At 50.7% G+C, this 271625-nt stretch overlaps 4 protein-coding genes across 13 annotated transcripts in view; all 4 read left to right on the forward strand.

Annotated features, from left to right (window-relative positions):
• Nucleotides 1–33668: 33668 nt before the first annotated feature.
• ERGIC1 (endoplasmic reticulum-golgi intermediate compartment 1) lies at nt 33669–142867 on the forward strand. Of its 4 annotated transcripts, none has more exons than XM_051843619.2 (12): nt 33682–33800; nt 52329–52387; nt 55201–55352; nt 84544–84605; nt 92821–92893; nt 106580–106674; nt 109732–109856; nt 115271–115375; nt 119249–119309; nt 125053–125153; nt 127470–127592; nt 141025–142867. In XM_051843619.2, exons 2-12 carry the CDS (start codon nt 52343–52345, stop codon nt 141130–141132), a joined length of 1050 nt encoding a protein of 349 aa, XP_051699579.1. In that variant the 5' UTR covers nt 33682–33800; nt 52329–52342; the 3' UTR covers nt 141133–142867. The 4 variants fall into 4 exon arrangements, with proteins under 4 accessions (XP_051699581.1, XP_051699579.1, XP_008253615.2 ...); XM_008255393.4 differs by having other exon boundaries at nt 33685–33800; nt 52261–52387; XM_051843620.2 differs by lacking the exons at nt 33682–33800; nt 52329–52387 and adding an exon at nt 53871–53918.
• A 3302-nt stretch (nt 142868–146169) lies between these two features.
• On the forward strand, nt 146170–157364 carry RPL26L1 (ribosomal protein L26 like 1). Its single transcript, XM_002710380.5, has 4 exons — nt 146170–147481; nt 147796–147972; nt 156222–156362; nt 157045–157364. Exons 1-4 carry the CDS (start codon nt 147329–147331, stop codon nt 157171–157173), a joined length of 600 nt encoding a protein of 199 aa, XP_002710426.4. The 5' UTR covers nt 146170–147328; the 3' UTR covers nt 157174–157364.
• A 9017-nt stretch (nt 157365–166381) lies between these two features.
• Nucleotides 166382–206037, forward strand: ATP6V0E1 (ATPase H+ transporting V0 subunit e1). Of its 2 annotated transcripts, XM_002710381.5 has the most exons (4): nt 166382–166656; nt 175267–175314; nt 194926–195062; nt 205552–206037. In XM_002710381.5, exons 1-3 carry the CDS (start codon nt 166553–166555, stop codon nt 195017–195019), a joined length of 246 nt encoding a protein of 81 aa, XP_002710427.1. In that variant the 5' UTR covers nt 166382–166552; the 3' UTR covers nt 195020–195062; nt 205552–206037. The 2 variants fall into 2 exon arrangements, with proteins under 2 accessions (XP_002710427.1, XP_069932522.1); XM_070076421.1 differs by lacking the exon at nt 205552–206037 and having other exon boundaries at nt 166432–166656; nt 194926–195064.
• Nucleotides 206038–224202: 18165 nt separating this feature from the next.
• CREBRF (CREB3 regulatory factor) overlaps nt 224203–271625 on the forward strand; it is a 90218-nt gene continuing 42795 nt past the window's right edge. The window contains exons 1-5 of one of the 6 annotated variants that reach the window (XM_051843622.2): nt 224266–224404; nt 254153–254360; nt 255051–255205; nt 256284–256409; nt 259469–260555. In XM_051843622.2, coding sequence (XP_051699582.2) covers nt 255152–255205; nt 256284–256409; nt 259469–260555 — 1267 coding nt within the window. In that variant the 5' untranslated portion in view covers nt 224266–224404; nt 254153–254360; nt 255051–255151. Of the gene's footprint in view, nt 224405–239132; nt 239263–249122; nt 249304–254152; nt 254361–255050; nt 255206–256283; nt 256410–259468; nt 260556–271625 lie in introns of those variants that run through there. The other 5 variants (XM_070076423.1, XM_070076424.1, XM_008255394.4 and 2 more) reach the window with 5 other exon arrangements.

The following is a 271625-nucleotide window of genomic DNA, read 5'->3' on the forward strand; positions in this document are numbered from 1 at the left end:
CCTGAGCCCTCCGAGGGGAGCAGGTCCACTCTGAGCTCTAAGGATTAGCTGCGAGTGTTGTTGCTTCTACTATTACCATTTTGCATCATTGTGTCTGAGTCGGATTGCTACCCAAGAGAAGACGCAGGACGGGCCCCTGCCCTCGCAGACAAATCCCGTAGCCAAGCGGCTCTGAAGTTGAACAGGCTCAGCTGGTCCCTCCCCTGCCAGGACAATGCTCTTGTCATGCGTCCTTGACCAACTGACTCAACAACCTCTCATTTCCCCGTCTGCCGGGTGGGGATGCTCTTCCTGATCCTCGGGGTGGGAGTAGGAGAGGAAGGGCCAGGTTTGGATCGTGACTCTGGAAACACTAGCAGGTTGTCCGACAGCCAAGACAGAGTCCGGGTTTCACCACCAGGCTTTACTGGGTCCCTGAGACAACACTGTCATCCAAAGGTGAGGCTTGCAATTGAGACTCCAAGGCCCGGAAGCCCATGAGATGCTGGCAACAGAAGACGAAGAGTGGCCAGGAGAGCCCAGTGAAAGGCCGGGCATGGTATGAGCAGGGCAGGCCAGCGACAGGGCAGCAGGCCGAGCCACAGCGCACAGCAGCACAGGAGAGAAAACACACCGGGTCGATGAGGAGGGGACCTGAGCGCTCTCTGCTGCCAGGCACCACCGCCTCTGACTTCTACTTGCCAGACCTCTGCCGCCTCGCCTAGCTCCGCTGTCGCCTCGTTCATCCTCCTCACGGCCCTCGGAGAACAACCCGGCCTCCTCCTCTGCTCCCTGCCCACTGGCTGCCGAGACCTGACCTGCCCGGTCCTCTTCGGCCAGACAGGGCACTGCCCTTGCCCTTGCCCTGCTCTCGGGACACACGGGAGCTTGCGTCCTGGTAGGAACGAAAGGGAGGGTGGACCCAGCCATGTGCAGCCCTCGCCCCTGAGGGCAGGGCCTGGCCCACAGTGGGCACCCATTGATTGTGAGTTGAAGGAACTTAAACGAGTCCTTGGTCTGTGAGATTTTTGTCAGTTCGACCTGGAAAAAACAAAGTGACGAGGAGGTCTCGTCTGACCGCATTCACCCTGAGATCACTTTTGAAATTTTCATATCGAAGACTTCTCAGCTTGAACAGACGTCCACAAGCACACGCCTGTCGCCTGCTTCCTTCATCTGAGACAGCCACCGAGCACTTGATGTTGTAAGCGATGCAACATTGTGCAAAGCTTCCAGGGGCCCACGGTACAGAAGGAACAGAAAGTTCTCCAGCCATGGGTCAATATCAATGGCACAGCATGGTACGTATTTCCGGATAGCACTGCACACAGTGTGGCAGGGAACAAAACACATGGGGGCTGACGGTCTGTGAGTGACAGATATCAAAGCCATGGTCACAGCACGCGCAGAGGCGGCTGGCGCCTACCGGTAGCCTGGCTCCGGAGACAGCTCCATGACTCACATCGCGAGGCCGGGAGCGAGAGGCCTGAGCACCTGAGGCAGCTTCCGTGTCTGTAAAATGGGATTCACGATGACCCTCTTCCCAGTGTTCTCTTCTTATTAGCACGATGATGGTGACAATGACAATGTGACAAATGCCACACAAGCAGCCATGGAGAGGAGGGAGCGCGGCTTCCTGGGGAGCTGGAGGTGTAGACGGGGAAGGGGGTTGGGGACGCTTTCTGGAGAAGGTGGCTGTGGGGGCCGGGCCTCACGGGAGGCTTGGATTTCTATACAAGGAAGTGGCCCAGAGTGAATCAGTTCAAAAGTAGAAAAATGAATGATTCAGAAGGTCATTAAAATAAAGCAAATAAAGAATCTAAACCAAATGACTGGGTTCCTTAAAAATAGGACATTGCACTGCCAAGCTAAGGCAGCGTTAGTCAGGCCGAGGCGGTGGTTACTGGGAAACTTCCCCCGGCTCAGTGTAACTGAGAAGTTGTGGGTCCCTGGAGCCCTCCGTGGTGTTGCACAACCCCAAAGTGTTAAGGTGGCCCAAGCCTGGGGGCAGGGGTGTAAAAGGGAAGTATTTAGGACAGGGTCAGTGTTAGCGGGGGGGGGGGGGGGGGGGCGGGGGGGACCTCCTTGAAAAGCAGAGCTGTCTCAAGGGAAAGTGGTTACACGTGGTGGAGGTGCCGGGGCTGGATCCCCAGGTTGGCAGTATCTGTCCCTGGAGGCCCCGATGTGCGGGAGGCAGGCACAAGGCTCTCCCACTCCCCCAGGCACCTGCCTCTGTCCTCCTCACCCCACCCTCTCACCCTGCAGGCAGGCTCCACCGACTCTGCCTAGCTGGTGGCACTGGACAAATGAGGCTCTTACCCCAGCTCCAACATCTGCCGTGTGATTTGAGCGCGTCTCCTCAGCTCTCTGTGTCCTCATTTTTCACCTATAGAAAGGGGTTTTCAGGGGACGGGTGTTATAGCACAGTAGGTTAAACCGCCTCCTGCAATGCCGGTATCCCATATCAGAGTGCTAGTTCAAGTCGTGGCTGTTTGCTCTGCTTCCAATCCAGCTTCCTACTAATGTGTCTGGGACGGCGGCAGCAGGTAGCCCAAGTCCTTGGGCCTCTGCCTGTCACTCTTGTGAGAGACCCAGTTGGAGTTCCTGGCTCCTGGCTTAGCCTGGCTCAGACCTGGCTGTTGTGGCCATTTGGGGAATGAACCAATGGATGAACGATCTCTCTCGGTGTGTGTGTGTGTGTGTGTGTGTGTGTGTTGCCACATCTTTCAAATAAATAAAATTTTTTAAAAGGAGGAGGAGATCAGAGTACACTTCACAGGCCCATGAAGAAATGAAACATGCCTCACACCTATCACTGCTTGCAAAATGTTAGTTCCTCATCTCCTCCCACTCTCTGTTACTTGTGGTTGTAGCTTTTCCTTCCCTGTCTCCTCTGATGACTTCTTGCTGGGAGGACCATCGATTCTACCTGCAATTCATCGAACGTCTCCTGTCTGGTACCCGCCAGCGGTTTTTGGGTTGTTTGTGTCATTCCACCTACACTTCTAAATACCTAGCATGTGATGGGCAGGTTTGCAGAGCCCAACCCAAAAGAATATGATATCAAGACAAAGGAATGAGTGGCATAGAGAAGGCAGAGATGAAGTGCTGAGGAACCAAGACAAGAGGGGCCAACATGGTCTGTGCTCCTACTGGGTGCAGCCATGGAGCTGGACACCCAGGATAAGGAGGTGAACGAGGCACAGCTTTGGGCTGCTCAGGGTGGGACAGGCACACAGACCCGGACGCTCCCAGGGATGTGCTGCTGCGGCTCAGACAAGCAGAGCCGGCTTCTGAGAGAAGCTCACATGGCAGCTGGGTGTTGAAGCATGAGGATGTAGCAGAGGGCACTCTGAGCTGAGGGACAGCCCTGCAGAGGCCCAGCTGCCTACAGTGAATGAAATCCAAGCACGACATCAGGCACAGGACCAGGCACTGAGTGAGTGCTCATTAAAGTTGTTTTTTTCTTTAAAGATATTTATTTATTTGAAAGGCAGAGAGAGAGAGAGAGAGAGAGAGAGAGAAAGGTCTTCCATCCACTGGTTCACTCCCCAGATGGCCAGCAACAGCTGGAGCTGCACTGATCCAAAGCCAGGAGCCTGGAGCTTCTTCCAGGTCTCCCATACATGTGGAAGGGCCCAAGCACTTGGGCCATCTTCCACTGCTTTCTGGGGCCATAAAAAAGAGCTGGATTGGAAGTGGAGCAGCCTGGACTCGAACCGGCACCCAAAAGGGATGCTGCCACTGCAGGCGGCAGCTTTATCCACTATCCCACAGCCTGGCCCCATCACTGAAGTTTTTAGCACGTTATTAGTATTGCGTTGTCTGAGACCTGTCCCCCTGCTGTTGCTGCTGTTCCCGGGTCCCTGTAGACAGCCCCATGGAAGCCACGGCTGAGAAGAGGGGGAGAATCGAGCATCAGACACAGAGGCTGTAGTCTGGGCCGGCTCAGTTCCTGCTTCAGGGGCCCCTGCAGCGTCCTTCCTCTCGCGGGCAGCATCTTCTGTTCCCTTCCCTTCCCCAGACAGAACCACTGGCTCCCAGCAGCCTGCTGGCAGCGCTCAGCTAACGGGAACGAGAGCTGTCCTGGGCCCCAGGTCACCCGCTCAGCCTGACCAGCCAGGCCGGGGATTCCACCATCCTCGGGAGCATTTAGAGAAGTGGGGGCCGAGTCATCAGTCGTCAGCCGTGTGGGGTCACTGCCTGTCAGGCCTGCGCACGACAAGCGGGAAACAGGCGATTGCAGCAGCGGGCAGTGGGAACCAGGCGCTCGGGGCCTCGGGGCTGTTGTTCTGGGTCTGTTACCAGAAGATGGGTTACGTAATGGCTCGCTCACTAAGCTCTGAGGGTACAGTGAGGAACAGAGTTGCATCCTGGTGGATTGTCACACCCTCGCAGTGCGCTCCAGCATGAACTGAGTGCTTACTGTATACCCAGTCCCGTACTCTCTCAATCAAATCTCTCCACGGCTGTACGTGACGCACCCCGCTAGTCCGTCTTACAGAGCCACACCCTCCTATTTAAGAGGCCGCCGGCAGGAGCCCCCTCCCCGGCACCTTCCACGGGTCCTTGTCCTGAGATCATTGCCTCTCCAAGGTAGTGAGTCAAGGTCGTGTGGTGACACTCATCCCTGCTCAGAGCTTTCAGTGACCTCATGTGTCAAGAATGAGGGGCCTGGCACCGTCTGATAAGAGCCAGGCCCCGCCCACCACAGCTCTCTCCCAAGCCGACCGCTTTCACATGTTCTGGGGGCCGTAATGGTGAATGCCCTTTCTCAATCTTCCTTAATCATCATTACTCTGGACTCAGGCATTTAATTGCTCATCTGTTTCTCCATTCTTTCATAAATAGAGAATGTCTTTCATTCTTTCAAGGCAAGAGCATCCTGTGAACAAAATGTGCTCTAGGTGAGGCCTCCCTTTCTTCCAATACCCCTGCCCCCCCATCATAACTGGCATTCTGCTACCCGTTCACCTGCTCGTCATGGGAGTCCTGTCGGGTGCCGGCTGCTTGGTCAGGTGCTCCCGTGAAGCACTGGAGTCTGGGGAGCCTGGAGGTCCTGCCCCAACCACCAGAGAGGTGAGAAAGTTGTCGGTGGCAGGAGACAGCACTCATGGCTGCATCCAGGTGGCAGGCAGAAGTCATCAGTGTCCGGGTTGTCTGGACAGAGAGGCAGAAGACATGTGGCCCTTGGGGACCTGAATGTCACCTGGGTACACCATGTGTTATGGGGGACCAAGGGAACCCAGCAGCCAAAAGGCCAGTAAGCAACTGAGGCTGGTTGAAGGGGCCAACTCAGGAAAGGTCAACAGAGATAGATTAAAACTGAGGACACTTGCTGAGCCGTCCTTTCGTCCAGGACCTGTTCTAGATATTGGGGGTGTGGCTATGAAGAAGCAAGACCACTCCCCGGCCTTCAAGGGGGTCTATGTTCTGGAGGAGGGAGTCTACACTCTGGGAGGAGCTGGAGCCAGATTGAACCTGCTCACCAGAACAGGTTGATTTTCAGGGATTATAAGGGCTGTTTGACATCGTGTTGGCAGCCTGCAATTGGCCATGGTGGGCATATTTACACTACAGAAACTGGCAAACAGACCAAAAAAAGAAGAAAAAAAAAAGGAATTGGCAAACAAATACCAAAGAAGAGCCTCCACACCGATACCTCCTGCAGCCAACAGCTCTGTGCTGAATACTAGCCATCGTGCTGCAGGGACCAGACCATCCCTGAGTAGGCAGGGATGTAAACTTGGACCAGCAGGTTGTGTGCAAAATGAGCAAATCAGCAGGGTGTTGCTACCCTGGAAATGAATGGGTGAGGGAGAGTAGTCAGGGCAGGCTTTTTGGAAGTGAAGGCACCTGAGCGGTATCTGAGCAGGAGAAGGAACAAGGCCTTCGAAAAGCTGGGGCCGTGTTACCAACTGCCCTGTGTCCCGGATTCATGCTAACCCTAAACCCCCAGCATGGCAGCATGCGGCTGTACCTGAGAGAGGACCTTTAAGTGGAGGTAGGGTGGGTCCTAATTCCACCTGACTGGCACACTTTCAGGACGTGGATGTTAGGCCCACGAGGGACACCAGGGTGTACTGGCACAGAGGAACGACTGACCATCCACTAGCCAAGGACAACGGCCTCAGGAGAAACCAAAATGCCAGCATCTTGACTTGGACTCCAACCTCCACAACTGTGCGGCAGTGACTTCTGGGGTCCTGGGCACCCAGGCTGTGGTGTTTCAAGACTCAAAGCCCTGAGGACAGGAAGGAGGCCAGCGTGGCTGGAGCTGGGGGGAGGGCCCTACCCTAGAGGCAGACCGGGTGTGGGGGGGTCATCTGGGTGGGCCTGGCCCTGGGAGGGTCCCTGGCTTGTATTTTTTTTTAAGACTTTATTTATTTATTTGAGAAGAAATGCAAGAGCAGTGTGGGACGATGAATAGGAGAGACAAATTCAGCTCAGAACCAGAAAGGTCAAAGGCAGCAGGTTGAAAGATTGTAAGTGCATCTCCCTCTGTCACAGGCAGATGAAACCTAACCAAATAAATGAACTTTAAAAAATTTATTTATTTATTTACTTGAGAGGTAGAGTTACAGATAGTGAGAAGGAGAGACACAGAGAGAGAGAGAGAGGGCCGGCACCACGGCTCACTAGGCTAATCCTCCGCCTTGCGGCGCCGGCACACCGGGTTCTAGTCCCGGTTGGGGCGCCAGATTCTGTCCCGGTTGCCCCTCTTCCAGGCCAGCTCTCTCTCTGCTGTGGCCAGGGAGTGCAGTGGAGGATGGCCCAAGTGCTTGGGCCCTGCACCTCATGGGAAACCAGGATAAGTACCTGGCTCCTGCCATCAGATCAGCGCGGTGCGCTGGCCGCAGCGCGCCGGCCGCGGCGGCCATTGGAGGGTGAACCAACGGCAAAGGAAGACCTTTCTTCTCTCTCTCTCTCACTGTCCACTCTGCCTGTCAAAAAAAAAAAATTTAAAAAGAAGAGAGAGAGAGAGAGAGAGAGAAAACTCTGCCTGTCAAAAAAAAAAATTAAAAAAGAGAGAGAGAGAAAGAGAGAGAGAGAGAATCTTCCACCCGCTGGTTCACTCCCCAAATGGCCACAACTGCTGAAGCTGGCCAATCCAAAGCCAGGAGCCAGGAGCTTCTTCTGGGTCTCCCATGTGGGTGCAGGGGTCCAAGGACTTGAGCCATCTTCTACTGCTTCCCAGGCCATAGCAGAGAGCTGGATGGGAAGAGGAGCAGCTGGGACTTGAACTGCCACCCATTTGGGATGCCAGGGCCACAGGCAGAGGATTAACCTACTGCGCCACAGCACCGGCCCCCAGAAACAAACTTTTGTATTGCGTTCACTTCAAGCTGAGTTTTGTGAGCTGAGTCTCAGGTGCAGGCTTGGGTCTAGGTTCTGGAGATAGCAGAGTCTGAACAAGAGCAGACAAAAACCCCTGCCTTGGGGCCGGCACTGTGGCCTAGCGGGTAAAGCTGCCGCCTGTAGTGCCAGCATCCCATATGGGCACCAGTTCAAGTACCAGCTGCTCCTCTTCTGATCTAGCTCTCTGATAATGCACTGGGAAACCAGTAGAAGATGACCCAAGTCCTTGGGCACCTGCACCTGTGTGGGAGACCTGGAAGAAGCTCCTGGCTCCTGGCTTTGGATCAGCCCAGCTCCAGCCATTGTGGCCATGTGGGGAGTGAACCAGCGGGTGGAAAACCTCTCTCTTTCTCTCTCTGCCTCTGCCTTTCAAGTAAATAAATCTTTAAACAAACAAACAAACAAAAAACCACCCTGCTTCATGGAGCTGCCATTCTCGTGGTGGGTTTTTGTGGCAACAGATGAGTGAGGTGATGGTAAACAAATAAATGAGTTAAATACAGCCACACGTCGCTTAACCACCGGAGCACCTGCTTGGGAGCTGACTCTGTCACTGCATGCACATGACAGCGTGGACTCCCACACCCTATGTGGCATAGCCCACCACACACCTAAGCTATATGCTGCACACACTGATATGGTAGATGTGCAGGTGTGTGTGGCTCCCAGGGTCAGGAAGAACAAAACAACATGGCACTAATTCGAGCACAGCAGAAATGATGCAGTCAAGACCCAGGGACAGTTGAGGCTGTTGCCAGCAATCCCAGCATGCTGCTCTCCAGTGTACTGTGTTGTAATAAGTAGAGGAATACACTCTTAGAGTAGCAAATACATAAACAAGTAATAAAGCCATCTTGTCAAGTATTCCGTGCTGTGCAAAGTATGTGCTATTCCTTTATATGACTGGCAGTGCAGCCTTGGAGTTCACACCAGCATCAGCCCACACGTGAGGAAAGCGCTGCACTATGACCCCATGATGGCTAGGACATCACTGGGTGGGTCCACTCTCATGGTATGGGGTGCAGCCTAATGTACACGAGGTCTGGTGTGCACGAGGCAGGCTGGCAGCAGTCCCACACGTGTCATGTTTACAACTTTGGTGATCACATCAGGTGGTTTTTATTTAAAGATTGATAGATTTGAAAGGCAGCATGACAGAAATGGGGTGTGTGCTGGTTCACTCCCCAGATGGCCTACAACGGCCGGGACTGGGCTGATCCGAAGCCAGGAGCCAGGAGCTTCTTCCAGGTCTCCCACATGGGTGCAGGGGCCCAAGGACTTGGGCCATCTTCCACTGCTCTCCCAGGCCATAGCAGAGAGCTGGATCGGAAGTGGAGCAGCCGGGACTCGAACCAGCGCCCATATGAGATGCCAGCACTGCAGGAGGCAGCTTTACCTGCTATGCCACAGCGCTGGCCCCTCACTGTAATATTTTCTATCAAAGCAGGGCACTTATGATACCTGTGTGGCCCCCAAATTACTTGGTCCCATGTGGAGGAACAAAGATGACCCCAGAATGTCATCTGAGTGAGGGTGCAGTGGCAGGGGAGCCCGGGGCATCAGGCAGATGCTGACGAGTGTCTTGGATTTTTGTCGCTTCTAAGCTGGGAGCCCCTGAACGAGTACCCGCAGCTCTCTGAGCTTCAGTCTCCTCTGTAAAACAGAAACAAAAATAACCACTTCTCGGGGTTATTGGAAAGACTGAGCAGCCAGGCAAATAAGTGACACAAGGAATTGTAAAATGGGATTCTGACTATTTTTTAACTGTCCCTCGATGCCAGGAATATTCTGACAGGCCTGGGGGTGGTTTTAGCTCACTTATTTCCTGGTCATAATCACTTCCTCCATATCCAGCTATGTCATCCTCAAGCCTGACCTCACTGCTCCCCGCCCTGCCTCTCCCAAGAGCCACGTCACCAACCCACCCACCAGGGTAGCTCCACCCCCACCGCAGCTCAGCCAGAGGTGAAAAGAGCCAGCCAAGCACACTTTCTCTTTGACCTCAGCCTCTGGTTCTGACCTTTGCTCCCAGCCTGCTGGGTTCAGACCCTCTCACACAGATGGCTGGAAGCCCTGTGTCCGCATTCCTGCCGCCCTGTGCGTTAAACTCATCACACTGAGCCCTTCTCCCTCGGTGAGGGAGCCAAGGTAAAAGGGGAGAGAAAGCCAGCCTGGGAGCCAGAGAGCTGGGTTCAAATCCTGCTTCTGCACTTCCTGACTGTGGGGTCCCTGAGGAGTCATTTCACCTCTCTGTGCCTCAGGGTCCTCATCTACATAATGGAAGAATGCCTCCTACCCAGCAATTTTGTGTCAGAATTCACGAACCACGTGGGTAAGACACTGGGTAAGAGTTTGGTCCGTGGCAACAAGTTGGGGGAGGTCAGACCCTGCAGTGCCTGGAAAAGCAGACAATGAGCTTGCACTGGGGAGCTATGGAAGGCTCCAATCAAGGAGCCGCACCATCAGGTGGTGGAGTTGAAATGATGGAAGGTTTGCTCAAGCAGCAAGATGGAGAGAGGCAGGAGGCAGGGAACCGCGAGCAGCCCTGAGATCTGGCCTCAGGCAGTGGCTGGGAGGTGGGGGAGAGGGGGCTGATCCAAGAGCCAGGCTGCAGGTGGCATCCTCAAGGGAGAAGCTCTTATCCTCTCCCCAGCTGGCGACTGGAGGGCCTGGGAGCCTGGGGATTTAACCCTGGCAAACGGCAGGAGGGAGGGAGGGAGGACAGGAGAGGGAGAGAAAACAGAAGTCCTGATTTTTCCCTAGCAATTTTTCAAACTTAGATTTCAAATATAACAGTCAATACCTACCAAAGTAAAAGTAGAAGTTTTGTTGAGAAATCATCACATTGCATTCTTACCATGTGCCAGCCTCCCTGTTGGGCATTTTATTCTACTATCTCACTTGTTCATTTTTTAAAACTTATTTATTGGAAAGGAAGACTGGCAGGAGGGAGAGTGAGAGAGGTCTTTCATCCTCTGGTTCACCCCCCTGATAGCCTCAATGGCCAGGATTGATCCAGGCTGAACCCAGGAGATCAGAATTCCATTGGGGTCTCCCACATGGCTAGCAAGGCCCCATGCACTTGGGCCATCTTCCGCTGCTTTCCCAAGTGCATTAGCAGGGAGCTGGATCAGAAGCAGAGCAGTCAGAACTCAAACTGGCACTCCAATGCAAGATGATAGTGTTGCAAGAACCAACTTACTCCGCTGCACCATGACACCAGCCTCTACTATCTTATTTAATCATTACAGTTATCCCATTGTTAGGTAGGAAGTCAGTTATGAGCTTATGTGTGTGCGACATAAAGGCCTAAAGAAGAAGACATCTATGTCCAGCATATGCTGCATCTCAAGGTCATCCAGATGGTGTTTCAGGGGCAGCCCGGTATTCACATCCTGCCCTACCCTGCCCCTTTCCACCTGATAACCTGCCAGGTGGGGGTGGGGTGGGTCCCCACCCCTTCTGCTTGACAAATCTTCCACAATCTCCCAGGTGCAGCCCAGTATCTGTATCTCAAACACCCTGCTCCCTTCCTCCTGTCCCTGTCTGATAACATTTGCATCCATAAAGTCCTTTGTTTCAGACCTTCAAGAGAAAACTCAGGGAGAAGTTTCTTAACATTTGCATCCAAAAAGCCCTTTGTTCCAAGAGGAACAGGTGGGGAAGCAAGACCCATCTCCTTAACCACCCCCCCACCCCCACCCCACCCCCCCACCCCACCCCCGCCTCAACGGGACTACGGGACTACTCGCTCAGCCCTCAGCCTCTCTGCTGAGTCGCCCGCCTGGTCTGGTCAGGTGTAATCTCTCCATTCATCCATGTAACCTCGCTCCTCCCTCCCCCCCAAGTCCGAGCGACTGGGCACCCTCTCAGGCTCTGGAGAGGTGCCCATCCATCCTTAGGGATGTCCCTTCCCTAATAAACCTTGCTATTTTACCTCCCACTACTCTCTGTCTCACGCCTGAATTCTTTCTTGCGTGAAGACAAGAACCCTGCAATTTCTCCGGTGACACCATGAGAGACGTATCATCATCCCTTGCCTTTTAGAAGTGAGAAACTCAGCCAGCGCCACGGCTCACTAGGCTAATCCTCCACCTGTGGCACCGGCACCCCGGGTTCTAGTCCCGGTTGGGGTGCTGGATTCTGTCCTGGGTGCTTCTCTTCCAGTCCAGCTCTCTGCTGTGGCCCAGGAGTGCAGTGGAGGATGACCCATGTCCTTGGGCCCTGCACCCTCATGGGAGACCAGGAGGAAGCACCTGGCTCCTGGCTTCGGATCAGTACAGCGCGCCAGCTGCACCACACTGGCCATAGCGGCCACTTGGGGGGTGAACCAACGGAAAAAGGAAGACCTTTCTGTCTCTCTCTCTCTCACTGTCTAACTCGAAATGCAAAGTTCTTAAGGGAAAGTTAAACATCTAATAAGACTAGAGCAAAGTGGGAACCAGAAACCTGCAGTGGCCAATAATAGTGGAACAGTCATTTCTCCTTACAAATATTTAGCACCCCATGGAGGACGTTCCTGTGTCAAATAAAGCACGTGTGATACACTGTATGGTGACAAGTACATTTTTAGGAAACCTACTCATGTGTTCAGTATCATGGACACATGATACTGCTTACAAAAGCCACCACAAATATAAAGTACCCAAGGTAAGTTGTTAAGGCTTTTTAAAGAAAATCATAAAATTTCATTGTGACATTAAAGAAAAACCTGAATACATAGAGAAGTGTACCATGTTCATGGATACAAAGGCAATTCTCCTCACATTGTCAGAACACTATTCCAATCAAAGTCCTGATGCAGGTTTTCATATAACCTGACAAGCTCAATCTTCAATTTACATAGAAGAGCAATGGACCAAGAAAGCCTAAGACTCTCAAAGCAGAACTCTGGGCAGGGGACTGACCAAATATCAAGGTTCACTGTAAGCAACCACAGTCAAGACAATATGAAACTGATGCAAAGACCAAAAGAGATGGGTGGAACAGAATAAAGGCCCACAACATGGATCCGTAACACTGAGCCAATTGATTATCCAAGTGGAAAAGACAACAAAACAAAACAAAACACCCCAGTAGATCATGGCCTTAAATGTAAAAGAACAACCTAAGGTCTCAGAGGAAAATAAAGAATAAATAAAGACTATCACTATGACCTCATGGTAGACAAAGTGTTCTTAAACAAAATACAGAAAGTGCAACCACACTGAAAAATACTGAGAGATTTGACTAAGTTAAAATAACTTCTTTTTAAAAAAGATTTATGTGTGTATGTATTTCAAAGGCAGAATATCGGAGAAAGAGAGATCTTTCACCCCCAAAAGGCCACAACATTCAGGGCTGGGTCACATTAAAGACAGGAGCCGGGAACTCCAACTAGGTCTCCACAATGGCGGCAAGGGCCCAAGCATGTGGTGGGCCATGAGCCACTGCTTTCCCAGTTTCGTTAGCATGGAGCTGCATCAGAGACAGAGCAGCTGGGACTTGAGCCGGCGCCGCGGCTCACTAGGCTAATCCTCCGCCTTGCGGCGCCAACACACCTGGTTCTGGTCCTGGTCGGGCGCCGGATTCTGTCCCGGTTGCCCCTCTTCCAGGCCAGCTCTCTGCTGTGGCCAGGGAGTGCAGTGGAGGATGGCCCAGGTGCTTGGGCCCTGCACCCCATGGGAGACCAGGAGAAGCACCTGGCTCCTGCCATCAGATCAGCGTGGTGCCCCGGCCGCGGCGGCCATTGGAGGGTGAACCAACGGCAAAAGGAAGACCTTTCTCTCTGTCTCTCTCTCTCACTGTCCACTCTTCATGTCAAAAAAAAAAAAAAAAAAAAAAGAGAGAGAGAGAGAGAGAGAGACAGAGCATCTGGGACTTGAACAGGGTTCCCAGTATGGGATGCTAGAGTCACAAAAGGCAGCTTAACCACCACAATGCTGATTCCCTAAAATAATTTCTGTTCACCAAAGGATACCCTAAAAGATGAACTGAAAAGCTATAAATTTGGAGAAGATATCTATGACATATGGTCGATAAATATTAATATGTAGAATAGATGAGGTCCTACAAATCCATAAAGTTAAGACAAACAATCCAATAGAGAAGTGGGCAGAGATTTAAATAGATATTTTACTTAAAAGGAAACAAACATGACCAAGGAACATGTGACAAGATGCTCAATATTGTGATTGCTCATGGAAAGGGAAAATAAAACCACACTGGAATATCATTGCATTCCCAACAAGCTGAAAACTGAAAGCCTAACAATAGCAAGAGTTAGGGTGTGGGGCAGCTGGAATGAACCTCTGCTCTTGATGACAGTGTGTGTTTGTACTGACACCTAGGAAAATCACCTGACCCAGCAATTCCACTCCTGATGGTGTCACTAGAAAAACTATTGCACATGTGTGTCAGAGTCTATGACCATAGTTGTTGTGTTAACTAAAAATCCTAGAACCACCTCACACACATCAAGATGGCTGTTATAGTTTTAAAAATTTACTGGAGAATAATAAGCTTTGGTGAGCACATGGAGAAGAACTTGTACCCTTGTGCCCTGCTGATGAAAACACAAGATAGAACAGTTAATATAGAAACCAGTATGGTAGTTCTTCAAAAAAATGTAAAATGGAATTACTGTATTCCAGCACCTCTGTGCATATATCCAAAAGAATTGAAAGCAGGGACCCAAACACCCATGTCCATAGCAGCGTTATTCACAAGAACCAAGAAGTAAGAGAGCAGCTTGGGTGTCCACCACAGACAAACAGTGGATGAAACCAAATGTTGGGAACAGCATGATGGAATATGACTCAGCTGACCCATGCTGCATGGACGCACACTGAAGACATTGTGCTAAATAAACCAGTCATGGAAACACAGATGCCATAGGATTCCACTGTGTGAGGTCCTCAGAGCAGTCAAATTCATAGAGACAGAAAGCAGCACAGTGGTGGCCTGGGGTCAGGGGGAAGGGAAACGAGGAGTTACTGTCCAGTGGGTACAGAGTTCCAGCTGGGGAAGATGAAAACGGTCTGGGGGCGGACAGTGGTGATGGCTGCACCACGTGAATATACCTAATACCACAGAATGAGACACTTAAACATGGTTGAAATGGCACGCTGTACACATACATATTAACACCATAAAGTTATTAATCATTTAGCACAAGAAAATGTTTCAGAGATGACAGAAAAATCCCAGAAACCATCCACTCATTCATCAGCAGGAAAATGGATAAATTGGAGTGCAGGGTATCCATGCAACGTACTGCTACACAGCACTGAAAATTAATAGTCTGTATACCTACACACATCAACATGGGTGAATTTCACAGACAAATGAGAAGGGCAAAGTGCAAAATTCTATACTCCAGTGACATAAATGTCAAAAACACGACATCATTTTGGGACACAATGAAATCATCAAGAAAAGCAGAGGGATGGTTCATACAAAATTCAAGATGGCACCTACCTCTGGGTGGGTTGGGGAGAGGCATATGGTCAGGGAGGGTGCATGGGGGCTCCTAGGTGTTTGCTAAGATGGGCATGGTTATTCATTGTCCATTTCAACATTATCCATGTGTTATACACTTGTTGCCATAGGAATGATACTACAGAACTTTTTAAACCATACATATAGAAAAAAGACTGGAGGGCACCAGCACACCAGTACTGTGGCATTGGGTTAAGCCACCACCTGTGACCCCGACATCCCATATTGGAGCTCCAGTTCAAGTTGTGGCTGCTCTGCTTCTGATCCAGCTCCCTGCTATTTCACCTGGGAAGGCAGCAGAAGATGTTTCTAAGTACTTGGACCCCTGTCACCCACTTGGGGAGACCCATATGTAGTTCCAGGCTCCTGGCTTTGGCCTGGTTCAGCCCTGGCCATTGCAGCCATCTGGGGTGTGAGCCAGTAGATAGAAGATTTCTCCCTCCCCCCCCCTCCCTCCCACCCTCCCTCTCTCTCTCTCCCTCCCTCTCTCTCTCTCCCTCCCTCCTTCCCTCTCTCTCTCTCCCTCTCTTTCTCTCTCTCCCTCCCTCCTCTGTTTTTCAATTGAATAAATATAACATTAAAAAAAAAAAGACTGGAATGGGGCTGGTGCAGTGGCGTAGTGGGTTAAGTGGCCATCTGCATTACCCACATCCCATATCATTAACAGTTCAAGTCCTGGCTGCTCCACTGTTGATGCACCTAGGAAAGCAACAGAGGATGGCCCAAGTATTTGGGCCTCTAAACCTATGTAGGATACCTGGAAGAAGCTCCTAGCTCCTGACTTCAGTCTGGTCCAGCTGCTGCCGTTGTGGCCATCTGGGGAGTGAACCAGCGGATGAAAGATTCTCTCTTTCTGTGTCTTCTTCTCTGTGTGTAACTCTAACTTTCAAATAAATAAATCTAAAAGAGATGGAATAAAAAATACTACGATGGTGTGTAAGTGATGGGATTCTATTCTTTCCCAAGTTCTGTATCTTAAAAATATTCTTTGTGAAAGAAGTATTAAATTCTATAAGGAAAAAAATAAATGAAAAGAGATTTTCCCTCAAATTTGTTCGGAGAAAAGGGAAGTGAAAGGAAATGAATGAAAGCTCTGGGTTTCCCCAAATTTTACTCTAACAAAAGATGTCATTGGAATTTTGAGGCGAAATGCGAGTTGGAGATACTGATTGTTATCCACGATCTTAAGGAGGTGCGCGTTCCTCCAACAGGAGCAACCCCCAGTCCCTCTTCTCAGAATGCCCTCCCTGTTTCCAGAGTGGGCAGAGGCTGGATGCCCTTTTAGAAGGAGGGAATGAAACCAAAAGGATGAAGCCACAAGGCTCAGCCAGCCTTTGGTGGGACTGCTTTCAGACGAATGCCCTTTCCGCAGCCTTAAAGGCCAGAGGAGAGAGCTGAGAAGGGACCACAGTGGATCTGGGAGAAACCACTGAGTCCAGGAGGGCCTCACAAAGCAGGGCCCAACAGACATCACGCACCTGGACTGCGTGTCTGCCTTTTGGGAACATCCAATCCAACAATCTTCGCTTTGTCTTCCAGGACTGTCATCCTGTGCACCTATTCCCTGTTCATCATCCCAGAAACTCCTAACGCTCTCAACCATTCACTCCCTGTAGGGTTTTTTAAAAATACATGTTTATTTTTAAGATTTGTTTATTTATTTGAAAGGCAGAATATCAGAGAGAAAGAGAGAGATGGCAACAGGCGGGGGTGGGGGGGGGACTTTCCATCCGCTGGTTCATTCCCCCAAGTAGCCACAACAGCCAGGTCTAGGTCCAGTAGGAGCCAGGAGCTTCTTCCAAGTCTCCCACGAAGGTCCAGGGGCCCAAGGACTTGGGGCATCTTCTACTGCTTTCCCAGGCCCTTAGCAGGGAGCTGGATTGGAAGTGGAGCAGCCAAGACTTGAATCAGCGCTCCAATACGGGATTCTGGTGTCACAAGCAGTGGCTTAACCTACAGTGCCACAACTCTAGCCTCATGACTCTTTTTCTCTTTAAAAAAAAAATTAATTGATTGACTTGAGAGGTAGACAGACATACAGAGAGCCAATTCACAATCCAAATGACCAGTTTTTGCTGAGGCTGGATCAGGCTGAAGCAAGAAGACGAAACCCAATCCAGGTCTCCCTTGTGGGTGTCAGGGACCAAGCTACTTGAGGCATCACCTGCTCCCCCCACCCCCGGCTGCACATGAGCATGAAGCTGCAATCAGAAGTGAAGCTGGGACTTGAACCTGGGTAGTCCGATGTGGGACATGGGCATCCCACCTGGCATCTTCATCACCAGGCCAATGTGAGCCCCTCTGTAGGCCTGGAGACCCAGGTGAATGGTGTGGCAGCCTTCCCTGCAAGGAGCCCACCCTTGAGAGTGAAAGACAGACATAAATTGCACCTGGCATGGGAAGGGAACTCCCTGATCACAACACACACAAAGCCCTGTGGTGACACAGGGTGCAGCATATCTTGGAGGAAATCAGGGGAAGAGGGTTGGGTGGAGAAGTTCTTCCTAACAGAGAGGACAGCATGCAGAAGACGCTGAGTACAAACATGTGCGGCAGGAGCAGGCCCATCGGTCATTTGTTTTCTTCTGGAACGGTTGCCAGCGGGCAGAGCCTGGCCAGGGAAGCCTTAGGAAACTCTCAGGAACCATATCTGGAAGATCTTTTCTCACTGGGTAGGGAGATTTAGATGCTGCCCCGTGCTGTGGCATAGTGGGCTAAGCCTCCACCTGTGGTGTTGGCATCCCATATGGTCACTGGTTCAAGTCCCAGCTGTTCCTCTTTTTTTCTTTTTTTTTTTGACAGGCAGAGTGGACAGTGAGAGAGAGACAGAGAGAAAGGTCTTCCTTTGCCGTTGGTTCACCCTCCAATGGCCGCCGCAGCCAGCGCGCTGCAGCTAGCACACCGCACTGATCCGATGGCAGGAGCCAGGTACTTATCCTGGTCTCCCATGGGGTGCAGGGCCCAAGCACTTGGGCCATCCTCCACTGCACTCCCGGGCCACAGCAGAGAGAGAGCTGGCCTGGAAGAGGGGCAACCGGGACAGAATCCGGCGCCCCGACCGGGACTAGAACCAGGTGTGCCGGCGCCGCAAGGCGGAGGATTAGCCTAGTGAACCGCGGCGCCGGCCTCAGCTGTTCCTCTTGTAATCAGCTCTCTGCTGGGCTTGGGAAAGTGGTGTAAGATAGCCCAAGTGCTTGGGCCCCTCTCTGTCTGTAACTCTACCTCTCAAATAAATAAATAAAATCTTTAAAAAGAAAAATAGATGCTGTCCCTTGGTACTAGAGGACCATGGAAGGATTTTTTTTTAAAGATTTTATTTATTTGAGAGGTAGAATTATAGACAGTGAGAGGAAGAGAAAGAGAGAAAGGTCTTCCTTCCACTGGTTCACTCCCTAAATGGCGTCAACGGCTGAAGCTGTGGTGATCTAAAGCCAGGAGCCAGGAGCTTCTTCCAGGTCTCCCACGTGGGTGCAGGGGCCCAATGACATGGGTCATCTTCTACAGCTTTCCCAGGCCATAGCAGAGAGCTGGACTGGAAGTGGAGCAGCTGGGACTAGAACTGGCACCCATACGGGATGCTGGTGCTTCAGGCCAGGGCTTTAACCCGCTATGCCACAGCACCGGCCCCCATGGAAGAATTTTAAGAGAGAAGGGAGGTGACCAAAGAATCATTTGCCTCATGACCAATCTGCTGTTCAGCGTGTATTTTTGAAAAAGATTTATTTTATTTGAAAGGCAGAGATAGACACACACACACACACACACACACAGAGAGGGAGGGAGGGAGCGAGGGAGGGAGGGAGAAGGATGGCTGCAACATTCAGGGCTGGGCCATGACGCTGGCCCCTGGTCTGCTGTTTAAATGGCCCATTTGCTGACATCATAGGCCAAAGGGAACGTAGGGTACAAATCACAGGTGGACCAAGCAAAGGGAAGAAAGAACCTAAATTTACAGATACACAAATCCATGTCTGAATCCTCTTTCACTACTCCTTTTGTTCTCCAAGCTTCTGTTTGCTCCTCTGTAAAACAAAGCTTATGTGGGCATGCACTGTAAAATTGTACATAGAGGGCCAGCGCTGTGGCGTAGCAGGTAAAGCTGCCCCCTGCGGTGCTAGCATCCCACATGGGTGCTGGTTAGTGTCCTAGCTGCTCCACTTCCGATCCAGCTCTCTGCTATGGCCTGGGATAGCAGTGGAGGATGGCCCAAGTCCTTGGGCCCCTGAACCCACATGGGAGACAGGGAAGAGGCTCCTGGCTCCTGGCTTTGGATCAGCGCAGCTCTGGCCATTGTGGCCAATTGGAGAGTGAACCAGCGGATGGAGGACCTCTCTCTCTGCCTCTCCTTCCCTCTCTGTGTAACTCTTTCAAATAAATAAATAAATCTTAAAAAAAGAAGAAGATGATGATGACCCAAGTGCTTGGGCCCCTGCACCCACATGAGAGACCTGGAATAAGCTCCTGGTTCCTGGCTTCCCTCTGGCATAGTCCTGGTCATTGCAGCCATTTGGGGAGTGAACCAGCAGATTGAAGACCTCTCTCTCTCTCTCTCTCTCTCTCATTTCTCCCTCTCTCTGTATGTGTAATTCTGCCTTTCAAATAAATAAATAAATTTTAAAAATTACACATGTAAGCTGTCATTGAATCAGGGAGCAAATCTGTATTCACTTGAAAAAAACCTCACAGGCATGTTGCTAATCCAAAAAGTAAGTGACTAACTGGGTGATATTATGCATTTCAATAGAAAACAGGGCCTTATGGGCACCAGTTTGAGTCCTGGCTGCTTCACTTCCAATCCAGCTCTCTGCTATGGCTCAGGAAGGCAGTAAAGGATGGCCCAAGTGCTTGGGCCCCTGCACCCATGTAGGAGACCTGGAAGAAGCTCCTGGCTCCTCACTTCAGACTGGTACAGCTCTGGCCATTGCAGCTGTCTGAGGAGTGAACCAATGGATGGAAGACTTTCTTTCTTTCTCTCTCTCTCTCTCTGGTCTTCCCCTCATTCTCTCTCTCCCTCTGTCACTCTGCCTTTCAAATTGATACATAAATCTTTTTGAAAAAGGGCAAAAATACACATGTGTGTATGTAAAATGTAAAGCAAAAAGTTGAAGGGATTCACCCCACATTGAAAACAAGCGTTACTGGGGAGGGGGGAGAAAGTCAACATCGGGGCTGCAGGTGGAAGAGGTTTGGCCTCATCTGTGATGCTTGCGTTTGAACAAGGAAATGGTGCCGACATTACTCGTGTACTTAAACACTGATTTTTAAAACAGCCGAACAATAGCCCTTGGGAGAGAGCAGGTGCTGAGTCACCGCTACCTCCCTCACGCTCACTTACAGTAAGATCCAATGCCTTTCTGACTCTATTTCCTCATTCACCCAAATTCCAGCCCCAGCCCAGGGCTTGTCCTAGTCACCCAGCAAATAGCTGTGCAAGAGCTTCTCTGACAGGGTTGGGGGCTGAAGGTCTGGGCTGGTGGACCCCCGACCCCTGGCCTTGGAAGCCCAGGAGGCCAACAGAGGGGCCGAGCTCGGAGGCCCCCTAATCTTCTGGTAGACCCTCAGTTCCATGGCAAGCTCTCAGTCCCTTCTGGCTGCAGACCTCCTGGGGAGAAAGATGAGTAATGCCTGCTTCTCTTGCTTTCTGAAAACAATAATGTTTTTCAAAGGCCGAGGTCACTGCTGCACACCAAAACGCCCATCAGATGTAGATTGCTAGGGGAGGGGTTGCCGGGGGAATTTCACTTCCCATTGTGGACCCTTTATCCTGTTTGAATCATCTTTTTAAATATGTTTTTTATTTTTTAAAGATTGATTTTATTTATTTGAAAGGCTGAGTTATAGAAAGAGAGAGGGAGAGGGAAGAGGGAGGGGAGAGAGAGAGAGAGAGAGAGAGAGATCTTCCATCTGCTGGTTCACTCTCCAAATGGCTGCAACAGCTGGGGCTGGGCCAGGCTGAAGCCAGGAGCCTGGAGCCTCTTCCAGGTCTCCCATATGGGTGCAAGGGCTCAAGCACTTGGGCCATCTTCCACTGCTTTCCCAGGTGCATTACCAGGGAGCTAGATCGGAGGTAGAGCAGCTGGGATTTGAACAAGCACCCACGTGGGATGCCAGCATTGCAGGCAGCAGCTTTACCCAGTATACCACAACACCAATATGCTATTTTTAAAATGTATGTGAGGGGGCTGGCACTGCGGTGTAGTAGGTTGAGCCTCTGCCTGTGGCAATGGCATCCCATATGGGCCATTTGGGGAGTGAACCAGCAGATTGAAGACCTTTCTCTCTGCCTACCCCTCTCTCTGTAACTCTGCCTCTCAAATAAATAAATTTTTAAAAATGAAATAAAACAAAATGTATGTGAGAAGCAGAGAGACAAGGAAGGTAGATACAGAGAGATCCCCCACAGACTGTTTAACTCCCCAGATGCCTACAACAGCCAGAAGTGGGCTGAGCCAAAGCCAAACAGTGAACTCAATGATTTGAGCCATCACTGCTGCCTCCCAAGGTGTGCATTAGCAGGAAGCTGGAATTGGAAGCCAGAGCTGGGACTCGAACCCAGACACTCTGTCGTGCATTGTGAACATCTCAGCTGGAATCCTAACAGACCAAATGCCTGGACCAGAACCCCATGCAAGTGTGGGGAGGCTGATGCGTGACCTCAGAATCTACACGTGACCCCCTCCCAACCACCTCGTGACGTGGGCACTATCTCCATTTTGCAGAAGAAACTGAGGCTAGACTGGGGAATCTCACATCCCCAAGATGACCCAGCGAAGGACTGGCTGGAATGGGGCCAGGATCCTGAACTCTGACTCCAGAGCTTTCTCTCCCAGTGAGCAGCTTCTCCATTGGAGGCATCTTGGAAAACGGGGCTCTGGCTGGAGGCCCCTGGATCATACTAGCACTCGGCTTCTTTACCTGATCACTGCTTATGGCACGCTGAGCTTCTGTGGGGGTGGGGGAGGGACACTGCCTGTCCTGCTCACTGGCAAATCCGCAGCTTGCCAACGGCTGACGGATCTCTCAGCCTTCATATCCACAATCGACACCCAAAGAGGTGGTGGCCCAGGGAGGTGTGGTGACTCGCTTCGGTGACACGGGCATCACACCCAGCATCGACAATCTCCTGTGTTCTCCCAGAGAAGAAAGGCCCTTTCTGTTTCCTCCTGAGTCAAGCTCAGTTTGACACCCAGCCCGTCACCGACCCACCCCGAGGGCGCACATCACTGAGCCTGGTTGTCAGCACTGCCAGCACACAGTGACACCCACACGCTGTGACACATACACACTCGGGCCACACAAAGCCCAGACTCCCCAGGTCCAGCCAAGGAGTGGGAAGAGAGGGAGGAACCTGCCAGGCAGGCCCTGCCCAGCCCCAGGCAGGTGAGCTGCGGGTCAGGAAGAGGATGGGAGAGCAGGTGGCCTGAGCCGCCACGGCCTGCTGAGCTGACTGCTGGCGGCAAAAGCTAGCACTTTCCAGTAAACTTCACAGGTCCAAGTTCTATAGTCCTTGAAAAGTGTGGCTGGGGGTATGGGTTGAGAAACACCAGCATTCCGTGTGAGCACAGGTTTGAGTCCTGGCTGCTCCACTTCTGATACAGCTCCCTACTATGATACCTGGGTAAGCAGTGGAAGATGGTCCAGGTGCTTGGGCCCCTGCCACCCACATGGGAGACCCAGATGGAGTTCCTGGCTCCTTGCTTTGGCTTGAACCAGCCCCACCTCGTGTGGCTATTTGGGGTGAATCAGTGGATGGAAAATCTCTCTCTCTCTCTCTCTCCCTCCCTCTCTCTCTCTCTGTAACTCTGCCTTCCAAGTAAATAAATAACTCTTTAAAAACAAAATGTGAGGCCGGCGCCGCGGCTCACTAGGCTAATCCTCCGCCTTGCGGCTCCGGCACACCGGGTTCTAGTCCTGGTCGGGGCGCTGGATTCTGTCCCGGTTGCCCCTCTTCCAGGCCAGCTCTCTGCTGTGGCCAGGGAGTGCAGTGGAGGATGGCCCAAGTGCTTGGGCCTTGCACCCCATGGGAGACCAGGATAAGTACCTGGCTCCTGCCATTGGATCAGCGCGGTGTGCCAGCCGCAGCGCGCCAGCCGCGGCGGTCATTGGAGGGTGAACCAACGGCAAAGGAAGACCTTTCTCTCTGTCTCTCTCACTGTCCACTCTGCCTGTCAAAAAATTTAAAAAAATTAAAAAAAAATGTGGCTGAAACACACACCACACAAACGCCTTCTTCCTCAGTGGACCAAATGCTGCTACCTCTGCACACCCTGTCCCCAGGGTTCTCCCAGCAGGAGGGGGAAAGCAAAACCGACATCTTAACATTATGGTATGGCCTATTAACCGCGACTTTACAAAAACAAAATGAGGCACAGAGTGGTTCAGTAACTTGTCCAGGGTCACGTAGCTTCACGAATGGAGGAGCCAGAGTGGGATTGAAGCACAGAAACCGCACAACCCAAAGCACATTACACCATGAGGCTCACAGAGCAGGTGCCCAATGTGTGCCTTGTGCCTAACACGTCAAATGGAAAAGCGTCAGGCAGATTAGTCTCACCTAAGAGCCCAGACTGAGCTGCACCTTGCAAGAAAGTGGATTATCTGGACTCGGAGACGGAGTGAAGACCATGAAGAAGGCAGAAGACAGGACTCGGAAGAAGGGTCCAAAGAACAACTCAGAACTCCTCAAGGGCCTTGGAAATGATAGAAGTTGCCTTCTAGGAGTTCTTGGCAATAAGTTCTTGTGCACCTGTGCAAGTCTCTCTGATAAGTTCCTGCCCAGCTGTGGGGAACACAGGAGCCGTGAATTTCTAGGTTGGAAAAGCTGTGCACACACACTCAGACATCTGTGTCTGTGTGTGCTCCCACCCTATGCATCCTGTCGGGCACAGAGGTTGGTGTAGCAGTGGGAGGGCATGTATCTCCCCTCCATGGTCATGGTAACTTGATCAACTCGTATTCCTTAAGCACCTACTGTGTACCTGGCGCTTTGTACAGACACAGGTGGTACAAAGAGGAGTTACTGTGGCTCCAAGGTGGACGAAAGTTCTCCATTCGGCCTTTGAATCCCGCTTCCTTGGCCTTAGGTTGGTCACATGCTTAACTTCCGAAGCACTTCTACGTGTGTTTGCTCTTAGGAAGGGGAAGCGACCAGGGTGAGAGGAGACGTGAAGAGTGTGAGTCCTGAGTCCCGCCTGGACCCATGACCCAGAGGGGTGCCAAGTGGGGGTTTAGGATCCTGGCACTCCTGTGTTTGTAGGTTGGCATCCTACGGCAAGGAGGAGCTTTCCTTCTCCCCCGTATATGGATCTATATATTTTTATCAGTATACATTGTGTATACTGATACTTACTTTCTTCCATGGGTAACCATCCATTCTCGTCAGTGATCTTGTTGAAATGATCCAGAATTGGCCAGTGGGAGCTCCTGTGAGCTGGCTCTGTGTCCTTTGGACATGTCCCCTGCCATTCTTGGAGCATGTCCTCGCTTCTGACCCAAGAAGGTGCTCAGGACTGATCTGACACTTCCTCTGGACTAGCCTCGGGGTCAGCTACTCCTCCAAGGAGCCCTGTTTCCATTTAGGGGAGATCCGTACTAGGAGACCAAGATTGAGGCACCAAGTAGGTGACAGACACATGTATGTGCTCACTCTCTCTCTCTCTCTCACACACACACATCTATCCACCTATCCATCTATCTCCCTACTTACTCACTACCATCTACCATCTATATATCTGAATAGCAAAGTCCACAAGTTCAAACCAACACATCTCCTATGGTTTGGATGTGGTTCGTGCCCCAGGTTCACATGCTGGAATGCTGGTTCCCAGGGTGGCCGTGGTAAGGTGGTGGAACCTTGAACAGGTGGGACCTTGTGGATGGTAATTAGGTCACAGGGCCCCGCCCTCGTGAATGGACTAATGCTGTCTCGAGGAAGTGGGTCAGATCTTGCAGGACAGGATCAGTTCTCATAAGGACAGGTTGTTGTAACGTGTGCCCGGCCTCTTCTCTACGTGGTCAATTTCCTTTCTGCTTCTCTGTGCTGTGATGCAGCCGGGAAGCCTGCTCCAGGACACTGGAGCAGTGCTCTTTGGACTGTCCAGCCACCGAAAAGTATACAACCTTCAGCTCCGACTCCAAGCCATGTGGCCTCTTCTAGTCCTTGCTTGTGTCACAGCCCGCTGGTCCCTGAAACTCTTCTGAGTAGTGTGACAAGAGGTCACTTACTTGTCCCCTGCCCCTTCCTCCCACCCCCTCAGGCATGAGCACCTGCCCCTCCTGTCGCTTGCCCTCCCCTGGCCGTCCATTCTCCACAAGAGCCACTGGAGCCACGCCTCCAGAAAAATCGCAAATCGCAGGGATGTGCTTCTCTCTACTCCTCCACCCACTGCTTTCCCGCAAGGACAGCCCCTCTCTACTCTTGGGTTCCCCTCGCTCCAGGGCAGATGGCAGATTCTGACTGCTGGGTTAGGACCCAGCATCTTAGACCGTGCCACACAACTCTGCCTTGCTTCTTCCTTTCAGGAGGAAGCTGCCTGCTCTACCGCTGAAAGCCTGGGCTGCTTCTGCCCTTGCTGTGCCTGGGCTGGGGGCAGGGGTTGGGGGGTGCCTACCCAATTCTGGGGTTCACCATTAGGAAGATGGTCAAAGTCAGATTTGTTCAGAGCACAGGCAGAAAAGAACCTGCTATAGATTGGGGCATCTCCAATCCCCAAATCAAAAGACTACAACACCCTCCAACCGAAAATGCGCCGGGCCCCTGACTGCCTGGAGCAGAAAGTTCACATTTTCGGCAGAGTGCCCAAAGGCCTTCAGAACCCAGCTCCAGCCTGACGTCACCTCCGTGCCACCTGCCTCCCACCTCCTCCCTCGCGCCTGCCTGCTTTCCCGGTATGAAGCCAGCCCCTTGGAGATGAAGCTTCGGCACCACAGCTGGGACCCAGCCAGAGCCAGCTGGCTGAACTGTTCCTGGGTTCCTGACCCTTAAACACTGTGAGATGACAAGCGTAAGTTATTTCAAAATTTTATTTTGGAGGCTGGCAGTGTGGCACAGTGGGTTAAGCTGGTTCAAGTGCTGGCTGCTCTGTTTCTGATGCAGCTCCCTACTAATGTACCTGGGTGGGCAGCAGAAGACGGCCAAGTGCTCAGGCCCCTGCACCCACGTGGGAGACCCAATGGAGTCCCAGGCTCTTGGTTGCGGCCTGCCCCAGCCCTGGCTGTTGTAGCCATTTTGTGAGTGGATTAAAGATCCATCTTTCTATCTAACTCTGCCTTTTATATAAATAAATCTTTACCAAAAATGAAAATAAAATTTAATTTGGGGTAATTTGTTATACAGCAGTAGCTAGCTAATATACCCAGCTCACCTCTCTTCCCATGGCTAATTCCAGAGAGTTTTCCCAGTCTTGGCTCAGACTCTGCCTCCTCCAGGAACCCTTCCCTGACGCCTGGTCTAAGCCTCTCACTAGCCTCTCTGTCTTCTCTGGCAGCACTGCCGGGAGTGTTTGTTGTTTAGGAACTGAGTCTGTGTGTGTAGAGTGAGGCTGATGCCAGGGGCTGGCAGTAAGTCCAAGGCGAGGCAGAGTGCTCCAAGCCCAGGAATCACCATGTAGGGCTGTGACCGAAGCAGTCAGTGAGGGTCAGCCAGGGAGCCCTTGCAGGAGGTATCAGGACAGAGCTGATCTTTCTAGGCTGGGATGGCTGATTGGGAGGAGGTCAGCCCAGAGCTGCAGGCTCCCAGGGAAGCCAGAAGAGACCAGGGAGGGGAGAAACACATGCTGGATACAATTGCGGAGGCAGCTGGATTCAGCTGTGCCTGAAACCCAAACCTGAATCTGGCCCCTGGATTTTTCTTTCCTCTCTGTCTGCATGTGAGCTGATTTGAGCTGATTTCTCTCATCTTCAGCTGAAAGAATTCAAACCAATTCACCCCCATGAGTGGAATTTGGTCCCTCCCCCCATCAGCCAGAACCTTGGTGCTGCCCTGTACGCTTGCACATACCACACAAAACCACACCAGAAATTGGCACCTCTGTCCTTTGGCTGTGTGAAAGGCCACTACACTGTCACTTATGTCCCATCCTACGTCTCGTAGTCAGGGATAGGTTGCAGTCTTTTTTTTTTTTTTTTTTACCTTTCTGTTTTAAACGATTTATTTGAAAGACAGAGAGAGAGAGAGAGAGAGAGAGAGAGAGAGAGAATCTTCCATCCAGGTTTCCCACATGGGTAGCAGAGGCCCAAGCACTTGAACCATCTCTGTTGCTTTCCCAGGAGCATTAGCAGGGAGCTGGATCAGAAGTGGAGCAGCCAGGACTAGAACCGGTGTCCATTTCAGATGCCAGTGTTGTGGGCGGCGGCTTCACCTGCTGCACAGGACAGCCCTGGCAGTACTCATTTCTGTACCTGCCATAAAGGGAGGTCCAGGAAGAGCTGTGGAATGAGTGAGCGAGGGGCTGAACGAGGGAATGAGCGAGTGTCTTTTGTGGGTTGGGAGACAGAGGGAGAAAGAAGAGCTGTTTGAGAGACCTCAGCCCTCCCTGGGCCCTTGGTCAGCTGACAAAGGGTTACTATTTTTTCTTCTTTCTTTGTTCACACCTCGGCTGAACCAGCCACACCCATGGAATGCACACTAGTCTCCCTCTACGGCAAGACAAATCTGACCCAGCCATTCTCCGGCTTAAAACAACTTTCAGGGACGTTTTTGGCAAGAGCGAGTAGAGGGATGGAGCATGTGGATTTAGGGAACGCTACACCTTCCGTTTGTTTATTGATCGATTCAGTCAGCAAGCATTTAAATGGCACCTCGTATGCAGCAGATGTTATACCTCTCACTTTATAATGAGGGACAAGGGGTCTCCAAAAAGCTCATGGCAAGTTAGGCTGATTTTGGTGCAAAGGTTTCTTCATAACGTTTATGTCCATGAACTTTTTTTTTTTTTTTTGACAAGCAGAGTGGACAGTGTGAGAGAGAGACAGAGAGAAAGGTCTTCCTTTGCCGTTGGTTCAACCTCCAATGGCCGCCGCGGCTGGCACGCTGCAGCCGGCACACCACGCTGATCCGATGGCAGGAACCAGGTACTTATCCTGGTCTCCCATGGGGTGCAGGGCCCAAGCACTTGGGCCATCCTCCACTGCACTCCCTGGCCACAGCAGAGAGCTGGCCTGGAAGAGGGGCAACCAGGTATGTCCATGAACTTTTTGAATACCCCTTTTATTGGTTCTCTGTTGCTGAAAACACAGAATATTTGCTATCCTGTGGGGAGCCAGGGGTGGCTCAGCTGTGTGCCGCTGGCTCAGAGCCTCTCAGAAGGTCGCAGTCAAGCTGGTGGCCACGTTGTGGTCACCTCAAGCCTCAACTGCAGCTGAAGAACTGGCCCCCAAGTCATTCAGACAGAGGACTCAGCTGTGGCCTTCTGCACAGGGCTGCCTCCCAACACGGCAGTGGGTTTCTCCAGGGCGATCGGTCCAAGAGACAACGAGAGAGTGTCCAAGGTGGAAGTCACAATCTTCCTGCCACCTGATCTCCGGAGCCGCGTGCCCATCCCTTCTGCGTATCCTGTTGTTCTTTATAAACAAGGCAGCAAGTGTAGCCTACTTTGAAAGGCAGCACATTATGCAAGAGTACGAATACCAGGAGGTGGAGTAATCGGGACTGGTTAGCGACTACTGCCGCAGGTAAGCTATGATTAGCCTTCATGTCATACCAGACACCCAGCTAGCTAAGCAATGTGGCCAGGTCACTCAGCTAGAGAACTGTGCGACTCTGACGTGGTCTCTACTTCTCCAGGTAAGTTGGGGGTGAGGAAGAGGAAGGTGAAAAGAAGGTGCCGGTAGAAATAAAATGAAGAGGTGGGTGTTCGGACCAGAGGCAAAGATGCAGCAGGGATGCCCACATCCCAGATCGGAGGGCCTGGGTTCAAGTCCCAGCGCCATTCTCCATTCCAGCTTCCTGCTAATGCCCACTCTGGGAGGCAGCAGAAGATGGATCCAGGACTTGGGTTCCTGCCACCCATGTGAGAGACCTGGACTGATTTCTAGGCTCCTGGCTTCAGCTTGGCCCAGGTCTGGCTGTTGCAGGCATTTGGGGAGTAAACCGGTAGATGAGAGATACCTCTCTCCCGCTCAAGTAAATAAAAAATGTAAAATGAAAATAGAGTCGTGTTAGTTATGTACTGTTTTGTACCTGATAACCCACATCTTAAAGGCTTAAAATAGAGTTATTATCTCATGGTTTCTGTGGGTCAGAGACTTAGGAGCAGCTTAGCTGATTCTGGCTCAGGGTCTCCCACCAGGCTGCAGTTATACTATGAGCCAAGACTTCAGCTTTTTCATTTTTAAAATTTATTTTATTTATTTGGAGGACAGAGACTGACAGAGCACCATTTGCTGGTTCACTCCTCAAATGCTTGCAACAGCTGGGATTGGGCCAGGCCAAAGACAGGAGCTGGGAACTCTATCTAGGCCTCCCACGAGGGCAGCAGGGCCCCACCAATTTAAGCATTGCCACTGCCTTCCAGGGCACTCATCACTAGGAAGCTGGAGGCAGGAGCCGGTGCCAGGACTCAAATGGAATGCAGGCATATCAACTGTAATCACACTTGGGTATCTTTAGGATGTGGCAGCTGGCATCCCCCAGAATGGGGGCTTCGAGAGAGCCCAGGCAGAGGGCTTGGTGCCTTTGTGACCGCGCCTCAGGAGTCAGACACCGTCATCTGTGCAATGCCCAGTTACATAGGTCAGCCCTCTTCCCTGTGGGCGCCAATTACACAAGCACACGGGAGGACCACCCAAGGCTGGCTATCACAGGGTTCTCGAAGAGTAACTGCCCTAAATCTCAGCTGTCATCCAGTGACTCCCTTGTTCAAAGCAATCCCGAGCATTCTAGCATGCTGTAGCGCAGATCTCATTTCCTTAAGTCCACCTCGTACTGTCTCCTGGGCAGGGAGATGGCCCATCTGGGACCGACAGCCTGCTCTGCTTGGAAGACCTCAGTAGTCGTCTTGGCAGTGACCTTTAGTGATATGTCCACTCCTCCAGCCCCAGCCCAGGCTAGGAAGGCCTGCTGCCCTGGGAGGTTGCTATGCTGCCTGCCACACACAGCTCCTGTGCCCCTCCCACACGTAGGGTCCGGATGGACGCTGGGATACCTTGGTGAGTACAGACACCGTCATTCCCTCAGGGAGCTTCCAATCAAGACAGAGAAGTAGGTACAGGCCGGTGGCCAATCATGGGATCACAAAGTGTGCCAAGTGCTTCAGAGCAAAGCTACATGGTGCCATCGGCTCAAGTGACAGGGAACTGGCCTGTTCCATATATAGCATTTGAGGAGTCAAGTAGTTAATTTAAGTAGGCTGAGCAGATGCAAGTATGCCTAAAAACCCAGAACAACAGTAGCTTCAATAAGTTGGATGTTCATCTCTCTCTCACGTGGAAGTCTGCAGAGGTGTTTGTCTGAGGACAGAGGTGGTGAACTCAGTGACAGGGACCCAGGCTCCTTCTCTCTTGTTGCTCTGCATGGCCTCTATCTCGTGATCCAGGACTGTGGCATCTGCATGCAGGCAGCCAAATGGACAAAGGAACACAGAGGGCAAAGAGTGTACCAGCTGTTTCTGAGGCCTCTACTACGTCAATGGCCAGCACCTGTCACACAGCCACACTTCGCTGCAAAGGAAGCTGGGAGATGCAACTTTCATTCTGTGCACACACACTCAGCCAAAAATCAGGTGCTCCATCCCCATGCAAAAGTAGCAACAATGGGAGCTGGCGCTATGGTGTAGTAGGCTAAGCCCCTCTCTATGGCACCAGCAGCCCTTATGGGTGCCAGTTCAAGTCCCAGCTGCTCCACTTCTGGTCCAGCTCTCTGTTATGGCCTGGGAAAACAGTAGAAGATGGCCCAAGTTCTTGGGCTCCTGCACCCACATGGGAGACCTGAAGGACGCTCCTGACTCCTGGCTTTGGATCGGCGCAGCTCCAGCCATTGTGGCCCTCTGGGGAGTGAACCAGCGGATGGAAGACCTTTCTTCCTGTCTCTCGCTGTCTGTCTATAATTCTACCTCTCAAATAAAATCTTAAAATTACAGCAACGAGGTACATGTTTGGCACAGTGGGTAAGATACCAGTTGGGACACCGGTGACTGGATTCAAGTCCTGACTCAGCCCCCAACTTCCAGCTTCCTGCCTATGTACACTCTAGGATGTAGCAACAGAGGGCTCAAGTAGTTGGTTGAGGTTAATGCCACCCATGTGGGAGACCCAGATAAAGTTCCTGGCTTCTGGCTTCAGGATGGCCCAGGCCTAGCTGTTGTGGGCATCTGGTGAGCAACCAGTGAATGGCAGCTCTGTCTATTTCCTTCTCTGTCTCTCTCCTTCTCAAAACAAAACAAAACAAAAAAACAGAAAAAAAAAATGCAACGATAGTCAACTCTTCATGGCACTTACTCTGTGCCGGACACTCGTTGTCTTTGGAGATCATGCTAAGTGCTCAGTAGGTCTGGGCAGGGGGTGAGAACCTATGCTATGATGCCCAAGCAGCTCGTCTGTGCACCCTGGGTTGGGAGGGTGGAATAGGGTCAGAAGTCCACCACTGCAAGACTTCCTTCTCACACCCCGCCAACAAGCAGCCCTCTGGGCCAGTGGCTGCTCAAGGCCTCTACCCTCTTCCTGCTTACCTGCTGTCTGGATGCTGTGCACACACCATCTCATCCTGTAACGGTCCTCCTCTGGTGACTACGCTAACCATTTCCATTTCACAGACAGGTAAGCACACCAGCGCTACACAAGCTGTGCACGTTCCTACAGAAGTAGGAAAACAAGGCGTTATCATAGGAACGGGCAGAGAGGGCAGCTTGGCCCTGCCTGACCTTGTCTTAAGAGGAACAGCACAAGCAGGAGGCCTGCTTAGCTCCTTGGCCTGGACCTGGGGCAGGACCTCTCACCACAGCCTGCCCTACTGCACTCCCCAACCTTGTCCAAAGACCTGACCGACTCGGGGGACCTGCAAGCCCTCCCTTTACCCCACAGCTCTGAGTTCAAACCCCAGCTCATGCACTGCGTGGCCCAGGGCAAACAGGCTCTATTCAATGGAGTACCCCTGTCCTTTGATTCTATGTGAAGGTGAAGGCAATGTCGGCACGCCAGCCCCCACCACGCATGATCAGTGCTGGATGTGGCCTGCAAGTGGGCTCCCGCACACATCTTCTCTTGGGACTCCACTGGCTGCTCCTCCCACCTCCCCACACGGGGCAGGCATGTGGCTGAGGGTTGGGCATGGTGGGGGACACTACACCTACACTGAATGAATGAACACTGAAGAGGAGCAAGCAAGGTGCCTGGGGATGGTGGGATCCTCCAGTCCCAGAGTCTCATTCATGATTTCAACATTCGGGGCTAGGCTTTTTTTGTTTGTTTGGTTTTGGTTTTTTTGACAGGCAGAGTCAGAGAGAGAGAGGGCGAGAGAGATAGAAAGGTCTTCCTTCCGTTGGTTGGTTCACACCCCCTCCCCCCTCCCAAATTACTGCTACAGCTGGTGCTGGGCCGTTCCGAAGCCAGGAGCCAGGTGTTTCTCCTGGTCTCCCATGGGGTGCAGGGCCCAAGCACTTGGGCCATCCTCCACTGCCTTCCCGGGCCACAGCAGAGAGCTGGCCTGGAAGAGGGGCAACCGGGACAGAATCCGGCACCCTGACTGGGACTAGAACCCGGTGTGCCGGCGCCGCAGGTGGAGGATTAGCTTAGTGAGCCGCAGCGCTGGCTAGGCCTCTTTTGCAAGTGGGTCAGGCACTTGTTGAGTAAGTGAATGAATGGTGAGGGAATACAGGAGGCCAGAGGGAAGGGGAAGCATTTGACCAGGCCATGTGTGCGCTCCGTGGGAAGGGTTTGGGTCCATGACCACTCCACCCAGACCCCACCTCAGCAAGGCACCGGGCTCCCCTCTTTACGGAGGAGAAAACTGCGCCCCTTTGCCTTCCTCCTGGAGGTGGGGTTCAAACCCAGTGTTGTCACAACCGTGAACCTTGGGAGAGTTCAAGGCTACATGTCTTTTGTGCGTCTGAACTACATTCCCTAACCCAGCAGAAAGCGAGGAAGTAGCTTTCTATTTCTGCTTTTGAGGAATAAACCAAGGCTCGAAAGCTGGGGTGACTCGCACAGTCCACCTGGGACGAAGTCACTGTGCAGTCGCCTGTCTGCCTCCCAGACACCCGTGCACGAGCTGGATAGCGTGGGCTCGGAGCAGGTGCTCAGCGAATACCCGCCGCAGCGAACCCGGGTGGCAGCAGCTACCAAGCCAAACACAAGAGCCGGGGGTGGCGGCACCCTTAGCAGGCGTCAGGCACTGCGCCAAGCCCGTCTTCCAACTCCCCCTGTGGAGTCCCGGGGACCCCCTCCTCCCTCCAGGCGGTGTCCTCCTCTTCGTGCGGATGTGGGCAGGGGCGGGGGGCTCGGAGAAGCCCGTGGACTTTCCCAGAGAGGCACAGCAAGGGTGGGGCTGCCCGACCTCCCCCCCTTCCCCTAGCAGGAGCCGTGCGTGGCTCAAACCTGGATCATCCCCCGTAATGCTCTTAGCTCAGGGCAACCGCTTCGCCAAGGCATACCCCGGGGCCCTGAGAACCAGGGGCACGCGCCCGAGTCCACGCACAGAGAACGTGCAGGACAGCAAAGCTGCGGCTTAAAGGAACCTCCGCATGGCACCGGCGGGCACCGAGCCCCTCCGCTGGCCGGCCCGCGGGCCCTTTGACCACGCGGCGGAAGGGGCGGACGGGCGGTGCGGCGTCCAATAGGCTGCGCAGTCCAATAGGCTGCGCAGGCGTCACTTCCTGGAGAGGGCGGGGCGGGGCGGGGCGGCTCTCGCCGGCGGGCGGGCGGCCGGCGGGGGCGGGGCGGCGCGGAGGCGTCGGCGGCGGGCTGGGACCCACGCGGCGCCGCGGCCCGCCTGGCCTGCAGCGCTCCCGGCCCGGCGGCGGCGGCGGCACGATGCCCTTTGACTTCAGGAGGTGAGTGTGGCGTCTGCCCGCGCTCTGCACGCCGCTGACCCCTGAGCCCTGCACGCTGAAGTGGGCCCCCGCCCCATGCATGCCTCGAAGGCCCGCGGGGACCCCCCAGCGTGTCCCTGCTGCCCGCGGAGCCAGCCAGAGCCAGAGGGGCCCCCGCCTAGGCCTGCGTGTGGCGGGGGACAAACCCACCCCCTTTCTTCCGCCCAGCCCCCTCTCCAGTCTGCCCGGACACCTTGCATCCGCCTGGACCCCCGAACTGAGAAATAGGACGACTCCCTCCCCCAGCTGGGAGTAGCTCAGCATCTTTTCCTTCGTGTTGCTGAACCTCCTTTAGTGGACCCCAGCTGACAGGTGGGGCTGGGGCGCCTCCAGGGAGCCCCCAGGAATCCACAGGGGTCTGCAGTCCCTTCCGGCCTGGCAACAGCTGGAAGGTTTTAGGTTTCCACAGCCTGGGGCCCTTCCAGGCTGGGCAGATCGGAAGGCCTGTTCCCCTAGGCCTGCCTCTGTGCTCTAGGTGTGGGGGCACCACGGTAAGGGGAGGAGGCCCAGGAGCCTGAGGCCTGGAGCGGGTTTGGCCTTAGCTTTCTGCAGCCCCACAATGGGTCCTTTGTGGGGTCTGCCTGTGTGCTGGGCCTGACCTTGCTTTCTGGAAGTCTGCTCTGGGAGGGGTCTCCCCCAGGTGGTTACCTAGAGGTGTGAACCCCAGGGGATGCCCTGGCCTCACGCAGGCACACTGACAGTGTCTGGCTGGGAAAACGGCAGGGCTTTGGCCAGAGGAGGAGCTGGGTTAGAACCCTGGCCGAAGGTTCTACGAAGCAGCTAACTCTGGCTCTGCCGCCTCTATGGTCAGCTTGGTATATTCTAGAAGTTAGGTGCAAAGACGCTAGCTCCAGCCTCACTCATCTGCAAGTGTCTGAGCCATCTCCGTTTGACCACCTGCAAATTGGCGTGAAAATAAGGCCCCTGCCTGCAAGGACTGAGTGCATGAGACACCTTTAGCAGGGTTTGCATGGCTTAGAGCTCAGAGGTAGGGCAGTGGTGGATGGGGGCTTCTCTGGAGAGGTTTCTCTCTGTCCCTAAGACAGATCCCAATGCCTAAGCCGCCCTTGCCTCCTGCCTATGAGATGTAGATGAAGTCAGCATAAAGTGATAGAGTACCCAGAAGAGAAAGGTCACTGGCCTGCAGGGACCCCCATGGCATGAGAGCAAGTTGGGGTTCACGGCCTGGAGGGGACACGAGCCTTGGGTCTCTTGACTGGCTGACGTGGTTTTCCAACCTGTCCCGGGTACTGATAACATCTGGCAAATATTTGCCAACTTTCTGCACCTTCCAGGCAGCCGTGAGGCTGGCATCAGGGTCCCCGAGACAAATGTCTTCGGTTTCCACCAGGGAGAGCCCCTATGATGGAATCCAGGTGTAGTCTTAATCCCACCAGGTAACTTCTGGGCCGTGAGAGCTGGAATTGGCACGTTGACTCCAGGTTCCACAGAGCCTCTGCTTCATCTAGGCTGGCGATAAAGATTCCTGTCCCCTCCTCAGTCTGCATGCGATTCAGAAAGTGCTGGTGGTTTGGGGCTTGTATAAATCACTGCTTTTGGTCATTATCTCATTATCTATGCTTTTGGTTTGTATCTCACCCCATCTTTCAGGGATAAGTTGGGGCTTCAGGGCTGAGGGTCTTGCCCTAGACCTCATGGATACAAGATGGGAAGGGTAGGCCAGGGTCCCCGGTCAAGCATAGTCCCCTAGCCTTGTGCTGATAAGTTGAAGGTTTGGGGTACAGGTGAGCTGAAGCAAGGAAAACAGGTGGTGCCAACTGCAGCCTTTGGCCTTGGAGGGGCCTGGCTGTGGACAGCCCTGTAGAAGGCCTTGATGGAAGTGGGGAAAGGGGCCAGGCCTGAGCAGCTGGCTGCCCTGGGGGCCCCTGGCCCTGCTTCAGGTTCTGAGTGCCCAGATGCCATCAGGCCCCAGCTAGATGAGGTGTTTGAATAAATTCCTCAAGGGCGTGGACTCCTGGAAGAATGGAGAAAATGTATTCAGCATTCTGTGTTTGCACCTTGGAGGTTGTGCCATTAGTTCCTGAAAACCTGCAATCTGTTAATTACAAGGCTCCAGGGCTTGGTTCTAAGGCAGATCCCACCATCCCCAGGCGCCTCGCTCCTCTTCACTGTTCATTCATTCATTCATTCAGTGTGGGTGGAGTGTCCCCCACCATGCCCAACCCTCAGCCGCATGCCTGCCCCGTGTGGGGAGGCAGCCAGTGGGATCCCAGAGTCCACTTGCAGGCCACATCTAGTACTGGTCACACATGGTGGGGGCTGGCATTGCCAGCATTGCCTGGTCATCTGATGGAGGGAAGCTTCACCTTCACGTGGAATCAAAGGACAGGGGTACTCCATTGAATAGAGCCTGTTTGCCCTGGGCCACGCAGTGCATGAGCTGGGGTTTGAACTCAGAGCTGTGGGGTAAAGGGAGGGCTTGCAGGTCCCCCAAGTCGGTCAGGTCTTTGGGCAATGTTGGGGAGTGCAGTAGGGCAGGCTGTGGTGAGAGGTCCTGCCCCAGGTCCAGGCCAAGGAGCTAAGCAGGCCTCCTGCTTGTGCTGTTCCTCTTAAGACAAGGTCAGGCAGGGCCAAGCTGCCCTCTGCCCGTTCCTATGATAACGCCTTGTTTTCCTACTTCTGTAGGAACGTGCACAGCTTGTGTAGCGCTGGTGTGCTTACCTGTCTGTGAAATGGAAATGGTTATCGTAGTCACTGAAGCAGGATTGCTGCGGATGTGTGTGTACAGCGTTCAGACAGCAGGTGCCCATTTTGGCCACTGTGTTCATTATTTGTATCATTTCTCTTAAGCACAAGTAATCTAACACTCTGTATAATTCCCTTGCTTATTATGCTTGTTCTCTGTCTGCCTCCCATTAGTACCTGAGCTCCCGAGGGCAAGAATTTTTACCTGGTGAATTCCAGGTTATAGTGCTAGCACCGTGATGGGTGCTTGAGCCAGACTCATCCCTCAGAAATGCCTCTTGAGGTTTGTCCAGGGAAGCCGGAGGCATAGCAAATGGATACACCAGTTCTTCCTGTCCTGGGCAGGTTGTCAGCCCTGAGTTCTCCCTCCTCTGACCTTGGATTTACTTTTTCTAAGTTGTTTGGTAGCTAGGAGGAGGTGGCAGAATTCAGAGGAAGGATCCTGGCCTTAAATGATAAACCATGTTTGCATTGCTCCTGTTACATGGTTTTATTATTAGCTGGACCTGTGCACTTGTGCGACTGGCCTCATGACCTAGATCCGTGGGCGTTGTACCCAGTTCCGGCTGGCCTGGGGCCAAGAGCACCTGCCACGTGTGTTCTGGAGGCCAGCCTAGGAGGGGGAAGGGCATGGGTAACAGCACTGGGCAGTTCCTGCATCCCAAGCCCAGTGGAGCCTGAGCTCTTTTTGGCTCAAGTTGAAACCACAAGCCCAGGGCTGCCCCTGGCCTGCCGTTGTCCAGCTGTGCCCTGGGACAGTTGATTTCCCCTACCACAGCCTCAGTTTCTTCATGTGAAGCAAGGGATGGTAACCCTCAGTCTCTGACCTGGTAGGGCAGCTGGCGGGCAGGGGAGATGTCCTGGTGGTGGAGGACCAGATACATAACCTGCAGAGCTTACTGAAGAGCTGTTAGGAAAAAGCAGCAGCGGAGCATGAAGCCAAGGGTGAACTGTGCTGAGCAGGTGACCCTGTAGGACTGCAGGGGGTGTTTGGTCATGACCGTGGGCCTGCTGCAGTGCCTTTGGGACGGCCCCCATCACCCCTCACTCTGACCTTCCAGGTAGTCTCTCCCCCTCCAGGAGACCCCAGATCTCCTCAAGACCCCCCAGGCGAGCTTTCCAAAGCATATATGATTTTTCTCATCTCCTGGTTTCGGCCTCCCAGTGGGTGTCCTTGCTCTGGGCTTCCTAGTGCATGTGTCTTTGCCTGCTAGGGCCCCTGCAGAGCCCTGTCGCCCCTCAGTCCCTGCACCCTGCTAAGCCTCAGCCACTGTAGGGAGCTCCACACACACAGTGAGCCCTCAGCAGAGAGCAACCAACCTGAATGCCTGTGTTCCTACTCTGCCTCTCTGCAGAGAAATCCAGGAAGCCAGCAAGACCCACTGTGCAACACGGTTAAGAAAATATAAATAGACCTGACAGGGCAAAAAGGAAATACTAAATTAGGCCACAGAGAAAATTATGTGGAAAGAGCCAGTGTTTTATGTTTGTTGAGCATTTATTAGTACCAGGCGTGATTGTAAGAATCTTACGTGTATGAGTGTTCTTCAAAAAGTGTGGGAAAACGGGGCAGGTGTTGGACATAGCAGTCAAGACCCTGTGGGACCCCTGGGTTTGAGTACTGGCTCAGCTTCTGATTCCAGCCTCCTGCCAGTGTGCAGGTGAATACCTCAAATACTTGGGTCCCTGCCACTTGGAGACCTGGATTGAGTTCCTAGGTTTGGCCTGGACCAGCTTTGTCTATTGGCAAGCAGTTAGGGAGAGAACTGATAGATGGGAACTTTCTCTCTCTCTTTCTGTCTGCCTTTCCAAATAAATAAATTTGTATTTCAAAATTTTAGAAGCTTGTAGAAAGATGTAATTAAAAGATAAATTCATTCTGGTGCAAAGAAATTTGACATCCATGTGGCATATTTTCATGCTTTATATGTTCCATGAACTTCTTGAAGACCCCTGCACATGAACTTATTTGATCCCATCGACGGCCCTGCAAGGGAGGTGCTCTTGTCCCACTTTATGATGAGGCCATCGAGGTGCTGCAGAGCTGGGAAGCCAGGCTGTGAGCAGGACGAGGGGGCTGGAAGGCTGCCTCGTGGCTCCGAAGCTTCCCCGTGCCCTATGGGCTCGTCTCTGGAGCTTTCCCTTTTCCTATTCACTAAATAAAGCTCTTCTAATTGGATTCATTGGCTTTCTTTTTGCTAATCCTTCCCTCAGCAGCATTCATTAAAGAAGCTTGGAGCCATCAACAGTTTTTTTTTTTTTTTTTTTTTTTTTTTTCTCACTAGCCTCATGTCTTACTAGACTCCTGATTCTGGAATTTTCTTTCCCTGAATAGCCCCACACCGGCTTATAGCATCTTACGCTAGCAGGGGTGGGAGGCTTTTTCTGCTAAGGGCCGTTTGGATATTTATAACAGGCCATACAACACGATCAGCTTAAAACATTAGCCTGCTATAGATTCTTCGACTTTCATGTCCCTCCTGCGGTTGCCTTTGCAAGGCCAGATGGAGTGATTTCGTGGGCCTGACGTAGCCCAAGGGCCCACGTTCCCCACCGATGCTCTAGAGGGCCCAGCATCTCCACACTGGCTGCTGGGTGCTCCTAGGCTTCGAGCTTATGTGTGCTTCTTGGCTCAACATGGAACGCCGTGGAAAATCACTTCCTAGGGCGGCGTGGATCCCTGACTGAAATTGAAGCGGCTCTTGGATCGGGGCTTTTGCTGGCCACGGATGGTTCCGTTGCACCCCCTTCCCAGTGTGTAGATCCTTTCCTGTTTCATGTTGGCCTCACTGCGGGGCGTTTTCCATCAGATGAGAGAAGCAGGGGGTGAGGAAGGCATTTGCAGTGAGGCTCACCCTGACTGTACCTGGGGATCCCTGGAGGAGTTTTAAAATCCCCAGGCTGCACCCAGGCCCCAGTAGTCAGGATGGGAGGGTGGGGCCCAGGCATCCGTGTTTTTGAGAGCTTCTTCCACCCCCTCCCCCATGTGATTGCAGTGCATAAGCAGGACTGAGAAGGATCGAGAGGGCCTACCCAGGCCAAGCAGGGCTGGTCTCATCAGGGACACCTTGGAGGGAGAGGCTGGGGGTGGAGTTGTGGTCTCACCCATCCTTCCTGCCTGGCCTCCTGCAAGTCTGTTTCTCCACCAGGAAAGTGGCTGATAAGGACCTTCCTTACCGTTCTATTAAGTCTCCCTGATCTGCAAAGAGGGGTCTCCTCCGCTGGCATCTGAGCAGGACGCAGGAGCTTGTGGGAGATGCACTGGCCCACCCGGAGTCTGAATGTGTACGTGAACCCGAGCCCCAGCTGACTCACACCCGTCACACCCATGTGAAAATTTATGAAGCCCTGCTCTGTGTGACTGACCCACCTTGGCATCTCCCAGTCCGACACCAGCTGCCTTACCAAAGGCTCTGAGAAGTCCTGCAGAGAAGCAACCAGCGTCACTCGGCTCAGCTCAGTTTTTGCCAGATAGGTAGCTTAGGGTGCTGTTTTTAGAGTGCCTGCTACTATTCCTCAGGACACAGTCTGAGGGGAAAAAAAGCCCTAATTGATCCTTTAAGGAAGTGGCAATTAGCCTAATTGTCTGTTGTCAACTTTAACATTTAGGTCTATTAACCTAATTACGTTGCTTGTACCAGCGAGAAAAGTACAAGGCAGAAAAAACAAAACCAAACCAACCCAGCACTGCTGTGTATTTGTTTTAAAAACTCTTGACCCGTGGACAAGGCAGGAGGAACTTGGCAATTCCCCAAGCTCCCGAGAGCCAGGGGAGACGTAGGGTGCCTTAGAAGCATCTCGTCCTCTGAGTGAGCATTAGCATTCCTGGTTTACATCCAAGGAGGTGGCCCCTCAGAAGCGCTGGGCCCCATGGCTGGTGCGCAGAGACCCCTGGGAGCCCAGCGCGTCTAGCAGTAGAATCTCCCTGCCCTTGAACACCGGCCTGCCCCCAGCACCTGCTGGGCAGCTCCGCTGGCGGGAAGCAAAATCCGCTTGCAGTCAGCTAACTGTTCTGTGTATCCAGAATCCGGAAACCCTGTTGGGGAGGCAAGGCTTGGCTGTCATTAAACTCGGGTATCGTCGCTGGCCCTGTGTGTGCTGTGTAGGGGCTGGTGTTGCAGTGACCTCTCCACAGCGTTCATTTTTTTCTTCTTCCCTGTGAATCTCTATGGAGGAGTGGACATAATACTAATGTGCTGATCACCTTAGTCCTGCATACCTGTTCCTAAGCTTGTAGTGTGTTGGACACAGTACTAGGAACCTCACTGGACCTGCAGGATAGATATGATGATTAGTGCTAGATTTCTGTTATTTTTGTAAAATTGACATGTGTGTGTAGTGTATGAACTTGAAGTCAGGTTTATCATCTCATCACCACTGTAATACAGACTCAGAATAGGTTTCCTGAAAGCTCTCCTGTGGGGCCGGCGCCTGTGACGTAGCCAGTAAAGCTGCTACCTACAACGCTCGCATCCCATATGGTTGCTGGTTGGAGTCCCAGGTGCTCTACTTTTTTTTTTTTTTAAAGAGTTATTTATTTGAAAGAGTTACAGAGAGGCAGAGACAGAGAGAGAGGTCTTCCTTCCATCCTCTGGTTTACTCCCCAGATGACCACAAAAGTCAGAGCTGCGCCGATCTGCAGGCAGGAGCCAGAAGCTTCTTCTGGGTTTCCCAAATGGGTGCAGGGGCCCAAGGACTTGGACCATCTTCTGCTGCTTTCCCAGGCCATAGCAGAGAGTTGGATCAGAAGTGGAGCAGCCTGCACTCGAACTGGTGCCCATGTGGGATGCCGACACTGCAGGTGGTGGCTTTACCAGCCGTGCCACAGCACCAGCCCCCAGCTGCTCCACTTTCAATTCAGCTCCCTGCTGATGGCCTGGGAAAGCAGTGGCAGATGGCTCAAGTGCTTGGGCCCCTGCAACCCAAGTAGCAGACCTGGAGGAAGCCACTGGTATTGGCCGGACCCAGCCCTGGTGTTTGCAGCCATCTGGGGTGTGAACCAGCAGGTGGAGGACCTCTGTAATTCTTTCAAATAAATAAATGTTTAAAAAAAAAAAAACTCATAGTCACACAATTCCATTGTTTTTAATGTGGTGAGAACATTTCACGTGAGTTAGCAAACTTTAAAAAATACTTTCTTTTAAAGACTTATTTATGGAGCTGGCGCTGTGGCGTAGCAGGTAAAGCCTCCACCTGCAGTACCAGCATCCTATATGGGCACTGGTTCGAGTCTCGGCTGTTCCACTTTCAATCTAGCTCTCTGCTATTGCCTGGGAAAGCAGTAGAAGATGGCCCAAGTCCTTGGGTCCCTGCACCCACATGGGAAACCTGGAAGAAACTCCTGGCTCCTGACTTTCGATTGGCACAGCTCCAGCCATTGCAGCCCACTGGGGAGTGAACCAGCAGATGGAAGACCTCTCTCTCTCTCTGCCTCTCCTTCTCTCTGTGTGTAACTTTCAAGTAAATAAATAAATAAATCTTAAAAAAAAAGACATTAATTATTTGAAAGGCAGAGGACATACACAAAGAAAAGGAGGGAGAGAGAGATCTTCCATCTGCTTGTTCATTCCCCAAATGGCCAGAGCCCCATCCAGACCTCCCACAAGAGTGGCAGGGGCCAACCACCTGGGCCATCTTCCACCACCTTCCTAGGCATAATGGCAGGGAACTGGATCAGAAGCTGTGCAGCCAGGGCTTGGATACGGTTATGCTGGAGTCACAACCAACTCCTTAGAAACTTGAAGTGCACCTTGTACAGTGTTGTAGGCACCTGTTGTCCAGCAGGTGTCTGAGTGAATTCCTCTTGCATGATGAACCTAACACCATAGAGCAGGAGCTCTCCATCCCCTTTCCCCAGCCCTGGCAGCCAGCCTGTGCTCTCTGCTTCCATGAGCTCTATCGTGCCGTATTTGCCCTTCTGTGACAAATTTCACATAGCACGATGTGAACCTCCAGGTTCATCCAGTTGTCACCAACGAAGGTATTTTTTTTTTTTTAAGGCTGAATGATGCTCCCGTGTGTGTGTGTGTGTATCTCACAGTCTCTTTACTCAGGTTTTGATTGGCATTGAGGCTGTTTCCGTATCTTGGCTATTGTGAATAATGTTGCAGTAAACACGGGAGTGCAAGCATCTCTTTGACGTCCTGTTTTCATTTCCTTTGTGCAGATACTCAGAAATGGGACTACTGTGTCTTGTGGTGGTTTTGTTTGTAGGTTTTTGAGGAACTGCACACCATTTTCCATAGTGACCGAATCAACAGTGCATAGAGCTGCGTCTCCACTTCCTTGCCAATGTTTGTTGTCTTTTGATCATCTAACAACAGTCTTCTTACAGGTGTGGGGCAGTGGCTCACTGATTTTGATCTGTATTATCCTGATTGTTAGTGATGTTAAGGATCCTTGGCCATTTATATATCTTGAGAAATGCCTGTTCAGGTTCTTTGCACATTAAAGCAAGTGATTTATTTTTATTTTATTTGTAAGGCAGAAATGCAGATACAGAGATCTTCCATCTACTGGTTCACTCCCCAAATGCCTGCAACAACCAGGGCTGGGTCAGGCCAAAGCCAGGAGCCCAGAACTTCATCTGGATCTCCCACAGGGACCAAGCACTTGGGCCATCACTTGCTTCCATCCAGGGTGCACATTAGCAGGAAGCTGGAATCGGAACCACAGTAGCTGGAACTTAAACTGGCACTCCGCTATGGGGCATCACAAGTAGTGGCTTCACTGCTGTCAAACCCCTGTGCCTCCTCACTGTGCACACTTTACTTGAGTTATTTGGGTTTCTTTTCTTGCTATTGAGGGAGTTCCTTACATATTTTGGATGTTAACACCTGGTCAGATACATGGGCTGCACATTTTCTCTTCCATTCTATAGATTACCTTTTCACTCTGCTAATTGTTTGCTTCGTTAATTCAGTTTTAAATTTGGAAGCCCAGGCACGCAACCTGCTCATGGCACTGTCCTGCCTCCCTGACTGCTTGTCCTTGTCCATTTCATGATTCCGTGCTACATCTTCCTCCTGCATTCATGCCAGGAGCACCAATGTATAGCATTGAACCAGAATATTCTCTGAGAACTTTGGGCTCCCTGGTGTTACTGTTTTGGTGTTTTGCTGCGTCCGTTCCTGGTGTGCACACAGCGTCTTACAGTTTTCGGGGCAAAGTTCCGCATGGTAGTCTGACCTTGTCACTCTCGGAGTGTCCTTCTCCAGCACCATCTCTCCGAGGACTGGCTCTGAGCTCCCTGGGGGAGCACCATCAAGCATCCTTGGGGTGGACCTTCCTGTAAGGCTTACTGCACAGCCCTCTGGATTTGCACCCTGTCCTCACTGTTCACTAGCTGTGGGACCCTGGGCAAGACGCTTTACCGCTACCAGCTTCAGTTTTCCTCATCTGCAAGTGGGGGTGCTCACTCTCCCATATCAGGGTGCATTGAGCTCTTGTGGAGTAAAAGATGAGTGTGCCGGAAAATGGGAGCCTGTTTCCTTCCTCCTGGCCTTGCCCGGCAACACGGTCCTTGCATGCCTCGCTGGGCCCTGGTGGACCTCAGCAGGAGGCCGGTGGGTGTGGTAAAACCAGGAGCCCTTGGGTTTCAGGGCCAGAGAGGCACTCAGGTGAGCAGTTAGACCTGGAGTGTGGAGGTAGTCACCAGATACCAGTGCATTCATCTGTGGCGAGAGAGAATGCAGTCCAGTTGTCACACCCCCAGGTGCCCTGTGCTGGGGACCTCCGTGAGCAGTTTGGCCAGGTGCAGGCTGTAGCCAGCTGGAGAGTGATGCTTTATTGGGAAGTGCAACTTTGTCACTTGTTGCCCTGCAGGCACTCTCATTTTTTAAGAGGTGGTGAAAGCCTCCTAAATGGTATGGAAATGGCTGGCGGCTGACTCCAGTTTTATTTTGGTTACACATGGTGTTGAACCACACCCCCACTCTGAGGGCTGCTGGCGGCCTGTGGCTGGTGGTGTGCAGCCTCTGTGTCACCACTACCAGTGGGCCACAAACACTCACCAGGTGGACAGGACTCCAAGCAGAGGCCCTGGAGCCTTGGAAAGTGGCCCCTAGTGGGCATGGAGTTGGGGCTGGTGAGACCCAGAGGTTGACCAGTGCAGGCAGGAGCGGCCTCGGGCAGGGCCTTATCTCATGCTGGCTGGCTTGGCCCAAGGGGCCAGACTACTCAAGTGCCAGGCTCATGGCTTTTCTTGGATTTCCTCAGTTCATCATCAGGTAGGAGCCATTTAGTATTCCCCTTTGAAGAATGCTGGGGTGCATGGAGGGGACAGGGCTTGGCCCAAGTCCCACAGACAGCAGGTGACGAAGCTAAGACTTGAGTGCGTCTCTGTGGTGCCGGTGCTGGCTTTCTTAACCCACAGTTTCGTGCTGGGAGGGGAGTGTTATCACCTTACTTTTGTTGTGGCCACTCCGGGTTACCCCCAAAGTCAGCCGTCATCTGCTTAGCTGTGTTTATTGTTGGTTGCCATGGAAACCTTGGGCGGGCCTCTGGGTCCTGGAGAAGAGGCTGGGCCTGGTGACTGTTTCTTGTCACTGTGAGCATCTGTGGCAGGAAATGCTTAGCCGCTGCCGGGGTGATGTTGTGGGGCACCAGGGAGACGGGTGCAGCACTTCTGTAATGGGCAGGAGGGGTGGCCATACTGCCCGAGAGGGCTCTGGCCAGTCCCCTGGGCCCCTTCAGCAGGCCAGGAGCAGAGAGGTGGTGGAGTCTTTTGTTGGCTGAACAGGCCTGCGTGTACTGTTGTTCTAGAAGCCGGGGATACAGCCCTGAGCCAGGCAAGCCCTGCCCCCCCCCCCAACCTCTCAGGACTTAGACCTTGGTCCTGGTAGTTTGCTTCTTGGTTTTTAGAAAATAAGTGAACTTTGACTTTGAAGCAGCGTTGGCTTTATGGCGCAGTCAGAAAGGCAATCCTGAGAGTTCCTGTTTGCCGTCCTGAGGCCCTCATCTCCCTGGGGCCTTTGCTGCCCTTGGCGTGGGACTGCTGAGAAAACTCCATGCTTGCTTAGAATCACACTGCTTCTTACCGCTGGCCTCCACCCAGGAAGCCCCGTGCGCCCAGCGGTCACATCTCCCCAGTCCAGCTGTTGGAAACCATTCTCAGGCCTGCTTGTTTGGCATGGTCTCGGCCGTCCCTAGGAGGGCGTCCCCCAGTCTGGACCCCTCTGATGATTCCCCACGAGTGGCCTGGGCGGGGGGTTTGGGGAAGCGTGTGCTGCCAGGACGCCCTCGTGGACTCGCTGGTGATACTGATGTGGCGCACTTGGGTACGGCTGTGGACGGCGCCTCACTTGCACCTGCGGTCTTTGTCTCCCCTGCTCACGGTGAACTGGCCCCGCCAGAGGGAGGACCAGCACCGCAGCCCCTTGTGCATCCCCATGTGACCTAACAATGCCTCCTTCTACCCGCTTGGGCTGGACCCACGACAGTGGGCACCTGAGAATCCTTCAGAGCCTTTCAGTGGGTGGGAGAGGGAGCTCCTAAGGGGCTGGGCTGCTATTGTGTGGTTTATAGGAGGCCCTATCATGGCTCAGAGGGGAAGGAGGCAGAGCTGACCCACAGCCAATGCATCCCCTTACTCCAATGCAACCCCCCTACTCCACAGTCTTCCCTTTACGTCCTGTGCTCTTTGTGGACAACAGTACAGAGGGCTGTGGGAACCATGACATAAGAAAGACTGGGAAAGGGTGAGGGGTGTCTCTCCCGGTTTAAGAAGTGTTTGTAGGGGGAGGCTGATGATGGGACTTGTCCCAGAGATTTTTTTTTTTTTAAGATTTTATTTATTTATTTATTTGAAAAGCAGATTTGGAGAAAGAGAGAGGAGAGAGAGTTGCAGACAGATCTTCCAGCTTCTCATTCACTCCTCAAATGGCCGCAATGGCTGGAGCTGGGCCAATCTGAAACTAGGAGCCAGGGGCTTCTTCTGGGTCTCCCAGATGGGTGCAGGGGCCCAAGCACTTGGGCCGTCTTCTACTGCTTTCCCAGGTGCATTAACAAGAAGCTGAATTGGAAGTGGAGGAGCCAAGACTTGAACCAGTGTTCTTACAGGATGCTGCATCGTAAGCAGCAGCTTCAGCCGGTCCGCCGCAGGGTGGCCCCTCATCTGTTTTTTATGGTCTTCAGTGTCCAGGTCTTCCCCCTTCTTGCTTAAATGCACTCTTATTTATTTCCTTTGTTGATGCTATCATAAATAAGATCGCGTCCTTGGTTTCTTTTCCACCTCAGTCGTTACTTGTGTATAGCAATGCTGTAGATGTTGGCTGTTTTCTTTCCTACGACTGTACTGAATTCATTTATTAGCTCTCACAGGTTTTTGATGATGTTGTCATGAGAAGAGCAAGAACTTCACTTCTTCCCTTCTGATTTGGATGCCGTTTATTGCTTCTTGTCTCACTGCTCTTGGTCGTGCTTCCGGGACTATGTTGAGTGGAAGTGGGGAGAGTGGGCCTCCCCGCCCCTGGTGCTGGCTCCTGGTGGAGAAGCATTCGTTTTTCTGCAGTGGCTGTGCTGTTCACTGCGGGTTTTTCATAAATGACCGTCATAACCTTGGGGAGCCTCCCAACTGCACTGCTAAACCAGGAGGTTTTCATCAGAAAGGGTGTTGAGCTCTGGCTGATGCTTTTTCTGCGTCAACAGATAGGATCTTGTGGTTCCTGTCAGTCAGCCCGTTAGTGTGATTGCCACGTTGATTTGCCTACGCAAGACCAGCGTGCCAGCGACAGGTCTGCTTTGATCAGATGTGTAGGCCCTCGGTGCTTTGCTGAGATGCCCACCTGGTCTGTCAGGGGTACTGTCTTCAGGTTCTCTGCATTAAACTTCGGTAGCATGCTGGCTGCTAAAAGATGTGTCATCTTTTTGCAGTGTTGCTGATTTGCTGATAATTTTTGCTATGTTTCATGTAATTAAGGATTTTCCCATCAGATTCATCAGAAACATTGGCCTGCAGTTTTCTTTCGTGGCAGTGTCTTCGTCTGGCTTGAGCATCGAAGTGATGCTGGCCTTGTGAAGTGCGTTAGGAAGTGTTCCCTCCGACTCTGGTTTTGCAAGTTTCACAAGTATTGATGTTAATTCTGTTCTGAAAGTTGGTAGAGGGGCTGGCGCTGTGGCGCAGTGTGTTAAAGCCCCAGCCTGCAACACCGGCATCCCATATGGGCGCCAGTTCGAGTCTCAGCTGCCCTTCTTCTGATCCAGCTCTCTGCTGTGGCCTGGAAAAGCAGTAGAAGATGGCCCAAGTCCTTGGGCCCCTGCACCCTCATGGGAGACCTGAAAGAAGCTCCTGGCTCCTGGCTTCAGATTGGCTCAGCTCTGGCCGTTGCGGTCATTTGGGGAGTGAACCAGCGGATAAAAGACCTCTCTCTCTGACTCTGCCTCTCTCTGTAACTCTGTCTTTCAAATGAATAAAAAGTAATTAAAAAAAATAGTTGGTAGAATTCAACCATGAAGCCTTTTGGTTCTGGGCCTTTGTTTGTTGGGAAGTTTCTTGGTTGTTATTTTTGTTTTTTACTTTTTATTTATTTGAGAGTCAGAGAGATGGGGTGAGGGGTGGCGGGGAGAGAGAGAGAGCGAGAGCGCATGTGCTCCCATCTGCTGGTTCACTCCCCAGATGCCTGCAACAGCTAGGAGGCTGAAGCTGAGAGCTGGGAACTCAATCCAGATCTCCCACATGAATGGCAAAACCCTAACTACTTGAGCTCTCATTGCTGCCTCTCAGGATCCACATTAGCACTTGCGCTGTGTCCTGCAGGACCGAGCCCCCAGGATGGCAGTCCCTGGTGGGGGGATGCCCAGAAGAGGGTGCATGGCATTGTGGTGGAGCATGGGCTCTGTTCATCTGGTGGTGCTGGGTTCAAGTCTCAGCTGCACTGCTTCCTCCACGTGTGACCTTGGGTAGTGTGCTCCCTCGCCTCCTCCTGACCTCGGCTGCCCCACTGGAAGATAAGCCCATAATCGGTGATGCCCCGCTCTGGGGACTGTCGTGAAGATAAATGAGTTTGTCTCTGTAAGGCCCTTAGGACGGTGCCCGGCATCTCTGAGGTGCTCAGTCCCTGTTCATTTCAGAGACAGAGCCCAGGGTCTGGGCTGTCATTGCAGATCTGCACACGGGCAGGAAATGGGACCAGAGACGGGGCTGTGTACTCACCTTGCTTGGCCGATTCCTCTAAGCAGCCCGAGTGTCTCAGTGTTGCAGTGCAGCATGAGAGTCTTTGGTGCCCGCGTCAGTCCCAGCACAGAGTCGGATGCTATGCTCCAGCTGGGTGCACAGAGGCCCCAGGTGCTCTGGGCATAGCTCTGCCCTCTTCAGAGGTGGGGCATCCTCTCCATGGCCTGGCCGTGGGGGACGAGAGGAAGGGAGGACGTGGCAGGTCGGGAGGTGGTGCTATCATTTTGGGTGATAACATTTTCTTACTCAGAGCTCAGAGATGCGGCCACCCCCAGCTCCAGCAGAGGTCAGGACGTTCGGTGTAGCCTCTGTGCCCAAGAAGGGAGAATGGGCTTGGGGAGCCCTTAGTCGTCCCCGTCATGGGACCTGGAGTCAGGACTTTCTCACCTCCCACCATCCTCCTACCATCTTCAGAAGGTCTTGCATATTCCTAAACATGACTTAATTACTTGACACTTTTTCTTTTAACTTAGTGTTTAAACTGTAGCTCTAAGGTCTTTGGAAATGGGAAACTGTCACCTGCCATAAATGAGTACAAATGTTTGCAGTTTTTTTTTTTTTTTTTTTAAGATTTATTTATTTGAAAGGCAGAGTTATAGAGAGGCAGAGGCAGAGGCAGAGGCAGAGAGAGAGAGAGAGAGAGAAAGTCTTCCATCCACTCGTTCATTCCCCAAATAGACGCAGTGGCCAGAGCTGGGCTGATCAGAAGCCAAGAGCCACGAGCTTCTTCCCATGTCTCCCATGCTGCTGCTGGGACTCAAGGACTTAGGCCATCTTCTGCTTTCGCAGGCTATTGCAGAGAGCTGGATTGGAGGTAGAGCAGTCGGGACTTGAACCGGCGGCTTTATCCACTATGCCACAGCACTGGCCCCTTTAGTGTTGTTGAGTTCTCCAGTCTGTTAGGAGAGGTGGTAGTTCTGCCTGATCTGCCTTCTCCCCAGGGGGTGTGTGCCAAGACCCTCAGTGGATACCCAGGACTTCAGAGCAAAATCTTAAGTGTATGTTGTTCTTAGTATACATACATACCGGTGGTAAAGTGTGATTTATAAATTAGGCAGGGCAAGAGATGAACAATAATAAAAATAGGACAATGATAAGGACAGACTGTAATAACTGTGTTTTCAAATATAAGTGTGACTTGGACATGAGCCCTGTGCTACCTCAGCAGGTGATCAGCTCACCGAGACGGCTGCTAAGTGAGTAACGAGTGAGTAGCACATCCAGCGTGGGCACGCCGGGCCGAGGGGTGCTTCACGTCCCTGTGGGATGGAGCAGGGCGATACGAGATGTCATCCCGCTGTTCAGAAGGGCATGCTCTTTAAAACGTAGGCATTGTTTATTTCTGGAATTTTCTATGTACTATTCTCAGGCTATGGTTGGCCTTGGAGACAAACGGTGGAATACTAAACCGTGTGCAGGGGAGGACCACTGCTGAGCAGGTGCTTCATGGATGAGATGTGGAGGGCAGATTAGTACCACCCCGAGACATTCCCATTGCGTTTTCTCAGAATATTGCAGGGCAGGGAATAACCTTGCCATGAGCCCTCATCACGTGATCAGATGATTAAATGATAGTGATTACATGATTTATGAAACGATGAGTTATCATTTAGTCACCAGGCCCCTGTATGGCCTGAGACCATCCCCAGGTCTCACTGGAGGGGTAAGTGCCACACTTTGGGAAGTGCTGGTTTAGGGGACAGTGTACAGTCTGTGTACAAACCCAGGAAGAGGTGGGTGAAAGTCGCCCTTCCATTTGGGGGCTCTCATCAGTGTGCAGAGGACTTTGCAGATGTTAGAACCTTGATCTGTGGCCGGCGCTGGCACACCGGGTTCTAGTCCCAGTTGGGGTGCTGGATTCTGTCCCGGTTGCTCCTCTTCCTGTCCAGCTCTCTGCTGTGGCCCGGGAGTGCAGTGGAGGATGGCCCAAGTGCTTGGGCCCTGCACCCGCATGGGAGACCAGGAAAAGCACCTGGCTCCTGGCTTTGGATCAGCGCGGTGCGCCGGCCACACTGTGCTGGCCGCAGCAGCCATTGGGAGGTGAACCAATGGAAAAGGAAGACCTTTCTCTCTGTCTTTCTCTCTCTCTGTCCACTCTGCCTGTCAAAAAAAAATTAAAAAAATAAAGAACCTTGATCTGTGCCACCTTATCAATGGGGAAACTGCGGCCCAGAGTTGGGCCGCACGGCAAGTTTGAGTGCTCTGTCCTTTGTTCCCTGCTGCTGTCTTTGACTGGGGAAGGCTTCCTACCAGGCACCGGCAGAGGTCCTGTGAATGTGTGGTGTCCTTCTGAGTCTCTGTCCCTGCTGCCTGCCTCCTGCCTGTGGCTGTGTCTGCTCAGGGTTGCAGCTTCCCAGGCCTGCTCCGAGGGTTGGAGAAGTCAGGAGGGCTCTGGCATGCTGGGAGACTTGGCCCAGTGGATGACACGGATCTGTCCAGTGACCGAGTTGGTGGCTACGGTCCCCCTGGGGAGCTTCTCAGCTTGTGCAGGTGAAGGATTGGCTGCCCTGGATCTTGGCATGTCTTTCTTTTTAAAGATTTTATTTATTTATTTGAAAGTCAGAGTGACAGAGAGGCAGAGACACAGAGAAAGATCTTTCCTGCCCTGGTTCAATCCCCAAATGACTGCAACAGCTGGGGCTGGGCCAGGCTGAAGCCGGAAGCCAGCAACTCCATCCAGTCTGCCACATGGGTGTCAGGAGCCCAAACACTTGGGCCATCTGCTGCTGATTTCCGAGACGCATTAACATGGAGCTGGATTGGAAGTGGAGCAGCCGGGACTTGAACCCGACACTCTGATATGGGCTGTGACTTAATCCACAGCACCACAGCTCCAGCCCCTTGGCTTGTCTTTCTGACACTGTGTGGCCTTGACTGCTGTGAGATGAGCTCACTAGGTAGAGAAGTCTGGTCTCCTTCCCTGCTCATAATCCCCCTCCCCCAGTGCTCCACCTAGCACTACCAAGCCCATCTTATTGAAAACACTCAGGGCACACAGGATCTCCCAGCGATGGAGGAAGGGCGTTACTGTTCTCATCTTTGGGATGAATGAGCTTGAGGCCCAGGCAAGTGGAGTTCATTCCTTCCTTCCTTCGGTCAGTCACTGTAAGATCTGTTGGAGGGATTATAAGGAAAACAAGCCTGAAATTGCCACTGCCTTCGTGGTGTTTCCGTGCTGCTGGGGCACATGGGCGGATGTCACGGTTAGCTTCTCAACACCTAACCAACTGCCTGGACCAGGACCACTTTACAGACAGAAGTGGACCCATCTCCTGGGCTGGGTGGCGGGAAGTCCAGATGGCCCGGCAAAGGCTCTGCTGAGGGCCTGCTTCGGTTGTGTCACCCCGTGGCCAGCAGCAGTGGCGGGAGCAGGTGCAAGAAGCAGAGGTCACATCCCAAAGCTGGAAGCTAGAGAGCCGGTCTGGCCAGGACCAGGCTTTCCCAAGAAGCCTCTTGTGAGAGCTAATGAGGGTCCCCCAAGGAATACCTTAATCCCTTCACCGGGCATTGCTCCAGCTGACCACCAGGCCCCATTTCTTAAAGGTCCCACCTCCTCCAGTACTCCGCTCTGGGGAGCAGGCCTTTAATGCACACATCTCCCCTGGGGCCAGACCACCTCCCAGCCATGGCAGCAGTGCCGCTGTGTTCTATCGTGAGGAGCGCTGAAAAGGTAAGGTGAATGGGGTGACGGCGAGCGCACACAGGCAAGGAGCTAACGGCATTAGCTTGGCTGACTGCTAACTCGCCTCAGAGAAGATCTCCCCAGGCTGCTTGTCAGTCTCCTTGGGGCCACCATCCACCCCTTCGCTGGCTGCACCTTCTTGCCACACCTGCTCGGGTCCCTCGGATCGCTGGGCACATTCCCAGGTGGCGCCGCAGGGGTTGGTTTGTGCGGTTTGTCGGTCCACATCTGTTTCCTGGTCTCAGCGTGCTGGCTCCTGTTTGCTGCTCGTTGCGTCCTGGTGCTGAGAGCAGGGTCTGCACACAGCGCTGAGTGACAGAGCGGGAGAGGGGCTGGCTGCGCCAGAGCCCAGGTCTGTGGTTGTGGGGCCTGTGTCACCTGCATGCAACAGCTCTGACCCCAGCTGAGACCGCTTGGTCTCATGGGACTGGGTGCCTTGTTGCCATCTCGCTTTGTTTGGAGAACATTTCTGGTTTTCTCCCGAGGGTGTAAGTGCATCTGTGAACGGAGCAACTGGGGAGTCCAACCTCATTATTAGACTCTCTCCAAGGGTGGGGGGAGATGCCTGTCACCAGCTCCCCACTCCCTGCTTAGAATGGCACGCAAGCCCCAGAATCTGAGTGAGGGACGTGAGGAGGGAGAGGACATTCCACCCTTATCCCATCCTGGGCATGCGCTTCATTCCCTCTGGGGGAAGCAGAGACCCAGAGATGTTGAGGGGTGGGCCAGGGTCACACAGCTAATGAAATGACAGCCAAGCCCCTAGTGCAAGCCCCTCCGACCCTCACAGGGCACTGCTGTCCGGTCATCTGAGTGCCTGTGCTCCCTCAGGGAAACCGGCAGGTTCCCTGATCATCTGGGCTCCTGAGTTACCCCCAGGAAGTCTGCGCCCACTGGCCTGGGACTCTGCATTTCCACATGTGCCCTCAGCAATGCTTCAGAACAGGCAAGCTGGGGAAACTGAGCCAGGGCTCCCTGCTAGGATTCGACTGGGTACCACAGATCTTAGTTGGCTGAAGCATGGTCCTCACCAAGCAGCCAGTGGGACTGAAGAGTCCAGACAGCCCTCCAGAGAACGTGTGACCTGGGGATGGTGGTTTTTCTCTGCAGATGGGGACCCTGAGGCTGGGGGATTGAGTGACGGGGGAGGGGCGGCTGGAGCACAGCCCCCAGCTCAGCCCCATACTTTTCCTAGTCTCCTGCTGGAGTACTTTGCATCTGGGTGACAGGCAGCTCTCAGGCCCCTCCCAGGACACAGCTGTGGGTGTGGACCCCTCCCCACCCCTGGGGTACTCTGTGCTCCCGTGTTTCTGGAAGAACAGGGAGAGAGGTGGCAGGTGCCACATAGTTGGGGGTGGCAGTAATAGTAGAAGTAAAAGCAGTTACGGAGGATCCCCTGGGGATCAGGAGCCCATTCCCCTCCCACAGCAAACCTGCACCATTTCACAGGTGAGAAAACCGAGGTGGAGTGAGTCCTCTACTGTGGATGTGCTTACAGGAGCTGGGCCAGTTAGAATCGGTAAATACAGAAGCTGGAGGGGCCCGAGATGGGGTGTCCCCTCCTTTTGGAGTTGGGGGAGCCAGGGTTCAGGAAGCAGAGACCCAAACTCACCCAGCTAGCCAGGTGGCAGGAAGAGTTCCGGCTTTTGGGCCTTCCTTTCCCTGGCTCAGCTTCCGCCGCAAAACTAGGTCACCCACGAAGCCAGGTGGTTTGTCAGAGCTGAGTTAACCCTGAGTCAAAGGAGGGCCTGAGAAGGTTTGCCCGGCCCCGCCCCAGCTCAGGAGCTCACAGTGGGGCCACACAGGCACGTCTCCCCTTGGACTTCAGCCTGCCTGCACTCACCCGAACTTGACTCGTCAACGCCCAGGACTCAGCTTGCCCCTCGGGCCTGGGGCAGCAGGGCAGGAGGTCTGGGGGAGAGGTGGGGGTGGGGCACCCTGGAGCTTGGAGAGAGCCTACAGCCTGCAGGTCGCTCCCCTCTCGGGTACACTGCATGCGTGGGGTTGCCTGGCCCCACAGGGTTGCCGTATGGAGTTAGTGAGAGGGCCTGCACAGCCCTGGGGCGCCCCAGTGTGGGGTTCAGGCCCATGCTGCCTTGAGGCTTAGCCAGCTGGCCGTGTGCTGGGGGTGCCTGGGAAGGCACCTGTGCAGAGGACACAGTGTGTAGACTGAGCAGCTCCTGGTCTGATGTTGGCCTCAGGTGGCTGCTAGCACCAAGCGCTCTGGAGGTGGAGGTGGAGGTGGAGGTGGAGGTGGAGGAGGAGGAGGAGGAGCTTGCCTGTACAAACCTGCTCAGCTGGGCCTTCAGTCCAGATACACACCCACCATGTTCCTCATTTGATCTCCCACAATGGCCCTTTGGAGAAGGAGTGGCCCATTTTACAGATGGGAGCATTGAGACCCTGGGGAAGTAGGCTGGGGCAATTTGCTGGTTAAATACAGAACCTGGAGATTGCGGTGTGGGGACTCAGGGCCTGGTCCTCTGTATTTTAAGCAACCTCTCTTGGGACTCGTATTGATCAGGAGAGAGGGGAACATGGCAGGGACTCTGGGTCTCGCAGACTCCAGACTCTGGCCCTGCTGTTTGTCCCACCACGCGTAAGCTGGTGGCCTCTCTGGGCTTCCTTTGGTTTCCTCCTCAGTGAGAAGGTGAGAGTATGTAGTGGTCTGGGACCCTCCCAGGATCGAGGGTCATCGTGAAAACCCCAGGAGCCATTTGTGGGATGCCCTTGGGGCCACTGGTGCCTGGCCGGCTGCGAGAGTCGAGCGAGCACTGCTTCTGCACTCTCACTCCACACAGTATTTGCTCCAAGAGCAGTTCCAGAAGCGGGCAGTAGTGAAGACCTCTTGGGATGCCTGCGCCCCGTATCGGAGTCTCTGCTCCCAATCCCAGCTCCTTGCGAAGGCACCCCCGGGAGGAAGCCGTGACGGCTCCCGAGCTGCCAGCCACAGGTCAGTCCTGGATTCAGTTCTGGGCTCTGGGCCATTTAGAGAGTGAAACAGTGGATGGGAGGCTTGCTCACTCTCTCTCTCTCTCTCTCTCTCCCCCGCTCCCCCTCTCCCCTCTTCCCCCCTTCCCCCTTCCCCCCACCCCAAATACGTTTCTTTTAAAAATAGAAACAACCGAAAAAGGCAGCAGTGCGTGAGAGAGGGAGTGCAGAAAAAGGCAGCAGCGTGTGACGGGAGGCAGCGGGAGTTTCTGGGTGCTGACGTCCGGGTTGCTCTGCCCCTGTTTCAGACCTAAAACGACAGAGGGGGCCAACGGGCCATTGCAGCTCACTTGGCACTCAGCCACCTCCAGAACCCGACCCCCTGGAGAGTCCCTCCCACCCACAGCACTGCTGCAGGGTTGGTCCCAGTGCCGGTCAACCGATTGGGGAGCCGTGAACCTGAAGAGCACCTGCTGTTTGCCACACATGGGGCTGGGGTGGTGCCACCCACTGGCATGGCAGAGGGCACTCACATTCCAAAGGGGAGATGCGTGCTGGATGGTTTTCTGAGCAAGAGGGTCCAGGGAGCGCTGAGGGTATCAGATTGAACTTCGTGCCTGATTCGAGGAACTACCCTCGCTACTGCCACAATGCTTACCCCAGGACCTTAGTTCTGAGCAAAGCTTCTTCAGTGCTCGGGGGAGGGGTCCAGGCCTGACCAGAGGCAGGGGCAGGGATGAAGAGTGGGCACAGCGTAGGAAGTGCCGCCGTGGGGGAGAAACTTCTGTGCGCAGTGAGGATGTGCCCTCTGGTCCCCAGCATGGCGAGGACGGACATGGTGCAGGCAAGCAGGGGTCCACGGGCGGTGCAGGTGGCCTCCGAGGCTCGGGAGACCCGGCTGGTGCAGCCTGCCGGGGAGGGCGGCCGGGCCAGCAGCTCCTGCCTGTTGCCGCCTCCAGTGTTTTTGCCAGGAGGCCGCTTTGATTCACATTTTCCACATTAACTTAATGGTTCGAAAACCCTGACCTTCGATTCATCCGATGTCCCTTATTAAATTCTAAGTCACATCCCATGCAATCAAATGAAGACAATGGGCGGGTGACTCAGTTTGGCAGGAAGGAGCCTGAAGCCCTGGAGGCCAAGACCAGAGCCTTATCAGTGAGATCCTGTGTGGTGTCCTGCACTGGGGAGGGTGGGGTGGGGGTGTAGGGAGCCTGGAGGCCCGGGACACGGCCACAGCGCCAGGCGTGGGCAGAGGGACTTGAGCAGCTCATGAGAAGCAGAGAGCCCTGTTGGAAAGATGGGGCTCCATCGCTCGGGCCAGAGAGCAGTCAAGGCCGTGTATGCCACAGTGCTTAGCTGGGAAGGAAGCCGGTGGCAGGGTGTGCAGAGGCAGGGAGGGAGTCGGGGGCTTCCCCGGGCAGGGATGCTTGAACGTGAGTTGGGGTAGAATTGAGAGAGGGGCGGGGGTGACGTCTAGCCGAGCATCTGTGGAGGCATCACTGTGGGAAAGAGTGAGGGCTATGATGGACAGTGAGGTGCGTTTGCCTGTGCTGCATCAGGCAGTGGGGAGCCATGGCAGGTTCTTGAGCAGGGGATGGCTTAGGGAAGAATAAGTGGATCAAGTGGCTAGAGGAAGGCATGAAGGAAAGGGATGTGGGAGCCCATTAACCTGGCTCAGTGCCGGTGATGGTGAGGACAGTGCTGTCCATCAGGAGGACTGCTCCTTATTCTTGGCACTGGGTGTTCCCAAGACAGAACACACAGTGCCAAGGCTGGCCTGAGACTGACCTGTAGCTTGCCTCCCTGGCCCCACACTTCAGTGTCCCTGTCTATAAGGTGAGGGACCCAGTAATCCAGGCCTGGGTTGTGTGAAGCAAGGTTGTACATATAAAAATCCTAAAGCCAGTGGCAGGTAGGCAGGCAGCTGGCGTTAGGGATGGCTATAGGGGAACGGAAAGGTATTCTGGAGAAAGTGTTGGGGCCCCAAGGCCACTAGTGGGCCTTACGGATAAATGTGTCGGCGTGAGCTGAAGTTCAGGAAAATAATACAGGAAAGCAGTTAGCCACAGTGGTTTACATGTTCTTAAATGAGGCATAAAGGGAATGTCCTTGAGCCTCAGTGTGCCCATCTGTAAAATGGGGCGAATGGTGGTGCCTGCTCTGGGAGGGTTAAATGTGCTGACGCAGGTGAACACTTGGCCTTGGCATTGGACTTGGCCGGGCATAGGTTCTTGATCCTTGAAGAGTCCAGCTCATTGTCAGGTGGTCACGCGCCGTCCTTCCTCTCTGGAGGTGAGAGCAATTCTGTGCTAGTGGTTGCAGAGATGCTTAGGAATTGGCTCCATTTCCTTGCCCGGATGCCTGGAGTAGGCAACTTCTCTCCTTGAGGCTGGAGCTCACTGCCCTGCGTACGGCTGTGGGCAGCCCAGCCCCAGCCACTGCAGCTCCCGGAGTAGGAGTAGTGGGAGTGGTAACACCCGCGCCTCCCCTGCTGCTCTCACCCCGGCCCCTGTTCACTTGTCATCTCCCCAGGCTGCCCAGTCACTCAGTCTTCTGTGCATTCCCTCACCCACGAAATGTTCCTGCTGGTCACGGCACTAGGCCTTGAAGTCCAGGAGGGAATGATGGGGATAGAGCCCCCGCCCGCGTGGAGTTTTGGGTTTCAGTGATTAAACGAAATCAGACATCCAGGTGGAGTTCTGCTCATCCATGGATGTGCTGTGCTGTCACACAGAGGCTCGGACACCTGGGTCTTGCATGGGGTCAGAGAAATCTCACAGCAGTGATACCTGAGTGGCTCCCTAGGTGCCTGCCGTTCACTGGTCATTGAGAGGGCGGGAACAGCATGCACAAAGGCTCTGGGGTAGGCAGATCACCTTCAGCAGGTGGCAGTGGCTGCAGGACAGAGAGCCAGGACTGGCTGGGCCTGGAGGCAGCAGCTGGGACAGGCTGTGAGGGTCAGGCAAATAGGGCATGGTGAGGAGTCATTCCTTGATCGTCTTCTGCCCTTGCTGTATTCTACAAAGAGTCTCACAGGAAGCCCGCTCTGGCTGAAAGGGGAGATGGACCAGTTAAGAGTCTCCTGCAGGGGCTAAGCGGGAAATGGTCTGCACCCCTATGCCCCCATACTCCCATGCCCTTCTTGGGTCATGCACCAGATCAGTGGTACAGGACTGCACTCTTGAGGCCAGCATGCTGGTGAGGATACTCAAAGAGGTCCCAGGCCCTGGGATTGTGTGTCCCAGAGGCAGAGCCAAGAAGATTCTGGCCCAGGCCTTCCTGGGGAGGCAGGGAAGAGGCCCTGCTGTGTGCCAGGCATGTCCAAGTTCAACCTTCCAAGCACCCTATGGGTGTGCGGGGGAGTCCCCCAGGGCTCAAAGAAGGGACACAGATGTGGGAGCTTGGGGAGGGCCTTGCCAGGGTCCTGCCCACAGGGCCTGTGGCTGGGGAGCCACTTGCTAAAGGTCCCCTGGCCTTCTTTGCCTCGGGCCCCCTCTGTGCAGCCTCACTGTGTGGCTTCCTGGGGCCCCGTGGGCTGGCTGGGCAGCTGGCCCCCTCCCCCAGGACGGCTGTGCACCGAGCGCCCACTCTGTGCTTCTCACCCGCCTCCCTTCCTCCCGATCCAGCGGCCACGCTAGGGCCGGTCCCTGTAAATACCAGTCCCCTTACATGCACATTCCTGCCCCGTGCGTTTTCCTGTTTTGATGAGACACTGCACTGGGCTGTGCAAGTTCCCAGGAGGGGACCGGGCCCCGGCCCCGGCCTGCCGGTCATTCAGGAGCCTTGCTCCCGGCCGCGGCCCCACGCCCAGCGCGCTCCACAGCCGCAGGAACCTCAGCTGTGTGAGTGGTGCCGGCCTTGCCTTGCCCCGGTGCCCAAGGTTCCCGTGGCTGCCACCTTATCGCCTTCCCAGCCGACGGAGAGAGGCCGCATTCCAGCCTGGATGACCCTGGCCCCCTCTCTGTTTCCTGGCAGACTGAGGCTGTGAGAGTTCATTGGAGTTCACATCCAGGCGCGCCGGAGCCCTCTGCGTGGACTCACAGGCTGCCTGGAGGACAGGGCGAGGCCTGTCGGGTGCATTAGCTCACTTGTTCATTCGTTCGTTCATTCATTTCTTCTCATGTTCGTTCATCCGAGGAATGCACTGAGCACCTACTATGCGCCAGGCGCAGATCTAGGCCCTGGACCTAGAAAGAGTGGAAGTTAAAAGCATCATGGTAGCAACAGTGCCATCTCCCTGCTCTGTGAAATGTGGCTGTACTCATCAGCCCCACCTCGCAGGCTCAGCTACCACTCCTGGTTGGGGGGGAGGGGTGTCATCGCTTTAAAAAAGCCCCTCTCCTTTCAGGCCCTGGAGCTCTCTGGCTCCCTCACAACCTCCTGGAGTTGGGTGTGGGTTAGATTTCAGCCCTTGCTCTTGGCCTTGCTCAGGTGCCCTTGGGCAGGGGACAGCCTGCCCAGCTGGATACAGTGGCCTTGCCAAGATGACAGCGTGGCCAGTAGGTAGTGGCTTCAGGATTTGGAAAGCAGGTTTCTCCAACTACAGACTCCAAGGTCATTGCTTTGGGGCTTTGGGGTCATAAGTCGGCTGTGCGATCTCATGTTCGTCCCGGGCTTCTGGCCTTGGAGCTGTGCTGTGTCAGCAGGCCTTTTCCTGAGCACGCGGCTCTGCCACAGGCGTCTTTGCTGCAGATATTTGTCCTGAGTTACTATACGCTTTCCATCTTACCTTTGACTCACACTTTACTGTCCCTTGCTCCTGCGTGTTTGTTCGTTACTTGTTCATGCTTTCAACGAGCAGCACTTACTCAGCGCCATGCTCCATGCCAGGGAAAGAGGCGACCAGGCCATGTCCCCAGCCTCAGGTAGCTCAGGTGTGTAGGCAGTGAGCTTAGTTCTCTGATGGGGCAGCAGCAGAGGGCGGGGCGAGGCGTGGAGGGCCTTGTAAGGAAGGGAGCCCACACTGGAGTAGCAATCTTAAGAGTCTGAGCATGGTTCTGCCTCTCACATCCGGCACTCAATCCTCACAACTTGTGAGGAAACTGAGGCTCAGAGCAGTTAACTGACGCGCCCGGGGTGACCCTGGGCTAGGGGTAGAGCTGGGATTTGAGCCCAGGCACGCTGCTCTGAGCCTGTGGCTTCAGCCCTTGCGCCGTGTGCTTGAACGTGAGCTTGCTGGAGAGAGGAGCTGTAACGCAGAGGGAGCCTGGGCTCAGGGCACGGAGTTGGAGTGCTGCTCAGGCCCTTCCAGAACTGGGGACCTCGGTGGGGCTTCTGGGTGAGCTTGTGTGAGGAGGAAGCCCAGGGTGTCAGCCGCGTCAAAAACATACTCCACAGCCAGGCCCTGAGCTCCAAGGTGTTTGGAGCTGTGCCTGAGAGTCTGGGCCGGTGCTGTGTGCAGGAGAAAGGACCCAGCTGCGCTGGTGTCAGCCGGGCCAGCCTCGGTGGGCATCTGGCTCTGTCGCTGAGCGCCAGGGTTACTCTGGGTTAAACCCATCGCCCTCCTGTGCCCTCAGCGCTTTAAGTCCACCGTGGAGAAGGTGCCAGAGTCCTTGCCTGACCTCTGGGGCCGCCTTACTGACCTCGTCTTGTACCATCTGCTTCTCCTAGCCGCAGCCTCCAGGGCTGCCCCTCACGCAGGGGAGCCTCGCACTCAGAGCCTCCACCAGGCACCGGCCGTCCCCTCTGCTGGGAGCGCCTGGCTCCTTGCCTGCCTTCAGGTTTCTGTTGGGAGGCATCTGCCTGAACTCACCCAGCCCGAGGGCTGCCCCATCGCCCCCTGTTCCTCTGCAGAGCCCTGCCCACGCTCAGAGCAGCCACATCTCCTTTCTGCTGCTTTGATGTCTGACCCCACCAGGAGTCAGGCATGGGCCACACCTGCTCTCGTCCCTACTCTTGCCCCCAAGCCACCCACCCATGGGCCCAGTCGTCGTGGACCCCGTTGGTTGGGTAAATGAAGGCCCAGCACCATGCGCATCCGCTGCAGTGGGTGCTGTGGTGTGGCTGGGGCTCATCCCCACCGAAACCCATGCTGAGGCTCCATTCCCTGATGCAGCAGTCCTGGGGGGTGGGCCTGAGGTGGGAGAGGTGTAGGGGCGGAGCTCTCATCAACAAATGAATGCCTTTCTCCAGGGACTTCACTGGCCACCTTGAGTGTAGTCCTCACAGGATGTGACCACCCCACCTTGGGCATGCAGCCAAAATGCATCTGTTTCCTTTTCAGATTACTCAGCCTCAGGTTCTGTTACAGCAGCAGAACATGGGCTGAGACACTTGGGGTGATGATGGAAGGGGTGGGGTGGGGGTGGGCGTAGCAGTGCAGCACGTTAAGATGCCACGTGGGTCATCTGCGTCCCATATCAGAGTGCCTGGGATCAAATCCCACCTCTGCTTCCAATCCAGCTTCCCGCTAACGCATACCCTAGGAGGCAGCAGATATGGCTTAAGTGCTTGGGTTCCTGCCACCCACAGGGGAGACCCAGATGGAGTTCTTGGCTGTTGTGGGCATTTGGGGAATGAACCAGCAAAAGGAGGTTGCTCTCTCCCTCTCCCTCTCCCTCTCCCTCTCCCTCTCCCTCTCCCTCTCCCTCTCCCTCTCCCTCTCTCTCCCTCTCTCTCCCTCTCTCTCCCTCTCTCTCCCTCTCTCTCCCTCTCTCTCCCTCTCTCTCCCTCTCTCTCCCTCTCTCTCCCTCTGTGTGTGTGTGTGTGTGTGTGTGTTTCAAATGGTCAAGGACACAGTCAGTACTTGGAACTTGTTAAACATTGTGGGTGCTGAGCCCCGGGTGTGAATTACTGGTGTAGTTCAGCCTCAGGGAATACAGTGTAGACGTGTTTTTTAGCACTGCAAGGCCAGCCTAGTGCTCAGCAGCTCCAAAACTCGGTGTTATTTGGGGGAGGGGGGAGGCAGAGGAAAGGGAGAGAAAAAAAGAAGAAGAGAAGGAAAAGTCCAGGCATGCAGGGGACCATGTTTCAGTGGAAAGATGTGGCTTCTGGAAGGCCCAGGGGAAAGTTTGTAAATTCCTTCCAGTGATTTTTGGTTTTATGACTAAAATAATAATAATAATAATAATAGGTATTCAATGAATAAATGCAGGAAGAATAACAGAATTTGAAAATCATTGCAAGGACAACCACAGTAGTGATTGCTTCAGTTAAAATCCACTGATGGGTGCTGCAGTTAGCACATAGAAGTTCAAACAGACCATGAGAGTACTTCCAGAAGTTCATAAAAATTGGAATTAGAAGATAAGCTAAGGGGACTGGCGCTGTGGCACCCCATTTGGATACTGTTGTGAGTCTCGGCTGCTGCACTTCGGATCCAGCTCCCTGCTAATGCACCTGGGAAAGCAGCAAAAAATGACCCAAGTGCTTGGGCCCCTGTATCTGTGTGGGAGACCTGGAAGAAGCTCCTGGCTCCTGGCTTCAGTCTGGCCCAGCCCCAGCCATTGTGACCATTTGGGGAGTGAACCAGCAGATAGAAGAGCGCTCTCTCTCTCTCTCTCTCTCTCTCTCTCTCTCTCTCTCTCTCTTCCTCTCTCTCTTTCTCTCTCTAGCTGTGCCTTTCAAATAAATAAATCTTAAACTTATTTTGTTGCAAAAAAAATTGAAGTTCACACACATATAAGAGGTCTTTAATATGTTCATGGAAACATGCATATTATGAGAAAACTATGGATTTCAGACCTTTTTTGCATCAAAATAAACTCAGGTCTTAATTACGTAGTTTGACAGTGACCAGTGTCGGGTCCCCAGTGGGGTGCGCTGAGAAGAGCACGTAACTGTGGGACACCTCCCAGTAACACCCAGCCTGAGACATCAGGCAAGCCGGGTTTGAGGAGCGTTCTGGAACACAGCTGACAAGTGCTCTTCTAATATCCAGGGCCACAGTCTGGAGGAGCTGTCCCAGCGGGGAGGAGACGCAACAACTAAACGCAGTGTGGGAGCAAGTAAAGGAGCAGGCAAAGGCGGCAGCACAGGCACTGGCGAAATCCTAGCAGAGGTTGTGGTTTGCTTGCACACTCGTGCCAAGCTTTATTTCCTGGTTCTGAGAATTCTTCTGTGGTTATGTAAGAGGTTAACGTGAGAGGCGGCTGGGCCAAGGGGGTGTGGGAACTTTCTGTACTATTCGGGCTGCTCTTCTGGGTGACTCAGGTGATCTCAAAACAAAGTGTCCTAGGACGTACAAGGGGCAGGGGAAGACAGAAGACGTGCTGTAGAGGGGTGGGCGTTCGCCCTGCAGGAACCCTTGTCCCGCACCCCAGGGCCTCCATCCTGCGGGCAGTGCAGACCCTGGGAGGCGGCAGCGATGGCTCAAGGACTGAGGTTCCTGCCGCCCACGTGGGAGATCTGGACTGAGTTCCCAGCTTCTCCCCCTGGGGCCCAGCCCTAGCCCCAGCCACTGCAGGCATTTGGGGAGTGAGCTAGTGGGTGGGAGCTCTTTTTCTACAAAATAAATAAGTAAATAAATAATAAACAAAATACCAGGGCCAGCGTTGTGATGCAGTGGGTTAAGCCACCACCTACTGGCATCCCATATCAGAGCACAGATTTGAGTCTCAGCTGTTCTGCTTCCCATCCAGCTCCCTGCTGACGCACCTGGGAAAGTAGCAAAGAGTGGCACTCCCCTGTCAGCTAAGTGGGACACCCAGATGGAGCTCCTGGCTTCTGTGTGGCCCAGCCGCAGCTGTTGTAGACATTTGGGGTGTGAACCAGTGGATGGGAGATCTCCGTCTCTCTCTCTCTCTCTACTTTTTAAATAAAAATAAAATCTTGCAAAAAGTACTGTAGAGAAAAATGGTTGAGATTTCGTTGTGGTCTTTAGATCACACACAGAGTCTGTGTGCATGGAAGGGCCCAGGGAGGGGATGGTGGCAGTGATGGGATGGTGACAGTGACAGTGACAGTGATGGGATGGTGACAGTTATGGGATGGTGACAGTGACAGTGACAGTGATGGGATGGTGACAGTGATGGGATGGTGACAGTGACAGTGACAGTGATGGGAGAGGTAAAGCCTGAGCTGTCCAGCCCCGTTCCCAGAGTTCTGTGCCGCAGTCGCCTGCCTGGCCTCGACGTTTCCTTACAGGGATCTGCGGCTCCCCGCTGAGCACTGTCTCCCTGTACTCAGCAGGGAGGTGCCCTTTAGCTGCACTCAGGGACACCAGGCGAGGACAAACCAAGGTCAGATTCCCCAGCCTCAGATGCAGAAAGTCCCAGCCAGTGTTTCCCAGATTCCTGGCTCTTGGGGGCCATGATCACAGTTTCTGCTGTGTCTGCAACCACCTACGCTAGGATGCACTTTATATTTTATAACATTTATTTCTAATTATGTATTTGAGAAGTAGAGAGAGTATTCCCGTCCACTGGTTTACTACCCCAGTCCTGTACTGGCAGGCAGTGGGGCTGGGCTGAAGCCAGGAGCTTGGAACTCAATGCAGGTTCTCCATGTGGATGGCAGGTACCCTTGAGCCATCACCTGTGGCCTTCCAGGATGTGCCCTAGCCAGAATCAGGAGCTCAGCCAGAACTTGAACCCAGGCACTACACTATGTTATATGAGTGTCCTAATTGGCATCTTAACTGCTAGGCCAACATTCATCCGTAGATTTTGTTTAAATAGACTCATTTTCTAAAGCTTAAACATAGGAGATTTAAAAGGCAGACTTTTCCCAACTGGCCTTGTGGCACAGTGGATTAAGCCAACAGCCTGACACCGGCATCCCATATGGGCACTGATTCGAGTCCCGGCTGCTCCTCTTCCGATCCAGCCCCCTGCTAATGCACATGAGAAAGCAGCAGAAGATGGCCCAGGTGCTTGGGCCCCTGCACACACATGGGAGACCTGGATGAAGCTCCTGGCTCCTGGCTTCCACCTGGCCCAGCCCTGGCCTTTGCGGCCATTTGTGGGGTGAACCAGTGAATGGGAGAGCTTTCTCTCATCTCTCTGTAACTCTTTCCAATAAAATAAATAATTTTTTTTAAAAAAGACATGTTATCCCTAGAAATGGAAAACCAGCATCACACCCTGAATCCAGGGTGTCTGTGACAGTGAAAGCAGAGAGGAGAAAGTTCTAGCCAGGGCTGTCACTGGTAGGTGGCTCTGCGCCTAAAGCCTGCTCTTCGTTTTGTCAAAAAGTGAGATGGTTCGGTGTTCGAATAACTCACTAGCCCTGAATGAAGTTTTCTTCTAGACTTGCTCAAGAGACTTGAAGCAGAAGTAGAAAGGGAAGAATTTCCTTGGCAGCCGATTGGTGTGGGTTCCACAAAAACCACCGGAGGCACCAGTACTGCGCAGCCTCCCCGCAGTCGCCTGCCTGCTTCCGGAGCAGCCCCTCGAGCACGGCCGGCCCTGCTGGCAGGCTGGGAGGCCACGTGTCCTCCCGCGGCCTGGTGTGTGTGTAGCAGGAACTCAGATCTGTGGCCAGGCCCTCCAGGCACCTGTGCCCAATCCTCCCTCAACCTCTCAGCATTTTGACCTTTAAAAAAAAAGCACGGCAGCATGTGACTGTCCTGGAGGTATTGGGATTATTCCCATAATGTGTTATTGTTCCTCCTTAATTCTGAGAACCGGCGTTTACTGTGTAGAGCTGGTACCACAGCATTGTGTGGTGCTCAGCGGAGTGAGCTTCTGCATTGCTTTATTATTTTTTTTTAAATATTTGAAAGGCAGAATTACAGAGAAACAGAGGCAGAGAGAGGTCTTCCATCCGCTGGTTCACTCCCCAAATGGCCGCAACAGCCGGAGCTGTGTTGATCCGGAGCCAGGAGCCAGGAGCTTCTTCTGGGTCTCCCACGCGGGTGCAAGGGTTCAAACACTTGGTCCATTTTCTGCTGCTTTCCCAGGCCATAGCAGAGAGCTGGGTCGCAAGTGGAGCAGCCAGGACTCTAACCAGTGCCCATATGGAATGCCAGTGCTGCATACTGGGGTCAGTGCTGCCACAGCGCAGGCCCCTCTGTATTGCTTTTGACATCTGCCCACTATGAGAAATTATTTCCAACCCCAGCCCGGTGGCCAGTTGTACGAGAGCTCAAGACAACGATGCTTCCATTATTGCACGCAATGCAGACCACTATTTCCTATGCCGATGCCATGTTTTTAATGATAGCTGTGACCCATGAAACTGATTTCTTAGCCCACTAATCGTCATCGCCTGCAACTGATAAAACATTGCTCTAGGGTCAGAGCATGAGCCATGTTAACGGGAAGTGGCTGCTGAGTCTCAGAGCATGGTGTCACAGCCCAGCTCACTCAGCGGGAAGGGCAGGACCCGACCCGGTTGCTCACCTGGGCCAGCCTGACCTATGTCTCCATGTCCTAGGGGCCTTGGCACACTTCTCCCTCTGTTTCTGCCACCGTGCCTTGCTCCAGGCTGTCCCCAGAGGAGGTGATCAACCCAGACATCAAGCTGGAATACAAAGAAATGCTAAAACAGGGCTGGCATTGTGGCACAGCAGGTTAGGTCCCTGCTTGCGACACTGGCATCCTGCATTGGGGTTCTAGCTTCTGATACAGCTCTTTGCTGATGTGTTTGGAGAGGCAGCAGAAGATGGCCCACATGCTTGGGCCCCCGCCTCCCACGTGGGAGACCTGGATGCAGTCCTCAGGGAACCGAGTCCAGGGCTTTGTGGCCTAGCTCCAGTGTCTCCTGGCAGTGCCCCCTGGGGCAGCTGTTGTCTTCCTCATCCGGAGGAAGGTGCAATCCTGGCACCTTTTCCTGCCCAGGGCCACTGGCACCGTGTGGCCAGGGAAGGGCAGATCACTCAGCACCCTGGGTCAGGCGAGGGTGACGGGCCTCCCGGGTGGGTGGGTCTGATTTGGAGAGAATTCCAGAGGACCTTGTTTGGGCCCAGCAACTCCGTGGGCCTTGCTGCTGGGCACACGTGAGCTGCCTGCTGCTGCCCTGTCCATGTCCTCTGTGTGCCCAGTTCTGCCCCCTGAAAGCCGCGAGAGCAACCGCTGGCTGGGTTGGCTGCTGCTGTCACTTGACACCAAGAAGAGAGCCGGGCAGGCCTTGGCGGGCTGCAGGAGCAGGACTGCTGTGTTCCTGGATGCACTCGCCTCTCTCCCCGCACTGCCCACCGGCCAGCAGAGGGACTCCTCAGACCTGGCTGTGGGCAGCAGGGCTCGACTTTGACCCCTGTTTCCCTCCCCTGCGTCCTGCTTGCAGCAGGGCCTTTGGTGGGAGGTAGCAAGGTCCTGAGCATAAGTGGGGAGCTAGCCTGTTGTGCAGGCCTGCTGGGTGCCCAAGCTCTTTCTGCATTCCGGTTACAGTGATCTCCTCTGTTTCTCAAAGTCTCCCTGGCAGGCAGATGGAACCCCCACCCCCATTTTACAGATGAGTCCGTTGGGGGCAGAGTCAGGATTTAAACCCAAAGTTTTGGTCGTCTGCGCTTCTGCGCCGTAATGCTCTCTGCAGAGAGCAAAGGTTTAAGTTGCCCCACAAGGGTCAATGATGGTGATAACCTTGACTGCCATCGGCCGCAGACTTGCTTCAAGCTGTGGACAGTGGTCAGGGCTGCATTTTTATCCTTGCTGAAAAGCCTTGGAGGTTCAGAGAGAAGTCTGTCCAAGGGCATGCGGGAGGCACTGGAGCCCTTGACTCTGAAAACCCACAGGGATTCAAAGGCCAAGTGTGATGGTCGTGCTAAGAAGTGAGCCAGCAAGGCGTGAGTGGCCACAGGGGACCCTCAGCACTTGTCACTTAGCAGAGGAAGCCAGTCCGAAAAGGCCGCACGCTGTGGGGTTCCAGCTCCATGATGACACTGTAAAAAGCTAAAGTCTGGGGACAGCCTGCAGGTCTGGGGACTGGGGGGAGAGAGGGTGAACAGGTGGACACAGAGGACTACTTAGGGAAATTGTTCTGGGGATGCTCCGCTGTTGCAGACATCCAGCATTCGTCCTGACCTGTGGAACGTACAACCCCAAGAGGGGCCTATGGGAACTGTGGGCTTGGGGTGATGTTCCATACCTGTGCTGATTCATCCATCATAACTAGCAGGGATGCTGGGAATGGAGAGGCTGTGCACGTGGGGGCTGGGTCCCATGGGAAATCTCTGTTGGGGACTGCAAACTACTATAAAAAGTAATCTGTCTTTTAAAAGAAAGCTAGATCCTTGATCCACTTCTTGGTACCTGAGCCTGTGCACCACCCACGCCCCCGGGCAGGGTGGAGGAGGCCATGGGTCTGCAGAGTGTGGGACCCACCCTTGCCAGTTGTTCTTCCAGGCCTGCCGTCAGGTGTGGTCTGGAGTCCACCCAAGACGGTGCGCTGCGGTGCGCTGCATGGGGCGGGGGACGGCAGGCCTGGGGGAGGTGGGAGGAGAAGGCGAGGGAAGTGAGAACTGCATTCTTTGGTCCCTGCTCCCCAGGACAGCGTGTGCTCACGGAGGCTGGCCTCCCCACTGCCAGAGCGTTGCAAAATTGAGGCTCAGTTCAATCCATGTCCGTTGGAAAAGTACATTTTGCTCAAGAGCCAAGTAAAACTGAAGACTCTGCAGCCAGCACACTGGAGTGGCCAGGTCTGACTCACAGCAAGTGGGAGGGGCTGGCCTTGGTGGGTCTGGGCTGCCTCTGATGCCAGGCCCCTGGGCCAGCTCAAGGCCTACAATCAGGACTGTGTGTGTGTGTCTGTGTGGGTGTGCCGGCACGTGTGCGTGCACGCGCCTGCCACACTGGGCGGCATCCTCGGTTGCCTTCCTCAGGGCTGTGATGCCCCTTGCTGTTTAGAAAAGGTGTTGTCTCTGAGAAGTCATGAGTAAAAATGGATTGCTGTAGAGATCCAGTTTTCTGATTGACTTGCAGTGTTGTTTTGGAGATGGCTCCTCTCTAAGATGACTCTTTGATAGATGACAACTCTGAAAGCCCGAAGACACAGGAGCATTTGGGTGTCACAAGAAGGGCTCCAGAAAAGATTCTGGTTCTTGGTTGTGCTGTTAGGCAACTTGGTGCAGCTTTCTGGACGTCAGGCTTTTGTGTCTTTAAAATGGGACTGGATTGGGGCTGGCGCTATGGTGTAGTGGGCTAAGCCTCTGCCTGTGGCACCAGCATCCCATATGGGTGCCGGTTCTAGTCCCAGCTGCTCCTGTTCCGATCCAGCTCCCTGCTATAGCCTGGGAAGGCAGTAGAAGATGGCCTAAGTGCTTGGACCCCTGCACCCACGTGGGAGACTCAGAAGAAGCTCCTGGCTCCTGGCTTCAGATCAGCCCAACTCCAGCCATTGTAGCCATTTGGAGAGTGAACCAGAGGATGAAAGACCTTTCTCTCTGTCTCTCCCTCTCTCTGTGACTCTACCTTTCAAATAAATAAAATGGGTCTCAATGGATTCCCAGAATGTGTGTATTGAATGTTCCCATTCCTGTGTCCTTGTCCTGTGTCCTTGGCAGACATTGCTAATCCATCTCAGCACTCGCACACTGAGTCAGTCTCAGCCTTTGCCGCTCTGGGCAGCCAGCAGACTTAATCATAGATGAACCCCCCTGGCCACACGAGAACTCTATGATCTCAGAGTTCCTTTCCAGCTCCACAACTCGCAGGCCTCTGCCCTCTCACTGTCTTTTCGGTTCTGCTGTCTATTCACTGTAAAAATATGTCATGTGTGAGGTTTAAGGCCAAGTTCACAGACTGATGGTTGCAGGCCAAATCAGACGCACAGAAGTGTGTGTTTGTTTTTAATTTACTTTTTTGGATAGCTGTCATTTTTAAATTGATCTCTTGTTTTCCCTGCCGTAGCCACCCTGGGGCTGGCACTGTCCCTGCCACAGGCCACACCAAGAGGGTCCCTGTGGACTCTCAGGGTTTCCACAGGCCCCGCCCAGCACCCCTCTCTCATTTCCGGTGTGGGTCTGCCCTGAGGAGGCATCTTTCCACTGCAGAAAAGTGTGCACCCTTCTGTTGGATGCATCGTGTCTGCTCGTCTCCTCTGCAGGGAGCAGTCAGTCGGCCAACGACGTTCATTTGTTTGGGGACCTTGACATTTCCTGGGATCTCTTGTAGAGGGAAAGGTATTTCTGTGTATCAATAATAACCCTCTTGTTTATTGGTTGTATTTCCCCGTGTAGGCTTTCCTTAAAGCAGAAGCTCAGGTATGTCACAAGCTATGAAGAAAGGGCAGAGTGAGGCAGTGGTGAGCAGAATGGTGGGCGGGGGCTACTTCCCTGTCCTCTCCCCAGCCCTCACGTCTGTGTTCCAGGAAGTCACCTGGCTCCCTGGGGACCTCACACACCTCAGGTGAGCTCTTGCCTCTGTGATGGACCCGGTCTCCTGTGGCTCAGTGGCTTCTGGCTGCTTAAAGGCAGTGGGACCCCAAGGTGTGTAAGGCAGTTTCCTGCCCTGGAGGAATTCACAGCTTTTTTGAGGGAAACACCACTAGTATTAATGGGACAGGGTGGGCTGCGTGTTCATGCATGAATATGGCGCACACAAGTTTAATCACAGAGCGAGCCGCTCAGGGGCTGCAGAAGCACCCAGGGGGCACCTGAGCCGGCTAAGGCCGATTAGAGATGACTTCCCAGAGAAAGGGAAGCATTACCTGGGCCTCTGGCCTCGCTGCGGCCGCCTCAGCCCCCTTGATGTTCTAGGACTTGGCAGAAACGTGTCCTGCCTCCAGGTCTTCGCACATGCTGCCCCCTTTGGCCTGGAGCGCTGTTCCCTGGATATCCCTGCGGCTGCTGCCCCACTTAATTCAGGTCTCCCTTTGCGTGTCTCCTTGTCAGGTGAGCCTTCCCTGCCACCTCCACCTGTCATTTGTAACCTCACTGTAGAGAAACTGACAAGCCGAGACGTCCCCAAATGAAAATGATCACCAAATGATGACCTCCCAGCTGGGCCCGCAAGGAGAACATTCGATCCTTTCCTGGAACTTGGGAGCCTGACCTTGCTTTCTAAAAGGACACAGCTGTCCCTTCAGGCCCCTTCACTGTGCTTGGCGTTCCGATGGGTGAGGGCACAGACCCGAGCTTGACCCTCGGGCTGGTGCCGTGACGTTGCCTCCAGGGACCTTTGGCGGAGCTGTCCTGCAGCCTGGGCACCGCCAGGCCTTTCGTCTCCGGTCTCCTGACTCAGGGTCGCAGTCTGCGTCACCGCCTCTGCGTAGTCGTCTCTGAACCTCAGTTTCCTTTTCTGTAGCCGTGGGAGCCAACCTGGTTTTTGTACCTTGGATGGTTTTGGGAGCAGATGAGACAGCCTGAGCTACAGCGTGGGCTTGCTGGTGCTCCATCGGCGTCATCTCCCCTCCCCCATTAACATCTTCATCCTCGCCTTTTACCCCAGCCCTGGGCAGTTTTCAGGCTGGACTCATGTCTCCAAGTGGCTGAGCATGAGGTCAGAGTGTGGGCCCAGCCCGGAGCAGAGCTGAGTCAAAGGGGCAGGTGAGAGGGGAGGTCAGGGGACGTGTGCCCCACCCCCACCCCCAGCAGCGGCACCTTCCCCAGGTACGCTGGCACAGCTGTCTTTCCTCCTGGGCCTGGCCCCAGCAGTTTATTTCCTTTATGTCTCTCTGAAGGGCTGCACCTGGCGGGGAGACCTGGGCTGGAGAACGCAGGCCCCCAAATAGCTGGGGGCTCTCTGTGTCCTGGAGCCACTGTGTTTTTGCCCGACATGATGGGTCACTTTCAGAAAGCCCAGGCATACGTTTCCGTTTAAAGCAGCTGCGCCTGGGCTGCCATCGTGTCCTGGTGTGGGGCTGGTGGCAGAAGTACCTTGCGGGGGCGGGGGGGGGGGTGTCCCTGCTCACCCGCAGTGTCCAGCCTGCAGCCTTGGGAGGCGGAAGCCGCCTCACAGCCAGGCCCCAGCTGCCTTTCCTCTCTGGCGCAAGCATGAGCTCATCTTGCCCTGGCAGGGCTGGGGAGTGAGTGAGGGGAAAGGGCCCCTCTGCAGCCACGCTCTCCTGTAGCCCCCAGCACAGCTCTGCAGCTCCACGGGTCCCTTCCTCTACTTTGGCAATGGGCCCTGCACTGGCACGGGAGGACAGTCCTGAGCGCAGCCAGCCACGGCCCGCATCAGCTTGCGTGGAGCTTCAGGGAAGCCAAGGACAACAGTGCGCAACCTCCAGGGTGAGGCCGACCCGACACCCAGTCCTGCCCCCGCCTCCTGCCAGCATGCGAGCTCAGGCCAGCGGCTTGGTCTCTCAGAGTCTTGGTGGAGGCATTTGTGGAAGGTACTTTGCGGACAGTGGGGAGGAATCTGGCTTGGGAGAGGTCAGGTGTCTACACAGTGCTGGTCTCCTCCCCGCCCCCTTGTTGTCTGTGACCCAGGTGGGTACCGGCTGAAAGTTGCAGGGAGTACATTTGGAGTTAGCAGTGACCTGTGCACCTCAGGAGTTCTCTCTGGCACACACCGGCCTCTCCTGAGCTCTGCTTCTCCGCAGCAGAGAGGCCGCCCTGCCTTCCCTCACCCTCACTCAGTTCATCCTGCAGTCAGGCCCTGGCACCCGCCAGGTGACCCAGCTTTCCAGCAGACTCTGAGGCAGTGGCCCGGGGACCACACGTTGAGAAACACTGCATCCATCATCTGTCCCACGAGAGTTTCTTGGGGAGCTGCTGTGTGTGTGCTGAGCACTTTGCCAGCCCCAGGGTTATAGACAGGAGGTTCTGTCTCTCTCTCCTGACTCCAGTGGGGGAGTCGGGCAGTGAACAGGCACCTGCTACGGCATGCGGCTGAGCGATCTTAAGTGCGCTGCAGAGAAAGAGAGCAGAGCAGGATGTCGGGAGGGACGGATGGCGGTGGGCGGCCAGGACAGGTGTCTCAGAGGAGGTGACATTTGAACAGACTTGAATGAAGCAAAGGAACAAGCCATGCAGATACATGAGGGAGGAACGTTCCGGATCCCGTACCTTCTCACCCCATTACCCATGGTCAACCATGGTCTGAAAATATTAAATGGAAAATTCTAGAAATAAACCAGTCGCATGGTTTGCAGTGCACCTGCTCTGGCCTGCCCTTGTCCAGCCTGTCCGGGTGGTGCACACCGCCGGCCTGCCGGTCACTTTAGTAATTGGCTGGGTCCTTGGCCGCTCACAGTGCTTGTGTTCCAAGCAACTCTTGTCCCTGCTGTGGCCTCGGGGTACAACTTTTCATTCCAGCGTGCCGTTGTGATGGTTTTGTTTTATGTCGGCTTTAACTTCCCTGAGCAGCGTTCCACTTTACAGTATGTGGAGCTGGCACTTCGTTCGTATTTAGCTTTTATGCATCTCCTAAGAATAACAGGAGGAGCCAGTGTGTCTGCTTTTGGCCTCCCCTTCTGTTGTTTTCTTTTTGAAGGATAAAAGCCATGCTGTAAATTCATTTTTATCACTCTCCCTGCCCACACAGAACCTCCCAGGCCCAAGCTATCTGCCCTGAGCTTTGGTGCTTTGCTGTATCCTGGGGACCTGGCACGTCCCCCACGCTCCCTGGGTGATGTGAGGTGTGTGCCGGCTCTGGCTGGCCACAGATGCTCTCCAGCCATCTCGTGCTATGGTGAATGGCCTTGTGCAGATGTCATTTCTCTATTTTCACCCTAAATGGACTGAGTGCCATCAACAGGCCAGGCCGTGCATGACCCACAGGAGATTCAGGGACAAATCTGACCCTTCCTGGCCCAGCAGGAGTGGGAGATGCTGCAGCCACCTCGGGGCTAGGCCAGGAGTCTACCCACAGAGCCCAGGAGATGGAAGAGGCTGCCTGGGGCCAGAGAGCGTGGTGTGCCAGGCCTTCTGGGAGTGGAACTGTCAGATGACTCCTCTTTGTCTCTGGCCAGACCTGGTCTTTGTGGGAAGGAGGGGGAGGGGAAAGGCCAGGACTCTGTGGTCCGAGGTGGTTTCTGGGCTGGGACAGGTCTCAGTGGAAGTGATAGAGCTGGGAGGCCACGCTGTGGATAGAGGGCTGGATACGGGCGCTGGGGTGGGGAAGGAGCTGGAGGGAGAATGTGGTGCCCACGCTAGTGCCATCAGCATTCCATGGCCAGGTATGTGCAGGATCACCACCCAGGTCCCCCTGTGGCTCCAGGCCTTTATTTCTCTGCCTGTCCCAGGCTGTGTCCATCCTAGAAGCAGATGTGGGGATCGATGGTCAGAAGGAAATATCCTGTAGCTGGTCTTTATAAGTTCAAGTCCTGGCCAGCAAACTGGGGATGATGATGTGATCAGCCACACTGGGTTAAAAAGGTGACGGGAGAGAATGACACAAGGTCAGGCCTGTGGCCCTGTGCACAGTGAGCAGCCTTAGCTGTGATTACTATCCTTGTCAGCACTATTATTTTTACCATCACTCCTCCCTTAAATCCCCTCCATCAGGGCTGGGGACAGCATCACACTCTTCTCCTTTTAGCAGAGGGCAGGGTGCCCTGAGTTCATATTAGCAGTTTGAATGTCAAGGTCAGGATTGCAGAGGAAGTGGAGAGAATGATTCTAGGGCTCGTGCTTGGCCTTTCCGCCTCCCCTCCCAGCTCTGATGTGTTCATTCACCTCTGTGTCCCCACACTCACATGCACACACACACACACACACACACACGCTGGCACAGCCCCTGTGTTAGTGGACTCAGTAACATAGAGGGAATGAGTAAGTGAACAAACAAATGAGGATTTTACCTAAGTCCCTGGCCCTTGGCACTCGGGGTTTTGCCAAGCTGGTGGTCACGGTTGACCAGGCCAGAGCTACAACTAAAAACCTTGGTGGCTATTTTTGGGATGAGTGACCCACCACTTCCAATGACTTGCTCCTACATGGCGTCTAATTTCATTAAGCCTCGGAAACAGTGACATCAGAAGCGCCCGCCCGCTAGCCGCCCACGATGGGTGAACCACACAGTGATCCGAGATCCATCGGTGAGAGCCGGGGAGAAGTGAGGCCCCCGGCAGCAAAAGTTAAAATAGCAAAGCTGAGGCGTTCTGCTATGAAAAGAAGTGACAGTTGAAACCCGTTAGTCAGCTGTTTCCAGGGGCGGTTGCCTTGCTCAGGGACACAGGAAGTCACACGTGTTTATTTGCGCTTCGGTTCTGCAGCCATCCCTGCACGGGAGGTCCAATGTGAGCTGCCCAGCGCAGTGCTGTTGAGGAGGTCTTGTGTCCTCATTCTCATTGGCTGCAGGGCCCACAGAAGCCTGGCAGGTGTTCTCAGGGAGGCTGCTCTGTGCCGGGGTGTGATGGAGCTGGAGCCATGCATTTGGCAAGGTTTTGATTACAGTAGCGACATCCATATCTGGGTCGCACCACTAGAGTAGAAGTCACAGAGGAAAGCCAGGTGGATTTGCCCTTTTCCCTGTGGGTTCCCTGGCCGGGTTTTTTATTTATTTTGTTTGTTTGTTTTTTCTCATGTGAGCTCTGCCTTCTCAAGCACAAATCAAAATGGGGGAGGAAAAGATGGTTTAACTCAGGTTCCTGGGGGCCCTCAAGGCTGTGGCTCTGACCCAGCAGGAGCAGAAGTAACCCCTAGTAATAGGATCAGCGGGAACCTGAGCTCCTACATGGGAAGTTTATTCTGCTGTCAGTGTGGCTTCTCAGTGCAGCACTATTGGGACTGGGGTAGTGGGGGCATACGGTGCACTGGAGGGTGTTCAGCAGCAGCCCTGGCCTGTACCCACCAGGTGCCATGGCCTCCTATACCCCCAGCTTTGAGGGCCAGGATGTGGCCAGATGTTGGCACGTGTCCCCTGGGACGCACAGACATCACTCCTGGTTGAGAGCCCCTGGCACACAGCTCTTCAAGGCACGAGAAACGCAAGGACTCACGAGCTCACGAGGCTTTATTGTCGGGGTTCCTTTCTGTTTCAAGTACTCTTGAGTTTAATGCGCCCGTGGGCTGGGAGAGGCACTCCTCCTGAGGCTTCTGCTTTCTGTGCCATGGGTGGGTGGCACGCCGTGATCTCTGCAGGGCTGACAGCGTGGTCTTGGGATGCTGTCCCAGCAGGGGTAAAGCTCGGAACCGCCCTGCTCCAGCTACTGCTCCCTCGCCCTCCACTCTTCGCCATCCAGTAGTTCTGAAATCCAGGTGACTGTTCTCTTGCTTTAAGGCAAGCCCCTGTTGCCCTTTTATTCTAAGGGAAAATGTCTGGGTACCATGGAAGTAGAACAGTCCTGTAATAGAACCCCTGCGTCCCCAGCACCCGGCTTCTCCACCATCCGTTTCCTTCTTCCATTTTGAAGGCCAGCTACTGGATCTTGTCCCTGTGCAGATCCATTCATAACTCAGTTCCCCAATGTCCAGGGCTGGGCAGGACTGGGAGGGCAGGAGCCTGGGACCTGCCCCTGAGAAACCCACAGGCTAGTGGGCGGGCCAAGAGAGAGCATTTTTTATTTGACGACCATAAAAGACTCCATCCTTGAGCTTTCTCTGTTGAAGATTCAGCAATTCCAGTTCTTTGACTCCTCTTCCTAAGAAGTATTGTCCACCCAAATGGGCCTGGTTTATCCCCACACTATTGGGAAGAGGAGCAAGAACACATTTGGGCCTGGATTCAGACCCCCGGTGTGGCTCGTCATAGGTGTGTGAATTTAGGCCAAGCCACCAGCCTCTCTCAGCCTCATTTGTGAAATGAGACGGCAGTTCCCAGCTCACAAATCGGTCAAGGGGATTGGATGAGAACCTGCTAGTCAAGGGCCTGCAGTGGCCCCACATGTAGCAGGGCTGACACTGAGCATCCCTTTCCCCTCCCCTGTTCTCTTTACCCTTTCCTCCACATTCTCTTCTCCACGAAGCGGCCCCGCACTGACTGTGAGCCGGAGGACAGGCCACTCACTTCCTGGTCATCTGTCACATGTCTTGGTTCTCACCAGCCGCCTGGCAGACTGTCTTCTCAGAGACATTCAAGGCTGACTCACTGGGCTTGTGGTCAGCTCTGCAACCAGGGTCTTTTTCAAGTCCCTCTCTCCTTCCACCACTCCGCTGCTTGGGTCTGGCATGGGAACAGCGACATTATTAGGGCATATTGTGATCACATGACTTCCCAAGGTGCCAGAAGCTTTGCTAGACAGGCAGCTTTGTAAGGGCAGGGACCATGTCTGCCTTCATCAGCTCCATTTCCCCACCATCCAGTACCGTGCCTTGGACCCATTTGTCGCATGAACTAGTGAATTTTGAGCAGGTCTCTATCTTCCAGGATATTCCTGTCTGCTCTGGTTGGGGCAGCATCCTGGGAAAAGCAGATAAGCAACATCTTGAGACCTTAATCCAGTTTACAAATAAGGGAGCTTCAAACTGGCCCCCACAAATACAGGGCTGCAGAAGGACCTTGGCCTGGGCACTCAGACCCTAGTTTGAATTCCAGCTCCGCTGCTCACCGGCTTGGTGACTGGGAGCAAGTGGCCCCCACCTGAGCCTCAGCTCTCTTCCCTGGGAAAATGGGGATCAGGGTGTACCAGGGTTATGGTGAGGAATGAATGCAAATGGTGTTGGATTGGCTGGCCTCGGGTGGAAGTGATCATGGTTCAGCATGGGCCACGGCTTGAACATAGCTTGGGAGTCCTCCAAGGCTTCTTGAGTTGAGAATTAATCCCATTAATACCATTGTGAGGTATCAAGAGGGTGGAAACTTGACCCAGCTGTGGTGTTCAGAGGAGGAGCTGTTGGGAGGTGATCCAGACTGGGAAATGTCAGGTGGAGCCTGTGGCTGAAACGCAGTGACTCCCTAACCAGAGAGAGAGGTACGTCCTCCTTCTCGCCGCGTGGTGCCCTGCACGGCCCCCTGACTTTTCCAGCAAGAACAGGAGCATCAGGTGCAGGGCCTTGACCTTGCACTTGCGGAGGCGTGAGCCAAAATACACCTCCTTTCTTGCTAAAGTTGGCCTGCCTGGGGTGTTTCATTATGGTAGCTGACTACCGCAGCCTTTGTGTTTGGTCCAAGCCTTTCCTCTGGGTGCTTTGTTCACCTGGCTTCCTTCCCTGTTTCCTGCCTCCCAGGCAGATGTGCTCTGCCTGTCACCCATGGGCTCAGCAAACATTTTTTTTTTTTTTTTTTTTTGACAGGCAGAGTGGACAGTGAGAGAGAGAGACAGAGAGAAAGGTCTTCCTTTGCCGTTGGTTCACCCTCCAATGGCCGCCGCGGCCGGCGCGCTGCGGCCGGCGCACCGCGCTGATCCGATGGCAGGAGCCAGGAGCCAGGTGCTTTTCCTGGTCTCCCATGGGGTGCAGGGCCCAAGCACCTGGGCCATCCTCCACTGCACTCCCGGGCCACAGCAGAGGGCTGGCCTGGAAGAGGGGCAACCGGGACAGAATCCGGCGCCCCGACCGGGACTAGAACCCGGTGTGCCGGCGCCGCTAGGCGGAGGATTAGCCTAGTGAGCCGCGGCGCCGGCCTCAGCAAACATTTTTTTAAACAAGCACCTCCAATCCAGATGCCTCAAGAGACCAGGCCTGTGTAAAGAAAGCAGGTTATGTGGACTTCTTTAGTAGCATCTGCCCCATTTTTGAAAATTCCCATGAAATATTTTTAAATGCTTTACTTTTTCATTTTTAAGTGTTTTCAGATTTAAAGAAAAAAAAAAAACCACTGGTAAAAGAGCACAGAGTTCCCATGTGCCCGTAATTTGCCCACATTTCCCCAAAAATTAGACACCTTTCACAATCATGATACTGTTCTTGAATCCAGGACCACAGCTTCCTGCAGTCCTGCTGGGCCACCTGCAGATGTGACTCAGACGTTGTCAGGGTCAGGATCTCCTCCAGGCCCTGGCCGTGCTGCAGCCCTTGTCTGTCCATTCTGACGTTGACACTTCTGACGATTGCCAGCTGGTTGTTTTGCAGCTCCTCAGCTTGGAGTTGCTGTTTTCTCACTATCAGGTTGAAGCTGTGCATTTTCAGCACCCCAGCAGAGCTGCTGTGTCCTTGGTGCAGCACATCGGGGCCGCAGCAGCTGCCCCGCCCCTTCCTGGTCACGGTCACTCTCCTCACCTGGTGAAGGTAGTCTCTGCAAGGTTTCTCCGCTGAGACCTCCTGTCCCCTCTGTGATTAACCAGTGCATCAAGGGAGGGGGCTTGAAGGCAGGTCAGTGTCCTGTTTCTCATCCAACCTTAAGTTTACCCATTTCTTTATTAATCTGTATAGATTACTGGCTTCTTGTTTTATACAATGAGTTATAACCCACGATTCTCTTTAACATTTTTTAGGTTTTTGTATGTTATATCTGTGCTTGCCTAATGTATTAGAAATTGAAACTGGGAAATTAAAAACAAGATTTTGTTTTGTTTTAATTTGAAAAGCAGAGAGAGATTGAAAGAGAGACATAGACACCAGAGAGCTCCCATCTGGCCAGTTCACTCCCCAAATTCCCCTAACAGCTAGAGCTGGGCCAGGACTGAAGCCAGGAACTCAGTCCAGGTTTCCCATGTGGATGGCACCAGCCATCACTGCTGCTTCCCAAGGTCTACATTAGCAGGAAGCTGGAGTCAGGAGCTGGAGCCAGAAATCAAGCCCAGATACTCCAGTATAGGATGTAGGTGTCAACCTGTATCTTAATACCAGGCTAAACGCCCACCGTCAGCACTGACTTGGATGCTCTGTCATCTGTCTTCAGCCAGTGGGAGCCCCCTGGAGCTGGCTTCTTTCCCCTTCATTCTTTGAACACTTTCTTGCTTTCTGACATAAGATGTTCCAAGCTCATCTTGTATTTTATTTTCCCTGCCCAGTACTGGAAACTGCCAGTTCTCCAAAGAGCTCTGAGTCTTTTGAGGAGAGAATAATAATTTAGAAGCCAAGATGTGAGTGCTGGTTGCCCTGATTGCTACCAGGCTGTTGCTGTTCTGAGCCCTGTATCTGCAAAGAGCTAGGAAGTGTGTGTCCAACATGTGTGACCAGGGAACACACACCAGTCTAGTTTTGTGTTTTTGTGTATTTGAAATCACAAATTCAAATCACTGTCCCTTTTTAAAAAAAATTTTTAAAGGTTTACCTCATTTGTTTGATAGAGTAACAGGGAGAGGGAGAGAAAGAGAGACAGGAAGAGATGCCTTCCATCTGCTCATTCACTCCCCAGATGGTTGCAGTGGCCCCAGTTCTGGGCCAGGCCAGAGCCAGGAGCCCAGAATTCCATCAGGATCTCTCACGTGGGTGACAGGAACCTGAGTGCTTGGACTGCTTTTCTCTGCCTTCCCAGGTGCATTAGCAGGAAGCAGGGTCAGAAGCAGAGCAGGACTTGAACTGGCCCTCCAATATGGGGTGCCAGTGTCTCAGGCCGCAGTTTACCTCACTGCGTCACAGTGCCCATCCCCATTTCCACTCTTTAACACGGCGTGTTTGCACCTCCCTTCCCCAACAGTGGCACCCAGCCCCCACATCCTCTGTGTATGTACCTATCTGATCAGCCCCCTGTATATGACAATCTCCCATCTCCCCCAGTCTTCAAGCTGGCTGCACTCTGACACTGCCTCAGCCCCCCCCCATCTCACCCTGACTTCCCACCAGACCCCCAGTTGGTTTTTTTTTAAAGATTTATTATTTATTAATTTAAAAGGCAGAGTTACAGAGAGAGATAGAGACACAGAGGGGAGAGATCTCCCATCCACTGGTTCACTCCCAAAATTGCTGAGCTGAGCCGATCTGAAGCCAGGAGCCAGGAGCTTCTTCTGGGTCTCCCACATGGGTGCTAAGGCCCAAGGACTTGGGCCATCTTCTGCTGCTTTCCCAGGCGCATTAGCAAGGAGCTAGATTGGAAGTGGAGCAGCTGGGGTTCGAACTGGCACCCATCTGGAATGCCGACACTGCAGGCCAGGACTTTAACATGCTGCACCCACAGCACCAGCCCCAGACCCCCAGTTTTAAAGCAATAGTTTGTAAATGGTGAGGCCCAGTTTCTACCTGAGGGTCCCTGACAGTGACCTGGACTGGAAGCTGCATTGTCGGTTACCTGGAGCATCTTTGATCTCAAGACCTGGCTACCAGTTCTGTCCTTGGCTGGAGGAGTCCTTTGAGATCCTGCATGCTCCCCCTTATTTTATAGGCAGGCAAGGGAGGCCCAGCAAGGGGTAGTGATTTTTTTTTTGTAGGTTGGGGCAGAATGAGGATGAGACCCCTCCCTCTGCTGTCCCCCACTGATCCCACCACCTCTGGAGGAGCCCATGCACCCTCCACTGTGGCGTGGGCCATTCTAAGACGCAAAGCTGACCATGCCCTTCTCCCAGGCTGTAGGGCCTCTTAGCTTAGATGGCCCCAGAGCAGGCTCCTGGGCCTCATTCCACCAGCAGATTCATCTCATTTGTCCTGCAGAGTTGGCCCAACACTGGAGAACAGGGGACCTGAGTATAAAATCCCAAGTTGTCTTCTGAAAACTTAGAAGAATTCACTTCACCTGAGCCACCCTGAGTCCACACTTCTGTCTGGCAGTGTAGACGCCCCTGGACTTACAGTGCGGTCAAGTCCCAATGAGCCCATTGGAAGTTGGAAATATTTTAAGTCAAAAACTCATTTACTACACCTGCTTTGCCTAGCCTGCCTTAGGCAGGCTCAGGATGCCGGCCTCGGCCTACGGCCCGGCAGTCATCTAACTCAAAACCTGTTTAATAATCAGGTGTTGAATAGCTCATGTCACTGGTTGAATGGAAGATATCAGTACTGCAGGACTGACCGGAAGTTGTGGTTGCTGCTGCGGCAGCTCCCTGGTGTCACCTAAGATGATGGGGTCTCATGTCGTGGGCTCCGGGAGAAGATCCAAACTCAGGATTTGAAGCTCAGTTGCTACTGAGTGCTGATGGCTTTCACACTGTTGGAAAATCACAAGCTCCCAAGTCGAGCCATTGTAAGCAGGGGACTGCTGCCCCTGAGGTTGCCTGCCTGGGCCCAGGTGGCACTTGCAGCCCCTCCCAGCTCCCCAGTCCCTCTTCCTCCCTCCTGTTACCACTTGGAAGTCTGGAAGTCGCTGCTCCGCATCACACCCCCGCTTCCGTCCTGCGCTTGCTTGATCTTGGCTCGCTCCCTCCACCCACCTGCCTCTCCTCCTACAGCTGTGTTCAGATTCCACCTCCTGCAGGAAGCTTCACACAGGGGCCCCTCCTGGGTTCCCCCAGCACCTCCAGCTGACCCAGCCTGGAGCTGCACTCCACTGACTGTGCTGCTAAACTGTAGGCTCCCTCAGTAAAGGCCCGAATCTTAGCTCCATGTCCCTAGTGCCTATAAGGAGGGCTCAGCACATAGTAGGAGCCTCCTGAATGGCAGTCAAATGAGCATTACTTACAGTAATGCAGGGGCAGGTGTTTGGCCCAGCACTTAAGACACCAGTATAGGTGCATCCCATATCACATCCCATTCCAGAGTACCTGTGTTCAACTCCTGACTCTGGCTCCTGACTCCAGTTTCCTGGTGGTACAATCCCTGGGGCCAACAGGTGATGGCCAAGGACTTGTAGGAGACCTGGGTTGGGTTCCTTACTCCCATACTTGGCCTGATCCAGCTCCAGGTATTGTGGGCATTTGGGGAGTGAATTAGCAGATTAAATCTGTGTCTTTCGATATATACATATGTGTGTGTGTGTATATATATATATATATATTCTCAAATTTAAATAATGGTAACAGCAAGTACTCACATAGCACTTCCTGGGTGCCAGACACAGTTCTAAGTACTTTACGAGTGCTCAGTCACTTGAGCCTCATCATTGTGCCAGGAGGTGGTTCCTGTCTCTGTCCCCATTTTACAGACAGAGGAACTGAGGCACAGAGAGCTTAAGTGACATGTCCAAGGTCACACAGTGGTGGAGTCACGGTTGAACCCAGGCACTCGGACCCCACAGCAGTTGCTCTTACGTCTAAGATGCCTCTCGAGGTTGAAAGGTTGTGGGTTTTCAGAGTGCGGGAGCTGAGTAGGCAGGCAGGCGGCAGAGAAAGTCGTACCTTTCACCTTGGCAGCGCACAGGGATTTTTCCTCCCCTGAGGTCCTAGGAAACAGCGCTTGTCGTATGTAATTACGGTGAGCACAAGCAGTCGAGCGTCGGCACTTACGCAAGAGGCCCAGGCTGTTGCGCTGGGCTGAGCAGGCGCACAGAGGAAGCACTTGCCAGCCTGTGCTCCGTGGCTGGAGCGACTGACCCCCACCCCTCAACCTTGGGCGGCTTGTCTGGCTTGTTTCGGGAGCCTGGCAGCATCTTGCGGTCAGAGGGCTCTGGTAGCACTTGCTGGGTGGGAGCCATCCTGCCGTGCAGGGTTGGTTCGAGTGGAGGGGAGGGGGCCGGGGCAAGGGGCTCCCTCACCACCTTTCTATCTCAGATCCCTCATGCACCCATGCTTCCTTGCCGCCTCTCCACAGCCTTGTAGGGGGTCTCCTTGTGCCCTACTTTTACAGATGAGGAGAGGTCATTTGCCTAAGGACACAGAACTGTGAGGCAGAGGGCCAGCCAAGATTTGATCAGGGCAGCCTGATTCCAGGACCTTAACTCTTCAGTAGCCGGTGGTAATGCGGGGCCAGAGTTAAACCCGCGTCTGCCTGACTGGGAAACCCTTACTTCTGCTCCCCCTCCCCGAGCCCCGCAGCTTCCCTGTGCTCAGGCGGCATCCACAGGAAAGGAAGGCATCTGTGTGCCTCTGGGGAGGAAGGAGGGGGTCCCACAGGAGACAGGAGCCAGGGTGGACACCAAGGCTGCGGGCTCCGGGTTGAGTTTTACGTTAACCTCATGCCTTAGAGTCGTGAAGAAGCTCCAAGAAGCAGGTGGCAGGAGCTGGTGGGGGAGGGTGGGGGGAGTGGAGCCAGGAGGAGGCGGTGGAGGCAGGAAAGGGAAGAGGGGGTGGAGAGGTGACGCAAAGCGAGAATCAGCGCCATCACGCAACTCCGGCGGCGACTGTGTGTTACCCTGTTTCCTGTAGCGTCAGAGCCACCGAGACTCAGGTGTTGGGGTCATTCCACAGTAGTATGTCGAGTGCCTGCTAAGCACCAGGCCTCTGCTATAGGGTCTGGGGACATGGCTGGGGTGAAACCTACTGAGGTCCCTGTCCTCATGGAGGTTACAGTTTAATGGGAGAAGATCCCCAGAAAAGTACAAACCAATACAGAGGGGTAGGCAAGGTCGTTCGTAACAACCATGGGTAAGCAAAGAAGATACAGGGGATGCCACCGACAGATGGGGGTGTGTGAGGGGGGCTCTAGCAGAGGGGGCTCCTGCGAGGCCTTTTGGAACAGGGGATCTGAAAGGGGTGGAAGGTGCTGGTTTCGGGGAGAGCAGTGGCTCGCTGACCCTCGCCCCCTGGCAGCTGATGCTGCTTCTGCTGCCTGAGCCCTGTCCTCTGTGCCCACCTCACTCCTCTCCATTTCTTCTCTGCAGGTTTGACATCTACAGGAAGGTGCCCAAAGACCTCACGCAGCCAACGTACACCGGGGCCATCAGTGAGTAGTCGCCCTTCTGAGGGCTCCCCACACCTGCCTCGTACACCCCTGGCACCTGCACCTGCTTTCTCTGTGCAAAGCTTTTAAGATTTATTCATTTATTTATTTGAGAGAGAGGGAGGGAGAGCTTCTGTTTGCTGGTACATTTCCCCTACATGGATGCAGTAGCCCAGGCTGGGCCAGGCTGAAGCCAAGAACCAGGAACTCCATCCAGATCTCCCACATGAATAGCAGGGGCTCAAGCACTTGAGCCATCTTCCACTGCCTTCCCAGGTGCATCAGCAGGAAGCTGGATTGGAAGCAGAGCAACCGAGACTCCAGTTGGCACTGTGTTATGGATGCCAGCGACACAATGCCAGCGACACGTGCAGAACTTCTGACCCAGGGAGGAAAGAAGTAAGGTGGCAGGGAAGAAATGAGGTGCATCTTGCCAGGCCCTTCACGTATTTCTGTGTTAAATCTTTCTCCTTGCCATAACCCTACAAGGCATGGACATTGGCTGCTTCTAGGAGGATACCTGCAAAATGATCGACGTAGATCAAGCATCCCTTATTCAGAAATCTGAAATCAAATGCTCCAAATCCAAAATGTTCTAACCACTGCATGCCGTAAGTGGAAAATTCTACACCTGAACCTCACATAATAGGATCATATTCAAAACACAGGCGCACTGGAAATAATGTATAATATCACCTTCGAGCTATGTGCGTAAGGGGTCCTTGTCTCGTTATGTATCTGCACCTATTCCAGAATCCCCAGAAGAGCTGTCATCTGAAGCACTTCCGGCCCCACGCACTTGCAGTAAGAGATGCTCAACAGACAGGGCTGCCCCGGGAGAGGAAAGTGGGGCTCCAGGCTGGCAGAAACAATTTGAGCTTTGGACCTAAGCACACTTTTACCCAATGCTTGTTCTAAAAATCACAAACCCATCCAGATTTGTGTTTCTAAAGACCATTCTTCAAGTAAAGGAATGACGGCTCCTTGGAGGAACAAGAGATGTGGGGACTGGGCAGAGAAAGTGCAAAGTGAGCCTGGGGCACCTTCTATCAGCAGGAGCCAAGAGCCAGTCTGAAGGAGGACCCAAAGTAATATATAATGACACTGTTGCTTTAGAACCCAAAGAATTAGAGAAAGGTCTGTGAGTGCATGCTGACATAAATCAACAGCAGCAACAATTCCAGACGATAAATCCAGGAGGGAGCTTAGCTCTCCTGTCTTGAGACACTTCTGAAGAATAGAGAAAAGAAAGCACACATAGTACCTTGACTGTAGGGAGGCCTGGAGACATGGCCTTACCCAGGCGTCCCCAGCAGTCACATGGGTGTCACGTGTGTACCTCTGGTGTGACGTGCGCGGCGCCTCGCCTCTGTGGGATCTGCCCGGCACACCACAAGCCAGGCTGATGATGAGAAAACATCACAGTCCTAGACACGGGGACCAGTCAGGTGCTGTTTAAAAGTGGCCAGGCCTTGAAAAGCGGAGGAAAGACAGAGGAACTGATAGAGATGAGATGCTGACGACCTGGGAGGACTAAGTGCAAGCCGGATCCTGGATCCGTTTCCTGGAACAGAAGCAAGGCGTTTGTGAGAGACGGTGAAACTCGAATGAAGTGTGCCATGTAGTTACTCGTACTGTGCCCATGTGGGTTTCTGCGCTGTGATGAGGGGACGCTGGGGGAAGCTTGTGTGCAAGGGAGCTCTGTGCTGTTTCTGCATGTGTTACTACTCCACAGTTAAAGGTTTATTCACCTTTTTGGAGGAGAAAAATGAGCTCAGAGAGTGTCCCATCCAAAGTTTCACAGGTCACTGAAGGTGGAGCCAGAGCCAGGATTCAGGTGGGCGAGGGACCCTCCCCACTGGGTCTCCTAACCCTGCTTCCTGAGCAGGGTCCCTGGGGCCAGCTGGGGAGGGTGACCTCAGTGATCTCCGCCCCCTCTCTCGCCCTCGTGCCAGGCTTTGGGAACAGCACAGCTGAGTGGCAGGTGCCCCTCCCTGGCCCTCCCATCAGGCAGAGCTGGATTCTTTACCGCCCTTGCTGTGACCTTGGGCGGATCCCACTTCACATATCTGCAGCTTAGTTTCCCGATCAGAGGATTGCGTGTGTCTGTCTCCGGGCACCTGCCAGGCCCTGAGCATACAGACAACTTTCCTAGCACCATCTTGGAGCTCACAACCAACCTACAATGGTCTACAACTCTGGAAAGTGCAGCATCGCCCCTTGCCCCCAGGGGCAGGGGTGTGAAGGGCACATGAGGAGAAAGGGGTTTGTGCGACAAACCTGCTCTACACAGCTCCTGTGAGGCTGCCTGCTAGGTGCTAGGCTCTGAGGTCAGTAGGGTGGTATTGAGACCACATCTCTGTCCCTGCAGGTTGAGCAGGGGGACAAGGGGAGCAGACACTGCAGAGCAGGTGTCACCGAGACCTTTGAGTGTCAGCTCGGCAGACATGGCGCTTGTCCTGTCTGCCTCGTCAGCCTTAACAAAGCACCCAGGTTCCAGAAAGCAGCCTTCCGCCCCCCTCCTCCCCAGGCACCCCGTCTCCAGTCTGGAAAGAACTCTGGGGCTCACTGGCAGGGAGGCTGCTGGTTCCAAGTCTAGGTGGGTCCGCTCCGGCCTCCAGACACACTCCCTACGTTGTACCTATTCATCCTTGCAGCACCCACTGGCTTGCTGAGGGTCTGGAGGGGTTGGGAGCAATTCTGAAACGTGGCTCCTATGTGATCTTGGGCAGAACAGGTGCAAGCTTGCAGCCCTGCATGGTCGGGTTTTCTCCCGGCAGGTATCCTAGCTGCAGCTGGCAGGGACAAGCAAAAGAACAGGATGCAGGAAGTTTGGAGGCACAGTGGGTCTCCCCCAGTGATTTTCTCAGCAGCCAGTGGATAAATTTGAAATTAGCTTCTATGGCTTTAAATAAAAAACAAGCTAACCACGGCCACTCTGGATAAACCGGTGGGAACCTCTTGGGACATCTGCTGCTGAGTGAGCAGGGCATGGTTGGAAGAGTGTCCAGTGACACTGCTGCTCATTTAGAGAGAAAAGGGACTTGCATACAAGGGGACTTGAGAAAGTTCATGGACAAACCAGATTAAAAACATGAGTTCGTTTGAGTGCAAAGCATTTTGGAATCTATGCATTTGGGGGACTCCTCAAAAAGTTCACAGTAAACATATTATGAAGAAACTATAAATGAACTTCAAAACTGTTTTGGACCTGGGGTCAGTGTGGTGCTGCAGGTGTTGCCTGTGACTCCCACATCCCATATCGAGTGTCAGTTTGAGTCCCAGCTGCCCCACTTCCAGCTCATCTCCCTGCTACCATACATGGGAAAGCAGAGGAACGTGGCCTGAGTGCTTGGAACCCCACTATGTGCGTGGGAGACCAAGATGGAGTTCCTGGCTCCTGGCTTCTGCCTGGCACACCCCCAGCTGTTGAGGCTATTTGAGGAGGAAAACAGCAGATCTGTCTCCAACTCTCCCTCTCTCTAACTCTACCTTTCAAATAAATAAATATTTTTAAAGTGTTTTGCGTGCAGATAAACATCATTTACTTTCATTTCCGTGAACTTTTCAAAGTCCCTTATACAGCAAGGGTGGGGAACATCCAGCTCCCTTCCCCCACCCCCCCAGATCATATATGGGCCACAAAATCACGTGGTCTGGCTCTGCTAGGGCAGCTGCAGGTGGAACTCAAAGTGCAAAAAAATCTCTAGCAGACCAAATTTTTTTAAAGATTTATTTATTTATTTGAAAGTCAGAGCTATGCAGAGAGGAGAGAGAGAGAGAGAGAGAGAGAGGTCTCCCATCCGTTGGTTCACTCCCCAGTTGGCTGCAATGGCCAGAGCTGCGCCAATCCGAAGCCAGGAGCCAGGAGCTTCCTCCGGGTCTCCCACATGAGTGCAGGGGCCCAAGGACTTAGGCCATCTTCTACTGCTATCCCAGGCCATAGCAGAGAGCTGGATCGGAAGTGGAGCAGCTGGGTCTCGAATCAGCGCCCATATGGGATGCCGGCGCTTCAGGCCAGGGTGTTAACCCGCTGAGCCACAGTGCTGGCCCCAGCAGACCAATTTTTTGAGAAGATTTATTTATTTACATGAGAGATAGAGTTACAGAGGGAGAGACCAAGGGAGAAGTCTTCCATCTGTTGGTTCACTGTGCAAATGACTGCAACTGCCAGAGCTGAGCCCATCCGAATCCAGGAGCCAGGAGCTTCTTCTGAATCTCCCTCATGGGTGCAGGGGCCCAAGCACTTGGGCCATCTTCTGTTGCTTTCCCAGGCCATCAATAGGAGCTGGATTGGAAATGGAGCACCCATATGTGATGCTGGTACCTCAGGCAGATGCTTAACCTGTTAACGCCACAGCAGGCAAATTTTTAAGTTGATAATCTTGTATGGCCCACGAATGATGTTATAAGTACCCACATGGCTGTTGGCATAATAAAGGTTCCCCACCCTGTTCTGCAGGCTTAGATGCCCAAGGAAGGACATATGGTGCTGTGACAGGGATGGGAGAGCCGTGGACACTCACAGTATAGCTCGTTGTGTGGCTGAATTCTTTTTCCATACCATGTGTGTGTCTGACCTATGCTTTCCAAAAGCCGAAGTCATAAACACTGCCCTTGTCCAGCTCTTCCAAAGGCTGGGAGACACTAAGAGCTATTTCCAGCGTCCCCTCTAGCTCAGCGTGGCCACAGAGACTCGGCAGGCAGTCAGAGGTGTCTGCTGCTCACTGGGAGCCCAAGTTCTTGGGGGTCTTTTTCTCGAGACACTGGCTCTAGAACGCAGGAGTCCTGGGTATGCCTCCTGCCCCCATACAGGGCAGCCCTATGTCCAGTCTCTTCCTCTCTCTCAGCCACCTTCTACACCCATAGCATAGGCACAAGCCCCATCAGGGCTGGTGGGGGTGCAACAAGACGAGATGTCTGTTAATACACCTACAACAGGGCCCATCGAAGGTGCCCAACAAATGCCCCTTCTCATTTTTGGCTGTTTGGTGGATGGATAACAGACAGACAGACATAAATGCAGATGCTCCTCCCCCCTTGATGGGGTTATGTCCCAAAAAACTCATCACAAGTTGAAAATCGATGTCAAAAATGCCATGGCCTCCTGCACAGCGCAGCTTGGTAGCGTGGCACACTGTAGGGCATCCGGGGAGGGCCACACCACACAGTGCTAGCCCAGGAAGAGACCAGAATTGAAAAATTGGAAGTTAGGTTTCTATTGAACATGTATCACTTTCACACCATTGTAAAAACTCCAAAAAAATTGTTAAGTCAAATCATAAGTGGGGGGCCATCCGTACATAGTTGGACTAATAAAGAGAATTTAAAAACTGGCTTTTTAGCATCCACGATCATGGTTCTGATAGTCTAGGCACAGGCTGTTGGGAATGCAACAGAATCAGCAAGTAGGACGAACTGCAATCTCCTTCCTTGGCAGTAAGCTAAGGGTCATTTAAGTCAACTTTCCCGAGTCACCAAACCCTTTAGTATCCCCTGATGACCTATATGCTAAAGCAGTGACTACCTGCAAGGACTGTTTCAATCCCAGTCTCCGTTCTATTCCAATCTTCAGAGGAGCGGCAGGCATTTGGCCTTGTGGTGAAGGCACCTGCATCCAAGATCAAAGGCTGCAGGTTCTATATCCAGCTCTGGCTGGCTCTTGACCCCAGCTTCCCACCAGGGCAGACCCTGGGAGGCAGTGCTGGTGGTTGAAGTGGTTGGTTCCCTGCTGCCACAGGGAGACCTAGATTGAGCTCCTGGCTCCAACCCAGCCCAGCCGTGGCCATTGCAGGCATTTGGGGAGTGAACCAGTGTATAGGTGCTGTCTCTTGTCTCAGTCTCTCAAACTAAGAAAAAAATTTTATAACAATAATCCTATGGCAGTCCCATAAGGCAGATAGTATGATTGCTGGCATTTTCCAAATGAATACAACAGTGAGGTTAAGGAATTCTGGGACACACAGGCACTGAGGAGGAAGGTAGAGCATGACCCTGGCATGCCAGCCTGTGTGTTCAGCCCTTGTTCTGTACCCTGGGTGTTGACTCCCACCTTCTGCGGTACCTGTGAGTGCCCCCTGCAGCCCCAGGCCAGGCCTTGGAGCTGTGGAGTTCTTCCCAGGACATCAGTCTATTGGGAGAAACAGCCACAGACAGCCCCTAGAATGTGGGAGGGGATGCAGAGTAAAGATTGAACAGCAGCTGGGACTGGCACTGTGGCACAGCAGGTTAGAGCCCTGGCCTGAAGGCCCAGCATCCCATATGGGTGCTGGTTCTAGTCCCGGCTGTTCCACTTCCCATCCCGCTCTCAGCTATGGCCTGGGAAAGCAATATAGGATGGCCCAGGTCCTTGGGCCCCTGCACCCACATGGGAGACTCTGAAGAAGCTCGTGGCTCCTGGCCTCAGATCGGCGCAGCTCTGGCCATTGCGGCCATCTGGGGAGTGAACCAGCAGGTGGAAGACCTCTCTCTCTCTCTCTCTACCTCTCTTTGTAACTCTGTCTTTCAAATAAATAAAATAAACTTTAAAAAAAAAAAAAAAAGATTGACCAGCAGCACTTGGGGTGGGGGAGTCTACCCATCCAGGGGGCATTTGAGTTGAACCTGGGCTTGGGAGCATGAGTTGGAGTTCACCCAGCAGTGAGGATGACCATGGAGGAGGAAGGAAGGTGGGGAAGTTGATGCCAGGCAAAGGAGCAAATGCAATGTGTTTCTAGGGAGCAGCAGTTGGCTCCACGTGACTGGGGGACGGATGTTGGGAGGATGTGTCCAGAGATGGGCCTGGTCACTGAGTCGAGAGCCAGACCCTGAGGCCTGGGGCCAAGACAGACTCCCTTGCTCTGTCCTGCACTGAGCGTTTCAAGCTTTCCAGCTTATTAAGAATTGTCTCGTAAGGTCAGTACTGTGGCACTGTGGGCCAAGCTGCTGCCTGTGATGCTGGCATCCCATAAAGGTGCCAGTTTGAGTCCCAACTGCTCCACTTCTGATCCAGCTCCCTGCCTGGACAGGGAGCAGAAGATGGCCCAAATCTCTGGACCCTGACACCCGTGGGAGAGTCCAGATGAAGTTATAGGCTTATGGCTTCATCCTAGACCAGTCCTGGCTTTTGCAGCCATTAGCGGAATGAACCAGCAGATGAAGATCCTTAGATCTGTGTGTGTGTGTGTGTCTGTCTGTCTGTCTGTTTGTCCGTCTGTCTGTCTGTTTGTCCGTCTGTCTGTCTGTTTGTCCTTATTTCTGTCACTCTGTCTCTCAAATTAATTTTAAAACAATAGTAGGGGATGGTATTGTGGCGTGACAGGTTAAGCCACCACCTGCAATGCTGGTATCCCATATGGGTGCTGGTTCGAGTTCCAGCTTCTCCATCTCCAATCCATCTCCCTGCTGATGCACCTGGGAAGGCAATGGAAGATGGCCCAAGTGCTTAGGCCACTGCACCCATGTGGGAGACCAGGATGAAGCTCCTGGCTCCTGGCTTCAGCCTGGCCTAGCCCTGGTCATTGTGGCCATTTGAGGAGTGAACCAGCGGATGGAAGATCTCTTCCCCCCTGCCCTCATAACTCTGCCTTTCAAATAAAATAATAGTAGTAGTACTTAAAAAAGAATTGTCCCCTCTGAAGCACAGTTCTTAGTGTCTCACTGTCCTGCCCCTGAGAGCGGCGTGGGCACCGCAGCTGACACTCTGCCCCATCCTCATAACTGGGGCTGCAGGAGGGAGAGGTGGGGCCTGGGACAAACTGGTGGCCTCAGACCTCCTGTGGGAACCAGGGCTGGGGGTTCTGGAGAAGCCGACCACATGGACTTTGCTTGAACTCCCCTGGTCGCCCTGTGTGGGTTCCAGCTTGTAAAATAGGTTCTGGCGAGGCACGCAGAACACGCCCATGGGCCCCAGTTTGCGGCTTCTGTCTGGTGGATGTCTGCGCTCAAGAGCACTTGTTGGAGGAGGCAGGGCTACACCCTGGGAGGGCTTCTGGGGGCAGGAGGGCTCCCTACCCCCACCCCACTGACCCCACGACCAGGTCCATGTCTGTGCCTGTCTGGGCGGGGGCTGCTTCATAGGGAGGTCATGAGCAAGAAGGGGCTTCAGAGGGTCCAGAGGATCCCCAGCCTGTACCTGTGTCCTGGGGCCGCTTCCCTCTCTGCAGCAGGGGTGTGGGGGGCCTCCTGTGCGTGGTGCCCACCGCCCTTAATCCTACGTGTGTCCTGTTGTTTCTTCCAGTCTCCATCTGCTGCTGCCTCTTCATCCTCTTCCTCTTCCTCTCGGAGCTCACCGGCTTCATCACGACAGAAGTGTGAGTCACGCTTCCCTGACGGCGCACCCCCACCCCCGGGGGTTTGAGGGACCCGGGGCACCTGGAGCGGGAGGGGTTTGAAAAGGCGAGAAACCTCCGAACTTTGCTGCAGCCCTTTGCAAGCCTGTAGCTGCGGCCGTACTATCTTTTAAAGGGGTCCTAAGATGACCCTTAGGAGACCCTGAGAACGTTTTGGGGGCTCTCCTCTGTCTGCCAATGAACAAGACCATTTTCCCATCTTCACCAGCTCTCTGGCCAGTGGGCTCTTCTCCCTTTGGATCACGTCGGGGCCATTTGATGCTGCAGCTGTAGGAGTTCAGAGAAATGGGTGCAGCTTGCTCGTGGAGGGGGCGAGGTGGTGGCTGATGGTGGAGCCCACTCCCCTGCACTGAGAGCCACCCTCACTTCTCAGGCCCACATTCGGGGCGGGAGACTCAGCGTGGGCTTCCTGGCGGCCCTTGATGCAGAGTTAATCCCACCCCAATTCCTAGAATCATCCGTCAGGATAGCCGAGTCAGTGCCCCTGCGGGTGTGTGACACAGATGCCGTGGGAATTATTCGGTCATGACCTCATCCGACACCCCTCAGAGATGGAATTACACCCAGGAGCTTCCTGCCCTTGGCGCTGGCCGAGGGCTACCAAGCCTCCCCATGGCTGTGTTTATAACCCACGAAGTCATCACAGAGCTGGGCCCTGGCTGCCTGTTGCCATGCTGCCTGCTGGAAGTTTCTTTCTCTGCTCATGGAAGGCTGCCTCCCACTCAGCCAGAAGACAGCGGGGACGAGACACAGGGCTGCTTGTCCCTGGAGGGCTCTGGCTGGGCGTGATAGCAGCATTGTGCTCTCTTCACAGAAGAGGGAACCAAGGGCTTGACCATGGTCACACAGCTAGGAAGTAGCTCTGGGGTCTGCCTGTTTCCTGAGACTCCGGTTACCGCCTCTTCCTGCCTCGCTTCTGGGTATAGCTTCCTAAACCTTCCACTGGTCTGGGGGACATGACCTTTCCTGTCACCCTACCCTATTCTGAACCCTCCTGGCACCCCAGCCCAGGGGGGCTGACAGAGTAGTGGGAAGAGCATCTGATGGCCCAGGTATCTGGAGACCCAGGGTAAGGCCTCTACTCAGTGACTGCTCTGCTGTGTGACCCTGGACTTGCCCACAACCTCTCTGGCTGTATGTTGCTGGCCAAACAAGGGGCGGGAGACCAGGGTCACAGCTCCCTGCAGCTCTGGAAGAGGATCTGTCTGTTTCCCAAGACCCCTCGGCCATGTAGGGGCCCACTGGGGGGCTGGCCTTGTCTGAATCCAGCATCTTTCCCTCTGGACACGTTAGGGCCACCAGCATCTTAGGGATGACCTCTGGCGAATCAGAGGTGGAAGCAGGGAAAGCAGCGAGATGGAGACTTGGTGGCATTAGGAAGTACTTGTTGCACCTGCTGGCCTCTAGGAGAAGGGGCTGCTTTGCACAGCTGTCCTGTTCTGAGCCAGGTGACTGGAGGACACGTGTGGCAGCAGCAAGGCCCAAGCACCTGGCATATGGCTTTGCATGTAGCAGGCAGGAGCGTGAGCATGAGCAAAGGCGCCGAGGCAGGACTGAGCTGCGAGGCAGGAGGCTGGCATGGCCGAGCACAGTGAAAAACCGGGAAGGGTAGGAGATACAGTAGTGAGAACACAGATGGGCCAGGCCCTGCCCGCTGCTGACCATTACAGGGCCTCGCTCCGGGAACCAGGGCCAGGTCTGCGTATTCCCTGTGTAGTTCTACATGTAGAGGGGCAGGAGAGCTGAAGCTCTGGTGGTAGACATGGACGAAGCTACACTGCAATGCTACCATCCTTGGTGTCCAGGGAGGATCGGCTGTAGTGTTCTGTGTGTTCCAGTTATTATGTTCCAAGTCCTTGCCCCAACAAAGATTCCAAAGCAGAGTTGGAAGTGAGTTGCACAGGTGAGAGCAGGTTTATTTAAGGTGAAGAATGCAAACAGCCCCACATGGAGAGATGCCCATCTTGAGTTGGCCAGAGAGAGCCTTGGAGGAGGCCAGAGACTAGGATCAACAAGGGTCAGAAGCCAGAAGGCAAATAGGACCACTCTTGCACGTCACAGTCCCTTTTATGGGGATTGAGGGGGTACCCTAATTGAATATGCAGGGAGGGTGGAGTTTGGGTGGGGGATGGTTAGTGTGCATGAGGCTTTCCGGGAATTGCGCCTCCACTGAGAGCTTAACTTCCACGTGGCCATGATGGTGTCGTCTTCCTGGTGTAGGAGAAGCAGGTGCGTCATGGGAAAGTGGCCACACTGGATTGACAGGGAAGGGGGTGGAGTTACAATGCAGGGCTAGAGGCAGAAATTGAGAAAATCTCCCAGCTCAGTTATTCCTACCTAATCTTACGGTCTATTTCCCCCGTATCACCAGGACTCCCCCTACTCCCCACAGATACCAGAATCCAAGGATACTCAAGACCTTTCTATGAAATGGCATATTCTTTACATGGAGCCCGTGTCCATCCTCCTGCAGATCACCCCCAGACAGCTTACAACACCTGATACCATACAGAAATAGTTGTCACGCTGTATTGCTTAGGGACTAACGATGAGGAAAAAACTCTGAACGCATTCAGCACGGGTGCATTTTTTCCTTCTCCTGAACATTTTCTCCGGAAGGTTGATTGAGTCCATGAATGTGGAGCCCACAGGTTCAGAGGACCAGCTGTGTAGCAGTTGGTGAGGAGCCCTTGAAGAAAGAAGCCAGGCAGGGAGGAGACAGAGGGAGCAGGTGCAGGTGTGTGATGTTAGACAGGTGCACTCAGCGGAAGGGTATTTAATGTGGCGTGGGACATGCTTGAGTATTGATAGGTCCATGTCTCTACAGGCATTTATTCGTGTCCTGTGCATTCCCCACTTTAACTAAAACGGTGTAGAGGCTGCCCTCCCCCTGGTTTCTGAGGGTGCTTTGAAATGTTCGCTAAGAATGCCTACTTTGTAAAAACATGATGGATTTCAACATTTTCTACACTATGATAAACATATCCCCTTGTTCTGTTTTACATGAACATTTTGAAGTCCCTATGTGTAGTAAGTGCTCAGTGAGCATTCATTTCCTTGTCTCTGTCCACCTGCCTTTGAGTTCAGAGTGGCCTGTGTCGCCTCCTGCCAGTAGTGTGAGCAGTGGCATTAGCCCAGCCCATGGGGAGCCAGGGCCCTGAGGCAGTGGGCTACATATACATGTGTTGGATTTTTAAGAATATTTATTTACTTTTTATTTATTTGAAAGGCAGAGAGACAGAGACACACAACAGAGAGATTTTCTACCTGCTGGTCTACCCCCTAAATGCCCACAACAGCCAGGCTTGGGCCAGGCCAGAGTCAGGAGCCAGAACTCATTCTGGGTCTCCCACGTGGGTAGCAAGGGCCCAAGCGTTTGAGCCATCATCTGCTGCCTCCCAGGGTGCACATTAGCAGGGAGCTGGATTGGAAGCGAGAAGCTAGGGCTCAGGCCAGGCACCCTGATTGGAATGCTGGGGCACAGGCTTCCCAAGCAGCACCCTGATCACTGTGGCAAATGCCCACCCCGACATGCAAGTTTGATGTTAGAACTTGCAGCTTGAGCAGGCACGCTCCCCACAGGAGCCCAGCCACGACGAGCGGCTCTTCAAGCCCTGTCAGCTCTGAATTTGCCAAGGGCAGACCTCTCCCTTCCGGAGAGCTCAGTGTGCTCCCTGCCGCAGCCCTAGGCACTCCCCGGGCATCGGGATCCCACCAAGTCCCTGGAGAGGAGGAAAGATGAGGAGTCATGGGAGGAATAAAAATGCTGGGGGCCCCTTCCTGTGTTTGCCTGGTGTCTGGCCCTGGGCTGAGCACTTCCCATTCTCACTGCTGCTGGAGAGAGGGAGGGAGGAGGGATGGGAGCAGGGGCCAGAGGCCCATCCACAAGGATGCTACAATCCCAGCTCTCTCCTTAACAGTGCAGGAGTAACCCAAAGGGAGCCAGCAGAGGAGAGCCCAGGATTTAACAAAGCATCGGAGGGAAAGGATCACCCCCTTGGGGGGGCTTCGTTTGCTCAGGCTCCCTCACCTTGGGAAGGACGAAGGAAGGTCACAGTTTTGCTCTTTTTCTCCCGTCACCCCCACTGGTGGTTTTGTGACCACAGTGGGTCAGCGCCCTGCCCCCCACCGTGAGATTGTAACCCAAGGAAATGAGGTCACCGCTAGTTGGATCAACATTGCTCCAGCTCCAGCCTGTGGTTATCAGTGACATAAGAGGCTTGTTCTGGCCTGGGCCCTTGGGAGGAAGGCGTGGTTGGGTGGTTGGGCTCCTATCTGGGTTCTACCAGGCTGGAAATGATCCTTGGAATATGAGATGTGCTGTCTCCGGGGGAGCAGCCCCCTCCTTGGAGAAGGTGGCCACAGGACATTCCAGCCTTGGCCTGCCCGGCCTCTGACGGCTGTTAATAATTATTAACCCAGTGAGGCTTCAGAATCATAAAATGTGATGACCGCAGCCCTGCACCAGTCACTTATGGCCTATTATCACTTCGAGTACTTCCCCCCCCCCCCCAAGTGGTGCATGGACCACACGCCAGGTGCACCTGCTCCGGTTAGGGTTAATGCCTTCATCTCCTCGCATGCTCACATGCGCCCCTGAGGTTGCTGCAGCTGGGCAGACTGAGGCACCAGGAGGCTGAAACCTATGTGAGGGTGGTTTGCGGTGGAGCTCGGGTCAAACCCAAGTCCGTCACTTACCAAAGCCAGACCAGGCAGCCCTGCCTACCCGGTATGTCGTAACTCCCGTCTCCACCTAGAAAATTCCGGAGCCCCTGGGTATGGGGTGGGGTTGGGGGACTTAGAGGACTTAGATATGCCCTTCTGGGGTGAAGTGGTCAAGCAGCTGGCACCCCGGGAAGTGGCAGCTTGGAGTTACCCAGAATTGGGTCCTCAAGCTCCCCCTTGCAGACCCAGGAGTTGCGAGCCAGCAGCTGGAAGTCTACCTCTGCACCAGGGTTATCTGTCCTGGGCCTGGCTCGTGGCTGGGGCCGGGTAGAGCCACGATGCCACACTAGGGAGCATGGGGGACCTGGCTGGTAGCAGCGGGAGGCCCGAAGGCCTCTGAGCCAGCAGGGGCAGGTGTATGCCTCAAAGATCCCCTCTGTGAGGATGGGTTTGGGGAAGGGCTGCCCGGATGCCTGGGCCCTGGTGAGGCCCAGGTGACGACCAAGGGGGAGGAGGAGGAGGAGGGGTTGGGGCAGGACGTGGCAGCTGGCAGTCCAGGGGCGCTCACTGCACATTCAGCTGGAAGATGATGGGCGTGCTTTCTTTTATCTGGCAGAGCTGAGGCCCCAGTGTGCTTGCTGGGTGCCCTGCGATGCTTCTCCCCCAACCCCGCTCCCACTCAGGCTCACGACTGCTGCTGTGTAAATTTCCACTCGATCAAATCACTAAGCGTGGAGGTCAGTGACTTTGGGCAGGAATCTGAACTATTCAAGTGCGCCTCTAAAAGTAAATAAAATTGTTCTCCGTAGATGTCATCGGCCTCGCGCCTCAGCCTAAAATTTCAAGGCCCTCGGCCACATTCCACCTACGCTCCCCCAACCCATACCTCCCAGTCCCTGTCTTCCCGTCCCTATAAGGCCACTGCTTACCGCCTGCCGCCACCACCACCACCACCCCGCCTAGACTGTGTCCCCCACTCCTCCCCACCCTGCTTCCTGGGAGTGCTGACTGACAGTGCCCTCCTCCAATCACGTTCCGGAGCCCTCATCCTGGTGGGCTGTCAGTCGCTGCTGCCCTCTGGGTGTGGCCAGTGGAGGTGACAGAGGCAGACTTGTGGGACACAAAGGGAATGGACCCTGACCACTCCGTGTCCTGCAGCTTCTTGGCTGTGGCTGGGGTAGGACACACCCATAGATGATCTGAAAGGACAGTGACACCACTGTCATGGGTCTACCAAGGGGCCACATGGCTCTTGGCACATCACCGATGCCTCCCCCACCCAGGGAGCATAATGCAGTAAAAAGAGCCTGGATCTGGGTGTGTGTCTCCGGGCTCAGATCCTGCCTCTGCCTCTCCCTGGCCATGGGATCCTGACTAGTCGTTCGTCCTCCTCTGAGCCATGTCATCAGTGTGAAAAGGAAACGGTCCCCCGGTGCACACCGCCTTGCTGTGAGCCTCAGCACCGTCCCTGGTGCTGGCTGGGTGCACAGTCTGGGGCATCTGCTGTTGTGGGGCCCTTGGCAGCTGCCAGCTGGGGGTGGCGCTTAGGCACCTGACACCCACTGACACAGTGACTCCTCGCAGGGCTCTGAGGCGAGACCATTGGTACTCCTGCTCTCGTCAGCTCAGTATGTGTCAGTGCCAGTAATGACAATCGGCATGGACAGTGATTGAGCACGTACTGTTTACTGCGACTCTGCTCAGCACCTTTGTTCTCTGTAATCTGGTCACAACCACCCGACTTCTCCCCGTTTTACATCAGCCATCGGGGGTGGGGGGCTGAGGCCAGTGAAAGTGAAGCCCTGTGCCAGACGCTGTCGACCAGGAGGTGACAAGACTGGGGTGGACCTGGGACCCTCCCTTTCAGCCCGCACACCCCCCATTGTGCTGTACTTTCTTTACTGAGAATGGCCATGGGAGGCCCTTGAGAGAAATGAATAGCACGCACTCACACATGGATTCTCACACATACACATGTGCACTCACACATGCACACTCACATGTGCACTCAAACCACACTATATACACTCAGACACTCATATCCCACTCATACACACATTCATACTCGTATATACATGCTCTCAAACCACACTCATACATTTGTAGTCATGCACTCACACATACACGTGCACTCACACTCATGTACACTCACAAATCACACTCATACACACATAAGCACTCACATTCATTCATACGTGCACTCATACACATACATTTGTAGTCATGCACTTACACACATGTGCACTCACACTCACGTACACACAAGTCACACTCAAACACACATAAGCAGTCACACATACATACGTGCACTCACACATACACGTGCACCCACACTCATGTGTACTCCCACATCATACTCATACACATAGGCACTCACATACATGTGTGCACTGACCACACATATTATACACACACTCAGGCACACACTCATACACACATAGGCACTCACATACGTGCACTCACACATTCACACACTCATTCACACATACACATGTACACTTATTATACACACACATAGGCACTCACACTCATACATACGTGCACTCAAACCACATTCATATACATTTCTAGTCATATACTCACACATGCACATATGCACTCTTGTACACTTACACATGTAGGCACTCACGCTCATACATACATGCACTCATTCACTCACACGTACACAAGTGCACTCATACTCATTTACATACACATCAGCACTCACATACATACATGTACTCATAGCACACTTACATATACTCATACACTCACACATGCACCCACACTCATGTACACTGACATACCACACTCATATACACACATACACGTAAGCACTCACACCACACTCATATACATTCATATTTGTACACTCTCACACTCATACTCACACATATTCACTCACATGCACTCTCACACTCACACTCGCACTTGCACTTGCACTCCTGCCTTGGGCAGCACATGGCTTCCCCGCCCATCCTGCAGTGGCCCCTGTGAGGTGACCAGAGCCCTCACGCTGTTGCCCTCCCCCTTTAGTGGGACGTCCTCACTTAGCTACACAGGAAAAGCACACAGGCCCAGTGAGTGTGCACCTGAGTAACCGGCACCGCAGTGGAGGCCAGCAGGCTCACACCTCCCAGCCGTGCCCCTGGGGCCCCTCCTTGTGCTCCCGCAGACTGGTTCTGCCACTCCGGTTTACAGATGAGGAAGTGGAGGCTCAGAGAGGTGAGGCCACCTGCCCCCGGCGCCTCAGCTTCTAAGTGGCAGGGCCAGGAGGTGAGCCCATATCGGTGTGCCACTGCCCTTATGGCCCTGTCCACGGCCCCAGCCACTTAGAGGAGGAATGGGGTGCCCGAGAGTCACCACCTGCAGCAAATCCACAAGAAGCATTCATTTTTCTCCTGGTGAGCTGACTTCTGGTGGCCTGGTGGCCTCAGAAAGCCAGTGCAGCCCCAAACAATGAAGCCACTCAGCCGTCGTGGCCCTCCGAGGGGTGGCAGTGGGCAGGCGCCATGCTGACCTCATCAGCAGCTGCCCAGGTGATTCAGCCATGTCCATGTCAGCTGATCCAATGGTCCTGCAACTGGCCCTGGCCTTAGGTAATCAGCCTGGCCCGAAGCCCTGTGGCCCCTTTGTTCTCGGGGCGCTCCTGCCCCAGGGGCCCGGCCTCTTGGTTATTCACATCTTAAGACATTCAGAAGACAGGGCACATGCCTGGGAGGGGCCCCTGGGGCCTAGCGGGTGAGCTCACCTTGGTGTCACACCTGGGATTCACCTCACTCTTGGCTGAGGCCACTTCCCCAGAATTGCTAGGGGTGACATCATCACACAGTCGCCCAGCCTCACCGGAGTGGGGAGGTGAGCAGCTTTAGGAAGAGGCTCTCCCATGGGGCTCTCCCTCTGCTCCAAGACCTTTGTGTTAATCACCCAGCGGGTCCATGATTGGGCAGCCCTTGGAGCTGAGCGTTAAGGCTGAGGCCAAAGGGGCAATTCCCTGGAGTGCAGAGAGAGTCAGCTCCCCAGGACACAGCTCACCCCCTCCCACTGCCTCGTCTGCTGTTCACGTTCCCTCTCTCCTCTCTCCCCTCCCTGCACCCTTGGCCTTCTCCCTTCACCCTGGCAGGGAGGAGAGGGGATGTTTTATGAGCTGTGGGAACCTGGGGCTCAGGTATAAGACAGGCCTGGTTGAGATTCTGGCTTGGACGTTTCCTGCTGTGTGACCTCGCAGGCTCTCTGAGCCTCAGTGTCCTGAATTTAGAGTAAGGATCAGGGAGCTGGTGTTTGGCACAGCAGTTAAGACACTTGCCTGGGACACCCACATCCTGAATCAGAGTGCCTGGGTTTGAGTCCTGGCTCTGCTCCTATCCCAGCTTCCTGCCAGTGCACATCCGGAAGGTGGCAGGTGATGGTGCAAGTAGTCGAGTTTCTGCCCCTCATTTGGGAGACTGGAATTCAGTTCCCAGCTCCCGGCTTTGTCCCCAGCTCAGTGAGCTGGGGAGTGAACCAGCGGATGGGAGCCCGGTCATTCTCTGTCTTCCCCCTCTGTGTCTCTCAAACAAATGAATAAAAATTGAAGCATAAAGTAAGGATCAGAATGTTCCACAGGCGCAGGTGGTACACATGAATGCGCACAGTAGGTCTCCTCGGATAGCACCCCCCACCCTGCCCACACCTTAAGGGACTTCAGTCATCTGAAGGCTAAGCCACACCTGGAGCTCTCGTGTTTCTGGGAAACCCATAGGGAGCCCCATGAGGAGGCAGCCCTGGCTGTCTCTTGAACCCTCCATTCCTGGCTAACTGGGCACCAGCTCTGTTACCCTGGGTGCCAGGACACAAAGATGAAGAGCAGAGCTCCCTTGATTGTTCTTTCCCAAGGATGTGGCCATTCACAAGGTTCTCTAGAATATAGTTGTTCAGAGTAGGCAGTGCTCTGTTACTGATGGTTTGGTGGAGTTAATTGTTTGAAAGAAAGAGGCAGAGGGGCCAGCGCTGTGGTACAGCAGGTTAAAGCCCTGGCCTGAAGCACCGGCATCCCATATGGGCACTGGTTCTAGTCCCAGCTGCTCCACTTCCGATCCAGCTCTCTTCTATGGCCTGGGAAAGCAGTGGAAGATGGTCTACGTTCTTGGGCCCCTGCACCTGTGTGGGAGACCCGGAGGAAGCTCCTGGCTCCTGGCTTCAGATCAGCGCAGCTCTGGCCATTGCAGCCATCTGGGGAGTGGACCAGCGGATGGAAGACCTCTCTCTCTGTCTCTGCCTCTCTCTGTAACTCTGTTTTTCAAATAAATAAAATACATCTTTAAAAAGAGAGAGAGAGGCAGAGATTCCCCCATCTGCTGGTTCACTCCCCGACTACTGAGGCTGGACTGGGGTGCCAGGGACCCTAGTGCGTGAGCCATTGCTGCTGCCTCGCAGGGAGGCGTTAGCAGGAGCTGGGTGTGAAGCAGAGGTGCTGGGGCTCACGCCCAGACACTGCAGTAGGAGTGGGACGTGGGCGTCTGGTCCCCTGAGCCAAATGCCTGCCCCTCCTTTGTTTCACAGCTGTGCATGGGACCCAAGGTGCCTCAAGTTCTGTTTTACTTTTAATTGACAAATCATAATTGGGCACATTTAAGGGTACAGTGTGGTGCCTCAGGGCAGGCAGACATGGGGGAATGAGCAAATCAGGTGAACTTGCATATCCGTTGACTCAACTTTGTATCAGTTCCTTGTGGTGAAGAGGTTTAAAACCCTGCCTTTGTGCTTGCTGGGCAGATACCATGTGTGACTACCCGCTCTGCTCACCTGGCCTGGGCACAGCACCTGTCTAATGGTGACTTGTGCTTGTTGGCCAGTGCCCCGCCCCCACCCTGTGCCTGTTCCCCTGCGCTCCCCTCTCTGTGACACAGCTCTGCTGCCTCCAGCACCTGACCCTGCGGCCCCCCTCCCCGGGAGGAGTCAGGAGTGAGTTCTATGCTGCTGGCCCACATCCACTGGGCAGTTCAGGGCCCCTCGAGCTGACACGGCCCCTGGAACTGGGCACCACTCCCTCCTTACCAGTCCCACTCCCCTTGCAAGGCCTCCCAGCCCAACCACTGGGTCTGGGAAGAAACAGGGCCGTCCTGAGACCACCCATCGCCTGCTCTGTCAGCAAGTCTCGTCTCGCCAGTGCTGTATCTTGCAACCCAGCCTTCTCTCAATGCCCACTACACTGGGGCAGGCTGCCTTGCCACAGCGGGTAAAGCCTCCTCCCCGCCAGCTCCTCCAGGCGGTCCTTCTTGGGACAGTGGTGCTTCACTCAGCGTCAGCCCATTCTGACTGCCTCGCACACCACACTTCCCTTTGCTGTCGCAACCAGAGCGAGCTTCACTCAGTTCCCCAGATGAGTCACGCTCACCCCCGCGTCCAGACCTTTGCTATCAGGATACTCCCTCCCCTTTGCCGGGACAGCACCTGGGGCCTCTTGTGCCCCAGAGCGCAGTGCATGGCTCCGTGGAGCCCTCCCGGCCAGCTCTCCCCAGAGGTCTGTCCCCCTGAAGTCCTCCCATGACACCCCACAGCCATCATTTCCCGACAAAGCACTCGTCATCGTTGGTGGCAGCGTATTTACTTAGGAGGTGAGTGATGTCTGGTCCTCACGTCTGTACACTTGATGCAGGCAGAGACCACGTCTGTCTGGCTCCTCGACTTTTCCAGCACCTGACGGGTGGTGGGTGCCCAGGAAGTGTTTGTTGAGCAAACGTGTGTGGCGATCAGATCCCTACATGATGCTGCTGGCCCTGACAGCAAGGTGATGTGGCTGTCTATGGGGCCCCACTTCTGGCCATTTGGGTCAACAGAATAGTGACCTCCTGACCCCCCACGGTTTCTCCATCCCTGTCCCTGCAATTGTGACCTACAACTTTTTTTTAAAGATTTATTTATTTATCTATTTGAAAAAGTCACAGAGAGTGAGAGAGAGACACAGATAGGGAGAGATCTTCCATCCCACTGGTTTACTCCCCAGATGGCCTAACAGCTAGGGCTGGCCAAAACCAGGAACCTGGAGCTTCTTTCAGGTCTCCCATATGGGTGCAGGGGCCCAAGCACTTGGGCCATCTTCTGCTGTTTTCCCAGACCTTTAGCAGAGAGCTGGATTGGAAGTGGAGCAGCCAGCTCTTAAAACTGGCACCTATATGGGATGCCTGCCTTGCTATGCCGCAATGCCAACCCTGACTTTTTTTTTCTTTTTTTTAAAGATTTTTATGTATTTATTTGAAAAGTAGAGTTACAGACAGTGAGAGGGAGAGACAGAAAAGTCTTTCATCCGCTGGTCCACTCCTCAGGTGGCTGAAATGGCCAGAGCTGAGCTGATCCGAAGCCAGGAGCCAAGAACTTCTTCTGCTTTCCCAGGCCATAGCAGAGAGCTGGATTGGAAGTGGAGTAGCTGGGACTAGAACCGGTGCCCATATGGGTTACCAGCAGTCCAGGCAACAGCTTTACCTGCTACACCACAGCACTGGGCCAAGTGTATTTTTTTAATTAATTAATTGTTTATTTGGAAGTCAGATATATGTATGTGTGTGTCTTTGTGGAGGGAGGGAGGGAGGGAGGGAGGGAGAGAGAGAGAGAGAGACAGAGAGAGAGAGAGAGAGATATTTACTCCCCAAATGGCCACAATGGCCAGGGCTGGACCAGGCTGAAGCCAGGAGCTTCATCTGAGTCTTCCATGTGGGCGACAGGGGCCCAAACACTTGGACCATCTTCCACTGCTTTTTCCAGGCCATTGGCATATGAGATGTGGCATCACAGGTGGCGGCCCCAGACTGTGCAACTTTAGGTGCAAAAGAAACTCCGCAAACGTGACTACATTGGGAATGTCTAGAAGGAGAGGTGGTTGAGTAATCTAGTTGAGCCGAAGAGATCACAAAAGCTGGGGCCGGCGTTGTGGCACAGAGGGTTAAAGCTGCCACCTGTAGTGCCGGCATCCCATATGAGAGCCCGTTCCAGTCCCAGCTGCTCCACTTCTGACGCAGCTCCCTACTGCTGTGCCTGGGAAAGCAGTGGAGGATGGCCCAAGTGTGTGGGTTCCTGCCACTCATGTGTGAGACCTGGATGGAGTTTCAGGCTCCTGGCTTTGGTTTGGCTCAGCCCTGGCTGTTGTGGCTGTTTGGCAAGTGAACCAGCAGATGGAAGATCTCTCTCTCTCTCTGTCTGCCTCGCTTTCTCTCTATGTAACTCTGCCTTTCAAATAAATAAATAAAAGGAGGGAGGGAAGGAGGGAAGGAGTCACGTGTCCTCCTAAGAGGAAGGCAGGTCAGTGAGGAGAGAAGATACCTTGCTGTCGACTGACAGGTGGCGGAAGGGGCCCGAGCCTAGGTGAGGAAGCTGATTGTGCCAGGCACCTCCAGAAGGGACGCAGCCCTGCAGAGCCATTCCCGCTTCTGGCCTCCAAAACTCTAAGCTGGTAAACGTGTGCCGTTTGGTACTGCTGATGTGGTGCTTCGGTGCAGCAACCACAGGACGCCAGCACAGCAGTGTGGTCATGTCTCGCACTCGGGCCCAGCCCTGGGGCTTTGTGAGGATGAGTACCAGGGACTTCTTGACCTCCCAGTTGGCTGGGAGGAATCTCAAGACGGGGAGCAGTAGGTACTGTGTGCCCATGACCTCCGTTTCTGACTCTAGTTGTTCAAACCACCCCGTTAGTAGTGGTGATGTTGTTACCACTTGACAGAAGTCTCAGAGCTGACCGTAGGAGGTGCCAGAAGCCAGGGTTTGAATTTCAGTCTGCTCCAAACGATGTGCTTTTGCCACCATCCCACTGTCTGTGCCCTCCAAGCAGCTGCCCTGCCCAGAGAGCGTTTGGAGGGCCCCAGTGAGCTGGGGACCTTGCTCCCCGCTCCTGAGCCTGCACACGCTCTGCCTGGTCAGTAGACTGGGTTCCCGGAGCAGTGGCCACCAAGTGCAAGGGCCTCTGGCTGTGACCTGCATCTGGGATCGCCATCCCCGTGTTAAACAAGCCTTCTATACTTGTCTCTCCCTCAGTGTGAATGAGCTGTACGTCGATGACCCGGACAAGGACAGCGGGGGCAAGATTGATGTCAGTTTGAACCTCAGTTTACCCAATTTGCACTGTGAATGTGAGTATCCCCCCTCCAGATAGCTCCCTGCTTCAGCGAGATGGCTGCTTTGGGCAGGTCGGGGTGTGCACATGTGGTGGGGGCTCCAGGGCAGGCTGGGTGAGCAGGGCAGGCTGCAGGAATGGCTCAGGAAAGCCCCGAGTGTGATCCAGCGTGCAGGCCCCTGGAGGTTCTCTGGGGTCAGAGACACAGGAAACGAGCCCCGGGGCACCTCTGCAGAGCCGGAGGTAGGCATCTCCTGGCGTGTTTCTGAGAAGCAGACCCTGAGTTTGCTGTGCGAGTGATCTACTGTGAGGAGCAGGCTGTCAGGGAGTAAAGGGTGCGAGGCAGGGCAGGGCTGAGGGCGAGTGGACCTGTGTGTTCAGCTGATGTCCACTGTTGGCCGGATGGCACAGGGTGCTGTGGAGGGTGAGTGACACCATTGACACGGTCCCACCCAGCAGCAGTGAGGCCATGTCACTGGCTCACGGCCACAGGCGGGTGTCAGAGTCCCAAGCAGCTCAAGGCAAGGACACTTGTAGTTGGCCAAGAGCAGTCGTCCTGAGAGGGTGCAGCTCTGAGCGGCTAGCAGCTGGCTGGGTACACTGCCACCCTCAGGGTCGGGGCAGGCTCCAGCAGCTTCTGTGTTGCCGAGCAGAGTCAGGGAACTTGCTTTTTGCTTCACTCTTGTTGTTATTTTAGCCAAGAGAATGGCTTAATGAATTTATTTTTGCTTCCGTGAAACAAAACTGGTTGCAAGTGAGGTTTAGAGCCACGTCCCGGCTCCTTTGCTCACTAGAAGTGTGACCTGTGCTAAGGTGACCTCTCTGAGCCCGTCTTCTCCCCTGCAGAGTGCAAAGTGGACTTATCTTCTGCCGAAAGGTATCAGAGGAATCTGACAAGGTGGTCCCTGGACTTGTTTGTGAGTGGACCAGGATTCCGACTGTCCGTCCACCCAGAGGGTTGCGGCCCCTCTTCCCTCCCCACCCCTTAAAGGACACAGCTGAGGGCAGAACCCTGGGTGGCCTCCAGCCAGGGGTGGGGAGAGGGTCCGGCCTGGTGCCGCTTCTGGTGAGAATTACGTCACGGTTCTGAATCCACAGTGCACCCCAAGTCAGGGGACCTGTTGAAATAGGTCAGTTTTATTTGTTTTTCAAAATTTTTTCAAAAAATTTCTTCATGTTGACAGATTCCCATTTGTTTGATCATGTCTCTGGGGCAAGGAATTTCTTAGGCCAGGGGACTGGGACCAGCTTGGGAGGAGAGGGAAGGGATGTGGTTCCAGGCTCTGTCCCAGCTTGACAGCGGCCCAGGCCCTCTGCCCTGCTGCCCCCATGCCCAGCCCGCCCTGCAGGGTCACGGCCTGGACTCCGGCAGCTCCCACTGGAGCCCAGAACCCTGGCCTCTCTTTAAAAAAGAACTTCCCGTTTTTATTGTGGAACAAACTGCTTGGTCATCACTGGACCCCTGGAAAACTCAGAGCCGTGGAGAGAAGAACTCGCCCGCAGTCCCACCCCGGCGACGGTGTCTGTTGACATGGTGACATCATCCTGTCCAGTTGGGCCTGCCTTGCTGTGCCTGTCCAAACACGGCTGAGCGCCTGCTGCGTGGAGGGTCTCACCTCCTGCGTTTAAAAATAACCCTCTGTATTACACAACTGATACAGGAATATATTTTTATTTTTAAAAAATGACATGCCCTCAAAATACCAATCACCTAGAGAAAAAAGTTTTGAAGAAGTATAAGAGCCTCTTTCCAGTTCCCTCTGGTTGCTCTAGCACGCTGTCCCCCCGCCCACCTCCATGTGTGTCTGAATGCGTCAAACCCACACATTCAGCCAACTGCAGGAAAATGGGGGAAAAATGTGTGTCTCTACTGAGATTTGTCCTTGCCTTATTCCCTAAATCACACAGCAGAGCCACTCTTTATGTTGTATGAAGTGTTATGAGTTCTCTAGAGGATTTAAGGTACGTGGGAGGATGTGCAAAGGCCCTGTGGAAATCCAACACCATCTTTTAAAAAAAATTATTTATTTGAAAGCAGAGTTAGAGAGAGAGAGAGAGAGAGATGTGTCTTCCATCTATTGGTTCACACCCCAAATGACCACAACAGCTGGAGCTTAGGCAGACCAAAGCCAAGAGTCAGGAGCTTCTTCCGGGTCTCCCATGTGGGTGCAGGGGCCCAAGAACTTGGGCCGCCATCTACTGCTTTCCCAGGCCATAGCAGAGAGCTGGATCAGAAGAGGAGCAGCCAGGACTCAAACTGGCACCCACATGGGATGCCAACGCCTCAGGCGGAGGCTTAGCCCACTACGCCACAGCGCTGGCCCTTCGAAGCACTCTCTGTACCAGTTATCCTTTTGATCCTCATAATCTTTCAGGAAAGGTTCAGTAGTGATCATCCCGATTCTTTAGAAATGTATTTGAAAGGCAGAGTTACAGATGTGAGGTGGCGGGATCTTCCATCTCACATGGATGCAGGGCCCCAAGCACTCAGGCCACCTTCTCCTGCTTTCCCAGGTGCATTAGCAGGGAGCTGGATCAGAAGTGGAGCAGCTGGGTCTTGAGCTGGAGCTCATGGGATGCTGGAGTTGTGGATGATGGCTTAACCTGCTGTACCACAATGCCACCCTCTATTGTCCCCATTTTATAGAGAAAGTCTGAGGCATTGAGAGTTCTAAGTACCTGAGCCATGGTCACAAAGCTGGTAAAATACAGACTCAGGATTCAGACAACCATGGTCCCCCTCTTTAGCCCTCCCATCCACTGCCCCCTTTCAACCTCACATTCAGCACCCTGTGGTCCTCAATCCCTGGCCCCCTGACAGCCATGGGCCGTCCCCCTGCCCCCAGCTCTCTCCCCCTCTTCCTTGCCAGCTGCAGGCAGTGGCAGGAGCCTGATGGCCTTGCCATGGGCATGGGAATGTTTGGGGGGTGCTCCCTCTCATCTGAACCTCCTCCCCCCTGCTGGCTGACTTCCCTTGCAGTGGCTTTGGCCCCCAGGCCCTGGAGGGGACCAATGAAAGGGGCTCCCTGGCTCCCCTGCGTGCATGTGACTCTCCTCTCCGTGCCTCCCGTAGTGGTTGGGCTCGACATCCAGGATGAGATGGGCAGGCATGAGGTGGGCCACATCGACAACTCCATGAAGATCCCTCTGAACAACGGGGCAGGCTGCCGCTTTGAGGGCCAGTTCAGCATCAACAAGGTACGGAGACCCCGCTTTGGGCCCCTGTGTTTCCCATCTCCCTGTCCTGCCTCGTCCTGTGTACCCGCCAACCCACCCATGGGGTCACTGCAGCTGAGAACCTCAGGAGGAGCTCCAGCTCCTGGGTGCTGGAAGCTGCTGGGGGCTGGGCGATGAGAAGACTGATTTGCTGTCCTGAGCCCTGGGCTCAGTGGCCAGCTCCACCCGCTGCTTGGCCAGGCTTCACCCCTTTAGGATGAGGCTGGAATGAGAGTGGTATAACGATCCCCCATACTTCACAGAGGCATGTGTGCAAGGATGAAAGAGACCAGTGCACACTCATTCAGCAAACTGTCAGTGAGCGAGTTCCAGGCCGTGAGTCGGTGCCGTTAACAGTGGGCACCATTTCTGGGCCGGTGGAGCTTCCCGAGGGAGACAGACGGTCTGTACAGGAGCGTTTCAGGGGGTGCCACATGCTGTGTGAGGACCTGAGCGGAGGGTGGAGTGAGATGGGCCGGGTTTGGAAGTGCCGTGTCAGCTGCAGAGCGCCGTTCAGGAGCCGCTGTAGTTTTGTCTCTAAGCAAGGAGCTTCAGAGGCCAGCTGGCTGCAAGGGCAGGGCACTTGGAATGGCCCAGCCCCATGGTGGGAGCCGGTGGGGATTGTTCAGTGTGCGCTGGCCCTGCTGGGCTGCAGCCGTGGAGGAGTGTCATTTTCCCATTAAGCTGCCCAGACACACCATTCCTCTCAACAGGAGCTTGCACACTCACTTGCCCAGAGACAAGTTGGCGTTTGCCTGGCCACATTGAAACACATCAGAGCCAATATTAAGAGAGGAGAGTGGGAGTCCAGACTTCTGGCTCTTACACTCCCCGGTGACAGTGACCTGGTGCCAAGGAGCAGTGGCCTCTTTGGCCAGGGCACGCACCCTCCCTTGCACTTCTTACACAGTAGCCCAGGCTTCTGTGGTGCTACAGCACGGAGCGTGAGGCCCCTTGAAGGTTTGGCCGGAATAGGCGAACGCCACTTCCGCTGCATTTGGAGTGAGTCCCTAGCCAGCCTTGGTCGGGGTGGGATGGCCCCCTGCCCCACCCTGCAGGGCTGGGTGCCAGGAGATGTGGTTCCGGGGGCTCTCTGCAGATCAGCTGCTCACAGGGTCTCGGCCCTGCCCTGTTATTAGGACGTGGTGGTGGTGGTGATGAAGGGAGGCCCTCAGAGGGTTTTTTTTATTATTATTATTAAATTCTCTATTTGTAAGAATGACATGGAGAGAGGAGAGAAGGAGGTCTTCCTTCCGCTGGTTCATTCTCCAAATGGCCTAGATCTAGGGCAGGCCAAAGGCAGGAGGCAGGAAACCCATCCCGATCTCCCACGTGGCTGGCAGGGACCCAGGCACTTGGGCCATCTTCTGCTGCCTTTCCCAGGTGCATTAACAGGAAGCGGGATTGAAAGTGGTGCAGCTGGGACTTGAACCACGGCTCCGGTATGGGATCTGGTGTCACAGGCGGCGGTTTAACCTGCTGTGCCACAATGCCAGTCCCCTTCTCTGAGAGTTTTGAGCAGGAGAAGCAACGTAATGAGACTGATGCTTTAGAGCTGAAGTCTCCAGTACGGTAGCCATTGGTCACATCAGGCTATTTAGGTTAACATCAGGTAAAATTCAGTAAAATGTAAAACTCAGTCCCTCAGTAGCCACAAGGCCGGTGCTTAGTAGCCACCCATGGCTCACAGCCATCCTGGTCCCCGGCACAGAGCCAGAGCATTTCTGGCCCTGCAGGGTATTCTGCTGGGCAGCACAACCCTGGAGGGGTCACACTGGCTACTGTGTGTCAGGGGCTGGAGGGGCCAAAAGTGGAGGTCATGGCCATTGGTTGTAGCAGTGGAGCTGGGGAGGTGTGGTCAGATCAGGGCCATGGAATCAATGAGACTCAGCAATGTGTTAGATGTGGGGGTGACAGCGAGCCTAGAGTCCAATCGAGGCAGCCAGGTGGGCCCGAATCCTGGATGGGGAAGCTTGGGAAGGTTTGGATTGTGCAGGGGGAGGAGGTGGGGCCAGGACCCAATAGTTCAGCTCTGGCGTCATTTGGGATTCCCATGAGGTGTCTCCAGGGAGACGAGAAGGTGGACGTGGGAGGTGTCAGGAGCTCAGGAGAGTTCCGGACTGCACAGGGGAGTCTTCAGGATATAGATCCGGGCAGGTCGCTGCAAGTGGGGCTCCAGGACCCACAGCCTCAGCACCACCCAGGAGCTCTCTAGCAATGCCAATTCTCAGGCCCCATGCTGACCTGAAGCTGTATCATGGCAAGCCCCTCCCCCAGGTCTGATGCCTCCACAGTCTGAGGACTGTTGGCCTAAGCAGGTTACCTAGAGAGAGGGTGCACAGCCTCGTGCTAAAGCTGGGGCCCGCAGACACCCCCTAGGGAGTACAGATTGAACTCAACGGGTGCCTGAAGCTGGAGGGGGAAAAATACATCTTTATTTTTATGAAGCTCTAACTCGGATTCAGCGTCCTCTTCTGCAGTGAACGCAGGCAGGAAACCATAGTGGCCAAAGCAGTGCCTGCGCCTGTCACCAGTAGCAGGTGCTGGTGTTGCCGTCACATTACCATCGTCACAGGTGACTTACGGGAATCACGTGACCCTCACCCCCTGGGCCCTGTTATTTGAGGCATTATGGACAAAACGTGTTCAAGTGCTTTTTTTTTAATGTTTTAATTGTGGTTGAAGTACCATTTCTTTCGGCTGCAATCCTGTGCATTTTAGGCATTGAAAACATTTTAAGCAGTTACAACATAGATGTCAGCAGGCTGGCAGTCACCTGTGGCAGGGAAAACGTGGAGAAGATAAGGTCTTGAGAGAAGTACACTCAGAGGACTGATTGCTGGAGCATTTCGTCATTTATGAGCGGGGAAAGGGGGGCGGGGGGCTCATGCCGGCACAAGCAGAAGCTGTCAGGGTCATGGCAGGAAAAGGGCCGGGCAGCCCCTGGAATCTGGACGAGAACATGTCCCAGAGGAGGATGACACCGGATGGGCCTCTCAGCTCTGAGCTGCAGAGGAGGAGCTGGGGAGAGCTGGTCATGAAAGAGACTGAGGCTGCCGTGGGAGCCACGCCCTGGGGAAGCAAAGAGGGGGTACAATCCAGGCCACAGTTGCAGGGGTGGCCTCAGAGTGGAGGGCAGGCAGAGGCCTGGGCCCAGCACAGATGGGTGGGTGTGCTTGGTGGTGGGCCCAGGCTCTTGGCCCCATCTCCACACTCTGGTCTTCTTTGCACCCCATCCTCCTGAGCAGCTGCTGCTCACCCATGGATGGGAGCCTGCCAGTCCACCTACTCTCCCTCGTTAAGCATCCATTGCTTCAAGGAGCTGAGTAGCGAGGGGTGCTCAGGTAGGCAGCGTGTAATGCGCTGTGGCCAGCAGCTGCACGCCCCATCTGGCTTAGATCTGCCCGTGGCCACCTCGTCTGTCCCTCAGGAAGTCAGCCCGCAGCCAGGTGTCAGAGTTCCCACGTTTGCAGCTGCACCGGCAGCCCAGGCTGACACCCTGCAGTGACCTGGCAGGCTGGGGTGGGGGGCGTGGCACCCAGCTCCTGCTATGTATTTTTAAAATCGGGCAGAGCTGCTGACGTAGGTTCCTAAGTCACAGGCTCTCAAACTGTCGTCTTTTCTTTCTTCAGCCCGGCGGGTGCCGGTATGACTCAGCCACCTGTGATGGCTTTGGTGTGCAGCGGGTGTGGGTTACTGAGTCACCGTCTCGCGGGCCCCCGCCAGCAAGCAGATGCTCGGGCGCCAGGCTTCCATGCTCGCTGCACCGCGGGCTGAGAGGCCCGGGCCCCACACCCGGTGCTGAAGTCCGCCCGTGGCCCCGCACGCTCTGGCAGTTTGGGTGCTGGGCTTTCTTACTTCCAGGGTCAGTAGGCAACACAGGCGTGGGTTGCGGCTGCCTCGTGGGAATACATCCGGTGCCCTTTACGCCGGTGCCGATGAAGCCGAGTTTGTTTTCAGCACTGCAGGCCTCCTTCGTGCGGGACCCACGTCTGTGTCGTTCTTCTTCTCTTCTGCTGACAGCGTGCTCATCCTGCAAACCAGACCTCATACCAGCTGCCAGCTGACCACCTTGTCTGGTCCTCCTGGGGACCTTCTGATTACCATCCCCACGTTGCTGATGGGGAAACTGAGGCACAGCAATCTTGCCAAACGGTTGTTCTCCCCTGCCCCCTTCCCAGGACCCAGTGGGCTGTGCCTCTGCACCTGACTGCGAGCTGGCTGAGGCCGGAGCAGGGCCTGTCAGCTTCACACCTCCGTATCCGGAATTCCTCCGCTTTGTATCGGGAGCCTGCCTCTGTGCAGCTCACTCCACATTTGTTGAGCTGGAGTGAGACAAGCCCTGAGCTCATCGGGGTGGTGACTGTGGGGTCTTTGGCAGATGGCCCCACTTCCCTCTTGTGCTTCTATTTCCTGCTGCTCACCGCTCAGCGGTGCTAAGCTTTTTTCATCCCCCTGGACACACACATGCGTGCTGGGTGGCTTCTGATCTCCACCCTGGTTCCTGTTAAGCCTTCTGCCCAGATGCCTTGCCCTCTCTTCCTCAGTAATGCAGCCCTTAGTACAAGGACACTTTTCCCAGGAAGCCCTCCCTGAACACATCCCACACTCCCGGCCGTGCCAGGGGCCTTCCCTGTCTGTTCCTCTGCGGCACCGTCATCCTGCAGGGTCCTGTGCTCTGAGCGTGTATCACAGCAGGCCAGAGGCTCGGCCAGGGCAGGCTGCCGTCTGGGTCATCTCTCCAGACCCGGCACCTCCTCAAGGGCTGCCGAGCCAGGTGGTGTCCAGTGGGAAGGAGGGTGCTTCCAAAATGCCAGCAGCTCTCAACATGGGACCGTCCCGAGTTCCTGCATTGCTCTGACCCTCAGTGTCCTTCCCTGGAAAATAGGAACGTCAGGTGTCAAGGTGTCAATCATTCATCCAGTCTCCAGCACCCGCCCTTGGCCGGGATCTGGGAAGAAGGCACATTCCCTTCTCGTGTAGACAGACAAGACCAGAGTCCAGACAAGACAGCAGGGAGGGGTGCAGGGGAGCGGGGATCAGGTGCTCATGGGGCTCCCAGCCCAGAACCCACTGGGGCTGCTGGGGAGCAGCTGCCACTTCGAGGCCTAGCTTAGTGGCTGCCTGGTGGGCGCCTCTTGTGCACCCTCCCACCGGAGACACCCAGCAGCCACCTCGAGCGGCTACTGTGAGTGCCCCCATCCCATTCTACAGATGAGCACCCTGAGGCCGAGCAAGGGGATGTGACTTCTCAAAAGTCGCACTGTTAGAAGTGACCCCAGCAGGTTCCAGACCGAAGTGGGGCTGACTCCAGGGCCTGTCCCATGCCTGGCTCATACAGCGCCTGTGTTCTGGAACAGCCAACCAGACTCCTGATGCCTGCGTCCCCTCCCCAGGTCCCCGGCAACTTCCACGTGTCCACGCACAGTGCCACGGCCCAGCCACAGAATCCGGACATGACACATGTCATCCACAAGCTCTCCTTCGGGGACACGTTACAGGTGAGCAGGGGACACTTGCAGTGGTGTGGCCAGGGTGGGCGTGCCGGGGCTGTGTCACCAGTTACCCTTTGACCTCTCTGCACATGGAGCTGCCTCCCTCAGGGGCTGCCGCATGTTGAAGTTTGGCACGGGGCCTCTCCTCCTTGGCATTATATGTGAGTGTGGGTGACGTTTTCTTGGCCATGTGCCAGGCTCGCAGGCTTGGGCTGAGACCTGGGGCCCGGTGCTGGCAAAGGACTTGTCTTTAATGAGAAAGTAGCAAGTGCCCCTGCTTTTTCTGTGCAGGTACAGCCTCAAGAGGTGGGTGGGAGCACCCCGCTAGCATTTATCCAGTGGCCCCAGCAGGTGTGTCTGATTCCAGAGTCCAGCCTGCTCCCCATCTTAGTTTGCTTTCTGTTGCTGTGACAGTGCCACCGACTGCTAGCAATTGATCAAGAATAGAGTTGACAGGGCAGGCATTGAGCCTTGCACGCGAGGCACCAGTAGGACACCCGTGTCTCATGTCTGTCCAAGTGGCTGGGTTTGATACCTGGCTCTGGCTCCTGGTGCCAACTCCCTAGTAATGTAGACCCTGGGTGGCAGCAGGTGGTGATTCAAAGTGGTTTGAGTTCCTGCCACCCCATGCAAGAGACCTGGAATGAGTTCCTGGCTTCAGGCTTCAGCCCAGCCCAGTCCCAGCCACTGAGGGCATTTGGGGAGTAAGCCAACAGGTAGGAGCTCTTCCTGTCTGTCTGTCTCTCTCTCTCTGTGTTTCTCTTTCCTCTCAAATAAAGCACGGAGTTTACTTCACTCCAGGTTCTGCAGGCTGGGGAGCCCAGGAGCATGGCGTTGGTGAGGACCTCCTGCTGCCTCCTCACGTGGCAGAGGGCAGGGAGCGAGCCCGAGAGCCACTCCCGTGGCAGCTCCTTAACCCATGAGTCCATGGGTGGACTCACCAGGTTGTGCAGGTTGTGCAGGCAGAGCCCTCGTGGCCCCCAGTCACCTTCCCGAAATCCCACCTCTCCGATGCCGTTAACATAAGACTTTGGAGATTAAGCCCCCAACACTTGAAATTCGGGGGGCACCAGCAGCCCCTGGCTGCCTTGCAGCTCAGTGCTCACTGGTGCAGAAATTGGCTCTTGAGGGTCCTTGTGCCCAGGGTGGCCACCTGGCAGGTGTGGCCGAGAGTTTCCTGCCCATGTGACAGGTCTCTGGACCCATTGCTGTAATCACGCAGTAAAGGAACCAGACTCTCTTAATGATTGATTTATTGAAAGGTGGGTTCAGTGAGAGGGTGTGGAAAGATTTAGACCTTCCCTCTGCTGGTTCACTCCCCAGATGACTGCAACAGCCAGGTTTCTCAATTGAGGTGCAGGGGCCCAAGCCAAAGCCAGGAGCCAGGAGCCCCACCCAAGTGAGGTGCAGGGGCCCAAGCACCTAGGCCATCTTCCTCTGCCTTCTCAGGCACATTAACAAGAAGCCAGAGTGGAAGCAAAACAGCCCTCCAGAGTGGGATGCCAATGTCACAAGTGGCCACTTAACCCGCAGAGCCACAGTGCTGACTGCAAGGGACTAAACTTTTACTGTCTGTTTCCTGCTAGCTTTGGGCAGGGGGTTGGTTCTCTCACCTCTCCATCCCCCACAGCAGGTAAATTCTGAAGGTAAATTCCGTTACACCCTTTTTTAGCAAAAAATAAATGGAGGGTCAGAGGGGCCATAATAGCTCTGGGCCTTCTTGCTGGGATTGGAGCCCCTGGATCCTGACCCAAGCCTTGCTTTGTGAGCTTCTGGACTTCCTGGCCATACCCTCCAGTGTGCACATGGGGAAACCAAGGCTTAGAGTCACATGCCCGAGGGCACACAGCGCATGAGTGGCACCTCCAGAATCTGCCTTCCACACAGGAATCTTGGGACAGCTTCTGGCTGTGGGCCACTTTCTCACCTGGGAGCAGAGCTGTAGGTGATGCCTGCCCCTGGAGGATCTGAGAAGTTCTGGCATTCGTCCAGGGTCACCCAGGTTGTAAGAAGCTGTGTGTGCCTGGCCCTGGTCTTCCTGTATGGTTGTGTAGCCATCACCGCATCCAGGGTGCTGTGCCCCGGGCCAGGCCCTGGAGTCACGGTGCTGAATTAAGAAATAAGGGTCCCCCCTCCTGCCCCAGGGAAGAAGAGGCAGAATGGAAGCAGACACGATAGCATGGAGCACGGAGCACTCAGGATTCAGGTGATTTGGAGCAGGAGAGGCACAGGACTCTGCACGATGATTGGCAGGGGAGCACCCCTCAGCCCGGGAGATGGAGGGGGTCTCCCAGAGGAGGTGACAGCTCAGCCAGTCCATCAAGGACAGAGAGGATTTGGCCAGGCACAAGCCAGGGAAATGAGTCCCAGGCAGTGGGGGTCGCTAACAGCAGCCCCCTCCCCTCCTGTGCCACACCCAGCGATGCCTCTGGTTGCTTTCAGAAAGGCAGAGCAGCAGGTGTCTGTGAGTTCAGATGGTGTTCTGTGCATGAGATGGCAGAGGCCCGGTGGAGGAGGGCTCCTGGGAGCTGACTTAGGGCACAGAAGCACCTGCCAGAGGGGGCACGGGGAGCTGGGGGCAGGGGAAGGCAGCCACGGCCCCACGCTTTGTCGTTCCTCTAGAGGATGTCTGACTGTTTCTTTGAGGTACAGACCTTAGAGTGGAGCTCGTCCTTCCACCCATTGTCCCTCCGTCCCTTTGGTACATTTTGATGAGTACCTACTCTGTACTGGGCCTTGCACATACTGGTGAGGGCAAGTGAGGGCCCTGCCTGTGCAGTGCACCCAGTCCAGAGGGGAAGACTGGTGTAGCTCAGGTGATGGGATGAGTGAGTGTGAGATCAGGGGGACGGGAGGGAACGTTCTGGCACTCTGGTCTCTGTAGCCGTGGTGCTCCTGGGCTACACAGCAAGTCTTGAGGCTTTCAGTCCCAGGGCATTGAAAGGACAGAGGCTGTTTTCCTTGGGCTTGCTGGGAGAGTTCTCAGTACACATCACCCACCTGAGACCGGATGCCTGGTCAGGTCACCCCTGCAGTGTCCCTCTCAGCCAGAGCCTGTCCCCTCCTACCTCTCTGATCCCCCCTCTTTCCTCCCTGGGGTCTCCTGAGTCTCTGACTCAGAGCCTCTGGGCTCAGACCTTTGCCTGCGTGGCTTGTCTGATTAGCTTCCTGCTTTCCTCCAGATCTCAGCGTCACTTCCTGCAGGAAGTCTTCCAGGGTAGCTCATGTAATATTAACTGGGCCCATGGTACCACGCTCCATGTCCTCCAAAAAGAGAGGGGATGTGGCTTTCAACTCCCTGCCATGAGGGTTCTTCAAAAAGTTGGTGAAATGGAATTTAAAGTAAGTTTACTTTGGTGTAAAAATTGTGAAATCCACGCATAGGTTTTCAAAATGTGTATTTTCCATGAACTGGTTGAGGACACACACACCCCCCCCAGAGCAGCTCCCACCAGCTGCTGTGGGGGTGGTCTCTTGCCCACTACTGGTCTCCAGAGGAGCAACCTGGACCCATAGCTCCCCTTGCCTGGATTTCCCACAGGGCTCAGTGGAAAGAATTCAGACTTGGAGTCAGACCCAAGTGCCGAGTTTGTCTCAGCCACTTCCCAGCTGCTGAACTCCAGGCCTCTCCAAGCCTTGGTTTGCTCGTCTGTAAAATGGGCCCAATGTTCCATCAATAAGGGCATTAAATAAGACAACAGAAAGTAGTCAGGACGGGGCAATGCATGGCAGGTGCTCAGGATGGAAGCAAACTTTTGTCTGGTGGTGCTGTTTCTTGCGCCCTATAACTTCTCTATGAGACAGTCAGCCAGAGGTACCTGCCTAGTCCCCACGGCCAGGGCTGGGCCTGGAAGTGACCTCACCGTGTGTTCTCCACAGGTCCAGAATGTCCACGGAGCCTTCAACGCTCTTGGGGGAGCAGACAGGCTCACCTCCAACCGTAAGTGCCTCTGCCATGTGGCTCCCCAGGTGGCCCACAGTGGGTGGGTGGGTGGGAAGGGGCTGAGTCCTGCTCAGCAGGCGGTCAAGGTGAGCTGCCCATCCCACACCTGGCCTGTGAGGGAGGTGGGGGAAGGGAATGCCATCAGCTCATGGCAACCTAGGTGCGCCCCCGCACTGGACGACTATGAGCCACGGCCATTACTAGCCTCGGCCTTATTGCCACGGCACAGCTGAGCTGACATGATCACCTGTGACCCCACAGGGAGTGATGACGCAGCAGAGTCCGTGCTGGCTCCAAGTCACACGCACTCTGAGAACCAGGCTGCAGGTAGCCCAGGCAGGGGTGCCCACCCAGCCGCCTCCCCACCTGCCTCTCCTCCTGCCTGTGGACGTTCCCTCCCAGAGTCCTCTCCCTCCTTGGCTCTTGGCCCCTCAGCCCAGTTTAGAGACAAGGGCATGTCCCTGCAGAAGGATGTCTGTGCAGGTGTGCATGCTCACCTGCAGGTGCATGACAGATGCACACACACATGTGCGTGCACAGCCCGGGCCTGGGAGGCCTTCTGTGCTCAGGCATACCCGCCCTGGATGGGTCCTGCCGCCCAGCTTGTGTCTACTTTACCTGCTTCCTCACTCATGCTCACTTCCCCTCCTCAGAGCTCCTCTTGACAGTTTCCATGGTTAGGAATGCAGGCAGAACTCCCCTCTGTGACCTGCCCCCAGACACCTGATGGTGGTTCTCTGCAACCTTGTGCAACCCTTGTGCAGAGACATCTTCATTCTCCAAGGCCCAGAGAGCAGCTCCCCTTGGCCTTGTGTGGTTGGCATTCTTTTATTAAATACAGGGGCCAGCACTGTGGCCTAGCAGGTAAAGCCAGAGCCTGCAGCTCTAGCATCCCATATGGGTGCTGGTTTGAGTCCCAGTTGCTCTACTTCCCATCCAGCTCTCTGCTATGGCCTGCTGGAAAGCATCAGAAGATGGCCCAAGTCCTTGGGCACCTGCACCCCCATGGGAGACCCAGAAGAAGCTCCTGGCTCCTGGCTTCAGATCAGTTCAGCTCCAGCTGTAGGCGGCCGTTGGGGAGTGAACCAGCGGATAGAAGACTTTCTCTCTCTCTCTGCCTCTGCCTGCTGTAACTCTGCCTTTCAAATGAAATCTTTTTTTAAAAAAACTATTTATTTTATTTATTTGAACAGGAGAGTTAGAAACAGAGAAACCTTCCATTTGCTGGTTCACTTCCCAAATGGCTGCAACGGCTAGGGCTGGGCCAAGCCAAAGCCAGGAGCCAGGAGCTTCTTTCAGGTCTCTCACATGGGTGCAAGGTCCCAAGCACTTGGGCCATCGTCTGCTGCTTTCCCAGGTGCATTAGCAGGGAGCTGGATCGGAAGTGGAGTAGTCAGGACTTGAACCCATACCCATATGGGATGCTGGTGCTCAGGTGGCAGCTTAATCCCACTCACCCAGTGCTGGCCCCATGGTTTAGCACTCTTACATCACAGCAGGTTACTTTATTTTTCTTTATTTATTGTTATATTTTTGTTATTTATTTGTTTATAAATCAGAGAGAGATCAATCTTCCATGTGCTGGTTCACTCCCCAAATGGCTACAATGGCCAGGGCTAGGCCAGGTTGAAGCCAGGAGCCTAGAACTCTGTCCAGGTCTCCACGTCAGAGGCAGGGGTCTCAAGCACTAGGCCCATCTTCTGCTGCCTTCCCAGGTGCATTAGCAGGGAGCTGGATCAGAAGCAGAGCAGCCGAGACTCGAAGCAGCGCTCACATGGGATGCTGGCGTTGCAGGTGGCAGTGTAGGTCGCCGTGCCCATCACGGCACAATTTGTACTTGGCAGGTGTCAAGGCCACACAGTTGCCCACCTGGCAGCTCAGCGTGCTTTAGGCAGTCATTATCTTGCCCGTGAAACCATCCCGACTTCTCCCCGTGTAGTCGTTCATCGGACACACACGGTGTCTGCACTGCGCCATACCCAGTTCCTTTCCAGCTGGCTCCGTGCCCTTCCCTGCTGCCATCCCCGCAGTGAGGAGGGTGCCACAGTTTCTCCCCACTGACGAGCCATGCCCCCTTGTTTGAATGCGAATGTCTGGTAGTAAGCAAGAGTGACTGTCCCCGTGGTGGAGCTGTCCTTGTGGTTCCTGGAAGGGCAGTGAGCTGTCCCAGAGTATCCACATACACTCGCAGCCGGACACGCTGCTCAGTGCCTCCTGCTGGGCGAGCTTCGAGCTACAAAGGCCCGAGTGTGAGAGCAGATAAAGGGTGCGGACAGAGACCTCACCTGCCCTGGGGCTCGCCGTGAAAGCTATCTCAGGCTGGCTTACGTGGAAGGGAAAACACATGCAATCGGCCTCCGCCAGGCCTCCAGCCCCCAGTCTCCCTGTGGACACTGCTGCTTGTCATTCAGGTCTTAGCGCAAATGCCACCACCTCAGAGCAGCCCTCCTGCCCACCTTCCTGAGAACTCTGTCTCCTCCCTAGCTCTGTTGCTCTGAGCTGTCGCTCCAGCCAAGACATAAGCTCCATGAGCTCAGGTACGCTGCCTCGCCCTCAGCTCTGTCCCCGGACCAGCCCAGTGTCCCGTGTGTAGCAGGCGTAGGACCCCTGGGGAGAGAGGATCAGCCATCATGCGTTGGAGGCCGCTGCGCTGCCAGGTGGCAGCAGTGTGGCGATGAGGACCTTGAACTCCAGGACCCTGTTCCACAGTCTCAGCAGAGGCATTGCACTCCTCTAAGCCCCATTGATGTGGGCTGCTGGTTTACAGATGCAGAAGTGGTTGTCTGATGCAGCGGTTAGGTTGCCACTTGGGGGCGCTGGCATGCCCTCTGTGAGTCCTTGCTGTCTGGCTGCCTGCTGACCCTACCATGGGAGGCAGCAGATAATGGTCGCCACCGTGTGGGAGACAGCCTGAGTTCCAGGCTCCTGGCTATGGCCTGGCCCAGGCCTAGCTGTTGCAGATATTTGGGGAGTGAGTCAAAGGATGAAAGTTCTTTCTCTCTCCTCCCCCCTTTCTCTCTCTCCTGCCTTTCAAATAAAAATAATTTTTTTAAAGTTTACATCAATATAAATAAATAAATACAAAAGCAGATTGCAGCTGTGTGTTGATAACTGCTGAAGCCGGGAGCTCATGGTACGGCCCCTGTTTATGTTTGAGTTGTTGCTTAGTGAGATTTAGGAAGGGATGGAGGGAGCGGGAAGGGAATGTGGACCAGGTTGGACCAGCAGACTCTAGGAACGACAGCTCACCAGGGCTCCGCGAGGATGGGGTTTAGCGTGGTGTCTCCAGTGGGCACTTGACAGGTTGCATCAAAGGCCTCCAACATGGCCATGGCCCTTGAGCCGTCTGTTCTACTCCTAGGAGATCATCAAGGGAGGGCGTGAAGATCTACACAAGTTGTGTCCGTTGGGTCATTGTGAGTGAACAAGAGTGCAAGGAACCATGTTGTGGAGCCACTGTTGGGGTTGGTTGTGTGCATGGCCGCAGGCACCGACACCAGGGCTGCCAAATGTCCCATGCTGAGCCCTGGGACCGTCGGGCAGCAGGCGTGGACTGAGCCTGTAGGTCAGGCACCGTGCTAGATGCTGGGGATGTGGAGTTCAAGAAAATAGACTCTCTCCAGAGCTTGCAGCCCTTATCTAGGGTCTGAAAAGCAGCAGTTCTTGGAGAAGAGTGAAGTGAGATTCTGTTGGCTACACAAATGTGCATACCCGCCTTAGACGGGGCTTAGCAGGAGCCACAGCCGTCCCTGGATGACTTTCCTTTGTGATCACCTGCGTTTCATACAGATTCTAACGTACACACTCCAGGTGTGATTTGGGGAGGACATCCATTCCTCCTTTCCTCCGTGTCTGTCACCCAGAGCGACAGGCATTGGAGAGGGAGGTTTGCCGAGTCTGAGCCCTACCCTAGCCCCGTCCAGTGGGACTCCCCAGGGAGCGGGTGCAGGTGGTCTGAGCCCCGCTGAGAACCGTAGCAGGGTGCAGCAGAGAGGGGTCGGGGTCTTCATAGACTTAGCTCCTGGGCTGCAGAGCTTTTCCGGGTCTTCAGAGGAATCCACTCAAAACAGTTCAGGAAGCCCGGTCACCGCTTCCTGAGAGGCAGTGCTGGCAGGAAGAGGCAATGGGGGGGGGGGGGTGCCAGGGCCTGGAATGTTCCCTCCCTCCCACCCCTCTTACAGAAGGCACACGTGTGCGGGGACCCAGGACTGACTGGCCAGTGAGATCAGAACTGGAACCCGCAGGAGTGAATGCCCGTGTTTTACTTCTGTGCCTCCAGACTCGAGAGCCGAGAAGGGAAAAATAATAGATGGGCTTGAGGCTCTCTTAGCCCCCCAGGGGCCTGGCAGGAGTCATACCTTCCCGGGCAGCGCTTGACTGATTCCGCTTGCCTCATACTTATCAGCAGCTGATTCATCCATTCATGCCCCTGTTCATTCATCCAGGAAGCGCTTGCCACCGTCCACTCTGTACCAGGCCCTGCGCGGGGCTCTGGGGACAGGCGGATGAGTAAGGCTCGGCCCATGCCCTCATCACCCCCGTCCACTCAGGGGAGGAGCAGTGAGAGGGCTACCGTGGAATGTGGCAGAGCTGAGCCAGGGGGAGCGCTGACCTGCTACTGATAAGAAGTGGGGGAAGCCATCCATTCTTCATAGATGCAGTGCTGGTGGTGGGCTCTTCCTTTTCAAAACTCAAACCCGGGGGCAGGCATTGGGAGCAGGGGTTAAGACGCCGCTTGGGAGTCCCACACCTCATTTGGAGTGCCTGGGTCTGATTGCAGCATCCTGGGAATGTGCACCCTGGGAGACGGCAAGTGATGGCTCAAGGTCTCGGATCCCTGCCACCCACATGGCTTCAGCCTGGCCCAGCCCAGGTTCTTGCAGGCATTTGGAGAGGAAAGCAGAAGATGAATGATCTATATGTGTGTGTGTGTGTGTGTGTGCACGTGCGTGCCTTTCAAATACAAAAGGAAGTGCTGGTTCAAGTCCCAGCTGCTCCACTTCTGATCTAGCTCTCTGGGAAAGCAGTAAAAGATGGCCCAAGTCCTTGGACCCCTGCACCCATATGGGAGACCCAGAAGAAGCTCCTGGCTCCTGGCATCAGATAGGTGTAGCTCCGGCCTTTGAGGCCAATTGGGGAGTGAACCAATGGATGGAAGACCTCTCTCTCTGCCTCTCCTTCTCTCTCTCTGTAACTCTTTCAAATAAATTAATAAACCTTAAAAAATACAAAAGGAAAATAAATAATTTTTTAAAAGAAACAGCAATCCCAGTTTATTTCCAAAGCAAGAATCTGAACAATACCAGGAGGTGCACAATGAAGTGGAGCCTTTCTCAAACTCTGCCTCTTCCTCCCCAGGGATAGAGCTGCTCGCAGGGCCTCGGGGACAGGTCACTCTTACAGCTGCTCACGCCCGTCTGAAGAGTCTCTTCCCCATCACCAAAACCTGCCATGCCCCTGCTCCCTGGCTGGGCTCCTATCCTCTAACCACACCTCTCAGGGAGTCTCCTCTCCCAGTGGCCACTGTGCTGTTGGGCATTGGGCTGCTAACAGAATTTTGGTGTCGTAGGCAGCACAGGAGGAACGATCCTGGCAGACGGGGTTTCTCCTCTGAGTGGGGAAGGAATGGGGAATGAGCCCCCTGGCGATGCCAGCCAGATTTTAGAACTGAAATGACCTAGCAAGAGCTATAAGGCAGGCCATGGCCCTCCACCTTCACCTTGCTGCCTCCTTCCCACAGCCCTGGCCTCCCACGACTACATCCTGAAGATCGTGCCCACAGTTTACGAGGACAAGAGTGGCAAGCAGCGATACTCGTACCAGTACACAGTGGCCAACAAGGTATGCTGGTGGTGCTCTCGCCAAGCGGTGTGCAGCTGCGCCCTCTGCTGGCCCAGGGCGGAGGTGCCAGGTGGCTGTTCCTCAGCTGTTCCTTTTAGGAAGCTCCCTGGGGGACCCTGTCCTGCAGGGCTCTGTCTCCAAGCGAAGACGGGAGACCCAATCCCTGCCATCAGTCAAGGGGAGGCTTCTAACCACAGGCAGAATGGGATCTGTTTGAGAAGGAGCAGGCAGGGAGGCTTCCCCGCAGGTCCCATTGGTTGCAGACCTGCACACTCAGACCCCCAGCTGGTCAGCACACAACAGCACTCTCTAGGCAGAAGCACTCGGCCCAAGTCACAAGGCAGTGGATCCCACCAGGATGACTGTTGCTCTGTCGATTGGCAGAGAGGTCCCAACCCCGCCCCAGCACTCAGAGTCATGGAGAAGTGCCAGGCCTCAGTGAGCACCAGGGCCGGGCCAGGGCCGATGGAGTGAGGGGACCCAACCATCAGTGATTTGCAGCTGACAGCCACCAGGATGCTCCTTCTCCCTCTGTCCCACGGCTGCTAAACCCCCTGTGGGGGGCCCATTATTCAGGTCACAGTAACAGGAGGGGGAGGAGCTGCCCCTAATGGAGTCCACACCGTGGACCTGCTCAGCTCTCTGCCTCCATCAGCTTTCTCAACCACCATGTCAGAGCTGGCACCGGGACAGTGGCCGTCACCACTGGTACAGATTTGACCCCGGAGGCACAGATGGGGGTCGTGGAGGTATCAAGTCGCCAGGTGCAGATAAGCACAGGATCCGCCTCGGGCTCTTGGTCATATCACCCGCTCGCTCTGAACCAGGGGCTGTTGGGTCTGCCCACCCCGGGGTGACATGGGTGCCTCTGCTGTAACCCTCCCTGGACTGGTGTTCCGGTGTAGCCTTCCGAGGGGAGACCCGAGGGCATCTCGTGGTCACCTGCCAGCACTGACAGCCCAAGCCAAGAGGACACAGGGGCAGTGCAAGCAGAAAGAGCCGGGACTCCAAGCCACACTGCCAGCCCACAGTTCAGCTCTGTCCCTCGCTGACTGTGTGACCTGAGACGCATCACGTAACGCCGTGTGCCTCAGTTTACTGAGCCTGCTACCCACGGTATAAGGTGCCATCCACCGAGGCACTGTTTCAGAAACACCGGGCTCGCCAGGGTGGCTCTGGGTAAAGGATAACCTGCTGCTGCTCGTTCCCATGTTCCCACTCCTTGTCTGCATCCTGTGACTGTGGGGTGCGACCCAGGGAGTTGCTCTCCCCAGAGAGTGAGCTGCCTTCGCTCAAGGCTCCTTCCCCGTAGGCTCTGGCAGGGCCCCAGCCAGCAAAACCGCTTGTTCAGTGTTCTCCCAGGCCCCGGCCGCAGCGTGCCCTTGGGAGCAAGCAGCAGCCGCCCTCGGCGCCATCCACAGAAGCAGCCAGAACTGCCTGGGCTGGGGGGGGGGGGGGGGGGCTGGCGGTTCAATTGGCTCTCCTGTTGTTGTGGACAAGAGGGCACGGCCCAGAGGTTTCCAGCACTCTGAAATGGCCAAACAGGAGAGAGAGTCCACAGACGGTCCCTCCCAGGACCCAAGGGTTCAGATGGGGTGCCGTGGTCATGGCCCCGGATCAGCCTCCTGGTCCTTGCTGTGTGCTTTCTCCGGCACCTTGGCTTTGGCCTTGCACTCCTGACTGTTGTTCTTCCTCTGGAAGCTGGTGCACTCCCCCATGGGCTTCACCCTCACGCACGTGCACCCACGGAACTCCTGCTGGCCCGCTGTGTGCCTCGGGGCATCTTCCAACGGCCCTGGGGACACCTGGCCGCTCGTGCTCGTCCCTGCATGGCCCCCTGTCCCACACGGGTGTCTGCCTCCTGCTCTGAGCCTCTCACTCGGGGCCCCCAGCAGCCGGGACGGGACCAGCATGGCGGAGGTGCTCACCAGCTGTTGTCGAGTAGATGAATGGGTTTTGTGTGGCACAGGATGAAAGGGAGGGAACAGGCCTTAACTCAGGCTGAGCCGGAGACCACACATTGCCTCTTACATCCCTGTGTTCCAATTTCTCTTTTGATCTGGAGCCACTTACAGGTTGCAAGGCCAATTTCCAAATAACCGAAGGGGTCCAAAACACCCCCAGCAGTGTTGCCCACCTGAATGTGGATGGCAGGGTTAGGGCTGTGGGGTAGGGGTGTGAGAGGGGCCGGTGGAGTCTGCCTCTGTGGGGGAGGAGGGAGAACGGCCTTTCTCCAGAACGGTTTCCCGCTCCCAATCCCCAGGACTCATGGTTTGTGCCTCTGACGCTCAAATCCCCTGCCTGTCCCCACCCTAGGAGTACGTGGCCTACAGCCACACAGGGCGCATCATCCCTGCCATCTGGTTCCGCTACGACCTGAGCCCCATCACGGTCAAGTACACCGAGAGACGGCAGCCACTGTATAGGTTCATCACCACGGTGAGTGACCCGGGGCACCTGCTCTCCCTGAGACCGGGCAGGGCCTGCAGGGCGGGGGGGGGGGGGGGGGGGGTGGTGGTGGTGGCTCCAGCCCCGAGGAAGCTGAGCAGTGTAATCAGGAACACGCCTGTGTCAAGGTCGGTTCATCCAGAGACACCTTCCGGGGGAAATGGCACGAGAGCCATCCGGTCCTGCAGCAGGTCGTACAGCTCCTCTTCGTGATGTCCTCCCTCTCTTTATTTTTATGGGAATTATTCTTAGCCACCTTTATCCTGTTCTGTGGAAATTTCACAGTGAAGATGTAACTTTTTGTGTTTTTAACTGTGCCAGGTTTCCAGTTGTAGCTGCTTATGTGGTCAGGTTTTTTCTTTCTTTTTTGCCTGCTTTCTTTCTTTTCTTTATCTTTATCTGATCTTATTTTGGGGTGGTTTTTTCTTCTTCTTCTTTCTCATCCAGCTTTCTCTAGGGCAGCTTCAGGCTGATGTCACTTTTATGCAGATCAGCAGATCAGATTATTTCTGTCGCAGGTACTGTTTCCTGGTCTTGCATTCAGAACTCCCTAGGAGGTCACAGTGCATTGCTTCATACCCCAGACCCAGGGAACCCCGAGTAAGCCAGAGTCAGCTGCCATAGAATTCCCAGGCATCTCTGTCTTTGCCTGCTTTTAATAATGGCTCGTAATCAGTGCTCTTTCATTCCCTGCTGTACCTCGGTCTGTGCTAGTCAGGCCTCTGTCACAGAAGAGAAGGAACCATCCTTCGTGCTGGCGTTCTGGGTAAGGAAGTCTCAGGCACGGCTGCATCCAGCCACCAGCATCAGGAATGGGGCTCTCTGCGTTTCTTTTTCACCTGCTTTCCTCTGCCCTGGCTTCCTCCCCAAATAGAACTTATCAATACAAACTGCAGCTTTCTCAGGAATTCCACCCCACACCCCAGAAAGGACGGTGCTCTCACCGGCCCGTGCTTGTGGCTTGGGGACCTGGAGTGCTCTGCTTGGCCAGGCCTGGGTTTCACACCCCCTCTCGAGCCAGCCCCATCCAGCCCTCAGGGACAAAGACTGTGAGGGATGGGATCCTCAAGAGAAAACCAGGGGCCTGTTGGTAGAAGAGGCAGGAGGAGGTGCGAGGAGGCAAAGCAGTCGCTTGCTCAGGACCAGGCCTTCACCTTCTGATCTGCGACACAGGCGTGACCGGCCCTCCTTCTGCAGCCTCCCAGGCTTGGAGGCACCCAGTGACCAAGAAGGGAGGCGCTGTTCACACATATAAAGAGCCCGCTGGGTGCAGAGTACGCCCTAAGTGTGGGGCTTATCTGAGTCCTCCAGCAGCTTTCTGCTGTTCTCTTTGACTACATAGAAGTCGGAAACTTGCATTCAGCAGATGATGCCTGTCACATAAAGTGGAAATACCACACGCAGTTGGGCAATGACATTTGTCAATCAAACATATGTGAAAGGAGTAACGTTCAGAATTTACATGCGAAGGACCTCAGGGCCGGCATTTGGTGCAGTGGTTAAACCGCCACTTGGGATGCTGGCATCCCATGTGAGACCGCCGAAGTTCAAGTCCCAGCTTTGCTCCCAATTCCCACATGGGAGACCAGATTGAGTTCTAGGCTACCAGCCCCATCCTGGGCCAGCCCTGGCTGTAATAGGCATTTGGGGAGTGAATCAACAGATAAGAGATCTTTATCCATCTGTCCCTGTCTCTCTGCCTTAATAAATCTTTTTTTAAAAAACATTAAATAATGAGAGAACTTATATGAAACAAACAAGCAACTAAGCCATCAGAAAGAAAAATGGGCAGAGACTGAGGACTTGTCTGTCACAGAAGACACCATTAGCTATGACAGGGAACCCAAGTTCACGGGCAGTCAGAGGAGTGAACTGCAGCTCAGTCCCATCAAACTGACAGAAACCAAACCTGCCGCTGCAGAGACCAGGAAGATGTGAGGCTGGTGTGCAGGCACATTTGGTCTGGCCACTCTGGGGGGAGATGTGGAACCCCTTTGGCTCCCAAAGCCAGGGGATTTATGTTGTTCTCTGAGACCCCACAGGATGGTACACCCACAGGTGGGTTGATGCTGAATCTTTCTTTTAAGATTTATTTATTTATTTGTTTGAAAGAGTTACAGAGAGAGAGGGAAAGATGGAGAGATCTTGACACTCCCAAGTGGCCACAGTGGCCAGAGGTGAGCTTTAGCCAGGTCTCCCACATGGGTGGCAGGGACCCAAACACTTGGGCCATCTTCCACTGCTTTTCCTAGGCTCGTTAACAGGAAGTTGGATCTGAAGTGGAGCAGCCGGGACTCGAACCAGCACCCATGTGGGATGCCGGCGCTCCAGGAGACAGCTTTACCCGCTATGCCACAATACTGGTCCCTGGGTGCTGATTCTTACTTGGGTTTTCTGCTGCACACCCACAAGAAGCCACAAGTAGGCGCCCTGGTGCCTCCGTGCAGATGTAGCCTGCTCCACAGAGGCCCTGGGGTCTGTAGCACCAACAGCAGCGGAGAAAGCCCCTCTGCCACACTCACTGAAGGGTTGGAAGCCTCTTCTGTGTCCCCTTCCAGTTGGCTGGAATTCTCCATGTGCTAGGCCCAGTGCTGGGCATGGGGATCACTGCGTCGGCCACAAGCCCTGTCCTCTAGCAGCTCCAAGGTCCCCGGGGCAAATGGTTGAGCACGCAGAAAGCTGCAGTCCCATCCAGCATGAACCCACATGCTGGCGTGGACCTGGTGCAGCAGTGCAGAGAGGAGAGCACACCTGCTCTATCAGGAAAGCTCTAGAAGGGACCTGGGAGATGGGCCTTGCAGAGTGAGGAGAGCGTGTGCACAGAGAGGCCCCACAGATCGAGGCTTGTGAAAGCCCCAGGGCCTCCTTCAACAGTTCAGGGACCCCCACTGACTACTGAGAGCTGGAGGTCCCAGGAAGCCAGTTGGGCAGACCCTTTTTTTGTCACCCATGCCCCATTGAGGCCTTTTCCTTCTCCTCCCCTTGGCCACTGGCCTGTCCCCCGTCTCTGCCTTTGAGTGAGGGCCAATGACACCAGGCTGCTGCAGGCAGCAGTGTCTCAGTGCCTCCATCTTGGTGGCCACAGCAACAGCGGAGTCAGCCCTGAGTGAGGCAGCTGGCTGTCCCTGGCAGATGGCGTCACCATAGGGTTTTCAAAGGCCCTGCCTTGTCCCGAGGCTGCAGATGTGGGGATGACGCTCACGCTCAGACACAGTCATCCACACGCAGCATGGACGGAGAGCCTTGGTGGCTGGGGTGGGGCTGGGGTGGGAGCGCGGGCACCTGCTGTGGCTTCTGTTTCCCTCACACACTTGTGTGCAAAGCCCTCAGGCCCCAAACAAGGGCCTCTGCAAATAGCCCCTGAGAGAGGCTGCTCCTGAAGAGGGGGCTTAGGCCAGCAAGTGGGTGTGTGGGAGGCAGCTGCGGGTGGGCAGGAATGAGGGGGAGGTGGGGCGAGGCGTTCCCGGGATGAAGCCCCCACTTGCTGGGGGTTGGCCCTCCAGGGTGTCAGTGTCTGGGATGGCCTTGATTGTCCCCTGCCTGAGCAGGTTCTCCTCCTGGAAGTCAGGCTGCCCCGAGCTCTTCTCTCTGGGTTGCAGGGCACCTGGCTCACCCACGCTTCGTGCTCTCCCAGCAAATTCCCTCCCCACCCCCCAAAGGGGCCAAGCAAACTGTTGGCCAGTGTGCAAGTGACTGCCTTCTGCATCCCGCCTTCCCGCCCTCCCACGCACGCACATCTGTCCCCTGCCGCTTGCTGAGGCTCCCTGTTGGAGATAAGTGGGCTGTGCTGACAGATGGGCCGGCTTCCCAGGTGTCAGATCTCTTGCCTTGTGTGTTGTGTGGTCTGTTTTATTTGTGGGGGAGGGGGTAGGTGGAAAGAGCCAGAAGACCCAGAGTCCCAAATTGAGGGCGGAACGACAGGTTTTTATTTTTATTTTATTTTATTTTATTTTGCCCACCAAAAAGTACTGGGTGGCAAGGACATGTCCCTGCTAAGTGCCACTCAGAACCATGCCTGGAGCATCGTGCAGCTCATTGAGCTCAAGTGGTGCCCTGGACCCTTGGCTGAGGCTCAGCCTGGGTTGCTGCTGTAAGCCCCGCCCACCAGCCTCCCCCTCCCGAAGCTTTCCTGGTGGGTGAAGTCATCCCCAAGCCTAATGATGGCACATCACTGCAGTTCCCCAGGCCGATTAGACTTCTGTGTCCCCAACAGCCATACAGGGCCTGACCTGGATGGAGGCACTCAGCTGTACCCATGGCAGCTGCTTTAAGATGTGTTGATAGGGCTTTCCTTCCTAAGCACCTCTCTGTGCCAGGTCGTCTTAACACGGGCCCTCCGTGAGCCTCCCCGAGGCCCTGCAAGCTAGGAGAGCTTGTGCCTGTTTTGTCTATGAGTTTAACTGAGGCTTAGCGACTGGAGAAAATGATCCAACAACACACAGAAGTAAGTGGCAGGCCGGGGCTTGGACGCCAGTGCCTGTCTCTGCAACATCGCCAGCCCCTCACCCTGGCTTGGGAGCCCCTGGCTTCTCCATGCACCCCAGAAAAAGGCAGTAGTAGCAGAGCCCCTTGAGGTCACAGAGCCCCTGGCAGGACCCCAGGGGTCATTTGGTCCAGTGACTTCCTCCCTGGGAATCAGGAAGAGATTCTCTAGCAGGCACAAAGTGATGCTGGGAGCAGCCGTGTGAAATCGTGGCTGCTGGCTGCAAACTGAAAAGAAGCGAGCCGTGCGTCAGGCTGCCTGGCGGATGTTTGCCGGTTTCCTGCCCAGATCGCAGCACCGAGTGTTCATCTCTTTGGCCTTCCACAAGCGTTTTGCCAGAAACAAAAAGCAGCAGGTGCCCACAGGTGGGGGAGCCTGGGGTATCTAGAAGGATGGACAGGAGACAAATTCGACTGAGGTTTTACCCACGACTGTGGAGCGAGTTGGGAACTGCGCCTTGCACAGCGCACTGTAGGCAGCCTGGACTCTCTCCTCTGCCCCCACCTACCCTACCCAGGCCTTCCTCGGTGGGCCTCTCCTGTCTGGACTGGGAGAGTGGGCCTTAGCCATCCCTGCTGCAGTGCTGGTGGATGATAAGTAGAGGCTAAGCGGTGAGCATCCAGAGGGGGAGGGGGACACCTTGGTCCCCAAGACACTGTCCATCCTCCAAGGACGGGAACAGAGCCCAGGTCAGGAGCTCCACGATTCAGGTGTGGAAATGCCTGAAAAACTCCTGTTCTGATCCTTGTGGGGCGTAGGAGCTAAAATAGATCTTCCAAAGGTTGTGTACCAGAGGCAAGTGGATCCAGCTGGGTCTGCACCCGGAGCTCACGCCCCTGCTGCTTGCCTTTCTTTTTCTATTTGAAAGGCAGAGTTAGAGAGAGAGGGGAGGAGACAGAGAAATCTTCCATTTGCAAGGGCTGGGGCTTGGCCAGGCCAAAGCCAGGAGCTCCATCCAGATCTCCCACGTGGGTGGCAGGATCCAAACACTTGGGCCATCCTCCACGGCTTTCCCAGGCGCATTAGCAAGGAGCTGGATTGGAAATGGAGCAGCCGGGACAGGAACCAGTGCCTATATGGGGATGCCAGCATCGTAGGCGGTGGCTTAACCCACTGCGCCACAACCTGCTTCTCCAAGGCAGGTTCTAGGGTGTACAAGGAACGTCAGACAGAGCTGGCTTTTTTTTATTGGCCACACAGCTTCTTACTTCATAAACTCTATGGGTGGGGTGGGGGGTCCCTAATTTCAGGATATCTGATATTTTAAAATTAAAATGGTTTTAATTTTTATTTTATTTATGTGAAAAGTAGAGAGACAGAGCTTTCCCATCTGCTGGTTTGCTTCCCAAATGCCCCCAACAGCTGGGGCCGTTCTGGTCCAAACTCAGGAGCCCAGAACTCAATCCAGGTCTCCTACACGGGTGAAGACTATCACCTCCTGCCTCCCTAGGTGCACATTAGCAGGAAGCTGGACTAGAAAGAGGAGCCAGGACTTGAACCCAGGGACCCTGGTGTGGGATGCGAGCACTTCAGGCAGTATGGTAACTGCCGCGCCAATGCCCACCCCAGCGTATTTGATTTTGGATGGAGAGAGCACGTAGATGCAGAAGTCCTCGGTACAGGGAGAGAGCCGGTGCGAGGGTCTTCAGGCCAGGAGGGAAGCAAGGTATCTAGCAGGGAAAGGCCTCTGGCAGACCCCCAGACCTGAATTCCAGCAGTCCTTGCTTGGGGCTGTGTGACCTTGGACCAGCCTCTCCCTCTCTGAGCTCTGTCCCATCATCTGAGCAATGGTGGTTAGCCAGCAAATGCAAGGATTGAATGAGAGGGCAGAAGTAAGAACTGAGGCAGGCCCGGCACATAGTAGGTACTCAACCAAAGGGGAGGGGGTTGGGGGGTATTTTGCAGCTCTGGGCATTATGTAAGTGGCGGGGAAGGGGGGCTCCACTCGCCCCAGGCCTGTGGGAGGAGGTGATGGTGAGAGCGCTGGGTGGAGATCACCACACCCTCCCCCTCCACTCCTCAGCCTCCCAGAGCCCAGTCATCAGCTCCCCTTCCGCAGCCGCCCCCGCCTCTGCCCGCACTGCGGGGCTGCTCTCATCCGCGGCTCCAGCCAGTCTGCCGCCCCTGCCATGTGATGGGCCTCCATTCATTATTTATTTCCTCAGACTGCGCCTTTTCCACCAGCTTTGAAAGCTGAGCTGAGTGGATCAGGAAAGTGAATGAGCAGTTCCCGGACACCCAGGGTCCCGCAGGCAGCTGGACAGCAGCCGTCTTGGGCCTCACAGCAGGCCCCATTTTCCAGATTGGAGAAACTGAGGCTCAGAGAGGTGACCCTGGCTTTCCCGGGCCCGGGTTGGGGAGCTGGGCTTCCACCCCAGGAGTGTTTACTCTGTGCTCCGGGCCCACAGGCAAGGAACCGGGTAGGCAGCCGTCCGTGCCCGTGGAAAAACAGGCGCTGGGTGCCCCGGCCGGTGTGGTCAGAACACATCCTTGCCGTATCACAAGGAGCCGAGAGCTGTAATTGAAATGTAAGGCACACCGCTTTTGCGTTAGGTAAACTGACTTGCTTGTCGTCACAGTGGACGGCTGGGAAGCAGCCAAGACCACAGGGAGGACAGCGCTGGCTGGGAGCAGAGGCGACAATGGTGACTTCTGCTGGGCGCCCATGGAGGTGCTGTACTCAGGCTCACTGTAGCCTGGAGGTCACGTTGTCCTTGCTGTCACTGAGCAGGGCAGGGCTGCTCGCACTGGCTGGGGTGGCCCTGCCTGGCTGAGCTTGTCCCCTGCCGTGGGGGCTGATGGGGAGATTGATGGGCAGCAGTGAGGGCCGGGGGTCAGGCCACGGGTGCTCTCACTCTGCGTCACAATAGTCCTGAGGGGCGAGGAGCAGTCTTGTTTTTAAAATGAAGGAACCCAAGGCACAGGAAGTGGGGGGCCACAAGGGCATGTGAGTGGGGTGAGTCCAAGCCAAGTTCTGCCACTCTCAAAGCCAAGCCCTCTCTGTGACAGCACAAGGCCCCCTGCACCCCTGGGCCTCCCGGCACTGCCTCCCCCAGCTCCTGGTCGACACCCCCGGGAGTGTGCGTCATTCACTCCCTGTCAGACCCACCCCCTCGTCTTCTGTCACTCACTCCCTGCCCCCTTCCCTTCGGCACTCAGGCACAGGGCACTGGGGAGACACGGTGCCTTCTACCCGCACCCCTGCCACCTGGGCAAAGACCCAGAGCCGCTCTGGCCTGAAGGGCTTTGCCCCAGCAGGATGCCCGTCATCACTGATGCTGCTCGGCACTGCCCCGAGGAAGCGCTCAGTCCGGGCCTCAGCTTCCCGGTCTGTGTTATGGGTTGCTGTAAGGGCTTCACAGGGCAGCTGCACAGAACCTACCTGCAGTGCCTGGGATGCCCTTGCTGTCCTGCTCATCTGTGAGTTGACTTGTCCCCTGCCTCGAGTGCCAGCCGGAGAGTGGAGGTACTCTCCCAGGGCCTGCCTGTCCTGGGAGAGTAAGTGGTGTTTTGCCCATTTTTCCAATCAAAGTGGTTCTCAGAGAGGTTTAGAAAATTCCAGATCTTAGGACCCAGCATTGTGGCACAGCAGGTAAAGCCACTGCCTGCAATGCTGGCATCCCATGTGGGCGCTGAGTTGAGACCCAGCTGCTCCGCTTCTGATCCAGCTCCCTGTTAATGGCCTGGGAAAAACCGTGAGAGATGGTGCAAGTATTTGGACCCCTGCCCCACACATGGGAAACCTAGAAGAAACTCCTGGCTTTGACCAACTGTGGAGTGAACCAGTGGATAGAAGATTCTCTCTCCTTCTCTCTCTCTCTCTCTCTCTCTCTCTCTCTCTCCCCCTCCCTTTTTCCCTCCCTCTCTCTTCCCCTCTTTCTCGAAGTGACTTTCAAAGAAATGAATCTTTAAAAAGGAAAAGAAAATTCCAGGCCTTAGCAACAAGGTCGCAGCCCTCTGGTCGACTGGAAGATGAGATTAGGTCATTTCCTGAGCACCTGCTAAGTGCTAGGCATCCCACAGGTGTTTTCTGCAGTATGGCAATCAGCAAGGTAGGGCTGGCTTTCCCACTGAGCTCCCCCACAGCTAGCGTGAGTGAGTGACAGGCCTCAGCCTGCCGCAGCAGCAAAACCCCTGAGGACTCCCCAGCTCTCACTGCACCCCCGCCCCACCACGTCCAAGAAGGTGTGCACCTCCCTGTCATGCCATTGGCACCCCCAAAGAAGCCTGGTTCTCCCCGCCTTCCTGCACGCAGAACAACATGTGGGAGTTCTTTGCTTTATCTCCCAGAGTGTTTTTGTTTTGTTTGAGAGAGACGGGGAGAGAATTCCCATCCACTAGTTCACCCAAATACCTATAGCAGCCATGGCTGAAGCCGGGAACTGGGACCTCAGTCCAGGTCTCCCACGAGGGTGGCAGGGACCCAATTATTTGAGCCATCGCCATTGTCCCCCATGGTCTGCATTAGCAGGAAGCTGGAGTCAGGAGCTGGAGCTAGGAGTCAAATGCAGGCACTCAATGTGGGGTGTGGGTATCTGAACAGCCAGGCTGAACACCTGCTCCCATCCTGCATCAAATAAGCTTTATCATAGGTATGTGTACATAGAAAAATACATAGCACGTATGGAGTTGGATACTATTCCCACTTTCTGGCGTCCACTGGCGGCCTTGGAATGTGTCCCCTGCAGCTGAGAAGGGACTGCCTATGGCAGCAGTGGGCAGGCCCCCGGAATCCCCTCAGCTTGGAGGGACCTCCATGGAACGTGCCAGGATTTCCTCCAACACACAGAGCCCCTCCATTGACCAGTGGCCAGCCTCTTCAACAGATACGGAATAATGGGGGCACACATTTTTGAATCAAGTTCAGTGGCATCAGTGCACACACATAGGAGCTCAGCTTGGGGCCGAGAGCCACTCGCTCTGTGACCAAGGCTGACTGCTGCCGGTGCCTCAGTCTCCCCATAAGCCGTGTGTTTTCTTGTGTACCCAACACATGTTTTGTCTCCCCCTGCTCGAGGCTTCAGTGAAAGAAGACTTCAGACCCGGTGCCAGGTGTCTGTGAGTCACAGAGAGTTGGGTTCCAAACTGTGTGTAGATGAATACAGATTGTGTGTGTGTGTGTGTGTGTGTGGTTATTTTTTATTTTTTGCTCCATTGCACTTAAGTCATATTTTCCTATCCTATGAGCCAAGCTCTAAAAGCATTTTGCGGTATAAAATCTCCCATCATCTGATCCACTCTACCGAAATAAACCGCTCCCCTGCCGTCATCGTCCCTGAAAAGTGCCACTGCGTCATGCGCTGAGGCTGGCGGGGGAGCCTCGCCCACTGCAAAACACTTCAGCATAATCCCCCCAGCGCCTGCTATCCGATGCACTCGCTGGGGGGCTGCTCCGGTTTCTTGGGCTGTTATTACTGGAATGCCAGCTGCTCCACTTAGAACTCGCCCGTACAGAGCCGCTCTGTCTGTCCTGGGCCGTGCAGGCCTCTGCTTAGCTCATCCCATGGAAATGCCATTTAAAAAATAAACACCAGGTCCATTCACCCATCCCTCTTGCCTTCGCTCTCCTGGCCTCCCACCACTTGGCACCCATTAAGGCACTGCCATCTCCCAGAGTCCTCCAGGGGTTGCACGTCACCGGCTGGCTCTCTTCCCACCGCTCCCCTGTGGCTCCTAGCAGTCTTGGAGGGCCTGTGGGGGCGGGGGCGGAGGCGAGGGAGCTTCCTGACTCCTGTGGACATTGAATTCATTCTTTGAAGTCCTGAGTAAGTAATCTATAGGCCATCAGATGTTGAGTTTGATAAGTCATCAGTGAAGTTTAAGTTTAGCAACTTCAATACAAAGTTGGTACAGGTGCTCCTCGACTTACGATGGGGCCACACCCAGATAAGTCCATTATGCTGAAAACATCCTAAGTCAAAAATGCATCGAGTCATCATGGCTTAGCCTAGCCCACCTTAAACAGAACACTTGCACATGACCCTGCACTTGGGCAAATACCACCTAACTCAAACTCTACTTAATAGTAAAGTGTTGGAGCCAGCACTGTGGTATAGCAGGTAAACCCGCTGCCTGCAGTGCTGGCATCCCATATGGGCGCCAGTTCAACGCCTGGCTGCTCCTCTTCTGATCCAGCTCTCTGCTGTGGCCTGGGAAAGCAGTGGAGGATGGCCCAAGTCCCTGGGTCCCTGCACCCACGTGGGAAGATCCGGAGGAAGCTCCTGGCTCCTGGCTTTGAATCAGTGCAGCTCCAGCCATTGTTGCCAATTGGGGAGTGAACCAGCAGATGGAAGATTCTCTCTCTCTCTCTCTCTCTCTCTCTCTCTCTCTCTCTCTCTGCCTCCCCTTCTTTCTCTGTGTAACTCTGACTTTCAAATAAATAAAAAGTTTTAAAAAAACAGTAAAGCGTTGAATATCTCACATGATTTGTTGATTATTGTGCTGGACATGAGACATGGGCACACTTCTACACCATTGCAAAGCAAAAAAATTGTGAGCCAAATCATTGGGGTTCTTTTTTAAAGATTTTATTTGTCTATTTGAGAGGCAGAGTTACCGACTAAGAGACAGAGAGAAAGGTCTTCCATCTGCTGGTTCATTCCCCCAAATAGCTGTAATGGCCAGAGGTGAGCCGATACGAAGCCGGGAGCCTGGAGCTTCCTCCAGGTCTCCCATGCGGGTGCCAGGCCACAAGCAGAGAGCTGGGTTGGAAGTGGAGCCACCAGGACATGAGGCCGGCACCCATATGGGATGCCAGCACCTCAGGTGAAGGCTTAGCTTACTACGCCACAGCACCGGGCCCTAAACTGAACTATTGTAACCCAGGAACAAAATGTAATTCAATTGGGTGGGCATTTTGTACCTGCAATGCCACAGAATGTCATGTTAAGACGACAGTCCCTGAAATTTTAAACCTCACTTTGGCCACTTGCTGTGGCACTGGACAAGTGTTTGAGGGTCTGTATGTCTCAGTTTTCTTTGCTGTGAGACAGTGGTGCCTATACTGGGGGTGTAGCTGGCCTGAAGCACTTGCGCCTGGCCCAGAGAAGGAGCCGTGTAAGTATTGTCTGTCATGTCGTGGTTAGTGTAGTGTGGTATGGTGCAAAGTTAGAAAGTACAGACATACTGCAGACATTATCAACCCCCCACCCCACCCCAGACTACAGTCATTCTCAGTGACTTTGACCCTCAGGGGACATTTGGCAGTGTTTGGAGACACTTTGTCTCTTGCAACAAGGGGGAGACGGTACCGCGGGTGTCTCATGGGTGGTGGCCAGGGATGCTACTAAATGCCCTTTCATGCCCAGGACAGCCCCCTGCAATGAAGAAGTGTGTTGGGGTGGGCGTGTGGCCCAGCAGTTGAGACATATCCAAGACTCCGTATCAGAGTGCCTAGGTTCGAGTCCTGGCTCTGCTCCCAATTCCAGCTTCCTGCTTATGTACAACCTACAAAGCAGCAGTATTGACTTAATGCCTGTGGGATTGGGTTCTGGCCTCCTGGCCTTGGCCTGGCTCATCCCAGCCTTTGCAGGCATTTGGGAAATAAGATGAGTGATCCTCTCTCTCTCTCTCTCTGCCTGTGTCTTGCTAATATTTTTAAATATGATTCAAATAGATAAAAATGGTAGTACCGGCCAGAGCCACGGCTCACTAGGCTAATCCTCCGCCTTGAGGCGCTGGCACATCGGGTTCTAGTCCTGGTCGGGGCTCCGGATTCTGTCCCGGTTGCCCCTCTTCCAGGCCAGCTCTCTGCTGTGGCCAGGGAGTGCAGTGGAGGATGGCCCAAGTACTTGGGCCCTGCACCCCATGGGAGACCAGGATAAGTACCTGGCTCCTGCCATCGGATCAGTGCAGTGTGCCAGCCGCAGCGCGCCAGCCGCGGCAGCCATTGGAGGGTGAACCAACGGCAAAAGGAAGACCTTTCTTCTCTCTCTCTCTCACTGTCCACTCTGCCTGTCAAAAAAAAAAAAAAGTACCATCAGGAAAGCTTTTTGGCGGCGGCAAGGCCTGCCTGCATGCGGCACGCACTTGGCTGTTGTTTTGCATTTAGTGGTGTGATGAGTTGCTTACCATCCATCTCGCCGATGGGCTAGGCTTCTGAGAATGGGAGATTGATTTCTAGCTCTTGTCCACCCAGGCCAGTGCTGCGCATTCAGCCCTTCCCCCATCTTGGTCCCAGGCAGCACTAGGCCTGGATCTGTCTGACCCAGGCTCAAGTCCCAGCACTGAATGGCCCTGGGCTGGTGGCACTGTCTTTCAGAAGCCCCTCTGAAATGGGATTGTAAATATTGTGAAAAAGAAAGAGAGTCCCCATCCACAGAGTCACTTTCCAAATACCCATGAGAGCCGGCACCAGGCCAAGCCAAAGCCAGGAGCTGGGAACCCAGTTCAGGTTTCCCCATGTGGGTGACAGGAACCGGACTGCTCGAGCCATCACCTGCTGCTTCCCAGGGTCTGCATTGGTGGGAAGCTGGAGTCGGGAGCCAGAGCCAAGAATTGAACCCAGATACTCCACCTGTGGGATGTGTGCATCTTACCTGGCAGGCTAGATGCCTGCCCCTGATACATTTAAGTACAGGATCCGGGGCCGATACATGCCTGAGCTCAGCTCGTCACTGTGCAGGTCACCTAAGCCCTGTTTTCCTCGCCTGTGAAATGGGTCAAGTCCCCTTCCTCATCCTGAGAGTTTATATGGAAATTAAAGGCCCTGGGGTTAGCGATAATTGCCTTTGTTATCACTGTCTCTGTTGTCGCAGGAGTGATTCCCTTGTGTGTCCCAGACCCTGCTGATGACCAGGTGGCAAGCATACTGGGCATAAAGGGACAGAGCGTCTGTGGGTGCAGACCCAACATCTGGTGGTCTGGGAGGGGTCTGGCCTGGCACTTCCTTCGCACTGATATCAGCCCTGGCCCCGGCCCCCTGCCCCTGCTGTCTTTCAGATCTGTGCCATCATTGGCGGGACCTTCACTGTGGCCGGCATCCTGGACTCCTGCATCTTCACAGCCTCGGAAGCCTGGAAAAAGATCCAGCTGGGCAAGATACACTGAGCCCCCTGCCGGCCGGCTGGGGACCCGGGGCCAGGGAGGCCGCCAGCTCCTCTTCCCCCACCCCAACCCTGTCTCCTCCTCCTGCCTCCTCTCTGGCCCAGGATCTGGCTGTGTCTCCAAGTCAGGGTGGGAGGCGGGGGAAGAGGTGGCTCAGAGTTTTGCAGCTACCTCTTTCCCTCCGGTTTAGTTTTAGACAAATGACACTGCCTGAAGTCGTTGCCCCTTTCCCCGGGGACCCCCGAGACCGGAGTCAGGCGCTGGAGGGAGAGGCCCCAGGAATGCTGGGAAGCCATCCTAGGACGCTGCAGTCCCTTCCCTCGGGGCGGACAGCCCAGAATCCCCGTCCCCCCACTGCCAGCCAGCCTTTGACAATCTTGCATCTGGACACACTCATCACTTGGCTTCTCCCTGGGCTCTCAGCTCCGGGAGCAGACCGCCCCGACGTACTCCCACTTGGCGCCTTCTTCGGAGGACGGTACTTCCCAGGCAAGCCCTTGAGGTTTGGCCCTGTCAATGGAACCCTCACTTTCCCCTTCCTGCCCAGGCCCAAGGCTCATCCCACCGCTGTGCTCTCCTGAAAGCAGGTGCAGCAATAGAGACACAGTCTGCTCACCAGTCATGAGGCAGGTCCCAGGCGGCCCTTCCTCTCCTCTTCCCCTCATCCCCCAACACCACCACCACTGTGCCTCTGTGGCCCCTGACCCGTGTGGCAACAGCAGCTCTTGGTGGAGGGGCTGGTTCCCACTGCCAGGTTCCCCCTGACAGCTCTGCTGGGATCTGCAGTGGCAGAGGACTAGATGGGACTAGAGAACCAGGTACTTGTCCAGACACAAAGCATCCATCTCGGCAACTCTGAAACAGCCACCCGTGGTCCCAGGCCCTTTCGTCAGGGAGCAAAGTGGACTAATCCTTCTCCCTCTGACCTCTGCCTTCCAGGCTGTGTGGGGTGCAGAGTGCGGGGTCCGCTCTGCAGCCCAGCTGAGGTTCACTTGACCTTGAGCTCCCCCACTGGCTGGCCCCACAGGGACCATGTTCCCAGCCCCTGGCGTGGCTCCAGTGTCTCCCCTCTGACTCCAGAGTTTGGCCCCTGCCCTGCTGCTCCCCCCACATCCTCAGCCTTTGTCCTCTGAGGGGGGCAGTGAGCCAGGCATGAATTCCATACAGGGAATGTTAGCCATGCTCACGCGTCCCAAGGAGAGAGCAGCCCACCTGTTTTCCATTTATATCAAGATGGTTTGCATACTTTTGTAATGAAGGGGCGTGTCCAGTGGAAGGATTTTTCAAATGATCTATAAGGATAGCTCAGGCCCCTGCCATTTGCAGTGTGGGGCCCTGAATTCCAAGTAGAGAAGCTTCCCCTTTGGATTGCCCTGTGTTGGGTGTTGTGTGTGTAAATGGCCTTGGGTTATTTCTGGTATCTCTGGCCACTTGAATGGGTTTTTGTTTCACATTCTGTTTCCCAGTTACAGAAAGGAGTCCCTCTGGGGGTGTGGGTTCACTGTAGAGGGTGGGGTGGGGCAGGAAATATGTGGCATGCATATGGGTTGAAATTCCACTTTTATGCATTTTTAAAAAAATAAAACCCTGAGGATATAAGGGATGTCAGTTTCCTATGGAAGAGGCACCTCTGACCTATTATTCTTGCAAACAAAATCTCAAGGGGGGGAAAATGTGTAGTGCTTCCCCCCCTTACTGGGTTCAGATATGAGATGATTAAAAAGTCTGATTTTCACAAGTGCTGCTGTGTGGCTGTTGCTGCCTTGTCTGGGGCTGGGGAGCCTGGGGCTGGAGTCAGTGGAAGGGATGATCCTCCAGAGGGGAGAAGTTGGAAAGGTCTGTGAGGATGGTCAGAAGCTCAAGACTCCGAGGATTCGGCCCTGTCCTCTAGAATATTCTACAGTATTCCTTGTAGTGCCACCTTCTGCCTGTGTAGCCTCAGCCTGCATCCTTAATCTCTCAGTGCCTCAGTTTCCTTGGATGTGAATGGGGAAAAGAATAAAACTACTTCAAAGTGCCATTGTGGAAATGGAATGGAAATATATATATGGATGACTGGGAAGGCCAGCACGGTGGCATACCGGGTAAAGCTCAGATGGGTGCCGGTTCCAGACCCAGCTTCTCCAGTTCTGATCCAGCTCTCTGCTGTGGCCTGAGAAAGCAGTAGAAGATGGCCCAAGTCCTTGGCCCCTGCACCCACGTGGGAGACCCAAAAGGAGCTCCTGGCCCCTGGCTTCAGCTTGGCCCAGCTCCAGCCATTGCAGCCACTTGGGGAGTGAACCAGCAAATGGAAGACACTCTCTCTCTCTCTCTCTCTCTCTCTCTCTCTGCCTTTGCCTCTGCCTTTCTGTAACTCCGCCCTTCAAATAGATAAATAAATTCCTTAAAAAAAAAAAAAAAATGACTGGGAGGGAATCAGCGAGGAATTCTTTACCAGCTGTCCCCATTCTCTTCTTCTTTTTTTTTTTTTTTTTTTTTTTTTTACCAGGCAGAGTGGACAGTGAGAGAGAGAGAGAGAGAAAGGTCTTCCTTTTGCCGTTGGTTCACCCTCCAATGGCCAGCCACAGCTGGCGCACTGTGGCCGGCGCACCGTGCTGATCCGAAGGCAGGAGCCAGGTGCTATCCTGGTCTCCCATGGGGTGCAGGGCCCAAGCACTTGGGCCATCCTCCACTGCACTCCCTGGCCACAGCAGAGAGCTGGCCTGGAAGAGGGGTAACCGGGACAGAATCCGACGCCCCGACCAGGACTAGAACCCGGTGTGCCGGCGCCGCTAGGCGGAGGATTAGCCTGTTGAGCCGCAGTGCCGGCCCCCATTCTCTTCTTTAAAAAGATTATTTATTTGAAAGGCAGGGAGAGAAAGCGCGCTTCTGTCTGCTGGTTCACTCCCCAAATGGCTGCAACAGCTGGTGCTGGGCCAGGCTGAAGTCAGGAGCCAGGAGCTTAATCTGGGTCTCCCATATGGGTGCAGGGCCCAAGCACTTGGGCTGTCTTCTGCTGCTTTCCCAGGTGAATTAGCAGGAAGCTGGATAGGAAGTGGAGCAGCAGAGACTTGAACCAGTGCCCATATGGGATGCCAGTCAAGGCGGCAGCTTCTACCTGCTACTCAACCCTGGCACTTTAAAAAAAATTATTTGAAGTCAGAGTTACAGAGAGAGAGAGAGAGAGACAGAGACAGGTCTTTGATCTGCTGGTTCACTCCCTCCAGGGCCGCAAAGGCCAGACTCAAGCTGTCTCTACATCCTGTCCCACACTTGAGTTTCTGCGACAGGAGAGCAGAATATGTGCCAGTCACTCATTGTTTTCCCAAACCGGTTTGTACGAGTTTTGCTTCTACCCGCATGGTGTGATCTAGTGAATTCTTAGTTCATGAACTAGGTTCATTAGCTCCAGGAGACAGACTCAGTAATCCAGGAACATGACGTCGGCATGGTTTAGCCCAGTGAGACATATTGAGAAACGAAGATAGATGCTTTGGAGAGACTTGAAAAAGGTGACGTCAGCTCCTCACACTGCCACAGAGTTAGATGTGAACAAGACTTCTAGGAAAGACTTGGGGCAGGGGGCTGGCACTGTGGCGTAGTAGTATAGGCTTCCCATATGGGCACCAGTTCAAGTCCCAGTGGCTCCACTTTTGATCCAGCTCCCCTGCTGATGGCCTGGGAAAGCAGCAGAAGATGGCCCAAGTGCTTAGGCCCCTGCTCCTGTGTGGGAGACCTGGAAGAAGCTCCTGGCTCCTGGCTTCACGTTGGCTCAGCATCAGCCATTGTGGCCATTTGGAAATCATAGGATGGAAGACTTCTCCCTTTGTCTCTCCCTCTCTGACTCTGCCTCTCAAATAAATAAATGATCTTAAAAACAAACAAACAAACAAACAAAAAAAAACAGGCAGACTTGGGGCAGAGGAGGGTCCTTAAGGATTCTGCAGACACATTATGGGGCGTGTGCTGTGGCGTAGTGCCTGTGGCACCAGCATCCCATATGGGCTCCCATCCTTGCCCCTGCTGCTCCACTTCCTGTCCCGCTCCCAGATAATGGCCTGGGAAAGCAACAGAAGATGGCCCAAGTCCTTGGGCCCCCGCATTCAACATGAGAGACCCGAAAGAAGCTCCTGGCTCCTGGCTTCAGCCTTGCCCAGCTTCGGCCACTGTGGCCATTTGAGGAGTGAACCATCAGATGGAAGACCTACCTCTCTCTATAACTCTTTCAAATGAATAAAAATAAATCTTAAAAAAAAAAAAAAAAAAAAAGCGTGTGCAAGTGAGTTAGTAAATGAATGCGGGAACAGAGAGGGAGCCAGTGAGAGGCGGCGCTTGCAGGGAGTGCACATGCTCTGTAAGAGCTGCCCTGGGGCGGACCTTGGTCCCCTTCTGTGTGCCCTTGGTCTTGCCCGCCTCTGCCCCTGCACTGTTAAAGGTTAAGTGACTTCTTCTTTCCTCATCACAGGCCCCCCCCCCCCCCCCCCCGCAGCCCCAGTAACCTCCCTACTCCTGGATCAGGGCACGCACACTGGGTGGCATTGGGGTTGCTGTTGCCTCAACTACTGTAAGGGCAGGCAAACAGCCCAGGAGTGGCCATCCTCCAGAGGTCTCCAAGGCTGGCTGCAGAGGATCTAGGGCAAAACCTGAAGTAGGATCCAGATGGTGCTGGGATCCACACTGATGCCTTGTGATCCTGCCTACCAGTACATACTGGCGTTTAACCATTTCACCACCAGTAATAAACTGAGAGTGTGGCTGAGGGATGTGGGGCAAGACATCACCCTCTCTGAATTCCAGGGTCTCCTTCCATCAACTCATGTGCAGCGTCTGGCACAAGGCAGTCGTCCAATAGATCCAGGACCAATGAATGAATGAATGGGAGGGTTAGCGGTAATGAGCGAATAAGACCTTGCACAGAATAAGCCTTTTGGAGGCCCAGAGCCCTTCCCTGTCTCCCGGCCTTTGCGGTGCCCAGGAAGGGGACCTCCCGTGTGGTGGTCCACGCGTGCAGGCTCGCCAGGGCCGCAGATGTCTCAGCCTGTCCAGCCGCCAGGTGGCGCCCGCACCTCCCGCAGAATGGGAGGTGCAGGCCGGGAGGTGGGCGGCAGGACGCGGAGACGCGCGCGGCTCGGTCGCAGCAGGTGCGGCCAGGCGGAGAGGGGCGGAGCGGCGGCAGCAAGTCCAGCGGAGCACTCCGAAGCGGAGCACCCGGCACCCGAGTTGGTCCTTTTGGTAGAAAAAGGCTGATTGGTTGATTGATTTGACACAGGGAGAGGGCGAGGCGTGGGGCAGAGAAGATCTTCCCTCCACTGGGTCACTCCCCAGATGGCCACAACAGCCAGGGCTGGGCCGGGCAGGGGCTCTGTGCGGGTCTCCCCCGTGGGCGCAGGGATCCGACGACTTGGGGCCGTCCTCCGCTGCCTTCCCAGGCCATCAGCAGGGAGCAAGCAGCACGGCGTCCTGGGGCGCGGGCTTCTGGCTCACCTGCTGCACCAGCACACCCGCCTCGGTGATCGTTCCCGCAGCTACTGTAGAGGTATCACGCGTGATCTCTAGCCGCGCGGCAGAGTGCACGTGTGGGTATCAGACACAGAGAACTAACAGGAATTGATGATAAAGGTAGCCCGAGGGTAGGCACCGTGGAAAGCGGGGGCCTCTGATGTTTGACTGGGGCTGAGCGCCGCGTGCCAGGCTCGGCTGTGCCCACGCGGCATGGATGAGCTCATGTAGTCCTCGTGGCACCCCTGCGCGGCGCCTCCTGGGCCCGCCGCCATTTACAGAGGAGAAAACGTGGAGGCGTTCTCCTGAGGTCGGCCTGGGTGGCCCCTGCCCTTCACAACAGGGAGAAACCAGCAAACACAAGGGAGTTTTTGCAAAGTCCAGTGTTTGGTGCACAGCGATCCTCGAATTCTAGTGCACCACAAAATCCTCCGTGGATGGAAGAGTGACCCAGACCCACCATTGTCTGGTTCTGCACGACTTGTGATGGGGCCCGAAAGTCTGCATTTTAAATATGTTGCCTAAGACGCCAGTCCGCAGGCTGCAGGGGCATAGGGAGAGTATGGGGCAGGTGACGAACTCCCGACGGTGTGCCTGTTAAAGGAACCCCCGTGAGCCCCCATCGCGGACCCTAGGAAAACAGGCGCTTGTCTCCAGAGGCGCCACCTCTTGGGATTCCCGGCTTGAGGCCGCGCCGGGCTCTCCCGCCCCGGGGAACGAGATGCTGCAATCCCACCCCGGGCCGCAGGGGGCGCCCGTCTGCTTGCTTCCAACGGGAAGGGTGCTTCTCGGTATCTTTCTGCGCTTGCGCGGCCAGGGAGCCCTACTTCCGGTACTGCGCGCGCAAGTCCTGAACGTGTTCGGTACCAAGGAGGTAAGTAGGAGTGTTTTGTGTGCAGCCCCTTCTCTCCGCGTGACCTTCAGCTAAGCATTCTCCCAGCCCAAGCGTCCCTCCCTCAGCCGCTCCCCGCGACCCCTTTGGTCAGGCATGCGCCCCCGACTCAAGTCTTCCTATGTATGGTCCAGACCACGCGCACACCCAACTCTGCGTCCTCCGTCCGCTTCCTCCGTGCCGGTGTCTGCCCCTAGAGCACTTGGGCGGGGACGAGGAGGGGCGTCTCGGATGGGGAAGAGGCCGCCGAAGCCCACCGCGCGCGCCCTCGCTCCCCTTGTCGCCGCCCTCCGCAGACCGTCACCATGAAGTTCAATCCCTTCGTGACCTCGGACCGCAGCAAGAACCGCAAACGCCACTTCAACGCGCCGTCGCACGTGCGCAGGAAGATCATGTCGTCCCCGCTGTCCAAGGAGCTGCGGCAGAAGTACAACGTCCGCTCCATGCCCATCCGCAAGGACGACGAGGTCCAGGTGCGTGTTCCCCGGCTGCGGGGCGCCTGGGCACGAGAGCGTGGTGCGTGCCCGCCGGGGGAGGGGGCTGCAGCCTGTCCCGCCCTGGGCGAGCTGTGTGACGCTGCAGGTGGCGCTAGGGCAAAGGCGGGGCCCACAGCCACCGGGCCGTGCCTGCCCCTCGATAATCAGAACAAGATGGGGTGCTGTCGGCCCTTTGATTGGGCCGCAGGGCTGCTGGTTTGCCAGGGGTGCTCAGGGTGGCTGGTCGAGCTAGGCTTTGCAGGCCCAAGTGCTGCTGTGAGTTCACCGGAAGTGATGGACAGGCATTTGGGGGGAGCGTCGGATGGTGCTGGATTTAGCAGGGGACACAGAGGAGCACGGCAGAGGTGCAAACATTTGGGAAGTTTGGGAAAGTAAAAGCCCTCTGTTGCCTGTGACTGGCACGGACCCTGAGTGGGAGCAGAAGTGACAGAGGAGAGTGAACTGGCCTCTACGGGCTATTTTTGCCTGCTGACCTGATGTTGTTCTGGAAGCTAGCGGTGAACAAGGTTGTCGAGGCTCGTGTTGTGGGATCGCGTTTTAGAGCAGGTGTCTTGACCTCAGCACGGTTGGCCTCTGGGCCCAGATCATTGGTGTGGGAGAGCTGCCCTGGGGAGCATCGCTGGCCAGTCCCCACTTGCAGTCCCCCTCTTCACAACTGTGACAAACTGTGACTCCAGATATTGTCAGACGTCCCCCGGGGGTACGGTGAACTCCCCCCTGAGGTTAGTGGGGCTTGGGGTATGTCAGGCAGTGGACTCTGAGGGCTGAGGGATGTGTTCGAGGAAGAGACTGGAGCACACTAGAATACGGCATGGAGGAAGGGAAAGCAGGGGTGGCTGGAGTATGAGCAGTAGTTGGTGCTCCTGTCTCTCCTTCCCAGCAGACACGTTCTAGAAGGGGGGACCTGCGGCTGACTGCTGGGGCTAGGCAGACAAGCTCAGTAAGGGAAGTGGGCCGCTGCTGAGAATGTGGGGAGTTCTTGCCTCACTTGCGGAGACAGGCTTGTGCCTCCAGCCCTCTGCCAGAGAGAAATCCGGGCTGTTGTCAGATTCTTTTGTTTTGCAAGGGCACAGGAAAAATGAGATTCTCTTCCCCGGCCCCACTTTGTGTTGCCCGTGAAGAGCCAGGGAAGAACTGTCTGTACTTCACCTCCTGCTCCTTTGGACACTCTCCTGGTTCGTGCACACGATGTGATAGAAATGGCTCTGGCTGAGATGGCCAGGGGCCACTCTGCCTGGCTCCGTGGGCAGTGTTTGGCATGGTTGGCACTCCCTTACTTGAAGTCATCTCTCTGTTTCTCTGACACTTGGGGCCTGCAGTTTGCCACCAGCTTTTGGCTGGCATTTCTCATCTCTGATCCCTGCATCCTGGAGTTGCTCCCAGCCTGGGCCTGGTCTAGCATCTCTTCTTACTCTGAATTTTCTGCCTATCTATAAACAGTGATATGTAGTATCTCTTCTCAAAATTTTTAGTGTCTGCTCTACACTAACAGCTCCCTGTTTTGGATCCCAGCCTGTCATGTCTGCACACAGATGCACAGATCTCCCTGCCTGCTGCTGTAGGTATCCCATAGACGTCTCAAGCTTGTCCTCCCGGAGTATTCCTGATCCCCACTGCTGCCGCCCCCAAAGTCTGCTGCTCCTCCCATCTTCCGCATCTCAGCAAGTGACATGTCTCCCCAAGTGTGAACACCACTCACCTTTAAGCTGTCCTCAACAATTTTCCTGAACCTGCTCTTGTAATCTGCCATCAAGTCTTGTGGATCCTACTTTCAACTAAGTCTTGAATCTGACATCTGTTTCCAGGACATTTCAAGGCACTGTAGCTGCCATTTTGCCCTAGCCCATTCTCACAAGTACTGTTATTTGCTGATCAGATCAATGGTATCTGATGAACTTACTATGAAACTTGGAATCACTGACCACGGGGCCTTGTGGGATCAGTCCTGGTCTCCAGCCACATCTCTGTGGGGAGCAGCCCAGACTGGACTGAGTTACTGGAATTAAGACTTATTCTATGCATCTGCTCTCCCACAATATGGCGCTGGGAGAGAAGTAAACAGCTTCCACACAGCTGCCTCCAGTTCAACCAATAAACTGTAGGACTTGCTACTGATTGGAGGAGAGCAGCGTACTCGGTGTGTGGGCAGCCGAGTTGGGATTGGCGGAGGAGGACTATAAAGGAGGAGAGAGACGGCATGCACCAGGAACATCTATGAGGAACATCTATGGGAACCCGTGCAGCCCCCGAGAAAGCCGGCCGGCGGTGTGCCGCTCCCCTGCGGAAGTGGGGAATGTGGCCAGGGGGAACTGCCCTTCCACGGAGGTGGAAGGGATAGTAGCCAACCCGGGAAGAACCAGCAGAAAACCCGGGGAGGGCCGAGCAGACGAAAGAACAGCGCAGGGTCCTGTGTCGTTCCTCTACGAAGAGGGGGAGCGACATAATGGTGCCGTGACTCGGATAGGAAACCTAACTCGGATATGAAGCCTAGGCAAGGTTTAGTGTCGTTCCTCCACGAAGACGGGGAGCGACATAATGGTGCCGTGACTCGGATAGGAAACCTAGGACAGATAGGAAACTTAGGAGGGAAGAAACGGGAAGAATTGGGAAAATATCGGAGAGAGAGACTAGCAAACAGCCTAGGGAAAATACCGGAGAGAGAGACTAGCAAACAGCCTAGGGAAAAGCCGGACGAAAAGGGTGCCGGAAGAAGCTATTGAAAGCCTAGGCATAGATTCAGATACGGACTACAGGGGGAAGCTGGGAGAAATCTCTAAGGTCTAAGGTCGAAAGTGAAAGCTAGAACAAACAGACTCGGACGCGGACTGTGGGGAGAGGCCAGGAGAAATGAGGGAGGAATATTGTTGGAAGAAAACTTAGGGAAACATACCGGGTAGAGAAAAGTGTTAGGGAAATTGAAGCCGCGGGGGGCAGGCCGAGGCGGACACGAAAGCCACTTTGGGATTCTCAAGTTAGCCCGGGAATAGGGGGCGAAAAGTTGAAACCAGAAGCTGAAACGTAAGCCAGATTGAGATCCGTCTGATTAGCCCGGGGAGCAAAGGACGGGAAGCCAAATCGTGGGGCGGAGACGTAAGCTGGGTTGAATTCGCCAGGCTAGCCCGGGGAACTTAGATTGAATGCTAGTGGCGGACACATAAGCTACGCTGTGACTCGCGGAGGCTGCCGTGCGCAGAGAGAGCGTGCGGGGCACAAGTAGATAGGGAACGGGGCTGGCGTAGGCCGTGGTGCAGACGCGAAGGGCGTGGAAAGCGGAGCCGCGCAGATGAGAGAGGCGCTGGCTGAAGCGGCGCAGAGCCGGGAAGCTGCAGGGATAAGAGAAATAGAAGTTTAGAAGCAAAGTGAGAGAAATAGGAATGCTGAAGATAGAAGTAAAATGGGAGAAATAGGAATGCCCGGAGATAGAGAAATAGAAAGGCCTCCCTACAACACTGCAATGTGAGAGCTTGGATTCGGTCTGCCTGATTAAGTGAGGCGATGAGCACGATGAGCACCTGCGGCAGCTAGCAGCTTATGCGCCGCAGGTCACCGAAGACAGGCACGAATTAACATCAGTAAGGCCTCCCCACAAAAAGGCAATGAGAAGGCTTGGATTCGGTTTGCCTGATAGGGCTTGTAAGCCCCTGCAGGCTCGACCAGAGCATGCGCTGCAGGGCACCGAACACAGGCACGCATCAGCGCCTAAAAACCTCCTCACAACAGGGCGAAGAGAGGACCCGGATTCGGTTTGCCTGATTGATAGGACTTGTAAAAACCTGTGGCAACTCTAGCAAGTAGAGCAGAGTGTGTGCCGCGGGACACCGAAGACAGGCGCGTATCAACGCCAAAAAATAAAAAGAAAGGGGGATCTGTGGGGAGCAGCCCGGACTGGACTGAGTTACTGGAATTAAGACTTATTCTATGCATCTGCTCTCCCACAATATGGCGCTGGGAGAGAAGTAAACAGCTTCCACACAGCTGCCTCCAGTTCAACCAATAAACTGTAGGACTTGCTACTGATTGGAGGAGAGCAGCGTACTCGGCGTGTGGGCAGCCGAGTTGGGATTGGCGGAGGAGGACTATAAAGGAGGAGAGAGACGGCATGCACCAGGAACATCTATGAGGAACATCTATGGGAACCCGTGCAGCCCCCGAGAAAGCCGGCCGGCGGTGTGCCGCTCCCCTGCGGAAGTGGGGAATGTGGCCAGGGGGAACTGCCCTTCCACGGAGGTGGAAGGGATAGTAGCCAACCCGGGAAGAACCAGCAGAAAACCCGGGGAGGGCCGAGCAGACGAAAGAACAGCGCAGGGTCCTGTGTCGTTCCTCTACGAAGAGGGGGAGCGACACATCTCCTCCTGACACTCCCCCACGTGCCCTGCACTCCAGCCACACCAGCCTCTTCAGGTCTTGAGGTTCGCCTGGATCTTTTCTCCTCCTGAGTCTCCCCCAGAAGGTTCCCCTCTGACTAGAGTGCTCTTCTCCCCTTAATCCCAGGCTAGCTCCTCATTTTTCAGGTCTTACCTTAAATGCTGGCTCCTCAGAGAAGCTGTTCCAAACTGTTTAATCCAAATTACAACATTGCATCTTGTAACCTTCACAGCAATGAATGCAAAATGCACTGGTCAGTTTGGGCAAGTGTTAACATCAGCTAGCTAGCTAGTGCCTAATTATGACAGAGACCATTTTATCATCCCAATAAGTTCCCAGTGTGTTGCAGTCGGTGACGACATCTTTGTAATTGACTTGTTTTTTTTTTTTTTAAATTTATTTGTTTATTTGAAAGTCAGAGTTACACAGAGAGAAGGAGAGGCAGAGAGAGGTCTTCCATCCATTACCTCACTCCCCAATTGGCCACGATGGCCAGAGCTGCGCCGATCCAAAGCCAAGAGATTCCTCCAGGTCTTCCAAGTGGGTGCAGGGGCCCAAGGACTTGGGACCATTTTCCACTGCTTTCCCAGGCCACAGCATAGAGCTGGATCGGAAGTGGAGCAGCTGGGACTCGAACTCAATTCACAGGCACTGCAGGCAGCGGCTTTACCCACTATCCCACACGCTGGCCCCGTAATTGACTTGTTAACTGCTTGCTGCCCATCAGACTAAGCTCCATGGGGCCCCAGAGCTTGTCATCTTTGTTCCTTGGTCTCAGTACAGAGCCCAGTACATAGTGGGCGCCCAGCTGATACTTGGTGAATAAATGGGACAGTCACTGGATGGAATGCCTGTGAGGTATGAATCGTGTGTCTTTTTTAGATAGGGAGACTGAAAGTCAAGTTACATAATACAGAAGATGGGCGACTCAGCCAGGATTCCGGGTCTCACCGACTCCAAAGGTCACACTTCTCCTCCAAGGATAGAAAGTAGCCCCCGCTGGGTTTGTGAAAGCGGCCTCTTTTCTCTCGGGGTCTTACCTCTTTCTCTGAGTGGCTGATGAGTCTGCTGTTTTACAGAGGAAGCAGAGGCTGCCAGCAGGAGCCTTCTGAACCGGCTCCACTTCCACCAGCTCACCTGCAGGGCCACTCCTCTGCTCTCTGGTCTCTGGTGTTACAGTGAAAGATAGCTCCATTTCTGTCTACAACCTGGCCCACACCTGCAGCTGTGTGCTGGGGCCCTCCAGGCTCTTCCTCCTGTCTGTTACCCCTTTCTCCACAGCTTGTTTTACCCTCTGCACTTAGACACAGTCATGTTTTCTCTTCTCTAAAAATAAAAAACCTCCCTGGAACTGTGTGTCCCCTCAGACGCGTCCTCGGAGCCACACTCCTTGGGGCTGGCTTCCTCATCTCCTCCTGGAAATGCCTGCCTCCCCACACTCCACTGAAAGCGCTCCCACCACGACCACCTTGCTGTCAGAGCTGTTAAGTGCTTCTGTCCCTGACGAGTCCCCAGCATCTGTTTTCTCTTGGCTACAGGAACACACCACACCGCATGGTTTCCTGTTCTGTTTGGTCGTGTCCGTGTCTCAGGCTCTTCCAAAAACGTTGGCTTTTCTCATAGTTGTACCTTCTGCCCTCTCCAAAAAAACTCCCAGCTCCCTGAGCAGAGAGGCTTCAACTTGCAGTTCTGTGGATACTCCCACATCTCTGTTGCTGGCTCAGTTTGCCTTCCAGCTGTGTGTGGAATTCATGAGAATGTTCCCTGATGCTTCAAATTCAGAATGTGCTGAACTACTTTCTCCTAAAATCTGTTTCTTCTACGTGGCATGCCTCTGGGAAAAGCGTTTTCACCCAGCCAGACTCAGAGGCAGTGTTACAGAGAGGCAGAGAAAGAGGTCATCCATCCTCCGGTTCACCCCCAAAATGGCCGCAACTCCCAGGGCTGGGACAGGCTGAAGCTGGAGCTTCATCTGGGCCTCTGACATGGGTGCAAGGGCCCAAGCACTTGGGCCATTCTCCACTGCTTCCCAGGCGCGTTAGCAGTGAGCTGAATTGGAAGTGGAGCTGCTGGGACTCAAACCAGCAGCCACATGCTGGCACTGCGGTCTTGATGGTAGCTAACTGGGGGTTTTCACTAGACGAATCTCCAGTGTGTCCTGAGAATCTCAGGTCATGGAGATGCTGGTGGATTTTCAGTGAGGCTGGCTGTGCTTTTTTCAAGAAAATCATCTTGGAAAGTAAGCTGAGCAATTTTGGTGCCATTACAGTCTCTAGGTCTTTGTATTTGATATTTCCCCTATGCTCACAAGTCAGTGTCATTTGGATTTTTAATTTTTTTCCTGACTCTGAAATATTTGTATTGTAGAAATCTTGACATGTGGAAGAATGTAAGTTCTAACAATAGTCATCTGTAATCCTTCCTGCCTAATGGTAGGCGTTATTACATCCTATTGTGTTTTATGCCATGCACACTTGGTTTCCACAGCTACAGATTCTGTGTGACAGATTTAATCAACCAGGGATCAGAAGCATTCAGTGGGGGATTGTGTCCATACTGAATATGTACAGGCTTTTTTTCTCCTTGTCATTGCTCCCTAAATAGTACAGTATAATGACTTTTTACATGGCGTTTATGATGGATAAGGAGTTTTAAGTCATCTAAGGATGGTTTAAAGTACAGGAGAAGGATAGGGTGTTTGGTGCAGCAGTGTGACACTGCGTGGGACACTCGCATCCCATATCCGAGTGCCTGGTTCATGTCCCAGCTCCTCTTTCAGCTTCAGCTTCCTGCTGATGTGTGCCCTGGGAGGCAGCAGATGGCCCAAGTACTTGGCTCCTGCTGGCCATGTGGGAGACCCGGATGGAGTTCCAGGCTCCTGACTTCTGCCTGTCCCAGGCCTGGCTGTTGCAAGCATTTGGGCATGGAAGATACCTATGCTTCTTTCTCTCTGCCTCATGAATAAAATGAAAAAGTAAATAAAAATTTATATGAATGAGGATGTGCATAGGTTATATGCAAATACTACACCATGTTATTTAAGAGACGTGTATTCCTGAATTTTGGTACCTGAGGGGATTCTGGGACCAGTCCCCTGCAGATATGAAGTAGCTCTGTGTATGGATCAAATGGGACATACACACATCAGAGTATTCTCTATAGCTCTGTCTTCTCTTTTTCTCTTAAGCTATGTCTTGGACATAGGTCATAAAATATTTTTTGAAAACGTGGTTGCATGACAATCTCAGTATAATTTTTTGGGCCAGTTTTCTCCATTCAGATCTTGAGAATAATTATATATAATTATTACTCTTGTAACTAGTTCTATGGTGACTGTCCTAGTAAAAGGAATTTTTTTTTAAGATTTAATTTATTTGAAGGGCAACAGAGGCAGAGGCGTCCATCTGTTGGTTCACTCCTCAAATGGCCACGATGGTTGGGGCTGAAGCCAGGAGCCAAGAACTACATCCAGGTCTCCCATGTGGGTGCAGAGGTCCAAGCACTTGGGCTGTCTTCTGCTGCTTTCCCAGGTGCATTAGCAGGGAGCTGGATCAGAAGTGGAACAGCCGGGACTCGAACTGGCCCTATCTTACGAGATTTGGTAGGAGGCAGCTTAACTCCCTGTGCTGCAACACAGACCTAAGAATTTTTTCTTCAAATAGAAGAAGAAAAAACACTCAGGTGAAGAATTTCCATCCAACCTACCATAATACAAAGCAGATTTATACCACAAAAAAAAGCTGCTTTTGACCAGGATTCATCTGTTTTATATTCTAGCCTGTGTGTTTATAATTAAGTTCCTCATTAAGAGGTTCATGCACTGGAAATGGGAGGTGAAACACTTTTGCACTTTGTCTTAGGTGGTCCGAGGACACTACAAAGGTCAGCAGATCGGCAAGGTAGTGCAGGTGTACAGAAAGAAATACGTCATCTACATCGAGCGGGTGCAGCGTGAGAAGGCGAACGGCACAACCGTCCACGTGGGCATTCACCCGAGCAAGGTACGGGCCCTGACCGAGTGTGGGAGCAGGCAGTGTAGTGTTGCTGCCAGTCGGTGATGTTGGTACCAGGCGGCCAAGGTAAGGACTTGACACGGAGACCAGGTGAGTGTGGTTGATTAAGTGGCTTAGAAATATCCATGATCCGGATTCTCTTGTCTATCTTGCTACTCATCCTCTGCCATGACTCCATCTTCAAGTTGGTGGAACAAGGGCTCCAGGCATTGAAAGCCTCACTTCCTAGTAGTTGATGTCCAGAGTGGGGAGGGAGAACATCGTTCCTGTGGCCCTCACAGCCCCCTCCCTGGTGGAATATGCTATTCTGCCTTTCCATTCCTATTTTATATTGTATGGTAGGGGCTTTCTTTCAGAGTTTCAAGTCCTTAATGCAGAATGATTGGTTTCTTACCTCCGTATTGCCTGGTAGCTATGGTAATGGGTATGTGCTTTTACACAATGCATCTTGCCAGCCAGGGGCTAATGAATGAATTTTCCCAACCTAAGTGACATTTCACATCACTGAGCATCTGAATGGTCTCCTGTGGTCCTCAGAATGAGGGGGTGGGAGGCTGGGGAGCAGAAGGACTTGAAACTGCTGTTGTCAGGGGGAGCGGTACTGCAGAGGTTGGTTGTGGTGCAGGGTCCTCTTCACTTTAAGAGCTGTTTGTGTCCTCGCTCCTAACAGGTGGTTATCACCAGGCTCAAACTGGACAAAGACCGGAAAAAAATTCTTGAACGCAAAGCCAAGTCTCGACAGGTTGGAAAAGAGAAAGGCAAATACAAGGAAGAACTCATTGAGAAAATGCAGGAGTGAACAAAACCTTTTGTACAGCTACAGCTGAACTGTAGATTTCTAGCCTGGTGTGTGTCTCTTTGGGACTTCAGATGTCTCTGGAATGTGGTGTTTCCCTGCCGTTTTGTTAATGATCTGGGACTTTGAATCTACTTTTTCAATTTTGGTTAATAATTTTGTGAATAAAATTGGAAATGTTTCTTAATTCCAAATGGTATTTGCATTGCTTGTAAAATCCATTTTATCAATTTCCCTGTTTTGCCCTATCACATGTTTAATCTATAGAGCATTAAAGTTTCTTTTAACTGGCAACATTTCAAATGTGGGAGATGCCACAGAGAATCACCTCTTTCTCTGGCTATACAGCATCAAGTGCATGGAGCGAGGGTTTTCTCCTGCCTTGCTTGTGGACTTCACTCGCCTGGCTCCTGTTGATGTCCTGAGTTTTCAACCTCAGGTTTAATTTCTACTCCTCAAGGTTTAGTCTCAGTCACATCCAAATCCTCCCTTGCCCCTGTGAAAAATGTATGAATTCAAATGTAACACAGAACCTTCTAGTGCACTGCAGTAACGGCTTCTCTGGTGTGTTATTTCCCATTTTGACTGATTAAGAAAATGCGGTGGTGAGTTTTCACAAAAGAAATCAGTGGAATCCGAAGACTCAAGAAGCATATTCTCTGTCTGGTTTTGAGTTAAGCGCATGCAGAATGATTGTGTTCTGGCCCTGGAGGCACAGATGTGTACTCAAATACTTGGGAGGTCTTTTTTTTTTTTTTTTTTTTTTTTAAGATTTATTTATTTATTTGAAAGAGTTACACAGAGAGAGGTCTTCCATCCACTGGTTCACTTGGGAGGTCATGTTTTTAAAAATTACCTGTTTATAAATTTTATTTGAAAGGCAGACAGAGATGTTTCTCACAAATACCCACCAGAGCTGCGGCTGAGCCCAGGTAAAGACAGGAGTCAGGAACTCAGCCTGGGGGCCAGTGCTGTGGCGAAGCAGGTTAACGCCCTGGCCTGAAGTGCTAGCATCTCATATGGGTGCTGGTTCGAGACCCGGCTGTTCCACTTCTGATCCAGCTCTCTGCTATGGCCTGGGAAAGCAGTAGAAGATGGCCCAAGTCCTTGGGCCCCTGCACCCGTGTGGGAGATCCAGAAGAAGCTCCTGGTTCCTGGCTTTGGATAGGTGCAGCTCTGACTGTTGCAGCCAACTGGGGAGTGAACCAGCAGATGGAAGACCTCTCTCTCCTCTCTCTGTGTAACTGACTTTCAAATACATAAATAAGTCTTAAAAAAAAAAAAAAAAGGAACTCAACCTGGGTCTCCCCTGTGGGTAGCAGAGACCCAATGACTTGAGCCGTTGTCTGCTGCCTTCCCAGGGTGCACATTACCAGGAAGCTGGGATCGGGAGCTGAGCCAGGACACAAACCCAGGCACTCCAGTATGAGATGCAGATATTCCAACTGCTATGCCAAACACCTGCCTTAGGAGGGCCTTTTTATGATCCTCTTCCCTATCTGTGAGAAACTAGACATGCTTGGCCTCACGAGTCCCTTGGTTGCCTGCTAATGTTAAGTCCCCAACTCTTGCCTAGAGCCTGTGATGCAGAGAGAGGTGGTGCCTGTGCATTCCCCATGTGGCCTTGTGTGATTCAAATGACCAAGTGAGTGTGGAACACTGGATTAGGATGTATGTAAAGCGTATGAAACAGAGTGGATGCCCGCCACACAGCAGCTATGAAGCTATTAGTATGCTGAGCTGGATGGACAGTCGGTTCTGTAGGTTGTAGTTTAATTTGACTTTAAAAATTTATATATTTGAAAGGATGAGTGACAAATGGATTTATATATATATATAGAGAGAGAGAGCTTGCATCCATTGGTTCACTCCCCAGGTGGCCACCACAGCCAGGGCTTTGCCAGGCCAAGCCAAGATCCTGGAAATCCCTGTGGGTCTCCCACGTGGATGGCAGGAGCCCAAGCTCAAGCTGCCCCACGGCTTTTCCATACACATGAGCAGGGAGCTGGAGCAGCCAGGACTTGAACTGGTGCTCATGTAAGATGCCGGCATTATATGGAGTGGCCTAATGTGCTGTGCCACAATGCCAGCCCCTCGAATTTGACTTTTGTCTGTTCTCAGCTGACATGGGTTTCAGGACTCCAAAAGTGGCATGAAAGTAAGATTTCACACTATCTTCCACTTAGAGCTCATACTGTATATTCCAATACTATCTAATCAGCCCCAGGCACCAGCCATTACACTCATTAGATATCATTGTGGAATCAAACATACTTGTTTTCAGCAACCTAGTTCCATACAAGTGACAGTAACATTTTACAAGCTGTAGTACCCCCCAACACAGGCATCCAAATCATATTTGATTGCCTATGCCGAGCCAAATGAATAATACATGTTAGCCGGCGCCATGGATCACTGCTAATCCTCTGCCTGCGGCACTGGCACCCCAGGTTCTAGTCCCGGTTGGGGCGCCAGATTCTGTCCCGGTTGCCCCTCTTCCAGTCCAGCTCTCTGCTGTGGCCCAGGAGTGCAGTGGAGGATGGCCCAGGTGCTTGGGCCCTGCACCCACATGGGAGACCAGGAGAAGCACCTGGCTCCTGGCTTTGGATCAGCACAGCGCACCAGCTATAGCAGCCACTTGGGGGGTGAACCAATGGAAAAAGGAAGACCTTTCTCTGTCTCTCACTGTCTAACTCTGCCAGTCCCCCCCCCCAAAAAAAAAAAAAAAACATATTAAGAGCAAGGAACTTGGCCTCAAATGGAGTTTGTTTTAGATTTATATAACTGAAAGGCAGAGTTACAGAGAGGCAGAGAGAGAGGTCTTCCATCTGCTGGTTCACTCCCCAGATGGCCATAACAGCCAGAGCTGTGCTGATCTGAAGCCAGGAGCCAGGAGCTTCTTCCGGGTCTCCCATGTGGGTGCAGAGGCCCAAGGACTTGGGCCATCTGCTGCTGCTTTCCCAGGCCAGAGCAGAGCTGGATCAGAAGTGGAGCATCCGGGGCTCCAACCGGCATTCATATGGGATGCCGGCACTGCAGGCGGCAGCTTTACCCTAGAGGGTGCCGGCCCCTCAAATGTAGTTCCATTCCCAGCTCTGTCATTTTTAGCTGTGTGACACTGGACAATTTGCTTCACCTCTCTGGGGAGATAAGACTAGTACCAGAGTTGTCAGACTTCTTATTTGAGATACTGTGCATAATAGTGCTCAGGACATTTTAGCTGTTTCTTTTAGAGGAGATTGGCAGTGAGTTCATTCAAGGGAGCTGTGGGCCAAGTTTTTCTCAAGAGTTCAGCAAATGTCTGAATGAGGGAAGGGCTGAAGGACAGCAGTGATGTGTTTCGGCTGCGGCAGGAAGAGGGGACCTCAGGGCGCTAGATAGGCGGGCTTGCCTGTCAGGGTTCAGGCTCGGGGCTCAGTGTGTTCCCTGGAGTGCCTGCATCTGGCAGTTGTCCACTGACCTCTTCATCACATCTGCAAACGGCCATTCCCTTGAGTGAGTCCTTTTGTGCTATTTTGGGAAGACTCCAAAATTTTAACTTCAGACAACTGCTTTTGAATGTCCACTTTCATATTCCACTCAGAAATGAGATATTCAGCCACAAGCTTTCCATGTGAGCTGGGGAGGGAACTCATTGAGTCTTGGTGGAACCAGACAGAACTCCACAAGGGTGGGCCCGCTGCCTGCAGTGCCGGCATCCCATGTGGGTGCCAGTTCAAGTCCCGGCTGCTCCACGTCCCATGCAGCTCTATGCTGTGGCTTGGGAGAGCAGTGTAGGATGGCCCGGGTCCTTGGGCCCCTGCGCCCACATGGGAGACTGGGAAGAGGCTCCTGGCTCCTGGCTTCGCGTCAGGGCAGCTCCTGCTGTTGCACCATTTGGGGAGTGAACCAGTGGATAGAAGACCTCTCTCTCTGCGGCTCTGCCTTTCAAATAAGTGAATAAATCTTTAAAAAAAAAAAAACAAACTACAAACCCAGTCCACCATCCTTTGCTGTTTGCTACACCTAGATTTGACGTGACTTAGACCTTTGTTCATTGTCCTTTTTACTTAGTTTTTTTTTTTTTTTTTTTTTTTTAGCAATACATGAGGGCTGGTGCTGTGGCACAGCAGGTTAATCCACCGGCTGCAGTGCCAGCATCCCATATGGGTGTGAGCTCAAGTCCTGGCTGCTCAGTCTCCATTCCAACTCCCTGCTAATGAGCCTTGGAAAGCAGTAGAGGACGGCCCAGGCACTTGGGCTGCTGCACCCACGTGGGAGACTTGGAGAAAGCTCCTGACTCCTGTTTTCGTCCTGTCCCAGTCCAGGCCTTTGCAGTGATTTGGGGAGTGAACCAGCACATGGAAGATCTCTCTCTCTCTCTTCTCGCTTTCTGTAATTCTGATTTGTAAATAAATAAAATAAATCTGACAAGTCATTCCTTGTCACCTTGACCCTTACTCAGTGCCCCTCAGAGCAGTCATTCTTCCTAGTTTCTTTCTTTTTTTTTTTTTTTTTACAGGCAGAGTTAGGCAGTGAGAGAGAGAGAGATAGAGAGAAAGGTCTTCCTTCCATTGGTTCACTCCCCTAATGGTCACCACGGCCAGCACTGCGATGATCCGAAGCCAGGAGCCAGGTGCTTCTTTCTGGTCTCCCATGCGGGTGCAGGGCCCAAGCACTTGGGCCATCCTCCACTGTCTTCCCGGGCCACAGCAGAGAGCTGGACTGGAAGAGGAGCAACCGGGACTAGAACCTGGGGTGCCTGCGCCGCAGGAGGAGGATAAGCCAAGTGAGCCATGGCACCGGCCCTCTTCCTAGTTTCTTGTATCATTCCAGAAATACTCTCTGCATATGCAATTGAGTGCTTATTGAAAGTCTGATCTGTGAAGAAGTCCTCATGAGAATGCAGGTAGTCCAAATTTAAACAGCTGTATGAGGTAGATTTATTGCTAGGACACTGTAATTACAATATAAATACGCACAAATGAAGTAAAATAGTCTATCAGAAATAACTAAACCAGAGACAGAGAGAGAGGCAGAGACAGAAAGAGGGTCTCCATCTACTGATTCACTCCTCACATAGCCTCAACAGCCAAGACTGACCCTGGCTAAATCCAGCAGCCTGGAACTGCACCCAGGTCTCCCACGTGGGTGAGGGGCCTAAGCACTGTGCCATCTTCTACTGCCTTCCCAGGCACATTAGCAGGGACTCTATCTGGGTCTCCCACGTGGATGGCTGGGGCTCAGCTGCTTTCCCAGATCATTAGCAGGGAATTGGATGGGAAGTGGAGCAGCTGGGACTTGAGCTGGTGCTCTGATATGGGATGCCTGGGTCATGGACCGTGGCTTATCCTGCTGCACAACACTGGCCCTCATCCTGATTTCCTGGCCATGCAGATAAACTGTTGAGTTTGGGCTTAGCAGCATACAATGTCAGTGTGACTCCATCTGATTTTTAGCATGGTCTGTGCTGGTGCTTAGTCCCAAACAAGGGCCTCTTGCAATTTCTATTAAACTACCTGGAATGGAGGGGCTCCCCAGACTTGCTGGGAGAGTCTCAGGGACTCCCCAGGTGCCTTTGGGTTACACTGGCCAGAGTGACTTATTTCTCAACAACTTTAAGCACCTTGAGGGCAGAGAACATTTTTACATGGGGTGGGCCCCATGGGTGGACCTCACCCATAGTTTTCCTTAGACACCTGTGATAAAATGTTTTTGGCCAATTGGCTGATAGAGGGAGCTGTTGGTCAATACTGGCCCACAAATATACCTCTCATTCCATGGAGGATGAAACAGACAGATTTAACAGAACCAGTGTCTGAAGAGCCAGGGACATCTGCTTCTTCAAGAGATTTCCTGGAAGGTGACGGAAAGGGTAGAGGCTACTCAAAAGGTTAACTTCAGAGAAAACATTTGCATTTATTTTAAAAATGGGAAAGAATTCAGGCTAGCCAAAAGGTGGGAGCCACCCAAATGTCCCTCAGTGAATGAATGGGTCAATCAACTGTGGTATATGCCATACATACAATATAACACTATTGTATGCATTTCTAGGGTTCAGCGTGATATTTCAATACATACACACTGTTCAAATCAGGGTAATAGGCATTTCTATTTCCTTGTCATTTCCTCCCTTCCAGGTTCTTCATAAAATGACTAACGGGTTATTGTGAACTAGAGTCGCCCACTGTGACTTAGTACCCCTGGCTAACTGTGTTTGGTACCCCTTATCCAACCTCCCACTATCTAGCGACCACTACCCTGCTCTCAGTCTGCTTTTGAAGTCTTCCACATACGCAGCAGGACGTGTACTATTTGTTTTTCAGTGTCCAGCTTATTTCACTTCATATGACATCCTCTGTTCCATCCATGTTGCTGCACATATCAGAACTTCATTGTTAATGGCTCAATAATATTCCATTGTGTATATATTATACAGCACATATTATTTATCCCTTCATCTGCATAGACATCTAGGTTACACCCATATTCTGAACATTGTGAACAGTGCTGCAATAAACAAGAGACTCCACGTATCTCCTTGACAGTCTGATTTCTTTTTTTTTTCCAGATTTTTATTTATTTATTTAAAAGAGTTACACACAGAGAGGAGAGGCAGAGAGAGAGGTCTTCCGCTGGTTGACTCTCCAATTGGCCACAACAGCTGGAGCTGCACTGATCCGAAGCCAGGAGCCAGGAGCCAGGAGCCAGGAGCCAGGAGCCAGGAGCTTCTTCCTGGTCTCCCACGCAGGTGCAGGGCCCAAGCACTTGGGCCATCCTCCACTGCCTTCCCAGGCCATAGCAGAGAGCTGGATCTTAAGTAGAGAGCCGGGACCTGAACTGGCGCCTACACAGGATGCTGGCACTGCAGGTGATGGCTTTACCCACTATACCACAGTGCCGACCCCTCATCCATTAGCTATTAATGTTAGGGGCTGGCACTGTGACATGGCAGATAAAGCAGTGACGGCATCCCATATGGGCACTGGTTCGAGTCCCGACTGCTCCACTTCCTATCCAGCTCTCTGCTATGGCCTGGGAAAGCTGTAGAAGATGGTCTAAGTCCTTGGGCCCCTGCACCCACGTGGGACACCTGTAAGAAGCTCCTGGCTCCTGGCTTCAGATTGGCCCAGTGAACCAGCAGATGGAAGACTCTCTTTCTCTCTCTCTCTCTGCCTCTCTGTAACTCTGCCTTTCAAATAAATAAATAAATCTTTTAAAAAAAACTATTAACATTAATCCATTAACTATTAACAGAAGATTTTGAGAACCAAGCTTTTAACATGAGGGCCTCTGAGGACAGCCAAACTACTATCCAATCCACATCGATCTTCTCTTCAGTACTCAGCCTGCTTCCTATTCCTCTTGCAAAGCCTGGCTGGGGATTGGCTGGTGTGCACACTGTGCAGGATCAGCCACCCTCCTTCACCCTACACTGAGAGGCCAGTTTGCACCTCCAGGATGTGAATTCCCTGAGGGCTAACAGACTTAGGAGGTTTGTTTTCGTGGTGTTTTTGTTTGTTTGTTTGTTTTGTTTTAAAGAAAGAAACAGAGAATGAGCTCCCATCACTGTTTCCAAATGCCTGCAACAGCTGGGGCTGGGACAGGGTGAAGTTAGGGACCTGGAACTCTGAGCCTCCCACGTGGGTGGCAGGGACTCAAACACTTTGAGCCCTCACTTGCTGCTTCCTGGGATGCACATTAGCAGGAAGCTGGAATCAGAAGCAGAGTGTGGACCTGAACCGAGTTTCTGATACGGGAAGCCCCTCACTGACTTCTATTGCCCCAGCAGCTGCCCAGTGCACACGATATAAAGTGCAGTGGTTAAGGGCTCTGGTCCTGAAAAACTGCAGCACTCGAGGTTGAATCCTGGCCCGGGACAGTTACTATGTGACTTTGGGCCAGATCCTTAATCTCCTCCCTGAGCCTCACCTTCTTCAACTTTATTTATTTATTTTATAAATTTATTTGAAAGGCAAAGTTACAGAGAGGCAGAGGCAGAGAGAGAGGTCTTCCATCCACTGGTTCACTCCCCAAATGGCCGCATCGGCCAGAGCTGGGCCGATCCGAAGCCAGGAGCCAGGAGCTTCTTCCAGGTCTCCCACGTGGGTGCAGGGGCCCAAGGACTTGGGCCATCTTCTACTCTTTCCCAGGCCATAGCAGAGAGCTGCATCAGAAGTGGAGCAGCAGGGACTTGAACCCAAGCTCATATGGGATGCCGGCACTGCAGGCAGCGGCTTTACTGCTATGCCATAGCACCAGCCTCATACTTTCTTCAACTTTAAACTGGAGATAATAATTAATACTACTCATAGGCTGTAGTGAGGAGTGCAACTTAAAGCTGATACCTCCACATCTGGCACATAGGAATTCATTGGAATCCTGACTTATTATTGTCAAGTTCTCTATATGCTGCATTAGAAGTAGTGAACAGGGACCGGCGCTGTGGCACAGCGGGTTAACACCCTGACCTGCAGTACTGGCATCCCATATGGGTGCCGGTTCTAGTCATGGCTGCTCCTCCTCCAATCCAGCTCTCTGCTATGGCTTGGGAAAGCAATAGAAGATGGCCCAAGTCCTTGGGCCCCTGCACCCGCGTGGGAGACCTAGAAGAAGCTCCTGGCTCCTGGCTTCGGATCAGCTCAGCTCCGGCTGATGCGGCCATTTGGAGAGTGAACCAGTGGATGGAAGACCTCTCTCTGTCTCTACCTCTCTCTGTAACTCTTTCAAATAAGTAAAATAAATCTTAAAAAAAAAAAAAAAAAAAAAAAAGTAGTGAACAGTGGTTAGGGCACCCATATCCCCTTTAGGAGTGCCTGGGTTCTACTCTTGGCTCCACTTCCGATTCTGACTTCCTGGTAATGTGCACCCTGGGAAATATCAGGTGATATTTCCAGTACCTGGGTCCCTGTCACCCACTTGGGCGATCCAAGACCCTGGCACCTGGCTCTGGCTTCAGCCTGGCCCAGACCCGACCCTTGTGGCCATCTGGGGAGTGAACCAGTGGATGGAAGCTCTCTCTCTCTCTGTCTCTTCCCCTCTCTGTCTCTCCCTGTTACTTTGCCTTTTAAATAAATACATCTTTTTAAAAAATGAAAATAAATTTTTTAAAAATTTAAGTAAATCAAGCTGTAAATAACTACACTCTTTTTCTAAAAGGGTTTACGTTCTTACCAGAAAACGTTGCGGCGCCTCCGGGAACTGCAACCTTGGCCGGGCCTTACCGCGAGCCAGAGAGGCCTGGGCGGTCTCTGACCCTGGAGGGGCGGAGTCCAGCGCGCGAGTCACGTGGGGTTGAGGAGGCGGGGCTTTGCGCGCGCTGGTCACGCGGTCCGGGGTTGACACTTCCGGGTGGGACCGAAGTGAGGCGGCGGGGCAGGGGTTGGCATCTCCGGCGGCGACCATGGCGTATCACGGGCTCACGGTGCCTCTCATCGTGATGAGCGTGTTTTGGGGTTTCGTCGGCTTCCTTGTTCCCTGGTTCATTCCCAAGGGTCCCAACCGGGGGTAAGTGCGCTAGGCCCAGCGTGGGGGGACGCGCGGCGAGCGGCGGGCGCGGGAGGGGGCGACCCCTGCGCCTGTCGGAGGACCTTGCGGGGATGCCCCTCGGTCCACAAGGCGGCTCCCGACCCCCGTGGGGTCCTCTCTCTTCGTAATCGCAGCAACTTCCGAATCCCCCGGCTCGAGCCTGAAGAGGTGACCTTCGGCAGGCTCTCCTTGGAAACGAGTTTGAGGGGAGTTTTTCCTCATCCTGCTCCTTGTGGGGAGGGTGCAGTCTAAACTGAGTTTATACCGACTCCGGGAGAAGTTGGGGTTCTCCCGGAATAGACTCTGGCCCCTGTAGCCCCGCCTGCCACCCACGTACAAGAGGCCTGGCTTGCCTCAACTTTATAAAGAAAAAAGATAAAATAAATAAATCTGGTCCCCGTGCCGTCGTAGTTGCGTTCAGAACAAGCTGGTCCAACGACACGGAGCCCAGGCCTAGCACCCAGCGGGCGCCCGGAGGTAGCTGGGGCCTGATCTAAGGCGAGGTTAATTACCCAGGAGCAGAAGGTATTGTTTAGAAACCCCTGCGTCATACCTTCGGGAGGGCGCTCCAGCTCCTGGGCACGAGTGTGCAGTGCTTAAGTATGATTGACTAAGGAAGGTGGGTATTTTTTTTTTTTTTTACGGATTTTTTTAGGGATTTCTTTGTTAGAGCTTTGTTTGGGAAGTAGAAAAAGAATTTTTTTTTATCATTTTATAAACTAGAACCTTGTTTGAGGAAACTTTGGAACGCTTTCCAGTTCCTTCTTTTGCTCAAGATCATGTGGGCTGGAACTTGGACTGAAGTCACAGTTTGTCAGAAACACTATCTCTGGAAACAAATTCCTAGTGCCTGCGTGCACAGTACTTTTGCCTGTGTGGGAACCACCAATGTCTGCTAAGTGGATAGTTCTATTGCCTTTATTAATGGAAAAGAAGTTTTATTACTTCCTTTATATTGTGTGACCTGAACTTCTTTTTCCTCTCTGAAATGTGCTTCCCTCATACCTGTTACTTCTTTTAGCCCCCAAATAAATGATGCATTTTTCAACAAGGAAAAATGGCCAAAAAATTTGTGTCATTTGTCAGCGCTAGGTCCCACCTCTGCCCCATAGCTGCAGTTAGGTGAGGTCACCTCTCCAGTCTATAGTAGTTGATGTAGGGAGTATCAGAATCCTGGGGTTATTAAAATTTAACAACTTTTGTATTAACCATATGTAATTAGACTTGTTTTTCCTTTTGGAGTTAGAGAACTTTGTTGAGTTTTTCATTACTTCACTGCCTGCCTGGCTGGCCTTCATACCCAGAAAAGCATTTATTAATATGCTTTCTTACAGACTGCTCCCTCCCCATCCAGGGGAGCGGATGCGCTGCTGTTTTCTGGGCAGTGAAACCCCCTGTGTCTGTACTCAGTTTCTAGCCGGCATGTAATGGTCGCAGTGTCTGACCTGCTAGTGATATGTTACCTGGGCCCGGTTCCCAGGCTCCGCAGCAATGCTCGGGTTTCCCACTCTTGGCAGGGTGGAGCAGACCTCGAAACTGTGCTCCCAGGAGTTGCTGGATTACACTTCAGGACACTGCTGCAGGGTAGATGATCCCTGTGACCTTGGACAGTTTACTTAACTTTTCCATGTCCCCATTTCCTGGTTGTAAAATGGAAATATTAGCACTGAATTAGGACTAATTCCCCTTTACCTCCTGAAAATAGAGCAGATTACGCTCTTGTGAAATACATGAAGGAGCGGAACCACTGCAAGGAGTGTGGAGAATTTTAAATGCAAGAGAACGTTTCTGGTTTGAGGAATTCACACACTGTTTTCTTTTCTTTTTTTTTTTAAGATTTATGTTTTGTTTGAAAAGCAGAAGTCTGCTTTTCACACACACACACACACACACACACACAGATCCTTCATCCACTGGTTCACTCCCAAATGGCTGCAGCTGGGCCAGACAGAAGCCAGGAGCCAGAAGTTTCCTCTGGGTCCCCCACATGGGTGCAGGGGCCCAAGCACTTAGGCCATCCTCCACTGCTTTCCCAGGCTATTAGCAAGGGCTCGAACAAGCACCCACAGAGGATGCTGGTGTCACAGAGGCCTAACCTACCACACCACAATGCTGGCCCCACACATCTTGAAGGAGATAAGTAAAGGAACTATGAGAAGAGGTATAGACAATACTGTTTTTAAGGTTTATTTATTTATTAGAAAGAGAGAGAGAGATCTTAGACATCTTCATCTGCTGGTTCATTCTCTAAGTGTCTGCAAGGCTGGGGCTGGTCCAGGCCAAAGCCAGGAGCCCAGAACTCCATCCAGGTCTCCTATGTGGGAAGCAGGGGCCCAAGTACTTGGGCTGTCTTCTGCTGCCTCCGCATGTGCAGCAGCAGGGAGCTGGATTGGAAGTGGAGCAGTTGGGACTCAAATCAGCACCCTGATAGGGGATGCCACTGTCACAAGCAGTGGCCTAACCCACTGAACCACGAGCTGGCCCCTAAAGAATGCTTTTTTAAAAATAGATTTATTTATTTGTTTATTTGAAAGGCAGAGTGATAGAGAGAGGAAGACACACACACAGAGCTTCCATCCGCTGGTTCACTCCCAGATAGCTATAATAGCCAGAGCTGTGCCAGGCCAAGCCAGGAGCAAGAGCTCCATCCAGGTCTTCGACTTGGATGGCAGGGACCCAAGGACTTGGGCCATCACCCCCTGCCTCCCGGGTGCATTATCAGGAAATTGGATCAGAAGTGGAGCAGCTGGGACTTGACCTGTACTCCAGTATGCTATGTGGGTGACCCGCGTGGCAGCCATATGAAGAATACTTTTATGTTATATCCTCGTCACTGAGAGACTGCACAGCAAAAAGCTGAAAACTGGGTGATTGGGAGGTTGTCAGGACCTAGTGAGGCAGGGAGAACAGGGCAAAAGGGTGAACTCTTCTGACTGCATGGATAGCCCAAAGCAAGCCCCTGGCTCTTCAGTCTGCCCTGCAACTGAAAGTGAGCAGCGTGAAGTCAAGAGTGTCCTGGAGTCAGCTTTCTTGACCATTCCTGTTTTTCTTGACTTACCTGTTTTTCTTTAGGATACCATAGATTTTTTTAAAGTATTTATTTATTTGAAACACAGAGTTACAGAGAGGCAGAGAGCGAGCGAGATCTTCCATCTGCTGGTTCACTCCCCAAATGGCCACAGTGGCCAGTAGCAGTGCTGATCTGAAACCAGGAGCCAGGAGCTTCTTCTGGTCTCACACATGGGTCCAGAGGTACAAGGATTAGGCCATCTTCTACTGCTTTCCCAGGCCATAGCAGAGAGCAGGATCAGAGGTGGGGCAGCCGGGACTCTAATGGGCGCCCTTTTGGGATGCCGGGACTGCAGGCGACAGCTTTACCCACTACACCATAGCTGGCTCCACCATAGATTCTTTGAAAGCTTCAAGTTTTTTCAACTTGGCTCCCTTACCAGTAGATGTGGAGGGTGGGGAAGAGGATAGTGTGCTGGGAACTGAGGTTTTTTTATCAACATTTTCAGATATACAGGAAAGTGGAAAGAGTTATCAAATGAGTGCCGTATACCATCACTTAGATTCAGTAACAGTTAACATATTCATGTCTCCTTTTTGAGTGTGTGTGTGTGTATGTATAGAATTTTGCTGAGGCATTGGAAAATAAATTGCAGTCATTGTGACACATTCCCTATAAATTCTTGGGCATGCACCTCCTAAGAAGACAGATGTTTGGAGCCGATTATTTTCCGAGGCAGCTTTCATATGAGCCAGGTAACACCAAGGTGCCTCGGCTGCTTCAGCTCTGTGAGCTGACCTCTTGGGGGAGAGAGAAGACCGTGGCAAGGGATGCTAGGTTGGTGCATGTAAAAGCGGAAGATGAGCAAAAAGCTTGGAATTGAGACTCACAAGGAAGCTGAGTTTTGGGGAACAGTGAGGGTGCCTGCCTTCAGGACTGAAGGGTTGATGGTGGGGGAGGTGAAGCGAGTTAGGGAGGGAATTCATAACGAGGGAGGAGCTGGCTTTGATTCTGGCAAACATTTTTATTATGCAACTGTCAATGTTTTTTTTTACCATAAACTTTCATACATATTTATTTATATAAGTATAATGTATACATTATGATTTTAAAGAATCTGCCTTCAAAATATATCTAAACTCTTACCCACCCTTACTCCCTTCACTGCTACCAACCTTCCCTTGTGGGTTATGCCAGTTCCTCCCTGAACTGATGTAACTGATTTTCCCCTTTGCTCTGCCAGTCTTTTCCAAGCTACCTGAGAGATCTTATTAGAATTTGAATCCATCTTGCCCCCTCCTTGAATCCATCCACATAATTCCCTTTCACATAGGGTAACAGCAGGTGTCCCACCGGACACCTTTTTCCTCCCCTCCTACTACTCAGCTGCCCTTGCTCGGCTTCAGCCACACTGACCTCTTTCCGTGAATGCTGGTGCCCTCTCATCTCAGGTCTCCGTGCTTCCTCCTCCACTGCCCGGGAAGCACCCTTGACCGCTTAGGGTCTGCACTGAATGCCACCTCCTCCGCAAGGCCTCATTAAGATTCTGCTGCACCCTCCAACCCCTGTGTACCTTATCTTCCTCTCCTGCTTTATTCTCCATCACCACTTACTGGCATATGGATGATAGACAGTTATTATTTGTTTATTGTTCATCTTGTTTGTTGTCTGTTTCCCCAAATAGTATGTAAACTTTGGTGGGATTTGATCCATTTTATTCCTGCTCTTGCCTTGGAGCTTGATACATACAGGATACTCAGTTGAATGAATATGCCAATATGTTAGCTATGGAAAACTTAAGCAACTTCTAAAGGGTGACCTATATAATGTGAGTTCCAATATTTGCTTTCCAAGTTCCAGAAGGTGGTCTTATTCACTCCCTGGGGCTTGGAGGCTCCTCTTTCCTGTGGGTAACAAGTTGCCTTTGTAAAGTCTGAAGTTGGGGGCCTGTGCTGTGGTGCAGCGGGTTAAAGCCTTGGCCTGCAGCGTTGGTATCCCATATGGGCACTGGTTCGAGTCCCGGCTACTCCACTTCCAACCCAGCTCCCTGATAATGCACCTGGGAAAGCAGTGGAAAATGGACCAAATTCTTGGGCCCCTGCACCCATGCAGGAGACCCAGAAGAAGCTCCTGGCTCCAGGCTTCCTCTTGGTCCATCTCCAGCTGTTGTGGCCATTTGGGGGAGTAAAGCAGCAGATGGAAGATCTCTCCCCCACCACACCCCCCACTCTCTCTCTGTCTCTACCTCTCTCTGTAAACTCTGCCTTTCAAATAAATAAAATAAATCTTTTAAAAAAATAGAAAAGTCTTACGTTGAAGAGTGATGTCATGAAAGGAATGCAGTGGAAAGGTTCATCTGAATAGTTTTGTGTAGAATGAAAGAGAAAGAAAAACGTTTTGAATCTGCCAGCAGTGGAAAGCAAAAAAAAAAAAAAAAACAAAAAAACCACCTTGTTGGGGGAAGATGCTTCAAAGGACAAATCTGCAGCATTTGGTGACTGTGAGGGTGCAGAGGAGGCAGGAGCAAAAGATGATAGATTTGAAGGTGGATTGGATGAGTAGAAATAGCGCTGCTGCTGGGGAGTAGGAGTTGCAGAAAGGGAGCTTTTGGAGAGATGGGAAGAGACTGCCGTGAATTCAGTTTTAGAAGTGGTGAAATCTAGCTTTTCAGAGATCCAGGGGGAACTCTTCCAGATGTGAGTGGAGATGGGCTAGAAAGTGATGTGTTTAGTAGAAGTGCGGTGTTACTCCCAAGAATACTACCAGATAGGGTAGTTACTCATTAGAGGGTGGATGTTTGCACAGTAGTTAGGGCACTGCTTGGGACATTCACATCCATATCAGAGTGCTTGGGTCCGAGTCCCAGCTAATGCCTGGGAAGGCAGCAAGTAATGGGGCTCAGGTCACTGTGTCCCTGCCGCCTACATGGGAGACCAGGATTGAGGTCCAAGCTCCTGACTTTGGCCTGGTGCATCCCCAGCTATTGTGGGCATTTGAGGTGTGAATCAGCAGCTTAAAGATCTCCCTCTCCCTCTCCCTATGCTCTGTGTCTGCCTCTCCCTCTGCCTCTCTCCCTCCCCTTCTCTCCCTCTCCTTCTCTCTCCCTCACTCTCCCTCTCCTTCCCTCTCCCTCCCTCTCCTTCCCCTTCCCCTTCCCTGTCTGTCTCTGTCACTTTGCCTTTCTTCTTTTTTTTTTCTTTTTCTATTTTCTTTCTTTTATTTATTTATTTTTTTTTGACAGGCAGAGTGGACAGTGAGAGAGAGAGACAGAGAAAAAGGTCTTCCTTTGCCGTTGGTTCACCCTCCAATGGCCGCCGCGGCCGGCGCGCAGCGGCCGGCGCACCGCGCTAATCCGATGGCAGGAGCCAAGTACTTATCCTGGTCTCCCATGGGGTGCAGGGCCCAAGCACTTGGGCCATCCTCCACTGCACTCCCTGGACACAGCAGAGAGCTGGCCTGGAAGAGGGGCAACCGGGACAGAATCCAGCGCCCCGACCGGGACTAGAACCCGGTGTGCCAGCGCTGCAAGGCGGAGGATTAGCCTAGTGAGCCACTGCGCCGGCCACTTTGCCTTTCAAATAAAACAAAAATAAATTTGAAAGAAAAGAAAAACCTAAAAATAAAACCCTCATTGTCATTGCAACCTTTTCTGTTCAGTTTCAGATGAGTTTGAGTTGGGCACTTAAGCTGTGTCATCAATTCATAGTCTTTTTTTTTTTTTTTAAGAATTTCTTTATTTTTGCTTTTTTAAAAGATTTTATTTATTTATTTGAGAGGTAGAGTTAGATAGTGAGAGAGAGAAACAGAGAGAAAGATGTTCCAGCTGCTGCTTTGCTCCCCAAATGGCCACAACAGCCAGAGCTGAACCGATCTGAAGCCAGAAGCCAGAAGCTTCTCCTGGGCCTCCCACTCAGGTGCAGGGACCCCAGCACTTGGGCCATCTTCTACTGCTTTCCCAGGCCATAGCAGAGAGCTGGATCAGAAGAGGAGCAGCTGATACTCAAACTGGTGCCCATATGGGATGCTGGCACTGCAGGTGAAGGATTAAGCTACTGTGCCACAGCACCAGTCTCTATTTTTAATTTTTTTAAAGATTTATTTATGGGGCTGGTTCTGTGGCATAGCAGGTAAAGCTGTCACCTGCACTGCTGACATCCCATATAGGCACCGGTTTGTGTCCCAGCTGTTCCTCTTCTGATCCAGCTCTCTGCTGTGGCCTGGGAAAGCAGTAGAAGTTGGCCCAAGTCCTTGGGCCCCTGTATTCATGGGGGAGACCTGGAAAAAGCTTCTGGCTCCTGGCTTTGGATCAGCCCAGCTCTGGCTGTTGTGGTCACTTAGGGAGTGAACCAGCGGATGGAAATCTTTTTTTTTTTTTTTTGACAGGCAGAGTGGACAGTGAGAGAGAGAGAGAGACAGAGAGAAAGGTCTTCCTTTGCCGTTGGTTCACCCTCCAATGGCCGCCGCGGCCGGCGCACCGCGCTGATCCGATGGCAGGAGCCAGGAGCCAGGTGCTTTTCCTTGTCTCCCATGGGGTGCAGGGCCCAAGCACCTGGGCCATCCTCCACTGCGCTCCCGGGCCACAGCAGAGAGCTGGCCTGGAAGAGGGGCAACCGGGACAGAATCCGGCGCCCCGACCGGGACTAGAACCCAGTGTGCCGGCGCCGCTAGGCGGAGGATTAGCCTAGTGAGCCGCGGCGCCGGCCGGAAATCTTTTTAAAAAATTTATTTATATATTGAAAGAGTTAAGGAGAAGTAGAGGCAGAGGTAGAGAGAGAGAGAGAGAGAGAGAGAGAAAGAAAGGTCTTCGATCCGCTGGTTCCGCTGCAGTGGTAAAGATTAGGCCAGGCACAAACCAAGAGCAGGCACTTCTTCCAGGTCTCCTACATGGGTTCAGGGGCCCAAGGATTTCAGCCATCTTCAGCTGCGAGCTGGATTGGAAGAGGAGCAGCCAGGACTCAAATCGGTGCCCATATGGGATGCCAGCACTGCAGGCAGCAGCTTTACCCACTATGCAATCCATGGTCTTTTTTTTTTTTTTTTTTTAAAGATTTGTTTATTTACTTGAAAGTCAGAGTTAACACAGAGAGAAGTCTTCCATCTGCTGGTTTACACCCCAGCTGGCCGCAACGGCTGGAGCTGCGCTGATCTGAAGCCAGGAGCCAGGAGCTTCTTCCAGGTCTCCCACGTGGGTGCAAGGGCCCAAGGACTTGGGTCATCCTCTACTGCTTTCCCAGGCCATAGCAGAGAATTGGATTGGAAATGGAGCAGCCAGGACTAGAACCAGTGCCCATATGGGATGCCGGCACTGCAGGCTGTGGCTTGACCTGCTACACCACAGCACTGGTTCCTGAAATCCATAGTCTTTTAAATAGAAATGTTTCATTGCATAGTTAGGTTTCTACCAAGTGTACCCTGAACACATGGCAGTTTACTGAATGTCTGAAAAAATTCAGAGTCACTTTCTTGGTGCACAGTCCATGCCAGTTTGATAACTCCAGAGGGGACTGAAACCATTCTACAGTGCCTGCATAGTGTGCTAGTTATCTGACATGTGTGTGGTTTGTTTTTTTCTTTTTTAGAGTTATCATCACCATGTTGGTGACCTGTTCTGTTTGCTGCTATCTCTTGTAAGTATATTGTCTCTTGTAAGTAGTTTTTTCCTAAAATATTAAATAATTATTCTTAGTATTTGTAATGGATGTGATTTATATGTTTGTTTCATTGGAACCTGTCCTAAATGTTATATCTGGAAATAGTGTCCTCAAATTGAAAATACCATGCTTTTCCAACGTTCTGCATATTTATGTAAGAACTGTATACAGATGCTATGTCTCAGGAATTCTGGTGTAATTCAGTTAGCACAGGATTGAAGCCTATAATTAACTGGAAGTTGCAATTGTACTGCTTTATATATTATTATTATTATATACTTAAGGCTTCATTTCACTGAACTGTCTCACTATGAAGCTAATAAAGCCATCTTTTTGTTGTTGTTGTTGTTTAATGAATAGATGTTAAGCTAGCATTATAATCAGGGAGAGAAAGGATCATTTATTAACAAATGTTTATAAACTGTGTCAAAGTATAATAATTTGTATCTATTTGAATAGATAATATAATTTGTATAAACTATTGAGTGAAAGCTCTTTTAGGATATGGTAATTTCATTTCCTCAATAAATATATTTGGAATACTGCTTTTTATCCTCATGAGTATCCAAAATGGCAAAACTGCAGTTGAGCTGTTTTAAATTTTTATTTATTTATTTTCTTTTTTTTTTAAACTTGTATTTAGTAAATATAATTTCCCATAGTACAGTTTATGGATTACAATGGCTTTTCCCCCCCATAACTTCCCTCCCATAACTTCCCTCCCACCCGCACCCCTCCCATCTCCCGCTCCCTCTCCCATTCCATTCACATCAAGATTCATTTTCAATTATCTTTATACACAGAAGATCAATTTAGTATATATTAAGTAAAGATTTCATCAGTTTGCACCCACACAGAACATAAAGTGTAAAATACTGTTTGAGTACTAGTTATAGCATTAATTCACATTAGACAACGCATTAAGGACAGAGATCCCACAGGAGGAGTAAGTACACAGTGACTCCTGTTGTTGACTTAACAATTTGACACTCTTATTTATGGTGTCAGAAATATCTCTAGGCTCTAGTCATGAGTTTCCAAGGCTATGGAAGCCTCTTGAGTTCGCTGACTTCCATCTTATTCAGACAGGGTCATAGTCAAAGTGGAAGTTCTCTCCTCCCTTCAGAGAAAGTTACCTCCTCCTTTGATGGCCCGTTCTTTTCTACTGGGATCTCACTTGCAGTATTTATTTATTTTCATTTCATTTGAAAGGCAGAGACAGACATACAGAAGAGAGAACTTCCATCCATTCCCTAATTGTCTGCAGTAGCTGGGGTTGTACCAGGCCAAAGCCAGGAGCCTGGAATTCCACCCAGGTCTCCCCTCTGGGTAAGAGGGACCCAAGTACTTGGGCCATCACCTGCTGCCTCCCACGGTGTGCATTAGCAGGAAGCTGGACTTCAGAGTGGAGCTAGGACTGGAACTTCACACTCTGATATGGGATATGAGCAACTTAAGCCACGTCTTAACCATTCAACCAAACACCCACTCCTTTCTTATTTTCATTTAAAATTTATTTATTTATCTTCATTTCATTTGACAGGCAGAAAGAGAAGAGAGATTGCAATTGAGCTCTTATAAAACTATCATGCCTATATTCTCCCCTTCCTTGAAGACTGGAATGAGAATGAGTCAAGTCATAGGGGGGAAACCACAAACCTTAATCAGTTCATGAAGAGTCATTGCTTCAGAGTCATGCTTTTAAGAGTTGCTTTTTAGTCTAGAAGCAGTGATTCTCTTTTCTTGAAGAGAGCTTTTTAGGGCCTGGAGTTGTGACGTAGCAGGTGAAACCGCCACCTGTGACACTGGCATCCCATATGGGCACCGATTAGAGTTTGATCCAGCTCCCTGCTAATAGTCTGGGAAAGCAGCGGAAGATGGCCCAAGTGCTTGAGCCCCTGTACCTACTTGGGAGACCTGGATGGAGTTCTAGGCTCCTGGCTTTAGCCTGGCTAAGCACTGGCCATGACAGCTATATGGAGAGTGACCAGTAGATGGAAGATATCTCCCTCCCTCTTTCTCTCTCTCTCTCTCTCTCTCTCTCTCTCTCTCTCTCTCTCTCTCTTTAACTCTGACTTGCAAATAACTAAAATCTTAAAAAAAATAAAAAGAGAGAGAGAGTGAGCGAGCTTTCTAGCCTTCCAAGGCTTCAGTGACATGGGAAGAGTTGGAGTTGGCCAAGGTTTCAGTTAGTGTGGCAGTTGTAGTGCATCCTGAGATGAAACACTGTGGCCCTCTCTGATCCTGAATCTGTGAATGTCCAGGATCCCAGGGTTCTGCAGTCGGCTTTTTTCCCCATAATTGAGATTTTATTGATGTTGAGAATCAGTACACAGACATTTCAGTTTGTGCACAATTCTTAATATGAGTACTGAAAATCTAAGAAGCCATGAATTGTCATTCTTTTATTTTTTTAAAAGTTATTCCAGTGACTTTCCAGCTTCAAATTTGGAGGCAGCTCTTCCTTAAGAGGCTATCAAGTACCAGTATCTTCAAAGGTTGCTGTTACGTAAATCCCACGCAGTCACAATTTAATATCACATACACAACATACCCAAATTTTCAGTCTTTCACAGTACATGAACAAAATCATTATGAAAACTGGACTCCCACAACCAAAGGTGTTACAGAGCACACATGGTTCCCACACAGCAACAAGGAGAGGTTTTCTGTAGGAAACAGTTCTACTAAACAACACAGGAGAAGTAACTGAAAACATTCAAGACAGATTAAATGCACAATTGAGACTCCAAATTGTCATTTGGTATGCGTTGTATTGTAGAATATAAAAACCACTAGCCCTTATGGGATGTTAGCGTTAACACCCAAGAGAGTCAAAGCCTCCCTCCCATAATTCAATATCCCACTATTTTCTGGTTGTGCCAAAAAATAAACCAGTAAATGATTTCACCTCTTTTTAAAAAAATCGTTTACACTTAAAAAATTGGGACGAGGTAGGCTTCCCTCCTTCTTAAAAGTGTTTTAGAGCTACTAAAAACTTGCATTTACGAAATAGCTGATAAAAATAGTCCTCTGGATTGTACAGGAAAGGAGACTTCTTTCTCCTGTGCTTCATCAGACTGGCCTCTCGTCATTTTGACTGTCTCTGTTTTCTGCAGGCTAATCTTTAGCTTCCTGGGGAGCCACCTTGGCCTATTTTCCCTTTGCTCCTCTCCTCCTGTTTGTTTGCATTTTTGTCTGATGACTTATCCTTCCCTGCGGCTTCCCCCGGGCAGCTTCCTCCTCCTGGGCTCCTCCTTTGCTGCCCCTTCGGCAGAGCTGATCCTCTCGGGCATCTTGGCAGCAGGGAGGGCACGTGCACCAGGAGCCTTCACAAAGCTGGGCTTCCTGGCTGGTGCCTGCACTGGAATTTTCAAAGAAATTTGTGGTACTAAGCCAAGCTCCAGTTCTCAAGATTAACCATGCCACAGTCATTACCGTGGCTTTTGGCTGTCTGACCACTCATTCAGTTGTGAGATGTAACTTCAGTATTGAAAGCTGAATCAGGTGTTTTCAAAGTGTTGCTAAATGATCATGATAATCTTTGCTTCAACACTGGGTTCAGAGGGTAGGACTTTGTAAAGTCTGCTTGTTTGTTCTTTGGTTTTCTGGTTAGGGAAGGAAGTAAAAGACTCTGAGGCTTAGTCTCCAGAGTGGAAGTCTGTCAAGCAGTGTTCTGCCCTGAGGGTAATTGAGAGTAAGCGTGGGCATCATCAAGAATTGCTGGCTTTAATCAGGGTGACGGAACACCCTCCATCCTACCGAATCTCCTGTGGCAAACCGAGCAGGGGAGCATGCAGGTACCAAGGCATGCTCCTCTGATGGGAGTGGCCTTTGTAGATATCACTTGACAATTTCTGTGATATGAGCCGTCTCCGTGCTGGTGGCGTCTAAAAAGAGAAAAATTATTACACAGAGCAATGACTTAAGATTAAACACGAATGTGACCAAGATGTGTGACTTTCTGGATCACCATAGTCTGAAACATGGGTATTTTCATGATACTCTCTTTATTTTTTTTTAATTTATTTTTTATTTTGACAGGTAGAGTTATAGACAGTGAGAGAGAGAGAAAGACAGAGAGAAAGGTCTTCCTTCTGTTGGTTCACTCCCCAAATGGCCGCCACGGCCGGCGCTGCGCTGGCCCGAAGGCAGGAGCCAGGTGCTTCCTCCTGGTCTTCCATGCGGGTGCAGGGCCCAAGGACCTGGGCCACCCTCCACTGCTTTCCCGGGCCACAGCAGAGAGCTGGACTGGAAGAGGAGCAACCGGGACAGAATCCAGCACCCCAACCGGAACTAGAACCTGGGGTGCCGGCACTACAAGGTGGAGGATTAGCCTAGTGAGCCATGGCGCAGGCCCCCATGATACTCTGTAAAACAAGCATGCCTTTCCAATCAGTCTCATGCCTCTTGATTTCATTTTCAGATGTAAAATGAATAATTGGGCTTGGTTGGGTGTTTCTTCACCCTGAGACCTAGTGGTTCAGCCAAGAGCCAGCCATGGGCCCTTGTCCCTTGCTGTCTAGACTTGCATCCATTTTTTTCATTGTCCCACGTGCTGGCAAATGCTGTGTTGAAGGTGGGTACTGTCAGTGGTGTATTACTATAGGTAGGCCGCAGTGTCATATTAAATGGTTCCAGAGCCAGTTTCTGGGGAAGTGGACTGGGAACCATTGACTCTATGAAGTCATTTTTTTCTTTTGTTTCTTTGAAACCTGATCATGTATCCTGTTTAGAAGGATATCTGAAAAATAGGCGTGGAATTCAAACCCCAAATGTTTTATATACCCTATTCCACAAAGGAGCAAGATTCTATAATAAGCTTGAAAATTTAAAAAAACTTAGATGTTTGGCACAATGTATTTTCTTATTTTTTTTCTTAAATATTTATTTATTTATTTGAAAGGCAGAGTTACAGAGAGTCAGAGGCAGAGAGAGAGAGAGAGAAGTCTTCCATCCACTGGTTCACTCCCCAGTTGGCTGCAACAGCTGGAACTGGGCTGATATGAAGCCAGGAGCCAGGAGTTTCTTCCGGGTCTCCCATGTGGGTGCAGGGGCCCAAGGACTTGAGCCGTCTTCAACTGTTTTCCCAGGTCATAGCAGAGAGTTGGATAGGAAGAGGAGCAGCTGAGACTCGAACCAGCGCCCATATAGGATGGCGGCACTGCAGGCTGCGGCTTTACCTCCTGTGCCACAGCGCCGGCCCCAGTGTATGTTCTTTTGAAGTAAGGCACACACAAAGAGACTTTGGCTCTCCTGAACAAAGTCTTGGTTTGAAATGCATTCAGGGACTTTTAAATTGTCTTCTGTTTGTGGCAGTTTCTTTCTCTTGCTAGTTTGTTCTAGCTTACAGTTTGAGTCTCCTAAGAAAACATAACTTGTTTGAGCTGTAAATAAATCAGATTTTCTGCCAGTAGAACCCTATTTCTTTTATAGTTTTGTAGAGGAACATCTGAATGTTCCATGTAGTTCCCTCTTTGAGACACAAAGTCACTTTTTCTTTTAAGCATACAGTCCTTGTTAGCCACTTGCTGTACTTTCTCCCAGTCTTTGGTTGACTTTTAATGATTATGTTGTGGGGTGCTGTGGGGAATTTTAAATAAAATACTGTGTGTGAAAATTTAAGAGAGCAAACAATATGAATGTAAAGAAATCTTACTGGTGATATTTTAAGTGTACAAATTATTTTAATGAAAACTGTGTGACTTGTAAGTGCAGTTTGCTTACGAGGCTGATACAGAGAGTATAGAGTGTGTTGTACTGGACCATACTAAAGGTATGAAGTCTGCATGCACCAGTCACTGGATCTCGGCACTGGAGATGTATGCAGCATTCTACAAAGTTCATGGAATATGCATATTATGAGAGAGCTATGGACTTTTTTTTTTTGCATAAAAAGAAACATCTTTTATTTCCATTTTTCCACAAATTTTTTGAATCCTGGTGTCGCAGTGAGTAAACAAAACAGCTAACTTCTCTGAGTTGTCTTTAGTGAGAGAAATAGTGAGCAAAAAGAGCCAGAAATAGGGGACAAAAAGAGCCAGTGACTCGCTTGAGGCCCCTGAATTCCTTTCCTGAACAGGTTCTCCCATCCACTCATTCCCACAGTGGCCTGTTTCTGAGCTGACACTGCAACAGTCAACACAGAAGGCTTCTGTACTTGTGTGACCTTGAAAGGCCTGGAGACTCTTCCCTACCAGGAAGTAAGCAAGCAATTCCGCAGTGGACACCTTTTTTTTTTTATGTATTTATTTTTAAATATTTATTTATTTATTTGAAATGGCATTGGTTCAAGTCCCAGTTGTTCCACTTTTTTTTTTTACTTTAATAATTTCCTTTAGTCTTTGATACATTTATAACAACAGTTTTTTTAAAAAAATATTTAGGGGCTGGCACTGTAGCATTGCAGGTAAAGCCACCACCTGCTGTACGGCATCCCACATGGGCACCAGTTCAAGTCTCAGCTGCTCTACTTCCGATCCAGCTCTTTGCTATGGTTTTGGAAGCAGTAGAAGATGGCCCAAGTCTTAGGGCCTCCGCGTCTGTGTGGGAGATCCGGAAGAATCTCCTGGTTCCTGGCTTTGGATTGGCCCGGCTCCAGCCGTTGCAACCATTTGGGGAGTGAACCAGTGGATGGAAGACCCCTCCCTCTCTCTCTCTCCATCTTTACCTTTGTGTAACTCTGCCTTTCAAATAAATAAATAAATTTTTAAAAAAGATTTATTTATTTGAAAGGCAGAGTTACACAGAGAGAAAGAGAGGCAGAGAGAGAGAGAGAGAGAGAGAGAGAGAGAGAGAGAAATCTTCTATCCACTGGTTCACTCCTCCAAATAGCCACAATGACCAGGCTGGGCCAGGCTGAAGCAGGAGCCAAGAGCTTCTTCTGGGTCTCCCACGTGCGTACTGGGGCCCAAGCACTTGGGCCATCCTCTGCTGTTTTCCCAGGCACGTTAGCAGAGAGCCGGATCAGAAGTGGACTCAAACCGGTGCCCATATGGGATGTCAATACCACAGGCAGTGGCTACCTGCTATGCCACAGCACCAGCTCCCTTTGTTTTCTTTTCAGATTTATTTACTTTTTTAAACAGTGACAGAGAGAAAAAAAGATCTTCCATCCTCCTCTTGTTCATTCCCTAAATGGCTGCAATAGCCAGGTCTCAGCCAGGCTGAAGTCAGGAACCAGGAACTCCATCCAAGTTTCCCATATGGGTGGCAGAGACATAAGCACTTAAGCTATCACCTGCTGCCTCCCAGGCAGATTATCAGGAAGCTGATTGGAAGTGGAGGTGAGACTTGATCCCTGGCATTCTAATATGAGATATGGACATACCAAGAAATGACTTGACCTACTGTGTTAAAACACCCATCCCCATTTTTGAACTTAAGATTTATTTATTTATTTGAGAGGCAGAGTTACAGAAGGGGCGGGGTAGAGAGAGAGAGAGAGAGAGAAAGAGAGATATCTTCCACCTGCTGGTTCACTCCCCAAGATGGCTGTCTCTAAAATGTAATCCATTTGCCGGCGCCGCAGCTCGATAGGCCAGTCTTCCACCTGCAGCACCAACACCCCGGGTTCTAGTCCCAGTCGGGGCGCCGGATTCTGTCCCGGTTGCCCCTCTTCCAGGCCAGCTCTCTGCTGTGGCCCAGGAGTGCAGTGGAGGAGGGCCCAAGTGCTTGGGCCCTGAACCCGCATGGGAGACCAGGATAAGCACCTGGCTCCTGCCTTCGGATCAGTGCAGTGCGCCGGCCGCAGCGCACCAGCTGCAGCGGCCATTGTGGGGTGAACCAACGGCAAAAGGAAGACCTTTCTCTCTGTCTCTCTCTCTCTCACTGTCCACTCTGCCTGTCAAAAATATATAAATATAATATAATCCATTCTATCTCAAGTATAGTCACATATCATTATTTTGCACACACGAAAAAGTTAAATCCAGGGGCCTGTATTGAGGTACAGCATGTTAAGCTGCTGCTTGAACGCTGACGTCGTATGTTGGAGTGCTGCTTCCATCCCAACTGCTGTGTTTCTGATCCAGCTTCCTACTAATGCGCCTGGGAAGACAGCAGAACATGGCCCAAGTACTTGGGCCCCTTCTATCCATGTGGGAGACCCAGATGGAGTTCCAGGATCCTGGTTTCAGCCTGGCTCAGCCTTGGCTGTTGGCGGCCATTTAAGGAGTAAACCAATGGATAGAAGATACATCTCGGCCTCTTTTCTTCACTGTCACTATGCCTTTCAAGCAAATCATTTTTCAAAAGCCAATTCCTTTATATTATTAAATATTCTATCATATTTAATTTTCACTGACTGTCCTAATTATTTTATACTTTGCTTGCTTCAGGATTCACACAAAGGAGGCATTGTTGTGGCACAGTAGGTTAAACTACTGCTTGAGACACCAACAACCCATATTGGAGCACTTGTTAGAGTCTTGGCTGCTCCTCTTCTGATCCAGCTCCCTGCTAATGCCCCTGGAAAAGCAGCAGAAGATCCCCCGAGTACCTGGGCCCCTGCCACCCTGTAGGAGACCCAGATGCTATTCCTGGCTTCAGCAAGACCCAGTCCTGGCTGTGGCCATTTGGAGAGTGAGTGAACCAGTGGATGGAAGATCTCTCTCTGTCACCATGCCTTTCAAATAAGTAAATAATTTTTCTTTTTAAACAATCCATATGAGGATCACACATTGCAGTAGGTAGATATCATCTCTTTTCAGTTTCTCTTTCTATTTTTAAGATTTATTTATTGGGGGCTAACACAGTGATGTAGCATGTAAAGCCACAGGCTACAGTGCCAACATCCCATATGGGCACCGGTTAGAGTCCTGGAGGCTCCACTTCCAATCCAGCTCTCTGCTGTGGCTTGGGAAAGTGGGAAAGCAGTAGAAGATGGCCCAAGTCCTTGGGCCCCTGCACCTGCGTGGGAGACCGGGAAGAAGCTCTAGCTCTTGGCCTCGGATCAGCCCAGCTCCAGCTGTTGCACCCATTTGAGGAGTGAACCAGTGAATGGAAGACCTCTCTCTCCCTCTGCTGAGAGAGAGCTCTTTCATCCATTGGGTCACTCCCCAAATGCCCACAACAGTCAGCCTGGGCCAGGCTGAAGCCAAGAGCCTGGAACTCCATCTAGGTCTCCTTTATAAGGTCCTAAGAACTTGGGCCTTCATCTGCTTTTCCAGGAGCATTAGCAGGTATCAGGGAGCTGGGACTCAAATAGGTATGGGATGCTGGCATGTCAGCAGCGGCTTAACCTGCTATGCCACAACACTGGTCCCAGTGTGTTGAGTACTTTCATCATCATAATGTCTGATTTTTCTGTGTATTATTGGCAGTCATTGGTTCTGTTTCTGTAGTTTCTTGTTTACTCATTAGCTAGAATATATCTATAAGTAGAGATTACTTCAACAACTATTTGGTTATCCCAATAACTGAAAAATAATTCATAAAGGAAAGATAGGATATATGTGTGGTTTTCCATTCACCTACTAGTTTAAAAATAAATAAATAAATTGGTTCCCTTACATCTTCTAACAGTGAACAATGACTGTTGCTTTGTGATACTGGATGATTGCAATCCTGTGTAATCAGTGTCCTTGTTGATGTTCCAAATTGTCCACTTGTTGGCCACTGGGAGCCTATTCTAGTTGGCTCCTGAGTCCCTTTGACACAATTGTAGCATATTTTTAATTGGCCTTTTATTGACTGGTTGTTAGTCTCTGTCCTTACCCCTAGCTTTGAAGTTCCTTCAGGACAAGAAATGTATTTTGTAGAGGTAGAATGTCTATGTTTCTGTATATAGGTAAGTTTTTTGTGTCTCCTATCTGATTGGTGGTGAATAGAAGGAAATATGGGTGCATGCCAATGACAAAGATACTTTCTGAGAATGTGCTGTTAGGTGATTTTGTCATCATGCAAGCATCAGAGAGTGCACTTACACAGACCTAGGTAGCTACAGTGTCAGTAGGCCATACAATCTTAAAGAACCATCACATAGGCAGTCCATCAGTGACCAAGATGTCATTAACCATAGTGTGACTACAGCGGCATCCATAATGGAAAAGAGTGGACAACTCAAATTACATTTGTTCCCCAAACGTTGAGCCCTTCCATTCTTTAGCTTAGAACTTTTCTATGGATAGCCCAAGGAAGCCCAAGTGTATGGTGTTAGCTAATTTGCTTGTGTCCATCATTGGTGTTTCTCAGTTTGTGTCTTATTTACAGCTAGTTGTTTTATAGTTTGTTACCTATCTTCACCTGGAATTCATCCAAGAAGCATTTTATTGAGTACCTACTGCATGTTGGTTCCTGGGTGCACAGTGGAGCCCAGAACTCTTCCTTGTTGGAGCTGACAGTTGAGAGAGGGCAGTCAAACCAGTAGGTTAAAACTCTTCTCAGTCTGCAATAGACAATTTGAGAAGGCGCTTAAAGGGGCCAAGCAGGGTTCTGTGTTAGAGAACAGTGAGGACAACGGGAGCGAGGAAGAGACTGATTCAGGGTGGCCACAGAGAGCCTGTCCTCCAGCCAGAGGAGCTGGCCATGTGGTGAACTGGAGGCAGGGCCTTCTGCAAATGCAAAGGCACCAAGGGGTAAAAAGCTTGGAATGTTCTACTACCATAGTGTCACTAGGTTTTAATAATGAGGTGGGGAGTGGCAGGCTCAGGATTTAGGTAAAAGGCAGTCCAGGTAGGATCTATGAACTAGGGCAAGAAGGTTAGGTTTTGTATTAGGTGACTAGGAAGTCTTCTAAGATGTTTAATGGAATGGTTTGGTGGGATGACCCTCTTGCTGCCCTGTGGAGAAGGGACTGAAGGGAAGAGTGGAAGCAGGGACACTTGCCAGGAGGTTATTGCAAGTGAGAGCTCATTGTGGTTTGAAAGCTAGTTTGAGGTGGACTGTATCGGTCCTGCCGATGGATCGGATATAGGAGGAATCACCAATGGCTCCCAGGTATCTGCGTTAGGGTTTACTAAAATGGTGAAGACTCAGGACAGGGTGATGTTTCAAGGCAAAAATTCAGTTGAGGCGCACTAAGATGAAATGCCTGTGAGGCTTCCGGGAGGGGCAGATGGGAAAGTGTACATGAGGAGAGACACTGGAAGCCTTGAGAACATCGGCAGTTACCTAAAGCCATGGTTCTGTACTGGGGATTCTACTAGCATCCAGCAGGTAGAGGCCGGGCTTGCTGCTGGACATCCTCTTCCGCACAGGAAAACCCCCTTCCCCCCAACGAGTAATGATGCAGCCCAAAGTGTCAGTAGTGACCTCAGAGAAGGGATGGAGATGGAAAAGACAGAACAGGAAGAAGGTAGGGCCACACCTGGGGAGTGCCAACATTGATGTGTCTCATAGATGAGGAGCTAGGAAAGGACAGGCTAGAGCTGCCAGTGTTGAATAAAGCAGCTTGACTGGGAGCGTATAAGGGAGGAGAGGGTGGTAAAATCAGGCATGCACCATGAAGGGGAAGTCACTTTCCACAAGGGTAGGTGGAGAATTGTCTGGAGGCAGCACTGGGAACTAAGACCTCTTGAGACCCAGTGCCAAAGTCTGACCTAACCTGTGAGTGATAATAAGGAGCCTTCTCCGGGGCCGGCGCCATGGCTCACTTGGCTAATCCTCCACCTGCAGTGCCAGCATCCCATATGGGCGCGGAGTTCTAGTCCTGTTTGCTCCTCTTCCAGTCCAGCTCTCTGCTGTGGCCCTGGAGGGCAGTGGAGGATGGCCCAAGAGCTTGGGTCCCTGCACCCACATGGGAGACCAGGAAGAAGCACCTGGCTCCTAGCTTCAGATAGGTGCAACGCCAGCCATGGCAGCCATTTGGGGAGTGAACCAACGGAAGGAAGACCTTTCTCTGTATCTCTCTCTCTCTCTCTCTCACTGTCTATAACTCTAGCTGTCAAATAAAAAAGAAAAAAAAAATAAGGAGCCTTCTCTGTGTGAGAGAACCTTTGGGAAGCCAGGTTTCACTTAAGCTGGAGGCCATAGAAAGAACTAGAAGAGAAGGAAGTTATGACTGAGTGGTAGATCATCAAGCAAGAGCTACAGAGAACACAGTGGAAGGATGAGAAGTTGCAACAACTACTGGGATGAGCAGAGCAGTGTAGGATGGGGCTTGAGTCATAATAGACCTGGGAGGTTTGGAATTCTGGCAAAACTGAAGTAAGTGAAGATAAGAGATTTGTTGGACCTAATTCATAGAGTCCCTGGTATTAGGGGATCAGAAAGATGTCCTCCCTCTTTATGCTCTAAGATTATTTTGCCCCACCCCTTTTCTTAAAAAAAAAAATTTAGTTATTTATTTTGAAAGAGTTACACAGAGGGAGATAGAGACAGAGAGAGATAAAGGGAGAGAGAGAGAGAGATCAATCTTCCACCCACTGGTTCATTCCCCCAGATAGCTGCAACAGCCAGTGCTGGGCCAGGCTGAAGCCAGGAGCCAAGAGCTTCTTCCAGGTCTCCTACATGGGTTGCAGAGGCCCAAACACTTGGATCATCAAGCTTTTCCAGGCCATTAGTAAGGAGCTGGATTGGAAGTGAAGCAGCCAGGACACAAACCAGCACCCATATGGGATGCTGTTGTTGCAGGTGAAGGCTTAACCTGCTATGCCACAATGCCAGCCCAAATTTTGGCTATTTCAAAATAACTAAATTTTGAAATCAATTTCTCAATGTCTATAAAAAAGGCCTGTTGGGATTCCTACTGGGAGTGTATTGATCAGTTTGGAGAGACCTGACATCTTAATGATGCAAAGATTTCTAATCCTAGCATGATGTCTCCATTTGTTTAGGGTTTTTTGTTTGTTTGTTTCAGCAATGTTTTGCGATTTTTGGTGTTGAGATCTATGTGTCTTTTGTTAATTATATTCCTAAGTATTTTACTATAATTTTTATGCTATTTTAATGAGATAGTCAAGTATTTATCAATTTTATTAATCTTTTCAAAGAACCAAATTTTTAGCTTTATTACTGTTTTTTGTTTTTTGTCCTTCTACTGCATTAACATCTGCCATCTGCCCTTCCTTATTTCCTTCCTCTCCTTACTTGGGGTTTACTTAGCTCTTTTTTTTTTTTTTTTAGAAAGATTTATTTTATTTATTTGAAAGGTAGAGTTATAGAGAGAGAGGGAGAAACAGAGAGAGTGAGAGGTCTTCTATCCACTGGTTCACTCCCCAAATGGCCGTAATGGCTAGGGCTGGGCCAGACTGAAGCCAGGAGCTTCATCTGAGTCTCCCACCTGGGTGAAGAGGCCCAAGAACTTGAGCCATCCTCTTCTGCTTTTCCCAGGTGCATTAGCCAGGAGCTGGTTCAAAAGTGATGGCACCGGGGCCAGTGCTGTGGCGAAGCAGGTAAAGCCACCGCCTGCATTGCCAGCATCCCATATGAGTGCCAGTTCAAGTCCCGGCTGCTCCACTTCTGATCCAGCTCTCTGCTATGCCCTGAGAAACCAGTGGAAGATGGCCCAAGTGCTTAGGCCCCTGCTCCCATGTAGGAGACTCAAAAGAAGCTCTAGGCTCCTGCTTTGTATCTACCCAGCTCTGGCCATTGCTGCGGCCATTTGGGGAGTGAACCAGGGATGGAAGACCTCTCTCTCTCTCTGACTCTGCCTTTCAAATAAATAAATACAACTTTAAAAAAAGTGATGGCAGCTGGCACCGCGGCTCACTAGGCTAATCCTCTGCCTAGTCCCGGTCGGGGCACCGGATTCTGTCCCGGTTGCCCCTCTTCCAGGCCAGCTCTCTGCTGTGGCCAGGGAGTGCAGTGGAGGATGGCCCAAGTGCTTGGGCCCTGCACCCGCATGGGAGACCAGGATAAGCACCTGGCTCCTGCCATCGGATCAGCGCGGTGCGCTGGCCACAGCGCACCGGCCGCGGTGGCCATTGGAGGGTGAAGCAACGGCAAAGGAAGACCTTTCTCTCTGTCTCTCTCTCTCACTGTCTACCCTGCCTGTCAAAAAAAAAAAAAAAAAAAAAAAAAAGTGATGGCACTAGGTCTTGAGCAGGTGCTCTGATATGAGATGCAGGTGTCCCAAGCGGCAGCTTAATCTGCTGGGCCCCAATATCCACCCAGAATGTAAATCTTGAAGTGTGAAGAACTGGCAGAACTAGGGCCTGTTCCTGTAATGGTGAAAGAACCCTAGTAGAGATTGGCATAAGGGTAATGGAGAATCATTTGTGCCTTCTTGTTTAGAGTTTGGAATCCTCTCCCAGACTATCATGATTGTGGCAGAATTCATTTCCTGTGGGACCATAGGTTCTTTCCTTGCTGGCTGAGTTGGGGCCACTTGTAGCTTCTAGAGGCTACACATATTCCTGGCCACATGGCCCCTCCCTCTTTAAAGCCAGCAACAGAGAATCTCTTTTGTATCAAATCCTTGTCACCCTGTAGCAGTCTGAGTACAATAAGGAAAAAGAAACCTCACAGTAGGTTAAATAGGTTTAACATAAAGAATTATTATTAACTTTGGGGAAAGGATAGCTGTAAGATACAAGGACTGAGTGAGAGCATCAAGGAAGAACCAACCTGGGAAGGATTCAGGCCTCTGCTGAAAGGGTGGTGCAGTCTGTCAGATGGTGGACAAGTTCATTGGTTTGGCCAGGCTGGAGCTGTGTGGTTGCTGAGCCAGCAGTGGGCACTCTCTGGAGTGCAGGCAAGAGAGCAGGTGATCAGTGACATCAGTGTGTTGTGGGAGCAGGTGGCCTTTAAAGCACATTTTAGGCCATGCAGGAGCTCTGGTTTCCATGTGGAGAAGGCTGCTTAAATGTTATTGCCAGGTCAAGGCCACCAGATCAAAGAAGGACCATGTTTTGGGCCAGAGCTTGGGTAGGCTTCAAAGAACATTCTCACACCCACTCCATGACCTCCCGCCCACCCCTGCCATGTCCTTGCAGCTCCCTCTGCGGAGAAAGCTTAACATCCTGCTCCCATGGCAGGAGAAGTGAGGGAAATCAGTTGTTTACCCCAGAGCACGCGCTAAAGGGTGCATTGGGAGCTGAGAAGCAGTGACTTCCTGACATCCCCGCACTCCCAGTGTCTTTGGGTAGGGAGCATCCTGCCTGTAGTAAGAGCTCACCTGATTAGGCTGCTTTCCCTCAGGAGAGTCTCCCTGTCTTCAAAGGGATGATTCAAACTAGCTGTTATGTTCGTTATGATCACATAACAGTCTCATCACAGGAGTGACTGCCCTGTCAAGTTCACAGTCCCCAAGGCTTCTGTGGAGTGTGTACACTAGGACAGGAATCTTGAGGGAGTCTCCCAGAAAGAAATGTCCCTGCCACACGGCACACGGGAGGTGGAGCTGGGGGCAACCAGACTGACTCAGAACACCCACCCCCCCCACCCCCACCCCCACCCCCCGTGCACAGTGAAGAGGGTGTGGCTCATCAGCGGCTGGGAACAGTTGTAGCTGTCTCACAGAGAAAGAGAAGGAAGAAGGAGTGTTTGCTGGCTGGCAGCACTGTGTGTGCATTAGCTCTTTAATTCTAATACCTTGAGGCGAGGAGTAGCATCTCCTTCTTACAGGAGAGGACTGGGGTCACGCCACTGGTACTTAAAGCCAGCATTAAAGCGCAGCCCTGTCTGAAACCCAGTCCCGGTGCATGTAATAAAGCTGCTGCCCTTGCAAGTGGGTTGGGCAAGGGGTCTGTGCGGTCATTGTGGTGGAGCCAGGGCAGGTTGCCCTCCTCCCTCTCTGCTGTCTCATGAAAGAAACACCACCACCCCCACCACCACCCCACCACCCCCCCCCACCCCCGCTATGGCCCTGGCCTGAGGGCTAGTGGATCAGAAGGAGGGTCCTGGCTGGACTTCCCCTGTCTAACAGGGAAGCCGACTGCTCCATCTGGGCCTCACCAGGAAGTAACCCATACCTTTGTTCCCTGTACTGCTATCTGAATGTGGAACAAAAGAACAAAGCAGTGTTTAAGCTGGGAAGAGCCTTTTCTGTGGGAGGGCATAGTTTATGCTCTGCTGCACTCCTGATGAGCAGCCAGAGAGTGCTGGTAGCGTGAGAGCACCCACGCCTGCCCTCCCAAAGCTCACTCGCCCTACCGCCGCCGTCTTTGGTTGACCTCTCCTGGCTCCTCAGTCCCCTGGAGTTGGGCCCTCAACTGGCTCCTCTATGCATCATCAAAGCCTGATGTAGAACACTGCGCTGGTAAATGATTGTGGAATGTGTGGGGAACCCCTAGGCTGCACCCCGTAGAAGCAGGCTGGTGTTGTGGGACTCAGGAGTCCTGGGATTCCCCCTCCAGCCCCATCACTGCTTCGCTGTGGAATATGAAGCTCACGGGGACCTAGTATCCTCTTCTTTATAACAAAGCACATGGACTTGACCTCAGGTCCATTCCAGCCCTGCAGTTCTCTTAAAGATGCCGCTGCCTTGCGGCTGCTGGCTGAATTGAGTGCTCTCACATGGTTGGTTCCCAGGCTGCCCCTCAGGCCGTGAAGACATGTGGAACCGTTTGGGCAAATCTGAAGGGTACACTTAGTTCCTCTTCTTGTACACATGAAGTCATAGATTCACTGCAATATGATCTCTTCCTCCACCCACTTCCATCAATTCAGACTGGATTTTTTTTTCTCCTTCCAATTCTCTGCATGTTTATCAGCGTTAAAGGGAAATTTTAAGTCAGGAGGTACTCAGAAGGGCAGGCACAGAGCTCAGCTGGTCAGAGGGGGAAAATTCCTCTGTGAAACTTCAGTGAGCCTGCCTGGACTGTGTCCCAGGTTATTTTCTTGAACTGTGGTTTGTTGGGATTTTTCTAAAGTGATTTTTTTTTGCACTTCATATGAAACATTAAAAATAGTGCGCAAAATGGAATTCAGAAAGTTTCTGAATGCTGCGCCGACAAGCAGAGCGGCCTTCATTTTTGCCTCTGGATTTTCTTCACTGCGGCTCCCAGGACTCGATATTCAGCAGATGGGTCCTCATTTCCTTCATCCCCAGGCTGTTTCAAGTTAACCAGATTAGTGCCTTCTGAAACGTTCTCAGCTGCACTATTTAAAAGGTCACTTTTTACAGGGGGAGCATTAAGCTGACCTGGTTTCTGCTATTACCTAATTAGTATTGTGACTATAGACAAATCACATGGCCCCTCCCTGCCTCAGTTTCCTTAACTGTTTGGCACAGGAGTTCATAGAGAGGTGTGTGTGCGAGGTGTAGCACGGGTGTTTTTCAGAAGCTCCTGGGTAATTGTGACGTGCGGCAGGGGCCGAGAACCACTCCTCCACAGCATCCTACAGAGTGAAATAAACATTTCATTCTTGGTGATGAAAGGAGACAGGGACTAGGTTAGGTTTTTAGTTCATATTTCTGAGCACTAGCCAGTCATCTCAGCCTACTACAAAAGTATGGGCATCTGTTTTTGCTGGCCGCCTGTGTTGCCCGCTGGGATTGGGGAAATCCTGGGTTTGTGTGGAATTTTCCAGGCCTCTCAGCCCTGCGCCGGGAGTGTTGACTGTGGTCACAGAGCTTCTCAGTGTGTCTGCCTGTGCTGTCCTCCTCTTTCTTTTCTGCTTATACCAGGTGGTTATTAAACTTCAACTCTAAGTGTTTGTTTCGTGTTTATGTTTAATACCCAGTTCTGAGGAGGTATCAGAGACTCATCTGAATTCACTGTTTGTTTATAAAGTCAGCCAGCTTGAGGTATCTGTGTTGGCCTGATTTCCTCAGGTGTCGTGTTTCCTGCCACAAAACCACCTTTTGTGGTGTGTGTGTGTGGGGGGGGGGGTCGGTGCATTCCTGTAGGCACAAACTTCTGATGTTGTGTTGGCTTACTCGCAAGCAGTCTCTTCACTGCTCTGATCACAGTGAAAGCCAGAGATAGACGGACAGACAGCGATCTCCCATCCACTTCAACAGCCTGGACTGGGCCAGGCTGAAGCCATAAGCACGGAGCTCCATCTGGGTCTCCCACATGGGTGACAGAGACTCAACCAGTTTGCTGCCGTCGACCCCTCGCCCCCCCCCCGCCCAGTGCACGTGGGCCTCCCAAGCTTCGTCCTAACTGCTACACCTAAAACCCATCCCCAGAGGCAGCCTTTTGAGCCTCTGATTGGAAGCATTCCCAACACGACAAATAGAAGGGAAGAGATCCGGTGAGATAAGGCCTGGTGGGGTTTGGCTGATTGCTCTGTGATGGGAGTGTGGGGGCCTGAAAGTTTGAGACTGCTAGTGAGGCATCTCTCTAGAATGCCCTTCCCTGGCCCCTGCAGAGGGGATGGCTGTGTCAGGCTTGTTCTCCCTGGGCAGATGGAGGATGGAGCTTGGCCTTGTTTGTTTACCATAGCCTTTCCCGCCACCCACACCACACACACCTCTGCCCCAGGAGAGACGTTCTAATCAAATCATGTATTTATTTCAAATAGGAGTGCTCTGCTGCATTCTGGTGTTCACTGAAGCGCTCCCCCTTCCCTGACCATCCTGTCCAAGTACTAATCCCTGACCAACCATTTTCTATTCCTTCTCTCTGCTTTATTTCCTTCCTAGCACCTATTTTCTGGCATTCTGTCCCGTAAGCCTTAAGAGGATAGTGACATTTCATCTTCTCCATTGTGTGCCTGGGGCTGGAACCTAGTAGGTGCGCCTTAAGTATTTGTTGGGTAAGTAAAACAGGGACTGGTTTGAATAGCCAGACATTGGCATCATGCCTTTTCTTTCCTTTTGTTCTTTGCTTTAGTCTTAACTCAGTCTCAAACTTCATTGGGCATATAAATGATTCCATCAGGTATAAAAATATGTATTCAGAATTCTGTAAGCAAAGTAATAAAATTTTAAAGGTGACTTTGTGCTGTTTTTCGCTTCTAACCCTGAGGTGAGCTGTGGCAGCTTTGTTATTAGTCTGTAATACAGAGGAACATCTTGTTATCCAGATTCCGAAGGAGGCAGGAACAGTGAAATGCCTGTGGGGTTCAGCTACAGTGGGGCCCACAGATGTTTGAGCGGTGATGGTGACTAGAGAAAGGGAGATTGTGTGACAGTCTGTCAGGGGTGGGGAACGTCCTGCAGAAAGAATCATTTGTTCTGGCCCTGCCAAGACAACCCCAGGTGAGACTTGAAATTCAGTAGATCTATAGCAGGCTGATTTTTAAGTTGATCATTTTCTATGGCCTGCGGATGACGTTATAAATATCCAACATGTCCCTTGGCAGGAAAAAAGGTCCCCCACCCCTGGTTTGCTTGGAAGATTAACTGAACTCAAACCTTGACCATGGTACTCCACGAGGGTATGTCATGTAGGTTGTGGAGAAAGTGTAAAAAAAGACCTGAGCCTGGAAAGTGAGCATCGGTAATACTTTGAGGTAAAGGTGCCATGCGTTCAGGAAACCTCAGACACTTGGAAAGGTCATCAGGTGATGAGAAAAAAGGCAGAGAGGTCCTGTGCAGAGGCCTCACTGCTCTGTGCCCGTCTCAGAGTGAAGGCAGGTCGTGTCTCCTGGGAGATGTCTGGTTATGAAACAGGCTCTCCTCAGCACAGTGTGCACTGAAAGTTTGGTCCAGATGGAGTAGAGTTAAGTTTTGCTAACATCCCTTTCTGCCCTACATGAGTATGGTCATGCTCCAGTGTGATTTCACCACTCCCCTCTCATTCATTCTTCCAGTTGGCTGATTGCAATTCTGGCCCAACTCAACCCTCTTTTTGGACCACAGTTGAAAAATGAAACCATCTGGTATCTGAAGTATCACTGGCCCTGAGAAGAAGACATGAAGACATGCTCCACAGTGCTCTGTCATGGAGGTGAGCACACTCCCCTGACCTTTCACACCATGGCTCTCCATCCGTCAGCTAGAGTTTCCCTTCCTTGACTTCTGCTACGAATTTTATGGCCAGTTTAACATATGGCAGGGCTGGCTGCAGAAAGCCAGTTCATCTGAAGAACAGAAATACATTTGGAATTTAGGCCACTCACCTTACCTAAATCTTAAGGATTTAAATTCTACCATGACCCAGCCTTTTTTTTTTTTTTTTGACAGGCAGAGTGAACAGTGAGAGAGAGAGACAGAGAGAAAGTTCTTCCTTTGCCGTTGGTTCACCCTCCAATGGCTGCCGCGGCCAGCGTGCTGCGGCCGGCGCAACGCACTGATCCGATGGCAGGAGCCAGGTGCTTCTCCTGGTCTCCCATGGGGTGCAGGGCCCAAGCACTTGGGCCATCCTCCACTGCCTTCCTGGGCCACAGCAGAGAGCTGGCCTGGAAGAGGGGCAACCGGGACAGAATCCGGCGCTCTGACCGGGACTAGAACCCGGTTGTGCGGATTAGCCTAGTGAGCCGCGGCGCCAGCCGTACCCAGCCTTTTCAAATAAATACAGTTACCAAATGAAGCTTACATGCAGCCTTTCAGGCACAGATCAAACAAGTGTATACTTGGAGTGCAAGACCCAGTGACCTTAAGAAGCAGCTGGCAGATTTAAAATAACGCTTCTGAATGCTTTGGATGGAAAGCCATGGGTGCCTTTGACAACTGGTGGTCTTAAGATTGTAGCTTTTATTTGGTTCTGAGATACGTGGTGGTACTGTGGAAAGATGTATTCATTGGCTGAAAATCTGGAAATCTGTCATTGAATTTGTTCCTCTATCTGCTATTTTGTTAAATGGAAGTTAGTTCTAAATGTTTGACGAGATTCAGGGCCAGCTTTGAGGGCCAGGGTGCTTCTCCGGTGACGCTGTGAGCTGCTTGATGCCTTGCCTCAGGAGACACACAATGCCTGACTTGCCTCTTTGTGCTGATACTGTGCTGGTCCCTGGGTGCAGGTGCCCACACCCCGGTCCCTCCAGTGGGAAAGTTCTCTTTCAGTCTCTTATCCATTGATGATCGTAACCTGAATCAGTTATTTCACTTGAAACAGCAGAATGATGATTTTCTAGTCCTGTCATTATGTCCACAGTTGATTAGCTGAAATAACTTCTGTAAAGATAAACTTTCCCGCACTTTTCATTTCCTTTTTATTCAGAGTAAGGTGTTGGTACCCAGTTACTTCTGAGATAGCCAATGAAATGTTCTTGTTAGTTTTCGTTAACTATGTTGTTTATCCCTTTCGTGTTGAGTTATTCTTCCCGTGGCCTTTGGACCTGTCTGGGCTGGCTTTTTATGTCCTTTGGTTTGTTTCTGAGGTCCTGTTCACTTTCTGGTGACCTCAGGATGCCTCAGACCCCTCTTCCATGAAGTACTTCAAATAGTTCATGGAAAGTCGATTTAAGGAATAAGTTTATTTTGGTGCCAATTTTTTTGAGATCCGTGCAGTTTTTCATAATATGAATTTCCAAGAACTTTTTGAAGTCACCTCATGTGTGTGTGGATTCCAAAATTTCTCACACCAAAATAACCTTTATCGTAAAAAGAGAGAGAGATTTATATATTCATTCAAAAGGCAGAATGACAGAAAGGGAGAGACGGTGTGAGAGATCTCTTCCATCACTGGTCCATTCTCCAGCTAGCTGCAACAACTGGGACTGGGCCAGACCAAGCCAGGAGCCCAGAACTCCCTCCAGCTCTCCCATGTGGGTGCTCCCCTGTGGGATCTAGGTACTCGGACCGTCATCGGCTGCCTCCCCGGATGCATTAGCAGGAAGCTGGGTCAGAAATGAAGTAGCTGGGATGCAAACCAGTCACTCCTCGTGGGATGAGGATGTCCCAAGCTGCGGCTTAACCCGTTGTTAGTTCACATTAAAGTTTCTTTGTCAAATTTAACATTACAGCATTTTTACTTCTTTGGTTTTATACTTGAAATCCATGCAGAGACGCTGAAAAATCTTGTTCTTGATAGCAGTAACTTAAATACCTTAATTATCCTACAATGTATAAAAATCTGAGGACTTTCAGAATGATAGCAGTATAACTAATAGCTGTAAGTTTTTCAAGTGCAGTTCTGTATTTCTTTGCTGCTTTTTTTTGTCCTTATAACACAATAAAGACCAAAATGCTATTTTCTGAGGCTATTTGAAGTAATTATTTCCCCTGATGCTTATGTCACCAATTTGATAATCAGTTAGATTAAGTTGTTTTACTCTGTGTTCAATTTATGGTAATTTTTTTTATTTGCTACTATTTTTTGAATACATAAAGTGTATTCCCAAGGTCAAAATTACAAACAGTATGTATTCAGAAAAGTCTGTCCTTAGTGTTTCACTGTGCAAACATTAAGCAAATACATATATTCGTTGGTGCACACACACACACACACGCTGCTGTTACAGAAAAGATTATATCATTTATACTATTCTGTGTTGTTAGGATTGCTGCATATTCAGATATTCCTCATCTCTTTTTGTTGCCATTGATAATTTTTGTTTTCCAACTTTTGCTATTATTGATAAACCCACCACCTGCAATGCCAGTGCCCCATAAATACAAATAAATCTTTTAAAGCAGTGGACCCCTCCCACCCATGTGGGAGACCCAGAAGAACCTCCTAGCTCCAGCCTGGCCCAGCCCTGGTTATTGCAGCCATTTAGAAAGTGAACCAGCAGGTGGTAGACTCTGTTTCTGTCTCTGTCTCTCTCTCTCTCTGTAACTGTACCTTTCAAATAAATAAAATAATTTTAAGACTTATTCACTTACTTGAAAGTTACAGAGAGATCTTCCATTTGCTGGTTTACTTCCCAAATGGCCACAATGGTTGGAGCTGGACCTATCCGAAGCCAGGAGCCAGGAACTTCTTTGGTCTCCCATATGGGTGCAGGGGCCCACACACTTGGGCCATCTTCTGTTGCTTTCTCGGGCTATTAGCAGGGAACTAGATCAGAAGTGGAGCAGCCAGAATTTGAACTGGCACCCATATCCCATATGGGCGCCACAAGTGGCAGATTTATCTGCTATACCACAGCACTGCCCCTAATAAAATAAATATTTTAAAAAGAGAGAGAGAGTGTGTGTTTGTTTCCCCATAGCCTGGATTTTGCCAGTCTGATAGGCAAATAGCCTTTTGTCCTCTTAGGCTTTTGTCTTTGTTCACGGAGGTTTTGATTTCTATTCTATATAACTTTTTATTTGATATTATTTTTAGTCACTTTTTTCATCAAGTTCTCCTGTTTTCTATACTTGCTTTCAACCATAGTTGATGTTAGGTAAGGCTGTTTTTTGGGGTTTAAAGCTGAGAACTTAGGGCCACTGTTGTACAGTGGGTTAAGCTGACACGCTGTACCAGAGTGCTGATTCAAGTCCCAGCTGTACTGCTTCTGATGCAGTTTCCTGCTTATGTGCCTAGGAAGACAGCAAAAGATAGCCTGAGTGCTTGGACCCCTGTCACCCAGGAGAGAGACTTCACCCTGGCCCAGACTCGGCTGTTTTGTGGTGATTTGGGGAGCAAACCAGTGAATAGAAGATTCTTTCTCCCTCTCTCTGTCATTCTGCCTTTCAAAAACAAACAGAACAAATCTTTTGTTGTTGTTGTTTTTAAAGAAAAGCTGAGAACTTCAGGTCTCCGCTGGGTGTAGTTCCAGCTTGCCTCTCACCTCTTGGAACTTCTTTTCCTTTCCTTATAGTAAGAGAGTCAGGTCCTTTGACAGTAACAGTGGGCGGGCGGATCTGAAGAGGCTTCATCTTGCCGACCTTTTCAGTCTAATGTCTCTGTTAACCTGATTGACAGATTCCTAACATTTACCGGCTGGTCTGCAGCACTACTTGCAGCCCTGCCACCCTCGCCCGCTTCCCTAAGATTCCTGCACATGACTTTAAGAAGTACACAGGGCTCTGACATCAAGGCCGCCCTTTGTGCATCGCGGGTGTTCATTTTCCTGCAGCCTTGGGGGGTCTGAGGCTAGTGTGGAATCTCAGGGGGTGGATGTGGCTGCAGATCCAGCATCCCAGAAGTCAGGTGGTTAACCACACAGTTGTTGTGTGGTAGATGAGCTTGTATGGTTGACCACAATCCTAAAGGGCAAAAATTCCATTTTATTATAAAGCATGGGACAGGACAGGAATGGAGAGTATCGGTAATGAGACCTCAGCCCTGTGGAGCTGTTTTTCTGTGCATTCCAAAAATATTTGTGGGCTCAAGAGAGGTGCACAGTACCAAGTAGGGGTTTCTGGGAACACTGTGAGCTCCACAGGGGGTTGTGACCTGCTGGGAGGCGGAACTTAAGCCAGATTTGGGGAACGTTTAATCAGTGCAATGTGTTTGGTAATGAAAGAGTGCATCTTTTCGAAACTCTGGCCTCCCTGGCTGGATGTGTTGCTGCCATTTTAGACTTCGCCACGTGTCTGCTTCAGTCCCCAGTCCGCTCATTTTCCTTGCTCCCTGGGATCAGAACCTCTCGCAGGCCGGCGCTGCGGCTCACTAGGCTAATCCTCCGCCTAGCGGCGCCGGCACACCGGGTTCTAGTCCCGGTTGGGGCACTGGATTCTGTCCCGGTTGCCCCTTTTCCAGGCCAGCCCTCTGCTGTGGCCAGGGAGTGCAGTGGAGGATGGCCCAGGTGCTTGGGCCCTGCACCCCATGGGAGACCAGGAGAAGCACCTGGCTCCTGGCTCCTGCCATCGGATCAGCGCGGTGCGCTGGCCGCAGTGCGCTGGCCGCGGCAGCCATTGGAGGGTGAACCAACGGCAAAGGAAGACCTTTCTCTCTGTCTCTCTCACTGTCCACTCTGCCTGTCAAAAAAAAAAAAAAAAAAAAAAGAAAGAAACTCTCGCAGAAGCTCTGTCCCCACTCCCTAAGATGCAGTCGTTGCTGTGACATCTCTCACGCCTGCCCCTGCTTGCCTAGTTTCTGACCCAGATCACAGCAGCTGTGACTGATGAGAGTGACTCCTCGCCTCATCGGGTGTCCTGCACCTGCAGAATGCCACATCTGTTTATCTTCCTGGTGTAGCGCTTCTGGAAACATCCCCTGCACCCCAGACACTCCAGTAGCTCCACATGGGCTACAGGAGGGGTCTTGCTTTGTATTATTTTTGTGTTCAACCCATGGTCCCTGATTTTAGTGGCTCCCTCTCCCTTGAAAGGCTGTGTAAAATGTAAGCACCCAGCTTTTGCCAGAGTCACCGAAGGTCCCAGGAGCCAAAAGGTGAGAACCACTCATCTAACGTGGCTGCCCACATGGTGCCCGCCCACAGCCTTTCTTCTCTCTGCTTGCCTCTGTGACCTAGTGCTTCCAGCCCCATTGTCTCGTGTTCTTGACCTAATTAGCTTTACTTAGCTTTTCCTGCCTCTCACACCCTACCACACTTGCCAATTTCAAAAGCAGATTAGTCAATACTGTCCTGTAATCATTCTTTTGCTTTCTTGCCTCAGCTCATCCATTCTCTCTTAATTTTCTTTCTTTTTTTTTTTTAAAGATTTATTTTATTCACTTGAAAGGCAGACTTGCAGACACAGAGGCAGAGAGAGATCTTCCAATTGCTGGTTCACTCCCTAAACAACCCCAGGAGCTAGGCCAGGCAAAAGCCAGGAGCCTGGAAAACTCTATCTGTGTTTCCCACGTGAGTACAGGGGCCCAAGCACTTGGGCCATCCTCCACTGCTCTTCCAGGCACATTAGCAGGAACTGGATTGGAAGTGGAGCAGCCCAGACTCGAACCCACGCCCATACAGCATGCCGGCTTTGCAGGCAGCAGCTTTACCCCCTATCCCGCAGCACCGGCCCCTTCTAACTCCTACATTGTCTCTCTCGATGCCCAGTGTATAAGCTGGCACTTCCTTCTTGACCACCTTGTTTCAGAGTGATTTCTTCCATCCCTAAATATAACCAAAGTCTTCAAAAAATTTGTAGAAATTACATTTTATGAAAACCGTGCATGGTTTTCAAAGTTTTTCACACAAAATAAACTTATCATTTAATTTGATTTTTCTATCAACTTTTTGAAGTACCTTTATGTGTGGGTCTTCAGTTTTTGCAGTTTATTTGGCATGTTACCCTGATATTTTATTTTAAATTCATGAGTTGAAATTTATTTATTTTTATTTTTGTTAAGATTTATTTATGGGGCAGGCGCTGTGGCACAACAGATAAAGCCACCGCCTCCAGTGCCAGCATACCACATGGGTGCTGGTTCGAATCCCAGCTGCTCCACTTTCAATCCAGCTCCCTGCTATGGCCTGGGAAAGCAGTAGAAGATGACCCAAGTCCTTGGGCCTCTGCACCCACATGGGAGACCCATGAAGAAGCTCCTGGCTCCTGGCTTCGGATCGGCACAGCTCCAGTCATTGCGGCCACCTGGGGAGTGAACCAGCGGATGGAAGACCTCTCTCTGTCTGTCTGTCTGCCTCTATCTCTCTCTCTGCTTCTCCTTCTTTCTGTGTAACTCTGCCTTTCAAATAAATAAATAAATCTTATTTGAAAGGCAGAGGTACAGAGAGGCAGAGGCAGAGGCAGAGGGCAGGGCTGGGTCTTCCATCCGCTGATTCACTCCCCAGATAGCTGCAGTGGCTAGAGCTGCACCAATCTGAAGTTTCTTCCGGGTCTCCCATGTGGGTGCAGGGCCCCAAGAACTTGGGCCGTCTTCTACTGCTTTCCCAGGCCATAGCAGAGAGCTGGATTGGAAGTGGAGCAGCCGGGTCTTGAATTGGCATCTATAAGGGATGGCAGCACTGCAGTTGGTGGCTTTACCCACTATGCCACAATGCCGGCCCTGCCCTGATCTTTTAAAGGTATAGATCTTTTAAATATATAGATCTTCAGCTGACTCACCTACTTCTGGAAGTTAATCTCTTACACTATCAATCTTTCATTGTGTAGTAAAGAAGGAACTTTTCGGCAAATATATCTGAAGTGAGAAAAACAAGGGTAAAATTAAACCACACATGCAGATCCTTTAAGAAATACATTTGCTTACCTTTCCCTGAGCAGGTTTTTCTACTATCTTCTACTATCTACTGTCTTTCTACTATCTTCATTCTCACTTTTATCTGATTGTATCTTAATGATTTCTTTATTTCACAAAGTGAGAACTCACCCTTTGATTGAGTTGCCCAGGCCCCCACTCCCAAACATGTAATTTCATATTAGAGAGATGATTACGGCCGGCGCTGCAGCTCACTAGGCTAATCCTCCACCTAGCGGCGCTGGCACACTGGGTTCTAGTCCGGGTCGGGGCGCTGGATTCTGTCCCGGTTGCCCCTCTTCCAGGCCAGCTCTCTGCTGTGGCCCGGGAGTGCAGTGGAGGATGGCCCAAGTCCTTGGGCCCTGCACCCCATGGGAGACCAGGAGAAGCACCTGGCTCCTGGCTTTGGATCAGCGTGATGCGTCAGCCGTGGCGGCCATTGGAGGGTGAACCAATGGCAAAGGAAGACCTTTCTCTCTCTCTCTCTCTCTGTCTCTCTCTCTCTCAGTGTCCACTCTGCCTGTCAAAAATAAATAAATAAATAAAAATTTTTTTAAATTAAAAAAAGTCTTAAAAATATCACCTGAGAATAACAGAAAAATCATAATTTAGAGGTGGAAGAAAGCTTCTTATTAAAAAAAAAGAGAGAGAGAGAGAGATGATTGCATGCTTCCTTAATGTAGTTTAAAATCAAGCCTTAAAGCAATGCTCTTGGCAGGTGCCGCGGCTCACTTGGCTAATCCTCTGCCTGTGGCACCGGCACCCTGGGTTCTAGTCCCGGTTGGGGTGCGGTTCTGTCTCGGTTGCTCCTCTTCCAGTCCAGCTCTCTGCTGTGGCCCGGGAAGGCAGTGGAGGATGGCCCAAGTGCTTGGGCCCTGCACCGCATGGGAGACCAAGAGGAAGCACCTGGCTCCTGGCTTTGGATCGGCGCAGCGCGCTGGCCGTAGCAGCCATTTGGGGTGTGAACCAATGGAAGGAAGACCTTTCTCTCTGTCTCTCTCTCTCACTAACTCTGCCTGTCAAAAAAAAAAGCAATGCCCTTTACCATAATATTCACTCTATTTTATTTTTTAAGTTTATTTATTTATTTGAAAGATAGAGCAGGCGAGAGAGAGAAATATCTTCCACTCTTCCTTCTACTGGTTCACTTCCTGAATGCCTGCAACAGCTGGAGCTGGGCTAGACCAAAGCCAGGACCTGGAATTCCAGCCAGCTTTCTTGCAACGATGGCAGGGACTCAAGTACTTCTAGGGTGCATGTTAGTAGGAACCTAGAATCAGGAGTGGAGGAGCCAGGACTGGAACCTAAGCACTCTGAGAAGGGGATTGTGAGTGTCCTAGCGGTTTAACCACCATACCTCAACACCCATGTTACTCCCATTTTTTTCCTGAGATTTATTTGTTTATTTGAAAGGCATAGTTACAGAGGTAGAAAGAGAAAGAAAACTCTTCCACCCACTGGTTCACTCACCAAATGGCCTCAATGGCTAGGACTCGGCCAGGTTGAGCCAGGAGCTTCACCCAGGTCTTCCACAGGGGCACAGAGGCCCAAGGACTTGGGCCATCTTCTGCTGCTTTCTCAGGCACATTAGCAGGGAGCTGAATAGGAAGTAGAGCAGCCGGGACTCAAACCAGCACCCATAGGAATGTTTGCCCTGCAAGTGATGTCTTTACCTGCTATGCCACAGCACCAGCCCCACTCCCGTTTATTGTAAACTGGTGTCATTGAACTTCAGTGAAAATTACCCTCTGGGTGTATGGCTTTTAAAGAACGAAGGCCTATTCCCCCCCCCCCTTTTTTTTTTTGTTGAAAAAACGAGGAAGAAGTCTAACCAGTATGCTGTTCATGGAAAATGAGCACACAGACGTCTGTGTTCACTGGTTTAGTATTCTCAGGCAACAAGTCCAAGGTGCTTGCACCCGAGGCTTACACAGAAGGGCTGTGCTGCTGGCCTGGGGAGGGAGACAGAAAATGGTGGTGGTAGACTGGAATAAGAGGCTTTCTTAGGCTTTTAGCTCATGAAAACAAGTGGCCCTGGTAATTGCCACATGTTGGTTTGATGTTATTTTCCTAGCACATTGTGAAAAACAGTCCTGACTCCTGAGTTGAGTGCCTTTTGTGGTGTCCTGCCACGGTGGGACCCCAGCAGCCCGGCGCTTTGTGCTCTGAGGGCACGTGGACTGCCCCGGCTCGCACCTGTACGACTAAGCAGCAGACTCTTGTGCATTTCTGGCTACTCTGAGACCGGGGGCCCGGGAAACCTGGTTTCTACCCGCTGATCTGTTGGTCATGCCTGTTGATTTGGAAAATTACATGGAGGTACGGCTATTTGACCTTCAATCAGAAAAACCCTGTCACACCTGAATTTTTAAAAATTAGTTAATTAACTAATTTATTGTTTTTGGAGATCTTCCATCCACTGGTTTACTCCCCCAAATGTGCAATAGCCAGGGCTGGGCCAGGCTGAAGCCAGGATTCAGGAACTCAGTTCAGGTCTCCCACTTGGTGGCAGCGCCAAGTACTTGAGCCATCCCTGCTTCTGCCCAGAATGCCCACTAGGGAAAGCTGGATCAGAAGAGGAGCTCTGATATCTGATGCAAGTGTCTCCCACGTGGGTGCATGGGCCTAAGCACTTGGGCCATCCTCTGCTGCTTTCCCAGGCCATCAGCAGGGAGCTGGATCAGAAGTGGAGCAGCCAGGACTTGAACCTGCACGCTTATGGGATGTTGGCATGGCAGGCAGCGGCTTAACCCCCTAAGCAGTATCTTAACTGCTGAGCCAAACACCTGTCCCTCGGCTTGATTTCTTATCAGCCAACTGAAGTCTTGTGTGGAAATTGCCTATGAAAGAAAATCTTTAACTTTTATTTCCTCACAATTCGGTTTCTAATTTCAAAAGTAGCATATGGCATGTATGGCTTTATTTAGGTGGATATTATACCATAAATTTTATATAAAGGAGGTTATGTGGTCCTGTTAGCAGCTTAATGTGTGAAGATACTGTTTTAAATGTTTGCTACCTTTGCAAGGGGGGTGCTGCAGCTTTAAACCGGAAATTGTCACTTGTCACCCGCACTTCGTGGTAGCAAGAACACGGGGCTAACTGGAGGGCAGCCTGAGGACAGACAGGAAGCCCGCTCTTCAGGAGCCAGCCCTCTCCCGTGCTGTGCAAGGGGGAAGGGAAAATTACTCCAGTACCATGAGTCTTAGCGCCATCTTTCCTGCTTTCCACTGGGTCTCAGTTCAGTCAAGTCCTTGTAAGTGAGCCTCCTGCCACAGCCCCGCGGGGGCCACCCGGACTTGCCTACTGATTGAGCCCGCTTTCCCATCCGGTGTTCGATGAGCACCTACCTCTGGTAAAGGATTGCTGTAACTGACATTCTGGATGTTACTCTGCGTCCCCCACCCCACCCCATCCCACCCCACCCCACGCACAGGCGTGCGGCCCAGTTACCAGACTGCTTTGGTTTTTGCAGGTCACACAGAGAACTTGCTGTAGATGCAGAATCACCTCTGGACCCAGACCGCCGCCTTACTCGCCTGTCCTGGGCGTCAGCCGCCTTAACATCCATATCACCTCCGAGTGTCTTCTTCTCTGACAGCGTTTTGTCCTCCACCTGCTTTCACACTTTGATGAATTATGTGCCTGCTCAGCCTAGACCGTGCCACCTCCACAAGAGGCTCCCCTCCTCCTCTGAGATGGGAGCTGCTGTTCTCCTGAGAAATCTGTTACTCTCGCCTTGGAATCCGCGGGTTTGAGGCTGGGCCTGCCAGCTCGCCGCCTGGAACCCGCCAAGTGCTTGACGCTACTGCAAGACAAACAGACTCAAGTGGGGCCGACAGGAGCAGAGCGAGCTCCGAGGGAAGACCGCCCCAGCGTTTTGACACCACACTGTGTTTTCAGGCTGAATTGGTTTCTGCCATCTTTTTGGAATAAATTATTTTTCTGCTTTCTATGGAAATCCGAGTTTGCTGTTTCTAAAGCTCATTTTTGTAAGCTTTGCTCTCCCTATTGAATGCCTTTTTAAAAATTGAGTTTGCAGTCTGAACCTAGGTGGGATTATAGAAACCCTGCCGTGTAGTTTGGAGATGTCTGAGGAGGCTGGTGAGGACTTTTCCTCACCATTCAGCAACCATCTCAGTGCCCTTGTAGCCAAGGCTCTGGAGGAGTCAGACTTTAAATTGGGTTCCTGGCAAGTTTGAGGGTGATATGCTGTTGGGAGGAGAGGTCAGTATAGACAGAGCTCAAAACGAGGCCTCATGTGACTTGTCATCCTTAACAGTGCTGATGGTGGTGAGCAGGTTCCAGGGGGCTTCCAGCCTCGTGCCCAGGGTGGAGCCATCGCGGCCTCAGAGGCAGAACTAGAGATCTTAGCGTTCAAGAAAACTCGGGGGTGGGGGACAGTGATTTTGAGTCTAATGAGTCTAAATAATTAGGCTTTGTTAGTTTTAAGAAACCCAAAATTGAGCAGGGCCTGACTTTTGAGCAGCTCGGGCATGTTGGCAGCCAGCCAAGAATGGATTTCCTGTTTTGCAGTGTGTACTCTTCTATTCCTCCCAAAGTGTCTGAACTCATTACTTTGCTATTCTGCTACCAAAGAAAGTTTTATTTTTTTAAAAAGATTTATTTATTTACTATTTGAAAGGCAGAGTTATGGAGAGGCAGAGGCAGAGAGAGAAAGGCCTTCCATCCACTGGTTCACCCAAAGAGAGTTTCTTTTCTTTCTTTTCATTCTTTCATTTTGAACCTGAAGTTGTTCTGAGAGTTCGGCAGCTCTGTAGTTTACGTTTCCAGCAGTAGGGCCCCTGAAGCTAATTTCATGGAGTCTAAAAAACACTGGAAGATGGGAAGTCGAGGGGGCCATGGTAGTACAGACTAACTGTCATTTTACAGATAAGGAATCAGCCCAGATGGAGGGAACAGCCCAGCAGAATCGACTGCTTCCTTTCATGCCGCTCGGCAGAGGTGGACAGAGAGCTGGACCCACCTTTCTGATTTCCACTGTGGAGCACTCTCCACGGGCCGCCCTGCCTCTCAGACATGGCACGGCCTGGAGCCAGCTCTGGAACTCTGGTGGGAGGGAAGAATTCTGCCATTGTAGACAACCAAGCTGGCTCCCTCTGCAACAGCTTCCATGACCATTCCTTGCCGTTTGCAAGGAGAGAGAGCCCAATGGAGGTGGTGACCGTGGGACATAACCCGACCATATGTGTATGGTAGAAGTGTAACTCTGATGCAGCTGTGTTCCTTGGTTCTCCAAGCCAGGCTCTTGCAACCCGTTGTCAGTAGGGTCAGCCGGAATCCTTCCCAACCTCCGCCCCCAACAGCAGACTGTGCTTTGTGGGGACCTCAGGGTAGTGGCACCTCCCTCCATAGGGTGTGGCTCTTGCCTGTGCTGAGGTCAGCACCCAGCATTTGCTGGCCGGGAGCCCACCTGGACTCAGCAAGCAGACCTGAGCTGAGGCAGCCTTGCAGCAGGAGCCGAGGGGCAGCGTGTGTTGGGGGAGGGAGGGCTCTTTCTTCCCCATGACCGCAGTTCGGCACATTTCCTATTTATTGGCGCAGTTGAAGGCACTGCTGGCTCATGACCCTGGCTGCTGCAAGTCCCTGGATTGTGCCTCCATCTTTCACTCAGCAATGATCTGTTTATATTTTTCTCGACTGCTCTAAGTGACTTAAATGAGACCTTAGGAAGCAAACTGGGCCTCAGTGCTTACTGGTTTGCTCTCCAGCTTCCTTGCCATGGTGGCGCTGCATCGCCGTAGATGGGAGTATGGAACCTGAGTGTGCCAACTGCACTTAACTCCTAGGAAACACAGAAGACGGGGCATGAGGCCCTGAGGCGGTGCCAGCCAGCTTTGGATCATCCCCAGAACGTTGTGCTCAGTCAGCCTTCTAGGAAAGCGAAGGCCCCGGCCAGGCAGTGGCTCCGTCCTGAGCTTAATGGCCTTCTCTCCAGACCCTGCTGTGGCTCCCTGAGGCCCCGGTGGCTTCAGCATAAAGCAGGAGGAAAGGAGGTCATTTTCCAGCCAAACTGGAGATCAGAGACCTCCTGCAAAGGCGGCAGCAGCTCCTGGAGGCCAGGCACCGGCTGCAGCACCACCTCGCCACCCGTTTCCCTGCGGCTGAAATGTGAGATCAGCTCAGATTCCATCTGGGGAAGCTTCCTGAGTTCCCTTTGCCCGGAAAAATCACTTTGCACCTGTGTCCCAGTTCCCTCGTTTATGAAATTCTTGAGATTAAGTGCCGTTCGTGTGAGAACCCAGCCATATGTTCTCACCTCACCCTTAATAATGGAAAAAAATATTTTAATGTAAACTTTTTTTTAAAAGATTTATTTATTTATTTGAAAGGCAGAGCTACACAGAGAGAGGGAGAGACAGAGAGAGGTTTTCCATCAGCTGGTTTACTCCCCAGACGGCTGCAACAGCTGGAGCTAAGCCAATCTGGAACCAGGAGCCAGGAGCTTCTTCCAGGTCTCCCTCATAGGTGGCAGAAGCCCACATACCTGGGCCATCTTCTGCTGCTTTTCCCAGGTCATTAGCAGAGAGCTGGATTGGATATGGAGCGGCAGCCAGGGCACAAACTTGCGCCCATATGGGATGCTAGCATCCCAGGAGACAACTTCACCTGCTAAGCCACAACCACACCAGCCCCGCAATTATTTTTTTTTAAAGATTTACTTATTTATTTGAAAGGCAGAGTTCATTGAGAGAAAGGGAGAGACAGAGAGAGATCTAGCCATCTGCTGGTTCACTCCCCAAGTGGCTGCCATAGCCAGGAGCCAGGAACTCCACGTTGATCTCCCATGTAGGTAGCAGGGGTCCAAGTACTTGAGCCTTCTTCCTGTGCCTTTCAGGCACATTAGCAGGGAGCTGGATCAGAAGTGGGGCAGCTAGGACTTGAACCAGGACTCATGGGATGCTGGCATCACAGGCAGCGGCTTAATCTGCAGCGCTACAACACTGGTCCCAAAAATGGAACCATTTTTCTACAGCCAGAGTTGGTGTCTGAGATACATGTTTGTGAATTCTGTTTCCTTGAACAGTTCCCTGGCTCTGTTATCTGCCAGAACCCAGACTAGAAGGAGCTCCACTCAGCCCTTTCAAAGGGTACTGAGAATGTCCCTCTCCGCCAAGGCCTTTACAAGGAGATACAGTGTGGCATGTGGACACTCCTTAACCTAGAAGTCTTAGGTTTGCAACCTTCTTTCTATGTGTTTGAAAGGCAGAGTTAGAGAGAGAGAGAGAGAGCGAGAGAGAGGTCTTCCATCCACTGGTTCACTCCCCAAATGGCTACAATGGCTGGAGCTGAGCAGATCTGAAGCCAGGAGCCAGGAGCTTTTTCTGGATCTCCCAAGTGGGTGCAGGGGCTCAAGCATTTGGGCCATCTTCTACTGCTTTCCCAGGCCATAGCAGAGAGCTGGACGGGAAAAGGAGTGACCAGGACTTGAACTGGTGCCCACAGGGGATGCTGATGCCACAGGCAGCAGCTTTACCTGCTATGCCACAGTGCCAGCCCCTGCAGTCTTCTTCCATGACTTGCTGTGTCACAATGAACAAGTCATTTTATTTCTTTTTAAAAAAATATTTATTAATTTTAAAGGCAGAGTTAGAGAGACAGAGACCATGAAATTTTCCATCTCTTGGTTCACTCCCCAAATGGCCACAGCACCCAGGGCTGGCACACCAGAGGCAAGAGCTTGAAACTCCATCCAGGTCTCCTACATGGGTGGCAGGGGCCCATGCACTGGGCTATCCCCAGTGCTTTCCCAGGTGCATTAGCAGGGAGCTGGATTAGAAGTGGAGTATCCAGGATTTGAACCAGCACCCATATAGGATGCAGGTGTCGCAAGCGGCTTAACCCACTTCACCACCATGCTGGGGCACTATACCTACTATTTCTACCACATGAAGTTGTTACCAAAATGAAATCTTGGTGGTGATGATGGCTTGTAAATTATAGGGTATTTTCCAAAGAAATGACCAAATCCCCAGGGCACACTGGTAATATTTTTCTGATAAGATAGTATGCAGAGAAACACCCAGCTGATTCACTCCCACCCCCTACCCTGCTACAAATGATTTTTTTTTATTAGTCACTTGTACTAGGAAGGTTACTGAAAAATTAAAGGCACCTGCACCAGGCACCCAGGCCTAAGCTTTGAGCAGGGCAGTAAGTCACAGTGCCTGTGGTAGGGCCACACCCTTCCTGCCCTTCCAGGTTCTACAGCTCTTTTTTTTTTTTCCTGGACAGGCAGAGTTAGCCAGTGAGAGAGACAGAGAGAAAGGTCTTCCTTCTGTTGGTTCACCCCCCAAGTGACCGCTACGGCTGGTGCGCTGCGCCGATCCGAAGCCAGAGGCCAGGTGCTTCCTCTTGGTCTCCCATGCGGGTGCAGGGCCCAAGCACTTGGGCCATCCTCCACTGCCTTCCTGGGCCACAGCAGAGAGCTGGACTGGAAGAGGAGCAACTGGGACAGAACCAGCACCCCAACCGGACTAGAACCCGGTGTGCTGGTGCCGCAGGCAGAGGATTAACCTAGTGAGCCGCGGTGCCAGCCAGATTCTACAGCTCTTAAACCAGAGTGGAAGTGCTTTTGAAGATGGAATCTGGGAATCGGTGGTCTCTTTTTAGCATTTTTTAAAAATATGTATTTATTTATTTATTTGAAAGAGTTACACAGAGAGAGAAGGAGAGGCAGAGGGAGAGAGGTCTTCCATCCACTGGTTCACTCCCCAGCTGGCCACAATGGCCAGAGCTGCGCCAATCCAAAGCCAGGAGCCAGGAGCTTCTTCTGGGTCTCCCACGCGGGTGCAGGGGCCCTTTGGACCATCTTGTACTGCTTTCCCAGGCCATAGCAGAGAACTGGATGGGAAGTGGAGCAGCCAGGACTCGAACCATCACCCATGTGGGCATATGGGATGCCGGCACTGTAGGCAGCAGCTTTACTCTCTATGCCACAATGCCAGCCCCTCTTTTTAGCATTTTGTGATGGTTTTCTTTAAATGCATCTTGATGTCTATACCCCGTCACTGACCTAACTTAGAATTTTACATCCTTTTTTTTTTTTTATGTTGCTTCACAAGCAGTACCCATTTGTTTGAAGGCATTTGGCCACGCTGAGGCAAATGTAATTATTTTGATTTTATTTATGTATGTGTGTGTGTGAGAGAGAGAGAGAGATCCCCCATCCACTGGTTCACTCCCAAAATGCCCACAATACCCTAGGCAGGGCCAGGCTGGAACCCAGAGCCTGGAACTCATTGCAGGTCTCTCACGTGGGTGGCAGGGACCCAAGTACCTGCTGCCTCTCAGTGTATGCCTTAGTGGAAGCTGAACTTGGGAGTGGACCCAGATCTCAAGCCTAGGCTTTTGGATACGGAATGCGGCTTAACCAAAAGTCAAACACCAGACCTTGAGGCAAATGTAGAATTGAGGAATTATTTTTTAAAAGATTTATTTATTTGAAAGTTACACACACAGAGATAAGGAGAGGCGGCGAGAGAGAGAGAGAGAAAGAGAAAGAGAGAGAGAGAGAGAGAGAGGTCTTCCATCCACTAATTCACTCCCCAATTGGCCACAATGGCCAGAGCTGCGCCGATCCGAAGCCAGGAGCCAGGAGCTTCTGGGTCTCTCACACGGGTGCAGGGGTCCAAGGACTTTTGCCATCTTCTACTGCTTTCCCAGGCCATAGCAGGGAGCTGGATCTGAAGTGGAACAGCTGAGACTGGAACCAGCACCCATATGGGATGCCGGCACTGCAGGCAGCAACTCTATCCACAATACCACAGTGCCGACTCTGAGGAATTATTTTAAATTGTGGCTCAGATTTGTAGAAAAATTGGCCCTGGATTTCATCTTCCAGAATTGTAAATAGTCAAGTGCTCCTTTATGTTATATTTTTAAGTAAAGATCTAGGCATTTCAGAATGCTTTCATCACCCCATCCTTCTATACAAAAGCTCTCTTCTGTTTGCAAGAACAAATGTATTTAAAATGGAGATAGAGACTTACGCAAAAGTTATTACTTTCCCCTGCCCCTTTATTTCGGGTTTCTTTCAGCAGTTCAGTGGATAAATTATAGACAACTGCTCGGAGCTGGTGTTGTGTAGAGGATAGAGCCACTGTCTGCAGCGCCGGCATCCCATATGGGCACAGGTTCGAGTCCCAGCTGCTCCATTCCCAATCCAGCTCTCTGCTGTGGCCCGGGAAAGCAGTAGAAGATGGCCCAATTCCTTGGGCCCTTGCACCAGCGTGGGAGACCTGGAAGAAGCACCTGGTTCCTGGCTTAGGATCTGCTCAGCTCCAACCATTGCGGCCATTTAGGGAGTTAGCCAGTAGATGGAAGATCTCTCTCTCTCTCTCTCTCTCTCTGCCTCTGCCTCTGCCTCTGCCTCTGCCTTTCTGTAACTCTGCCTTTCAAATAAATAAATCTTCTTTTAAAATAACAAAAGAGTAATAGAATGTTATGTTGGAAGAGAAAAAGCCAGGATTTTAAACTTCTGTACCTAGAAAAAAGCCTGTTAAGAAACAGAGCAAGATGTTTAAACTGTTTGTGTGTTATAATTTTGCATATTTTCTACGAAGACTATATATTAGTTTTTTTTTAAAGATTTATTTTTTTTTTATTTGAAAGTCAGAATTACACACAGAGAGAGGAGAGGCAGAGAGAGGTCTTCCATCTGATGGTTCACTCCCCAATTGGCCGCAACGGCTGGAGCTGCGCCGATCTGAAGCCAGGAGCCAAGAGCTTCTTCCAGATCTCCCACATGGGTGCAGGGGCCCAAGGACTTGGGCCATCTTCTACTGCTATCCCAGGCCACAGCAGAGAGCTGGATCGGAAGAGGAGCAGCCGGGACTAGAACCGGCGCCCATATGGGATGCCGGCGCTTCAGGCCAGGGCTTTAACCCGCTGTGCCACAGCACCGGCCCCTATATATTAGTTTTCTAATCAGAAAATAAAAAAGGGGGTGTGTTTTGGGGGACCGTTGTTACAGCAGTGCTGGAACTCCCTTCGGCTTTTGTCCACGGCACATTCCCTCCCCCGACCCCCAGTCCAGGTCGACAAGGTCTGGGGACCAGCCTCAGACTGACCGATGCTCTGAAGCTACTCTGAATCAATGCGTTCGCCCGGAGACGGTGGTGGGCTGTCTGAGCTGCCCACGACAGAGCGCAGGCCCCTCGGCTTATGAAGCCACAGCCTCCTTTTCTGGAGGTGCTCATGGCGGCGTGGGGGAAATGAAAAGGGAGAGGCGATTCTGCCCACACAGGCGAGTGGAAGCCGGGGGCGTTCACTTGTGGGATCCCTGTGGGTTAGTAAAAGCCCCGCTGTTCTTCCACTGCAGTGCCGGCAGCAGGTCTTAAATTCAGGCTGTGTCCCAGGAACTGTATTAGCCCTTTCTTCCCAACTCCCGCTTCCGCCCCACCCCCCAGGCCAGCTCCACAACGAGGATGCCCAAACCGCCACTGCCACCCACGCGAACCCAGGCGGGGCTCTGTTTAAACTGCTGTCAGGATTGATCCAGGGTTTCCATAGCTGCCTTACACGGACCCAAGCGCGGTGCGACTGTGGGTTGCCACCCCAGAGCGGGGCGAGCAGAGCGCATGCTTGGTGAAAATCGGCTCGTATCTGAGCAACATGACGGAGGCAGCTGAGTGTGACCGCTGTTTCTGAGCCGCAGGTGCTTCTCGGCACCCAGCGGTTCCTTGCAGCTCCCCGTCTTGGTCCAGATGTTAGCTGCCTGAAACAAGGGCAGGATCTGGCAGGAGAGACAGTGACGACGGAGAAGGCTTTATGCCATCCCAGAGCTTCTCGTGTCTGCGTGCAGATTCCCCCACGCCGAGACTGGGAGACAGGAGGCGCTGCTTGAATCAGGGTGGGGTAATGATTCTGCGTTTCTAGCAAGCTCCCAGCTGTGTTGCTTGCGCTCCTGGTGGTTGGAGCCACAGGAGCAAGGTGCTTTATCTTGGGGGAATTACAGGTTGCTAGGCGGGAGCACCGGAGTGGCTGGCCTCATGGTGCGAGGAAGGGTTGTTGAAGGAAATGACCTTTAGCCCAGACCAAAAGGAAGTGGAGGATGCTGGCACAGAGGAGCTGTGGAGACAGTTGCGGCACAGTTAGGTCCACAGAAAGGAAGTCAGAGAAGTAGTTACTTTGTAGGCATGGGTGTCAGCTCCCACAGCCAACCTTCAGTGAGTGAGCAGATGGGGTGGGGTATGAGGGACAGGGAGGAGTTCCTGGTTCGGTGGGAGGTGGACCCTGTCACTGAGGCAAAAGAACCTGGGGACACAAAGGTGGTTTCAGTCCTGGGCAGCTGGAGCCCCGCAGGGACCGGAGGTGTCGGTGTGGAAGCACCTGGTGGGCCTGGTTATACGGCTCTGGAGGCTGGAGCTGGGAGTGCAGGGCACCAACCCGGATACCGGAAGCTGTGTGTGTGTGTGTGTGTGTGCGCGCGTGGGGGTGATAGGGCCAGGACCAGTGTGTGTAGAGTGAGAAGAGCAACAGTCTAGACTGGCGACCTGAGAAACAGCCACTTTTATATATATATATATATATATATATATATATATGGATTTATTTATTTGTTTGAAAGAGTTACAGAGATGGAGAGAGAAAGAGAGAAAAAGAGAGAGAGGTCTTCCACTGGCTGGTTCACTCCCTAAATGGTCACAACAGCTGGAGCTGTGCCGATCTAAAGCCAGGAGCCAGGAGCTTCTTCCGGGTCTCCCACGTGGGTGCAGGGGCCCAAGGACTTGAGCCATCTTCTACTGCTTTCCCAGGCCATAGCAGAGAGCTGGATTGGAAATAGAGCAGCTGGGAGTTGGATTGGCGCCCATATGGGATGCCAGCTCTACAGGCAGCAGGTTCACCTACTACACCGCAGCGCCGGCCACAAGGAACACCTACTCTTCAGGGGAGAGCAGAGGAAGAGGATAGTAAGGGAGGACCAGCCACACAGCTAGGAGAGCTGTCACCACTCACCTTCCCTCCAGCTTGCTAAGTTTTTTTTTTCTTAATAAAAATTTATTTATTTATTTGAAAGAGCGAGAAGAGAGACAGAGAGAGGGTCTTACATCCAATGGTTCACTCTCCAAATGGCCACAATGGCCAGGGCAGGGCCAGGCGGAAGCCTGGAGCCAGGAGCTTCTTCCGGGTCTCCCACATGGGTGCAGGGGCCCAAAGACTTGGACCATCTTCTGCTGCTTTCCCAGGCACATTAGCAGGAAGCTGGATTGAAAGTGGAGCAGCCGAGTCTTGAACGGGTGCCCATATAGGATGCTGGCACTGCCAACGGCAGGTTTACCTGTTGCACCACAGCGCCAGCCCCTCACTAAATATTTTTACAGACACTGTCCTATGATGCAAGTGGGACACATTCTTCCTCTTCCATGGTTGAAACAACAATTTGTCAGTTTCCCTCTCATGCCAGGGGTTTTGCAGCCTGCTTACGAGGTATGAGGTACGGTTGCAGGGCCTCCAGCTGGCCCTTCCTCACTCACCCCCTTTTATAGCTGTTTTTTACCATTTGTTTTTTCTTGGCTGTTCTCAGTCCTGTGGCTTTTACTAAAAGGTAACACATAGAGTTCCATATGCAGAGATTTCACGTTAACTTGTTTAATCCCCACAGCAACCCTACCAGGAGGTAAATGCTTAATGTCTCCACTTTATAGAGGAGGAAATTGAGGTACAAAGACACAAAGCTATTAAGAAGAGTAAATGGGGTCTCCCCCCAGGGGATTCTGATCTGGGGTCCAGGGCCATCGCCAAGTCTCCATTGCATTTTTCCAAAGATGAAATTCCTCCATTTACCACCTGTCGTCTTGCGCCATCTGACTCTTCCCAACGCTTTCGACCTCTCAGGGCCTGCACTTAGTCCTAGCCCAAAAGAGTTACCCTGTTCTTCAGTTTTGAAGGTTTTCCATTGAGAAGCCAGTGGAGTCCCAAAAACAAGGCCTGAAACATTTGGGGACAGGCAGGGTCAGGCCTTGGAGGCACAGTTCCACCTACCTCCTTTCCACGTGTGGCCCCTCTGTGTTCTCCCAGCAGCCTTAGCTTCTTTCTGTCATCACAGTGGTATAATTCTCAAGTCTTCCAAGGGCTGCCCAGGCTGTGCTGGATGGGAGCCATGGTTTCTTCATTATAATCTGACACAAAGTTGTTGCTTGATAAATGTTCATTCATTGAAGAATCGGCTTGGAAAAGTCTGAATTCTGTGGGTGATCAGCTTTCAAATTTTGTAAATCCTAGTCTCCAGGTATTCAGTTTATTTCTTTCTTCTTTTTAGGGTTATTTATTTATTTGGAAGGCAGAGTTACAGAGAGGGAGAGAGAGAGAGAGAACGAGAGAGAGAGAGAGAGAGAGAGAGAGAGAGAGAGATCTTCCACCTGCTGATTCACTCCCCAAATGGCCACAACAGCCAGAGCTGGGCTGATCTGAAGCCAGAAGCCAAGAACTTCCTCCGAGTCTCCCACATGGGTACAGGGACTCATCTCTGCTGCTTTCCCAGGCACATTAGCAGAGAGCTGGATCAGAAGCCAGGCAGCCAGGACTTGAACTGGTACACATTTGGGATGGCGGCACGGCAGGTGGCAGCTCTATGCACTATGCCACAGCGCTGGCTTCAGGATTCAGTTTCTTAAAACAAGTGTGCAACAGTCTGACCTAGAGTGTTAAGATCTTAGCAGCTCAGATCCAAGGGCAGTCGCATAGGGCCCATCACTTAGAAGGGGCAGCGCTTAGTTTGAGTGGCTGCTCTTGTACTGAAATTCTTGATTTTTGGACAAGGATCCTTGCATCTCCCTTCTGCACTTGGCCCTGAATATTATGGAGCAGGTCCTGCATACTGCAGTGTGTCCATCCAACCTCAGAGGGCCTTGAGGTCTGCAAACATCAGCGAACACCCAGAAGCAGCTGCAGCATCAGGTGCATGTGTACTTCTGTTTTTTGAGAAAGCAAGTCTGGTTTTCCTCAGATCCCAGACAAGTTCAGAACCATTGTTATTAGTAGTAATAACATTGGCTAACCTTTACCTAGGGTTTACCACACTCCAGGCTCTGAGGACATGATTTATGTTACTTTATGCTTCACCGGATTGTTAATTGGGTCAAGGCAAGGCAGAAACCACCAGTGCACACTTGTTGCCTTTCTATTGCCAACTCCTCTGTTCTCCACCTGTGGAGTCTTCGCTTCTCTCATGGTGTTTGCAGGAACCTACCCCTATGGCATTACTGGCATTGTGAGGAGGAGGAGAGACCCACCCTCTACTTCATCCTAATCCCCACTCCAGTTCCCAACACTACTCACAATTTTCCCAAATGTGGCTTCCCCTTTGGCCAAACTGGAAAAGAGATTATTAGGCAATCGGATAGGAGGACCCATTGTGTTGGGCCGACTGGTTGTAAGGGCACAGGGGAAGAGCTGTGGCCAGCCCGCCAAGACTCCTGCAGCCAAAATCCTCCTCCAGCTTTAGCCTGAGGATGGGATGCACTCCCAGGCCGCCCAGGGTTGTGTGCCCTCAGGGTCTGTATGGAAAGGCAGACAGCCCTGCAGGCACCTAGGTAGGTACTGAGTTATGGGAAGGGGACTTGGCCCTCTCGCCCAAAACCTGCAGCTGGCGCTCTCGTCTGTCATGCACTTCACAGCCCACTGTTGCTTGCAGAATCTTGTGCTCGCCTATTTTATCTTGACTCATGTTGCAGCCTTGGGACCTGTATAATCACGATGCACTGTATTTTGCTGTAGCCTGAGGGACATTCACAACTTGGTGAATTTGCAGGTCAAAAAACAACTCTGGGTGCACAGGACCACCTAAATTCACTCTCACATCCCTGAGCTTCTTACTCCTTATTTCTTTTCCTTAGGAACACTCTGAGCCGTTGACTCCCTGCGTCTGGGAATCCGTTTTCATGGTGTTAGAACAGATTGGTTCCTTGGGAGCGTGCCTCTATTTGTAGTTCAACAAACTGTTATCGCAGGACAGGTCTCTGTTCCTGCTTCTTATCAGTCTGTTCCTCTACTTTCTGTTTTTATCGCCCTACTTGTGGCCTCACCAACAGAATGTCTTATTGTACCTGGACTTCGGAATCTTACCTACAACAAATGCTGGATTGTTTTGGCTCCCTTGCTTCCTGGTTTACTATCAGTCAGAAAGGCTGATCCTAACAGCCGTTTGTTCAGTTCTGCACTGACAAAAGACCAAAACAAAACTCGAAAGACCAAAAGCCACAGCAACTATTGGAAGTTTTCAGTCTTCATGAAACAGACAAAACAATTTTGACGGGAACGGGAAGGCTGCATGGGAAGATAATGGAATCATAACACAAGCTGTGTTGTTCCCTGCTGCTCTTGGCCACGTGGCTCCCAGCGACATTCCCCCCAGGAAGGTGGGGGAGGGGCGCCCGCTCTGTATTTGATATCAGGCCCTGCATTTGATCCTTAGAATCAACTTACAACAGGAATTGAGGAAGACAGGTTAGTAACTTTCCCAAGGAGGCCAGCAAGAAAGTGGCACTGAAACACTTCTGTATCCATTTTTCCCCCAAGATCTATTTATTTATTTGAAAGGCAGAATTACAGAGAGGGAGAGAGAGAGAGAGAGAGATATCTTCCATCTGCTAATTCACTTCCCAAATGAACACAAGGGCCATCCAGGTCTCCCACGTGGGTGGCAGGGCCCCAAGTACTTGGGCCAAGTTCTTTTGCTTTCCCAGGTGTGCTAGCAGGGAGCTGAATGGGAAGCAGAACAGCCTGGACTCCAACCAGTGCCCAAACGGGATGCAACATTGCTGGCAGCAGCTTAACCTGCTGTGCCACAATGCTGGCCCCATTTTTCTGCTCTCTCTCTCTCTTTTTTTTTTATTTTATTTATTTACTTGAAAGAGTTACACAGAGAGAGAAGAGAGGCAGAGAGAGTCTTCCATCCGAGGGTTCACTCCCCAATTGGCCACAATGGCCAGAGCTGTGCCGATCCAAAGCCAGGAGCCAGGAGCTTCCTCCAGGTCTCCCACATGGGTACAGGGGCCCAAGGACTTGGGCCATCCTCTACTGCTTTCCCAGGCCATAGCAGAGAGCTGGATCGGAAGTGGAGCAGCCGGGACTTGAACCGGCGTCCATATGGGATGCTGGTGCTTCAGGCCAGGGTGTTAACTTGCTGCGCCACAGTGCCAGCCGGCCCCTTGTCCTGCTCTTAATAGCCGCATCAGAAGGCCCATTTCAGGAGCCCTGTTTTTTGGTTTTCTGCCTCCCGGGTTGGTCTCCTTCAGTCTCTTTTGAGTTCCTGCAGGGCCAGGACCAAGTCTTTGCTCTAGCATTAGCCACTCAACACATGTCAGTTTATGTTTCTCCCTCTCCTTCCTCCACTCATCAACGAAGGCAGACTTGGTAATGAGGTCTAAGGAAGAGCTTTGCATTCTCCAAAGTTCAAGGATATGTCAATGTTCAGGCCATTTGGTTTCATTGGAGACATAATATTGACACATCTGATTGGAATAATGCAAAACGCTAAGGACAGTTGGTGCCCCATTGGGCAGTAGAGGAAAGGAGATGTAGGATGAGAAATGGACACGTCAGAAATAGTCCATGAAGGAGGAGATGTGGAGTCCTGCGGGGAGGAATAGGGTCAGGACGTTAGACCATACCAGACTCTTATCCTGTGGCAGGCCTCATGATGGGTGAGAGGAATTGGGTGGGGTAAAGAATCAGGGTAAACACATAAATGATGGGCTAAGGAAGGATATTTGGGACCACACCAGGTGATTTCTGGGAGAAATGGAAACTGGGACTCAAAACAACACTGTACCCTATTAAGAGATCAGACAGTGGGAAGAACTGACTTTTCTTATTCTGACTTTTCTAATACTGTTTAGAGGCAAATGTTTAGCCTAGGGGTTAAGACACCCACATCCCACATTCAAGTGCCTGGGTTGGGTGCCCAGTTCTGGCTTCTAACTTCAGCTTCCTATTAATGTAAACCCTGGGGAAAGTGGTGATGGTGGAAGTGACTGGATTCCTACCACTCAACTTGGAGACCTGGAATACATTCCTAACTCCCTGGCCATTTTTTTTTTTTCAAGATTCATTTATTTATTTGAAAGGTGGAGTTATGGGGTGGGGGTAGAGACAGAGAGTGATCTTCCATCTGCTGGTTCACTCCCCAAATAACCACAATGGCTAGTGCTGGGCCAAGTTGAAGCCAGGAGCCTGGAATTCCACCTAGGACTCCTAGGTGGGTGGCAAGGGCCCAAGAACTTGGGCTCTCTTCTGCTGATTTCCCAGGCACATTAGTGAGGTGCTGAATCGGAAGTGTTTTTTTAAAGATTTTTTTATTTATTTGAAAGTCAGAGTTACATTACACAGAGACAGGAGAGGCATATATATATATATATATATATAGAGAGAGAGAGAGAGAGAGAGAGAGGTCTCCCATCCACTGGTTCACTCCCCAATTGGCCGCAACAGCGGTAGCTATGCGGATCCAAAGCCAGGAGCCAGGAGCTTCCTCCAGGTCTCCCACATGGGTCCTTGGTCCATCTTCTACTGCTTTCCCAGGCCATAGCAGAGAGCTGGATCAGAAGTGGAGCAGCTGGGACTCGAACCAGCACCCATATGGGATGCCGGCACTGCAGGCAGCTGCCTTACCCACAGCGCCAGCCTCGCAGCTAGAATGTGAACCTACATTCATATGGGATGCTGGCATTGCAGGTGGTGGCTTAAACAGCTACACCACAACTCTAGTCCCTAAAAGTTTCCTTTAGAAGAATTTTTTTTTTAAGGCAAGATGAATGAAGAATGGGTACCGATTGTCAACCATGAATTTTATCTCTTTTAGATTCACTCTCAGCAACACTCGAGTCTTTTCAGGAAGAAAATCAGTTTTCAGTGTCAGAGGACACAGCTTTTCCTGGAGACCTTCCAGTTTTGAGTTAATTAATCTCACTTTTGAAGCTGTGAAATCTTAATATATCACTCAGGTCCCAAGGGGTCTGGAAAGACAACACTTACACTCAAAAGGATAACACTTAACAAATGCGTACACAGTCGGCAGGCAGAGCCCAGCCTGCTCCGAGGTAGGCTTACAACAGTGCGAATTTCAGGTTGTTAAGGAAAATGAGCCCCTCTGGCAACTTGTTTTTTTTTTTTTTTTTTGTCTTTCTTGTTTAGATTTTTTAATTAATTGTGACACTAGTGTTTTCAGTTCCTGCTAGTGGCTTTACCCAGATTCTTTGAAGCCTCTGGGGCTGCTTTGCATGCCTAGCAACCATTTAAATTTTTTCAGGATGTGGGCTCAACGTTAAATTTAGCAGGATCACGGAGAACCCCCAGATGTAGTCCAAATTCTGCATGGTGAAGGAACCAGAACCCAGGCCGATTGCCCTAGATCTCATAATAAGTGACAGAGCTCAAACTGGGGTCTTGGATCCGAGAACAGTGTTCCAAACACACCAGAGTTTAAAGTGCGTGAAACGGCGCCGCTCTGGAAGGACTCGCAGCCCTGGGTAGCTGTAGATGCCTCTGAGAAGGGAAATGAGCGCCTGGGAAACAGGGGCAGGAGGGGGAGTTACTCCTCAGCGATGACCTTTTGGAATCTTTTGAATTTTGTGCATGTTGCCTAACCAAAAATAAAGGATTTATTTTAATTCTTTTATTTATTTGAGAGAGAGAGACAGAGAGGGGAAAACACGTGCTCCCATCACTGGTTCACTCTCCAGATGCCTGCAGTGGCTTGGGGACGGAAGCTGGGAGAGAGGAACTCAAGGCAGGTCTTGCACGCAGGTGTCAGGCACTCAGCTACCTGAGGCATCGCCGCTGCCTGCGAGGACCTGCATTAGCAGGGAGCAGAGTCAGGAGTCAGGTACCAAGCTCGGGCGCTCCAGCATGGGGTGTTTCTGTCCTAACTGCTGAGCCAGGTACCCACCCCGATCATCTAGGTTTCAGCCTAGTGCTTTGTTTCCCTTTCTTCTCACATTTGTGCAAAACACGCTTTTCTGACTCGGACGACTGCAATATGCCGATTACTCCGGTGCCAGTTGGTGAGTGCTTTGTGGCTGGAACAAGAGGAGCCTTTTGAGCATGCAGCCAATGCTATTCCGGAGCCTCAGCTTCCTGCCAACTTGGACCAAGGAGGAATCTGGCAGGATTAAACCCAGAGAAACACAGATCAATTAGGAGCCAGGAACTCCATTCACTTCAGAACAGGACCCAGTCATTCACAGTTCTTGATGGAAAGGTCTGTTAGCCAAAATTCTCTCCTTTCCAAGACAACAGAAGATGCAAGAGCGGGAATCCAGTGTACTTTACCACGGAGGAGATAAACCTGGAGGTTCCCGGAGCTCAGGAAACTTGCCCAGCAGAGGAGGTGAAACTGCCAGTGTCTAGCGGGAGGTGTAGCAGAGCTGACCACGGGCTGGAGCTCTACCAAATACAGTGCTACCAGAGAGGCCAGTCCGTGGTGCATCCCATGGAGAGGTACTGCACGGGTGTCATGTAAATGAGCTGGGGGCACCTGGCTGGATGTTCCCAAGCTAGTTTTCTATTCAGGTTTTTATTTTAAACCCCAGTTGGCATGGAGAATGAGAATGTTGTATGTATTCAACTTGACAACGAAAGCAATTATTATTGTGCCATTTCTTGTGCTTTAGAGAAAACAGACTCCTTCACTGGATGTTGAAGCCCTACTGTGTGCCTTACATTGAGGGGGCTATGAGGGATACAGAGGATTTACTCTTACTTTCTCTTGGTCCAGTCCTACATAAACATTTAAAATACCTATTAATTCTGTGTGCACAACTAGTATTTTAGTGACTGTTAAACTACTGAAGTGTAGAGTCCTCCTTATTTGAATTTTAGTCTATGGGAGACTTTCCAAATGCCGCCTTGAAAGAATCTCATAACAGAACCACTCATTAAGTGTGTACTTTATACCAGACACTATAGTATGTGCTTTATACGAGTTATTTCACTTAATGCTCACATCAACCCCAGAAGTTACTCACAGAGGAGGGCATTGAGCCTCACAGAGGTCAGGTAATTTAGCTGGTTCACAAGCGGTAGCATAAAGACTCAAATGCAAGTTGTCCATCCAGCAGTCAGTATGCAATGACTGCCCCAGTGCCAGGCATGGAAGGCAGAGGATAAACAACACAGTTACTCCCTTCCCTCTTGAATATTATAGACTACTGCAGTCTTTTGATTCTCCAGTCCCTGGTTTTGACACTGTTTCCCTAGATCTGTCCAAAAATCTGTTTTTCAAAGACAATTACTCTTAAGAGAAAAGTAGCATTTTGAAGAAATCTAGCTAAGTATCCCGATCTCCTATTCTGGTGCTTGCTTACTGAAAACTTATGTGCTGTGATCAGATGACACAAGGTCTGTGTCCTTAAGAAGTCTGAAGAGCATTCTGGAAGCAGAGACCATGTTCCAGTCCCAGCGAGGTCATTTACTAGCCGCCTGACCTTGGGTAAGTAACATAACCCTCTGAGCCTTCCCTTCCCCAGCTGAAAAATGGGTATATTGTTACTGCATGTGCTTGCAGGGAGAACGAATTCCGATGATGTGCCCATCACACAGCACGTTACTGTTGCCGAGTGTTTTGAAGGCTTCTCTAGGCGCTTCTAGGAAAAGTTGGTGTGTACCGTAAGCATACAGGTCTTCACTTTCTTAAAGGTGCACGCAGTCTAACTGATCCCTGTGTCTGGAGGATTCAGGCTCCATAAATGTTAACTGAACCGTAAAACAAACGAACAACCGAAAGCCAAGTCAGTTTATCAGTGAGCGGGGAGGCAGCGCATAAAACAGAACGCCGGTACAACCCTCTGATTGATGCGCCCTCAGTCCCTTCAAATTGCAGTGAACTGAAGCCGTAAAACTGGCACACGGACACTTCAGGCCTCACAAACCTTCTGAGACCAGATAAAACGCTGTATATGAAAACCCAGGTTAACTCAACACCCTCTACAAACGTGAGAGCGCTGCTGGCTACCAAAGCCAGCCCACGCCCACGCTGCAGTGGCAGGCGCTGAACCCCAGCTCCGCCCTCTCTTCCTGGTTTTCCCCGGCAACCCGCCCCTCCGCTGTCATGTGACAGGGGTGCCCTGCCAGGTCGAGCCTCTGATTGGCCGAGCTGCAGAGCGCCTCGCGATTGGCTCGAGGCCGGCGGGCCCCCGCCTCCCTCCTCCTCCTCGCCGCGGCCCACGTGAGGGGGGCGAGTCACGCGATTTCCGGGAACCCGTCAGGAAGGACATAAACAAAACAAACCCGAGGCAGCATGGAGAGGGGCCGCGGCCCCTGCAGCGGAACCGGACCCAGCCCCTGAGTCGTCGCCACACCTACAGGTGAGCGACGCTGCCCGCTGCCCGGGACCTGCAGGGGCCCGGGCCAGGGGACCATCCAGGCGCGGGGCGGAGGAGGGCCGCTGGCCTAGGTGGCAGTAGCGCCGGCTCTCTGGGCCGGGCCGGCGCGGGGCGGGGGCTCGGACAGGGGCCGAGTCTGGAGGCGCGCGGAGCGCGGGCCGCCGCCTGCCGGGCACGGGGGCTCCGCTCCCCTCCCCCACCCCCGGCCTGGGACGGTTACATAAAAGCGCGGGGCGGCGGTAGATGGGACCGGCGGCCGGGCAGCAGGCTAGGCCGGGGGTGGGCAGCGCGGGTCGTCCGCCCCTGCCAGGCCGCCCGGCCCTCGCGGCTGCCTCCAAGCCCCGGGGCTGCGGGAGCCGGCAACCGGCCTGTCAGAGCAGCGAGCGGGTGGGAGGGGCCCAGGAGGGGAAGGGAGGCGAGGCTGGCGGGGGAGGAGAGAGAGGGGCGTGTGAGGAAAGGGCCAGGGCCGCGGAGGTTAGAGTCGGGCTGGCGGCAAGAGACAGGGAGGCGCGGGCTAGGGATGGGGGGGCGTCCTGCAGGGGTGCCTCGGGGGCGGCCGCTCCCCCTTCCGTCCCCGCCCCAGGGGCGGCTGGCGAGAGGGGCCTCCCTCCCGGGATTTGTTTATATGTCTTCTCAAAGCAGCCTGAAGCGGCTTGGGGGCGGAGCCCTGGGAGTGGAGTGGCAGATGATGCCGTCCAATGGAGCAGGCAGACGGGGGCTGGGACACCAATGGGCGCAGGGGAGGCGGTGTCGCGGGGGGGGTTCCCCCCCAATTTGTTAGGTTGTGTCGGGGGTGGGCCGGGCGGGGCGGCCATGTTGGATGGGAGGGGACCAGTGATGGTGGGTCACTGAGAGGGGAGGAGACAGGGCAAAGGGCGAGGGATCGGGGCCGGGGGCGACTCGGCGTCTCAGGGCCAGTCCTTTCGGGTCGGGAAGTAGCTCAGGGGAGCCTGGCCCCGACCTGCCGCTCTCCTCACTCGAGCAGGAGCGGCAGGAAAGTACCGTGGGCTGTCAAACCTCCCCCGGGGGTGGTTCCTGGGACTCGATGGAGCTCGGTCTCTGGATTTTCCCTCTTTCTTGGCCCTACGCTTCCTGACAGACCCGGCAGCCAAACCCTCTTAACCCGAGAAAGCAAACCTGTCAGCTGTTTCTGAGCGGGCTTGAGCCTTAAGACTGCCTTAAGGAGGTACTTGGAGAACTAGCGGTTTGCATTTCTTTTCCAGGCCTCAGAAGGAGGCAAGCATTGAGGGGGAAGTTCCGCTTTTCTGGTTATTGCAGAGCGAAACCCGGACTAGAAAAACCGAGAAAGTTGAGGGCTGGGCGGGGCTTTCATTTTCTCATCAGGCTGCGTGCTGAATCTAAGTAATTTACATAAATGGTAGCTCACATAAATCAACTTTATGGGAAAACTGAACCGTGAGAAAATTAGTTAGGTTTTTAGGTTCTTTCGGACTTTGTCTTGCGAATACCCTTGCAGGTGAGAAAGAAGATTACAGACTGACTTAATAAAAAGCAGAAAGTAAGACTTTCATGTAAATCGTGTGATCTATGGTAAACTGGTTGTTACTTGATTGGGTTTTAAAGCTTTGTCTCCTTTTCTTTAAATCCAGACTAGCTAGGAGATACACCAAAGGCGAATGGGAAAGTGGTATGAGTACCTTATTGGAAAATCACTTGACTTTAATTGTATTGTGATCATTTTGGCATCGGGTTTCCCTTGTTAACTGCCTAGACTTTTGCTAACAACAGCCTATAACCTATGACTGCAGTGGTATTTCAAGGGTACCAGGCTTTTGGTGCTTCTTTAGTTAAGCACTTAGGCATAGGAACATCTTTATCTTGCAGGAATTGTTCAAGAGTTGGCAATATTTGAGAACTGGCAAAATCTCCTGTTAACCAGAAGAAAAAAATTAATAAATGACATTGATTTTTCTATTAATTTTTTCGTGCATGACTCAGTTCTGTTAAGAATGATATGTAAAAATATAACTTGTGGTTATTTGCTAGCCTTTCTGGTTCTAAAGTATAATTTCTGCAGTAAATAAAATGAGTATTAGCTTATCTTTTTCTAGTTCTTATCAGTATTGTGTTGCTTTCCAAACCCAGGCCCTTCACAAGATCCATAAGTATGAAAGAGAAATATAGCTAAAATTAAAACAACTGTTTCATTGATATCTAGGATATATATTCCAAGCAGTTTTTGTTGTTGGTTAATAGTCAATTTACATTGTTTATTTAATTTTTAAAAAAGATTATTTGAAAGGCAGAAATAGGAGGAGAAAGAGAGAGAGAGAGAGAGAGAGAGAGAGAGAGAGAGAGAGATGATCAGTTAATCCACTGGTTCACTCCCCAAATGGCTGTAATTGCTGGGGCTAGGCCAGGCTGAAGCTAGGAGCTTCTTCCTGGTATCTCATGTTGGTGCAAGGGCTCAAATACTTGGGCCATCTTCCTCTGCTTTCCCAGGTACATCAGCAGAGAGCTGGATCGGAAGTGGAGCAACCAGAACTCCAACCAGCACCCATATGTGATGCTGGCATTAACTTTCTATGTCATAGCACCAGCCCCATATTTGATATTTTATACCAAGAATGGCAGATACCATTCTTACTTGGCAGAACTTTGATATTTTTGTTTTTTACTATGAATGGTAGAGCAGCTTTTGGGTTTTTATTTTACTTTAAAAAATTGTTTTTCAGGGCTGGCACTGTGGCATAGTGGGTAAAGCTGCTGCCTGCAGTGCCAGCATCCCATGTGGGCACCTGTTTGAATCTTGGCTGCTCCACTTCTGATCCTGCTCTCTGCTATGGCCTGGGAAAGCAGTAGAAGATGGCCTGTGTCCTTGGGCTGCTGCAGCCACATGGGAGACCCAGAAGAAGTTCCTGGCTCCGGATCTACCCAGCTCTGGCCATTGCAGCCATTTGGGGATGGAGGACCTCTCTCTTTCTGCCTTTCAAATAAATAAATTTAAAAAATGATTTTCAAGACTTATTTATTTGAAAAACAGAGTGACGGGGGAGAGACAGAGTTTTTCCATCAGCTGGTTTGTTTCCCAAAAGGCCGCAATAGCTGGGGCTGGATCAGACCAAAGCCAGGAGCCCAGAACTACATCTGGGTCTCCCTTGTAGGTATCAGGAGACCCAAGTATGGGTACCATTTTCTTCTGCTTTCTGAGGAGCATTAGCAGGGAACTGGATTGGAAGCTAAGCAGTCAGGGCTTGAACTGGTATTCTGATATGGAACACTGGTGTTACAAGAGGCAGATTAATCCATTGTGTCACAACACTGGTCCCAACTTTGAGATTTTTAGACTAGTGTTTTTAGACTGGTTTTTCACCTACAAGGGACTGAATATGCCCAGAAGATATTTTGGAGACTCTGCTGCCTTCTCATTCTCTATATGTCATGGCAGAGGAAAACTCTTTTTTTTCAAGATTTATTTTATTTATTTGAAAGAGAGTGGGAGAGACACAGAGATCTTCGACCCACAGGTACATTCCCCAGATGGCCCAGATGGTTGGGGCTGGGCCAGGCTGAAGCCAGGAGGCAGGAACTCCATCTGTGTCTCGCGTGTGGCAGGCAGGGGTCCAAGTACGTGGGCCATCTTCTGCCTTCCCAGTCACATTAGCAGGGAACTGGATTGGAAGCAGAGCAGCCAGGACTCAAACTGGCACTTCAATATGGGATCTGGTGTCACAGACAGTGGCTTATCCTGTTGTGCCACGTACCAGCACGAAGACAAACTGTTACAAAGATAGCATCCTATTTAGTTTACTGGTTGGATGTGTGTGGGCCCTCGGACACCAACGTAAGGAGTCCTTGGGCCCCTGCACTCACGTGGGAGACCTGGAAGAAGCTCCTGGCTTCAGATTGGTCCAGCTCCTGCTGTTGTAGCTGTTTTGGGAATGAACCAGCGGATGGAAGATCTCTCTCTCTGTAATGCTGCCTTTCAAATAAATAAATAAATCTTTAAAAAAGTAAGAGAGTAGCTACTATGATTATTGGTGGGATTAGCTAAATATGTATGAAATGCAAGAAAGGATGAGTTTGTATGTTGATTCTATTGTTGTAGCACAATGGTTTTTTTTTTTTTTAGATTTATTTATTTATTTATTCACTTGACAGGCAGAGAGAGAGAGAGAGGGATCTTCCATCTGCTGCTTCACTCTCCAAATGCCTGCAACAGCTAGGTCTTGGCCAGGCTGAAGCTAAGAGTCAGGAACTCCATCCTGGTCTTCCACATTCGTGGCAGGAACCCGAGAAGTTGGGCCATCATCCCTTGCCTCCCGTGCCATTAGCAGGAAGCTGGATCAGAAGCACAGAATAGCCAGGCCTGAAACTGGCACTTTGATATCAGATGTGGGCATCCCAAGTGGAGGCTTAACCTGGTGTACCACAATGCCCACTTCATAGCAGTTTTTAAAATATTAACACAACTAAATTCATTGGTTGTTTCTTTTTTTTTTAAAGACTTATTTTATTTATTTTAAAGAGTTACAGAGAGAGACATAGAGAGAGAGAGGTCTTCCATCCTCTGGCTCACTCCCCAAATGGCCACAACAGCTGGAGCTGCACCAATCCGAAGCAAAGAGCTAGGAGCCAGGAGCTTCTTCTGGGTCTCCAATGTGGGTGCAGGGGCCCAAGGAGTTGGGCCATCTTCTACTGCCTTACCAGACCACAGCAGAGAGCTGGATCGGAAGAGGAGCAGCTGGGACTAGAACCAGTGCCCATATAGGATGCTGGTGCTTCAGGCCAGGGCATCAACCCACTGTACCACAGTGCCAGCCCCTCTTTCTTTTTAAAGATTATCTTTCTACTACTTTCCCAGGTGCATTAGCAGGGAGCTGGATTGGAAGTGGAGCTACTGGTACTGAACTGGGACTCATTTGGGATGCCTTGTCAGAGGCAGCGGCTTTACCCACTGCACCACTACGCCATCCTCCTTTAGTTACTTTTTTTTTTTTAAATATTTATTGATTTGGAAGGCAAAGTTACACACAGAAAGGGAGAGAGAGATCTTCCATGTGCAGGTTCACCCCCAAATGGCTGCAATGGGCCAGGCCAAAGCCAGGAGTGAGGAGCTTCCTCCAGTTATCCCACATGGGTGCAGGGGCCCAAGGACTTGAGCCATCTTCTGCTGCTTTCCCAGGCACATTAGCAGGGAGCTGAATTGGAAGTGGAGCAGCTGAGACTTGAACTGGTACCCATATGGGATGCTGGTATCAGCAGGTGGAGGCTTTACCCACTACACCTCCAGCAGTTGGTTTTAAAGTTTAATTTTTAGGATTGGCAATGATGTGATTTTGAAATGAAGTAGCAGAGGCTTGTTTGGTTTCTATGTGAGTTTATTCTTTGATGTTTGGGGGAAGAGTTCAGTTCTTTGAATGTATTCCATAGTTCATTATAGAGCACATAAGCTCTTAAATTATCGATAGACATACATTTGTCAAATTGTTCTGATTATTCTAAGATTGATTGATGTGCTTTTTCCCATATCCAGCCCAATTGTAAATATTTAGGTTTTGTGGGCTATGTAATCTCTAATACTCAGCATGAAAACAGCCACAAAATATATGTTTGACTTGCATTCCAATAAAACTTTAATTACAAGAACAGGCAGTGCTTCCATTTAACCCCATGGCTGTGATTTGTTGACTCCCATTGTAAGACATCAGATTTTAAGTGCTTAGATATGAAGGGGTATTGCAGGATATGTAAACAACACCATAGGTAAATTTCAGCACATACAGAATGTACATATGTCCTTCCTTGAAAGATTGTTAGTAGAAGAGCATGTGACCATATTGTTTTCTATATTTTTACTTCATTTACATATAGATGCTTTCCTGAAAAGCTTTTTAAAGCAAATATTGATATAAGTCCTATTTATTTAGAGTTGCAGTCTAATTGAAAAATTTTGGCTTTAAGATAGGATACCCAAGAACTTTACTACATTCAGAAATGGTCCTATTTGGTTTAAAAGTGCATTTAGCATATCATTCCTAACAAAATTCTGTACAGCTGCTTCAAGAGATGTTGCTCAAGTGAATCGTCAATACTTGCAGTGCTTTATTCAAGTATATAGTTGGTTTAGAAGCTACATTGTACGATTGCCTGATGTGTTTGTAGAATTACATGAATAGGGTAGGATGCTTTTTCAAGGCCCCCCAAAATCCAGGTAGCCTCCCTTCTGTAGACGATGTCACATGGTGCTAACTGCCTGTGAAGCAGAGATGTTATGATCTAAAAATAGCACACAAGGCAGGTACTTAATTTTTTCATCAATAGCTTTTGCCATGTTTTTAGATAATATTTTGCTGTTTTTGTTGGCTAAAACTGGATTAAAAGGGGAAACATAAAAGTTAAAAAGATATTTTGACCTTTTTTGAACTGAAAAGCATCATGTGTCTTGTAATCTTATTTCTAGTTCTATCTATTCTATTGTTTGGCTGGATGACGATGGGTAATCTCTGTTTATTAATTTATAATGACTTCAGTTAATGATGTTTTCCATGTCATAGAGGATATTGGAAAATTTTTAGTTATTGTGTTCTCAAAATCTTGTAGTTTGAATATGCTAATATTTCAAGCTACTTGGAACTACCTCTCTTATCTGGATTTAATTTTCTTTCTCTTGGCATCACTGCCCTCTCTGTTTATTAGCATTAACCTGTAAAGTCCTTGAGGTTAAAATCTACATTTTGTTTCTGTGTACTCACTGCTTCACACTGTGCTTAAAACCTCTGAGTACTCTGGAACTGTTTAAATAGTGCATTACTAAGAACTACTTATCTGGAAAGTAATAAAGTTTACTGTTAGTTGAGATGTTGGGCTTTTGGAGTGGAGGAATTAATCACCATCTGTTCAAAGAAAAAGCCTTAATTCAAAAGATGGCTCTTTTAAGAAACATAAAGAAGCTATTATAATGTTGTTTAAAAATCCCCTTTTGATAATTTGTTTTCTGATAAACTTCATCAGTTAGACTTGATTAATATTCTTTCTAAGCACAAAAGTTATGCTTTGTTCTTTGCTCTTGTCATTAGCTCTTGGCACACTTGGTTTCTGAATATTTGACAGATGTGAATGAAACCTACATTTTTACAGGTTTAGGATAATTGTTCATTTGTATAGCTGGATTCCTTTTTGGGGTGAGTACTATAAAATCCTTTTGTTAATAAGGCTAGTTCAGGGGCTGCTGCTGTGGTGCAGTAGGTTAAAGCTCTGGTCTGCAGCTCTGGGCATCCCATATGGGCGCTGGTTCGAGTCCTTGCTGCTCCCCTTCTGATCCAGGTCTCTGCTGTGGCCCGAGAAAGCAGTAAAAAGATGGCCCAAGTCCGTATGGGAGACCTGGAAGAATCTCCTGGCTTTGGCTCAGCTCTGGGCACTGTGGTCATTTGGGGAGTGAACCAGTGGATGGAAGACCCCTCTCTCTCCCTCCCTCCCTTCCTCCTTCCCTTCCTCTCTCTCTCTCTCTGTTAACCTTTTCAAATAAATAAAATAAATCTTTTTTAAAAAATATGGCTAGTTCGCTTTGGAGTAGGCTAGCTTTGCAGAAAGTTTAGTGCTTGGGACTACAATGGTACTTTGCAACCACTGTGCTGTTCCATTCCATCGTCAACCAAGTCATGTATGCTTTTTGACCAATTCATAACCTTTCTTCCAAAATCTGCATGGAAAGTCTTTTCCTGAACAGCTTTCTGAACTACTGTTTACTCTCTTATTAATTCCAGGCAATACTAATTGTCTCATTCTGTTCTTTGAACACCAAAACCACTTATACACTTTGTTGCAAAGTTTTATTTTCACTGTTTATCTTTGGATATTGTTGTCTATGATGATTTCTGGTGAAAACTTCATGAGCTTGCTTATAGTTTTTCCTCCAGTTTTCTTCAAATTAAAAAAAAAGATTTATTTATTTATTTGAAAGAGGAAGATAAGGAGAGAAGCCTGTCGCTCCCCATCTTCGTGGAGGAACGACACAGGACCCTGCTCTGTTCTTCTGTCTGCTCGGCCCTCCCCGGGTTTGCTGCTGGTTCTTCCCGGGTTGGCTACCGACCCTTCCCGGGTTGGCTGCTGGTCCTTCCCGGGTTGGCTACCATCCCTTCCACCTCCGTGGAAGGGCGGTTCCCCCTGCCACATTCCCCACTTCCGCGGGGGAGCGGCACACCGCCGGCCGGCTCTCTCGGGGGCTGCACAGGTGTTCCCCTTAGATGTTCCTGGTGCAAGCCGTCTCTCTCCTCCTTTATAGTCCTCTTCCACCAATCCCAACTCTGCTACCCACACGCCGAGTATGCTGCTCTCCTCCAATCAGGAGCAGGTCCCACAGTTTATTGGTTGAACTGGAGGCAGCTGTGTAGAAGCTGTTTCCCTTCCCAGCGCCATATTGTGGGAAAGCAGATGCATAGAATAAGTCTTAATTCCAGTAACTTAGTCTAGTCCGAGTTGCTCCCAGTTGCTCCCCACAGAAGCCGAGAAATTTTCTATCTACTGGATCACTCTCCAGATGGCCGCAACAGCCAACACTGGGTCAGACAAAGTCAGGAGTCTCCCACATGAGTGGCAGGAGCCCAAACACTTGAGCCATCCTCTGCTGCTTTCCCAGGCATACTAGCAGGGAGCTGGATTGAAAGTGTACGAGTAGCTGGAGCACAAACTGGTGCCCATAAGAGATGCTGGCATCACAGGCGGCAGCTTTAAAACCTGCTAGGCCACAACACCAGCCCCTTTAGATTATTGTACACTTATTTTTTTCAGTACACTGTTTAGTCTTTGTGGGTTTAAGGAGCTGCTTTATTCTGTAGTGGAATTTCCTTCTTTGATGGATACATACCATTCCTGATGGAATTACTGCCTTCTTTAAGGTGTGTCACTCACCAAGAAAGCATTAAAAAATAAAACTTAATTTAAATTTTTTTTTATTTATTTGAAAGGCAGAGTTACAGACAGAGAGAGGGAGAGACAGGGAGAGAGAGCTTTTCCTTCCACTGGTTCACCCCCCACATGGCCACAATGGCTGGGGCTGTGCCCATTCAAAGCCAGGAGTCTGGAGGTTCTTCCATGTTTCTCTTGTGGGTGCAGGGGCCCAAGCTCTTGGGCCATCTTCCGCTTCTTTCCCAGGCACATTAACAGGGAGTTGGATTGGAAGTGGAAAAGCTGGGTCTTGAACTGTCACTCACAGGGCAAACAGGCTTTGCAAGTGGCAGCTTAACTTGCTATGTCACAATGCCAGCTCCCAAAGTAAAACTTTTATTTTTTTTTTTTTTTTTTTGACAGGCAGAGTGGACAGTGAGAGAGAGAGACAGAGAGAGAGAAAGGTCTTCCTTTGCCGCTGGTTCACCCTCCAGTGGCCGCCGCTGCAGCCGGCGCACCGCGCTGATCCTGGCAGGAGCCAGGAGCCAGGTGCTTTTCCTGGTCTCCCATGGGGTGCAGGGCCCAAGCACCTGGGCCATCCTCCACTGCACTCCCTGGCCATAGCAGAGAGCTGGCCTGGAAGAGGGGCAACCGGGACAGAATCCGGCGCCCCAACCGGGACTAGAACCCGGTGTGCCGGCGCCGCAAGGTGGAGGATTAGCCTATTGAGCCACGGCGCCGGCTCCCAAAGTAAAACTTTTAGAAAGTCCTTATGAAGAACAATTAGAAGTAGGATGGGTGTACTTTCAAATTATTTACCTTAAAAAAGGAAGCCTTCTAGCATCCTACTTATGTTGCGTAAAGTGAATTGAGCATGTCCAGTTTTTTGATTTTTTGTTTTTTAGTAAGGTTTCCAGTTTCCATCCTTTCTATTGAATCTTCTAAAGTTGCCAGTAGACTAAGAGAGGAGACAGGCATTGCAGTACAATGTTATCATAGTATTTCTTTCTTTTTTTTTTTTTTTTTTGACAGGCAGAGTGGACAGTGAGAGAGAGAGACAGAGAGAAAGGTCTTCCTTTGCCATTGGTTCACCCTCCAATGGCCGCCGCGGCCAGCACGCTGCTGCCAGCGCACCGCGCTGATCCGAAGCCAGGAGCCAGGTGCTTTTCCTGGTCTCCCATGGGGTGCAGGGCCCAAGCACTTGGGCCATCCTCCACTGCACTCCCGGGCCACAGCAGTGAGACAGAGAGAAAGGTCTTCCTTCTGTTGGTTCACCCCCAAAATGGCCCCTACGCACTGCGCCATTCTGAAGCCAGGAGCCAGGTGCTTCCTTCTGGTCTCCCATGCGGGTGCAGGGCCCAAGCACTTGGGCCATCCTCCATTGCCTTCCTGGGCCACAGCAAAGAGCTGGACTGGAAGAGGAGCACCCAGGACAGAATCCAGCGCCGCAACTGGGACTAGAACCTGGTGTGCTGGCATCGCAGGTGAAGGAGTAGCCAAGTGAGCCGCGGCGCCGGCCATGATAGTATTTCAGAACAAGATGTTCTCAAAGTATGGAAGAAGGACTGCTAACTCTGCCTGGGAAGGTTGGAGAAGCTTCACAGAAAAGATGACATTGGAACTGGGTTTTGAAGAAAAGTAAAGGAAGCATTCTAGTCCAGTTGACAAGGCTTAACAGGCAGAAAAAAAAAAAAAGGCTTTACAGGCATGCAGATGCAGATAAAAGGCTTGAGTTAAGGCAGAGGTTGGTGAGGGAAGGTGGTATAGAAGATGAGGAAACTGATTTGTAGGGTTTAGGAGGAAAGTTTTTTTTTTTTGTTTTTTTTTGTTTTTTTTGTTTTTTTTTGACAGGCAGAGTTAGAGAGAGAAAGGTCGTCCTTCCGTTGGTTCACCCCCAAAGTGGGCGCTACGGCCGGCGCACTGTGCCGATCTGAAGCCAGGAGCCAGGTGCTTCCTCCTGGTCTCCTATGAGGGTGCAGGGCCCAAGCTGTTGGGCCATCCTCCACGGCCCTTCTGGGCCACAGCAGAGAGCTGGACTGGAAGAGGAGCAACCGGGACAGAATCCGGTGCCCCAATTGGGACTAGAACCCCAGGTGCCAGCGCTGCAGGCAGAGGATTAGCCAAGTGAGCCGCGGCGCTGGCCTAGAACTTTTTTTTTTTTTAAAGTTTTTTTTTTTTTTTTTTTTTTTTTTTTTTTTAATTTGAAAGTCAGAATTACACGGAGGCAGAAGGAGAGGCAGAGAGAGAGGTCTTCCATCTGCTGGTTCACTCCCCAGATGGCCACAATGGCCGGGGCTACACCGAACTGAAACCAGGAGCCAAAAGCTTCTTCTGGGTCTTCCATGCAGGTGCAGGGCCCCAAGCACACAGGCCACAGCAGAGAGCTGGATCAGAATTGGGTCTTGAACCAGTGCCCATATGGGATTCCGGCACTGCAGACGCCGGCTTTACCCCTGATGCCACAGTGCCGGCCCCTAGGAAAGAACTCTTAACCTTCACCTTGTCCTTTCATTCTCCTGAGCCTCTTCTGTATTTTTGGGTCTCTGGTCTCTCTTCTCTGTAGATCTGATTTTAGTTGGTTGGTCTTTTCCCCTAGTTTTTGGCTTTTCCTTTAATTCCTAGTCAGGGTTTGACATACTTATTTCTTTTCTGATCTGTTGGTATCTGACCAAGGTGTCCCTTGCTTTTATTTCACTCCATAACTCCATTTCCTTTTTCTTTTTTGGTTTCCTTGATCCATCCCCTTTTCATTATTCTTCATTGAAAAACAAAACAGGTGGGCATTTGGCACAGCAATTAAGTTGCTGCTTAGGATGCCTGTATTCTCTATCCAAGTGCCTGGGTTGGAGTCCTAATTCTGCTATCCATTCCAGTTTCCTGCTAATGCATACCTTGGGAGGCAGCAGATGATGGATCAAGTATTTGTGTCCCTGCCACCCATGTGGGATACCTGGACTGAGTTTCTAGCCTCTGGCTGCAGCCTGACCCAAAAAAAAAAAAAAAAAAAAAAAAAAGAATTGTTGGGGCAGGCATTGTGGCACAGCGGGCTAAGCTGACACATGTGACTGACATCTCATGGCAATGCCAATTCATCTCCCTACCAATGCACCTGAGAAAGCAGTTGGAAGATGGCCCAAGCACTTGGGCCTCTGCACCCACATGGGAGAACTGGAGGGAGTTCTTGGCTCCTGACTTCATCTTGGCCCAGCCCTGACTGCTGTGACCGTTTGCGGGGTGAACCAGCAGATGGAAGATACTCATTCCCTCTCTCTCTGTAACTACCTTTCAACTAAATAGTAAATAAATAAATCTTAAAAAAAACACCCAGGAGGTTTTTTTTTTTTTTTTTTTTTTTGACAGGCAGAGTGGACAGTGAGAGAGAGAGAGAGAAAGGTTTTCCTTTGCTGTTGGTTCACCCTCCAATGGCTGCTGCGGCCGGCGCGCTGCGCTGGATCCAATGGCAGGAGCCAGGTGCTTCTCCTGGTCTTCCATGGGGTGCAGGGCCCAAGCACTTGGGCCATCCTCCACTGCATTCCCTGGCCACAGCAGAGAGCTGGCCTGGAAGAGGGGCAACCGGGACAGAATCCGGCGCCCCGACTGGGACTAGAACCCAGTGTGCCGGTGCCGCAGGCCGAGGATTAGCCTAGTGAGCTGCGGCGCCGGCCCAGGAGTGGTTTTTTTTAAAGTGAATTGTGGGGTTGGCGTGGTGGCTAGTGCCGGCATCCTATGTGGGTTCCTGTTGGAGTCCTGGCTACTCCACTTCTGATCTAGCTCTCTGCTAATGCACCTGGGAAGGCAGTAGAGGATGGCCCAAGTCCTTGGGCCCCTGCACCCTCATAGGGCACCCAGAAGAAGCTTCTGGCTCCTGGCTCCTGGCTTCAGATCAGCCCAGCTCCGACCATTTGGGGAGTGAACCAATGGGTAGAATACTTCGCGCTCTCTCTGTAACTCTGCCATTCAAATAAATTAATACATCTTTTAAAAATGAATTGTTTAACAGTTATTTATTAAGAGTGCCAATTGTTAAATCAACAACGGGAGTCACTGGGTACAGGCTCCCCACGTAGGATCTCTGTCCTTAATGTGTTTTACTATGATACTTAAAAACAACACTACTAGTCGAACAATACCCTATACCTTGTGTGGTTGTGTGAGTGCAGCCTGTTGAAATCCTTGCTTAGTATATACTAAAGTATATATATATGAAGGTAATTGAAAATGAAACTGGATGAAGTGCGGGATGGGAGAGGGAGTGGGAGAGGGGAGGGCCACGGGAGGGAGGGAGGTTGTATGGGGGGGAAGCCACAACAATACAAAAGTTGCACTTTGTAAATTCACATTTATTAAATTAAAAAAAACTATAACAAACAAAAAAAGAAAAAAAAGAACTTAAAAAAGTTATTTATTTTGCATATGGATGGAAATGTACATATCTATGGTTTCATTCCTTTTGGAAATCTTGCAAGATCAACTAGTCTTTTTCTGTTTTTAAGACTTACTTGAGACACAGAGTGCCAGAGCTCTCACTGACTGGTTTACTTCCAAATGACCACAGCTGGAGTGGGACTGGAGCAGAATCCAGGAACTGAATCCAAGTCTCTCATATGGGTTTCAGGACCCACCCACTTGAGCCATCACTACTGCCTCCTAGGGTCTGCACTGGGGGGAAGCTCAAACCAGGAGCCAGAGCTGGGAATTGAACCTATTCTGCTGTGGGATATGGGCATTTATTTAAACTTTAAGCTAAATGCCTGTTCCCTCAGTTAGTCTTTGATACCTATTCAAGTACTTATTATCCATCTCTAAGAATTTTTTTTATGAAACATTTTTCTTTGTATTTAAAGACACCACTCCTCATAGGCCTATAGGACAGAATGTACAACACAAATGACTACTAATGTGCCATGGATTTTACTTTCTATGCACCTTAAAATTACTTTTTAAAAGATTTATTGGGGCCAGCGCTATGGTGCAGCGGGTTACAGCCTGGCTGAGGCACCAGCATCCCATATGGGCACCAGTTCTAGTCCCAGCTGCTCCACTTCTGATGCAGCTCTCTGCTATGGCCTGGGAAAGCAGTAGAAGATGGCCCAAGTCCTTGGGCCCTTACACCCACGTGGGAGACCTGGAGGAGGCTTCTGGCTCCTGGCTTCCGATCGGCACAACTCCGGCCGTTGCGGCCATCTGGGGAGTGAACCAGCAGATGGAAGACCTCTCTCTGTAACTCTTTCAAATAAATAAAATAAAACTTGAAAAAAAATATTTTTTGATTTGAGAGATAGAATTACGGGGTTGGGGGGAGAGGTCTTCCATCTGCTGATTCACTTCCCATATGGCCATTAACTGCTGGGGCTGGGCTGATCTGAAGCCAGGATCCAGGAGCTTCTTCTGGGTCTTCCCACACAGGTGCAGGGGCCCAAGGGCTTGGGCCATTTTCTGCTGTTCTCCCAGACCGTTAGCAGGGAGTTGATCGGAAGTGGAGAGGCTAGTATCCAAAACTGCACCCATATGGGATGTCAGTGCTCCAGGTGGAGGCTTAACCTGCTACACCACAGCACTGGCTCCATATTTCAACCTTTTTCCTGAAGTTTTTCCAAACTTTTCCAGGTAGAGTTTGTCATTTTTCTCTGTAGCTCTTTTATCTTTTCTAAATACTTCTTTTTAAAGATAAGCTTTATTAGAGGTATAATTTATATAAAAGAAGAATTTGTTTTGAATTTTGATAAATACATGCTGTCCTGTGTCACCACTGTAGTCATACCTAGAACAGTTTCATCACCACAGAACTTTTATTTAAGAAATGATTTCGATGCCTGCAATATCTTTTTTTAAAAAAAGATTTATTTATTTATTTGCAAATCAGTTACACAGAGAGAGGAGCGGCGCAGAGAAAGAGAGGTCTTCTATCACTGATTCACTTCCCAAGTGGCTGCAACAGCCGTAGCTGTGCCAATCTGATGCCAGGAGCCACGAGCTTCCTTCGGGTCTCCCAAGTAGGTGCAGGGGTCCAAGGATTTGGGCCATCCTCCACTGCTTTCCCAGGCCATAGCAGAGAGCTGGATTGGAAGTGGAGTAGCCAGGACTCAAACTGGTGCCCATATGGGATGCTGGCACTGCAGGTGGTGGCTTAACCCACTACGCCACAGTGCCAGCCCCAAGTTTTTTTTTTTTTAATATTTATTTATTTGAGAGGCAGAGTCAGAGAGAGAGGCAGAGAGAGATAAGTCTTTCATCCACTGGTTCACTCCCCAAATGGCCTCAAAGGCCAGTGCTAGGGCGATCTGAAGCCAGGATCCAAGAGCTTCTTCTGGTGCAGGGTCCCAAGCACTAGGGCTGTCTTCCACTGCTTTCCTAGGCCATGGCAGAGAGCTGTATCAGAAGTGGATTAGCAGGAACATGAGCTGGCGCCTGTATGGGATGCAGGAACCGCAGGCAGAGGCCTTGCCCACTACACCACAGTGTCAGCTCCACTGCAGAAAGCTTTGTGGCTTCTGTTTGTGGTCAGTCCCTCACCCGTGGCCCCAATCAGTGATTTGCTTTGTATCACTATAGTATTGTCTTCTCTAGAATTATGTATAAATGCAGTCACAGAATTTGTTGGCTTGTGAATCTGACTTTTTGTAGTTAACAGAATGCTTTTGAGATATTCATATTGTCTTGAGTATTAGCTAAATCTTTGTTATTGTATGAATATACCACAATTGGTTTACCCATATACCAGTTGAGGGACTTTTGGGTTGCTTCCGATTTTTAGGCCATTATGAATAAAGCTACTATCAATATTCATCTATCTCTTTTAATGTTGACTTTATTTGGAGGTCCAGTTGCAGACTTGGTGCTAGCTTCCTTTACAAACAGGTGGTGTTTTTTGTTGCCAGCTCTGTGGTTTGGAGCATCTCTCAGCTTAGATTCCCCCATCTGTAAAGTGGGAAGGGGTAGAGATTGGAGCAAGCTGGAGAGCATACACCAGTTTAAAGGGGATAACTCACTTCAGGTGATGATCTTCCTGGACGTGCATGCTCGTGTTGTCAGGTCGGATTTGTTTCCCCCAAGAAAGTGTTGTTTGTTAATCAGAAAAAAAAATTTACATGCAATCTCCTAGTTAAGTCCTGGCAAATAAAATTAAAAATTTTAAAGACCCTAATGTGTGAGCTGAACAAAACCAGCCTGCAGGTATTGATTTTTGGTTGCAATCCAGTTTGAGACTTTGTCAGTTCACTGTCTTATTTTTTTTAAATGTGCAGACTCTTAGCAGAGTGCACTTGTTAGGTCCCTGTTTCCTTTGTTTTTATAGCTTAGCATAATAACTTGCAGGTTGTATAAACTTCCAAGGTAAAAACTAAGGAATACTATAAATGAATTTTATTCTTCCCTCTGATCGGAGGGCTGCTAGGAATACTGAGTGCCTCGGGCTGTGTGAGGGGCAAGTTCTTGTACTTCTCTGATAGGTACTGATTTAACAACGCTGTTTCTCAGCAGTTGGAATAGTCTGCCTTTCTTGTTTGGTTTATTCTGAATCCTTTGCTTCGGACAAGTAAAGTATAGATTAAACTCTGTGTTGGATTATTAGAAACTATGGTATTATGGATATAAGGTAATTTTATGTGAGTTCATTTCCTCAGGTTTCCTAGACTCTGTGGTGAATCAGTATAACTAATTATAAAATGTGATAAATCATATATAATTGTTTGAACGATTAAGAGCAGTAATCTCTCTGAAAAGACCCTTTCCCCGTGTAATTTATCTGCCAATTCTTTATTTTGCACAGAAATGACTAGTTTGCAACTTTACACATTACTTTGTGGATCCAAAGATTCTTTTGCTGATTAAACCAGCATAATTGACACTCACCCTCGTAAAGCTGAGGGCAAAGGTGTTATATGAACTGTGTTGCCTGAATATCCCTTATCACCCTAGTTGCAGGCAGCTGAGGGTTTTTGTGGTAATTATATGTGGAACTTATGCAATTTAGGATTTTGAGTTGAACTTGTGTTTATACCTTCATAGCAGGAGCATCCCAGGAATATCATATACCTAGGAAGGGATCTGAGAATGAAAATAGCCACTATTTATTGTCCATTTTGTGCTAGGGCTAGACACTTTGCATATTATCAGTTTTTAAAACATTTTTATTTTATTTTAAGATTTATTTTATTTGTTTGAAAGGCAGAGGGAGAGAGAGAGAGAGAGAATATCTTCCATCTGCTGGTTTACTCTCCAAATGACTGCAACAGCTAGGGCCAAAGCCAGGAGCCAGGAGCTTCTTCTGGGTCTCCCATGTGGGTGCAGGGGCCCAAACACTTGGGCCATCTTCTGCTGCTTTCCCAGGCCATTAGTAGGGAGCTGGATGGAAAGTGGAGCAGCTGGGACTCAAACTGGCACCATATGGGATGCTGGCATTACAGGCAGCGGCTTTACCCACTGCCCAACAGCACCAGCTCCACTTTACGTATTATCAAGAATCACAGTATCTTCACACAGTTAGAGACAGAATTCTTGAATCTGTACAGAAAAGATGGCAGGTAGAATCTGGAACAGAATACTAATAATTTTAATGCAGAATCTCTTAGCTAGCTAGGGAATTTTTTTCCCCCCAAGAAAGTGATATTTGATAATCAGGAAACAAAATTTTACATGAAATTTCCAAGTTAAGTCCTGGAAGTTACATTTTTTTCAAAAAAATATTTATTTGAGAGAGTTATAGATAGAGGGAGGGAGAGACAGAGAAGAGATTTTCCATCTGCTGATTCACTCCCCAAATGGTTGCAACAGCCAGAGCTGGGCCAATCTGAAGCCAGAAACCAGGAGCCAAGAGCATCTTCCAGGTCTCCTACATGGTTACAGAGGCCTGAAGCCTTGGGCCTTCTTCTACTGCTTTCCCAGGCCATTAACAGACAACTGGATAGGAATAGGAGCAGCCAAGACATGAACCGGCAACCATATGGGATGCCGGCACCACAAGCAGAGGCTTAACCTACTCTGCCACAGTGCCAGCCCCTTTAATAAATTTTTTAAAAGATTTATTTTATTTATTTGAAAGAGTTACAGAGAGAGGTAGAGACATAGAGAGGTCTTCATCTGCTGGATCACTCCCCAGATGGCCACAGCAGCCAGAGCTGCGCTGATCCAAAGCCAGGAGCCAGGAACTTCTTCTAGGTCTCTTGCATGGGTGCAGGGGCCCAAGGACTTGGACCATCTTCTACTGCTATTCCAGGCCATAGCAGAGAGCTGGATCGGAAGAAGAGCAGCCGGGACTAGAACCAGCACCCAAATGGGATGCCAGTGCTTAAGGTCATGGCTTTAACCCACTGTACCACAGCTCTGGCCCTCATCCTTTAATAAATTTTAATCCTACTTCTTTCTCTGCCCTTTTGTTCCTAGGCAAGATTTATCTCAGGTCTTTTTTTTTTTTTTTTTTTTTTTTTTTGACAGGCAGAGTTAGAGAGAGACAGAGAGAAAGGTCTTTCTTCCGTTGGTTCACCCCCAAATGGCCACTATGGCCGGTGCACTGCGCTGATCCGAAGCCAGGAGCCAGGTGCTTCCTTCTGGGCTCCCATGCAGATGCAGGGCCCAAGCACTCGGGCCATCCTCCACTGCCCTCCCGGGCCACAGCAGAGAGCTGGACTGGAAGAGGAGCAACTGGGACAGAATCCGGTGCCCCAACTGGGACTAGAACCTGGTGTGCCGGCGCTGCAGGCGGAGAATTGGCCTAGTGAGCCGCAGCGCCGGCCTATCTCAGGTCTTTAAAATCAACTAAAATTCAAACCACTCTTCCTGGCAATTAAATTGAGAAGTATAACTTTTAATATTTTCACTATATGATACTGCAAAGTTCAAGACTTAAGTTTACAAGTTACTATAAGATATTTCAGAGCGCATTAAAGATTCTCAATAAATATATGCTGAGTGACAGACTTGTTTGTAATATCCTCATTATGTATTATCAGCGTCAAACCTCTGACTCCTTGTCCAGAAGTCCTGGTGGTCTTAGGATATCTCTGTATTCATTGTGTCACCTATCTCTGGATGCTTGTGCTGGGCAATCCATTCCTTTTAGCATGACAGTAAAACAGACACAGGTAAGATAGTCCTTTTCAACAGTTTTACAATCTGATAGTAAAAACACGGAGTTGGGAAGGAGGAAGAGGAAACGTGAGCACAGACATGAAGATCAGAGTCTCATGGTTGGAGATACTTAGTGGAGTGAAATGGGCTTTCCAGTACCTCAGGGGTTTAAGTAAATGGTAAGCTCAGTCTGATATTAGTGTTTATTTTTATTTTTTAGAGGCTATTTATTTATTTATGAGGCAGAATTACAGACAGAGAGAGGGAGACAGAGAGAAAGGTTTTCCATCTGCTGGTTCACTCCCAAAGTGGCTACAACGACTGGAGCTGGGCCCATGTGAAGCCAGGAGTCAGGAGTTTCTTCTGGGTCTCCCACATGGGTGCAGGGGCCCAAGGACTTGGGCCATCTTCCACTGCTTTCCTAGGCCTTAGCAGAGAGCTGGATAGGAAGAGGAGCAACTGGAACCAGAATCAGTGCACATATGGGATGCTGGCGCCGCAGGCTGAGACTTAACCCACTACAGCACAGTACTGACCCCTAGTTTTTATTTATAGAAGAGTAGTGAAAGGTGGGGCTGGAAAGATAATTTCATTTTATCTGGGCATTGTGAAAATTATCCAAAAAAATGTTTGGGAGTTACTGAAGACTTGAGTACAGTGCTCACATAATGTGGGTTAGGAAGAATGATTTTAAAGTGCAACATCAGAACTAGAGAGAGGAAGAGGCTGGAGACAGGAAAGCTATAGAGTACATGTTGGAATGATAGATATGTGATAATGAGGGCCAAGGAAGGGTTGAGAAAATGCAAAGAGCAAAGTGAAAACCTGAGTTTGTGCTCAGTACAAGGTAAGTGGTATCTGAATTTCAGCATGATCTAACAGGGTGAGTGGGGAGGAAGAAGAAATGAGTCAGGGCTGAGATCAGCTCTTTTCACCTGAATGTCAGAGTGATGGTACTATTGACAGAACAGAAACGTTTGGGTGGGGGGATTGCATGTTGTGTCTGAGAGGAGAGGACGAGAACATGAAGATATTCCCTTCTCAGATGGAATCATGTCAGTTTAGGCTAAAGATGTAGATTTGGGAGTATTTTAACATTATCTTTGAGGCACTTAGAATAGATAGTCCCTGTGATGATGGGTTTGCAGGGAGACATGAGTTTACTGAATGACCTTGGACAAATCTGTTATTCTTGCTGAACTTTTATTAATTAATATGTAAAAAATGGTTGGACAGAAGGTGATGATTCTAATATTTATTTTGATTACTTCACTGAGATATTTTATTTAAATACTGGCTTACTTTGCCAAGTTTTATCAAATGACATAGTATAGCAGTGTGCATTGTAATCTGTAAACAGTTACATAAACAAAAATGATGACTATTTTGTCCCCAGTGGTAACCAAGGGTGGTTAGGGATAGGAATGCATTCTCTGATTTTGTCTAAAACTGATCCATGCTCTTATTCTTGTTCTCTGAGCAACTTAATTGCTAGTTTTCAAGGCTGTTGAAAGCCTCCAGTATCTTGTACTTGATAGTTTCCAGAAATAAAAAGTAGCCCTTTCCATTCGGCTCAGATTGATCCAGAGACCTACTTTAATGGTCTTTATTAATTGGTTCCTAAAAGGCCTTTACCTAGTTCTTACATATTGTCTCTGTGGCCCAAAAATTAGAGTAGAAGCCTTTGGAAAGGAACAAAATTCTGAAAGATGTCTTTTTCCAAGACTACATTCCAAGGAGAGATCACTTTTTTTTTTTTAATATCTGTTTATTTATTTGAAAGGCAGAGTTACAGGGAGGCAGAGGCTGAGAGAAAGAGGTCCTTCATCCCCAAATGGCTGCAATGGCCAGAGCTGGGTTGATCCGGAGTCAGGAGCTTCTTCCAGGTGCCCCACAGGAGTGCAGGGGCCCAAGGACTTGGGCCATTTTCTACTGCTTTCCCAGGCCACAGCAAAGAGCTGGATCAGAAGTGGAGCACCCAGGACTCGAACAGCCACCCACATGGGCTTTACCCACTCTGCCACAGTGCTAACCCAAAGAGATCACTTTTTTTTTTCTCTTTTTTTTTAAATTTATTTTTTTAATCTTTTATTTAATGAATATAAATTTCCAAAGTACGACTCATGGGTTACAATGGCTTCCCCCCCATACCGTCCCTCCCACCCACAACCCTCCCCTTTCCCACTCCCTCTCCCCTTCCATTCACATCAAGATTCATTTTCGATTATCTTAATATACAGAAGATCAGCTTAGTATACCTTAAGTAAGGATTTCAACAGTTTGCTCCCACACAGAAACATAAAGTGAAAAATAATAGATGATTTTTTTTAAATGATGATGAAATCAGATCAGACCTATTGTCATGTTTAATCCCAGTGAGAGTCAAGTTGGGAATTGATAATTTCTTTTTTCTTTTTTTTTTTTTTTTACAGAAGATCAGTTTAGTGTACATTAAGTAAAGATTTCAATCGTTTGCACCCCCATAGAAACACAAAGTGAAATATACTGTTTGAGTACTCGTTATAGCATTAAGCCTCAGTGTACAGCACATTAAGGACAGAGATCCTACATGAGGAGTAAGTGCACAGTGACTCCTGTTGTTGACTTTTCAAATTGACACTCCTGTTTATGGCATCAGTAATCTCCCTATGCACCAGTCATGAGTTTCCAAGGCTATGGAAGCCCCTTGAGTTCTCCGACTCTTATCTTGTTTAGACACGGTCATAGTCAAAGTGGAGGTTCTCTCCTCCCTTCAGAGAAAGGCACCTCCCTCCCAAAGAGATCACTTTTAAGATTTAGGATCTTCTCTTAGCTCTCTGGGATTCTCAGTAAAATATAATTCCAGTTAATTAAATTTTTGTGACAAATCTAATTCAACCCCCATATTTTAAAAATGCTCTGAGTGAATGATAAAAGGAAACTGGATTGACCAGAGGTAAAGTTTGCAGGGTGGTATTGCAGAAGGCTCCCAGCTGCTTATAAGATGGTAAGTACTGCTCTGGCTATGAAAATTATCTTTCTCTCCCAGTCTCAGGGAACAGACAGTCTTCTCCTTTATGCTCCTTTTCCCCCTATCATCTGTCTTTAAAGCCTAACAAGCACACGATTTGAAGAATAATGAGAGTCTTTTGCTAATAATTCCTGACATAAACTGTAACCATCTTGTTTGAAGCTTACTTATCTATTTCTGAATTTTGAAGTCAAGAGAACTGCTATTGAAGGGTGAGGTACAGTGATTTGTTTTCAGTGGTGTTTAAACGATTCGTACTACATAAAGGGGAAACCTGACTCAACCTTTCCCCAGTATATTCCTTGCATTAGGCAGCTTCTGCTTTCTGGATGGTTTGGAGATTTGGATCTCTCTGGTTTCTGCTATACTATGAAACAGGTAGTGGCTTAATTTAGTAAGCATCTAAAGAGATATTTTGTTAACTCTTGTGGAGTGAAATGGTTTTGAAAAGAAGAGGAATTCTCCAGTGAGACATAGGAGTTACAGCAAGATGGGTAGGAGGCGTGGCAGATGGGTCTTGGTTTGCTAAGGAATATTTTGGGCAAACTGATAAACTTTCTTGCCAAAAAGGGAGTTTATACACTGCATAACCTTTTAAATTATCAAGTGGTGGTTCATTCCCCGTGCCCCCAGCCCACCTCTTCTCCCCTGTCATCTCCCTGGCTGCTTGTCTGCCTTTCTTTCCTTTCCCTACCTCCCTTCCTATAATTTGTTCTCTTCCCTTCATTCCTTTATTTACTCCCTTTCTTTCTCTTTCAACTTTGCTGAGGATCAGGCTCAGGAGAAATGATTCATTTAAATTAGGAGTCAGGACAACTTTTTTTTTTTTTTTTTTGACAGGCAGAGTGGACAGTGACAGAGACGGAGAGAAAGGTCTTCCTTTGCCGTTGGTTCACCCTCCAATGGCCGCCGCAGCCGGCGCGCTGCGGCCAGCGCACCGCGCTGATCCGATGGCAGGAGCCAGGTGCTTCTCCTGGTCTCCCATGGGGTGCAGGGCCCAAGTACTCGGGCCATCCTCCACTGCCTTCCCTGGCCACAGCAGAGAGCTGGCCTGGAAGAGGGGCAACCGGGAAAGAATCTGGCGCCTCAACCAGGACTAGAACCCAGTGTGCCGGCGCCACAAGGCGGAGGATTAGCCTAGTGAGCCGCGGTGCCGGCCCAGGACAACTTTTAATTGTAGGTCTCGTACAATTTAAAGACAATAGAGAAGCAAGCAGTTAGCTAAGTGATTAAGAAGCCCCCGTAGTGTTCAGAGTATCCCGGGTTCGCTTCCTGCTTCAGCTGCTGACTCCAGCTTCTTACTAATGCAGAACCTGGGAGACCATCTGTAATGGCTCTCAAATAACTGGTTTCCTGCAACACATGTGGGAGACCTGGATAATGATCCTATCCCCAGCTCAGCCCTTGTTAGCATTTGAAGAGTGAGTCTCAGTCGGGCGTGCTCTCTCCCGATGCCTCGCAAATAAAAATGAATAAGACAACAGAGAGAGGATCAAGACCCCTAGCCACATGGAAACACTGAAGAGCATGAATCAGAAAGAATCAGGAATGGTAAAAATAAACCACAGTATATGAATTACACAATAGTGTAAGTGTATTTGTTTTTAAAGATTTATTTATTTGAAAGAGTTACACACACACACACACAGAGAGAGATAGAGTCAGAGTCTTTTATCTGTTGGTTCACTTGCCAGATAGCTGCAATGTCCGGAGCTGAGCCGATCTGAAGCCAGGAGCTAGGAGCTTCTACTGGGTTTCCCACACAGGTGCAGGGGCCCAAGGAGTTGGGTCATCTTCCACTGCTTTCCCAGGCCATAGCAGAGAGCTGGATTGAAAGTGGAGCAGCCGGGACTCAAAGTGGTGCCCATGTAGGATGCCAGCACTGCAGGCAGTGGCTTTACCCGCTATGCCACAGCACTGGTCCCATAAATATATTTTTTAAAAAAGATTTATTTATTTATTTGAAAATCAGGGCTACAGAGGGAGAAAGAGACAGAGACAGAGAAAGAGAAATCTTCCATCCTCCAATTCACATTCCAAGATGCCGCAACGACTGTGGCTGGGCCAGGCTGAAGCCAGGAGCCAGGAGCTTCATCCTGGTCTCCAATGTAGGTGGCAGGAGCCCAGGAATGGGTCATTTTCTGCTGCTTTCCTAGGCACGTTAGCAGGGAGCTGGATTGGAAGTAGAGCCTCTGGGTCTAAAACTGGTGCCCATATGGGATACCAGCGCTGCAGGTGGTGGCTTAACCTGCTGTGCCACAGCTCTGGCCCCATAAATGTATTTCTTATTTAAACTTCAAAAAAATTTTTTGTGGTAAGATAAACCATTCTAACTTTCCAGTATGTAATTCTGTAGCATTAAGTACATTGATAATGTTATGTTGACTATCTGTACTATTTCCAAAACATTTTCATCATTCCAAACAGAAACTCTGTACCATTAAATAATAACTGTCCCAGCCCCCTGGGAACCTTTATTGCAGTTTGTCTCTATGAATTTGCTAATTCTAGGCACTTTATGAAAGTGGGATCATATAGTATTTGTCCTTTTTGTGTCTGTTTTACTTAGCATGTCTCCGAGATTCATTCCTGTTGTAGAATGAATCAGAATTTCATTTATTTTTTATTCTGAATAATATTTCTTTGTATATTAAATTTTATTGATTGATTAACTGTTGATGGCTTCTTGGATGGTTTGCACCTTTTAGTAATGTGGATAATGCTGCTGTGAACACGTATGCACATACCTGTTTGAGTACCTGTTTTTTGTTCTTCTAGGTGTATTTAGGTGGAATTGCTGGTGATTCTATGTTTAGTGTTTTGAGGACATTCTGAGCTTTCTCCCACCCTGGCTGCACCATTTTATGTTTCTATCAACAATGCACAAAGGCTCTAATTACTCTACATCTTCGCCAACGTTTGTTGCTTTCCATTGTTTGGATAACAGTCATCCTAATGGGTGTGTCAAAAAATTTTAACATCAGTTCTGATAATGTTGGGTGACTCAGAAGGCTACTTACTATTGGGTGCAATCAGTTTCTTCAAGTTACTAACAGGGAGCGGTGGCCTAAGCTGGTGCCACACACAAGAGGAGCTACAGGTATTCTGGCAATCATGTAGAGTATCTACTTTTCATCAAATATTTTTGTTTCTTGAGAGGTTTAAATGTTTCTTGATATGAACTTTTTCTTCATATGTGGACTCAGGGATCAGCTGAAACCCTCGGATTTCAGAAGAGGCACAATTTAAGAGCTCTTGGATATGTATATATGCTGCCTGGAACACACCAGTCAATTCTTGGTTTTAGCTTTTATTTATTCATTTTATAAATTTTAAAATGTATTTATTGATTTTTATTTGAAAGGCAGAGAGACAAAGCTCTTTTGTCTGTTGGGTCACTCCCAAAATGCTTGCAACAAAGAGGATTGGGCCAAACCTAAACCAAGAACCTAGAACTCATTCCAGGTCTCCCACATGATTGGCAAAGACCCAGGTGTTTGAGCCATCCACTGCTGCCTTCCAGGGTGTGTATTAGCAGAAACCTAGAATTGGGAGCAGAACCTGGGACTTACACCCAGGAACTCCAATATGCATCTTACTTGTTGCACCAAATGCCCACCCCAAGTTTGGCTTTTTTTTATTTGTTTATTACTTGACAGAGTTAGACAGAGAGAGAGAGAGAGAGAGAGAGAGAGGGAGAGAGAAAGAGAGAGAGAAAGGTCTTCCTTCTGTTGGTTCACCCCCCAAATGGCCGCTACGGCCGGCGCTGCGCTGATCTGAAGCCAGGAGCCAGGTGCTTCCTCCTGGTCTCCCATGCGGGTGCAGGGACCCAAGCTCTTGGGCCATCCTCCACTGCCCTCCAGGGCCACAGCAGAGAGCTGGACTGGAAGAGGAGCAACCGGGACTAGAACCCGGCGCCCATATGGGATGCCAGCGCCGCAGGTGGGAGATTAACCAAGTGAGCTGTGGTGTCGGCCCAGGTTTGGCTTTTAAAGTTGTGATCAGTGTTTTGAGCAGTCTTAGGGAATCAGTCTTTGTAAGAAGTTCTTTGACTCTACCTATTATTTTTTTGCCTTGCTTAATATCCACAGTAAGCCTCTATTTATGTTCAGATGAAAAGTCACAAAAACTTAGGGTAGAACCTGGTAGTTAGGGCAATAAAGGAAACTGAAGCTATGACTGTCTTCAAGTGGTACCATTGCTGCTCAAAAATCAATTATTTGTCCCTCCTTACTGCTTCAGAGAGCTAGTTCTCTGTTGCAGAAGTATCTTCCTGTGCTTAGGAGCTGCTGTTGAATAGTTTTAAATGAACTCAGGTGCAGGAAATCAATTGGTAAATATTATTTCTGATGGACCACAGTCCTTTCTCTCTGAAAAACTACCAAAATTATATTGGGAGCTGATGAGTTAGTGCTATGAATATCAAGAAAATATTAGTGCTATGAATATATAAAAATTATAGTGCTATGAATATAAAGAAATAAGCAGGAAGATACAATCTTTCCGTTGTTTGTTTTTTGGAAGAAACACAAGGCTTGAGTTAAGCTCGAGGGCAGACTGGAAGATTTTATTATCAAATAAGTTTGGGAAATGGTATGTACTATATTCACCTACAGATCATTTATAATGCACATAAGTACCTGGAAGTTTCCATGAAGTCCTGTAGTAAAAGCAGTGCATGCTCGTGTTAAATGTAGTGTTTTGTAAACCACACAATATTTTTGTTGAGTAATCATTTAACATTACTTCAAACAGATATTCTTCAGGTCACACTTTGAGAAAATAATGCCCTTGATTTTTTTATATATATATATATGACATTTATTTTTGTTTATTTGAAAGGCTGTGCGAGAGAGAGAGAGAGAGAGAGAGAGAGGTCCATCTTCCATCCTCTGGTTTACTCCTCAAATGGCCACTACAGCTAGGGCTGAGCCAGGCCAAAGCCAGGGGCCAGAAACTTCATCCTAGTCTTCCACATGGGTGGCTGGGGCCCAAGTACTTGGACCATCTTCTGCTGCCTTCCCAGGTGCATAGCGTGAAGCTGGGTTTGGAAGCAGAGTAACCAGGACTCAAACCAGCACTCCTATATGGGATACTCCTGCTGCACTACAACACTGGTGTCTGCTCTTGATATATTTTAATATCAAAGCTTTGAGTATGATATGGATATTCTTAAGCCCCCAAAAGTGAATTCATCCTGCAAAGCAAGTTGTTACACCTTCCTCAGTGTTACTCTACCATCTAAGCACTAAGGTACCCTTTTTTTGGTATATGGCTATCTGGTGTAGGATAGGTTTTTGAGCAGTGTATCATTATGGATAATTGCTATAAAAGCCTTTGTTCTTTTTTTCCCCCTTGACTTTTGGTGGGGAATTTTGTTCTTTATGGTAGTTTTACGATATTGGAATGGTATAAAGCATTTCTGGAAAATGGATGCAAAATGTTAGTATTAAGGATAGTTGTTATGGCTGAAGATGATTAGTTTTAGATAAAAGAAGCATTTATTACTGAAATGGGGGGGGTCTTACTGCTTGGTATAGAGTTGATCCTCCCCCAGCCTACCTGCTGCTGCTTGGGAGGCTAGGAGAAACTATTAGAACTTTCAGCATGTGGGTGCCCAGACTCAGCTCTGTACTTGGTGCATATTCTCTTTGGAAATTGCTGCCTTTAGAACACTTGCTGCCAACAGCTGTCACCGATGGGATGTTTTCAAGTTGGACTAGTTGTGGGACACAGAGGCATTGGCAGAATGTTCCTAGTGACAAAAACTACCTTTCCAAAATTTATTTTCTTACTACATCTTGATGTAATATCTCATTGATTCTCATAACATCCCTGTTACATAGTGAAAAGACTTTATTTACCAAATCTGGGAGCCTAAGGCATAAATGTTAACTGCTTTAATTCATAGGCTGTTTAGTTTTAATTATGGAGTCAAAACTAGAACCAGGTCTTAAGGTTTTCACGCAAATGCTGTTTTTGCTAACTGCACTAATCAAAGTTTGTTATAATGTATTCAAATAAGATTTTACAAAACACTTGTATATGGATGGAAGTTTTATGGCTTAGAAAATTCAGTAGCTAGAGTAGTATTTTTTCTAGAAATGAGAAAAATGAAGCTTTGAAAGATTGTCTTACCTAGTGTTGTATAGTTCGCAAGTGAGAAATGTGACTAAAACTTAGCTCTTTTTTGTCCATTGTTTCCCTGATAAACCAAGCTGTTGGTAGTGTATTTAGTAAATGCCAATAGGTATATGTTGAAAAGAACTCAATCTCTTTCTGAGTCTCTTAACTGTTTTATGAGCCTTTAATGCTGGTAAGGGTAAGTTTTCAAGTTTAAGAGGGTATCAAACTTTTCTCTTGTATCTAAGTTATATGCCACAATTAGTTTGTTGAATGCATTACTTGAATTAGGTATCTTATGGGGGTCCAAGTAATAGTTATGCGGGAATCAAGAGAAGAATTAAGACTGTAATCACATACCAAGGCATGGGGTTACATAAGGAGAAGCTGAGCAAGAACTGGCTTTTGGCAGGAGCAGAGCTCTCCACTTAGTCTGTGGCACTGGTTTGAAAAGTATGGCTAACTCTATTTCTAGGTGCAGCTGAGCGCTTGACAGTGTTTCCTGGGCTAGACCCGTGAGCTTGGAAGGACACCCCGCCAGGGAGAGAACCCAGCAAAGATCAAGGAAATAAAAATTGTAGTCAATATGTTGGTCCAATTAGGTAGAATTTAGTCCTTTATTGACTCTTATTTGTTCAGCAGGAGGTCTTTGAAATGGAAATAATATAGCACTCTAACCCTCTAGCCCAGAGAATGTGCTAACTGCAGTGGCAGTTCAGTTTCAATCAACTCTTTGTTTCAATTTAAGAAATGACACTGTGTCTACACTGAAAACAAGTATAGAGCTAGTGGTTCTCATACTTTAGAGGATCAGGATCACCTGAAGGGCTTATTAAAGCACATTGCTGGGCCCCACTGCTAGTGTTTCATTTTAGTAGATTGAGGCTGGGACCCAAGACTGCATTTCTAACCAGTTCTTACGTTGATGCTGCTGATCTTGGGTTGTACTTTGAGAACCACTGATCTAGGAAGAGAAGATTAAGTGGGTATAACTGTTTAGTTCTTCCCGATTAAGGTCTTCACAGATGAGCACAAGGAAACTAACATTTAAGTCTATATTTTCAAGACCCTATGCCAGATAATTTGCAGTATTGTTTATGTTAACCCTTGAAATCCCTGTGCAAGGTAGTCCTCATTTTCAGTTCTTCCCTCAACGTGTGCCTGATAAAAATTTGCCGGAATAATTATTTCTTCAAGGGCAGATTTTATTTATGAGCCAAAGAATAATGTTAGCATATACCACTACAAATGTGATCTTATTTAATGTATAGAATATATTAAATTACATTGCTGCTTGTTCTGAATTTATTATTCTTGTGGATTTATGAATTATAAAATGTAGATAGATTAATTCAGCAATAATGATTATACAATAGAAGAATTAAATGCTGAGAAATGTTTTATTATAAAGTGATTGAGAGGTTAACTTAAAGTATAGTACATCTTTCAGATGGCAGGAGACATAGGGCTATGTTACTTTTGAGTGATTTTTTTCTTAATGTTACTGACTGGTGATTGATTAGCACTATTTTAGAAACAAGTAGGAAGGAATGGTGAATTTCAGAGTAGTCTAGATAATGCAACTAAAAGACTTATTTAAAGTACAATAATTTTTTGTTAATGTTTTCAAAAGATCAACTTGTTTTCAATGGAGCTCAGTGAAGTTACTTTTTGTTGTTTGACAGAATTGCACAGAATTATTTAAAAAAAAATAAAAGGCAAAGCAGTAATCCAAGAAATTGAATTGAAGGCATTCTGGGGAAACCTACCATTTATTGTGAGAATCATCTTTGTTCTTGGAATTTGAAAGTAAAGCTGGAAAGGAGTTTACAAACGAGAAAAAAAAGAAGTTTGGAATCGGACTCACAGGATCTGGGCTTGGAAATGCCTCAGGTAAATCATATGGAGTAGATGCAGAATTTTGTAATTTTCCCCGCAGAAAGTCAATACCATTGGTTCTGTCATCTGAGTCTTGAATGGACTTAATGTCTTTTTAAGACATCTTGTTTCTCTTCAGCTAGTTTTGAGTACAAATCCTTCCTCCCATTGCCTTCTGTTTCCTCTTTTGCTACACTGTTGACGTTTAGTGAACTTGACACAGGGAGCATGATCAATAAGTAGATTAGAAGGTGGACAGATTTGGTGGCTTTGTAAGGGTTAAACCAACACCCCTGACAGTATGCCACAGAAATCTCATTTCTGTCTCCTGTGACTTCCTCCTTTCCCCCAACTCTTCCTTTCCATTTACGACAGTTGAATTCAGAAGTAAAATGGAAATGGTGAAGGACCTCAATTCTCCTCTCCCCCAACTCAGCTATGTACATATATACTCCTCTACCTCCTACAAAGAATGATAATATCTGTTTATATTATGGCAGCTACTTCAAAATCATCAGTTTGGGTTTGAGGCAATCGCTAAAACAATAAATGGAGCCCTGTTAGTCTCCATTCTGCTTACCCAAACTTCTTCCCATCCCCTTCCAGGGATTAAATCTTCTTTACTGCTTGTTATAGTGCTGGGGAGAAAGGTAGAAATAATCATCTGGCAGGAACTCTTACATAGAGCTTATCCTTTGAGCACAGGAAATCAACAACTTGCTGGGATTATTTGGTGACAAGGCAGCAGAGGCGAAGAAAGGGGACTTGCCAACCAATAAAAGGATCAGAGGCCCACTTCCACCCTAATGCCTGCTTCGTATAGACTGCATATCCCCTTCAAGAGTTCTCACCCATTCAAGGTTTAGTTTGCTATTTATTGAATACTGGAATTTAAGGCTATAAAACTTATTTTCTCAGGCTAAAATTTTCTAGGAAGAGAAGCTTTGCAGACCTGGAAGAATGGAGGAAAATAAGAGAGAGGGGGAAAAAAAGTAATAGAAAGTACCAGTGAAGAAAAATAGGATGAGAAGGGTATGTGAAAAGGCCAGCTTATAGTAGCCAGAAGGTATATGAATAGAAAAGGCTAAACAAATAAATGAAAATTATTTTTAAATTTTCCTGAAACTAGCAGAATAATAAAAAGACAAAGAGAAAATTTGTATTCTTACTCATTCTCTTCCTTCTTTAGAGGTAAATTCAAAATGAGGCCTTTCTGTTATTTGAACCACTTTAGGAGTGTGAGTCCTTACTTGACTGGAGTAATTTTGTATACATGTTGAAATGTAGAAAGGAAGGAAAAAAAGGAGCATTAACTCTGGATGTTGAGTCCTTTTCTCTTATTAATTTTAGAATGGACTGTATCCTTTTCAGGGATCAGAAGTAAGGCTACAGAGGTCATGCCTGAATTACTGATCTTAACGGGAGATTTTGGAGTGTTTTGTTGATCCTATTTGTTAGACTAGAGATGCCCAAATTGTCTTCCACATTGTTTTGGGAAAGAAGACGTTGGACTCACTTAGGAGTACAGTGTAGACATTGATTTGCTACCTTTGCAGACCCCAAGAATGGATAGGAAAATCTCTATTTCAGGTAATTAAAACAGAGTGTGTTGTTAGATTTGAAGAACTGTTATATTCCTAGAGCTAAATCAGAATACTTACTAGGTACTTTATGCTGACTCTGGTGGCTAATTAAACTAATTTTTAGAAGTTAGCTATTATTAACAAATGCTACTCCAATTTTTGCTGTTTTTAGTGCATCATAGGTATTTTTCTAACAAAATCCCACAGTTTAATGAAAGTAAAAGCTCTTAAATATAATACACAGCAGAAAAAATAAATTTTTCTGAAAATGTTCCTTGGTAGGGGTGGGGCTTACATGTAATCCGTTTGTCTTGAAGTAGTCTTTTAACTTTCTAAATTGAAAATTCTGTTGTAGCCTAGTGTAAGCGGAATGGATCCGCCTTTCGGGGATGCCTTTCGAAGTCACACCTTTTCGGAACAGACTCTGATGAGCACAGATCTCTTAGCAAACAGTTCAGATCCAGATTTTATGTATGAACTGGTAAGCAGCATTTTCTTGCTTTCTGCTTGGTTTGGGGTGAAAGTGTTATGGTAGAGTTTTTAACTTATAAATGCCTGAAAAGAAAAATGGATGTGTTTGGGCCAGCTTTCATTCTTCTTTTTGTTTGTTTTTAAGATTTATTTATTTATTTGAAATGCAGAGTTACAGAAAGAGAGGGGGAGAGGCAGAGAAAGAGAGAGAGAGATACGAAGTCCTCCATCTGTAGGTTTGCTCCCTGAATGGCCACAATAGCCAGGGCTGGGACAGGCCGAAGCCAGAAGCCAGGAGCTTCTGGTGCAGGGGCCCAAACACTTGGGCCACCTTCATCTGTTTTCCCAGGCACATTAACAGGGAGCTGGATTAGAAGTGGAGCAGCTGGGACTCTAACCAGTGTCCGTATGGGATGCCAGTGCTGCAGGTGGCAGCTTAACCCACTGCATCACAGTGCTGGGCTCAAGAAAAGGTTTTTGATGAGGGTCATGGGGAACTGTCTTTTTATTTTTATTTATTTATTTGAAAGGCAGAGTTAGATCTTCTGTCCACTGGTTCATTTCCCAAATGGCCACTACAGCTGAGGCTGTGCCAGGAGCCTGGAACGCCATTCAGGTCTCCCATGTGGGTTGCAAGGGCCCAAGCACTTGGGGCAATCTTCTCCTGCTTTTCCAGGTACATTAGCAGGGAGCTGGATTGGAAGTGGAACAGCTGGGACTCAAATCTGTGCTCATAAGGCATACTGGCATCTCAGGCAGCAGCTTAGCCTGCTACACAACAACATCAGCCTGGGAAGCTGTCTTTTTTAAATATGCCTAGTTACTTAAGGGCTTCTCAACTGGAAAATTAAGGGATGATGACATTGAATAAGGTGTATGACATAGAGAAAGTGAGACCAATAGCAATTCCAAGCAATTCATGAATAAAATTATTTAATCTTGAGGTAAATTGACACTTAAAATTCCTTAGAAAAATATTTTAAAGATAATTCTGGGGAGGCTGGCGCCACAGCTCAATAGGCTAATCCTCTGCTTAGTGGCGCCAGCACCCCGGGTTCTAGTCCCTGTCGGGGCACCGGATTCTGTCCTGGTTGTCCCTCTTCCAGTCCAGCTCTCTGCTATGGCCCGGGAGTGCAGTGGAAGATGGCCCAAGTGCTTGGGCCCTGCACCCCATGGGAGACCAGGAGAAGCACCTGACTCCTGCCTTCGGATAGGCGCGGTGCGCGGCCGCAGCGCACTGGCCGTGGTGGCCATTGGAGGGTGAACCAACAGCAAAAGGAAGACCTCTCTCTCTCTCCTCTCTCTCTCTCTCCCTCCTCTCTCTCTCACTGTCCACTCTGGCTGTAAAAAAAAAAAAAAAAAAAGAAAGAAAGGAAGAAAGAAAGATAATTCTGGGGAGTCAGCATTGTGGCATCATGTGTTAAGTCACTGCCTCTAACCCCAGCATAGCCTGTGAACACCAGTTCAGGTTCTGGCTGCTCGACTTCTGATCTGGCTCCCTGCTAATGCATTGGGAAAGCAGTGGAAGATGGCCCAAGTGCTTGGGCTTCTGCCACCCACGTGGGAGACCCAGATGAAGTTCTTGGCTCCTGGTTTCAACCTGACCCAGCTCCAGCCATTGCAGGCATTTGAGGAGTGAGAAAGTGGATGGAAGATCTCTGTCTCTGTCTGTATCCATCTCTGTCTCTACCTTTGCCTTTTAAATTAATAAATAAATCTTTTAAAAATATTTCTAGTTACATATAATTTAAGAAGTAAATAAAAAAAAAAGAGGTATAGGGGCCAGTACTATGGCGTGATAGGCTGAGCCTCCACCTGTTGGTGCCAGCATCCCATATAGGTGCCAGTTTGTGTCCCGGCTACTCCTCTTTCAATCCAGCTCTCTGCTAATTGCCTAGGAAGACAGAGGAAGATGGTCCAAATGCTTGGGCCCCTGCACCCACGTGGAAGACCAGAAGGAAACTCCTGGCTCTTGGCTTCAGATCAGCTCAGCTCTGGCCATAGAAGCCATTTGGGGAGTGAACCAGAGGATGGAATACCTTTCTCTTTGTCTTTTGCTTTCTCTTTCTGTAATTCTACCTCTCAAAAGATAAATAAAATCTTAAAAAAAAAAAAACACTAGAGGTATATGATAATTGAACAACGGGCACAAATCTGTAAGTTAAAGTCAGTGGGTTTTATGATGTGTAAACTATAGTTCAGTAAGCTTTAAAAGCACACAAAGATGAACATACAAGCTGAAATAAAACAAAAAAGCCAAAATAAACAAATCAGCCCAAAATCAAATCAGTTAGAAGAAACTAGAAAACTGGAAACTTTCTCATTTCCTTCCTGATCCTCTGTCCTCCAAATCTTTTTCCAAGGGGTAGTTGCTGCTGACAGTTTTTCCACTGACTATATGAGCATATGAGTATATTTATATGTAAGCATGCTTATGTTTTGAATTGGATGATATGTTTATAGATACAGTGTTTTATAACTTAGTCTTTTTGACAAAAATATGTGGTGGGCAGCCTTTCGTGTTAGTACAATAGAGTGAAACTTCATTCTTTTCCATGGCTGCAGTCTTACTGACATTTCAGAATCACATCTCTAGAATCATGAGTAATATTTTACTCTCCATGTTCAAAAGTTGTTGTAAGGTCTTGGAAAAGATTTTCTCATTCTGTTGATGCCTTCAAATGTCTTTGAATCGCTCTTTGTCTCTTTACTGAAGTTGCTCCTTAAGAAGACAATTTCTTCTGTAATAAAGATAAGGTCTTGATTATTTGCTTCTTAATTGAAGCTTATTTGTAAGGACAAAGCTCCAAAACCTACCATAAGGAAGAATGCTTATGGTAAAGCTTGAGTTTTTGATATTTGAACCATTCCTAAGTCTCTCGTATTTTTCCCTCCCTTGGTGAAAGAAATGATATTCTGTGGCATGGTGAAGTGCCATGTCAGTAGTCTTTATCTTAAAATAAAGGTTAACGTTGTGAATTATCAATTTGGTATATGGGAGTGAGGTTGGTGGTGAATATTTCCTTCCTAAAATATGGTGTGTGATTTCTTTTTCTAAACCTTTCTCAGGATAGAGAGATGAACTACCAACAGAATCCTAGAGACAACTTCCTTTCTTTGGAGGACTGCAAAGACATTGAAAATCTGGAGTCTTTCACAGATGTCCTGGATAACGAGGGCACCTTAACCTCAAACTGGGAACAGTGGGATACATACTGTGAAGATTTAACAAAATACACCAAACTAACCAGCTGTGACATCTGGGGAACAAAAGAAGTGGATTACTTGGGTCTTGATGACTTTTCTAGCCCTTATCAAGATGAAGAGGTCATAAGTAAAACTCCAACTTTGGCCCAGCTAAATAGTGAGGACTCTCAGTCTGTTTCTGATTCCCTTTATTATCCAGATTCGCTTTTCAGTGTCAAACAAAATCCCTTGCCCTCCTCATTCCCTGGTAAAAAGATCACAAGCAGAGCAGCTGCCCCTGTGTGTTCTTCTAAGACTCTTCAGTCTGAGGTTCCTTTGTCAGATTGTGTCCAAAAAGCAAGCAAACCCACGTCAAGCACACAAATCATGGTGAAGACCAACATGTATCATAATGAAAAGGTGAACTTCCATGTTGAATGTAAAGACTATGTAAAAAAGGCAAAGGTAAAGATCAACCCAGTGCAACAGAGTCGGCCCCTGTTGAGCCAGGTGCACTCCGATGCAGCAAAGGAGAACACATGCTACTGTGGTGCAGTAGCAAAGAGACAAGAGAGAAAAGGAGTGGAGCCCCTTCAGGGTCATGCCACTCCTGCCTTGCCTTTTAAAGAAACCCAGGAACTTTTACTCAGTCCGCTGCCCCAGGAGGGTCCTGGGTCAGTAGCAGCAGGAGAGAGTAGCAGCCTTTCTGCCAGCACTTCCATCTCAAATTCATCCCAGAAAAAAGAAGAGCACAATTATTCTCTTTTTGTCTCCGACAACTTGGGTGAGCAGCCAACCAAATGCAGTCCTGAAGAAGATGAGGAGGACGAGGAAGATGTTGATGATGAGGACCATGATGAAGGATTTGGCAGCGAGCATGAACTGTCTGAAAATGAGGAGGAAGAAGAAGAGGAAGAGGATTATGAAGATGACAAGGATGATGATATTAGTGATACTTTCTCTGAACCAGGTATTATAATGACTGGAGGCTTGCCAGCTGCCTTTGCTGTTAGTTTGCTAAAATCAAAAGTTTTTGTACAGATGATTTCTTTAGTTTGAGGATTAAATGACTTGGTAAACTGACCCAGATATACAACTGTTGTTTCTATTCAAACTTCTCTGAAGTGATTACTTTTGCATATATAGTAATTGATATGCTGATTCCTTGAAAGCATATTTTTAATTGATCTTATGTTAAGTGACTTGATTTTGTCACTCCTTTGAGTGGTTGTGAAAAGGTACCAAGAGTTTATTAATTCAAAGAAATTCCTGTTTCTGCATGTGTCCCTTTATCATAGTTTAGAAGTTAGGTATAGCTAGAATGCTGAGCCGGGTAATGATGGTTTATTTATATTACTCATGACTATAACCATCAAAGCCTATTTAATGAATAATGTCAAGCAGAGCCTTTTCTTTGTGCCTGCTTCATTTTTATTTCCACAGTATTTTCTCATTTCAGAAAAATACATGCTATAATTTGATGAATGTGAAAGGGAGACTCTGCTTTGTTTATATGCAATGTGAATAAATAAAAGGGTCAAAGAAAATGAAACCTATGGGGAACTGGTTCACTTCAGCATGCTTGTGTGATTTGTTTATTAAAATGGTATTGCTAATTGGTACACTTAAAATGCACATGAAATAGTGAAGATCTAAAATATAAGCAGAAGTTATTTTCTTCAAAAATAGTGTTGATACTAGTAATTATGCATAAAACTAAGTTATTTATAAAGAAACTATAATAATCAAAAAGAGCCTTTTTGTTATAATCATGATTACTGGAATTTCAAGGTCTTCGTATTTAATTTTCTGAGAAGCTTTTTTCAATACTAACTTTTTTTTTTCTTTTTTAAGCTTTAAGCTATACAGGTTTCATGTATTTCATATATACAGCTTTAGGAACATAGTGATACTTCCCTTTCTCCCATTCACGCTCCAACCCTTCTTCCTCCTTCCTCTCTCATTCCCACTCTTAATTTTTACAGAAATCTACTTTCAGTTTACTCAATGATTGTAAGGTTAACTTTACACTAAGTAAAAGAGTTCAACAAGTAGTGTGAAAAAAAAAAAAAAAAAAAAAAAACACTGTTCCTCAACAGAAGAGATAAGGGCTATAAACAGTCATCGAATTTCAAAATGTCCATTTCACTCCAATACATTACATTTTAGGGAAAACATATAATATCTGTCTTTTGGGGATTGGCTTATTTCAGTAAGTATAATGGTTTCCAGTTGCATCCATGAAAAATTTTTAAGGCACTTTAGCTGTATTGCAGCCATTGAAGTACTGTCATTGCTGAGCGACATTGCTTTTCATGACAAAAATGCTTAGATCTATATATTTGATACAAACAAGTTGTTTGACTTGTAGGGAGTTTCCAGTAAGCCAAGAGTACTGTAAAAAAGGTTTATGCTTTTTTCTTTTATTTACTTTAGAATGCTGTGTAGGCTAAATAGAACAGTTGTCTTTTTTGCTTGCCACGAAAAATTTTCTCTTGGGAAATTAATAAAAATTTTTTTGAGATATTTCAAGGAAATTTGTCTTGGTATGTAGAGGTGATTTATTTAGCTCCCCACCTAGGAAGATCATAATGCATCCATGAAAGCCATTAAAATCTGACGGATCAATTTGGTTGCTTTTAGTCTCCCATCAAACACTAGGTTAGGACAAAAGTGAGACAAGATGAGGGAAAGAATGTGGGGAAGGAAATGCCTTTACCAGCAGGTGCTTAAATGCATATAGATCAGAGGGAATCGGTAAACGCCACTCTCACCAAGGCAAGCAAGGACTATGCCATTGGCTGTACTTGTATTTATAGTTTTGCTTTTCCTGACTGCTTTCCACCCCAACTTCGAGGTGCATTTAGCAAATAAAATTTATGTATATCTAAGGTTCATAACACATGTTTAATGTATTTGAGGGTACTTAAAAATTTGTAGGGAAGTGGAATCAGCCTAGCGGTTAAGTGCTGATTAAGATGCTTGTGTCCGATCTTGGGGTGCCTGGGTTCGTAATCCAGCTCTGGTTTTGGCTCCTGACTCCAGCTTCTTGCTAGTGCAGACCATAAAAGTTAGCAGTGATGATTCAAATAACTGAACTCTTGCCGCCCACTTGGAAGACCTGGATTGAATTCTCAGCTCTTGGCTTCAGCCCCAGATGAATATTTTATTTGGGGGGTGAACCAACAGATGAGAGCCATGTGCATGCTCTCTCTCTGAAAAATTTTCTGAATGAAAAAATTTTTTTTAAAATTTTTTGACAGGCAGAGTGGACAGTGAGAGAGAGAGACAGAGAGAAAGGCCTTCCTTTTGCCGTTGGTTCACCCTCCAATGGCCGCTGTGGCTGGCGCGCTGCAGCCGGTGCACCACGCTGATCCAATGGCAGGAGCCAGGTGCTTCTCCTGGTCTCCCATGGGGTACAAGGCCCAAGCACTTGGGCCATCCTCCACTGCCTTCCCGGGCCACAGCAGAGAGCTGGCCTGGAAGAGAGGCAACTGGGACAGAATCCGGCGCCCCGACCGGGACTAGAACTCGGTGTGCTGGCGCCGCAAGGCGGAGGATTAGCCTAGTGAGCCGTGGCGCCAGCCTTCTGAATGAAAATTTTAAAAGATAAGTTCATTTCAGTTCAGAAATTTTAAAAATCCATGCATAATTTCATTGTACACATTTAATGGACTTTTTGAAGACCCTATATGTGTTGTAAGAAGATTTAAGATTTACTCAGCAGATTTCTAAGTACGCAGTACAACATTATCAACTATAGTCACAGTGCTGTATATTAGGTCTCCAGAATGTACTTACCTTGCATAACTGAAGCTTTGTACCTTTTGACCAACAACCGCTCTATTTCCCCCCAGCCCCTGGGAGCCCCCATTCTACTCCTTGCTCCTTAGGCACTCCAATATGGGATGCTAATGTTGCAAGTGATGGCTTAACTCTCTGTGCCAAAATGCCAGCCCAAATATCTGCCTTTTAAAAGACTGGATAATATTCCATTGTGTGTGTGTGATAATTTCTTTATTGATGGACTCTTGGTTCCATGTCTTGGGTGTTGTGAATAGTGTTGCAGTGAGCATGGTAATGCAGATATCTTTTCAAGATAGTGATTTCATTTCTTTTGGCTGTATCTGAGGTGGGATTACTGGATTATATGAAATTTGATTTTTTAAAAATTTTTTTTGCCAGGCCGAGTTAGACAGTGAAAGAGAGAGAGAGACAGAGAGTTATAAACAGTGAGAGAGAGAGAGACAGAGAGAAAGGTCTTCTTTCCGTTGGTTCACACCCCTAACGGCCTCTACGGCCAGCACTGCGCCATCCTCCTCTGCCCTCCTGGGCCACAGCAGAGAGCTGGACTGGAAGAGGAGCAACCAGGACTTGTACCCAGCACCCCAACCGGGACTAGAACCCAGGGTGCCAGCACCACAGGCGGAAGATTAGCCAAGTGAGCCAAGGCGCCGGCCTGAGATTTCTGTTTTTAATATTTTAGGGAACCTTCATACTGCCTGCAGCTGTCATCCTTACTTTTTATACATACAACTATATTTGTTTCTTTTTAAGATTTATTTTGTTATATATTTGAAAGTTAGAGTCACACACAGAGAGAAGTAGAGGCAGAGAGAGAAAGGTCTTCCATCTGTTGGTTCACTCCCTAGTTGGCCGCAGCGGCTGGAGCTGCACCAATCCTAAGCCAGGAGCCAGAGCCAGGAGAGTCTCTGGGAGAGGTCTCTCCCAAGCCTCTTTGAGATGATTTAAAAAATTCTTTGTCTGACCGTGGCTCACTTGGCTAATCCTCTGCAGTGGAGGATGGCCCAAGTGCTTGGGTCCCTGCACCTGCATGGGAGACCAGGAGGAAGCACCTGACTCCTAGCTTTGGGTTGCCTCAACGCCGGCCCGTGGTGGCCATTAGGGGAGTGAACCAACGGAAGGAAGACCTTTCTCTCTGTCTCTCTCTCACTGTCTATAACTCTCTCTCTCTTTCACAATCCTTGTCAGGCAGTTAATAGAGCCCTATTTATTTTGGGCCAGTTGCTGGTATTTTTTTTGTTCCTTTGGTGATATCAGTTTCCTTGGTTATTCATAATCCTTGTGGCCTTGCATTGGTGTCTGTGTATTTGAAAATATAGACATATCTTCCAGGCTTTGTAGACTTGTTTTGCCATGGAAAGCCCTTCGCTAATCAACTCATCTGGAGATTGTGGGCAGGTCAAGTGAAGAAATACATGGACAGGCTTGCTTCTGGCATCCTCAGGTGGGCTCACCTGGATGTCTGGATCAGCACACAGGAAGTCTGGGATCTGGATTCACAAGGACTATCTTGGAGCTTGGGGCTGTGGAGCTGCCCCAGATTCACAGGAACCATCCTAGAGCTTGGGCCATGCTTTTCTTTGACTTTTTTTTTTTAATTTCATTTATTTGAAAGGCAGACACACACACACACACACACACACACAGAGAGAGAGAGAGAGAGAGAAAGAGAGAGAAACACAAATCTCTCATTCACTGGTTCCCTCAAGCCCAAATACTCATATCAGCCAGAGCTGGGATAGGATAAAGTCAGGAGCTCAAAACTAAATCCAGGTCTCCCACATGGGTGGCAGGGAACAAGCACTTGAACCAACATCTACTGCCTCTCAGGATATGCATTAGCAAGAAGCTGGAATCAGGAGCAAACCTGGGACTTCATACTCCAATATAGGATGCAAGCAATCTAAGCAGCACCATATATGTGTGTGTGTGTGTGTGTGTGTGTGTATAATTTATTTATTTTAAAGGTAGAATGACGGGGAGGGAGGGAGAGAGAGAATGAGAATGAGAGAATCTTCTGTCTGCTAGTTCACTCCCCAAATGGACACAACAGCCAAAGCTGGGCCAGACTGAAGCCAAGAGCCAGGAAAACCATCCAGGTCTTCCACATGAATGACAGGGTCCCATAATCTGCTGCCTTCCCAGCCACATTAGAGGGAGCTGGATTAGAATATTAGCTAGGACTTGAACCTGCACTCTGATATGGGATGCTGGGTATCACAGGCCATGGCTTTACCCACTGTGCCACAGCACCAGTCCCTCCGAGCAGCATCTTAACTACTAAACCAATTGCCTGTACCTCTTTGACTTTGAACTCTATTTTATAAATTCATCTTTGATCTGTTGACTAGATTCCACTTGAATAAATATGTTGAGAGATGAGGATGTCCTTAAAGAGAGGTCATATGGTAAATTGACCCCATTTCCATTTTATCAGCTGTTGACTATGAGGAGGGGAACCAGTGTTAGAATTGGTATTGTCTTGTTATGCCACATTTTCTTCTCTTGTTCTCTATAGAAGAACCCTTATTTGTGAGCTTACTGTTTGTAAGCAACTGTACAATGGCTTTATATATTTGCTGGCACTCAGCAGGGGACAGTTTTCTTCTTGGACCTAGTTAATCAAACACGGTTGAATGTTTGGATGACATTTAATTTATTCACTTCCAGTTGACTTGAATAAAATTCTTCTGGTTAGCATTACTTGAACAATTCCACAGATGTTAATGAACAACATGCTTAATTTTATTCAGCATATGTTAATTTTATGGTATCATTTGGGCTTCATTCACCCTCGCTAATGAAAATCTCCCCTTTTCTTGAAAGAAAGAGTTAAGCAAATAACTTCAAGGATGTAAAGGTGAATTATTTGTGAGAAACAAGAAGAAATTCTTTAACTCAGAAAAGTCAGGGGAGCTGTAGTTTGTTTCAGAGTGCTGGTTTTAGGGAGGGTTGATTGCTATAATTTGTAGCAGACAGTTTACAAAGGCCCTTTTGTGATGACTAGCTCCCTTGATGCTGTTTCCTGGCAGACGACTACAACAGTTCTTGAGCCTTCAGAGTTCCAGGAAAGGTGCAAAATGGAGTTTCAGTCCCTGTCTGGACTGGCTCCCAAGTTTTAATAGAGCCTATTCTGTGGACAGGATATAACTGTTCGGGGTCGTGAAGTTACATGGTTGTAAGACTAAGAATTGAGCCTTCAGAATGAAAATTTGCTTTGTAAACCTTACTAAACTTTTTTTAAAAGAACAAGAATTTTAACAAGTTAAAAAAAACTCTAGTGGGAATATAAACAACTGTAAACAGTAATTGAATGGAAAAATAACCGTTCCACCCATATATAGTAAATTTTGGAGTAATCAAAGATCATTTAAACTACAGTAGAATAACATTCTTAACCATTGGTTTCACAGAGCTATAAAATAAGGTTTTATAAAACTATATTTGCAGCAACACTGATACACACAGACATTTCTTTCTTTTATTTTTTAAAATTTTAGCTCCTACATATAACGGATAACATGGAGTATTTGTCTTTCTGGGTTTGGTTTATTTCACTCAACATGATGTCCTCCAGTTGTGTCCACTTTGCTGCAAATGGTAGAATTTCATTCTGTTTTATAGCTGAATAATATTCCATTGTGTATATATAACCTTTTTTTTAAATCCATTATCTGATGATGGACACCTTGATGAGTCCACATTTTGGCTGTTAACAGTGCTGCCAGGAACATGGTGGTACAGGTATCTCTTTGATACACTGTGTTCAAGTCTTTTGGATATATAACTAGTAGTGGGATTGCTGGATCATATGACAAGTCTATTTCTAGATTTTTAAGAAATCTCTACACTGTTTTCCACTGTGGCTGCACTAATTTACATTCCTACCAACAGTGTATAAGTGTTCCCCTTTGTCCAAATTCTTGCCAGCATTTGAAACTCTCTTGTGTTTCAGATTTTAGCCACTCTGAGAGGGGTGAGGTGATATCTTATTGTGGTTTTGATTCGCATTTCCGTAATGAGCATTTTTTCATATATATGTTGGCCATTTGTATTTGTTCTTTTGTGAACTGTCTGTTGAAGTGCTTTGCCCATTTCTTAGCTGGATTGCTTGTCTTTTTATTGTTAAGCTTTTTAAGTTGTTGATATATTGTGATATTAATCTTTTATCAGATAGGTGGTTTAAAAATATTTTTTTAAGATTTTATTTATTTGAGAGGCAGAGTTACAGACAGTGAGAGGGAGAGACAAAGAGAAAGATCTTCCATCTGCTGGTTCACTACCCAAATAGCCGCAATGGCCAGAAGTGGACCAGTCAGCAGCCAGGAGCCAGGGGCCTCCTCTGGTTCTCCCACACGGTTGTGGGGGCCCAAGCATTGGGCCAACCTCCACTGCTTTCCCAGGCTGTAGCAAAGAGCTGAATTGGAAGAGGAGCAGCAAGGACTAGAACTGCTGTCCATATGTGATGCCAGCACTACAGGCAGAGGATTAACCCCCTGCGCCACAAGGCCGGCCCCCAAATATTATTTCCTATTCTGTTGGATGTCTCTTCATTCTGTTGATCGTTTTCTTGGCTGTGCAAAAGCTTCTGAGTTTGATATAGTCCCATTTGTTTAATTTTGATTTTGTTGCCTGTGCTTTGGGGATGTTGTACAAGAAGTCATCCCCTGTACCAATGTCTTGGAGTGTTTCCCCTACATTTTCTTCTAGTCTCAGGCATTAAACTTAGGTTTTTGATCCATCTTGAGTTGATTTTGTATATGGTGAAAGGTAGGAATCTAATTTCATTCTTATATATATATGAATCCAGTTTTTCCAGCACCATTCATTGAAGAGATTATCCTCACTCCACTGTATGGTCTGAGTATTTTTATCAAAAATCAGTTGGCTATATGTATCTGGATTAATTTCTGGGCTTTTTATTCTGTCCCATTGATTTGTGTATTGGTTTTCATGCCAGTACCATGATGTTTTCATTATATAGGTTTGTAGTGTGCTTTGAAGTCAAGTATTGTGAAGCCTCCAGCTTGATTTTTCTTGTCCAGGATTGCTTAGAATATTTGGGGTCTTTTGTGATAGCATATGAATTTTAGGTTTGTTTTTTCTAGTTCTGTAAAGAATGTCATTGGTATTTTGATAGGGATTTCATTGAATTTATAGATTGCTTTAGGTAATATAGACATTTTAATGATACTGATTCATGCATAAGCAAGGAATTTTTTTTTTTTTTTTTTGCTTCCTTGATGTTTTTTTCATCGGTGTTTGATAATTTTCGTTGTAGAGATCTTTCACTTCTTTGGTTAAATTTACTCCTAAGTAAAAAAAAAAAAAAAAAAAAAAAAAAAAAAAAAGCACCTGGATCCTGGCTCCTGCCATCGGATCAGCGCGGTGCGCCGGCTGCAGCGGCGGCCATTGGAGGGTGAACCAACGGCAAAGGAAGACCTTTCTCTCTCTGTCTCTCTCTCACTGTCCACTCTGCCTGTCAAAAATTTAAAAAAAAAAAAATTTTACTCCTAAGTATTTGATTTTTTTAAATATTTGATCTTTTTGTGGATTGGGAATGGGAGTTCTTTCTTGATTTCTCTTTCTCTGAGTTCATGATTAGCATACAAAAAACCTGTTTTTTGTACGTATGTTTATTTTATAATCTGCAACTTTCCTGAATTGGTTCATCAATTCTAACAGCTTTTTAGTGGAATATGTAGGTTTTTCTACATTCAATATCGTGTCATCAGCAAACATGGATAATTTGACTTCCTGTTTTCCAATTTTGACCTTCTTTAGTTCTTTCTCCTCTCTAATTGCTCTCACTAAATCTTCCAGTACTATATTGAATAGGAGTGGCAAAAGTGAACCTCCTTGTCTTGTTCCAGATCTGAGGGGAAGTGCTTTCAGTTTTTTTCTCATTCAATAAATTGGCTGTTGTTTTGTCATATATAGCTTCTATAATTTTGAGGAAATTTTGTATACCCATTTTGTGGATTTTTTTTATCATGAGAGAGTGTTGAATCTTATCAAATATTATCTCTACATCTTGAGATGACCATATGGTTTTTGTTCTTCATTCTACTAATGTGACTTATGACATTTATTGATTTGTGAATGTTGAACCACTCTTGCATTTCTGGGATAAATCCCACTTGATTGTGATGTATGATCTTTTTGATGTAGTTTTGGATCTGATTTTCTAGTATTTTTTTGAGGATCTTTGCTTCTATATTCATTGTTTTTTAAAAAGATTTATTTTTTTTTTGAAAGAGTTACACAGAGGGAAGAGAGACAGAGAGCTCAGAGAGAGGTCTTCCATCCACTGGTTCACTCCCCAGATGGCCGTAACAGCCGGAGCTGAGCCAATCCGTAGCCAGGAACCAGGAGCTTCCTCTGGGTCTCCCACGTGGGTGCAGGGGCCCAAGCACATGGGCCACTTCAGCTGCTTTTCCAGGCCACAGCAGAGAGCTGGATCGTGGAAGAGCCGAGACTCAAACCAGTGCCCATATGGGATGCTGGCTCTGTAGGTGGCGGCTTTGTCCGCTACGCTATAGCGCCGGCCCCTGCATCTATATTCATTAAGGATATAGATTTGTAGTTTTCTTTTTGTTTCGTGTCTTTGTTTAGTTTTGGTATCAAAGCAATGCTGGCCTCATAAAAAGAGTTTAGCAGAATTCCATCCTGTTCAATATTTTGGAATTGTTTTAAGAGTATGGAAGTTACTTCCTCTTTGAATGTTTTGTGGCATTCAGTAGTAAAGCCATCAGGTCCTGGAATTTTCCTTGATGGAAAATGTTTGATTCCTGCTTCAATGTCATTGATTGTTTTAGGTTTGTTTTGGCTATCTGCATATTTTTCATTTAATCATGATAGCTTATATGAATCCAGGAATTTATTATTTTCTTTAAGGTTTTCCAGTTTATTAGCGTATAGTTCTTCATAGTAATTTCTTATGATCCTTAGTATTTCAGTGGTGTCAGTTGTAATGTCTCCTATTTCATTTCTAATTTTACTTATTTGAACTTTTTCTCTCTGTTAGTCTGGCTAGAGGTTTGTCTGTTTTGTTTATCTTCTCAAAAAGCTAACCTTTTTGTTGATATTTTGCATTTTTTAAGTTTCTTTTTTTTATAAAATATTTATTTATTTATTTGAAACTCTGAGTAACACAGAGAGAGAAGGAGACTCGGGGGTTGAGGGGTGTATCTTCCATATGCTGGTTACTCCCCAATTGGCTGCAACAGCTGGAGCTGGGCCAATCCGAAGCCAGGAGCCAGGAGCTTCTTGCAGGTCTCCCACACGGGTGCAGGGGCACAAGGACTTGGGCCGGCCATCTTCTACTGCTTTCCCAGACCATAGCAGAGAGCTGGATTGGAAGTGGAGCAGCCAGGACTTGAACTGGCGCCCATATGGGATGCCGGCCCTTCAGGTGGCAGCCTAACCTGTTATGCCACAGCACCGGCCCCTTTTTTAAAAGTTTCAATTTCATTTATTTCTGCTCTGATCCTTATTATTTCTTGCCTCCTGCTGACTTTGGGTTTGGTTTGTTCTTCTTTTTCTAAGTCTTCAAGATATATCATTAGATCTTTAATTTGAGACATTTCTCTTTTTAAATGTAGGCACTTAATGTTATAGACTTATCTCTTAATACTGCTTTTGCTTTATCTCACAGGTTTTGATATGTTGTTTTTTCATTTTCATTTATATCAAAAAAGTTTTTTATTTCTTTTTTAATTTCCTCAATGACCCATTGATCATTCAGTAGCATGTGGTTTAGTTTCTAAGTATTTATGTGTGTTCTATCATTCTTCTTGTTGCTGATTTCTAGTTTTATTCCTTTATGATCTGAGAAGATACATGGTGTGATTTCAGTCTTTTAAAATTTGCTGAGACTTGATTTGTGGCCTAATATGTGGTCTATTCTAGAAAATGTTTCATGTACTGAAGAGAAGAATGTGTATTCTGAGGCTGTTGGATGAAATGTCTTGTAAATGTCTGTTATGTCCATTTGCTCATAAGTATCTTTCAATTCTTTTGTATCTTTATTGATTTTCTGTCTGGATGATCTACCCATTGATGAGAGTGGAATGTTGAGGTCACCCACTATTATTGTATTGGAATCCGTTTCTCCCTTTAGGTCTAATAGTATTTGCTGTATATATCTGAATGGTTTTGTGTTGGGTGCATATACATTTATGATTGTTATGTCTTCTTGCTGAATAGAACCTTTTATCAAAATATAATGTCCCTT

This window comes from Oryctolagus cuniculus, chromosome 6 (assembly GCF_964237555.1).
Source record: "Oryctolagus cuniculus chromosome 6, mOryCun1.1, whole genome shotgun sequence".
NCBI lineage: Eukaryota > Metazoa > Chordata > Mammalia > Lagomorpha > Leporidae > Oryctolagus > Oryctolagus cuniculus.

Bases quoted from the DNA above. Each gene is read 5' to 3' on its own strand.
- RPL26L1 (XM_002710380.5), top strand. From the start codon at position 147,329: ATGCTGCAATCCCACCCCGGGCCGCAGGGGGCGCCCGTCTGCTTGCTT. The intron at 147,482-147,795 runs GTAAGTAGGAGT...CGCCCTCCGCAG, and splicing joins ACGTGTTCGGTACCAAGGAG to ACCGTCACCATGAAGTTCAA. The intron at 156,363-157,044 runs GTACGGGCCCTG...CGCTCCTAACAG, and splicing joins TGGGCATTCACCCGAGCAAG to GTGGTTATCACCAGGCTCAA.
- ERGIC1 (XM_008255393.4), top strand. From the start codon at position 33,781: ATGCCCTTTGACTTCAGGAG. The intron at 52,388-55,200 runs GTAAGGTGAATG...CACTCCACACAG, and splicing joins TCGTGAGGAGCGCTGAAAAG to TATTTGCTCCAAGAGCAGTT. The intron at 127,593-141,024 runs GTGAGTGACCCG...GCTGTCTTTCAG, and splicing joins TGTATAGGTTCATCACCACG to ATCTGTGCCATCATTGGCGG.
- ATP6V0E1 (XM_002710381.5), top strand. From the start codon at position 166,553: ATGGCGTATCACGGGCTCACGGTGCCTCTCATCGTGATGAGCGTGTTT. The intron at 166,657-175,266 runs GTAAGTGCGCTA...TTTCTTTTTTAG, and splicing joins CCCAAGGGTCCCAACCGGGG to AGTTATCATCACCATGTTGG. The intron at 175,315-194,925 runs GTAAGTATATTG...TCATTCTTCCAG, and splicing joins TCTGTTTGCTGCTATCTCTT to TTGGCTGATTGCAATTCTGG.